At 42.6% G+C, this 244972-nt stretch overlaps 5 protein-coding genes, 1 non-coding gene and 2 pseudogenes across 18 annotated transcripts; 7 read left to right on the forward strand and 1 right to left on the reverse strand.

Annotated features, from left to right (window-relative positions):
• Positions 1 to 7785: 7785 nt before the first annotated feature.
• On the forward strand, positions 7786 to 55684 carry ATAD5 (ATPase family AAA domain containing 5). Of its 3 annotated transcripts, XM_047832377.1 has the most exons (24): positions 7786 to 8337; positions 9898 to 9977; positions 13462 to 15356; positions 16137 to 16245; positions 19793 to 19957; positions 21958 to 22084; positions 22889 to 22970; positions 30323 to 30507; positions 32445 to 32602; positions 33899 to 34058; positions 34522 to 34851; positions 36407 to 36503; positions 37901 to 37980; positions 38161 to 38303; positions 38401 to 38551; positions 43903 to 44076; positions 44814 to 44947; positions 45656 to 45749; positions 46997 to 47061; positions 48874 to 49054; positions 50952 to 51133; positions 52455 to 53320; positions 53999 to 54157; positions 54262 to 55683. In XM_047832377.1, the coding sequence occupies exons 2-24, from the start codon at positions 9975 to 9977 to the stop codon at positions 54338 to 54340; spliced, it is 5619 nt and encodes a 1872-aa protein (XP_047688333.1). In that variant the 5' UTR covers positions 7786 to 8337; positions 9898 to 9974; the 3' UTR covers positions 54341 to 55683. The 3 variants fall into 3 exon arrangements, with proteins under 3 accessions (XP_047688333.1, XP_047688332.1, XP_047688331.1); XM_047832376.1 differs by lacking the exons at positions 7786 to 8337; positions 9898 to 9977 and adding an exon at positions 9532 to 9664 and having other exon boundaries at positions 54002 to 54157; positions 54262 to 55684; XM_047832375.1 differs by lacking the exons at positions 7786 to 8337; positions 9898 to 9977 and adding an exon at positions 9532 to 9664.
• A 1612-nt stretch (positions 55685 to 57296) lies between these two features.
• On the reverse strand, positions 57297 to 64678 carry TEFM (transcription elongation factor, mitochondrial). 2 transcript variants are annotated; one of them, XM_047832382.1, is made up of 4 exons: positions 64587 to 64674; positions 63407 to 63870; positions 59954 to 60103; positions 57297 to 57890 (listed from the first exon to the last, which is right to left on the reverse strand). In XM_047832382.1, the coding sequence occupies exons 1-4, from the start codon at positions 64636 to 64638 to the stop codon at positions 57453 to 57455; spliced, it is 1104 nt and encodes a 367-aa protein (XP_047688338.1). In that variant the 5' UTR covers positions 64639 to 64674; the 3' UTR covers positions 57297 to 57452. The 2 variants fall into 2 exon arrangements, with proteins under 2 accessions (XP_047688338.1, XP_047688339.1); XM_047832383.1 differs by having other exon boundaries at positions 57298 to 57890; positions 64608 to 64678.
• An 87-nt stretch (positions 64679 to 64765) lies between these two features.
• Positions 64766 to 112685, forward strand: ADAP2 (ArfGAP with dual PH domains 2). Of its 4 annotated transcripts, none has more exons than XM_047832380.1 (11): positions 64766 to 64796; positions 81297 to 81427; positions 83051 to 83142; positions 86151 to 86230; positions 87142 to 87254; positions 97726 to 97872; positions 103054 to 103137; positions 106348 to 106410; positions 107724 to 107801; positions 108454 to 108682; positions 109911 to 112685. In XM_047832380.1, exons 3-11 carry the CDS (start codon positions 83054 to 83056, stop codon positions 109943 to 109945), a joined length of 918 nt encoding a protein of 305 aa, XP_047688336.1. In that variant the 5' UTR covers positions 64766 to 64796; positions 81297 to 81427; positions 83051 to 83053; the 3' UTR covers positions 109946 to 112685. The 4 variants fall into 4 exon arrangements, with proteins under 4 accessions (XP_047688336.1, XP_047688335.1, XP_047688334.1 ...); XM_047832378.1 differs by lacking the exon at positions 64766 to 64796 and adding an exon at positions 80189 to 80421; XM_047832381.1 differs by lacking the exon at positions 64766 to 64796 and adding an exon at positions 81058 to 81100.
• On the forward strand, positions 66427 to 68203 carry LOC125151878 (high mobility group protein B1-like; annotated as a pseudogene).
• A 1448-nt stretch (positions 112686 to 114133) lies between the features above and the next one.
• LOC125151392 (60S ribosomal protein L13a-like) lies at positions 114134 to 115167 on the forward strand (annotated as a pseudogene).
• Positions 115168 to 117192: 2025 nt separating this feature from the next.
• Positions 117193 to 132612, forward strand: RNF135 (ring finger protein 135). The gene is made up of 5 exons (XM_047832301.1): positions 117193 to 117757; positions 123101 to 123244; positions 126577 to 126697; positions 130677 to 130766; positions 131540 to 132612. The coding sequence occupies exons 1-5, from the start codon at positions 117395 to 117397 to the stop codon at positions 132067 to 132069; spliced, it is 1248 nt and encodes a 415-aa protein (XP_047688257.1). The 5' UTR covers positions 117193 to 117394; the 3' UTR covers positions 132070 to 132612.
• Positions 131581 to 207895, forward strand: RHOT1 (ras homolog family member T1). 7 transcript variants are annotated; one of them, XM_047832296.1, is made up of 21 exons: positions 131581 to 131657; positions 161606 to 161664; positions 164272 to 164353; positions 166284 to 166327; positions 166631 to 166684; positions 166988 to 167040; positions 170885 to 170993; positions 171303 to 171404; positions 179755 to 179853; positions 180381 to 180489; positions 181247 to 181367; positions 183550 to 183634; positions 184004 to 184149; positions 185567 to 185667; positions 187721 to 187851; positions 188571 to 188654; positions 190222 to 190341; positions 192499 to 192701; positions 193691 to 193786; positions 195448 to 195570; positions 206787 to 207895. In XM_047832296.1, the coding sequence occupies exons 2-21, from the start codon at positions 161632 to 161634 to the stop codon at positions 206902 to 206904; spliced, it is 2013 nt and encodes a 670-aa protein (XP_047688252.1). In that variant the 5' UTR covers positions 131581 to 131657; positions 161606 to 161631; the 3' UTR covers positions 206905 to 207895. The 7 variants fall into 7 exon arrangements, with proteins under 7 accessions (XP_047688252.1, XP_047688249.1, XP_047688251.1 ...); XM_047832293.1 differs by lacking the exon at positions 131581 to 131657 and adding an exon at positions 143889 to 144133; XM_047832295.1 differs by lacking the exons at positions 131581 to 131657; positions 206787 to 207895 and adding exons at positions 143889 to 144133; positions 197006 to 198717.
• LOC125152252 (U11 spliceosomal RNA) lies at positions 166756 to 166880 on the forward strand. Its single transcript, XR_007147108.1, has one exon. It is a non-coding gene; the product is annotated as a U11 spliceosomal RNA (small nuclear RNA).
• Positions 207896 to 244972: the final 37077 nt, after the last annotated feature.

A 244972-nucleotide genomic window follows, 5' to 3' on the forward strand; every position in this document is an offset into this window, starting at 1 on the left:
CTTACTATGAACCAGGCACCACGCTCAGAGGGTCAGACGAGAGCCCCACCGTCCAGAAGCTCGCAGACTAATGAGGGAGCCAAGGCGATGAGCAGCGGCCAAGATGGGTGTAAGCAAGCCTTTTCAGTAAGGGGCAAGTAGTAAAAATTGGGAGCTTGGCGGGCCACCGTGTCTCTTGCAACATCGTGAGTAAATGGGCGTGATCGTGTGCACATTAAACCTTATGGATACAGATTTGAACCTCACATAATTTTCACGTGTCACAAAGTATTCTTTGCATCATTTCTCAGCTATTTAAAAATAAAAATCATTCTTCGCCAAGGGGCCCTACAAAAATAGGCGGTGGGTCAGATTTGGCCGTGGGCCGTAGTTTCCTGACCCCTGGCCATGGATGTTAGAGCTGAAAGTTGCCTCGGCCAGGAAAGAGAACAGACAGAACGGGTTTTGCTGAAGGTTACACAACGAGACTGTAATAAAGGCTAGATCGCAATTTTTCTGACCAGAATAAAGCTCTTTCTACCACCGTGTTTTGTGCTAGGTTAATGACACTTGGAACTAGAGAAATTTAGAAAAGGGGAGCCCTCCTGGAGAAAATGGGAAATTAGCTTTATCTTGAAGGTGAGGAAGTTGGGCACTTAGTAAATACTCAACAAGTATCTGTGGAATGAATCAAGGTATGAACTAAGCAAAAGGGGTGTGGAAAGGCATCCTAGGTAGGACAAAATTAAGTAAGGAAAGGTATATAGGTCTTGGAGACAGGAATGTAAGCGAATTGTTTAAGAAAAAAGAACAGACCACTTTGGAGAGGTAGGGCTGAAAATATATTGCGAGATGAGGTTGAGAGAAGAATAAAGGCCATGGAATTCCTGTTAAAAAGTTTAGACTGTAGGGGCTGTTGGGTGGTCGGTTAAGCGTCTTGATCTCAACGTTGGTGAGTTCCAGACCCACATCCCCTCTCAGCTGTCAGTGAGGAGCCTGCTTTCCATCCTCTGTCCCCTTCTCTCTCCCCCTGCTCACTCTCTCTCTCTCTCTCTCTCTCTCTCAAAAATAAACAATTAAAAAACATTTTGACTTTAATGAGTAGACATTAAAGATTTTTGCATTTACATTTGCAAAAAAAAATGTTTTAGGATGGTAAATGACAGACCTGGCATTTGGGTGTGTCTTAAGATAAAGAAGGGGGTGCCAATTGTAAATTCTCAGTAAATATTTGTTCAGTGAAATGAAAATACAAAAGATAGATGGATGGAGTGGTAAATAAGAAAAGACCATAGGCACTAGTCCAGCTATGATGTGATAGAAGCTTGAATTAGGATGTTGGCCTTTATAGAGGTTTGAAAGTAAAGCAGAGGAAAAGATAGTCAAATGGTTCGAGGGAACAGGAGGGTGTAGGCACAGACTGGGTCAGTAAAAAACAGGATTTACTAAGTGTTCTTGAACACAGTGTGTTCTGTGTGCTCTCTAAAGCTAATTGAACAGAATTGGATCCTACCCCAGAAGGCTTACTGTGTGAAATTTAAAAAAAAAGAAAAAAGAAAAAAGAAAGAAAGAAAATGTCTAAAGGCCAAGACTCTAATCTTGGTCTCGTTCAACTTTTTTCCTTGATCTATACCACCTGATGGGAGGCAGGAAATATGTATTTAATATAGCCACATTATACAAAAAAATAATACGAACTAAGGAAAATCTTGTGAAACCACTCCTCCCAGGCTTAAAATTTTTGGTTGTTTTGTTTTTAGCTTTAGAGCAAAGTAAATACTCTAGTCAATGACAGGAAGATTGATCTAGAGGTGGGAATGATAGAAGCCAGCAGGCCATAGTTTTTATCTCTTTCACATCACACTGGTCTAGAATTGACTTTTCAAGGTTATCCAGAGGTAAGCAGATTCAGGGTCACAGACTCCCCATGCTAATAAGACTTAGAAGAAACAAATAAAGCAACTTGTTAAGTTATTTATTTACATAAGGATATAATTGCTCTGAAGATTACAACAGATGGAAAATCAAGTTATAACCAGAGAGTTATTTGGTAAACATGGATTCAGTCCAGAATACTTCGATTATCTGGTCAGCCAAGATTTCCTCTCTCCTCACTCCAGCCTTTTCTCAGAAAGCTTCTAACTGTATTGGGCATGTACTGACTTTTTTTTTTTTTTTTTTTTAACTCTGACTCCCCTTTCTACACACTTAAAACTATTAATTCATTGTTTAAAATCAACTGGCTACAACTAAGTAAACCTTAGTGTCTAGTTTTTTGTTTTTTAATGAATTTATTTATTTTAAGAAAGAGAGAGCATGCATGTTCGAGTGGAGGAGGGTCAGAGAGAGGAGGAGAGAGAGAATCCAAAGTATGCTCCACGCAGAGCCCGGCTCAGGGCACAAATGCACAAACCCACAAACTCTGAGATAATCACCTGAACTGAGATCAAGAGTTGGACACTTAACTGACAGAGCCACCCAGGTGCCCCAATACCTGTTTTTTTAATAGGGACTCATACAAATAAACACTATTGTCCAATCAAAAATAATTCAGAGACAATTCTAATTTTGACTGTAACTCTTAGCATTTTAATTAATGCCATCTAGTTTTAATTTTGAGGACTCACATTTACAGAATCTCAGAAGTCAACAGAGAAGTTGCAAATACAGTTCAAAAAATTTTTTTTCCTCAGTAAACCATTTGAGAATAAGTCGACAGATTCTTTCAGTACATTCTTCTATGAACCCACCCACAATGCACCCTCAAAAACAGGAATTTAACATTGATACCGTCTATTTTTCAGATCTCATTCAAGTTTAATCCATTGCCACAATGATGCCCCTTATAACAAGTGGCTCCAATCCAGAATCATGGGTTGCATTGAATTGTCATAGGTCATGACAGTCTCCAATTCATATTAAGCCACAGAAATTAAAAAAAAAAATTTTTTTTTTTGGTTTATTTATTTTTGAGAGACAGAGAGGGATAGAGGGCGAGCAGAGAGAGAGGGAGACACAGAATCTGACGCGGGTTCCAGGCTCTGAGCTGTCAGTACGGAGCCCAACCAACGTGGGGCTCAAACTCACGGAGCGCGAGATCATGATCTGAGCCGAAGTCGGACACTTAACCAACCGAGCCACCCAGGCGCCCCAAGTCACAGCCATTCTTAATATTCTCTTCTCCACTCCCATTTTGTTTTAATTCCCCATTAGTGCTCTGGAGTTTCTTCCCCAATCTCTTGCATATCTCCTACTCCCTACTCAATGCAAATCTCCTGATACCCAGCTCCCTCCTTCCCACCTACCTCTTCAGTCATTTCTCTCAATTCTGTGCCACAGAATCTTGGGAGCCAGGCTGAAAACAAGCTGCAGGTGAGAAAGTGAGGGCAAAATTCTCTTTGTTGATAGGCTGGGATGTAAGAGCCAAGGCTGGGAGTGTATACATGTTAATACATTTTGGTTTTGTCAGTCTTTCCTGGGTTACCTCAATGGCCTCTTGATTTATTCAGAATGTTTCTAAATATCTTTAGTATCTATTTACATGTTTTACAAAGATCAGTTAGTTACACATTCAGTCTCCCAAGTTTTCCTTTCTATGCCTTCTTGCATCTTGCATTCTTTATGATACTTTCAGTTACAAGTTACAGCAGACTCAAACTGCCTTTAACAATAAATGGGATCCATTCCCTAACGTGGTGTAACTCAAAAGGCTTTAGCGTTAGTCTGATTCAAAGGTCAAACTTCCCAACTCTTTTTCTGCCATTGGTAAGGTACCATTACCTTATTTTAATCTTACCCACCTTCTGGAAGGAGGGAAAGGACCCCTTTCTGTGCTATATCAGTAGTCCAAATTTGCTTATCTCCCAGAAGCACCCAGAAGATCTCTTGGAATGTAACAATCCTACGTTGGCCTACACTTGGTCACATGCCCACCTTTGAAATTTTTCTTTAATGTTTATTCATTTTTGAGAGACAAAACGTGAGTGGGGGAGGGGCAGAGAGAGAGGGAGACACAGAACCCGATGCAGGGCTCGAGCTCCTGAACCGTGAGATCATGACCTGAGTGGAAGTCAGACAGCCAACTGAGCCACCCAGGCGCCCCAACACATGCCCACCTTTGAAATGGTAACTGGCCAGGAGGTGGAATTACGCAGATTAGTTTCAAAGGATCCAGAACCAAGGATGGAATTGACCAAGTGGGACAAGTGTATACCTCAGAATAACAGTAATGGTTATCAAGGGAAGGAGATATAATATTGGGGAGAAAATGACATCTTTCTCGGTCTTTCCATGTACTGACTACAATGTAACATTGCAAAAAAGCACAGAAGCTAAGAAGTTAAGAGACTTGGCTAAACACTTTGTAAATATCTCTGAACTATTTTTTTTTTAATAACTTTTTTTTTTAAAGTAAACTGTGCCCCTAAAGTGGGGCTCGAACTCACAACTTTGAGATCAAGAGTCACATGCTCTATAGGGGCACCTGGGTGATCCCATCAGTTAAGCATTCAACTCTTGGTTTTGGCTCAGGGCATGATCTCCCGGTTTGTGGGCTTGAGCCCCACATTGGGCTCTGCACACAGGATGCAGAGCCTGCTTGGGATTCTCCCTCTCCCTCCCTGTCTCTCTGACCCTTCTGCACTCTCTTTCTTTCTCCCTCTCTCAAAATAAATAAATAAACTTAAAAAAATAATAATAGAAGGAGAGTCACATGGCTCTGACTGAGCCAGCCAGGCACCCCGTAAACCATAAGGGATTCTTTTTTTTTTCAACGTTTATTTATTTTTGGGACAGAGAGAGACAGAGCATGAACGGGGGAGGGGCAGAGAGAGAGGGAGACACAGAATCGGAAACAGGCTCCAGGCTCTGAGCCATCAGCCCAGAGCCTGACGCGGGCTCAAACTCACGGACCGCGAGATGGTGACCTGGCTGAAGTCGGACGCCTAACTGACTGCGCCACCCAGGTGCCCCAAGGGATTCTTAACAATAGAGAACAAACTGAGGGTTGGTGAGGGGAGGTGGGTGGGGGATGAGCTAGACAGGTGATCGGTATTAAGGAGCACACTTGTGATGAGCACTGGGTGTTGTATGTAAGTGACAAATCACTGAATTCTACTCCTGAAACCAATATTGCACTGTATGTTAACTGACTAGAAGTTAAATAAAAATTTAAAATAAAAACTATATTGGAGGGTAGTGTTACATGAGAATTAAATCTTTAACCAGAAAAAAAGGACATTAATGAATACTGTTTAAAATTGTTAAATCAAGGGGCGCCTGGGTGGCTCAGTCGCTTGGACGTCCGACTTCAGCTCAGGTCACTATCTCACCGTTCGTGAGTTCAAGCCCCATGTCAGGCTCTGTGCTGCCAGCTCAGAGCCTGGAGCCTGCTTGGGATTCTGTGTCTCCCTCTCTCTCTGCCCCTCCCCTGCTTGCACTCTGTCTCTCTGTCTCTCTCTCAAAAATAAATAAACATTAAAAAAATTAACAAAAAAATTAAATGTAATAAAATAAAATAGTTAAATCAAGAAATATCTGTATAAGCATATTAATGTATTTAAAAATAAGGACATATCTAGGGGCACCTGGGTGGCTCAGTTGGTTGAGCGACTGACTTTACCTCAGGTCATGATCTCGCAGTTGGTGAGTTCAAGCCCCACGTCTGATTCACAGTTGTCAGCCTGTTAGCACAAAGCCCACTTCGGATCCTCTGTCCCTCTCTCTCTCTCCCTCTCTCTCTCTCTCTCTCTGTCCCTTCTCTGCTTATATTCTCTCTTCCAAAAAATAAGTAAAATATTAAAAAAAATATTTAAAAAATAAAAATGAGATATTTATAGTGCTAGAAGACTTTTGAAAGTGGCTGCCTTTGGGAAATTACACCAGGTTATGAAATGGAAATCAGCTCTTTCTTAGGCTGCCTCAGTCAGTAGATCATGGGACTCTTAATCTCAGGGCGGTGAGTTCAAGCCCCACATTAGTCATAGAGTCTACTTAAAAAGAAAAGGGGGAGGGGTGCCTGGGTGGCTCAGTTGGTTAAGCCTCCGACTTCAGCTCAGGTCATCATCTCAGGTTCATGGGTTTGATTCCTGTGTCAGGTTCTGTGCTGATAGCTCAGAGCCTGGAGCCTGCTTTGGATTCCATGTCTCCCTCTCCCTCTGCCCCTCCCCAGCTCATGTTCTCAAGAATAAGTAAACGTTAAAAAAAAAAAAAAAAAGAGGGGTAGCTCACTCAGTTAAATGTGCAGCTCTTGGTTTTGGCTAAGGTCATGATCTCATGCTTTATGAGATTGAACCCCACATGGGGCTCTGTGCTGCTGACAGCACAGAGCTTGCTTGGGATTCTCTCTGCCCCTCCCCTGAGCATGCTCAAAGTAAATAAGTAAACTTTCAAAAAAGAAAAGAAAGAAAGAAATTAGCTCTTTTTTGATAGTAAGTTTTATAATGCTCTCTGACATTTCTTAACCAAGCACAGGCATTACTTTTGATAAATATAAGGGTTAATAATAATTCTTTTTTTTTTATTTTTTTTAACGTTTATTTATTCTTGAGACAGAGAGAGACAGAGCATGAATGGGGGAGGGGCAGAGAGAGAGGGAGACACAGAATTGGAAGCAGGCTCCAGGCTCTGAGCCATCAGCCCAGAGCCTGACGCGGGGCTCAAACTCACGGACCGCGAGATCGTGACCCGGGCTGAAGTCGGACACTCAACCGACTGAGCCACCCAGGTGCCCCGGGTTAATAATAATTCTTAAAAGTAGCAGTTAGCTAGATGGGGAAGATGATAAAAAACCACATGAGCACATTGTAAATACTTAATTGCTATGCAAATGTTAGAGCTTATTTAATTTAAAATGTATAAATGCCATGAGCTCCTTAAGAAGAACTACATATCTCAAAATAAACTCAGTGCAAATGCTTAACAAAACAATGCAGTTTAAATACTTAGAAATTTAGAAAAATAAATAGTCATGGAGATATATAGCATATAACCCCGCAATTCCACTTCTAGATGTGTCTTCTAGAGAAACATTACACATGTTCAAGGAGACATAGACAAGAGTGTTCACTGACTCACTGAGACAGAAAACTGGTGACAAATGTTCATCACTAAGGGAATGGATAAATAAAATGTGTATAATTGGACAGAATGCTCAAGAATGAAAGGGAGTGAATCAGATCTACATGTATCATGGATAGCTCTTGAAAACAATGATGAATGAAAAAAGCAGATTGCTGAATGATATTTACAGTATTACTGTTTATGTAAATAAAAACAATAGTAAAGCATTTTCTTTGGATATACATACAAATATAAAAAGTGTGCAGTGCTACCCACCAAACAGGTAATAATGACTACCACTGGGCCAAGAGGTGGAGATTGAATTTGGGGATAGAAGTCAAGGAGACTTTCAGTTTTCTCTGTAATTTTCTCATTTGTTTCTCCTCCCCCCTCCTCTTCCTTCTCCTTCTCCTTGGGCAGTGTTCTTACTCTACAGTGAGGGAAAAAAAAAAAAAAAAAAAAAAAAACAGATCAACAAAACAGTATCTATTTTAGAAAAACCTTATTCTGGGCTAACAGTTTTATTTTTTTATTTAAAAAATTTTTTAGTCTTTTTTTATTTTTGAGAGAGAGAGAGAAAGAAAGAGAAAGAGACACAGTGAGAGAGCAAGGAGGGGCAGAGAGAGAGGGGGACACAGAATCTGAGGCAGGCTCCAGGCTCTGGGTTGTCCTCATAGAGCCCAATGCAGGGCTGGAACTTATGAACCGTGAGATCACGACCTGAGCTGAAGTCGGATGATTAGCTGATTGAGCCACCCAGGCGCCCCTTGGCCAACAGTTTTAAAAGAAAAAAATAATTACCTCCAATTTCATTGGAGAAATTTGCACCCTTTATGTTGTGAAAACAATAGCAATACCATCTTTATGGTATTGAGATGGACACAGTGACATCCGTAGTTAAAATCAGTTTGCATAGCCAGATGCAACAAGGTGGCTTCCCGTTATTATTTGGTATATCCTTTTACCTCACCTACTCAGTTCTTACACACCATGCAGTTAAAAGTATGCACTCAAACAAAATAAACATACTCTATGTCTATATCACTGCAACAATAAACTCATGTGGAAAAAAAAGTCAAAGCTAAACAAATCCGTGAAAAGAATGCAAATGAAGTATGAGATTATCATCACTACAAACCAGCAACCCCCTGGAACAACTGGCATGCACTCCAACCAGCTGAGGCCATGATGTTGGGCTCCTGGCTGCCGGGGAGAAAGAAATCCGCCGGAAACAATGCCCTCTTTTGCTCAGTTTAGGGGAAAAAGTCAAAATCTCGGATCCTGTGTGTATATTTCCAGGTAAGACGCTTGCCAAAATAACATTTTATTCCATGTGGGTGGAATGTAATCAATTATTTCCTTTTCTGTATTTTTTGAATTTCCACTTTATTTTTTTGAATTTCCACTTAATTTTTTTTTAATTTGAGAGAAAGGGGAGGGGAAGAGGCAGAATTTTCTTTAAGATTTTTAAAAATATTTGTTTGTTTATTTATTTATTTATTTATTTATTTATTTAATTCCTGAGAGCGCACCAGCAGGGGAGGGGCAGAGAGAGAGAGAGGAAGACGGAGAATCCCAAGTAGGCTCAGAGCTGACAGCGCAGAGCCAGAAGCGGGGTTGGAACCCATGGACTCCAAGACCATGACCTTAGCCGAAATCCAGTGGGTTGCTTAACTGATTGAGCCTCCCAGGCGCCCCTTGAATTTCCACTTTTATTTATTTTTAACATTTATTCATTTTTGAGAGACAGAGAGAGCAGAGCGTGAGCGGGGGAGGGGCAGAGACATAGGGAGACACAGAATTCCAAGCAGGCTCCAGGGTCTGAGCTGTCAGCACAGAACCCGCTGTGGGGCTCGAACACACCAACAGAGAGATCATGACCAGAGAGGAAATCAGACGTTTAACCCACTGAGCCACCCAGGCGCCCTTGAATTTCCACTTTTTACAAGGGGCTAGCCTAAGGCATCAAAAGTCTACAGTTTTAATTCTGTCACCGACGGACTTTAGTCAAAACACGTCCTCATCCGTGAAACTGGGCGGGAGAAGCCCCGCTAGTCTGAAATCCCTTGGTAAAACCAATCCCGCCTCCTGCAGTTTCGTCCGAGAAGTATTTTGGCCCTCTCTGCTTACCGTCCGCGCAGCCTCTAGAAGCAATCCTAAGCTCCGCCCCATGCGCTCCAGACGGCGCGAAAACCCAATTGACAAGAATTCCCTCCGAAGCCCGCGGGTCGGGTCTGCGTTCGGCCTGCTTTCCCGGCCGGGGTCGCGGTCCCGGGCGCTTAGCCTGGGGGCGCCTGTGTCGAGGGTCCCCTGCGCTCGCCGGCCGCGCCCCGGGGTCCTCGCTGCCCGCGCTTTCTTACCGCCCCTTCCCGCGTTCGACTCGGCTGAGCTGGGCCCAGCCTCCGCGACCGCTCCGGGCGGGTGGGCGCGGGGGGAGTCCGGGACGGACCCCACATCCCGGCTGCTGCCTCTTCGGGGGCCGGCCGCCTCCATGGCCTCTAGGCTGGCGGGGCCCGGCCGCTCAACGCCCTAGGAGCCGGCATTCCGGGAAGCAGGGAGCATGGTGGGGGTCCTGGCCATGGCGGCGGCAGCTGCTCCCCCTCCGGTGAAGGACTACGAGATTGAGGTGAGCTAGAGAATCTCCGTCTGTAGGAGGTGGGTGAAAGGTGATCCCAACTTTGGATCCGGGAGGGGAGAGGAGGGACCTGGTGAGGCCCCACAGCAGTGACATTGTGTGCAACAATTGCTGGAGTGTGTCGCTTCCTAAAGTCGTGATAGGTACTGACAAACATCGAGATTGTGAGATGATTGCGGGGCCAGGAAAGTCAGGATTTAAAAGATACCTCGACCGGTCCCCAGGTCCTGAGATGTTGGTGGAACTTGATGTTTTGGACTTGTGAAATGTCGCAGAGGATCCCAGGATCAAGTCTGGGTTCATGGTAAGGAATCAGAACTTTAGCGTTGGAAAGAATCTTTAGGTTCCAGTAGTGTATCCATTTACCTATTGGAGGATGACTGCTTAGATTGCCATTACGGGAGTCAAAGTAATTTTTTTAAAAAATCGGTTTCTCATGGTTCCAGAGCTTAAGATACTGCAGTTAGGAGTCCCAGCGTGGAATGCTGTTATTCTTACGTATTCACCAAATTTCAGTGAAATGCAGTAAGCAGTCCTTATATAGATACTCTAATGCCATGAAGTATTGGAGTAGCATCTCAAGCTAGCGTTCTGAAATAGGCACACTGGTGTCCTTGAAGTGCGCCAAGATGTATGCTTATTTAACTAGGACTCTCCCTTATTTTTTGGAATTGAATAACTTTTGTCTACTTGCTGGTAGCTGTTACGCTGATATTTGTCTGCTAAATCAAGGGAGTTGCTCAGCTTTCTCCGATGTGAAGAAGGACTTTTGGTACTTGAATGAGACAGTTCTTGATTTTTGTGTGGTCGGTTTATCAACCTTTTCGTTACAGTTTCTGCTTTTGGTGCCCTGCTTAGCCTATTTCATAGCAATGATACTTATTGTTTAATATTGCAAGGGTGAGGGCCTTGTACACATTATTTTGCTTAATATCAACCCTGTGCTGAGCTATCATTGCCTGTATAATTAGAAAGTTAAAAGTAATATGCTTAAGGTCCCATGGTAGTAGATATCAGAGCCAGCACTTGAACTTAGATCTGCCTGACTCCAGAGCCTATGGCATAGTGCCTTTGATACGATCTCATGGTAATATAATAATACTGATAACTCATTAGCATTTTCTCCTAATGCATTTACCATCTCATTTTAACATACACAATTTTCATCTGTAATTTATTTTGCCTCGTAGTCATCCAAATGGTTAGAAATTTGTCCCAATACCATTTATTAAGTACTTCTTTGCTCACTAGCTTGAATACTACTGTTCTCATGTACCAAGTTCTTAAATATATACTTATTTCTTTTTCTGGTTTTCTTTTTTATTTAAAAAAATTAAAAAAAGATTTTTCTAAGTTTATTTTTGAGAGATAGATTTCTAGTGGGGGAGGGGCAGAGACAGAGGGAGTCTGAATCCGAAGCAGATCCAGGCTCTGAGCTGTCAGCACAGAGCCCGACTCTGGGCCCGAACTTACAAAGTGAACGATTATAACCTGAGCCAAAGTCAGACGCTTAATCGACTGAGCCACCCAGGTGCCCCTAAAAAATTTTTATACATTTTTCGAGAGAGAGAGCACGAGTAGGGGAGGGGCAGAGAGAGGGAGACACAGAATCCGAAGCAGGCTCCAGGCTCTGAGCTGTCAGCACAGAGCCTGTCTTGGGGCTTGAACTCACAAACCATGAGATCATGACTTGAGCCGATATCGGATAGTCAACCGACTGAGCCACCCAGGTGCCTCTCTTCTTCTTCTGCCTCTTTTTTTTTTTTTTTTTAATGTTTATTTACTTATTTTGAGACAGAGAAAGAGCAAGCTCAAGGAGGGGAGGGGCAGCGAGGGGGGGGGGAGAGAGAGAGAGAGAGAGAGAGAGAGAGAGAGAGAGAATCCCAAGTAGGCTCCACACTGTCAGTGCAGAGTCTGATGTGGGACACGGTCACACAGACCAGGAGATCCTGACTTGAGCCAAAATCAGGAGTCAGATGCTTAACTGATTGAGCCACCCAGGCTCCCCCCTGCCTTTATTTTCTTTCTTTCTTTCTTTCTTTCTTTCTTTCTTTCTTTCTTTCTTTTGTTTTAGTAATCTCTACACTAAATGTGGGGCTCAAGCTCACAACCCCAAAAGCAAAAGTTGCATGTTTCACTGACTGAACCAGCCAGATGCCCCTAGCTTTTAATGCTTTCAATGATGATAGCTTTGTGATACCTTTTTTTCCCCCCTTAATGTTAATTTATTTTTGAGAGAGAGAGAGAGCACAAGCAGGGGAGGAGCAGAGAGAGAAGGAGACACAGAATTCGAAGCAGGATCTAGGCTCTGAGCTGTTGGCACAGAGCCTGATGTGGGACTGGAACCCATGAAGTGTGAGATCAACTGACTGAGCCATCCAGGCGCCCCTGCTTTATGATACCTTTTAATTTTCTTGAAGTATAATTCCCCATTCATTACTTAATTTTTTAAGATTTTATTTGATAAATTAATTTATTTTTAATGTTTATTTTTGCAAGGGGGGTGGGGAGGGACAAAGAGAGAGAGAGGAAGACACAGAATCTGAAGCAGGCTCCAGGCTCTGAGCTGTCAGCACAGAGCCCAATGCAGGGCTCGAATCCACAAACAGTGAGATCATGACCTGAACCCAAGTTGGATGCTTAACTGACTAAGCCACCCAGGTGCCCCAAGATTTTTTTTTTAAGTTTATTTATTTATTTTTTATTTTTTAATTTTTTTAAAGTTTATTTTTGAGACAGAGAGAGACAGAGCATGAACAGGGGAGGGTCAGAGAGAGAGGGAGACACAGAATCTGAAACAGGCTCCAGGCTCTGAGCTGTCAGCACAGAGCCTGACGCAGGGCTTGAACTCACGGACTGTGAGATCATGACTCGAGCCTAAGTTGGACATTTAACAGACTGAGCCACCCAGGCGCCCCTTGTTTATTTATTTTTTGAGAGTGTGTGTGCATGGGCGGTCCCTCTCTCTCTCTCTCTCTCTCAAAAAAAATAAATAAAAATAAATAAATAAATAAATAAATAAATAAATAAATCACATTAAAACATTAGAAAATTTTATTTGTGGTAAGTGTCCTTCAAAATTTTTACTTGATTAGTAAATTTTGGGATGCTAGGTTTGTTCACTGTGTGTTTCTTAGAGATAGGATAATTTGTTTTTAACTAAAAAAGTGAAAAGGGAATGGAGTTAATATTTGTAGAGGTTCTGCCATGCAGACTTCATATATTTTCATGTATGGTGTTCATTACAAATTTTGTGGGGTAGGTGCTAGTATTCAAAGGTTGTAAACAGAGACCAATAGAAATTAACACATTTGTACGTAAGTATAGTGGCCTTGAAACTTTTTTTTCAAGTATAATATATATAAAGTAAAATACACAAATTATAAGTATGGCTTGTGATGTAACATTGAGATTTGAACGTAGGTTTAATTTTAAAGCTCTTTTTGCTTTAAAACATTTTTTTGTTGTTGTTTATTTTTGAGAGAGAGAGGGAGAGAATGGGAATGGGGGAGGGGCAGAGAGAGAGGGAGACACAGAATCTGAAACAGGCTCCTGGCTCGGAGCTGTCACCTCCCGAACCTCGAGATCATGACCTGAGCTCAAGTCATTTGCTTAATTGACTGAGGCACTCAGACACCCCTCTTTTTTCTAGTATATATCATGTTTGTTACCTAAGAGAGCCTTTCTTTTTTTATCCAATTAGGTAAAATAGTAGATCCATGTTTAAAATTTATGTTTTGTATTATCTTGCTTGACGTAAGTGCTTTCTTTTTCTTTTAAATTGATAGGCGTGCAAAAAGCGAAGGAAAGATGATGACAGATCTTCCTGCAAAACAATTACAAAATATTTATCACCAACAGGGAAGACTGGAGACAGTGTGTTCTCTCCACCCAAATCCAGTAATATTCTGAATTATTTTAGAAAGACGTCCCCCACAAATGAGAAGACACAATCAGCAAAAGAGTGCAAGATAAAATCATTGCCACCATTGCCTGCTGACAGTGGCAAAGACTGTAAAACACCGTTGGGAGTGTTCTCACATATAGAGTTCAAGAAGAGAGGAAAGAGAGTTAATTTATCTCATCGACTAAATAATATTAAAGCTGAAAATGAATCTCCAATTGAAATTAACAGTGACGATAGCAAAGAAGACTCCGGTCTAAATAATGATTTTGCGGAAAGTGGTACTTCTGTTTCACTCTGCAAGAAACGTGTAGAGGTACTTGCAGAAAGTATTCAAGATATCAAAAAACAGTCAAGCACTAGGACCTCCATAAAATGCTCCAAGAGAGTAAATCCTAAGCAAGGAATCACAAAAAATGATTGCAAAAAAATGAGGAAAAGGAAGCACAGAGATATAATAGATCTGTCTGAAAGCTTACCATTGGCAGAAGAAATAAGTCTCCTTCAAAAAGATGGTAAAGACAGGAAGGAGAGAGTGCCTTCCCTAGCTGATGAGATGGACAGTCCTGCAGACTGTGCAGACTCTAGGGGTGATATAGCTAAACCAGCCCGCTTAAAGGATAGGACAATAACTGTCTCCTACGAGGAATTTTTGAAAAGTCACAAGGAAAATAAAGTAGACCTACCAGACTCTACAGTGGCGATTTGTATTCCTTCTGAAACTGTTGAAGATATAGTCAAAAGCGGTAGTATGAGTGACCCAGAAACCTGTGAAATTTCCCAACACATACGCTCCAAGACAGTTACCGTTCTTGCACAGGTTCACCCTATTCCCCCCAAAAAGACCCGGAAAATACCCTCAATTTTCTTGAAACAAAAGCAGTTGGAAACAGAAAATAGCCTGTCAGATCCTGAGAATGAACAGACTGTTCAGAAAAGAAAATCGAACGTTGTCATACAGGAGGAAGAATTAGAGTTGGCAGTGCTGGAAGCTGGAAGTTCCGAAGCCTCAAAGCCGAAATGCACTCTAGAAGAAAGACAACAGTTTATGAAAGCGTTTAGGCAGCCAGCATCGGATGCACTTAAAAATGGAGTGCGAAAGTCTTCCGATAAACAGAAAGAGCTCAATGAAAAATCTTTGAATGATGAAGGAAGAGACGGTAATTCTAAAAAAATCATGGACAATGCTAATATTCAAATGATTTCAAATTATGGCAATTCACAGTCACATACTGACAAAGGAACTTTTCCTAAAGAGAAAAGTAAAAAGCTGAAGAAAAAGGGTAAGAAGATGTTAGATACTGGTGCTACTCCAGGTGAAAGTAGACAGGGAAATACTCAAAAGAAAGGAACAACTTTTTCCTTTAAGGGTAAACAGAGTCAAAATAGGCTTAGAAGGAGTTTAAGACAAAAGAAAACGGAAGTTTTCAAAAACACATTATTTAGCAGTGAAAGTCTGGTTGGGGAAGACCCTCTAAAGATTTCCTCTCCGTATAACAAGAAGTCTTCAAGAAAAACCAGCGTACCCATTAATGATAAGGTCATACATTGTAAAACCGAAACCAAAGACAGTCTGGAAAATGTTTCCACACCCAGGTCAAGCAGAAGATCTGTAAGAACCAGCAGCACCCCTACCGCAATGGTCATTAGAAGTACTGATTCTGAAGACGATAGTCCAATAAAGGCTTCCACTCCAAAAGCAGCCACCTTACCAGAAAAGCATAGCTTATATACGGCAGAATTAATAACAGTCCCTTCTGACTCAGAGAGCCCTATTAGGTAAAGTTTTGTTTCTATTCTGAAGTTCTAAGTGTTCTCCATATGTTAGTTGGGAAGGAAAATGCTTGAAGCATTGGAGAGTATCATTTTTTTCTAGAATACCTGATTTATAAGGCACAAAACAGTTTCAAAAATGCTTATTTTTCACATTTAATTTAAGGTCAGGCATGATTTCAGAAGAATTATAGCTGTATTTAATTTATTTTTTTAATGTTTGTTTTTAAGGGGGAGAGGGACGGAGTGGGGAGGGGGAGGAGACACAGGATCCCAAGCAGGTCTGCCCTGACAGCAGAGAGCCCCATGTGGGGCTCAAACTCACAAACCATGAGATCATGACGTGAGCTGAAGTCAGAAGCTTAACTCACTGAGCCACCCAGGTGCCTCCTAGATATATTTTAGATGAGTTCTAACTTTTATTCATCATAGTTGCTAATCTCTGAATTCTCTGCATCTAATAAACATGAGATTAAAAATAAGTCAGAGCTTTATTTCTTGGGAAACCGAGCCATATCGTATGAGGTATATACTTGCATGCTGGTTTTGGTCAATGAAAGAGTGATCTTAAGAGGTAATTTTACGATTTCTAAAAGGAATCATTTTATATTTTTTAAGAGTTTGAGTTTGGCTTACTTTTGATCAGTAGTTTGAAACTGATGTAGGGGGTATTTTTGTTTTTAAGAACTGTCCAGAAATTGAAGCCCTAGGTGGTTCTTTTCTATACTTAATTAAAACTCTTACACATAATCATAAAACGCTTCTGAATATCTTTTTTATTCCCAGAATGAAATTCACCAGAATTAGTACTCCCAAAAAATCTAAGAAGAAATCTAAAAAAAGATGTGAGAAATATGAAGCAACCGATGGAGATTTTACTTCTCAGACTAGAAAGGTAATTGGAATATTCGGGTATTCCGTTTCCTAAAACAACAGCTACTATTAGAAGTAATGTGCCAAAAGAATATTCACATATTTTATATATTGGTTATATTAACTATAGCATATGTTATTACTCACTATTTTTCTGTTTCTCTAGTTAGTTTATTAAGTGGTCAACATATCTTATTGTGAGATGAGAGCAATTGATAAGGACAGTATAATTTGCTTAGAAAAACTTTTCTTGGTAAGAGTTACATGTTAGTCATTTTCCTTAAGGCTGCTTATAGGTTATGATTCAATTTTTGGTTTATTTCTATAGATCAGAGGCTAAAAAGTAGGGTCTGTAACTCTGGGACAGGTCTGAAAACCCTTGTACTATTGATATTTTGGGCTGGATAATTCATTTGTTATAGGGGACTCGTGCATTGTAGGATGTTTAGCAATAACTTAGGCCTCTACCCATGACATATGAGTCGCTGTCCAGCTCCCCTGGTTATGACAACCAAAAATGTCTCCACACATTGCAAATATCCCTGGGAAGGAAAAAAAAGAATCGCACATCCCCCCCCCCACCCCCACCCCGGTTGAAAACCTTTACCCTAAAGGGAAAGGTAGGATATATAAGAATAATTTAGCTGCTTTTAAAAATAATCTGCGTATCCACACCTTGAGAGAATTGGATTCTCTCCAGGGTGTAGGCACAGGTGTGTGTGGGTTCACAATGCCCGTAAGGTGATTCTGATATAATCCTTGGGTGAATGGCACTGCTACAGAAAGTTTTTATCTCTTTCATTGTTATTTAACAGCTGTCATTTTTTTTGACTGCTTATCACATTCCAGGCACTATGCTTAGTACTCGTCATTAATGTCATAAAGTAAATATTTATCCCTGTTTTGAAGGACAGTGGAGCCAAAGGAGGTGAGAACATTTTTCAGAGTGGATGAAGTGACGTGCAGTGGAAGCCAAGCTGGGTGGCTGGGACTAGAGGCTGACAAACAGGGAGAAAGTAGGGTGCCATCAGCAATGAAGTTCCTGGTGTTGTCAGGGGTAACCAAGTAAGGCTGGGAGGATGGGTGGATATGACTGTTTTTGAGGTGATAGGATTATTGATGGTTTTAACTTTATTTTTCTGTTTTCTGTATAAACATGAACTTTAAAAAATTATTTTAGTTTAATAGCAAGAGAGCACGAGCAGGGGAGAGGGGTGGAGGGAGAGAGAATCTTAAGCAGACATGACACCACATTCAGCTCAGAGCCTGGGCATGAGGCTCGATCCCATGACCACAAGATCATGGCCTGAGCCAAAATCAAGAGTCAGACACTTAACTGACTGATCCCCCCAGGCAGCCCTATAAACACGAACCTTTAAGAACTTTTATCAGGAAAGAAAAAAAAACTATTAAAAAAAAAAACAAACTAATTTCAAGTAACGGCAGAATTACTTGCCAAAATGTGTATGTGTATGCTTTTTTCACATTCACTAAAATATATCTTTTTGTGTAACAGTTTATTTCAATAATTGAGTTATCCATTTAAATTTAGGTGGATTATTTTGAATACGAACTTAATAAGGTTCATCAGCCTGCCAAAAATTTTGCTAGCAGAACAACAGAAATCTATCACTCTACTATACAGAAGATTCTACCATGGAAGAAGATTCTACTATACAGAATCTTTGTTTTCCTAACCTTCTTACATATATTTTGAACATCCATGCCTATGCTTTTCAATAGTTTTTTAAAAACATTTTGAAGGTTTTAAAAAAAAGCAAACATTTGTTTAAAAACAGAAGTATATAAAATTAAAAGTGAAAAGTTATTATCTACTCTCTAGGGATAACACACTTAAAAAAATTTTTTTTAACATTTATTTTTGAGAGAGAGGGAGAGACAGAAACAGCGTGAGCAGGGGAGGGGCAGAGAGAGAGGGAGACACAGAATCCAAAGCAGGCTCCATGCCGCCAGCACAGAGTCTGCTGCAGGGCTCCAACCCACGAACTGTGAGATCATGACCTGAGTGGAAGTCAGACGCTCAGCCGACTGAGCCACCCAGGCTCCTCAAAGGGTAACCCACTTTAATAGTTACATTAAAACTATTAATGCCCTTCTAGACTTTTTCCTATGATTATATAGGTATATGTGACTTTTAAAAGGGATCATATAAACTGTTGTGCACCTTGTTTGTTGGATGTCTTTAAACATAAAAACCTGTAGAACTCAATGTGGAAAGCACATTGTCTGGAAGGTAATATTTAAATGCACAGGATCACTTCGTACATCAATGGCAAAGTCAGGCCTAAAGGCCAGACTTCTTACCTAGTGCTCTTTTCCATACTTAATGCCTTTTCAGCCTCTCTCTAGTGGATTCACCCTAAAGGTGACTAAAGTCAAACAGATGCCATGAAGATGGTGGGGAAATAACCAACAATTCTAATCCATACAGACATCTAATATAGACATCTCTCTGGGTGTTTTTCATGAACGTAATTATATTTATCTGAATAAATTTCTAGTTAAAAATAAAGGTAGACACATTACATTAGACATGTTAATTACACTAGACACACTAATTTAATTTCCTTGGTAAGATTTAAGTAACTATTTCTTTGTCTTTTTTAACACGACTTATGATTATAGTTTTATATATGTTTAATGGATTTTATGATTTATTATTTTTTTTTTTTTAAATTTTTTTTTTTTTTTCAACGTTTATTTATTTTTGGGACAGAGAGAGACAGAGCATGAACGGGGGTGGGTCAGAGAGAGAGGGAGACACAGAATCGGAAACAGGCTCCAGGCTCCGAGCCATCAGCCCAGAGCCCGACGCGGGGCTCGAACTCACGGACCGCGAGATCGTGACCTGGCTGAAGTCGGACGCTTAACCGACTGCGCCACCCAGGCGCCCCTGATTTATTAATTAAATGTTTGAGAGCGAGTGAGTGAGCTGGGGAGGGGCAGAGAGAGGGGGAGAGAGAAAATCCCAAGTAGGCCCCATGCTGTCAGCGTGGGGCCTGACATGGGGCTCCATCTCACAAACCATGAGACATGACCTGAGCTGCAATCAACAGTCGGATGCCTAACCAACTGAGCCACCCAGGCGCCCCTGGATTTTATTTTTTACAACAGTTTTAGGTTCACAGCGTAACTGAGTGGAAGATACAGAGATTTCCCATATACCCCCTGTACCCACACATGTATAGCCTCCCATATTATCAATACCAGAATAGTACATTTTTTAACAGTTGATGAACCTGCATTGACAGATCATTATCACCCAGAGTCCTGAGTTTACATTAAGGTTCACTCTTGGTGTTATACATTCTGTGAGTTTAGATAAATGTATAATGACATGTATCCATCATTCTAGTATCATACATATAGTGTCGTATCACTGGCTTAAAAATCCTCTATGCTCTGCCTGTTCATCCCTCCTTCCCCACCTAACTCCTGGCAACCACTAACCTTTCTACTGTTTCCAAAGTTTTGCCTTTTGTTATTTCTTTCTATTATTAAATATAAAATGTTTGCCACTGATCTAAGTTTTTCAAATTTTTGTTTAGGCAAGCAGTGCTTCAAAAAGTGTATCAAAAGCAAAACAATTGATTGAAAAAGCAAAAGCTTTACACATTAGTAGGTCAAAAACTACTGAAGAAATAGTGACGCCCTTAAGACGTTCATCTAGACATCAGACGCTTGCTGAAAGGAAGGAATTGTCAGAAACAGCAGTAAGTATTAGAAATATTTATTGGTGTGAGTTCTGTCCTATTCTGCTGCTTGGAGAAGGAGGAGGAAGCCATATAAAGTTATAGGTAGAATTGTAAGATACCCCTGAGGTTGTGGAAAGAATATCATTTGCATTTCTGTTTTAAAAGCTCTTCGCTCCTTTTGCAAAAGCATACAGTCTGCATCCTCATCATGTCATTTGAGATCCTTCATAGGCTGAATTAGCTCTTCCCTTTCCTCCTTCCTCATATACACACTTTTTGCTCTAGTCACACTGAATTATTCCTTTCTCCCCAAATGGTGCAACTTTTATTTCCACTTTGTAGTCTCAGCTTGAAATGCATATACCAAATACTCTTTTCTACCTGAGGAATTCCTACTCATACATTAAGTCCTGCTAAATGCTACCCTCTTTTCTTATGTATGTATGTATGTATGTATGTTTATTTTTGAGAGAGTGCAAGTGGGGAAGGGCTAAGGGTGGGGGGCGTGGAGACAGAGGAGTTGAAGCAGGCTCTGCGCTGACAGCAGTGAGCACGATGCACGGCTTGAACTCAAGAACCATGAGTTCGTGACCTGAGCCGAAAGTCCAATGCTCAGCTGACTGAGCCACCCAGGCACCCCTGCCTCCTCTTTTTTAAAACCAGCTTTATTATAGAGATATAAGTCACATACCATACAATTCACTATTTAAAGTGCCCAGTTCACTGGCTTTTAATATATTCACAGAGTTGTGATTCCATCGCCACAATTTTAGAATATTTCATTACCCCAAAAAGAACTCCTGTTTCCCTTAGCTATTACTTCCCAGTCTCCCCTCCCTCAGCTCCAGGCAACCACTAATCTACTTTTCTGTTTGTATAGATTTGCCTATTCTGGATATTTCATATAAATGGTATCATATAACATATGGCCTTTTGTGCCTGGTTTCTTTCACTCATAGTGTTTTTGGTGTTCATCCATATTGTAGCATCAATATTTCATTTATTTTTTATTACCAAATAATACCGCTTTGTATGGCTATACCACATTTTTTTAACCCTTTCATCAGTTGACGGACATTTGGATTGTTTCCACTTTTTGATTATTAGGAATAATGGTACGAACATTCTGATACTTCCTCTTGAAAGCTTTGTTGGTGCCTTCAAGACAAGTAGTTTCTTCCCAAAATGTACTTAACTTCTGTGGTTTTTTTTGTATTTTAGTCAATGTTGCTCTCAACCTACCGTGTTATGATTGAACTAGCTCTCCCTCTGTCCCCTAAACCCTGGTACAACCTTGAAGCCAACTCTTGTTGCATTTGTCTGTGTATGCTGTATTGCCTGACACATGGTAGATGCTTAGTAAATGTGTACTGACCATCTGAAAACATATCAGACTTTATCTTTATCTAATACATTTATAGGATGTATAGCTCTCAAAGAGTAGAGCTAGAACTTGTGTAGCTCAGTGATACTGACTCTTTTGTCTGGAGTAAAGTCTTTTGGTTGCTTCTTTAAAAAAGAAAACCCATGGGGGGCGCCTGGGTGGCGCAGTTGGTTAAGTGTCCGACTTCAGCTCAGGTCACGATCTCGCGATCTCGCGGTCTGTGAGTTCAAGCCCTGCGTCGGGCTCTGGGCTGATGGCTCAGAGCCTGGAGCCTGTTTCCGGTTCTGTGTCTCCCTCTCTCTCTGCCCCTCCCCCGTTCATGCTCTGTCTCTCTCTGTCCCAAAAATAAAATAAACGTTGAAAAAAAAATTTAAAAAAAAAAAAGAAAAGAAAACCCATGGTAATAATAAGTCCACCCTTTGATATGTGAACTTGAATGGTATAGCACAGGCTATTGTCATTTACGACATATAGCTTATGTTTTCTGTATCAATCAGGTAGTGTCTGATGAAGAGATGGATGGAGCTGCTAATGTAATTCTCTTACCTCTGGCTTCTAGCACTGTAATCCTTTTGAAATTTAAAACCTCAATTGTCTGACATATTGTAAAAATGTTTTTCTTATTCTGTCTTAGGACTCTGTAATAATAATAGATTCAGATATTACTTCTTTAAAGCAACCCGAGAAAAATCAGAAGAATCTTCAGTGTCTGAATGATGTGCTAGGAAAAAAACTTAACAAGAATCCTAAAAACGTACCAGGTAATGAGATCTGATAATGTTTGTGATGAACATTAGAATGCTTTGGAGGAATTATATTGCTCTCATTTTAATTTAATTTCTTGTCTTCTAAAATATGAACGTTCACTTATATTACATATATCTATTTTAATAAGTAAAGTTATAATGTAGTGAAGAGTTTTATAAAGGTAATTGTGTGTATTCAAGTTATTGTATTTCTTTCTATTTAGCTGCAGTCAAGGTAGAGATTCCCAAACCTGATAATCAAAATCTTCTGAATAAATTAAAAATTTTCTTTAAAAAAAAATTTTTTTTTAATGTTTATTTATTTTTGAGACAGAGAGAACCAGCATGAGCAGGGGAGGGGCAGAGAGAGAGGGAGACACAGAATCGGAAGCAGGCTCCAGGCTGATCTGTCAGCACAGAGCCCAACGCGGGGCTTGAACTCATGAGCTGTGAGATCATGACCCGAGCAGAAGTCAGCTGCTCAACTGACTGAGCCACCCAGGTGCCCCAAATTAAAAATTTTCTTAAATCTTTAGGTCCTTCCCTAGGCATATTGATTAAGACTCTCTGGAGGGGGATTGTGGGAATCTGTAGTTTAAAAAAACATTCCCAGGAGATTCTGATAATGCTATTGGGAGACTAGATGATTATATAGAAAATTTTTTAATTAAAAAGTTAGTTTAAAAAAAAAGTTTTGTTAAAGTTGAGAAGAGTTCATTTTTTTTTAAGTTTAAGAAGATAGAGCTATAATTGAAAAGTATCTGGAGGTAAGTAGAGATGATAAACTTTGATACTAACCTAACTATTTATTTTTCTAAGGGAAAGTGAAAGTTGCTCCTTTATTTCTTACCAGAAAAGCTCAAAAAACAGCTGATCCTATTCTTGGTTTTGATGAAAACAGGTCAGTCTAATACAAATTCTAAAATGCTGAAATGTCTTATGGAATGTATTTTGTATTTTTTCCTTGACTTTGATGAGAAAGCACGTATATTATCATTTGAACCTTTAATAAGTTTATTTATTTTTAGAGAGAGGGAGCACGAGTTGGGGAGAGGGGCAGAGGGGGGCAGAGAGAGAGAATCTTAAGCAGGTTCCATGCTTGGTGCAGAGCTGGATGCGGGGCTTGATCTCATGACCCTGGGATCATGACCTGAGCTGAAACCAAGAGTTGGATGCTTAACCAACTGAGCCACACAAGCATCCCAATAAATTCATTTCTAAAAATGACAATATTGACAGTGCTACAGTCACAATTTGAAGATCAGACATTTTGTGGCCATCTCTAGATAGAATAGTGGAAAAATAAACCAAAAGCACCAAAGAGCTGATTATGAACTTATTCAGTATATATTTAAATACCTGCTATGAGGGTGCCTGGCTGGCTTTGTCGGTAGAGCACATGACTCTTGATCTCAAGGTCATGAATTTGAGCCCCACATTGGGGGCAGAGATTACTTTAAAACAAAAAAATAAATAAAATGAAATCTTTAAATACCTGCTATGTACCAGGCACTGTTTTTCATACTAGGAATATTTGGGGGAACAAAACAAGATACCTTCCCTGTCCTCGTGAGGCTTACACTCTAGAGGGAAGACAATCTGTGATAAAACATTAATTGGGCCATCAAGTGAAAAATTGCAGTTGTGCTAAGAAGGAGAGGTACAGGGTTTTATTAAGTTTATATTAAGTGGATTTGGTCTGGTCAAAAAAGGCTTTGCTGAGGAAATGACATCTGAACTGAAGGATGAGCAGGAGTTCACCAGGGGAGGAACAGTGTTCTGGCCAGAGGGAGCAATCTGCAGAGTCCCTATAGCTCGAAGGAGCATGGTGAAGAGAGAGGTTGAAAGAATGCTAGTGTGACTTGAGCAGAGAGCTTGGGTGAGAGGAATGTGGGCCTAAGCTGGGGAGGTGGATGCCAGCCCACGTAGCACCTTTAGGCCGTGTGAGAGAATTTGTCATTTTGCCAAGGACAATAAGAAACAGAGGGCTTTAAACACAAAATATGCACATAAATGTTTGGATTTCGGGAAGGTCTTTTCTGACTGCTGGATTGGTTTGCTAGATCAAAATCCATAATGATTAATTAGATCTGGGGGGTAGGGGTAGGAGAGATGAAAGTGAAGGTGACACTCAAGTTCTGGTATCCCTGTGCTAGTGGATGGCATGGTGGAAGACCAGGTTTAGGGACATCATGGGTTCAGGTTATTTTTTCGTGTTTCACTCTTACTGAGGTATAATTACATATTGTTAAGATGCACAAATCTTTTTTTTTTTTTTTCCGAGGGATGGAGGGGCAGAGGGATAGAGAGAGAGAGAGAAAGAGACTCCCAAGCAGGCTCCATGCTCAGTGCAGAGCCAGATGCAGGGCTCAATCCCATGACCCTGGTATCATGACCTGAGCCAAAATCAGGAATCAGATTCTCAACCGACTGAGCCACTCAGGCACCCATTAAGCTTTTTTTGATTGAAGTATAATTGACATACAGTATCCTGTTTCAGATATACATGGTAGTGATTTGATATTTTTATAAATTACAAAAAGATTCCCATGATAAGTCTCATTACCATTTGTCACTATACAGAAAGTTACTACAGCTGATTGACTATACTCCCTATGCTGTAGATTTCATTCCTGTGACTTAATTATTTTGTGAGTAGAAGTTTGTACCTGTTAATCCCCTTCCCCTATTTCTCCTGCCTCCACCCTCTCCCCCTCCCCACTCTGGTAGCCAACAATTTGTTTCCTGTGTCCATGAGTCTGTTTCTGTTTTATTTGTAAAATGCACCATTCTCTTTTTTTAATGTTTATTTATTTATTTTGAGAGAGAGAGGGAGCGGGGAAGGGAAGAGAGAGAAGGAGAGAGAGAATCCCAAGCAGGCTCCATGCTCAGTAAGGAGTGGTGTTCTCAGTTTCACTGTGAGATCATGGCCTGAGCCTAAATCAAGAGTCGGACATTCAACCAACTGAGCCACCCAGGTGCCCCTAAAAATGCATCATTCTTATTATTTTTTTCTTTTTTAATGTTTATTCATCCCTGAGACAATGCGAGAGAGTGCAAGCAGCCGAGGGGCAGACAGAGGGAGACACAGAATCTGAAGCGGGCTCCAGGCTCTGAGCTGTCAGCGCAGAGCCTGACGCAGGGCTCGAACTCACGAACCATGAGATCGTGACCTGAGCCGAAGTCAGACGCTTACCCGACTGAGCCACTCAGGTGCCCTTCTTATTTTTTTTTTTTTAATGTTTATTTTTTTTAGAGAGGAAGGGGGAGACAGAGAATCCCAAGCAGGCTCCAAGCTGTCAATGCAGAGCCCAGTGTGGGGTTTGAACTCCCAAACCACGAGATCATGATGTGAGCCAAAATCAAGAGTTGGATGCTTAACCAACTGAGCTACCCAGGCGCCCTAACTGCACCATTCTTAAGCATACAGTTTTCATAAGTACATTATATCAAGATTTAACAATCTTTCTTTTACTCTGAAAGGTTACTCTTTTTCTGTTATTCCTACCACCACCATAACAAAAGGTTACCGCTATACTGATTCTTAACCATTGATTAGTTTGATTTCTATTGCCGTGGATTAGTTTTGTTAGTTTTAAAACTACGTAAACTTCAGAACTTCATGTAAATGTATATATATATATGTGTGTATTCTTTTGTATCTAATTGCTTTTGGTCAGTACACATACACACACTTTCTTTTTTTAAATCAACTTTATTCAGGGACGTCTGGGTGGTTCAGTTGGTTGAGCATCTGACTTTGGCTCAGGTCATGATCTCATGGTTTGTGAGTTCAAGCTCCACGTCAGGCTCTGTGCTGACAGCTCAAAGCCTGGAGCCTGCTTCGGATTCTGTGTCTTCCTCTCTTTCTGCCCCTCCCCCGCTCACACTCTCTGCTTTTCAAAAATAAATAATTGTAAAAAAAAATTTTTTTTTAAATCAACTTTATTCAGGTATAATGTACTCGCAATCATATGCATACAATTGAAGTAAACAGTTTGAGGTTTAACAAACGTACACATCTGTGTAATCATCACAATAGAGAACATTTTCACCACATTCCAGAAAGTTCCCTTTTGCCTCTTTGCAATTAATCCATGTCCCCAACTCAATCCCACACAATTTCTGATCTGTTTTCTGTTGACATAGATTGGTTTGCCTTTTCTAGAATTTCGTAGAAATGAAATCATACAGGGCGCTCACTTTTGTCTCTGTCTTCTCTTAGCCAAGGTAATATATCAGTAGTCTTTTTTATTACTGAGTAGTATTCCTTATATGAATATACCACAGTTTGTGTATCCATTCTTTTGTTGATGGCCAATTGGGTTGTTTCCAATATTTGGCTATTATTAATAAGGCTGCTGTGAACATTCCATTCCATTCCATGTGTAGACAGTGTTCTCATTTTTCTTGAGTAAATACCTAGAAGTGGAATTGCTCTGTCATTGGGTAGGTGTACGTTTAACATTGTAAGAATCTGCCGAACTTTCCCAAGTGGTTCCGTTTATACTCCCACCAGCAGTATATGAGAGCTCCGGTTGCTAACGCTTGGCATTATCAGACTTTTCTTTTATCGGTTATTTATTTTGAGAGAGAGTATGCACATGCAAGCAGGGAAAGGGCACAGAGAGAGGGAGAGAGAGAGAGCATCCCAAGCAAGCTCTGCACTGTCAGTGCAGAGCCCAATGCAGGGCTCGATCTCATGAACTGTGAGATCATGAACTGAGCTGAAATCAAGAGTTAGATGCTTAGGGGCACCTGGGTGGCTCAGTTGGTTAGGTGTCCGACTTCGGCTCAGGTCATAATCTCACGGTTCGTGAGTTCGAGCTCCTCGACGGGATCTGTGTTGACAGCTTAGAGCCTGGAGCCTGCTTCGGATTCCCTCTCTCTCTGCCCCTCTCCTGCTTGCGCTTTGTGTCTCTCTCAATGAATAAACATCAAAAACAACAAAAGAGACGCTTAACCAACTGAGCCACCAGGTGCCCCCAGACTTTAATTTTAGCCATTCTCATGGGTTTCTAGTGGTATAGTGTTATTTTTTATTATTTATTTTTTTATTATTTTTAATCAATTAAAAATTTGAACCTTATTGAAGTATAAATTACATAGTCACCTGTATTTAAAGTGTATAACTTGGTGAGCTTTGCCAGTTGTATATGTAGTGAAAGCACCACCACTGCAGTAAAGATAATGCTTTATTTCCACTAGCCAGAAAGTCTTTTCCTCCACAAGCGTCCTCATGCCTTTCTGCAGTCCTCCTCCTAGTCCCAGCTCAGGCAAGCACCTGTCTCTTTTCTGTATGTTAATTTGCATTTTCTAGAATTCTGTATTAATGAAATTGTATGATAATACACTCTTTCATCTGGCCTCTTTCAGTCAGCTTGATGATTTTGAGCTTTGTTCATGTTATCAAATACTGTTGACTCTTTGAATTGCGCAAGTCCACTTATGTGGGTTTTTACATTACGGTACTGTGAAAATGTATTTTCTCTTCCATATGATTTTCCAATATTTTTGCCTCTAGCTTACTTTAAGGATATAGTATATAATATATATACTGTATACACAACATAACAAACTATGTGTTAATCGACAGTTAATGTTAATCCTTTAGGCTTCCAGTCAGTAGTAGGCTATTAGTAGGTACATTTTTGGGGAGTCAAAAATTATGCATGTACTTTCGACTGTGCAGAGGGTCAGCAACCCTAACCTCTATGTTGTTCAAGGTCAACCATATATCAGTAGTTCATTATTTTTGCTGAATAGTATTATATGGATAAACCACTTTTTGTCTACCTGGTTACCTGTTGATGGACATTTGGGTTGTTTCCAGTCTTAAGAATAAAGATGCCAGCAACATTCATGCAGAAGTCTCCTACAGTTTTGCTGATGATTCTGTTAAATAGTGAGAGAATTGATATCTTAACAATATTAAGTTTTCTGATCCAAGAACATTATATTTCTATTTTTAATATCTTTCACCAGTGTTCGGTGGTTCTCAGTGTAGAGGTTTTATACATGTGTTAAATTCATCTCTAAGTATTTCATGTGTTTAATATAATTATACACGGCATTATTTTCCAATTGTTGATTTCTGGTATGTGGAAATACAATTGATTTTTTTTTTTTTTTAACCTATACCACAGTCCACCATTTCACCTAATGCTATTATTTAAAAAAAAAATTTTTTTTTTCAACGTTTATTTATTTTTGGGACAGAGAGAGACAGAGCATGAACGGTGGAGGGGCAGAGAGAGAGGGAGACACAGAATCGGAAACAGGCTCCAGGTTCTGAGCCATCAGCCCAGAGCCTGACGTGGGGCTCGAACTCATGGACCGCGAGATCGTGACCTGGCTGAAGTCGGATGCTTAACTGACTGCGCCACCCAGGCGCCCCATAATGCTATTATCTTATATGCCTTTGCTTTACCCAGTAGAATTGTTTGAAGGAAGAAATTTGCTGGTTTTGGACTACTTAACTTAAATTTCTTAGAAATTTCTTAGAATTATTCTTATGTTCCTAAATTGGTATACTATGGAAGAATTTAAAAAATAATTTATGTTGAAATAACTTTTTTTTTTTTTAATTTTTTTTTTTTTCAACGTTTTTTTATTTTTGGGACAGAGAGGGACAGAGCATGAACGGGGGAGGGGCAGAGAGAGAAGGAGACACAGAATCGGAAACAGGCTCCAGGCTCTGAGCCATCAGCCCAGAGCCTGACGCGGGGCTCGAACTCACGGACTGTGAGATCGTGACCTGGCTGAAGTCGGACGCTTAACCGACTGCGCCACCCAGGCGCCCCTATGTTGAAATAACTTTAAGAAAAGTTGCCAGACTACTACAAAGAACTCCTATCCCCTTCACCAAGATTTCCCATGTCCTTGACTGTGTTTATTGAAGTGTGGAGACTCTGAACCTGGGTCTGTCTGATAAAGCAGATAAAGCTAGGATACATATATAAATATGTATATATTTTTTATATATATGCATATACCCAAAGCAATTTATAATTGTATATATTACACAGTTTATCACATATATATAATATGTGTATATTTTGTATTAGCACTTTGTACACTTCTCCTTAAAGTTTACCTTCTGCTATTGGCATAAACTCTTTTTTTTTTTTTAAGGTTTTATTTTCAAGTAATCTCTACACCCAACATGGGGCTCGAACTTACAACCCCAAGATCGAGTCACATGCTAGGGACACCTGGGTGGCTCAGCCCAATTCTTGATTTCGGCTCAGGTCATGAATTCACACGTTCATGAGATTGAGCCCCACGTCGGGCCCTGTGCTGACAATGTGGAGCCTTCTTGGGATTCTGTCTCTCCTTCCCTCTCTGGCCCTCCCCTGCTCATGTGTGCGTTCTCTCTCTCTCTCTCTCTCAAAATAAATAAATAAACGTTAAAAGAAGAAAAAAGTTGTATGCTCTACCTACCGAGCCAGCCAGGTACGCCAATCTCGTACCTCCTTAGCTACAACTTCACGAATCTCTTCCTCCTTCCCTCCAACTAACAGTAAAAAAAGCTACACCTCCTCTTTTCTGAGATAAATGCCTCCACACTGGCTTTAAATCTCTTCTTTCCCTCATTTCTCTCAAAAAGGAAAGGAAAAGAGAAATGGAAGTCTTTGCATCCTCTTTTTACTTACCAACTCAAATTTCTGTTTGTAGAGAATATTACAATTCTCCATATATGGCGGGTTAGGAAGGGCAGATTAGCTGTCGTACGACCCTCTCCCCCTTCCGCTGCTCCCGTATCCCATCCTCCTCGCCTCCCTCCCACCGAAGTCAGGACTCTTAGGATTAGCAATATGAAGATAATCGAGGTAAAACTGAGGCATCAGTAGTAAAGGCCCTAATGGTCTTGTTACTATATTGGAAACATCACATTAGAAATTCTTATATTAACTTTTTGAAATATAGCACTTACTTTGTTTTCTGATTATGATACAAATGCATGTTCTTTTAAAAAGAAGACAAAATACACAAGGGAAAAAACTCACCTACCACTCATAGATAGACTCTGTTAACATTTTGGTGGATGTTCTTCAAGTCATTTTTTTTTCCCTCTATGTATTTACTTTTATTTCTTAATACTGATCGCTTTCATTTTTATGATAAGGAAAAGTGAATGTGCCCAGCTAACATCTCAGATAGCGGATTCATTTTTTGAAATTAAAAAGTATTGTGTATTTTTTTAAGTGTTTATAACCTTAGCTTTCCTTTGTCGCATCATTTTCTTAAAAGCCAAGATACATCTGAAAAGTCTCAGGATTGTGATGTGCAGTTTCAAGCCAAGCGTGACTTCCTAATGAGCGGTTTGCCGGATTTGCTGAAACGACAGATTGCAAAGAAAGCTGCTGTATTAGATGTGTACCTTGCAGCGAGTACTAGTTTCCAGAGAGTTGTCCACGTACAACAAAGAGATGATGGTGAGTTTATTATAATTAAACATTTTTAAATGTAGGGTGCCTGGGTGGCTCAGTTCAGCGTCTGACTTCGGTTCAGGTCACGATCTCCTAGTTCGTGAGTTTGAGCCCTTCTTGGGCTCTCTGCTGCCAGCCTGTCAGCACAGAGCCCACTTCGGATCCTCTGTCCCTCTCTGCCCATCCCCTGCTTGCGCTGTCCCCCAAATAAATAAATATTAAAGTATTTTTAAGTGTTAGAAGTAATATGAAAGTGTAAGTTGACTTGAAATGAGGCTAAAGTTTAAAGATAATTCTTAAGGAGATTTTAGTGACGATTCGCAGTATGTGTTTCATTGTCTCTTCCTCAGTCTTGGACTCCCTGTACTGCATATGGGGTGTCAGGGCAAGAGAGCCAGAGGCATCCTCAGCCCTCACCACCTTATGCAGCGAAGAGCAGGCGTGCGGGTGGGACCTCAGGTGGATGTTGTTCTCCAGGGAGGCACTGTTCCGAAAAGAAGGCAGTGGTCTTCACGCATGCAGCCTGTGTGTGAACAGATCACCTGTAAGACTTTCTCAGAGGAGCTCCAGCCCTGTCCTCGTCCGATGGGCTGTTGAATGTGCAAGGGAGATGTGTGCCTCCTTTCCAGAACAGCTTTTCCTCTCTTGTTGCATCTAAATCCCCCCTGGAGCAGGTAGCAAGTAGCTCCACACTCCAGTTCACCCTTTCCTCACACACACCCTGCACAAGGGTGAGCTGTTTGCACAAGCCTTCTGCACGGTGATCTTGGCTTGATCAGAACCTGATTCTGGTTGGATTCAAATGCTACCGCAACCACAATCTTACTTGACTTACATAGTTTTTAATTACCAAAAGTGTACAAAGCTTTATTTCTTTTCCTTGTTGTTGCTCCTACCTAGAGGGTTTTGTGTGTGTGAGTGTGCACACTCGCGTGCGTGCACAAAAGCATTTATATTCTTCTCAGCTGGCTTTGTGGTTTGGTTTAATGCACTCCTTCTACTCCTAAAATATGCTCTATGTTCTCTTCTGTCTTTTTTCCTTTTGTGTTTCTGACCTTGATAGCTTCTCGGTTTTGTTCAACCTCCCATTTGTACAGGGAATTTCCCAGCCAGCCCTTCTGGTGATATTCTTCTTTCTCTTTCTTCCTCAGCTCTGCCATTGGCCATTCGGTGGACGAAGCCCTTCTTGTTATTTTCACCAGTTCAGTTTTATACAGCATATTCCAATAGTATATTCAACTGTAGAAGTTAGTTATACGTTTCTTCCCTGATTTTGATCAACATTTTCACCAGAGTGCTACTGTAAAATGTATCATATGTGTTTGTGGATCAGGAGATGAAGCAAGCACAGAGACAGCCTCTCTCTTTTAGAGCCTGAAGAGTTGGGGCGCCTAGGTGGCTAAGTCAGTTGACCGTCCGGCTCTTGACTTTGGCCCAGGTCATGATCTCACATCTCGTGAGTTTGAGCCTCGCATTGGGCTCTGCGCTGACTGTGAAGAGCCTGCTTGGGATTCTGTCTCCCTCTCTCTTTGCCCCTCCCATGCTTACTCTCTCTTTCTCGCTCTCAAAATAAATAAAAATAAACTTAAAAAAAACAGAACCGGAGGAGTTAATCACACATTTATTTACTGGTATGCCAGGTCTGCCCTCAGAGTTTAAACCTTAAACCAGGATGCGAACTGCCCCTGAAATTCTTACCCCTAGTAGCAAGGGTTGATTTCAAAAGAAACAAAGTTTGCTATCACTTGGTTATTTTAAACAATTGGGAAGGAAGACTCAATATTTTTGTTAATTGTATCTGTTGGAGGAGAGGAGTTTGGTTTTTTGAGTTTTGGTATTTTTGTGTTAACTATGTAGCTGTCAGGTCTTTTCACGTTTGCGTATTTGGCATTCGATGTAATGAATGAAGATAATTAAGACCTTTGTTTTCTGTTTTGCTTTAGGATGCCATTTGTGGCATTTGAAACCACCCACTTGCCCTCTCTTAACCAAACTTAAAGAACTGGATACTAGAGTAATAGATCTCTCAAGATGTGTTCTTGCTCTTGGTGAATTTTCAACATTGAATTCAAATTCTAAAAGTACTAATTCTGCTGTTGTGGTAAGTACCAGAGATCCCGGCTATTGTACGGTGTTTCCTTCATATCTTCAGAGGGAAAGCAAACAGATATCTGCTACTGTGGCCTAAAGTTCTTTTTTCCCTGGAGTCCAGTTTTAAAATTTTTTTTTTTTTCAACGTTTATTTATTTTTGGGACAGAGAGAGACAGAGCATGAACGGGGGAGGGGCAGAGAGAGAGGGAGACACAGAATCGGAAACTGGCTCCAGGCTCTGAGCCATCAGCCCAGAGCCTGACGAGGGGCTCGAACTCCCGGACCGCGAGATCGTGACCTGGCTGAAGTCGGACGCCCAACCGACTGCGCCACCCAGGCGCCCCCCCTGGAGTCCAGTTTTAAAGAAAAAAATCCCAAATGAGGTAGACATCTCTTTTAAATACTCCTGGAGCTTTAGAAACATTTTAAGAATTAATGGTAGCCAGGGCACCTGGGTGGCTCAGTTGGTTGAGTGTCGGACCTTGGCTCAGGTAATGATCTTGTGGTCTGTGAGTTTGAGCCCCATGTCAGGCTCTGTGCTAACAGCTCGGAGCCTGGAGCCTGCTTCGGATGCTGTGTCTCCGTCTCCCCCCCCCCCCCCCCCGTCAAAAATGAATAAACATCATGGGGCGCCTGGGTGGCTCAGTCGGTTAAGCGGCCAACTTCGGCTCAGGTCATGATTTCGCGGTCCGTGAGTTCGAGTCCCACATCGGGCTCTGTGCTGACAGCTCAGAGCCTGGTACCTGTTTCAGATTCTGTGTCTCCCTCTCTCTGACCCTACCCCGTTCATGCTCTGTCTCTCTCTGTCTCAAAAATAAATAAACATTAAAAAAAAAATTTTTTTTTAAATGAATAAACATTAAAAAAAATTCTATAAAAAAAAGGAATTAAGGGTATCCAGTTTCAAAAGAATATTAGATTATATAGCACATTTAGATATTGTGTAAATCAGCATTCTAATCTAATGTGTAAAGTACAATTAGTTGAAAGAAGGAACAAGAAAAATATGAATTAAGTCCCTAAAAACTATGCAAATGCAGCTTTGCTGTTAAGGTTTTATTTAGTCACTGAAGCTAATCCTACATTAATATTGACTAGTTATCGACAGAAAATGGTTGGTGACTAATATTAATAGACAATGTGGGGGGCACCTGACTGGCTCAGTGAAGCAGGCGACTCTTGTTCTCAGGGTTATGAGTTCAAGTCCCACGATGGGTGTAGAGATTACTTAAAAAAACATCGAAACGTCTTTAAAAAAAACAGACAATGTGGGTCCATTATTGAGCTTTTTTTTCTTTATTGCAGTTTGTGGAGAGAAGGAAAGATTTGACTGAAGAAGTAAGAAATGTTTTGCTGGAGGAAATTAGGTGGTCAAATCCCGAATTTTCTTTGAGGAAATATTTTTCTTTGCTTCTTAAAAAACGAAGTGAGCACCAGGTACTTTCTGAGTGTCATCGTAAACAAGGTTAGTGATAACTGTTATCATTTACATTAACGTTTTGTTTTTGAAAACATTAAGACTTGGTCTTTGACTCTTGGAAGTCCACTGAGAGGATATTGCTTATGGTTGGCAGGGAAAATTGTTCAATTGTATTAAAGCATCTTGTTCAATGCAGTGTTGGCCCCTGCCATTCTCCACAGGTACAAACCCAAAGACAGGTTTAATATTGTTAAAATATTAATAGTTCATTTAAGGAGAGCCTTAGGTGAGATCATTTGAACTGACTTGCCTTTATATAACTTGTACAAAAGGCAATCTAGATAACACAATATCCTGCTTGCTTTCAGTGGCCCACATTTGATTCTTGCCTCTTCATTTTATAGTAATAAGATTGTTGGATATTTTGAAGTAATATTAAGATTTTGGATATTAAAATTTGTTTTTTGTTAATTAGTAAGCACATGCATTTCTCTAACTTCTGAAATAGAAAGTCCACAACTTGAACCTGATGTCAATCAAAAAGAAACCAAAAGGAAACGAGTGGAAATGGAAATTCAGAAGTCAAAAAGAAAGAAGCCAAACGAGTATTCACAAAGCCCAAAAAAGATAAATGGGAAACCAGAAGAACTTGACAAAAGAAACAACTCCACTGGGATAAAGCTAGACTCTTGTAAAGGCCTTCTTTCTAAAACATCCAGGAAGAAACAAACTGCTTCGAGTACAACATGTAAAATAGAAACAGAAGCAGTTGAAGATTCTGATGTTCTGATAATAGATGATGGCAAAGAGCCTACATCAGAAAGATCTCCTGTTCCTGGTAAATTAGATCTTCTTCCTCTCGGCCTAGAACTTTTTTGTTTGTTTTCTCTTCTTGTTCATTTTCTCTTTAATATATGTTCTTTGCAACATTCGAACAATATATGTTTATAAAACAAGAAGTGGAAGCCTTACTAATTATAATCACAGTCTTACAGAAAACCACATTTAACAGATAGGTGTTTGGTCTTTGATTTTTCTGTGTGCTTTTTAAACAACCTGGGATTATATCTCTTTAACATGTCTCTGACTTACTCCCATTTGGGTTCTTTAGCTTTTTCAAAAATATTCTATTGAATTGATTAATTCGTCCATTTATGTGGCTGAATGGATGTTTTAATATTTGTATAGCAAGTCTCCTCTATCGTTTTTTTAAAAACTATTCATGTATCGGGGTACCTGGGTGGCTCAGCTGGGTGATCATACCAACTTCGGCCCAGGTCATGATCTTGCAGTTCGTGGGTTTGAGCCCCACGTCGGGCTCTGTGCTGATAGCTTGGAGCCTGGAACCTGCTTCAGATTCTGTGTCTCCATCTCTCTCTCTCTCTGCCCCTCTCCTGCTCGTGCTCTTTCTCTCTCCAAAAATAAACATTAAAAAAAATTAAAAAATAAAATTATGTTCATGTATCTACTCTGCTGAATAAACTATAGATTCTCTTACTCCACAAATCCCACTGGGGTTTGATTTTGCATTAGTGTATAGATTAATTTGGAGTGAATCGGCATGTTTACCACATTCAGTCTTCTCAAATGGGAGTGTGGCACATCTCCATTTACCTAGGTTGACTTTGTAGGACATTTTAATGTTTCTTTTCAGGGATCAAAGGATGCTTCACAAAAATTACGCTGCCTTTATTCTTTAGATTATTTCTTAGGGTATAAATTCCTTTTCATATATCATGGTTTTTTAGTGATTACTTAAATTTTAAGCATGTACTTTTATTTTTTCATTATTTTTTGTAAGTAATCTCTACCCCCAACATGGGACTTGAGCTTACAACCCTGAGATCGAGTCACATGCTCTGGTCACTGAGCCAGTGAGGCACCCCTAATTGAGTACTAACTTTTAAACTTTACTGCCATGAGACTTTATGGCAGTTAGTTTTTTGGGGGTTTTTTGTTTTGCTAATTATTTTTTTAGCGTTTATTTATTTTTGAGACAGAGAGAGGCAGAGCACAAGCAGGGGAGGAGCAGAGAGAGACACACATAGAATCCGAAGCAGGCTCCAGGCTCTGAGCTGTTAGCACAGAGCCTGACGTGGGGCTCGAACTCATGAGCTGTGAGGTCATGATCTGAGCTGAAGTCAGACACTTAACCAACTGAGCCACCCAGGTGCCCCTATGGTGGTTAGTTTTTAAGGGGGAAGAATTGATATGAAGATATGAAGAATATGATAGGAAGAATTTTAAATGTTGTTTTGAAATTGCCCTTTTGACATTTTGTAAATATAAATACTGTACAAATATTCATTGTTTACATGAAACAATAATGTAAATGTGTAAGAATATATGCTTATGTTAAGGAACAATGCTTCAATGTATATGTTTTGCTTTAGATTCTGGAACTGAAGACATGCTATGGACAGAAAAGTATCAACCCCAGAACTCCAGTGAGCTCATAGGCAATGAGCTAGCTATAAAAAAATTACATAGGTTGGTAAAACATGTAAAAGAATTGAGAAATAGTTTTACATTTAGTTTGTTTTGAATCTAGTTTGTTTAGTTTGTTTGAATCTAGTTTTACTATTTATTTACTTTGTTTTATTTATACTAAAATATAGAAATTATAAAGTATTACTTGTATGATAAAATCTTTTTAAAAAAGGAAATTAAGAAAAACATGAAAAGTAAATATCCTTCTTGTCTATTTCTACTCTCTAGAGGTAACAACTATTAAAGGTTTCTTGTAGAATCTTCCAGAAAAAAATTTATGCATATGTTAGCTCCTTTCTTCCTAACAAATAGGGTCATATTACTACTAATTCAGGTCCATAGTCCTTTGTCTACAATTCCCACATCCAAAAAAGTTCTGAAAATTAACAGTTACTAACTTACGGTTTTTATGGATCCCACTTGGTAGGAGTTCATACCTTTTTAAAAAATTTTTTAATGTTTATTTGTTCTTTGAGAGAGAGAGAGACACAGCGCAAAGAGGGAAGGGGCAGAGAGAGAGGGAGACAGAATCCAAAGCAGATTCCAGGCCCAAGCTGTCAGTACAGAGCCCTATGCGGGGCTCAAACTCACAAACCACAAGATCATGATCCGAGCTGAAGTCAGATGCTTAACTGATTGAGCCACCCAGGCGCCCCTCATATCTTTTTTTTTTTTAATAAAAACGTTAAGTGATTATTTTGTAATACCAGAGACCCCAGAGGGGTATTGTGTTATGTGTGGTATATGTACCAAATTACTTTTCTAGTATCTGAAAAATTTTGAATTCTAAAACTCACCTGGTCCAAAGGATTTCATATAAGAAATAGGGGCCTATAATAATAGTTAACACTTTGAGCTTAGTACTGTGCTAAGTGCTTGCATTATTCTTAGCCCCTGTAATCCTTACAACTATACTATGAGCGTAAATACTGCTGTGCTCATCTTATAGATAAGGAATGGACCTATAGAGGTTGAATTATTTGTCCAGGGTCACCCAGCTTGAAAGTAGTGGGCTGGAACTCAAACTTGAGCAGTCTAGCTCTAAGCTAGAACTTAATCTTTCTGCTTATACTTAGCACTGTGTATTAGACATGTTTCATATCATCACAGAGTCTACCTGAACTCTTTATAGTTGTTCCGTACTGGTTTCATAGGTGAGGGTACTGTAGTGTCTCTTTTCTCCTACTGAAGTACTTTTATGTTTTTCCCTTTGGAACCTAATCTGAACAAGGTTGCAGTGGATATCCTTGTACATTCAGTGTTGTATATTTTGGTAAAAAATTACTTCCTTTAGAAATATTTGTGCCCATGTAAAAATATTTTACTATTTCGTTGATTCAAAGAGATAAGGCTCTATTCTGTGAATTAGTTAATTAACACATATTTTCTTATGGCAGTTGGTTGAAAGACTGGAAGAGACGAGCCGAATTGGAAGAAAGACAAAATTTGAAGGGAAAAAAAGATGAGAAACAGGAAGGTATCTTGAGGCATTTTCTCCATTTCACTGAACGTGTTTAGTTAGATTGGCTCTAAATGTGTATGAAATTTCTTAATTGTATTTTATATTTGATTTCCTAGTTTTTGTAAATAAGTGTCTAGCATCTATTGCTGCCTGAGCAATTATCAAATGATAATTTGCATTTGAATAATTTTTCAGATCTGTCGGATAGCATTGATTTTAAAGGCAGTTCAGATGACGAAGAAGAGAATCGCCTTTGCAATACTGTTCTGATAACAGGGCCGACAGGAGTGGGGAAGACTGCCGCGGTGTATGCGTGTGCTCAGGAGCTTGGATTTAAGGTTAGTAACAGCTACGCCAGGAGGATGTTAATGTAACTGTTGCACTCGAATTAAAGGAAGACCGACCATTCTGCCTTGCTTTCATGTATTCTTCCAGATATTTGAAGTCAATGCCTCTTCTCAGCGCAGTGGTAGACAAATTCTGTCTCAACTGAAGGAAGCTACCCAGTCCCATCAAGTGGACAAACAAGGTGTAAACTCTCAGAAACCTTGTTTTTTTAATAGTTACAACCTAGGCAAGTCACCAAGTAAGTAAATTCTTTTGCTTAGGTCATAACCTTTGAGAGAAAGTGAAATCTACAAAAAGAATTTTAATAATCAGCATTTTTTTTTTTTTTTTTGCCTTTTGTTTTTTAACCTTTTCCTATACACACACGTGCGTGCACCTTTTTTATGTTTTCCTGGATGGTTTTAAAATAAACCTCCAGACCATCATATAATTTTATTTGTATGTACTTCAGTAGGTATCTCTAATTGATAAGGGCCTTTAAAAAGCATAACCAGGGGTGTCTGGGCGGCTCGGTCTGTTAAGCGTCTCACTCTGGATTTCAGCTCAGGTCATGATCTCACACAGTTTGTGGACTCGAGGCCCACATTGGGTTCTGCACTGACAGTGCGGAGCCTGCATGAGATTCCCTGACCCTCCTCACACGTGCTTGCTCCCTCTCTCAAAATAAATAAACGTAAAATAAAATAAAAAGCATAACCACAGTAATCATTATTAGACCTAATGAAATTAGCTATGTATCTTAATTTGATCTAATACATACTCTTATTTTGGTGTTCTGTTGTTTCAAATGGTTCGTGCAAATTTGGATTCAAACAAGGTTTACATCTTACATTTGACTGATGTCTTTTAAATGTCTTTCAGTCTCCCTAATAATTCCTTCATCCTTTTCATATCATTTATTTGTTGAAGAACGTGGGTCATTTTTCATAAAATCTCTCACGTTTTAGATTTCGCTGATTGTATGTTCATGGCGTCAGTTAACATATTCCTCTTCCCTATATTTCTTGTAAACTGGCAGTTAGATCTGTGATATTGATTAGATTAAGGTTCTGTTTCAGGGCTACCATACATGCATAGGCGGGGCTGTGTGCTTCCTATGGCATCAAAGTGGAAGATAACATTTGTGATAGTCACATGGCTCAGTGAGTTCAGTTGTTTTCAGGCTGATCCATCCATTATAAAGTTCCCCATCACTCTTTTATGTAGCCATGAATGATCTTTATCTAGTAGATTATTTCATTAGGAGTTAAAAAATGGGTGATTTTGTAATTCACTGAGCCTTTCTGAATTTATTAGTTGAAATTGTAAGGAGAATTTCTCCTCATCAGTTGTTTGGACACTTTGACATACAATTTGTACAGGAAAGGCACGAGAAATGTTTCATTCTTTCCTTTTTAAAAATTTATTTTGTTTGTTTTTTTAGAGAGAGCATGAGTGGGCGAGAGGGGCCGGGAGAGAGAATCCCAAGCAGACTCTGTGCTCAGCGTAGAGCCTGACGTAGGGCTCAATCCCACAACCATGAGATCATGACTTCTGAGCCAAAATCAAGAGTCAGACGCTTGATGGACTGAGCCACGCAGGCACTCCCATTCTTTTCTTTCATTTATCAGTTCTTAAAGTAGTGGTGCCCTAGTAATCTCTAAAGTTATCCAATGAGTTTTTGGGTAGTCTACTTTTTTTTTTTTTTTTTTTTTTTTAGTATTATGAGGAACTCATGGATTTGTATCTATTTAATGTGTTTCAGTCCTTTGTGTTCATTATTCGTTGTGGCTATTACAATTTTCTTTTTGTCACTAGTTTAAACAGCTGTGATTTTGATGTGGGTTGCTGGAGTTTTCTTCATGTTTCATGTGGTTGGGGTTTGTTGAGCTTCTTGGATGTATGCGTTTATAGTTTTCATCAAATCTGGAAAATTCCAAGCATTGTGTCTTTTTTACTCTTAATTAAAATAGGTTTGACATATAACATTGTATAAATTTAGGGCATACAAGTGTTAATTTGATACATTTCTATATTGTAATATGCTTGCCATTGCATTGATAATTAGCATCTCTATCATGTTACATAATTATCACTTCTTTTTAGTGGTTGGAATAATTAAGTTATAGTCTCAGGAAGTTTGGTGATTATAATACAATGTTGCCTGTATTTACCATACTGTGCATTAGATCTCTAGGATTTATTTACTCATTGCAAGTTTGTACCCTTAAACAGTATCTATCCTGTCCCCAGTCCCTTTCTCCTGGCAACCACCATTTTACTCTCTGTTTTTGTGAGTTTGAGTTTTTAGATTCCATATAGAAGTGATGTCATACAGTGCTTGCTTTTCTCTGTCTGACTTACCTCACTTAGCCTCATGTGCTCCAGGTCCATGCATGCTGTCATAAATGGCAGGATGTTCTTTCTTAACGGCTGAATAATATTCCATTGTGTATATATACCACATCTTTATCCATTCATGCATGGGTACTTAGGTTGTTTCCATAGCACATTCTGTCGTGAATCATGCTGCAGTAAACATGGGAGTGTGTATATCTCTTCGAGATCCCATTTTTGTTTCCCAGAAGCACAACTATAGCAGATCTATTTTTAGTTTTGGGGAGAAACTTCATGTTGTTTTCAATAGTGGTTGAACCAGTTTACATTCCCCTCAACAGCGCACAAATCTTCCCTTTTCTCCACATCTTCGCCAGCACTTGTTATCTCTTCAAATAATTTTTCTCTTCTCCTCTCCTTTGACAATTTTAATTATATATATATTAGACCACCTTGAGTTGTCTTCTAGCTTGATGATTGCATGTGCAATTTTTCAGTCTTCCTTTGCTCTGCATGTTTCATCTTGGATAGTTTCTAACTACTCGAGTTCACAGATCTTATTTTCTGCAGTATCTAGTATACTGTCAGTGCCATCCAATGTATTTTTTTATTTCATACATTGTAGTTTTCATTTCTAGAAGCTTGACTTGGGTCCTTTTTATAGTTTCTGTGTTACCATGCCCAATTTTTCCTGTAAGTTTTTGAACAGAAGAAACACAGTTACGAGTATTTTAGTCATAGTGTTCTTGTTTATTAATTAGTGTTCTTGTCTATTAATTCTGTCATCTGTGTCATTTCTGAGTTGGGTTCAGTTAATTGATTTTTTTTTTCATTATGGATTGTATTTTCATGCCTTTTTAGTGCCTGATAATTTTGATCAGATGTCAGAGTTTGTGCAGTTTACTTTGTTGGGTGTTGGACATTTCTACATTCCCATAACTACTCTTGAATTTTGTTCTGGAATACATTTAAGTCACCTAGAAACCGTTTGATCATTTCGGGTCTTCTGCTATATTAGCAAGACCATAGCAGCATTTAGTGTAAGACAAATTTTGCCATTGCTTAGGTAAAATCCTTCTGAGTACTCTGTCCACTTCCCCATTAATTCTGAAGTTTGCCGTTCTGTCTAATGGGAAGAGGAACTGTTCCCAGCTCTTTGTAAGCCTTAGATTATTTCTTCTAATCTTTCACTGATCACTACTCCATTGAAGGCTTGAGGGAGACACTCTGCAGATTTCTGGAACACTCCGTGGAGCTCTCTGCTCTTCACTATTCTGCCCTGTGATTGCAATCAGCCTTGGCCTCCCTGGAGGCCTGTTCAGTCTCCTGAACTCAAGGAAACCTCTGGACTGGCTTCCCCCTCTTCACTGTGGCCTATACATTGTCTCAAGGCAGGAACTATGCAATTCCTGGGGTTCACCTTGTTTGTTTCTTCTCTTAGGTATCACTGTCATTTTTTCCATTATTTCCAAAGTCTTAAAAAGCATTGTTTCATATATTATGCTTAGTTTTTTGCTGTTATTTCAGATAGATTGGTAACTCCAGTATATGTCTTGGCCAAATGTAGAGCCCTTTTTTCTTTTTGTGCTTTTTGACTAGCAGTAACCTGACTTAATTGGCTTGTGTCCTTTACACATAGCCCCAGTAATCTTTGATATTTGTTTTTGCTTTCTGGCTTGTTAAGATGTTCCAGACCTAGAAGGTAGCTACTTCTCCATGGAGCTGATTGTTTTGGTGAAAGATCCTTTAAGAAGATTATATAAATAAGGGCACCTGGTGGCTCAGTCGGTTAAGCGTATGACTTCGGCCTGGGTCATGATCTTGCAGTTTGTGAGTTCAAGCCCTCTATTGGGCTCTGTGCTGACAGGTCAGAGTCTGGAGCCTACTTTGGATTCTGTGTCTCCCTCTTTCTCTGCCCCTCCCCTGCTTACACCCTGTCTGTCTGTCTCTCTCTCAAAAATATATATTAAAGAAAAAAAAAGAATATATCAATAAAATTTAGCCAAGTATCTACTACCTACTAGGTATATTATTTAAATTTGGCATGTATTTTCTTTTTTTTTTTTTAATTTTTTTAATGATCATTTTTGACAGAGAGTACAAGCAGGGGAGGGACAGAGAGAGAGGGAGACACAGAATCCTCCAGACCCCACCCAACGTGGGGCTCGAATTCACGAACCGTGAGATCATGACTTGAGTCGAAGTTGGACACTTAACCTACTGAGCCACCCAGGTGCCCCTTGGCATTTATTCTCTAAAACCAGTCTTCGGACTGATGCCAATCCATGATCAAACAATCGTTGTACTATGCCAAAATTAGAAAAATAAGGACAAAATAGTGAGTTTTTTTTGTAAATTGCAATCTCTTCAATATAAAGAAATATTTTTTTATTTTAAGATTATGTTCCAGGGCACCTGGGTAGCTCAGTTGGTTGAGCGTCCAACTCTATTTTGGCTCAGGTCCTGGTTTCATGATTTGTGAGTTCGAGTCCCATGCTGGGCTCTGGGCTGCTGGTGTGGAGCCTGCTTGGGTTTATGACATAATAGTGATGTCTAGGATAATATCTCAAATTCAAAATTTTCAGTAAGTTTTCAAACATCTGTAATGTGCAAAGAATATCATAAGATCTGTGGAGATGGGGTGCAAGAAAAAGAATAGGACAGATACAGTCATGGAATTGTGCACATATGATGGTACAGGAAAAGATCGTGCTCCTAATAATAATTTGCACATGTGAGGACTGAATCAGAGCACTTGGAGGGGAGAAAAAACATGCTCTGGTATAAATGCTTGGTGCCATGGAACCTCAGGAGGGTAGAGATCAAACATTTGCTTTTAAACTTTGTATTGATCCTCCATAGTATCCTTAAAAAAACATTCTTTGCTTGTGATATCCACATACTATAGGGAAACTGAAGTTGGATAACAGTGTTCTGTCTGTGCTCAGTATGTACATTATCTCTCTTCCTCCAGCCTCCTCTGAACCCAAGCAGATGTACAGAAAGTGAATGGAGGGATTATGAACATTATTTGCTTCAAGGGTGTATGTTTGTTTGGAAAAGAATGTCTTTTCTAAATGCCCAGTTTTACCTTCTCTGATGATAGAATAACTGTAACAATATGCTAATATTTGTACACAGTGTAAGAATGAAAGAAAACTTCTGTATCAATTTTTAACTGGTAAGAGTAGAAATATAGGCTGTGGATAACTCAGTCTTACCATCTGTTTAACTTTTAGAATATTTACCTTTACGTAAATTTGGTTTTGGCAGAAAAATTAAGCTCTCCTAAGAAAGTTATTACATCACCAAGGAAACTTCCTCCGCAGTCACCACAAAGTAGCGTACCAAAACGAACACTTCCGCCTAAAACTTTGGCAAATTACTTTAAAGTTTCTTCTAAGCCAAAAAAAAATGAAGAAATAGTACTTCTGGAAAATAATAAAGGTAAGACATTAAATTGACAAAATATATGTGATATTTTTTAATAATGACCTTCATACATAAAATATCCTATTTCATGAGTTCCTATTGCTATTGATTTTTTTAATGTTCTAATTCTTTTTTATTTTTCTGTAATCTATTTTTCTAAATGTTTATTTTTGAGAGAGGGAGAATGAGTGTGGGTGGGGGAGGGGCAGAGAGAGAGAGAGAGAGAGAGTGTGGGATAGAGGATACAAGGCAGGCTCTGGGTCAGGTTTCACAAACCAAACGCGAAATCATGACCTGAATCGAAGTCGGACGCTCAACTGACTGAGCCACCTAGGTGCCCCTATTTTTATTATTTTTAGAGAGAGTGAGACCACAAGCAGTGGAAAGGGGAGGGGGGGAGGTGGGGAGAGAGAGAGAGAAAGAGAAAGAATCTTAAGCAGGCTCCAGGCTTAGCGTGGAGCCCCATACGGAGCTCGATCCCACAACCCTGGGATCATGACCTGAGCTGAAATCAAGAGTTGTTCACTCAACTGACTGAGCCACCCAGGTACCTCCTACTGCTATTTATTAAACCTCAGCTACTTTGAAGGTCATACACATAGGAGTTTTGATATTTTGTTTCAGCTTTTTTCTTCCCCCACCCTTGCTTCAGTTTTGATAGGGGGTTTCACTTTGAGCTTAGTTTGCAGAAATATCCAGTGTTCTGTTAAAGGTTGATTTGAATCTAAAATATTAATATTTTGTTTATGCAGGAATCAAAAATTCTTGTGAACAGAAACCAATTATTCAGACTAAATCTACAAACACAACTAAGTCAAATGTCAAAGAATTTGGAGCTGAGGAATCCAACAGGAAAAACGCAACATCTCTCATTCTTTTTGAGGAGGTAGGCTTGTGGACATATGTTCGTGATATCTTATAATACAAATTTTTGTATGAGGTGCCTGGATGGCTCAGTTGAGTGTCCGACTCTTGATTTCAGCTCAGGGCATGATCTTGCAGTTCGTGAGCTCGAGCCCTGCTTCAGGCTCTGCTCTGACGTTGCGGAGCCTTCTTAAGATTCTGTCTCCCTCTCTCTGCTCCTCCCCAACTTGTGCATGCATGCATACTCTCTCACTCTCTCTCTGTCTCTCTCAAAATAAATAAACATTAAAAAAACCCTTATTCTACAGATTACTACATGTGTTACTGTGAAGTGTTGTAAAATAGCCAAGAAAGTCAGGAAGACTTGTATCTATTTGAATTTTAAGTGAATGAAACTGCAACCATAGAAGAATTTTTCAGAAAGATGATTAATGCAATTCAGGGTTATTAATTATTGTTCAGTGATTATAGAAATTATTCTGATTCATACTTGTTCAGGTATAGATGACTGCTTTTTTTGGTTTAATATTTATTTGATAATTTTTTTGACTTATAATGGTGTAAAACATTTTAAGCTTTCAGTGTGGGCTGAATTCACAGTGTTCATAAATTTAATAAATTCATAAACTTTGTCTCTGACAGACTTACAGTGTATCTAGTATGTGTACATGACATATCCAGCACATGTTTTGTTACTCAGTACACTAATATTCTCATAAATGGTTCTTAGGTTGATGTCATTTTTGAGGAAGATGCTGGGTTTTTGAATGCAATCAAAACATTCATGGCAACAACTAAAAGACCTGTAATCCTTACTACAAGTGGTAGGTAACAGTGATTTTACAGCTAATTACTTTTGGTTAAAATATTTGAGAAAGCCTCAAATTTTAGTTAGAAATGTTCCTTTAAAAGTCTGCTAGTAAAGGGGCGCCTGTTGGCTGAGTTGGTTAAGCATCCGACTTTGGCTCAGGTCATGATCTCAGTTTGTGAGTTTGAGCCCTGCATCAGAGCTCACAGCCTGGAGTCTGCTTCAGATTCTGTGTCCTCCTCCTCTCTCTCTGTCCCTACCCTGCTTGCACTCTGTCTCTCAAAAAATAAATAAACTTTAAAAAAAAAAAAGTCTAGTAGGGGCATCTGGGTGGCTCATTTGGTTAAGTGTCTGACTTCAGCTCAGGTCATGAGCTCACGATTGTGAGTTCGAGTCCCACTTTGGATTGTCTGCTGTCAGCAGAGAGCCTGCTTCGGATCCTCTGTCCCGCCCCCCCACCCCCCCACCTCTCTGCACCTCCCCTGCTCATGTTCTCAATCTCTCAAAAAAAATAAACATTAAAGAATAAAAAAGGAAAGTCTACTAGTAAATTAACTTTTTTTTTCTAAAATTTGGAGGCTCCTAGATCATTTCTTAAACGAAGAATTATTCAAATTTATGATTAGTTCTCAGCTTTGAGTAATTATAAAATTAATATGTTACCTTGCAAATGGCACCAAACATCATTCACTGGTCAGAACTTTTTATGGAACCCAGCCTTTCTGCAGTTCCTTAATATTGAACTTAGCCATTCCTTAACCCCTGAGAACACCTCCATATGGATTATTGCCTATTTTAAAGTAAGTTGTAACCAGCCTGATTGCTCTAAACTTCCTAATAATTAGTGTTTGGTGTTCAATTTTAAAACTCATAGTTTTTTTTTTCATTATAAACACTGAATTATAACAGTGTTTTCTAATATTTTTCATTGCACATATTCAGTAGCATATCTCTGCTATAAATTTCTAGAGGAAAATAAATGTTAGTTTATGTCAGACTCCACTTATAAATTAATGGGTCATTTGACTGTTAGTGATTGTCCTCTAAAAATATTGATATAAATTGTATTATTCAAAGGTTACATGACAGTTTAATTAAAAGATCAATTATTTTAGGTCAAGATAGAAATTCACTTCCTTAATGATTTATAATTTGCATATTTTTATTACCGATGAGATACAGAATATTTTCATAGAGAAAGTATAACTGGACAAAGTAATTTAATGGTCTTAATGGTTTTTTAAAATGTTTTCTTTCCTATAGATCCAACATTTAGTTTAATGTTTGATGGCTGCTTTGAAGAAATTAATTTCAGTACTCCTTCGCTTGTAAGTTTTGAATTTTGATCATAAATCATATATCACAATTCTGTAAAAGATGGTTTCTTATGATAGTGCCAGTGTATCTTCAGTACATTGCTGATTAGGAGAGTGAACATCTCTGCCCTGTTCCTGATGGTAGGGTGAAAGGCATTCTTTACCATTAAGTGTGATATTAGCTGTATATTTTCATAGATGGTCTTTATCGGTTAGCTGTATTTTTATTGTGAATGGTGTTAAATTTTGTCTGGTGGGTTTTTTCCTGTCTTTTGAAACAATCATCTGGTTTATCTTTTTAATTCTATCACTATGGTGAATGATGTTGTTTGATTTTTGGATGTCAGACCAGTCTTGCATTCTTAGGATAATATGGTCATCCTGCATTATGTCTTTTATATATTTCTGGATTTGAGACTTTTTCCCTGTACTTTGTGAATATATTGTAGATTCTGTTATGTTTGTGTGAACAAATATTCTCCTGTAATATGTGGCAGCTAAAATTTCTGTTCCGTTCTTTTAGTGTTAGCTGGGCTGCTTTGAGCTAGGCCCACACATGTGAAGTTCAGGTATCAACCAGGGATTTGCATTCTTCTTTTAGCTAGAGTTTCTGTTTCCCTCCTTTCAATGAACTCCCCTGTCACTTTCCAGCTACGGCCATCATCCCAAACTCTATCCTCTGGTTCAGGCCAGTAATATTGTGAGTTTGTGTCTGAGTTTTAGCCACCATTGCTGCCCCCTGCCCTCAGTCAAAAATCAACTTAGAGGAGGTAGGAGAGGATGGGAGTTCATCCAGGGCCATTTTCTTTTGTCCAAGTGTTGATTTCCCTTCAGTTATCTTCTGCTCAGGTTACTCTCTTGTGCCTTCAAGTAGTTTGTTTTTTTATATTTATTTGTTACTGATTGTAGAGTTTATAGTTATTACTGAAGGCAAGGTTTGTCTGATAATAGGGTCTTTATTATTGAAAGAATTCCTAGTTTGTGGGAAGCAAAAGTCCCAGAAGTATGCAGGAGTAATGTATGCACATAAAATAAAGTCAAAAATTTAATAGAGGAAATCTTTTAATTGTCTTGTTAACTTCAAGGTAAAAATGCTAGTGATCTTGTAAAATATGCAAAATGTAAATACAATTTTATTTGTTTCAGCTTTTGAAGGTAAAAAGCTTTCCATAAACAGCGGGAAGAGAAGAGTATATGTTTTGTCATTTTACAAAAAAATATTATAGCAATATTGATGAAAATGCTAAATAAAATGAAAATTTTTACTTGGTCCATTTATTCTTAAGAAATTACATGGGTTTTTTGTTTTTTTGATTTTTGTTTTCATTTTGTCTCATAATGTTTCTTGTTAACTTACATGTATACGTTTGTGCATGCATTGATATAATTTTCTAACTCTGGCTTTTAAAAATTATATGAGTATTTTTCAGTATTGTAGTATTCACATTGTTTTTTTTCTATAGTATTCACATTTATAATTTTAATGGCTGTGAAATATTCCATCAAGTTGTACCATTATTTAAGCTTAAGGGAATTTCTCAAGGTTTAATAACATTGCCTCCAGCGTTCATGTTGGAAAATTTCCCGTAAAAGTTTCCTTACTGTTTTTAGACTGTATACAGTTAATAAAGTAAGTATACGTAAAATCTTTTTAATTTAGAAGTATATTCCTTTATATTTTTCTAGATCAGTTTCACTCTCAAGAGCTAAGATATTGTGAATTTTAGTGAAATTTGTCCTACTTTTAGATGTGTATTACTGATGTATTTCTGTTAACTCTACAATTCACCATGTTTCTTTTTTCTTTCTCTGTTTGTTGCTCAGCTAAATGTTGCCAGCTACCTACAGATGATCTGCTTAGCTGAGAACTTTAGAACTGATGTGAAAGACTTTGTAACATTGTTAACTGCAAATACTTGTGATATTAGAAAAAGTATCCTTTACTTACAGTTCTGGATTAGAAGTGGAGGTGGATTTTTAGAAGAAAGACCGTTATCCCTTTGTCGTAAGTTGATCTGTTATAAAAGAAATTTCTATAAGGGGACCCTCTGTTAAACTATATGCTGTACCAAAATATCTGAAAGATTTAAAAAATTGTGAGCATCCAGAGATCATATTAATCTTGAACATAAACATACATATGTCAATTTAGTTGATTAAAATTTTATAAACATGAAATGTGGTTAGAGTAAACCTGCACATGGAACAAATTGTTACTTCTACATTTATAAGCATAGTTTCTTATAAACAAATAGAATTAAATATTATTTAGCAACTGATTTCCTTTTTCCACTTACTAAAAAACATGTTGGTGATTTTCCCCATATATAGGTTATTTTTGTCTGACTGTAAGTTCTTTAGCTTCAATAGTCTATCATTCTTTTCTCATAAGAACGTTATCATTTCAGAAATGTTTTATTTCTTATCAATCTTTAGCCTCTGTTACCAAATTGAAGTCACAGACATTTATTGAGGACTTTCTCTATGCCAGGTCCTGTGTTTACATGAATAAGACATGCTTCCTTCCCTGAAGAAGTTCATAGTTCTGTGGTTTTCATGCTCCATAGTCACAGTTCTGTAGTTACAGATCCTGCTCTGGGAAATACACAAATATTTAAATAAAACCAAGGTGAAGTTCTGTAATATTAATCCCCTGTCAAGTTTTTTTTTTTTTCTTCGATTAGTTCCAAATTTTAATGTGTTATTCTTTTTTGAGTTAGCAAACGTATATATTTAATTCAGTGTAAGCTTGGAGCCTTAACTGTTTCTTAGAAGTAAATATGATAAATAAGACACAGAAAAATCTTCTTATAAAAAACAAATTAGTAACTATTGCCGTATGACTGGAAATAAAATGCTATACCAAGAACTTTCAAAGAAAAAAAACTATGTCATTATTTCTTTTCTTGAAGATTTTATATGAATTTTATTTCTGTCTAAAAAAATGCAGCTGTGTACTCATTGGGAATTCAAACAGTACAGAAGTATGTAAAAGAAAAGTAAAAGATCTCCCCCCTTCTTAAGGTTAGCCACTGTTAGAGCTTTATCTATGCATGTGCAAATATTGCTACCTACTTATTTAGCAGAGTTAACCAATACTGTATGTACTGTTAAGCAATTTGCTGTTTTTACTGGAGAATGTGTTGTTAGTACGTACAGTTTTAGCCCTCTCTTTTTCACAGCTGCATGCTATTCCATAACAGGGAATGGATGTAACGTAATTTAATTAACCATCACTTATTAGTGGAAATGGAAGTTACCTTTTGTTGTCATTAAAATGTGCAGTGAATATCCAGACACATATCCTTGAGCATATCTGTGAGTACTTCTGTTGGAGAGAATTCTAGAAGTTTGGTTGCTAGGCCAAAGGCTAGAGTACATTTGCATCCTGGTAGGTATTGTCCGGTTGCCTTCCAGAAGATAACTGTACAAATTTATGTTCCCAGGAATAGTTTATGATGGCTTTTTTATGTATACCTCTGAGAAAATTAGGGAGCCAGTTGTTTTAGTTTTGCCAATTTAAAAGGCGAAAAGCGAATGGTATCTTATTCTATTTTGCATTTCCAAGATCACTAGTAAAATTGCACATCTTTTAAAAAAAATTGCACATCTTTTTATGAGTTTATTAGATATTTGTATTTCTTCTGTTACTTGTCTGTTCATAGTCCTTGTGCTTTATTCTTTTGGATTGTTTTGTAAGCCAACCACCACCACCATCTTAACCTCTGTATGCTAGAAATAATGTTTTGTATCATACTTTTTGTGAATTAAAAACACATGTGGAGAAGAAGAAAATAGGAATATAGGTCCAAAAGATGACAGGATCTTAGATTTTAAATAATTTTTTGCTGTAATTTATTAAAAATATAGATAGCTAAGATTTTCTTTTATTGATTTTGTAGGAGGAAATAGCAGAAGTGTTCAACTGGTTTGCTCTGAAGATGGCCCTGTTTCCAAAAATAAACCTAAAAATACTAAAAGGAGCCCTACAGACCTTCCCAAATGTGACACTGGCTGTGTTGAGACCTTGTTTGGCCTTAAGAACATTTTTTCCCCATCGAAAGACTTATTTTCATTTCTAAAGGTATTTTCAATGTCTAGTGTAAGATACTAAATTTATATTCCTTTTCATCTTCCTAACACTCACTCCTGTGTTTTAAATCTTAAAGTTAGGGAGACCTGGATGGCTCAGTTGGTTGAGCGTCTGACTCTTGATTTCGGCTCAGGTCACGATCCCAGGGTCGTGGGCATGAGCATGGAGCCTGCTTGAGAATCTCTCTCAGGGCGCCTGGGTGGTATCAGTTGGTCAAGCATCTGACTTTGGCTCAGATCGTGATCTCACGGTTCATGGGATCAAGCTCTCTGTCATCAGCATGGAGCCTGCTTTGGATCCTCTGTCCTTTTCTCTCTGCGCCTCCCGTGCTTGTGTGCGTGCGCTCTCTCTCTCTAAAAATAAATAGACATTAAAACAAACAAACAAAAGACTAAAAAAAAAAAAAAAAAGGGGGACACCAGGGTGACTCAGTCTGTTGAGTGTCTGAGTTTGGCTCAGGTCATGATCTTCAGGCCCCACATTGGGCTCACTGCTGTCAGCCCGCCAATGCAGAGCCTGCTTCAGATCTTCTGTCCCCCTCTCTCTGTCCCTCCCCAACTTGCGTTCTCCCAAAAATAAATATTAAAAAGAATAAATTAAAAAAATTAAGATTCTCTCTCCCTCTGTTCCTCTCCCCCACTCTCTCTCTAAAAATACATACATATTTTTAAGAAATAAATAAATCTTCAGGTTAACGTAAATTTGCCTGTAATTTTCATAGATTTCTGATTTTAACACACTATACCACTTTGACAAACAGTTGATGGGTAATGCTCTAAATGCATATTATCGGATTTAGACTAGAATTTAGAAAGATTTCAGATTAAAAAAAGACAATTTCAGAAAAGTAGTTTTTAAACAAATGAGCTAACTATTGAATTGGGGTATAAACTATTAAAAATTTAATTCTTCAAATTTTAATAGTTTAAATGTACTTTTTAGGCTCAAAACTATTTTATTATTATTTATTTATTTATTTTTAATGTTTATTTATTTTTGAGAGAGAGAGAGAGCACGAGCTAGGGAGGGGCAGAGAGAGAGGGAGACAGAGGATCCAAAGTGGGCTCTATGCTGAGAGCAGAGAGCCCGATGTAGGGCTCAAACTCACGAACCAATGAGATGATGACCTGAGCCAAAGTCAGACACTTAACCGACCAAGGCACCCAGGTGCCCCCAGAACTATTTGACAAATTAAGGGAGTGTAGGTTAATAAAATTATGAGAGGGTAGCAACTCATTACTTTTAAGATGGTCATATGGGTAGAAGAATGTTCAGACTATGTTCTAACACTTCATTCAAAATTTTTTTTCAGCACAAGATCAGAACAAAGGAAGAATGGTATCAATTCATCCAGCTTCTTACAGAATTCCGAACACAGAATGTAGATTTCTTATATAGTAATCTTGAGTTCATTCTGCCATTACCTGTTAACATCATTCCAGAAACGGAAAACTTTTGTGGTTCATCAGGAAGTGTGGAGGACACCAGTGCAGCAACAAAAAATATGAAATGTCTTGCTAGGAAACATTCTGAAGGAGAGAAGCCATTGAAAAAGCCACAAAAAAAGAAACAAAAGAAAAAGATGACAATTCTAGATGATAGTGACTTATTTGACTCTGAAGTGGACTTTTCTAATGAATTCTTTAGCCTTTCCCCTGTATCTTCTTCCTCAAATTCAGAAGAAAGCAAAGCCAGAGATAAAGAAAGCAATCCAGAGACAAAGAAACTAAACAAATGTTTAGAGTCTAACATTGAGTCTGTTCCTTGTCCTCCTAAAACACCAGCAGAAAAAAAATGTTCTGCCCTCGTTTCTCAGTGTCTAAATTCTCTCACTGAGTTCATGGATAACATGTCCTTCTTAGATGCTCTTTTAAATGATGTAAGAGAACAAAAGGAAATTGGTAAAAATGACTTCAGTTGGACAAATGTTAAAAGCGGACTTTGTGATGAGTTTAGTCTCGAGACTACCGATGGATGGACTTCTCCGAGCTCCGGAGAATTAAAGGCAGCTGTAGAAGCTCTCAGCTTTACTAAATGTTCATCTACTATTTCAAAAGCATTGGAAACCTCCTTGAATTCTTGCAAGAAATCAGGAAGAGATCCAACAAAAGAGCTTGCTTTTTATGTTTCACAAAAACGCAGCAATGTATATTTCAGTCAGTCGGCGGCTAATTTAGAGTAAGTCTTGCCTCCTTTTACTTTTTATTTTTCAATAATAAATGCTAAAGGGAAAATTATTAGTTTCTTTTTACTAATTTTGAAATGCTTGGCTTTATTGATCATGGTAAGCCCTTAATATTAATAATGTAGCTCCTTTTTTTTTTTAATTTTTTTTTTAATGTTTCTATTTATTTTTGAGACAGAGACAGAGCATGAGCAGGGGAGGGGCAGAGAGAGTGGGGGAGACACAGAATCTGAAGCGGGCTCCAGGCTCCGAGCCATCAGCACAGAGCCCGACGCGGGGCTCGAACCCACAAACTATGAGATCATGACCCGAGCCGAAGTCAGATGCTCAACCGACTGAGCCACCCAGGTGCCCCAATAATGTAGCTTCTAATAAGACAGGGAGACCATCCTGATTGCTGGGAAGAAAAATGAGAGATTAGGAGACTCTTGAATGACAGAGAGTGGGGTTTTGATTTGCTGTGACAGATAGCAGGTAGCCATTAAAGGTTTTTTTCACTTGTGAGTGATTGATGTGTTGAAAATGATACAGTAAGTTAACCCGGAATCTAGTTAATCTAGTCTAGACCAGAAGCAAGGAGAAGTGGAGACCAGAAGCTGGTTGTGTTTGGGATTGTTGCATTTTTATTAGACCTTAAAAGTAAAAAGTAATGCATTCCTTTTCATTTACAGCAGTGCCTGGAAGAGGATAGCAGTCATTAAAAGTGTATTTTCTAGCCGATCCCTTCTAAACCTGGGTAATAGACAAGCTAGTATAATTGAGTACTTGCCAACTCTTCGAAACATTTGTAAGACGGAGAAGCTAAAAGAACAAGGAAAAAGTAAAAGAAGGTAAAGAAAGGCTCTATACAAGTAACATTGTAGACAGCTATTTCAAGATTAATAAATATCCTCAGCTGATGGTTAAATTGAATTGTTCCTTGTAATTTTGACAGGTTCCTGCACTATCTGGAAGGGATTCATCTTAACATTTCGAAAGAGACTGTGAACACTTTGGCAGCTGGCTTCCCTTAATGTTCACATTAACAATGCCTTGTACAGATTATTATGTGGTCCTCAAGATACATTTTTATATTGATTCATGGAAGAATTTATTTCTGAATGTACATTTAAAACAGGCTATTTGTATATTTTTTATTAGTGTGCAGATATTTAAAATGAAAAAATTTGAGTTACAAATTGTATTTATGATTGTGGTGGTATTTTTTTCTGAAATTTTTTATATTATCTGATTTAGCTTTGTTATAGTATTTTTGTGTGTGAGTGAGCTGTTTCTAGAAGGGACAGTTCACTAAGATATTTCTAAAAATGTTTCAGTGTTAAATTAATCCATAATTTTTCTCTTTCCTGTTACCTTTAATCCACCTCTCCCCAACCCAACCTTCAGTACTCTGTCAAGTTGTATATATGAATCATCTAGGTGGTGATCTTTAAAAAATAAATTTATGCAATACAAAATTATGTAACATGCAAAAAACTTCCTAGGGAAGAAATTATGCGTCAGTTTTCAAAAAGTAACATCTTCCCGATAAATTTATTTTTAGTGTATTCCTCTGGCATATTTTACCATTGGATCAGCATGTTGACAAAGTGAAAACAAGATTATGAATTGTCGTTTTCATAAATCTTTTTTAGCAACCATACATATGTGATATCTTGTATATTTTGCCAACTCAAATCATTTGCCTTGTACATTTTTCTTGTATTTTTATATCAGTGATGTTTTATTTCATAAAGATATTAATGACATTAATATATCTATTTTGGACAAAGTGCTACTCATCAAAATTGTAACAAGGGAGGATTCTACTATACAGGCTTTCTACATCATAGCCATCTCCATTTAAAGTTATGCTTTTGGAGAAAGTATATATTTTTAATTACAAGATTGTAAAATCCCACATTTCACTTAAAATTATTTTTGCGATCATATAATCAGGTATATCTGAAAATACTGTCCTATTTCCAATTTTTATATTATGTACTAGCCTAGAATTCAGTTACATTATCTGAATTATGTTTTTACCCCAAAAGGTAAGGATCCTGATTTTGTACAGATGGAAAATATTGTTGTATACCTGTTTACAAATGTGTATGAAGACATGTTTTTACCTCATTTGTTCAATTTACTTTTTCTTGTTATTGATAGTATATGGATTTAATTAAAGGCTGAAGCTAAGAGGCTTTATGCAATGTTTAAATAGGTGTTCAGGTGTAATCCTCTGGGTAAATATGGGTATTTTATAGGTTTGTATATAGGCTATGTCTTACAGGTTTCGTGCTTGTACAAGAGAGAGAATAGATCTGAAGTTTTGTGGGTTTTTAAGTATATGGATCTTTCTACTGCGTACTAGTGTTCATTGACTATTTGTAGACCACTTACCTGTTAATTTGGTCTTTTATTATTAGAAAATTCTGGTAATTCTCAGTAATTGAGAACCAAAGTAAAATAACTATAGAATTGTATTTAATAAGATCAAAAATCAGGGAACAGGATATTTTCCTAATAGGGACACATTTAAGATTTTTTATTTAGGTTTAGCATGATTTGGGGAAAAAATTATGAATTCTTAAAGGTAGTAAATTCCTATAAGATTTAGGTCCACTTTTGAGATAAAGTAACCAAATTCTGATGGCTTTTCGATACTTAGCATCTTATCCTATAAAGTCCTAAAATGAACACATTTTCACTTAAAGCTATTTCCAGGAATATGTGGAAGACAGAATGCCACGTATCTGGCATGAACAACTGGATGGCTGGTGAAGCTGTTTACTGAAGTGTAGAACAGTGGCAAAGCGGGGGGTAGGGAGATTTGAAGGAAAGAGAATTATTTCAGACATGTGTAGTTTGAGAGATCCACAACATATCCAAGGTGGAGATGTTTTTGTACAACCATATAGGTAAATGTAGAGCTTTGTAAGTGAATGGCAATAGGTCTAGAGTGCAACCCAGATTCCACATATTTTATATATTTCTGATTATTTTTTTTCCAACAAGTATATTTCACTTTTTAAAGGAAAAATGTATTGCTTTGACATCAAAGAGACTTGGGTTCAGGATTGGTGAGATAGAATGAGGGCCTGAACTAAGGCACATGTAATGTGAGATGCGGGTGGAAAATTAGGTGCTATGCTACTTTTTTAAAAATGTTTATTTTGAGAGCACACAGACACAAGATGGGGAGGGGCAGAGAGGGAATCCTAAGCAGGCTCCACACTGAGTGTGGGGCTCGATCTCACCACGACATCATGACCTTGGCTGAAATCAAATCGGGATGCTTAACTGACTGAGCCACCCAGGCACCCCAGTCCTACTTTTCTCAAAAGAGGGTCTGTCCAAGTAAAATATTTCAAAAGTGAAAAAAAATGAACCCATTAGACAAAGCTTGTTTGTTCTGGGTTTGATAGACCGAGTTGATGAAAATCACCTTTGGAAGCAGTACATCGAACCACATGCTACTTACAGAATCAGAAGATGTAAGTTGTGTTCTCGGTTATAATTAGTGTTATTCCCAAGATGAGCACCACCCAGAAAAATCATTACTCCCTATTTTAGCAATATAACAATTCAATCCTTTAGGATGGGATTTGCTTTTCAGGGGAGATAACTCTGTTTCTTGTTTTGGCTGTTTAGGGAGCATCTTACCATTTAACACTAAAACCCAAAAGGCACACAGTCTCCTCTAAGATATTTATTGATTTGGCCTAGGCCTATTATTGTGTGAACAATTCAACAGCCGAAAGTCTGACCCTAAACATCCGAATATAAACATGTTTTCTTCTCCATAAACATGGTTGTTAAAAACAGTTGGTTTTACAGCTTTAGAACTAATAAATACAATTTATTTATTTATTTAAAAAAATTTTTTTAACATTTATTTATTTTTGAGACAGAGACAGAGCATGAACGGGGGAGGGTCAGAGAGAGAGGGAGACACAGAATCCGAAACAGGCCCCAGGCTCTGAGCGGCCAGCACAGAGCCCGATGCGGGGCTCGAACTCATGGACCGCGAGATCATGACCTGAGCTGAAGTCAAGACGCTCAACCCCCTGAGCCACCCAGGCGCCCCAATAAATACAATTTAATAGCTATAACAGTAGAGCCCATTACAGTAACCTCAGAATTTTAAGGTTCAGTATCAAAAACTGCTAATTCATAGAAGGCAATGGCTTGTAACAATGAATCATATAACTCTTCTGCTCTCTGTTGTTCAGTAGATGAAAACATCTGTCTGTAGCGGACGATCTTCTCTGATGGGAAGACTACCCGAGGCTCCTCCTTCAGTACGGACTCTGAAAGGAACTGCTTCACTAGTTCTTTTCCACTAGTCCGCGTGTCACCAATCATGAGCTCAAAGTGCTTCCCCACTCCATTTCGATTCATGCTCAGTACCTGGTGCTGGCCGTCCTGGACAAAAGTTTTATTTAATAAGGCATACAGCATGGCTTCCATGATATGAAAATGTAACAGTACAGGAAACCGAGAGGAGTTCTGAATTGAAAGCCCTATTTTTTCCAGAACATAGAGGTCAGCGTTAGGCATCTTTGAAATGACTGAAGAAATCTTAAAAAAAAAAAAAAAAAAAAAAAAAAAAAAGACAAAATTAGTGACGAGAAATACTTTGTTGTTTGGGTCCCCTCTCCCATTTATTTTTTTTTTTAATGTTTATTTATTGTTAAAAGGCAGAGCATGAGCGGGGGAGGGACAGAGGGAGGAGGGAGACAAAGAACCAAAGCAGGCTCCAGGCTGTGAGCTGTCAGCACAGAACCCGACATGGGCTCGAGCCCACAAACCATGAGATCATGACCTGAGCTGAAGTCAGACACTCAACTGACTGAGCCACCCAGGCTCATAACCTGTATTTTTTTTAATATATAACTTAGGTTAAACTCCTGCTAACAGTTCTGAAGTAACTGAAAAAGCATTTAATGGAGGCCTCAGGACAGCCAAGTTCTGATCATTGTTCTATCAGGAATAAGCTGAGCTAAGACAGGCCATTTAGTCCTCCCAAGCACTGGTTTCTTCATCTGTAAAATGGGCTTCATAATTTTTCTTCCTTTTTTTTGGAAATGTTTATTTTTGAGAGAGAGCACTTGAGTGAGCAAGTGAGCTCAGGGGAGGGGCAGAGAGAGAGGGAGAAAGAGGATCTGAAGCAGGCTTTCTGCTGTGCAGTGCAGAGCCTGATGTGGGGCTTGGAACTCACAAACCATGAGATCATGACCTGGGCCAAAGTCGGATGCCCAATCAACTGGCCACCAGGTGGTCTCCCGGGCTTCATAATTTCTAAAATCTGTACTAGACAACTTAACAGGCACCTGGGTGGCTCAGCTGGTTGAGCGTCCAACTCTTGATTTTGGATCAGGTCATGATCCTATAGTCATGGGACTGAGCCATGTTGGGGTCTGTGCTGTGTGTGGAGCCTGCTTGGGATTCTCTCTGCCCTTCTCTCCCATTTGCTCTCAAAAGAAAAAAAAAAATTTTTTTTAATTTTACAAAAGATTAGACAACTTAAAACTTCTATTAACCTTTTAAAAATGTCTAGTTGGGGCGCCCGGGTGGCTCAGTCGGTTAGGCGTCCAACTTCGGCTCAGGTCACGATCTCGCGGTATGTGAGTTCGAGCCCCGCGTCGGGCTCTGTGCTGACTGCTCAGAGCCTGGAGCCTGTTTCGGATTCTGTGTCTCCCTCTCTCTCTGACCCTCCCCTATTCATGCTCTGTCTCTCTCTGTCTCAAAAATAAATAAACGTTAAAAAAAATTTAAAAAAAAAAATGTCTAGGGGTGGGGCGTCTGGGTGGCTCAGTGGGTTACGTGTCTGACTTCAGATCAGGTCATGATCTCACAGTTTGTAAGTTCGAGTCCTGCACTAGGCTCTCTGCTCTCAGCACAGAGCCTGCTTCACATCCTCTGTCTCCCTCTCAAAAATAAATAAGCATTTAAAAAAGTAAATAAAATAAGGGGCGCTCAGTCCGTTAAGTGTCCAACTTTGGCTCAGGTCATGATCTCATGGTTTGTGAGTTCAAGCCCTGCGTTGGGCTCTGTGCTGACAGCTCAGAGCCCAGAGCCTGCTTTGGATTTTGTCTCTGTCTCTCTCTGCCCCTCCCCCACTCTGTCTCTGAAAAATAAACATTAAAAAAAAGTTTTTAAATAAATTAATTAAATAAAAATGTCTAGGGTAGAGCACAGAGTTAGAATAACTAGCCTATAATCAATCATCTGCAAATGATTAATCCCATCAGATGCTTGATTATACCAGTTTCCCTATGTGTAATCAGGATGGTAATTACTCCCCATCTCACAAGGTTTTGAAGACTCAATGAGACAATTAGTGACAGCATTTTTGAAAAACAAGCTTTATATAGGGATAAAATTCTATAACATTTAGAATAATATATTTTAACACTGATTTTTCTCAGTATATACCTTTGACACATGAAGGTATTTCATGAACTAAATGAAGATTCAACCTTTAAAAATCATAGGTGATGAAAACATGATAGGAATGGGTGAATAATAAGCACGCAAAGAGAGTCCATCATTAGTACTGTATTTCATTCCTCTTAGGACTAGAAGATTAAACTACACGAGGAGTTCCGGCAGGTGGGAATTTGGAGGTGCAACTGCTTTACCTCTTGTAAATAGACAGATGATAAGTATGTTCCTTTCATCAACTGGCAACACTCACTTTGCTGCCAGTCTAGCACGGCCAATTTACGATCCAGGTGAGCCCAGGCAATTCTTCTAGTTCCAAAAACAATGGATACGATACTATTAACTGCCTAAAACAAAAAGGCTGGTTTAATGACAAGTATAGACATTTTAATAGATACAAAATTGAAGCTATAAACTCAGAATGCCAACTTAGTTTCTATAACAGAAATATATTTACAGTTTATGAACTGAGAATTGTTAAAGAAATGCAGCAATAATATTTAAAAAACAAACAGTAGGGGCGCCTGGGTGGCGCAGTTGGTTAAGCGTCCGACTTCAGCCAGGTCACGATCTCATGGTCCGTGAGTTCGAGCCCCGCATCAGGCTCTGGGCTGATGGCTCGGAGCCTGGAGCCTGTTTCCGATTCTGTGTCTCCCTCTCTCTCTGCCCCTCCCCCGTTCATGCTGTCTCTCTCTGTCCCAAAAATAAATAAAAAAACGTTGAAAAAAAAAAAAAAAAAAAAAAAAAAAAAAAAACAAACAGTAGCAGTTTATGAACAAAGAACCTTTACTTATTCTCAGCGCCTTGCCCAAAATCGGCATTCAAATATTCAAATGTTGCTGGGGACTGTGCTAGGTACTGGGAAACAAGAAACATACCCATACATTGTAAGAAATGCCAGCACAGTTACACTGTAGAGAGGAGACCCGGTCCGAGAAGACTGACTGGACTAGGAGAGTGAGTAAATGCTAAATGGGACGTTATTTCACCAGATGTCCACACAGATAGGTTGTGTGACACCTCACACTCAGGCTGCGGTATGAGGGCAAGTGGGAAAAGTGCCGAGGGGTACGCAAATTTCTGCAAAAGCATCTTGCTTTATCCTGAGAGCTCCAGGAAGCCCCCAAAGCAGGTAACATTCAGGTACAACATGAGACATTTCAGAACCATCACTGACTGCTGTGTGGAAGACGGACCATAGCAGGCTAGGCTAGAGGTGGTACTGGTTAGGTGCCTGTTATATGACCAAGCATTAAGAATCAGGGGCACCTGGGTGGCTCAGTCGGTTAAGTGACCATCTCCTGATTTCGGCTCAGGCCATGATCTTGCGGTTTGTGAGATGGAGCCCGTTGCCGGGCTCTGTGCTGACAGTGCAGGGCCCATCTGGGATTCTCTCTCTCCCTCCCTCCCTCCCTTCCCCTCTTCTGCTTGGGCACCTGCTCTCTCGAGCGCTCTCTCTCTCAAAAATAAACTTATAGGGGCGCCTGGGTGGCACAGTCGGTTAAGCGTCCGACTTCAGCCAGGTCACGATCTCGCGGTCCGTGAGTTCGAGCCCCGCGTCGGGCTCTGGGCTGATGGCTCAGAGCCTGGAGCCTGTTTCCGATTCTGTGTCTCCCTCTCTCTCTGCCCCTCCCCCGTTCATGCTCTGTCTCTCTCTGTCCCAAAAATAAATAAACGTTGAAAAAAAAAATAATAAACTTATAACAAAATTGAAGACAGTGACAGTGAGGACAAGAAATAGAGCAGAGATAATGGGGGTAGAATTGATATGTGGGATGGAGGAGCTTAGGATAAATCCAGTTTTATTTCAGTGATTGAATGGCACCTGTTAAAAATGATAGGAAGCAGATCAACTTGGGAAGGTTAAGGGGAGGTGAGTTGTTTTTTTATGTATTCCATTCAGGTTGCCTACAGGGCTTCTAAGGGGAAATGTGTAGTAGATAATTGGATATGTATGTTCAACTGTGCATGAAGTCTGGGCATCACTTCACTCCCACACAGTTCATTTAGTAATATGGATATGCAACGTGCTCCACAGATACAAAGGCAGATAAGCAGGAACATTTTCTAATTCTATGCCCATCTCCCTTTCACTGCTAAGGAATGGATAAATATCCACTATGGGCAGAATAGTTTGGATGCCCAATCTACAAAATACAGGCCTTCTTTTGGTTCTTTTATTTAGCTCAATGATTGCCGAGATTTACTGTACATAACAATTACTGCACCAGGTCACACACAGTACTTCATGGGCAAGATTTTTTTTAAGGACTACCGCATGACTTTTTCCATACAAAATAACTTTAGAACCTAACCTAAATAAGATTGCAACTCCACTGTAGTGAGTATAAATAGTATTTGTAGCAAACACTTTGAAGGAAAATCCAACCCCTGAAAAATGTCGTTTGAAGTATGTTCCAGATCAACTGCAAGAGTTCTATCAGGAGTCCATGGATGGCTTCATGAAACTTACAAACCCTCTGAAAGTACATGCAACATTCTATGTATACATGTTTTTGTTTTCCTGAAAAGAGGTCCATAGCTTTCATCAGGTTTTCAGAAAGTATCCATAATCCCCCCAAACTGAGAACTACTGGTCTAGAAAAAAGTGTGCTTACTACTGGTATAGGATGAGAGAATATTTTATCATGTATTGTTACACAGGACCTAAGTCCCTCCTCCAAGGTTTAATGTCTGATGTGCCAAGTAATTCTAATATTTGTCTTAAAGTGCCTGGATGGCTCAGTCGGTTAAGCTTCCAACTTCAGCTCAGGTCATGAGCTTGCAGTTTGTGAGTTTGAGCCCCATGTTGGGCTCTGTGCTGAGAGCCCAGAGTCTGGACCCTGCTTCAGATTCTGTGTCTCCCTCTCTCTCTGCCCCTCCCCTGCTCTCGCTCTCTCAAAAATGAATAAACATTAAACAAAAAAGAGAGCACCTGGGTGGCTCAGTCAGTTAAGTGTCTGACTTTGGCTCAGATCATGATCTCACAGTTCGTGGGTTCAGGCCCCACATCGGGCTCTGTGCTGACAGCTCGGAGCCTGGAGCCTGCTTCGGATTCTGTGTCTCCCTCTCTCTCTCTGCCCTCCCCTGTTCGTGCTCTCGCTTTAAAAAATAAATAAAATAAATACATACATACATACAGACAGACAACACTGAAAAGGATTTGCTTTTAGAATGCTTTTTAAAAGAAGGTAGGGAGGGAAAGGTTACGTTAAATCCTGCTGGAAAGACCAGTATAATGTTGTACAGTCACTCCCTGGCCATAACCATCTCTGCATCTTAATTTCTCATTACTCTCGATAGAACCCTCAGACACAGCCAGATAGCTTCTCAACATTCCTCTTAAATAAACCTTGCACAGACCTATTTCTCTACAACTGTTCTTTCTTCCTAGAATGCCCGCCTCCTCCAGGTAGCCTAATTCTCTCTCTCCAAGATCCAGGTTGAGTTCTACCAGTAATCTGCCCAACAGTCACAGCCCACAGTTCCCTGCCCCATCCATTGCCAATTTACTATCTGTATATCTCATTCTTCAGTACTGATCACAAACCAACTAAACTCTAAGCTGTCTTGATGCCCAGAATAGTGCTTTGCAAAGTATGTTCTCAAATATGTAGGCCATATAGCGGACATTAAGAAAAATGATATACCTTAAGTCTCTCTCTTTTTATCTCTGGTTTGATGAGCTTTCTCAAGAGCCGGTTGTCTTGGAACTTTCTTTTTTCCCCTTCAGTCTCTGGACAAAGAATGGAGTTACAAACTTGAATGGTAGTTTTGTACTGAAACAAGGGCACATTCATTAAACTCTCCAAATTCTGAAATGGCCCAAACTTCTCTCTATGCTCTATAATATTGATGGATTTTCTTCCACGAAGCAATTTGAAAGCTTCAAGTTCTTTATTAGATGCTGTATTCAACACCTGCAGGATGGAAGCCTGCTGCTCTGAAGAGAAGAGCTTGTCAAGTGCATTTCCAGATTTCTTTGTATTTTCATCACAAAGAGCAACACGGGGAATAATCTTCTTAGGTGCGGTGGATTTTTTCCGACAGCAGGAATTATGGAGACCTTGGACCAAGGATGACCCTAACAAAACTGGAAAACATCGCCACCTTCCTGAAAGGAAAATTTAGCAAAACGTAAGTTGGAATGTCCTACTTCTCTTTAGTATTAGTTGTGGCTTCACCAGAGCCTTTGCAAAGTGACAGAGACTTTCCCATAATTTTAGAAGTAGTAGACCAAATTCACAAGAGGTGTCTTCTGATTTTTGTGGACAAGTCCTAAGTTTTACAACCTGGAAATTTTATGCCCTTCAATGTCTTCAACTGCTTAACGTTTTGGCATTTTTAACTTTAGAAAGATCCTTTTGTAATTACTATCTCTTGTTAAGAACATTTTCACTAGTTTCTTTATCATCCGGGGGAGCCAGATAAAATTAAATTTTATACGTGTGTAAGAAATGTTTCAGCTGAGTGTTAGATTGAAGGACGATTTTTGTTTCTCCGGCACACTTTTCGAGATTTCTACTGTGACTATGCTTCTGCAAGTGCAAGGGCAAAAACTATGCAAGAAACAATTCTGTAAAACCAATGGGAAGTCACTCTGACATTGCAGGCGCAGGAAGAAAATACAGCCAGAAGTCAGCAAACGGCCGTTAGAATCTGAACCGTCCGCCCGCCCGCCACCCAGTCCGGGAAGGAGCCCCTCGCGGACCCCTCCCCCGGGAAGCACAATCGCTCCGAGGCGCCTCTCAGCTCAGCGAGGACTCCAAGACGGAGAGCTGGACAGGGGACCCGAGAGAGGAAATATCCCAGGACAGACGGGAAATTAACCTAATATTCCAGGAACGCTACCTCCCGCCACGAGGAGACAATGGACGCTCATCCTCCAGGTAAAGCACCAGGTTCCCTCAGTCCAATCTTCCTCCGTCGACTTCCGGTCCCTACGTGCTCCGCCCCAAAGTGCCCGGCCTCTCGGCGGAAAGGTTCCGGCCGGCGTGGCGTTCCGGCACCGGCGGGAGGTACGTCCGGCCTGAGGAGCGGGTGAGTTGCCTGTGGGCTGCGGACTGCGGGCGCGCTGCGGCCGAGGCGGTGTCTCCAGATCCCCAGACCCTCGGCGGCCCGCACTTTCCTTCCACTGAGTCCGGGAGACGTTCTCGGCCCGGCCGGCCCCTGACAGCCGCTGAGCCCAATCTCTGGGATGAAAACGCCTAGGCCACTTCTAGTTGGTAGTTGGCAAGGTCCCTCCTTCAGGGAGACTCTCTGGGTTTATTCCAGGCACAGGAACTGATACGGCCTTGTGGGGGCCTTGCCTGGGGCTCAAGGAGCGGAGCCTGGTGGGGAGCAGAGACAAGGACACAAATAGCCCTATCTCTAGGCAGAAAGGGGCAACTGGGAGAAGCAGGGGGTCAAGGAAGGGCGAGGTAGGAGCAGCGTTCCATTTGGCAGGGATGGGGGGGGGGGCACATGAAGCTGGCACAAAATTTGGTTGGACCTTGAATGCGGAATGGAGCAGTTAAATCGCTTCATTAGGTAGCCCGAAGCTACTGAGGCTTTTGTAGGGGCAGACGGGAGATGGTGTTTCTAGAAAATTGGCCATATATAAAAGTGCCAGACTGGGTTGGAGGTGGAAGAGGGAGGGAGTGTCTCTTCCCAAGGGGCAGGCAGCCATAAGGAACTGAACCTGGAAGGGGTAAGGAGAATGGAAAGGAAAGGATTCTGTCTGGAACATGGGGAGATTTTAGCGAGTTTTGTGAACAACACAGAAGTCAGGAGGGAGGTGGGTTTTGAAGGGAAAGGGGGTGGGTTTGTGTTTTCATGAGGTGGTAATGTCTTTGTAGATATTGTCCAGGAAGTAGTGGAAATGTAGGGACTTCTAAGTATTCATAAGTATTCATAATACTCAGGAGAATTCTAGGAATCTTACCAATTCCTGGAGAGTTTAGGACTGTAAAAAAGAAATAATCTCAACTTTTTGTGCAAAATCCTCCAAAGCAAATAATTTCCTTTTTGCTCCTGGCTTATTCTGCTTAATGAGGTGTTATGGGTTGAATTGCATCCTTCAATAAAGATATGTTGGGGCGCCTGGGTGGCTCGGTTGAGTGACTTTCTTTTTAAGTTTATTTACTTATTTTGAAAGAGGTTGGGGGTGGGGGATGGGGAACAGGATCAGAAGCAGGCTCCGCACTGACAGCAGGGAACCTGATGGGGAGCTGGACTTCATGAACCGTGAGATCATGTCCTGAACCAAAGTCAGACATGTAACAGACTAAGTCCCTCAGGTGCCCCAAGTGTTAGATTCGATTTTGGCTTAGGTCATGATCCCAGGGTAGTGGGATTGAGCCCCACACTGGGCTTCACACTGAGCATGGAGCCTGCTTGGGATGCTCTCTCCCTCCCTCTGCCTCTCTCCCCTGCTCATGCTCTCTCTCTGTATATAAAATGAAATGAAATAGTGAAGTGAAATGAAATGAGACATGTGGAAGTTGTAGCCCTCAGTACCTCAGAATGTGACCTTATTTGGAAATCGGGTCACTGCAAATGTAATTAGCTAAAACGAGGTCATCCTGGAGTGGGGGCAGGTGACTAATTCAGTATGACAGTATGACTGTGCCCTTAAAAGAATGACCAAATGAATGCCGTGTGAAAATGGAGGCAGAGGTGGGAGTGGTACATGTATAAGCCAAGGATCACCAGTGGGTCATCACCAAGTAGGAGAGAAGGAACAGATTCACCTTCAGAAGGAACCAGCCCAGGGGCACCTGGGTGGCTCCTTGGTTAAGCATCTGACTCTTGATTTCGGCTCAGGTCATGATCTCACATTTTCATGGGTTCGAGCCCTGCATCGGGCTCTGTGCACTGACCGTGTGGAACCTGCTTGGGATTCATTCTCCCTCCCTCTACCCCTCCCTCTGCCCTTCCCCCACTCACACTGTCTCTCTCAAAATAAATAAAAATAAAATAAAACGTAAAAAAAAAAAAAAAAAAAAGAAAGAAAGGAACCAGCCCTGCTTACACTGTGATTTCAGTCTTCTAGCCTCCAGAACCAGGACAGAATACATTTCTGTTGCTCTAAGCCACGCGGTTTGTGGTAGTCTGTTACAGTAGCCCTAGGAAATTAACACCTGAAACCATCAGGAACCCTGGTGATTGATGCTTTCAGAGATGATGATGTTCACCGGCAATCGGGTCCCCTGTCTCCCTCTCTCTCTGCCCTTGCCCCGCTCACGCTCTCGCTCTCTCTCAAAAAATAAATAAACGTTAAAAAAAAGACAAACCAATAGCTGGACAGCCATTGCAGTACATCGGGCTCCACAGACACAGCACCAGGGCAAGTGAGAGGCACACAGGCACTGGGCGACTCTGTGCCTCGCTGAGGAAAATAATTAAACACGGGCCAAAGAGATCTAAGAAGCCGAGAGGCAAAATGTCATCATATGCACTCTTTGTGCAAACTTGCTGAGAGGAGCACAAGAAGAAGCACCCAGATGCTTCAGTCGACTTCTCAGGGTTTTCTAAGAGGTGCTCGGAGAGGTGGAGGACCATGTCTGCTAAAGAGAGAGGAAAGTTTGAAGACAGGGCAAAGACGGACAAGGCCTTTATGAAAGAGAAATGAAAACTTATACCCCCCCTAAAGGGGCGGATATCAAAGGAGAACATCCTGGCCTATCCATTGGTGATGTTGCAAAGACACTGGGCGAGATGTGGAACAACACCACCGCTGCAGATGACCAGCAGCCTTATGAAAAGAGGACTCCGAGGCTGAAGGAAGAATGTGAAAAGCATATTGCTGCAGACCGAGCTAAAGGAAAGCCTGACGTGGCAAAAAAGGGAGTCGTCAAGGCTGAGAAACGCAAGAAAAAGAAGGAAGAGGAGGAAGACAAGGACGAGGAGGAAGATGAAGAAGAAGATGATGATGAATAAGTTGGTTCTAGCGCAGTTTTTTTGCTTGTCTATCAAGCATTTAACCCCCCTGTACACAACTCACTCCTGTTAAAAAAAAATTGAAATGGAAAAAAACAAACAAAAAAACTGGATGCAGAGAGCCCAGCACATAGTAAGGGTTCAGTAAACGTTAGTTCCCCTTTTAAAGGATTACCTCTTCCTGGGAGCTAATTATTAATGACCTTGAAGGGAAACTCCCTCATTCCTCAGAGCATTCGTCCAATATTACTTGGACCAGAACCTGGAAGTGGAAGGTAAAGGGGCAACTATGGTGTATGATTTACTGTAAACCAGACTCCGGGTGTTCAAAACAAAAGTTGTTACTTCCCCGCCCCCCCCCCCCCCCCCAACCAGCTCCTCCTAACTTCCCCGTTTGTATTGCAGATGTCCCTGGCTCCTCCCACTCCTTCCATCTAGCCTGTTACCTGGTTTCAATGTTTTTAAAACCTTTTGACCTTTTAAAACCTTTCTGACCAGGACGCAGGACACATAGGCGTCTGGTGTGACACAAAAGCTTCGTTAAAAAAAAAAATACTTGTGTAGGAGCACCTGAATGACTCAGTCGGCTGAGCGTCTGACTCTTGATTGCAGCTCAGGTTATAATCTCACGGTTCATGAGATCAAGCCCCGCATCAGGCTCTGCAACAAGTTCCATGATGACAGCGCGGAGCCTGCTTGGGATTCTGTCTCTCCCTCTCTTTCTGCCCCTCCCCCACTCGTGCTATTGCTGCCTCTCTCAAAATAAATGATAAAAACAAAAAGTCTACAGGACACCAGGTGGAGATGCCTAGTAGATAGATGCTAAGTCTGATGCTAAGGGAGAGGACTGTGCTGGGGTATAGATTTGGAGGTTGTCAGTGTAGAGAGATGGTACTTTATCCCATGAAAGTGCAAGGGATGAGCTGGGGAGAGGGTAGTGTGAGAAAATCACACTAAGTCAAAGAGAAAACTCTGGGAGCACCAGTATTGGGGGTCAGCAGATAATTCAGATTCCCCAAAAGACTAAGAGACAATGTTTAGAGAGATTTAAAAGGAAACAGGACAAAGTCAAGCTAAAGAGACTAAGGACACCTAGGATCCTGAGGAGGTAAGAGGTTTTTTGTTTTTGCTTTTGCTTTTGTTTTTTAAGCTAGGTTGGGGCGCATGGTGGCTCAGTCGGTTAGGCATCCGACCTAGGCTCAGGTCGTGATCTCGCAGTTCGTGAGTTCGAGCCCCGCGTTGGGTTCTGTGTTGACAGCTCAGAGCCTGGAGCCTTCCTCAGATTCTGTGTCTCCCTCTCTGCCTCTCCCCTGCTCTCTCTCTCTCTCTCTCTCTCTCTCAAAAACAAACATTAAAAAATAAAATAAAAATAAAAAATCTAGGTTAGTTGGAACCACTAAATCAATATTCATTTCATGACTCACTACTGTGTGGTAACTTGCAAAATTTTAAAAACACACAAAATTCTACAACCTTACCTGCACTATCTCTCACCTGGGCTCTTGCAGTACCCCCCACCAATTTTCCAGCTGCCTATCAACCTAACCCTGCCCTGTCCTTTATACACACCCTACCTGTCCTTGCCAGCAGCTGACTAAATCTCCAAATCCCTGCCCTGTGGTGGGGCCTCACCTTAATGTTCTAGCTCTTTCTCTCTCTGCACACTACCAGGCACCCTCTCTGGCACCCAACACCTACAGTGCTGCCTCTCCCAATAGATCCCTGGTTGTAGGCAGGTAGCAATGTCTCCAGGGAAGGCGAACCGGTTAAGGTAATCCATTTCCCTTTGCTGCGGATTAAGAAGGGTGTGATTCTGTTTGGGGGTGTATCAGGAAAGAGAAGCAGCCGCCTCCCCTTTCTTCCTGAGGCTCTGGTAGCCGGGAGGAGGAACTAAGAGCAACAGCCACATCTGCGGGACAAGTAATGCTGACAACAGAGCATGAAGAACAGAGGCGCCTGGGTGGCTCAGTCAGTTAAGCGTCTGGCTCGATTTCAGCTCAAGGCATGATCTCATGTCATGGTTTGTGGGATCCAGCCCCTTGTCGGGTTCTGCACGGGGCCTGCTTGGGATTCTCTCTCTCCCTCTCTCTGTGCCCCTTCCCCCCTCTCTCAAAATAAATAAACGTTTTGGAAGAAAAACTGTCAAGGCAAAACCAACGCTTAAAAAAAAAAAAAGCATGAAGAATGCCTTGATGACGTTGTTCCCTGAAACCATCCACCTGCAGACTTTTGGTTCAGTACTAGATAAACTGACCTAATTGTTTCAGCCACTTGTAGATCAGTATCGTGTTACTTGAAGCTGATAACTTCCACCTTAATACACCCACTCAGGAGACAGACTGGGTGACTTAAAGTTCCCCATACACGTTCCATGCTGTCTCACCTCTGCACCTCTGTGTCTGCCGGTCCCTTTCCCTAGGATCCCCCCCAAATGAATTCTCACCTCTCAAGGGCCAACAAGGGTGTCTCCTGCCCCAAGAAGCCCCCCTCTCTGCCAAGCCAGAGCATCCTGGCCCTTTTGCCAAATACTTGATTCGTATCTCTCTCAAAATACAATCTGTCTTCAACTATGGGGCTTTTTGTTTTGTTGTTTTGACCACATGGCTTTGTCCCCTTATTTGACTCTGGGGATCTGGAAGCTACCAACTAAAATATATCAAAAATCCATTCCCGGGGGCACCTGGGTGGCTCAGTCGGTTGAGCGTCTGACTCTTGACTTCGGCTCACGTCATGATCTTGTGGTTCGTGGGATCAAGCCCCGCATCGGGCTCTGCGCTGACAGCGTGGAGACTGCTTGAAATTCTTTCTCTCCCTCTCTCTCTTCCCTCTCCCTGCTTGTGCTCTGAATAAATAAATAACTCCATTTAAAAAAAAAAAGACAACAGGGAAAAAGCAAGTCGCAGAGTAAAAGCAAATATTTTCAAAACATATAACTAACAAAGAACTGGTATCAAAAAAAATATATATATTATATATATGTTATATAATATATATATATATTATATATATAAGTTTCTAGAAAGTAAGAAAAAGGCAGGCAAACCAGCTGAAAAAAAAAATGGGCAGAGGATTGGAATAAGCACTTCACCTAAAGAGGGCATTTAAATGACCAATTAGCAGATGAAAATGCGTTCTTTTATTAGTCATCAGACAAATGCAAATCAAAATCTATGATGTGATAGCACCACACAGACATGAGAACCGCTGAAGTGAAAATACCGATCAATAAACCTGGAGTGTCGGCAAGGATGTGGAACTCTCACACTTGCTTGTGGAAGTGGGGATTGGTGGAATTACTTTGGAAAACCACCTGGCAGTATCGACTAAAGCTGAGCATATGTATCCTCAGTGAGCCAGCCATCCCACCCCTGGGTGTAAATTCAATAGAATGCAAACATACGTGCACTAAAAAACATGGAATATATGTATAAAGTTGGGAGTATGTGATAGTTTTTGATTTACAAAAACTGCAGCTTCCCAGAGTCAAACCTCCTACCAGAATGTTCATAGCAGTGTCCTTCGTATAAGCCAAAACATGGGATATCTCAAATGTCAAAAGATTGTATATGGAATCAGCTTCAAATACATCCAGAATCATGGAGGAATTTCACAAACATAATGTTGAGGGAAAGAAGCCACATGATTTATATAAAGTGTAAAAATCGACAAAAGAGTATAGGGGGATAAAAATCAGATTACCTTTAGGGACTAGAAACTGAAGGGGAACGAGAGCCTTTTGGAATGCCAGTTTATGGGGTGCCTGGGTGGCACAGTCGGTTAAGCGTCCGACTTCAGCCAGGTCACGATCTCGCGGTCTGTGAGTTCGAGCCCCGCGACAGGTTCTGGCTGATGGCTCAGAGCCTGGAGCCTGTTTCTGATTCTGTGTCTTCCTCTCTCTCTGCCCCCTCCCCCATTCATGCTCTGTCTCTCTCTGTCCCAAAAATAAATAAACGTTGGAATGCCGGTCTCTGTGTTTTTGTGGCTTGTTTTGTTTTTGGTTTCATTTTGTTTTGTTTTTAGCTCTGGGTACTAGTTAAACATGTGTGTGCACTTAGTAAAAATTCATCAAATTGCACATTTATTATTTGTGCTTTTCTGTTTGTTATATTTCAATAAAAGTTTACATCCAAGTGTAATTCTCCGAGTCACCTGAATTAGATATGCATCATATAAGGTTTGAATGTTTATTTAGTGATATAATCTATTCTATTTAGTCTTCAAAGTTGTTCACTTCCCAAACGTAGCCCGGATCTCCATGAAAGGGCTGCTGATTCTTGCATAGACCATTCTGGGCAAGGAGCACAAGATGTCTCTTTGCTCCCCCTCCCCAGGAAGAGATCAGAGGGGACAAGAATGGGTAGAGGGAAGGTAATTGGTCCTCCTAATGTCACTTGGGCAAAAGTTTTGGATTTTTTTCCCCCTGCTTTTATGTTACATTGTCTTACTGTCTTTTTAAAAGATATTACACAGGGGCACCGGGGTAGGTCAGTCACTTGAGTGCCTGACTTCGGCTCAGGTCATGATCTCGTGGTTCATGAGTTCGAGCCCCCACATAGAGTTCACTGCTGTCAGCACAGAGCCTGCTTTGGATCTTCTGTCCCCCCTCCCCCCCCCCCCCCCCCCGCCTCTGCCCCTTCCCCGCTTGTACTCTCACTCTCAAAAATAAATAGATCTTTAAAAATTTTTTTTTTCAACGTTTATTTATTTTTGGGACAGAGAGAGACAGAGCATGAATGGGGGAGGGGCAGAGAGAGAGAGAGAGACACAGAATCGGAAACAGGCTCCAGGCTCCGAGCCATCAGCCCAGAGCCTGTCTCGGGGCTGGAACTCACGGACCGCGAGATCGTGACCTGGCTGAAGTCGGACGCTTAACCGACTGCGCCACCCAGGGGCCCCAAAATAGATCTTTAAAAATAAATAAATTATAAATAAATAAATGGTATTACACAATTAAAATTATAAGGCAAATGATCAAAATAAGAAACTATTCAATCTGAAATTCAGAATACTTGGGTTCACGTTCCGACACTGCTACATATTACATATGTGTATCTCAGTTTACTTCTGTAAGAACAGTTTTGTGCAAAATAAAGTTCAAAGTACCGCTCTCACAAGGTTGTTGTGAAGATGAAATTATATAAATCATAGGGAAAAGAGAAAGTGTTACACAACGGAAATGACTTTTTTTTCACAGTGGAAGATATGATAAAGTGGACAATTGATTCTATAGGTTAAGATGAAATGTGATTGCCTAAGAAACCACCTCAAGAAGAAAATCCCTAGATGTTTTCTAAAACCATCCTCAGAGCACCTGGCTGGCTCAGTCAGAAGAGCCCATGACTCTTGATCCTAGGGTTGTGGGTTCGAGCCCCACGTTTGGGGTAGAACTTTCTTGAAAAAAAAAAAAAAACTTAAAAAAGTAAAATAATCCTCTATCTGATTAATTTAGGTATAACAATAGGAAATAGAAGTTTTAGATTTTCGAGCCCAATTTTAAAACTCCACTTCAACAGGGTAGCACCAACGTTCAAATCACATTTCCAACAGGTGTCACCCTAACCCCTTTGATTGTGGGTTTGAGCAAACCTCTGTGACTAACTTCTCACTCAGTGCTCCAGGTAATGACATCAAATGTAAACACTCAATTGCCGTGTGTTAATCCGGGAGTTCTTTTCTGGCTCTTCAGGTTTCACAACGGGATGTTTCAACTCCTTGTTGTATTGTACTCAGAATGCAAACCCGAACGAACCACGGGTTGCCTGTGTAATGGAGGTCTCAACTCCACCCCCAGTTCAACCAACATTTTTTGGGGGTGTGTGTGGCAAAGCTCACATAACATAAAATTCACCATTTTAACCGTTGTTTGTTTGTTTGTTTGTTTTCAACGTTTATTTATTTTTGGGACAGAGAGAGACAGAGCATGAACAGGGGAGGGGCAGAGAGAGAGGGAGACACAGAATCGGAAACAGGCTCCAGGCTCTGAGCCATCAGCCCAGAGCCCGACGCGGGGCTCGAACTCACGGACCGCGAGATCGTGACCTGGTTGAAGTCGGACGCTTAACCGACTGCGCCACCCAGGTGCCCCTCATTTTAACCGTTTTAAAGTGTACAATTCAGTGGTGTTTGGTACATTCGCAGTATTGTGCAACTATCACCACTATGTAGTTCTAGAACCTTTTCAACACCCTAAAAGGAAACCTTGTACCCATTTAGCAGTCACTCTCCTGCTTGCCCCTCCCAGCCCCTGGCAACCAGGAATCCACTTCCTGTCTCTATGGATTTGCCTATCCTGCACATTTCACATAAATAGATCAACCAACTGGGCGTGCCTGGGTGGCTCAGTCTGTGAAGCATCTAACTTTGGTTCAGGTCATGATCTTGCGGTTTCGTGAGCTCGAGCCCCGCTTTGGGTAAAACATGAGCCCTGTTTCTCTCTCCCTCCCTGTCTCTCTCTCTGCCCCTCATTCACTTGCACCCTCTCTCTCTCTCTCTCTCTCTCTGAAAAAAAAAAATCGGGGTGCCTAGGTGGCTCAGTGGGTTAAGCATCCGACTTCAGCTCAGGTCATGATCTCGTGGTTCATGGGTTCAAGCCCCTCTTCTGGCTCTGTGCTGACAGCTCAGAGCCTGGAGCCCACTTCAAATTCTGTGTCTCCCTCTCTCTCTGCCCCTTCCCCACTTGCGCGCTCTCTCTCTCAAAAATAAATAAACATTAAAATTTTTTAAAAAAAAGCGATTGATCAGCATTTTTGGGGCCCAGCACTTGCTAAGCACCAAGAATACAAAGATGAGTATGACAGTCTTCTGTTAACAAGATCACTGACAACTGGGACAAATAGATTTTAAAAAATGATAGTACAATGTGATGATTATTGTAACAGAAATATGAGCATTGTGAGGAAATAGATGCGGGAGATAGGGCAAACTGTAAGAAGTAAGATTTGAGGGTGCCTGAGTGGCATAGTTAAGTAGCCAACTCTTGGTTTCAGCTCAGGTCATGATCTCACAGTTTCGTGGGTTGGAGCCCCCCCCCACATCAGGCTCTGTGCTGCCAGTGCAGAGCCTGCTTGGGATTCTCTGTCTCCTCTCTTTGTTCCTCCCCTGCTTGCTCTGTCTCTGTCCCTCTCAAATTAAAGAAATAAACTTAAAAAAAAAAAGTAAGATTTGAATATAGGCATAGAGGCAAGAGTTTGCTAGAACAGTGGGGCTGGGCAAGAGGGCAGGGTAGAGGAGGTGGGAGCTGCAGTAGTAGAGAAGTAGCTGGAGCAAGGCACAAGAGCAGAGAGTTGGACAGCTCTGTGCTCACAGGAGGTTGACAAAGCACACCCCAAGCATGTTTCCACCCTAGGGCCTTTGCATTTGCTGGCCCCTTTTCCTGGGACACTCTTCTTTCAGATCGGTGCCTGGTAGGCTCAACCCCTTCCTTCAGATCTTTGCTTCAATGTCACCTCCTCAGAGAGGGCCTCCTTCACCTCCCTATCAAAACAGCATCTTTATAATAAACTTTTTAAATAAAGTTTTAATAAACTTTATTAAAGAAAAACAACAGCATCTTCTGTCCCTCTCTATCTTCTTACTCTGTACTCCCTTTCAGCCTTTATCGCTCTGGTACCATATTGTATATAGGTATATGATTCTCTGTTCATTTTCTGTCTCCCCCACTTGAAGGTAAGCTGTACAAAGGCAGGACTCTTTGCTTTGTTTATAGTTATATTCCCAGCACCCATAACAATGCCTGGCACATAGTGTAAGCCCCATAAATTTTAATGAGTGGAGAAGCAATCACTTTGGCAGCATTGCGGTGGGGAGTCCCTCTGGGTTCTGAGCTGCTTCCTGCTGAAGTCAGAGCAATATTGAAAGCACCAAGCAATAGGTAAACTCGATCAGATTCTTCTCATTGGCTGTCACAGACTATGAGTCTGGAGTGCTCTCTTGTCCAGCGAGAGCAGACGCAGAATTGAATACAAGAGAGGCTAACGTCCAGAAGGAGACAAGAACCACTAACAGGGGTTTCATCTTCGTGTTTCTTGAGCTCACAAGGTATTACCCACTGTGTGAATGTGAAGAAAACAATCAGATAGCAATTAACCGGTGTGTGTAAGAATAAAGGGTCTGGGAGGCAAGTGGAGTTTGTGATAATATATTGGCATCAGGTGGAAAGTAATTTCCTGCAGCTGACATAACAAGTTACTTGTGATTCCATTACAATATCTCACTAGCTAACCTCAGGCACTTTTGCCCTGTGATGGTGACTTTCTGCCCTAAGCTTTCCTCTAACCCATTTATATAAACAGCACCTATTTCCCCACAATTGGCTGCTTGATTTTCCGATGTTTCCCGTCCCTGCCTATTATTTCCCTTCAAAAGGAAAACATTTTTGTGATCCCAAGTCCTCTCACCTTATTGTTTATTATTTTTTACCTGTATTCATTTTTTCGTTTATTTTACAAGTATGTTTTGAGTCCCTGCTACGCAGCAGGCAGGTGCCTGGATGCAGCAGAGGACAGAGCGACCTGTGTCTGCCCTCAGGAAGCTGAGATGAGTAAGGGAGACAGGAAGCCAGTGAGCAATTACAGGCGATTCAGGTACTTGAAAATCCTAGCATTAAAGAGGGGAAACTCTCTGGACACAAAGATACTCATAGTTGCATCATGTGTAACAGCGAAATATCGGTCACAATCGATGTCCGACAACAGGGAAATATACATATCTCATGGAATATTGCAGAGCTATTAAAATGATGTCATGGGGCGCCTGGGTGGCTCAGTCGGTTGAACGTCCAACTTTGGCTCAGATCATGATCTCGTGGTCTGTGAGTTCAAGCCCCACGTCAGGCTCTGTGCTGACAGCTGGGACCCAGGAGCCTGCTTTGGATTCTGTGTCTCCCTCTCTCTCTCTGCCCCTCCCCCACTCATGCTCTGTCCCTCTCTGTCTCAGAAATAAACATTAAAAAATAATAAAATAAAATGATGTCATGACACATCTATAACAATATGATAAGGGACATTATGTGAAGAAAGTAAAAGAAAAAAATTATATGAAAAAATATGATCCCAATGATATATAAAAAAATGTATGGAAGTCCAGAAGAAAATCTAGGAAAATGTTAATAAAGACTGATAGTAGGACAATTGAAAGGATAATATTAGGTTGAACTGCATGCCGTTACTTTTTTTTTAAGTTTACTTTTTTATTTTTGAGAGAGAGAGAGCGCACATGTGCCCTGGTTGTGGGATGTGGCGGGGGGGGGGGGGGGGGGGGGGCAGGGTCAGAACTGGAAGAGGGAGGGGCAGAGAGGAAGGGGAGAGAGGGAGAGAGAGAATACAAAGCAGGCTCCATGCCAATGAGGGACTCCATCTCACCAACGATGAGATCGTGACCGGAGCCGAAATCAAGAGTGGGATGCTCACACAACTGAGCCAAACAGGCACCCCAACTTTTGTAAGTCTACTTCATACCATCAACCAAATATATTGATGAAAGGGGTCCAAGGCAGACTTGGATTCAAATCCCAGCTCCAATACTATGTACCATCCAGTATGCATCATCTCAGTTGTGTAACCTGAGTAGTAAATTTACTTTGTCTGGGGCCTCCGTTGCCTCGACTATAAAATGGACATAAAAATAGTTCAGACTTCAGGGTTGTATTTAAGATTAAATGCAATAATGTCTGACATACATTCATCTCTGAATAAATGGTGGTCATAATTGTAGGTGGCGTTTTCTTCCTTCTTTATTGTATTTTCCAAATTTCCTGTAATTAGAGTTCAAAAAAACTATCTAGTAAACATAATTATTTAAATTTTCAAAGGGGTTGCAATCTATTCCCCAGGGATCTGGAGCCAAGTCCAGGGCTGGGAATGTGGTTGAAAGCTTTCTTCCAACCCCTGCGGTGGCTGGACTCAGCTCCACAGACAGTGACCCTGAGAGCAGGGCTTGATGTTTGTGCTTGGCGGACCCTGGGAGCTTTGTTTACAGAGGACACTCGGTCCCAGGGCCTGAACTGCCCCCTCACCTCTGCAGCTGCTACAGACTGAGCCCACGAAGAAGGCTGCCTCAGCCCACCCTGCCCCTCACAGCCTGGCCCCTGATCCCAGTCACGACAGCCTTTGGCACAGTTATCTTCTTCCCTTAAGAGCAGCCTCTGGTTCCCGAACACAGGCCCGAGCTGAACCCTGATCATGTCCCATGCCCACGGAGTGGGCTGTAGCATTTCTGTTTGTGGTGATGAAATAGTTGTGGAAACAGTTGTGATAGTTGCGTGGCATCGTGAATGTATTCAATGCCACTAAATCATACACTTAAAAATGGCTAAAGGGGCTGATTTTATGTTATAGAGATTTTACTTCAATTTTTTGAAAAGTGAAAAACAAAAACAAAAACAAAAACCCAGACGAAAGAGGGCAGGCTTGACCTGTGGGATTTGGTGACAGAACCTGGGCTGACACCAGGAGGCCTCTATTTTGACCTCCATTCGGTCCCTTTGGCTCTTTGACCCTGGGTAACTTAACTCCTCTGAGGATAGATAACCCGCTGCCCTCAGGGTAGTCATGGAACTCAAATGTGACCAAATGGTGTGAAACTCTCTTTAAACAATCAATAATTCTTAATTAGTATTATCGCCTTAACCTTGCCCCATAAAAGAAACCCATTACAAACAAAATACAATAGTACCTTTTTTTTTTTTTAATATTTATTTAGTGTCTGAAGACCTTAAGGCTTGGAATTCTGTGAATGGAAACCTCCAGAAATAAGGACAGGTGGAGGGCAAACACAAGGAATCTCTCAATCTCTGGCTCCTCACCAGGAAGGAGATGCTGTGTTTTTCCTGGTGTTGTGGGGAAGGAATATTCAAAGATGCATAATCTAGGAGGGCTTGGGGTGTTGCCTTGGCACCGGGCAGCAGAGAAATGATGTCCTTGCCCTGTCCTGTCTTTGCCCCCTTACCTCCCCCCTCCTCTTGCCTTCCTGTCTTAGGTTGCCTTTCCCATCTGTCTCTTGGGAGATTTATTTCTGTCTCTTTTTTCATCTTAAGCAGCGGAAATGAATCATCTTTCAGCCTGTTTGGTAAACAGCCCCATGCCCTTTGACCCCCTCTGGGCTCTCTCTGGCTCCTCTGGAGCTGCCCCTGGGCTAGGTCTCACTCCCCCCCCCCCGCTCCCCCCCCCCCCCAGAGTCAAGACCCTCCTGGCTGGTTATTTTTGGTAATGTCCCTCTCCTCCCAGGCATGGAGGCTTGACCTCCTCTGCCCTGTGGAAAATGGGAAATGACACACAGCATTCCATATGATGATCCCACGAGCTGACCAGAGAGGGACAGGGAAAGCACGGGAGCCACCATGTTCTGAGGGTTCTATGTGCCACACACCCACTGGCACATCTCAGTGACCCTATTAAGTGGGTCTTCCCAAATCCTCATTTTCCAGAGGAGGAGTACAAGGCTCAGAGAAGTGAAGGAATATGCCCAAGGCCACCGAGCTGGTAAGGGGTGGAGCCAAGATTCAAAACCTGTATTCTTGGATTCATTCCATGATACCATGCTGCCCTATGTATCCACATGTGTATATGCACGTATGTTGAACTGGGGATACAGGAGGGTCAGCTAGAACTTCGGCTGCAACGATCAGGATGAAAATGGAACATCCTTGCGCATTAAGCTATATGCATATGACAGATGGGTGTTTACCTACGGAGGGGAGGACAAGCGTGAGCAGCATGTGCCTTCCCAGGCACCTGGGGACCACAGAGAAAGGGATCAACGAGGGCCAGGGATGGGGGAGGGAGACCCCAGATTCCAGACCACCTGAACCCTGCCCACACCTCACAGCGATGGAACCTCACAGATAAAAGTGCCTAGTTGAGTCCGCGTTGGTGAAACCACGCTTCCTGGTGAACACGGTCATGCAACTATTGGACTTCTAAAAATGTGCAGGTGCTGTTTCTAGGAATTATGTGGGATACAGAAATAAATCTGCTGACGTCAAACTATCCAGCGAGGCCACGTGTGTATTGGAGGTGTGGGAGGGATTAATATAAATAAATACATAAATAACCGATGCAGCGTAGATAGAAAATGCTCAGGGCCAAAGGGATGGACGGGTCCTGTAACAGGGTTCTAGCAGGACCAGAAGCTGGAGAGATTGCTCTAGGCTGGGTATTGAGGAGGGCTTCCCGGGGAGGTCTCTAAGTAGATGTAAGCGCTACATCAGTGGAAAGCTTTAACGGAAGTTAGATCCTGTCTAATTTTCCACGGAGCCCAGAGACACAGACATGCCCTTATTCCCCTTTTACAGAGGTGGAAACTGAGGCCAGAGAGGTCGACTGGGATGTCCACAGTCCCGCAGCTAGCAAGCGGCCGACGGGTTTTTGCTCTTGGGCCAGCCAGCGTGAGGGTCTCCCAGGCCCGCACTCGGGTCCCTCCCCGCGGGACCGGCTCCAGCAGGGCACCGAGTGGCTGGAGCGGGGGCTGCCGGCACGCGCCGGGGGCGGGGCCGAAGGGCCGGAGGGGCGGGGCTGGCTGGCTGGCTGCGGCGCTGGCGCGCGGGAGGCGCAGGGGCTGAGTCCCTTTCCACCTGCCGGCGCGAGCACAGCGCCATGGGCGGCCGCCAGCCGGGGGACCGCCGGGCTGAGCCCCGCTGAGCCCACCGGGCCGGCCATGGGCGACCGCGAGCGCAACAAGAAGCGGCTGCTGGAGCTGCTGCAGGCGGCGGGCACCGGCAACTCTCACTGCGCCGACTGCGGGGCGGCGGGTAAGGGCGCGGCGGCCCGGAGCAGGACCCCTGCCCTCCTCCCCTCCTTCCAGACCCGGTCCCGTCCCGGGCGCCCGCCGGACTCGGGCGTGACCCTTCTGACACCTTCGCACCCAGCCCGCGAATCTCCGACCCGCGCCCCTGGCCGAGCTCTCCACATCCGATGCGGCGCCCACCTGAACCCAGATCCCCTGACCTCCCCACTCTGGACCCCTACACTAGACCCGGACCCGGATGCCCTGACCGTCTCGATCGCCTCCCAGCCAGACACCACCCCCCCCTTCCCCCCCAGACTTCAGTCCCTGACGTCTTCATCCGGACCTGGTCACCTCCCACGCTCTCGGACCCAAACATCCCCCACACCGAGGGGTCCAGGCCCACGGCTCCTGACCTTCCAGTGACCCCTTCCCTGCCCCCGGACGCCCCGGGTCCTCCCACGTTCCTGTCGCGCAGCGCGCGGACCCTGCGGACGTCCAGGGGCCCTGCGGCGCACTTCCCCACCTGCAGCTCCCCAGCTTGGCGTCCCGGGGTCGGCCCCTCCCTCCGCGCTCTCCTCTCGGTTCCCCGGAGTCTTGTCACTTCCACTTCGTGCTCGCCGTAACTTCTCGCCCCGCATCCCTACACTCCTTCCAGGATCATCCTGGTCGCCGCCTGCCTTGGCGGGTGGGCTGACCAGAAGGTTGCCTGCGGGTATCTTAGTTAACAACGTGGGGCGGGGGGGGACCGAGAGAGAAAGGTTTCCCAGCCTGGGCAGCGCTGGGCACCGCCGCATGAATTCTAACCGCCAACCCGCCTCTCCCAGCACCCCCAGCCCAGCCCTGGTCTCCGTGCCTAGCTCACCATACAACTCCCCTTCTACCCTCTTTGCCCCGCAGATCCTGACTGGGCCTCCTACAAGCTGGGCATCTTCATCTGTCTGAATTGCTCCGGCGTCCACCGCAACTTCCCAGACATCAGCAGAGTTAAATCCGTGAGACTTGACTTCTGGGATGACAGTACCGTGGAGGTAGCGAGGGGCGCTCGTGGACAGCCTTGGAACCGCAGAACCGGGGTGGAGGCGGTGGGTAGGGCGTCCAGAGCAGGAAACTGAGTTCCAGAGAGGAGCAAGAACTAGCAAGAGAAAACACAGCCTGTTAGAGTGCCTGCCTAGACAGAGGCCCTGAGTTCAAGGCCCTGAGCTTGTTATTTCCCTCAGTTTCCACATCTGTATTGTAAGGATACCACTACCCCTTCCCCCGGTTGCCATAAGGATTAAATGTAGGCTCAATGCCTACAAAATAAATAGTCAAGTAACAGCTGCTGTTATCATTAGCTGAAGTCTTGGACTGGAACAGTATACTGATCATGGTCTGCAGTCCCCCTTCCGGCCCCCATAACCAGGAAGGGCACCATTTTGCTCTCCTGACCTATGCAAATGGATGCAATCTGGACGATAATACCGTTTTTGGCCAGAAGACCTTCAGAGAACAAGCAGTTCTAAACTGTACTGGTTGGCTGAGGATTTCAAGGACTATTGGAGGAGCAGGCCCATGTTTACAGAGAGCCCACTCTGTGCCGGGCCCTGTGCTAGATGCCTTATTCGTCGGACACATAGTTACTGTAAGCTTACTAGGTGCTGGGTGTTAAGGAAAGAACAATGAATGAGATAAAGTCTCGTCCCATGAGGAGCTTACACCCTTCTAGTGCAGGGGAAAGACAGGAAACCAGTAACCAGCACATAGACCTGCAGGTTGTTTCTTTGTCCTTACAACCCCCCTGTTAAACTTTCTTCATTTTTGCAGTTGAAACCCCTGAAGTTCACAGGGTTAAGTATCGCCCAGGGGTCACTCAGTGAATAAACGGAACAGCTGGAATGTGAAATCTGCTCTGTTAGGGTCCAAAGCCCATGCAAATCCTGGGTCACAGCCCAGCAGCCCCAGGGGAGGGGAGAAGGGTTCACTCTGCTCACAGGATGTGAATTAGCAACCTGATGTCTCTTCCCACATGGGCCCTAACCCCAGATATGCCACCTCTGTTACTGAGTGCTAACTCTTGGCCAGGGCCATTCTTGGCATGTCTGCCTCTGGGTACCTCGGGCGTCATAGGACCCCAGTGATCACCCTGACTTAAGTACTCAGTGGCGCCACCTCTGACTTCTTCCATCCTCCAGCTACGTCTATCTGCTGCAGGCTTGCCGGGACTGGTGCTGGTGGTCCTGGCCATCTGTGGAGGGGGTGGGACAAAGTACATGTGCTTTGGAGTTGGACAGGTTTGGGTTCAAATCCTAGCTCTCCACTTTCTAGCTGTGCCACCTTGAGTAAGTCACCTAACCTCTCTGAGCCCCAGTTGCCTCACCTTTAAAATGAGGATGGCGGTATTAAAATTGTTGCGGGGATGGAATGAAGTAATGGGTAAGAACTGTGAAGTTCTCTGCCAGCGTGAGGCGTGGTTGTTACTGCACCTCAGTGTTCTGGCCTGGGGCTTCCCAGCAGCATGAATGACCAAGCCTGGGGTGCGTCAAACCCCAAGTAGGAGTGTCTCCTGACTGGGTCTAGGAGCCAGTGGGAAGAGTGGCCTTCTGGGTAGACCATGGTTTCATTTCACATTTTTTCATGTTCTAATATTACCCCAACTTGCTGCTGTTTTGCAGTTTATGACCCACAACGGGAACCTCCGTGTGAAGGCCAAGTATGAAGCCAGAGTCCCTGCTTTCTACTATATCCCCCAGGCCAACGACTGTCTGTGAGTGGGTGATTTCTCGGTCTCACCTCCCCCACCCCTATTCCATTTGTCTGTGGTGGTCTTTTCTTTTCTTAAAAAAATTTTTAATGCCTATATCTGAGAGAGAGAGAAAGCAGAGGGAGGGGCAGAGAGAAAGGGGGACAGAGGGTCCAAAGCAGGCTCCGCTCTGACAGCAGAGAACCTAACACGGGCCTTGAACTCACAAACCGTGAGATCATGACCTGAGCCGAAGTCGGACGCTTAACTGACTGAGCCACCCAGGCGCCCTTGTGGTGGTCTTTTCTATGGACCTGGTGGATCCAGAAAGACATTTGGTACTGTCATGGAGAACACGTAGACGTGGCCTAGTTCCCTCTCTATCTTTGTTGCGTGGATTGTCACTTCACTGTCTGGGACTCAGTTTCCAAGCTGTGAAATAGGGCATTTTCTCTGTGATTCCTTTGCCTCTGATGTTCTCCTAGCCTACTGGTGGTGGCTAACCTGATAGAGAAGAAAAACGCTGGTATTTTAGTAGAGCAAATGTGTTCCAGCTACTTCCTATGGAGTGTTGTGCCCAAGGCTGTCCCACAAGCCTCAGCATAGCTGCAACGCAGCTGTCTGGCCCCAGGTCCCTAAGTAGTAACCATATAAATAAGAGTAGCCACTAATATTCATTGAGCTTTACCTAGGTACCTGTGCTAAATGCTTATGAGCATGAATTTGTTTAATTCAACAACTCTGAGACAACACTGCCTTGATCTCCATGATACAGATGAAGTACCTGAGGCTCATAGAGACAGAACTGGGACTGACTAGCCCATCTGACACCAGGGCCTGCTGTTGGGTACCATGGCACTGGGGAAATTCAATATAAGGGCGGGAAGCTGTGAAGCATCACGAGGTTTCAGGTCCCTACACGTGAGGGGTCAGTGTGACTTCAGCCTCTGCAGGACTGACTGCCTGAGGCTTAGCCTCCCTCCCAGGGACTCAGCCTCACTGCCAGGGTTGCTAGGCAGCGCCCCACCCCCACCCCCAGTATAAATGTGAAGAAGGTACCCTTTGGGCAGACACAGCTCATGGGGGGTATGGCTTGCGGAGAGCAGGCTGTATTTCAGCCACCATTGTCTTCTAGTGTCAGCAGGAAGCTCTTGGCCAGTGCACCAACTGTACAACTGTACTTAGTACCCTGCCATTTCCCAATATTTAAGCAACCCAGGGGCTACTGATGCAGCGTGGAGTGGCAGGGGAGGCACAGTTTTGCACTCAGAAGATCCCAGTATTGTTTCCTGACTCTACCACTCTGTGGCTGTGAAAAGGTGGACAAGTTACCCAACTTCTCTGAATCATGGCACCATCATCTGTGAAATGTAGATAGTGATGCCCATATCATGGCATGGTGGTAGAGATTAAATGAGATAATTTGTGTAAAATGTCTCACAGGCCACATGACAGGCTAGTTTTAACCCGTTTCTTCGGAATGCTGTCTGGTCCCTGGGCCAGCTGAGGGATGTGCCAGGCTTAACTCAAGAGGGTCTGGCTCACCTTGCCTCACTGCTGCCACTCAGCCCTTTGCTGCAAAGAGAAAGGAACAGGCATTTGATGAACACCTACTATGTGCTCAGCTTTCTGCCAGCACTACAGATACTACTTGCTGTGACTTTAACCACAGCCCTGTACCTTACCCGCTTTTAGCAGAACACTCACGGCCTCCTCCCTGTAATTCTAAAGGTCCTCGTAGTTTCCCACCTCCAGGACCAGGCCTGGGGCCTCAGTCTCCATTCCCTCTCCCGGCTCTGATCCTGTCACTCAGGATTCCATGGTGGGCTTGGTGACTCTCCTCAACGTGCTGGGTGTGAGGGCTGTGCATTAGGTAGGACTCTTAGTGGTAAGTGACAGAAACCCAGTTTAAACCAGCTTAGGCGTGAGGGGATTTTATGGGTTCTGGGAATCAGACTGTAGGAGGGACACAGGTGGAGCCACCCTCAGGAAGGACAAGCCAGGGGCTCAAACGCTGTCAGGCCTCTCCTACTCTGTCTGGCTCTCATTCCTGCACCTTTTCCTCAGCCAGGCTTTTTTCATAGAGCTGGGAACAAGGCCACTTCCCGGTCCCCGGCCCCAGCTCTCAGCCTGACCCAGAGAGGGCTTCCAATCTATCCCTCTCTTGGTTTTGCTCCACACAGCCCAGGGCAGAGCTCTGATTGGCCAGTTCAGGCCAAGGGCCCAGCTCTAGGTCATTCCCAGTGTCTTGGAAGTAAACCTTGGAACATTTCCCTGGAAGAGGCAAAAGAGAACCAAACAGTTGAAATAAGTTTCCTGCAGGGTTCATGGAGGACAATATCTGATTAAGCTAACATTAAGCTCCTACTATGTGCTGATTGTGGTACTAGGCCCTTTTATATACATTTAAACCCCTCCTAGACCCTGAGGGGTAGGTAGGTATAATATTATTGACATATCCCCAAGTTCAGAGAAGTTAAGTAACTTGCTGTTGGTCACACAATGGATAAATCGTAGAGGAGGATGAGGTCCCAGGTGGTTGGACCCCTATGTCACTGCTCTGTCCAGTGTGGCATGCCCAGACTTTGTGGGAAAGCCACAGGAAGAGGTTCATGGACTCCCCTGGCATCAGCTTATGAGCATGCAGTGGGGGGTGGCAGTGTAGATGGTCCCGGGGAGCCGGTTGACCTAGAGGGCTGGGCTGGGGTTGGAATAGCCCAGTGGTTTTCATAGAGCCCCTTGGGGGAAATCTTTTTCCTCAGGAGACACTGGAAGTATCTAAAGACATTTTGGGGTGTCCTAACTAGGGGTGGGGGACTATTGGCCTCTAGGGGATAGAGGCCAGAAATGCTGCTAAACCGGCTACAGAACACAGGATGCCCCCCCCTCTCCCACAACAAAGAATTAGCCCCAAGTGTAACGGTAACAAGGCTGAGAAGCCCTGGGTAGTCTGAGCAGACAGACTGTGGTGCTCCCACCCTGTGGTAAGAGGATGCACCAGACACAGTTGACCAAGGGCTCTCTCTTTTTAGGGTCTTAAAGGAACAGTGGATTCGAGCTAAGTATGAAAGACAGGAATTCATGGCCGATGGGAAAACCATCTCACCCCCAGGTAAGTTCTTTTGTGGTCTGCGTTCTAGTGAGTTCTGGAGAATAGAGTGTCTGAGTATCAGGGCCTAATCAGGAGATATCTGCCGGCCTCACTCTGGCCACAGAGGCCAAGGTGTGGGTTCCTCTGCCTCTGAAACAGCAACATGTCAGCTGGTGGGGTTTTATGGTCTGAGTGGTTGAGAAGCATTTTTATCTCAGGTCCCCGCAGGGCCACAAGTGTGTATAGAGTCTTAGTATAAAATTGCAGGAAGACTCACCCGCTGGGCAGAGTAATTAGAAAAAGGCACCCCTGCTCCTGGTGAGGGTAGCCCCTGGTGCGGCACGAGGCTCGGATAGGCACACGAGAGGGATTTCAGCCTCCCTTTCCACCTTTGTGTGGGGCACGACCTCATCGCTGGCCCTCGACCGCTGGCGGTTGCTGCCCAGCTGCTCTGAGTCCAAGCTGACACCGACCCAGAGTACAAAGTGCACAAAACCACTGTGAGGACCCAGCAGCAGCCTGTGTCAGCGCTCCTAGCCACCAGGAGCACGCGGTATTCTTCGGCCAGCGGGTGCCTGGAGGTTGCTCATTATTTCCGCCCTCTGGAGAGTTTCATTAGGCCGATGGCAACGTGAAGTCGGGCAGGACCATATGGGCGTCTTTCAGAATCATCCCGTTTCTCAGGACTTAGGCTCCTTAAGGGCTTACTCTGTCTTGTGAAACAGCCAAAGAAGGAAGTTAGTGGGGGGAGCCCAACCAAAATCATAAGACATTGCGAATTTGGCTCCAGAGGGAACCCTGCGTGCTGCAGCTGATAGAGCTAAGTTAGATTTCAGAGGTTTTTAGCACGGGGTGGAGTGTTCGTTCTCCCCTCAAGGAGGTAGAATCTTGAGGATGTAGGTGTTCACTCTTTCTCATCTTTGGCGGCCAAGGTAACCGAGAAGGGTTCTTGTGGAAGCGGGGAAGAGACAATGCACAGTTCCTGAGAAGGAAGTTTGTTCTCCTGGCAAGAGAAGGCCTCCTGAAATACTATACTAAAGAAGAGGTAAGAGGCCAGACCGGCGAGGGCTCCCCTCCCTGAGCCCTGGCTCCCACCCCCCCGGAGGCTGCATTTAAATCAATGGTGCTGAGCCTTATGGCTAGTCTCAGACACTGAGCGTTCAGCACCACATTCTGCCGCTCTTCCTTGGTGATGCCACTCATAGAGTCCACAAAAAAACACACCTTCTCTTCGCTTCAAATCGGATTAAGCCTCGGATGATCACTTGAATTTACTTCACCTATTCATGCACTCGAGAATTTATTTGGTGAGCACCTACTATATACTAGGCATAATTGCAAGCACTGGGGAAACAGCAGCGAACTAAACGAAGCTGCTGTTCTCACGGGGCTTTCGTTCTAGTGGAAGGAGACAGGTGGTAAACCAAAACGTACATCGATATATGACATATGAGGTGGTAGGAGGCGCTATGAAGTGTAATAAAAGAGGGCGAAGAGTTAGAGAGGACGGCGAGAGCCTGGCTGGCAACACACAGTGGTCGGGGAAGGCCCCTCTGATGACATTTAAGCAGAGAAGTGAACACAAGTGAGCAGGTCATGTGCTTATGCGGGGAAAGAGTAGAAGTAGAGGGAACACGATGTGCAGAAGCCCTGAATACGGCCGTGGCCATGGCTGGCACGCACACCGCGTGCCAGTTAGAAAATGGCTCCTCTGAGACGGCGCAGCCCTGGGGCCCCAGTCTAGACAACCAGGAGCCTAGACTGCAGTTCTCCCTTGCACCTTAAGCCGGGGACTTTTTGTTTAGTGTACAGACTACTCGACCATAAGCCACAGCCCTGGCCTGAGTTGGGTGTGTGGTTGGTGGATTCGTAGGGCGTGAAGGAAACCAAAGTGGAATGTGCAGAGGGAGCAAAGAAAAGGAGGGAAAGAGGTGAACCCATGCAGGTGAGGACCTTGTAGGGCCTAGTAAGACTCAAGATTGTTTTCTGTTTCTGTTTTTTATTGAAACAGCTTTATCAAGACATAAATTCACTGGGCGCCTGCGTGGCTCAGTTGGTTAAGCGCCCAAACTTCAGCTCAGGTCATGGTCTCACGGCTCCTGAATTCGAGCCCCACGTCGGGCTCTGCGCTGTGTGTCAGCATGGAGCCTGCTTGGGATCTTCTGTCCTCCTCTCTCTCTCTGCCCCTCTCCTGCTTCTACACTCCCTCTCTCTTTCTCTCTCTTTCAAAAGTAAATAAAGAATTTACAAAATATATGTAGATTCACATACTATGCAATTTGCCCATTTAAAGCATACAATTAATGGCTTTTAGTATATTCAGAGAGTTGTGCAACTGTCACCACAATCAATTCTAGAACATTTTCATAACCCCCAAAAGAAATCCCAAACCCGTTGGCTGTAATCCTCTATCCACTCGACCCCCAGCCCCAGGTGACCACTGCTCTACTTCCTGTCTCTCTAGATTTGCCTGTTTCGGATCCTTCATACACGTGGAATATGTGGTCTTTTGTAACAGACCTCTTTCATTTAGCGTATGTTTTTCTTTAAGTTTATTTATTTTGAGAGAGAAAGAGAGAGAGAGAGAGCGGGGGAGGGGGCAGAGAGATGCAGAAGGAATCCCAAGCAGGCTCCTCACCTTCATTGCAGAGCCCTACGCGGGGCTCAAACCCACCAACTGTAAGATCATGACCTGAGCCAAAGTCAAGAGTCGGAGCCTTCACCGACTGAGCCACCTAGGCGCCATTTAGCATATAGTTTTAAGGTTCATTCATGTTGTAGCATGAATCAGTACTTTGTTTCTTTTCATTGCCAAGTGCTGGCCCACTGCATGGATATTTATTTCATCTGTTCACTTAGTTGATGGACATTTGCGTTTTCACTTTTTGGGCAAGTGTGAATAGTGCTGCTAATAAACATAGGTATACAAGTTTTCATATAGACATCTGTTTCCATCTTTCCTGGGTCTATACCTAGAAATGGAACATACCTGGGTCATATGGTAACTCTGTACTTAATATTTGAAGGAACTGCCACACTGCTTTCCAAAGTCGCTGCACCATCATATGTTGTGAAGTTTCCAGCAATGTGTGAAGGTTCCAGTTGCTCCGCTGTTATCTCATTTTCTGCTGTAGCCACCTTGGTGGGTCTGAGGCAGTGTCTGATTGTGATTTTGATTTACGTTTCCTTGGTGGCTAATGATGTTGGGTGTCTTTTCATGGGCTTATTGGCCATGTGTACATCATCTTTGTAGAAATGTCCGTTCACTGCCTTTTCCTATAGTTTAATTATCTTATGTGGCTTTTTGTTATTGAGTTTTTATAGTTCCTTATTCTAGATAGAGGTCTATATTGGATAGATGATTTACAAAAAAAGTTAGGCTTTTTGGATTCTACTCTGAGATGAGAAGCCACAGGAAGGTTTTGAGCAGAGAAGTGATATAATTTGATTTAGACTTTTTACCTTTTGGGAATGAAAGTCTTGTGATAGATGAACATTTTGTGGGGACAGTTTCTTCTTTTTCATTTCATTTATTCATTTTATTTTTTAAATATTTATTTATGTATTATTTTATTTTCTTAAATTTACATCCAAGTTAGCATATAGTGCAACAATGATTTCAGGAGTAGACTCCTTAATGCCTCTTACCCATGTAGCCCATCCCCCCCCCCCAAAATGTTTATTTTTGAGACAGAGAGAGAGAGAAAAAACACTAGTGGGGGAGGGACAGAGAGAGAGGGAGACACAGACTCTGAAACAGGCTTCAGGTTCTGAGCTGTCAGCACAGAGCCTGATGCGGGGCTCAGATCTGAGACAGTGAGATCATGACCTAGGCCGAAGAAGGACGCTTAACTGACTGAACCACCCAGGCCCCTCCATACCCCCCACCCCTGCCAAAATTTTATTTTTAAGTAATCTCTACACTCAATGAGGGGCTCAAACCCACAACTCCAAGATCAAGAGTCACATGCTCTTACCGAGTGAGCCAGCCAGGCGCCCAGACTTAAACTTTTTTTTTTTTTTTGGTTCTTTTTTTTTTTTTTTCCCAACATATGAAATTTATTGTCAAATTGGTTTTCATACAACACCCAGTGCTCATCCCCAAAGGTGCCCTCCTCAATACCCATCACCCACCCCCCATCAACCCTCAGTTAGTTCTCAGTTTTTTAAGAGTCTCATGCTTTGGCTTTCTCCCACTCTAACCTCTTTTTTTTTTTTTTCTTCCCCTCCCCCATGGGTTCCTGTTAAGTTTCTCAGGATCCACATAAGAGTGAAAACATACGGTATCTGTCCTTCTCTGTATAGCTTATTTCACTTAGCATCACACTCTCCAGTTCCATCCACGTTGCTACAAAGGGCCATATTTCGTTCTTTCTCCTTGCCACGTAGTACTCCATTGTGTATATAAACCACAATTTCTTTATCCATTCATCAGTTGATGGACATTTAGGCTCTTTCCATAATTTGGCTATTGTTGAGAGTGCTGCTATAAACATTGGGGTACAAGTGCCCCTATGCATCAATACTCCTGTATCCCTTGGGTAAATTCCTAGCAGTGCTACTGCTGGGTCATAGGGTAGGCCTATTTTTCAGACTTAAACTTTTTAAAGGAGCACTCTGGCTACTGTTGGGTTTCAGGGTGGGGCAGGGAGGGGGCAAGAGTAGAAGGAGAGAAAGCAGTTAGGAAGCTATTGCAATAATCAAGCGAGGAATCAGGGCACCTGGCTCAGTTGGTAGGGTCAACTCAGGGTCGTGAGTTCGAGCCCCACATTAGGCACAGAGTTTACTTAAAGAAAATAAAAGTAAATAAATTTTAAAAAATCAGATGAGGACTAATGGTGGATTAGACCAGGCCGATGGTGAAGGAGGTGGTCAGAGGTGGTCTGATCTTGGAAGTAGAACCAACAGCATTTACGGATTGATTGGCTGTGAGGTGTGAAAGTAAGGAGAATCCAGGGTAGTTCCCAGCTTTTTGCCCTACAGAACTAGAAGGACAGAGTTTCCATTTGCTAAGATGGCAAAGACTTGGCTCCCTGCAGGGATGATCAGGAGGCTTTTTTGGTTTGAGATGCTTATTAGTCATCTAGGGGGAAACATTGAGAAGGAAGTTGGATATGTGAGTCTGGAAGTTTGGGGAGAGTCTGGAGCTGGAGTCCTCAGCACTGAGACTGTGTTGTTGTTGTTGTTTTTAATGTTTATTTATTTATTTTTGAGTGAGAAAGGGAAAGAGAAGCAGAGAGAGAGAGGGAGAGAGAATCCTAAACAGGCTCCACACTGTCAGCACAGAGCTGGGTGCAGGGCTTGAACTCACGAACTGGGAGATCATGACGGGAGCTGAAACCAAGACTCAGACACTTAACCAACTGAGCCACCCTGGCGCCCCAGCACTGAGACTGGTTTAACAATGGGACTGGCTGGGATCACCTGGGTAGGGAGTGCAGGTAGATGAGAAAAGAAGCCCAAGGACTGAAGTTTTTTGGTTTTGTTTTGGTTCCCTATCCAAAAAAAAAAAAAATGTGTTTGCTGGGATAGTTTCCCACTCATCTTAATTCAGGGGGCTTTAGTGCTGCTTCTGTTGGGGGAGCATCCTCCTGTAAGTCTTGCTTGTCATCCTGTAGGTGGGCAGTGGGGCAGCCAACCCACACCACCGTTTGTCCACGGCTAAAGACGGTGGTGATTTTGTAGCATCCTGGGCACGGCACGTCCATGAAGTGGGAGCTGGGGCTCTGCACCAGGGGGCTTCTTCTTGCACTCCCTCTTCTCTTCCGGGGATGGGTGGAGGAGGTTCTTTGCAAGAAGCATGTTCTTGGGGGGTGGGGGGGTTGTCACCACTGGGAAGGAGCGAGAGCAGAAATCCTACAACCGAGTAGTTTAGTACTTGTTGCTGAATGACAAACCACCAAAAACTCAGTGTCTTAAAACATCAGGTTATTATTTCTCTCAGTCCTGTGGGTCGGGAATTGGGGAGGCCTTGGCTGCTGCGGTGTGCTCCATGTGTGCATCCGCCGGCTCACTCACCCTGCTGCACCGCTGGCTGAGAAGGCCCAGGAAGCCTTCACTCATGTGTCTGGTGCGTGGCTGCAGGTAGCCTCTGTCTCTCCATGTGCTGGTTCTGCGTTCAGGAGGCTGGCTTGAGCTTCCTTGCAACATGGCAGCTGGTCTCCCCTAAGCACAGGTGAGTGCTGCTTGGCCTCTTAAACGCTAGGTCAGGAACTACCTTGTGTCAATCAAAGCACCTTGAGCAGCCAGCACTGATGCAAGGGAAGGGGATATAGATTCCCCCTCTTTATGGGTATAATGGCGCGTGCGTACTGGGAGGGAAAGAATTGGTAAGGACCATCTTTGGAGATTGTTTACCACACCGAGCCCTGAGACACTCCAATATTTAGAGAGCAGAAGGAAGAGACATTTCCAGCAGAGAATGTGAAGGAGTGGCCAACAAGGGCAGAAAAGGACAAGCTCTGAGCACTTTAGCCATGACCTGACTCCATTTCCTGTATGTAGGCCTTTTTATTTAAAAAAAAAAAAAAAATTGTCCCTGTTGCTCTTCTAGATGGACCAGAGCAATGCCAGCAGGTCTCCAGTGTGACTGCAGCCTGGGGCCAAGTGAAACATGGTGGGGCCGGTGAAGAGTATTAACCCTCCAAGTGAGAGTCCGGGATTTCTTCTCAGTCTTCAACGTAAAGCACTGAAACAAGTTGTAGGTGCAAAAGGCAGGAGGAGGAGAGGCAGCTGCAGAGTTAGGAGCAGCTGCTGTGATTTGGCCTCGAGGAGGGACTCATCCTTGGCTAGCAAAAGACGGTCTGTTTCCCAGTCCTCAGCCAGTTCAGTCTAAAACCGTCTAAAAACAGAATGAGTTGCTTTTGTTCTTTATTTCTTTTCCCCAAAGGGAAATTGTTTAAGGTTTGTTTGTTTGTTTGTTTGTTTATTTATTTATTTATTTATTTATTTATTATGCGAGCAAGGGAGGGGCAGAGAGAGAGGGAGAGAGAGAATCCCAAGCAGGCTCCACGCTCAGAGCAGAGCCCGATGTGGGACTTGATCTCATGACCGTGAGATCACGACCTGAGCCAATATCAAGAGTGGGAAGTTTAATCGAGTGAACTACCTAGGCACTCCCAGAGAGAAAGTTTTTAAATTGTAGAGGTAATTCATTTTTATGTAAAAATTTTGGGTAATACAAAAGAATAAATATAAAGAAAGTGAAACTCAACATAATAAAATAGTAATACCCAGGACACATTAAAAAAAAAACTGTACAAACTTGGGTTGGGGTGCCCGGGTGGCTCAGTTGGATGAGTGTCCAACTTTGGCTCAGGTCATGATCTCGCGGTTTGTGGGTTTGAGCCCCGTGTTTGTGGGGTTGAGCTGTGCTGACAGCTCAGAGCCTGGAGCCTGCTTCAGATTCTGTGGCTCCCTCTCTCTCTGCCCCTCCCCCACTCATTCTCTTTCTCTCTCAAAAATAAACGTTAAAAAAAAATAATAAAAAACCTACAAAGCAAAAAGAAAAGGAGAACCCACTGGAAAAATAGGTAAAGAAAATAGACTGGCAGTTCACAGTAAAGGAAGCCAAAATGATCAATATAAGAGATGCTCAATCTCTCTGGCAGTCAGGGAAATGCAAATTAAAGCCATAATAAGATATACTACACACTCACCAGAATGGCTGGCGTTAAAAGGGCTGACCACCCCATGCCCTGGAGAGGATGTGGAGAAACCAGAACTCCCATACACTCCTGGTGGGACTGTGAAATGATACAACCACTTGGGAAAACCATTTGGCAGTTTTTTTGTGGGTTTTTTTTTTTGGTAAGATTTATTTATTTTTGAGAGAGACAGACAGAGCACAAATGGGGGAGGGACAGAGAGAGAAGGAGACACAGAATCCGAAGCAGGCTCCAGGCTCTGAGCTGTCAGCACAGAGCCCAATGCGGGGCTCGAACCCACAAACCACAAGATCATGACCTGAGCCGAAGTCGGATGTTTAACCGACTGAGCCACCCAGGTGCCCCCTTTTGGCAATTTTTAATGAAGGTAGATACACACATAAGCATATAACCCACCCATTCCACTCCTAGGTATTCAATGAAGAGGAACAAAAACACACGTCCATAAAAAATATTTGTACGCAAATATTCATAGATGCTTTATGCATTAAAAAAATCACCAAAATGTCCATCCACAGCTGAATGAACAAATTATAATATATCCATAGACTGAATATCACTGGGCAATAAGAAGAGACAAACTGTGGACAAATGCAACAATGCAGATGAATCTAAGATAAATTATTCTGAGCAAAAGAAACCTTATGCAAGGGTGTGCACTATATAATGTCATTATAAGAAGTTGTGGAACAGGTGAAACCACTTTGTGTCGGTAGAAAGGGGTATGTGATTGCCTGGGGTTGAGGTAGGGTGGGAATTGACTACCAAGGGAGATGCGGGAAGTCTTAGGGTGATAATGATGTTCTATATTTGACTGTGGTGGTGCTAATGTAGGTATATCCGTTTGTCAAAAATCAAGCTGTATTCTTAAAATGAGTGCCATTTATTATTTATAAATTCTACCCCAGTGTAGTTGATTAAATGAAAATTAGCAATGATCCCCAATTTCATATCCATCATATTGGCAAAAAATTTAAATCTGCCAGTCAAGTGTTGGTGGGGATATAGGGAAAGGAGCACTCCTCTGTTATTGAGTGTGTTATTCATTTCTATTATTCCGGATTCTATATTGAAGTAAATATTGGTACAACCACTGTGGAGAGCCGGTGAGCATGATAATTTGACAGTTTCCAGTAGGTCAAAGATGTATGCACTTGTGATCTACAGTTCCATTCCTAAATATATACTGCGACCTAGAGAAACTCTCACATATGGGTGCCAGGGACACAAGCTGACTGCAACATCACTAATGATTGCAAAAAATCAGAAATAATATCTGTGAACAGGAAAATAGACTGGTAACTTTTGGTGTGGTCATTCACAAGAGCAAACTAGGTGGGTATATCTCAACATGAATAGAACTCAAAAATATAATGTTGAGCGACTAAAGCAAGACCTAGAATGATACATATAGTATGATACCATTTATGTACCTTAAAACCACAGAAAACAATACTATGTAATGTTCACAGATATGTAGATATGTGTAAAAGTATAAAAAACATAGCTAGTGGCACGTGGGTGACTCAGTCAGTTGAGTCTGACTTCAGCCCAGGTCATCATGATCTCACAGCATAAGTTCAAGCCCTGCATCCGGCTTTGTGCTGACAGCTCAGAGCCTGGAGCCTGCTTTGGATTCTGTGTCTCCGTCTCTCTCTGCCCCTCCCCCACTTGCTCTCTCTCTCTCTCTCTCTCTCTCTCCCTCAAAAATAAATAAACATTAAAAAATTACAAAATAAATAAAAATAAAAAGTGGGCTAGAAGAATAAACATCAGACTCATGACAGTGATTGCCTGGGGGAATACAGGAGAATGGGATAGAGTGAATAGTGGTGAAAGGGATTTTTGCCTTTATTCATAATATCATACTTCTTTTAGAAAAAGGAAGAATATTCACAAAATTAGATACTATTTTTTGTGTTTTTAGTATTTCTAATAGTAAATATTCAAAAAAAAGAAAAAATCTTCCAGGGGTGCCTGGGTGGCTCAGTTGGTTAAGCGTCTGACTCTTGGTTTTGGCTGTCATGGTCTCATGACTTTGTTAGTTTGAGCCCCACATTAGGCTCTGTGCTAGCCAGTGCAGAGCCTGCTTGGGATTCTCTCTCTCACCCTCTCTCTCTGCCCCTTCCCGACGTGCTACTGTCTCTGTCTCTCTCAAAATAAATAAATAAGCTTAAAAAAAAAAAAAAAAGGAAAGTCTTCCAATAGTCTTTCAAGAAAACCATTGTTGAGAGTGTTGGTGTAAACATGTCTGTATTTTTATGCATGTTCAAATTGATATATATATACATATATATATGGAATGTATATATACTTTTGTGTGTATGTATGTATGTATAATTTCTTATATTAGTAGGTTCCTACTATACATCCTGTTTTCTGGGACTTGGTGTTTCTCACCCATGGATATCATGGATGTTTCTTCATATAAGTAATATTGATCTAAATTATCCTATAAAAATTCGGTGGTATTTCACTGTATGAATGTACCATGATTTATTTATTTAACCCATTATCCCTCATGTATATTTAAATTCTTTTGACATTTATTTATTTTTGAGAGGCAGAGAGAGACAGAGCATGAGCAGGGGAGGGGGAGAGAGTGGGGGAGACACAGAATCAGAAGCAGCCTCCAGGCTCTGAGCCATCAGCACAGAGCCCGATGCAGGGCTCGAACCCACAGACTGGGAGATCATGACCTGAGGCAAAGTCGGACGCTTAACCGACCGAGCCACCCAGGCGCCCCATCCCTCATATATATTTAAATAATAGGTTTTCTTCTTTCTTCTTCTTCTACTGCCACCAGTAATAGTTATTACTATTCTAAAAAACACAGCAACAAACATCTTTTGAGACACATGTTTGCATTGTGATGCAATTACTACCTTGGGATAGATTCTCAGATGTGAAGCTGTGACTCAAGGCAAAATACTGAACATTTTAATAAATATGACCAAATTTCCCTCTAGAGAAGATTATCCAACAGAACATTGTTCAGTGATGGAAATGTCCTATGTCTGCCCCATCCAATACCCTAGCCGCTAGCCACACGTGGCTACTTGAGCACTTGAAATGGCTAGGCATAAGGAACTGAAGTTTTATTTTTATTTAATCTTAATTTACATAGTCACATGTGGTTAATGGCTGGCACAGGTCTAGAGGGTTTGTATCATTTTCTTTTTTCTTTTGTTAAATGTTTGTTTGTTTTCATGCACGAGAGAGACAGATTGCAAGCAGGGGAGGGGCAGAGAGAAAGGGAGACATAGAATCTGAAGCAGGCTCCAGGCTCCACACTGTCAGCACAGAGTCTGACGCGGGACTTGAAGTCATGAACTGCCAGATCATGAGCTGAGCCGAAGTCGGGTGCTTAACCGACTGAGCCACCCTAGGCGCCCCTGTGTCGTTTTCCTCTCTCATCAGTTACGAACGGAAGTACTCTTTTCCTTTCCTTGCTTAGTATCAGTTAGTGCTTAACCTGTGTTCCAGACCCCTGCCAACAGAGTGGAGCGTGGGAGGGAGTGCCCCAAGGCCCCCACACCTGCCTTCATCTGTATATCTGTTTTATTGGTTTGGCTTCCATAGAGGAACTGCTTCAGAAAAAAATCTGTGGCTAAAAAGTTTGACAAGTCCTAAGTTCAGGTCTGTCTAAGCCCCTTTCCAGCTTGGCAAAGCCAATCTGATTGAGTAGGAATGGTGGGATGACCTAAATGCAGGGAGCAGTAGAACCTCTGTGCATCTTGATATTAGAGCAAGAACATTTAAAAGCCCTGAAAAGTTACAGATTGGTTATCTGTTGGCATTAAGGCCTTGGTGAAGGTGGTGAGATGTCACCTGCTTCCTCTCTTTCAGGGTAAAGGCCCCAAAGCTGTCATCAGCATCAGAGACTTGAATGCCACCTTTGAAACAGAGAAGATAGGGAACCCCCACGGGCTGCAGATCACCTACAGGAGAGAGGGCCACATCAGGAACCTGTTCGTGTACCACGAAAGTGGGAAGGTGAGCCGAGCCGTGTGGCTACCCCAGCCTCCCGCCTGCACCCCAGGACTCTGCAGGCCCGCCCCGCAGCTCCCTTGTTCAGCTGCTCTTGAGATTTGCTGCCCCAGTTTGCCTTCGTCTGTTGTCACCTTCCGGTCTGAGATGGCTGTGTGAGGAAGGCAGAGCGAGATTAGGGAGAGACACCTGGCAGGTACCGTGGGTGTGTCTGGACAGTACACAGCCACTCAGGGGAGTCCAGTTGGTAGGAGGGACTATGCCCAGGGACGGCCAATCCAGATAAGGCAGGGAGTCTGAACACAGCAGGAGTGGATGGAAGACCGGGTGGCAGTGAATGCAGAGGCCTTGCTTCTCAGCAGGTGGTCCTGTGGTCCTGTACTAACAGCATTAGCATCACCTGGGAGCTTGTTAGACCGGAGTCTCAGGCCCACCTGAACCTACTAAATTAGAAATTGCATTTTAACAGGCTCTCTAGGTGATCCTAAAGCACATTAAAGTTTAAGAAAGCAGGGGCGCCCGGGCGGCTCAGTCAGTTAAGCGGCTGAGCCTTGACTTCAGCTCAGGTCATGATCTCACAGTTCGTGGGATCCACCCCTGCCCTGGGATTCTCTCTCCCTCTCTCTCTCAAGATAAATCAACATTTTTAAAAAATTGGCTTCTGTCAGAGAAGAGCAAGCCAATAGTACAGGTCCAAGAGGATAAGCCGGGTCACAATGAGCAGAGTCATGTGACTTGGGAGTCATGTGCTAAGTGGAGGTGGGGGTAAAGGTGAGGTCTGACATTTTGTGAGTACCTGTTAATTCTGTGCCAGGCACTGTTCTCGGCTATCACTATACATCATTTATGTCTTCATTTTTTTTTTCTTAAGTAGCCTCCACACCCAACGTGAAGCTTGAATTCACAACCCCGAGATCAAGAGTCACATGCTGTACTGCCTGAGCCAGGCAGGCACCCCACAATACAGCATTTTTTTCTTTCTTTTTAAAAATTTTTTTAATGTTTATTTGTTTTTGAGAGAGGGAGAGAGAGAGAGAGAGAGAGAGAGAGAGAGAGAGAGAGAGAGAGAGCATGAGTGGGGGAGGGGCAGAGAGCCAGGGAGACATAGAATCTGAAGCAGACTCCAGGCTCTCTGAGCTGTCAGCACAGAGCTCGACGCAGGGCTCGAACTCACAAACCCTGAGATCATGACCTGAGCTGAAGTCGGATGCTCAACCGACTGAGCCACCCAGGCACCCCGTGCAATACATCATTTCTTAATCCTCAAAACAATCCTGGAAATGTTCTAACCCTATGTCCCTGAGGCATGGGCACATTAACCCAGACTATGGTTCTTGGGTCCCGCAGTCCATTTTACCACTCTACGTGACCCTGCTGGAAGGAGAATCCTTGGCAGCAGGAGCCAGAAACCTGACCCAGGGGCTAGATCTTCCCAAGCGGCACTAGCACTGGGACGCTGTCTTCACGCTTTGGGCAGAGTTCCCAGTGGCGCAGTCTGAGGAACAGGGGTTCGGAATCAGAAACTGGAGCCCTGGGTCCTCCGCTCTGGGCTGTGTTACTGGGGCACATCCCTTCCCCTCCTCCATCTGTGTTTATAGATTAGAACACCCGCCTCCCAGAGGGGTTTTGAGGGTTGAGTGACCATGAACCATGAATGTGAAAGCATTTCAGTACGGTGAAATGCATTTCAAACATTAACCGCTGCTAATGATTTATTGGCACATGATGGTAACAGTTGTAAAAGGTTAAGAACTTACGGGCAATTTCACATCTCTGTCAGTTATTCATTCATGAATTCACTCTTTCCTTGAATGCTTATTGGGTCTTTGCACTATACAAAGCACTGCTGTAGGTTTAGAGAGTGTGGTGGTGAACAGGGCAGAGCCGTGGTCAGGCCTCAAGGATCTCGGTCTGGGGAGGGAGTCAGATGAGGAAAGAGGCACCTGCTGATACCGTGTTGATGGGCTGTCAGTCATGCTTGGTCACACAGGAAGCACGTAAGTGGCCTAGTCTTGGGGGCGGGGCAGTCAAAAAGGCATTCCAGAGGAAAGAGTTTCTATTTAAAAATTATGTGAATATGTTGAAAAAGAGGACACTCAAATCAGCTTAAAGGGAGCATGAATGGGAAATATACAAGGGTGTTTATTTTAAGGGCAACAAATCTGGCTGGGCCTCCTGAGAGATTAGAGTCAAGAACTGTGGTGTGTGTGTGTGAGAGAGAGAGAGAGAGCCAGAGAGAGCAGTGAGCCCTCTTAACAGGAGCACATTGTTCTATGACACCTGAGGTGCAAGTATAGTACTTATTTATTTCTCTAAATTCAAGGACCCCCAGGGGCACCTGGCTGGTTCAGTTGGTTGAGCGTCCTACTTTATTTTTTTATTTTTATTTTATTTTTTAACGTTTATTTCTTTTTGAGACAGAGAGAGACAGAGCATGAACAGGGGAGGGGCAGAGAGAGAGGGAGACACAGAATCGGAAACAGGCTCCAGGCTCCGAGCCATCAGCCCAGAGCCCGACGCGGGGCTCAAACTCATGGATCGTGAGATCGTGACCTGAGCCGAAGTTGGACGCTTAACCGACTGAGCCACCCAGGCGCCCCAAACATAGTACTTATTTATTTCTCTAAATTCAAGGACCCCCAGGGGCACCTGGCTGGTTCAGTTGGTTGAGTGTCCTACTTTATTTTTTTAATTTTATTTTTTTAACGTTTATTTATTTTTGAGACAGAGAGAGACAGAGCATGAACAGGGGAGGGGCAGAGAGAGAGGGAGACACAGAATCTGAAACAGGCTGCAGGCTCTGAGCGGTCAGCACAGAGCCTGACGCGGGGCTCGAACTCACGGGCCGTGAGATCATGACCTGAGCCGAAGTTGGGCGCTTAACCGACCGAGCCACCCTGAGTGTCCTACTTTAGCTCAGGTCATGATCTCCCAGTTCATGAGTTCCAGCGCCTCACTGGGCTCTGTGCTGACAGCATGGGGCTGGCTTCTGATCCTCTGTCTCCCCCTTGCCCTCTACCCCTTCCCTGCTTGCACTCTCTCTCGCTCAAAAAATAAAAATAAAAATAAAAATAAACATTTAAATTCAAGGACCCCCATTCCCCAAAGTGGCAAGAAATCTAATATCAACCCTCTTTCTTGACTTCCTCCCTTGGTTTTACCAGAATCTTGGGACTGGGAGACATGGAGGAGAGCCCTGGTTCTTGGTCCATGGTGGGCTCTCTGCTGTTGCCCTGTGTCCACAATGGATGCCCGGGGCCACCCTTCTGTGCCAATCACTATACGAGGGCTTTTGCTGAGGTGCCCAAGGTCTCTGATACTTACAGTTTCTGGCCCCTCCCATTTGCCCAGTTGTAGAGCATCTGAAAGCTTGGGTCTGGCCATTCTCTTCCCTTCAGTGCCCCAGCCTCTCTGTTAGAGAGGCATAAATAGAAGCTGCAAACTCATGCCTGCGGGAGCCAGGTAGGTAATTGAAAAGTGAAGTGGATGGGGCACCTGGGTGGCTCAGTCCATTAAGCATCCAAATCTTGATTTCAGCTCAGGTCATGATCTCATGGTTTGTGAGATGGAGCCCCTCGTCAGGCTCTGTGCTGACAGCATGGAGCCTGCTTGGGATTCTCTCTCTCTCCCTCTCTTGCTGCCCCTCCCCTGCTTGCACACTCACTCTTTGTCTCAAAATAAATAAATAAACTTAAAAAAAAAAAGTGAAGATGGCTAGAAGGCAGGAAAACCTGTATAGAGGATTGAAACAAACATAACTTCAGGAACCAAACAAACATGTATGCAGGTTGGATTTGGCCCCATGGTCTCCAGTTAGTGACCAAAGTGAAGGTCTGGGTGAGTCTTTTCTGGAATGGCCCCATTCCTTTGGTGTCTGGGAGCTGAGAAGTTTATTAATTCCCAGGCCAAGAGAGCTCTGAACTCTGGAATACTAGACCAGTGTGCTTGGCTGGCAAGAGAGAAATGGTAATTGTGTTGCATTCCTGGGAAACCATAGTCAAATGAATTTCTCAATCACCGCATTAATTACATCAAGGTGTAGCACTGCAGCTATTTGAACAATCTTTCGGCTCCCCCATTCCAAATTCTTGGGAGAAGGAACCTGGTAAGCCCAATTTAGCCTCTACCTTGGCCCAGCCCTGGCCCAGTTGCTGTGGCCAAGAAGGGGAGGATCTTAGCTGCAAGTGTGGCTGCAATTGTGGGTGAGCGGTGAGTGGGTGAGAATGGGTGGGGTGGTTCTCACAGAAGCAGGGCTTAGGACTGGGCAGAAACCCATTACAACAACTAAACTAAATTTGGGGATGAGTAGAAGCTCTGTGTGGGGGGGAGGGAGGAGGGGTGGGCCGGGCAGAATGTGAGAGGACGAACAACATGATTGGGAGGGTTGCAAATGGTTTTGTATGGAGAGAGCTCAGAGGGCAAAGTAGTCATACTTAGATTTTTCTCCTGAGGGTGGCAGAGAGGGCTCTAAGCTAGACACGGTTGCATTGTCAATGAGAAAATTGCTCTGAAAAAAAAAAAAAATCACTCTGGCTGTTGTCGGTGGGGGGGGGGGGGGGGGGCGGGGACCCATTGCAAAGCAGCAAAGCCAAGGCAGAGCCTGCTAGACAGGTGGTTCACCAGGTAAGCGACGATGGTGGCCCACACTCGAGGATGCATTCCCCCAGTGTGATACAAGTCCAAGCCGGCTTGGGCCCAAGTTACATGAGCATTGCTACCGGAGGAGAATCCCCAGGTGCACCTGCCCCCACTTGGGAGCCGATCTTCAACATCTGAGGACACTTGCTCCTCCAATTGTGTCCCACTGGCCAGCATCACATCACCAGAAAGCTTGTTAGGAATGCAGGATCTCAGGCCCCACCCACCCCCAAACCCACTGGATCCAAATCTGCACTTTAAAGAGATCCTCAGGTGATTCTTATGCATATTAAGCCATTGCGGAACTCCAGTGCAGTTCACTTTCCTCCTCCCCTGGGCTCTGGATGTCTCCAAGTCAGAGGGTTCCCACCTGCTGGGGGGGGGGTGGGGGGGAGCGTCTGGGCTCTGTGATCAGCGCACTGGCCGCTGAGCAGAACTGAGGGTGTGTGCATGTGCTGAACCTGAAGACCCAGCCCGCTTCCTGCCAGCGGACTCAGCCCCCCTCCCCCACTCCATCTCACGGGCTGATGTCCTCATTTTTCTCCGCAGGAGATAGTGGACTGGTTCAATGCCCTCCGTGCAGCCCGTCTGCAGTACCTAAAAACGGCCTTTCCTGAGCTCCCAGAGTCTGAGGTGAGCTAAATGTGGACCCCAGCCTCTGAGTCTCTTCCCTGCCACCTCTTTTCCTTGTCTGCTGACCCCCAAAATACTCAGAGGCTAGACTAGCTTTGTTTGTGGACAGGACCTCGAGATTTGGGGGTGGATACCTCAGAGGGAAACCAAAGACTCTTTCTTCAGGGGGTTTGGCCTCACACATGGCAAGGCAGCCTCCAAAATGCAGGTGAGACTCTCTCTTAGGGATGCATAGCCACTGTCCCTAGTGTCAAGGGGCTTGGGATTGGGGCATCTCTTTCTGACCCCTCCTCCCACTGAAATGTGCAAATGATCCTTCATGTGCTGCTTTCAAAGTGCTTTTCAGCCCCTTTTATCTTGTATTCCCTCATATCCAGTAATCCCTTGTAGCAGCCAGTGAGATGGGGTAATCATTCCCATTTTAGTGATGAGAAACTGAGTTCCAAGAAGGTCAAGTGAATACCCAAAGGTGCTCTTCCCATTCGAGTGTCCTCCCTTTGCCCTTTTGTGTTCTGGTCTCGGGAAGGTGATGGGATCTTCTCCATTACAGTTCTGACAGGAACAGTCTTCCTTCTGTGGCCAAGGTAACGGTGACCCTGAGAACTTCATTTTGGTTGTCCTCAGACATGTAGGGCATCTGTCTGCATCTCTCAGGTGTGTGGGGCAGAGGATGCTGCCTCGAGCCAGGAGGCTTGGGTTCTCAAGGATGCCCTGTCACTAACTCGCTCTTTGACAGCTGCTGGTTATGGCACTTCTCCAAGTATCGGTTCCCACATCTGTAAGACGGTGGTTGGTCTGGGTCATGTTCAGGGTTCCTTCCAGCTCTGAGGTGCTATGGGCTGGTGTCTGCTTTAGGCCCTGCTCTTAGAGGATTTTGTAAATGATGGGGGTGGAGATGCCATATTAATCCTGGAACTTTTTTTTTTTTTTGAGAGAGAGAGAGACGGAGAGAGACAAAGAGAGAGAGGGAGAGAAAATCCCAAGCAGGCTCTGCGCTGTCAGCACAGAGCCTGATGTGGGACTCGAACTCACAAATAATGAGATCGTGACCTGAGCCGAAATCAAGAGTCGGAGGCACGACCAACTTAGCCACCCAGGTGCCCCCCCCAACCCAGTATTTTCTTATTCCAAACTGTTAGACCCTCCTTGAAAGCTTAAATTCTCCTTAATTCCACAGTTTTCAGGGAGCTAAGTTTTGGAAATGGGTGTCCACTCCAGGCTTGGTGATGCACCGAGATCACAACTCCCTGGGAGCGATTCCAGCCAAGGGTCAAGACCTTCCGGGTCTGCAGAGTCAGCACCCAGCATGGGTGAATGCACGCTCTGCGAGGAAGGCGTTGTGGGTGCTGCCTGCTGACTGGAGATCTTGGAGGACAAAGTGTAGACTCTCAGCCTGAGTCATTGGGCTGACTCTCCAACTTTGCTGACCCCTGCAGAGGAAATTGGTCTTTGGCCAACTCCTCAATGTCCTCTTGCCTCCCCTCACCCACTGTTGATCTCCACCGCCTCCCCCCGCCCCAACCAACATCTCTCTGCTGCCTTAACTCCTGCTGTGCCCACGTATGTGTGAGGTTCTGGACAACTGCCTGGACCTGCCTCAAGCTTAGGGATGCAGAGGTCAGACAGCTGAGAGTTCCAGTGTGGAACGTGGTCCTAGACTAAGAAACGTGTGGCCTCTGAAGTCAGAGAAGCTGATGTGTTACCTGGGACACATCACCTCACCTCTCTGAGCCTCGGTTGCTCCTCTGTCACCATGGGACAGCGCCTACTTTCCAGGGCTGTTGTGAGAATCGAGTGAGCCAAGGCTTCTGACGTACAGCAAGCAGCACTCCATCCATGTGATCTGCCTTCTTCTGGTTGTTTCCCTAGGCCTAGCCCAGCCTTGCCCTGGCTCAGGTTCAGACTATTAAGCAGCTTGGGACTCTCTTTTCCAAATGAAGGAACTAAGGCCTGCAGAATGTATTTTAGGGAAAGGGGAGTTTATTTTCTTCACAGTTTTCTTCCTTTCAGACTTCCCAGACTTTACTTCCCCTTTGTCCCGTCCTGGGCTCTGGAGCTCTGGAGAACCCCCTCTGCCCTCGGAAGCCTGGGCTGTCATTGGAAGCTCTAGGCTGCCAGTTTGACCCCCTAGGGTATAGGGGGCCAGCGTTAATTCCTGGAAACCTCTCTGAGCATAGGTTGGCAAGCCGGAAGGGCTCCTGAAGATCACACAATCCAGTCTCCTTATTACTCAGGGGACATGGGCCCAGAGAGGGATAAGGTCTTCCCAAGGTCATACACCTTGTCAAGGTCAGAACTGCAGCTAGATCCCAGGTCCCCCTGCTCCTAGTCCAGAACTTTCTCTGCTTGCCTACTCTGCTACCATCTCCTGTGCGCCTGCGTTAGAATCCCCAGTAAGGACCAGGTCTTGGCCGGGGGCCTGGCCAGAGGGCTCTGGCATGTTTATGCTCAGTGTCATGGTGAAGTGGCGGGAGAACCGCGAGTGTCTGTCTAGCGTCTGGCAGCCCTAGGTGCAAATCCCAGCTTTCTGTCCTACCAGCAGCCTGAGTCAGGGAAAATCCCCAACCACGTCTCTGGGGCCTGGTGTGTTCAGATGTACAGCGAAGATAAAAATATCCACCTCGCGGGGCGCCTGGGTGGCTCAGTTGGTTAAGCCTCCGACTTCGGCTCAGGCCATGATCTCGTGGTTCATGAGTTCGAGCCCCGCGTTGGGCTCTGGGCTGACAGCTTAGAGCCTGGAACCTGCTTCTGTGTGTGTGTCTCTCTCTGTCCCTCCCCTGCTCGTACTCTGTCTCTCAAAAATAAATAAAACATTTACAAAATTAAAAAAAAAAACCCACCTCACTCGGTGGTTGAGAAGGGTACCCAGAGCCTGACACAGAGTAGACCCTCAGAATATGCCCCCTGATGACACCGGGAGGGTCTCCTCAGAGCCTCGCCGATGTCTACCTCTTGGGGATACTGAAGGAATCCTTAGACTAACTAAGTCCTTAAACCAAGATTCGGCTCTGCCGGTAAGCTCTGCAAACATCTGAGATGCTGTCGTCTGCCTCTGGTGAAATGTTAATATTGCACCCATCCCACGTTCCAAATATAGCCCCGTGAACCACGAGCACACATCCTTCCCCATTCCAAACTTCCCCTTTGTTGGGGAGCCTTGAGCCCCTGGCATGTGAGTCAGGGGTTCAGTGTATGTCTCTCTTCCCCCAGCTCGTGCCCCTCATCACCAGGAACTACCTCAAACAAGGCTTCATGGAAAAGACGGGCCCAAAGGTACATTTCACCGCTGTCTGTGGGATTCACAGGGCCCTGGTTCCAGTAGGCAGTAGGGCAGGATTTGGGAAGTAGGAAAGTGGGGACCTAGGGGGGTGGGAAGAGGAAGGGAAGTAACCCAGTGTTTGTGAGTTCTTGGGGCCAAAGACCAAGTGGAGACTGGTGAGCTGGTATGTGTTCCAGCATCGTGCTGGCGCATCTCCCGACCCGTGGGCATCCCCTCCTTTATCAGCATCACCGGCAGCTTCTTTCTCCTTGGCTCCGTCTAATTGAGCCGACTCCTGGGAGAGCAGAGCTGAAAAGGGACTCTTTGGGGGACAGCTTTTGCACTTGCCAGAACCCCTGTGTGCTTGGTTCTGGGGACCTACCGGGACCGTCCGTCCAAGTGAGACAGGGGCTCGTGATTGGTCTGAGAAAACACACCTCTGCACACACAGGGACACACCCCTCCCCAGCACACACCCCCTCCCTCCAACTCAGCCCCTGCTCTTTCACTGAACCTGCCCCAACCCCCAGTGTTGCTCATCTGCACTCATCTGTGAAGGCAGGGAAGCCTGGCGGCTCCTGGACCTCCCTTGGAGGCCTGTGGTGAGGGTATCTAAGCCCCCTCCTGGGTGCTGAGAAGGGTGAGGCTCCAAGCCAGGAGTCTGGCTGGTGAGGGTCCTGGTGGTTGGAAGGGGAGGAAGAGTGGAAGGGAGGAGGAGAAGGGAAAGCAGAGGGAGCCCCCTAAAACAAAACAAAACAAAACAAGACAAAACAAACTCCCAAAGCAGCAGCAACTCAATGCTTTTTGATTTTTTAAAGGTGTACTATGTTGACCAGATGGTTGTCAAGACTGCGGTGGAAGGGATTAGGCAATCGGGTGTGAAAGAAAGCCCCTGGGCAGCTTAACAAGGACTGGAAGGGTTGCACATTGTGTTTTCTGCCTTCACCAGCCAGTGGCACAGCCAGTCTGCGGTGATTCTTGCGGGGGGCTTTCTTTCCCCTGACCTCGGTTGCAATTCCGCCAAGGCCAGCGCTTTCAGCATTGCTGAGCAGTGACTACTTCTGATTTCCCCAGCTTCCTTTTTCTGAGACTTCTTGTCCACAACCTGAGAAGGAGGAGGGCGCCTCTTCCTACCCACAGCAGCACCCAGAGGCACGGGGCGCAGCTGGCAGGGGGTGAGAGGGTGGGCAGAGCCTTCAGGGAGGAGCCCTGGGGTGTCTGAGGGGGAGGGGACTGGCCAGCTCCCGAGGTGTAGCCCAGGCCGGCTCTCTGACCTCTTTGCTACCCCCACTCGGCTGACCCTGGTATGAGGTTCCCTCTTTTGCAGCAGAGAGAACCTTTCAAGAAAAGGTGGTTCGCCCTGGATCCCCAGGAGCGGAGGCTGCTCTATTACAAGAACCCACTGGTAAGAGCCACTGCCGGCCCCTCTCCAATGCACCCCCAAGCAGAGGAGGGGTCAGTACTAGCCGGGGACCGTGGGGGAAGCTACAGGGCTGGAGAAGCCTAGCGAGGGACACACCTCCACCTTTGCTTGCCTCCAAGTCATCTCCCGGGCGTGGAGCTATTCTCTCGCACCTTGCCGGAAGTCGTGTATCCTAAATGCTGCCAATGCAGCTAAACAGGTCATTTCTCATCCTCCAGTTTCCAGTGCTCACTTGTCACCAGGAGGCTAGTGGTTAGGACTGTGGGCTTTAGAACTTTCAGCCCTGCCACTTCGTGGTATGCCTTGGGCAGAGCACTTAAATCTCTGTGCCTCAGTTTCTTCCTCAGAGGTTGCCATGAGGATTGTATGAGTTACTTAAGGTAAACCGCTTGAAATCTTGGGGCATATAAGCTGTCCATAAATGTCAAGTATTATTTTAACAGATCACATGTGTGATTTATGTTTTTTTTACCCTTTCACATTCTGGGTCCCACCAAACAGAAATCCCCACCAGAGACCCCTGCCATGCACATAAAACACCTCTTTCTAAAATAGAGCTGGGGAGATGGCAGGGCTGCAGGTGTCTCTCTGCCCCAGGTGTGGCCTCTGATGACCACACGTCTTCTATTTCCAGGATGCCTTTGAACAGGGCCAGGTTTTTCTTGGGAGCAACGAGCAGGGGTATGATGTATATGAAGACCTGCCCAAGGGCATCCGAGGGAACCGCTGGAAAGCTGGCCTCACCATCATCACCCCTGAGCGGAGGTTCGTCTTCACCTGCCCCAGCGAGAAGGAGCAGCGGGAATGGCTGGAGAGCTTTCAGGATGTCCTCTCCCGCCCCCTGACGCCCCTCAACCTCCTCGGTAAGACACACGCACGGCCTGGGGTTGGTCCTTTTGGCCAAAGGCAGAGAGGGGCCTCGTGGGGTTCAGCCGTGAGCCCTGAAGCCGCGGTCATGGCTTTTCCCATTTTCTTCTCTTCCTGCCAAAGAAAAGTACAGACAGTGCACATTATTATCAGAAAGCCCTCTCCGTCTATGCAAAGTTCCTCTGTGGGGAGCCCTATCCCAGAACCGCTGTGTCCAGGAACCAGCAGCTTCTCTCTCTGTCCACCCTCCCCCACCCCTCCCAGTCCCTCTCCTCCTGAGAAAACCCTGGCCTATTATTATTAGCTAAGGTCACACCCACTGGGCAGCCCCTGCCCCCCAGTCTTGGGTTCCTCCCTACCCGCAGAGGGAAGGCTATTTTTAGCACCCTTCTTTTCTCTGGATCCTCCCTTCTGTCTGCTTCTCTCCTCCTCCCCTTCACCCCAGATGTGTTAGAAGTAGGTTTCTTTGTGGCTGACAGCTCTGTGAAAAACGGGAAGACATTCTGAGTTAGGGCAGGAAACTTCTGGCCCAGGGCCTGGTTGGGGGCACCAGGGAGAACTTCTGTGTTTTTGAAAAGTACAGGGTGAGTGAGTGGGTGACCCCACACGGGCACTTAGGAGAAACCCTTGTGCCCTTTGAATCTGACCAGTATAAAACACACACTCTTTTCACTGTCCAAAATCTTTTTTTTTTAATGTTTATTTTTTATTTTTGAGAGGGAGACAGAGACAGAGGCAGAGAGCACACACAAGCAGGGGAGGGGCAGAGAGTGAGAAAGGGAGACACGGAACCTGAAGCAGGCTCCAGGCTCTGAGCTGTCAGCACAGAGCCTGATGCGGGGCTCGAACCCATGGACTGTGAGTTCATGACCCGAGCCAAATTCTGGCGCTTAACCGGCTAAGCCACCCAGGCGCCCCTTCACGTTCCAAAATCTTAAAACCAAGAGCCTAAGAAGCGGACTTGGAAGTTGTTGGCGAAGGGCGTCAGCTGGTGCTTCCTTTTCCCCATGGGCCTGTGTGTCTGAGTCTCGAAGTTTCTGTGTCTCTCACTCTCTGCTTTTCTCTCCTTCTCTGGTGTGTGTGTCCCCTCTGTCTCGCACCCTTTTGGTCGGTTTTTCATTCTTGTTCACTGTCATTGTGCTCTGTCCCCTCGCTGTCCCTTCTCTTCAGTAGGACTGCATTGCCGTGGTTATTGGCTCAGCTCTCTTCTCGTTCCTCTGGCAGCTGCATCAACAGAGGGCAGCCACGGCCGCAGGTGACCCATCAGCTGAGGAGCTGGCCACTGGTCACCCGGAGCTTGTGGTGGGAAGGACAAGTTCTCACCTTGGCCTTGGTTGCCCAGCTGGAGGGCCCCATAGGCAACAGCCATCGCCGGCCATGAACTCTGCCAAGACTGAAGCTTTGGCCTTTACCTGTTGGCTCCCCAGGCCTTCCCACTGCCCAGCCCTGGGGGTCTTGGGGCTCTGGCACATGTCCTCAAGGCCCAGGACATCTGAAATGAAGGCACTGCAATGGAAAGCCACCCACCGTGTCATGCAAGTGGCATTTTTGCTCAAAGAGAAAAAAAGTTTAATCTGGATCTAACCATGAGGAACTAATCAGACAAATTCACATTAGAGACATTCTCTGAAACAGCTGGCCTGGACTCTTCAAAAGTGTCAGTATCATGAAAGATAAAGTAGTGAGGAAAGGGTTCTAGATTTAAAAAGACTAAGGAGGCAAGAAAATGCAATTCATGATTCTTGACTGGATCCTGCATTTTTATGATTTATTTTTTTAAAGATTTTTATTTGTAAGTAATCTCTACACCCAACGTGGGGTTCAAACTTACAACCCCAAGATCAGGAGTCGCACACTCTCCTGACTGAGCCAGCCAGGCTCCCCTGGATCCTGGATTTTTACAAAGCAGCTATAAAAGACATAATGGAGGGGGGCGCCTGGGTGGCGCAGTCGGTTGGGCATCCGACTTCAGCCAGGTCACGATCTCGCGGTCCGTGAGTTCGAGCCCCGCGTCAGGCTCTGGGCTGATGGCTCAGAGCCTGGAGCCTGTTTCCGATTCTGTGTCTCCCTCTCTCTCTGTCCCTCCCCCGTTCATGCTCTGTCTCTCTCTGTCCCAAAAATAAATAAACGTTGAAAAAAAAATTTATAAAAAAAAGACATAATGGAGATAACTGGGGAAGTTTGAACATGGATGTATACTAGCCAAGAGTGTTGTAAAACTGATAATTATGTTGTATTTGTGTAGATTGTTCTTGTTCTTCAGGGATATGTGCTGAAGTGTTCAGGGGTAAAGTGTAATAATTTTTAGTCTACAACTGTCTCTGAAATGGTTTGGCAAAGAATAAGTGTATGTGTACATGTATATATAGAGTATATACATATATATGTATATATATAGTGTATATATATATATGTATAGTGTGTGTGTATATATATATATAAGATAGGAAATATATATACAGGGAAAGAGCTAGAGAAAGCGAGCCACTGTGCAACATGTTAGCAGCTGATGAATCCAGGTGAAGTATAGATGAGTCTCTATTGTCCTTTTTGTGCAAACTTTCTAGAGATTCAAAAGTGTTCAAACTTAAAAGTTGGAAGTGGGGGAAACTTTTAAAGAGACCATCCACTTCTCACTCTTCAAAAGCACTGTTTTTTCTACATGAATCAGAAATGTCCGTGGGAAAGTCCCATCTTTGTGCACATCTGAGAAGAAATTAAAACCCAGATTAATAAACAGAACAAAACAAAACTTTCTGTGAAGAAAGAAGCAAGTCAAGGAGAACCCCACTGGACCCCAGGGCAGAGAGAGAGCCATCCAGTTGGCGTGCCAGCTCTGGCTTTGCCACTAACTTGAGATTGTTGGACACCTCACCTTCCTACCTATGTGCCTTGGTTTTTCGCTTTCAAGTGAGGAAGTTGTACTAACTATTGAAATGCGATGCAAGCAACACATACTTTTGAGCAGCCCCCCGGTGCCAGGTTCTGTGCCAAGCCCTGGGAACAGGGCAGGAACCAGATGGTACCTGCTGTCCCAGATTACAGGCTTCTGGAAGGCAACTCTTATACAGGGTGGGACAATGGCACGCGTGTCCAGAAAGGAAAATACAGGCTGCTGTGGGAGCATGCAACACAGGGTTGCCCCTAAGGAGGGGGAGGGGAGGGCCTCCGTCCTCTCCAGAAAGTGATGTTAAGTGAAACCTTAAAAGTATTTAGAGGTTAGTCAAAGGGAAGAGGGTGAGGAAAACGCTCGTCTGAGGGAAAAAAATGTTCAAAGCCCCTTAGATGGCAAAGAGGAACCGAAAGAAACTTGGAAAGGCTGAAATGTTAGAGAAATAGATCACCGAGGTCCCAGCTCTATGATTCTTTGTCCTTCAGGTCACGTGCAGAAAGACACTTAGTGTTCTCTCTTCATTTTGGTGGAGACCCAGAGGGCTGGGAGTGTCTTATTCTCTGCTTTTTGTGGGGGTTTCCTATGGATCCCCCAGAGGGCTAGCAAAGTTATTGGAGTGTCTTTGTTGAGGCTTCCTGACAGCCCAGACATGATGTGGGTGCTCCCTCTTCTGGCTCCTAAAGCACCTTGAAAATGTCTGTTTCAACACCTGCTGGGTTGTATATTAAGGGTCTGCTTTTTTTTTTTTTTTTAAATTACCGGTGAGCTCTGTCTAGAGAGGAAGAAAGAAATACACAGGCAGTAACACAGCTAGCTACCTGGCGTTAAGAAGGAAAGTCACATGATCAGACTTTAAGTTGAGGAAAACAACACAGCAGCATAGCATAGGAGTAGGAAGCGGAGAGACCAATTGGGAAGCCACTGCAGTAATCACAAGCATCATTGTAATGTGTAATTGTGGGCCTGCACCCCAGCTCTCCTTCCCATCTCTTCTTTCCTAAACCTCCTTCTCTTGTCCAGAAAAGAAAGCCATACCTCTTACCCACCTTAAACCTTACTGGAGTACATTGCTTGAAGGCATAAAAATCACTGGGATGCCAAATAAAGAAACCATTTGGGGGCGCCTGGGTGGCTCAGTCGGTTGAACATCCGACTTTGGCTCAGGTCATGATCTCACGGCTCCATGAGTTCGAGCCCTGCGTCAGGCTCTGTGCTGACAGCTCAGAGCCTGAAGCCTGCTTCAGATTCTGTGTCTCCTTCTCTCTCTGCCCCTCCCCTGCTCACGCTTTGTCTCACTCTGTTTCTCAAAAATAAATAAATGTAAAAAAAAAAAATTTAAGAAACCATTTGAAAGAGTGACAAGCCTTTTTTTTTTTACATTTTATTTTTTTACATTGACATTTCTTTTGTATTGTTCTATAAATGTTGAGATATATATATATATATATATATATATATATATATGGCCTCATACCACCCCATTCAGAATAAAGAATGGTTACGTCACCTTAAAAACTCCCTAGTGTACCTCTTTCTAGACACACCCTTCCCCTGCCCCCTGGCAACCACTGCTCTGTTCTTCATCAGTCCAGTTTTATGTTTTTGGAGATGTCATATAAATGGCATCATTCATATGTAATTTTTTTTACATCATATGTGATATTTGAGACTGGCTTCTTTCATATAACATCCCTGAGATTCATCCAAGTCATTGCATGTATCAACAATTCTTCCCCGTTGTTGCTGAGTAGTATTGCATTGGATGGACATACCACAGTTTGTTTACTCAATGGAATAGTACTCAGCAATAAAAAGGAGAGAATTGTGGATACACACAACAATATTGGAGTGAAACTGCCAGGCCATGTGGTGGATGTATGTTTACCTTTATAACAAACTGTCAAACTGTTTTCCAGAGCGGGCCATTTCACATTTCCGGTAGCAACGTATGAGAGTTCTAGTTACTCTGCCCAGAAGTCCAATGGTCTGTTGTGCCACAGAACCAGGCAGAGAGTTCCAGTCATTCTGTATCTTCACCAGCACTTGGTATTGTCAGTATTCTTAATTTTAGTAGTTTTCAGTAGATATGTAGTGTTATCTCCGTGGTTTTCATTTGCATTTCTCTAGCGGTTGATGATGCTGAACATCTTTTCATGTGCTTATCTGCCAACTTTATATCTTTGGAGAAGTGACTGTGCCTATGTCTCATTCTTCAAAAAAAAATTTTTTTTTTATTTTTGAGAGAGAGAGACAGAAAGAGAGAGGGAGAGGGAGGGGCAGAGAGAAGGGAGACAGAGGATCCCAAGCAGGTCTGCGCTGTCAGCAGAGAGCCTGGTGTGAGGCTTGAACTCATGAACTGGGAGATCATCATCTGAGCCAAAGTCTGACACTCAACTGACTGAGCCACCTGGGCACCCCCATATCTCATTTTTTAATTGCATCATTTTAATTGCATCATTTAATTGCAAAAAAAATTCTTTTTTGTTTTAATTTTTAAATTTAGAGAGCGTGCCTGTGAGTGGGGGAGAGGCAGAGAGAGAAAGATTGCTCAGCAGGCTCCATGCCCAGCATGAAGCCCATGGTGGAGCTTGATCCCACTACTCTGGGATCATGACCTGAGCTGAAATCAAGAGTTGAATGCTCAACTGAATGAGCCACCCAGGCACCCCAGAGGTTCTTTATACTTTCTTGATGCTAGTCCTTTGACAAACATGGGATGTGCAAATATTTTCCCCCAATCTGTTAACAGTTCTTCCCCATTCTCTTAACAGTGCCAGTGAAGGTTTCTTAAGGCATTGAGGTCAGGGTTTATGACTTCCTTTGTTTTTTTGCAGATTTTTGTTGGTGACAAAGTTTGGCATTAAAAATGGGGTGTTTTCCCCAGGCGGCTGCTTAAGATGGAGGAGGGGCAGGTCCTGGGGCTCAATGGCGGGGGCCATCTCCTGGGCCACCTGGAAGCCACTGTGTCTAAACAGGTGCTGCTGGGCTGGAAGGTTGTAGTGGTGCGCTATGAGGGCATCAGCACTTCTGGCAATTTCTACAAAAACATTAAGTACCTGGCTTTCCTCCACAAGCCGCTGAGCCTCAACCCATCCCATGGCCCATCCCCAGAGCTCAGCCGCATCTTCTGGAGGACAGTGTAAGGCACGCTGCCCCACAGGACCATGGGAGGCCAGGCTTCCCTGGACCGCCTCAATGTGTTTGATGGGATCTTGCCACCCTATGACAAGAAAAAGGGGATGGTGGTGGTTCCCGGTGCCCTCAAGGTTGTGCGTCTGAAGCCTACACGAACATTTCCTTACCTGAGCACCTGGCTCATGAGGTGGGCTGGAAGTACCAGGCTGTAACAGCCACCCTGGAGGAGAAGAGGAAGGAGAAGTCCAAGATCCATTACGGGAAGAAAAAGCATCTCATGAGGCTACAGAAACAGGCCAAAAACAATGTGAAGAAGAAGACCGACAAATACACAGAAGTCCTTGAGGCCCACGGACTCCTGGTCTGAGCCCAATGAAATTGTTTATTCCTCAATAAATAAGTGAGGGAAGGAATGAATGAATACACAAACAAATAAATATTAAAATAGGGTGCTTGGGCTTATATTTGGATATTTTGAATTCACATAAAGTGGAGTGGAAATAAGGATGATGTACATTTAATGACTTCTTCCCCTGACAAAATATACTTTGTCCCTGAAGGAATCCAGTAAGGGCAAAGCACTGATAGATGTTAATGGCAGTCATACGGCCATTTCGTCCAGTGCACAAATTCAGGAACTTGTCCTCTCCCATCTTTCTTAACATTGGAACCCAGTGTCACAGTGATGTGGATCAGCACATCTGTTTGAATTTAACAATGATGTCAGACTCTCCGACAGAAAATGAGCCTTGTTCATGGGTCTTTACATCTAGGGCTGACTACCCACCTCTACCCCTTTTCTGGTAACCATTGCATGTTTTTTGCATGTAACTTTTAGGAAGTGTCCAAGAAGACATTTGAAGAGCATTGGTTAATCTGCTCTTTCAAGAAACTTAGGTGTCTCGTAGAGAAGAGAAGGAGAGGTGGCTAGAGGATGCTTCTCGCAAAGATTTTATTTAATGAAAAAAAATTTTTTGAACGTTTATTTATTTTTGAGAGAGAGAAGAGAAAGAGTGCGAGCGAGGGAAGGACAGAGAATGGGAGACACGGAATCCAAAGCAGGCTGCAGGCTCTGAGCTGTCAGCACAGAGCCTGACCTGGGGCTCGAATCCACGAACTGTGAGATCATGACCTGAGCCGAAGGCGGGCGTTTAACCTACTGAGCTACCCAGGTGCCCCTTCAAAAATTTTATTTTTTAAGATGGAAAATTTGAGCATGTGTCTTGGTATTGTGTCTATATGTCAGAAAAGACAGGCGTGGAGAAGCTGAGTTTACTACAAATGAGGAAACCATGGAACACAATCCAGGCCAGGATAGGCAAAGTAATGCTGCCCCCACTAAATCTCCGTAAGCTTAACCTATGCCAAGTTTATTTTCCTCCTTTACTGCATGTTCTAGTATGGGTCTGCAGGGGGTCTGCTCATCTTGGACACTCAGAGACCCAGGTGACCAATTGATGGCCTCATTTTCACAGTCAGGGCATTTGGCAGAAAGGGATACAATGACTTACTAGCTCTTTAAGCTGATGGAAAAGTAACAAGTACTCTGCATGTTTCAAGTGGGCCAGAGAAGTGTTAATCCCACCAGGTGCTGGAAAGAGCTGGAAACTCCCATGAGTGGCCTAGTACGTAGTTCTATTGACTACTACTTGTCATTTCCGGTACTGGAAATAGCCACAAATTTGTATTATCTTGTACCTACTTTGGGACCTGGCGAGATGGGGTGAGGTAAAATATGAGACACTGTTAGCTCATTTCAACAAACCAGAGAGATGGGGGTTCTGGTCTCTGGCACTCAATTATTGCCGTGTAAACCTGAAAGTTCCTTTGTGTTTGGGGGGAGGATTTGATGCTCTTCCAGCTCCAACGTCTTCCTGTTGCAATGAGCCTGGAACTGGAATAAGAGGAGCCAAGGAAGCGAGTAAGCCCAACCAAGGCCCAAGCGCGCTACCTCAAGAAAACAGGCTTTCTAGAATTTTGGTCCGGATGCTTGTTGGGTAATGTGCTTTCAGCCAGCAGGGAGCGGTACGGAGCCAGCGGCACAGTTCTGTATTGCAATAGCGATTTGAAAATCGTTAGGGGTCACTCAACTTTGAGCGTTAGAATCATCTCGGGGAGGTTTTTAAGAATACCGGCGCCGAGCTTCCCCCTAGACGATGAAATCAGACTCTTTGGGAGTGGAGCCCCAACATCGGTATTTTTAAAGAGCTCCCCGGCTATGTGCACCGGGTAGTCTTTAATTCTTTACTACTTGGAGGCTGGATGACATCCAGTGGGTGCATTCTCACAAACAAGTTCTTGAATCGAACCCTCTCTTTCTTCTCGCAAGAGTTGTCGGGGTTACGTTTTGACGGGCCGGGGTGGGGGTGGGGGTGGGGGTGGCGGGGCAGGCATCAAGCTAAAGGGTCTCTAGGACATCAGCGTTTCCTAGCGCTCGGGAGGACCTGATCTCCACGCGCAGGTGGCTGTGACTCAGGCCAGCTCGGCCCTAGGGCGCCGCTCGCCGGGCGGGGGAGGGCCGAGGTCCGCTCTCAGCGGGACCGAAGTCAGGAAAAATGGGTGGACCCAGGCGGGCAGTGGAAGGTCGAGGGAGGAGCGGAAGGAGACGACGACGCGGGCGGGCGGTCCCCGACGCGGCCCCGACTTCCGCGGCCCGGCGTCTGGGGGCGGCCTGGTCACCATGGCGGGCCTGGACCCCGGCCTGGCCATCCCCGTGTGGCTGGCCGAGGACGACCTGGGCTGCATCATCTGTCAAGGGCTGCTCGCCTGGCCCGCCACGCTGCCCTGCGGCCACAGCTTCTGCCGCGACTGCCTGAAGGACCTGTGGGCCGCCGGCAGCCCCGGCCGCCGGCGCTCCTGCCCCACCTGCCGCGAGGGCGCCGCGCAGCCGCCGCAGCTGCGGAAGAACACGCTGCTGCAGGAGCTGGCCGACAAGTACAGCCGGGCGCTGCGCGAGCTGAGGGAGGCCCCCGGCGCCGCTTCCGCCGGGGGAGTCGCGCCCGAGCCCGCGCGCCCGCCCCCGCGCCGCGCCGCCCAGCTGCCGGTAGGGAGGCGGACCCGCGCCGCCGTCGCGCCCCTCGGCCCCGCGCGCCTGCCCGCGGCCCCCGCTCTCCCCCCTGGCCCGGCCCGCCTGCTCTCACCCTGGGCCCTCCCGCTCTCGGGGCAGTGCGGACAAGTATACGCACGCTGGGAAAAAGCCGCCTCCTGACAGCCCGGCCGCTCTAGCTACTCCTCAGCACGTTGCCACTTCTTTCCAGTCTTTCCGCAGTCTGTCTCTTTGAACATTTTTATACGGGGTAAGATATAGCCCAAGACCGGTCCGCTTAACCATTTTAAAAAAAATGTACAGTTCAGTGGCGTTAGTTATATCCTCAGTGATGGGCAACTATCACTTTCTGTTTCCAGAATGTCAGCACCACAAACACTCTTGCACCCCTTTAAGCAGTAACTTCTCATTCCATCTCCCTGCAGTTCCTGGTAACGTCTGGTCTGTTTTTTGTCTCTATCATTTGCCTACTCTAGGTATTTCATATACGTGGGATCATATAATATTTGTCCCCTTGTGTCTGGCTCCTTCCACTTCCCGTAGTGTTTTCAGGGTCCCTTCATGTTGTAGCGTGCACCTGAATCTTACTCCTTTTTGTGGCTGAATAATATTCCATTGCGTGTATGTACCACATTTTGTTTATCCATTTGTACACGGATGGCCGTTTGGATTGTTTCTACCTTCTGATTATTGTGAGTCGTGACGCACTGAACATTGGTGTCCAAGTAACCCAGCCCTTCTTCTCCGTTCTTTTGGGTAAATACCTAGGAGTGGACTTGCGGGTTTGTACGGGAATTCTGTTGAACTTACTGAGGAACACAGCCAAACCATTTTCTACAGCAGCAACAACATTTTACATTCTATTGGCAGCATCCTGATGTTTCCACATCCTTGCCAACGTTTGTTGGCAAAATAACAACATTTGTTATTTTTCATTTTATTTTTATTCCCCTCTCCCTCCTGCCACTTTGTTTTTAGTATACCTTTCCCGTTAGGCATGAAGTCCTAGTGGGATCTGCATTTCCGGAATGATTAATGATGTTGACTGATCATCTTTTCATGGGCTTATTGCTAATTTATGTATCTTTGTTGGAGAAATGTTTATTCAGGTCCTTTGACTTTTTTTTTTTTTTAATTGGGTTGTCTTTGGGCGCCTGGGTGGCTCAGTCAGTTAAGCGCTGGACTCGGTTAAAGCTCACATCAAGATCTCACAGTTTGTGAGTTCAAGCCTGGGGTTGGGCTCTGTGCTTACAGCTTGGGATTCTTTTTCTCTCCCTCTTTCTCTGCCCCTCCCCTGCTCACACACACACTCTGTCTCAAAATAAATAAATAACTTTAAAAAAATTGGGTTGTCTTTTTCTTGTGGAGTGTTAGCAATTCTTTATAAATTCTGGATATTAAGCCCTTATCAGGTATATGACTTGCAAATATATCCCCCCATCTCGTGGATTGCCTTTTTACTTTCTTGCTAATGTCCCTTGATGCACAAACGTTTTAAGTTTTGCTGATGTCCAGTGTGTCTATTTCTTCTTTTGTTGTTCTTGTTTCTGGTGTCGTATCTAAATCCACCACCAAATTCTGAGTTAACGAAGATTTATCCCCCTATATTCTCCTGAGAGTTTTATGGTAATAAGGCTTGTTTTGAGGTTGCTGACCCATTTTGAGTTCGTCTTTCTATATGGCATGAGGTAGGGGTCCAACTTTATTCTGTTGCATGTGAAAATCTAGCTGTCCCAATACCATTTGTTGAAGAAAGTGTTTTTCTGCATTGAGTGAACTTGGAACCCTCATAAAAAATCAGTTGGCCATAGATGAATGGGTTTATTACTAGACTCCTAATTCTAGTCCATTGGGGTTTTTTGGGGGGCAGGGGAATCTATCCCTATGTCAGTACCACATTGTTTTGATTAATATAGTTTTGTAATAAATTTTGAAATCAGGAAGTGTAAGTCTGTCTGACCCTGTTCTTTTTCAAGATTGTTCTGGCTCTCCCTGCAATTCCATATGAATTTGAAAATTGATGTTATCATTCTGCAAACAAGGCTGTTGGAATTTTGAGAGGGATTGTGTTGAGTATGACATCTTTAACAATATTAAGTCTTCTTCCAAAAACATGGAATGTGTTTCCATTTATTTAGGTCTTCTTAACTTTCTTTCAGTGATGCTCTGTAGTTTTCAAAAATAGAAGTTATTTCATCTCCTTGGTTAAATATATTCCTAGGTATTTTCGTCCTTTTAGGTACTGTTATACATGCAGTTGGGTTCTTAATTTCTTTTTTTGATTGCTCACTGCAGGCGTATAAATACACTATTTTTTGTGTGCTGATCTTGCGCCTTTCAACGTTGCTGAATTTGTTTACTAGCTCTAGTAGCTTTCTTGTGTATTTTATTTATAAGATCTTTAGGATTTTATTTATAAGATCATGCCATGTGAGTAGAGAGGATCTTTTCTTCTTTTCCAGTTGGGATGCCTTTTGTTTCTTTTTTTTTTTTTAATGTTTGTTTATTTATTTTTGAGAGAGAGTGAGCGAGCACACAGGTGCATGCACAGGGGAGTGGCAGAGGGAGAGGGAGACAGAGAATCCCAAGCAGGCTCTGTACTGTCAGCTCACAGCTAGACAAGGGCTCAACCTCAAGAACTGTGAGATCATGACCTGAGCCGAAATCAAGAGCCAGATGCTTAACCCACTGAGCCACCCAGGCACCTGATAGATGCCTTTTATTTCTTGTCTAATTGCTCCGATTAAATTTCCAGTACAATGTCAGATAGCAGAGGTGCAATCAAGCATGCTTGTTTTGTTCCTGCTCTTAGAGCCTTAGTCCCGCTCTTAGTCTTTCACCATTGAGTGTGATGTTAGTTGTGGATTTCTCATAAATTCCCTTTATTATGTTGAGGAATTTCCTTTCTATTCCTGGTTTTATGAGTGTTTTAATCATGAAAGGGTGTTGGATTTTGTCAAATGCCTTGTCTGCATCAAATGAAAAGATTATGTGGTTTTTATCCCTTCATTCTATTAATGTATAACACACTGGTTGTTTTTCTTAAGTTGTACCACTTTGCACTCCTGGGGTAAATTCCACTTGATCGTGGTGTCTTATCCTTTTAATACGCCACTGGACTTAGTTTGCTAGTATTTTGTTAAGGGCTATCGGTCTGTGATTTTCTTGTGATGTGTTTGTCTAGCTTTGGCAACAGGGTCATGCTGGCCTCACTGAGGAGTTAGGAAGCGTTCCTTCCTCTTCTATGTTTTGGAAGACTTTGAGGACTCTTGTTAATTCTTCTTTAAGCATTTGGTAGAATTCACCAGTGAAGCCATCTGGTCCTAGAGTTTTCTTTGTTGGGATTTTGATTACTGATTCAATCTCTTTATTTGTTATACCTCTGTTGACATTTTTCTGTTTATTTTTAAGTCAGTTTAGGTAATTTGTGTTTCTAGGAGTTTATCCATTTCATGTAAGTTATCTAATTTGTTGGCATAATAAGTTCATAATATTCTCTTAAATTTTATTCTGTAAGGTCAGTAGTAATGTCTCCACTTTGCTTTCTTTCTGATTTTGGTCATTTATGTTTCCTCTTTCTTTTTCTTTATCAGTCTAGCTAAAGATTAGTCAGTTTGTTGATTTTTTTCAAAGAACCAACTTTTGTTTCATTCATATCTCTATTGTTTTTACATTCTCCATTTTATTTATCTCCCATAATCTTTATTATTTCCTTCCTTCTGTTAGCTTTGGGTTTGGTTTGCCCTTTTTTCCCCCTGGTTCCTCAAGGTATAAATAAATGTAAGTGATTGATTTGAGATCCTTCTTCTTTTTTAATGCAGGAATTTACAGTTATAAATTTCCCTCTGAGCCTTTTCCAGAGTTCTGACATAATTGGTTTTGACAGTGTCTGTTCTGTGATGTTTCTATGTGGAGGGAACACAAGGTATATTTATATTTATATTTATGTTTATATTTATATTTATATTTATATGTTTATTTATATGTTTATTTATATGTTTGTTTGTTTATATGTTTATTTATTTTGAGAGAAAGCACGTGAGTGGAGAGGGACAGAGAGAGAGGGAGAGAGAATACCAAGCAGGCTCTGTGCTGTCAGTGCAGAGTCTGACGTGGGGCTCAATCTCATGACCATGAGATCATGACCTGAGCTGAAGTAAAGAATTGGACATTTAACTGACTGAGCCACCCAGGTGCCCCAGAGGGATGTCAGGCTTCTTGGAGATGCAGAAGGTCCTGGGTTAATTTCAGATTTTGAGGTTCCAACATGATTTAAAAAAGAAAAGTATCAGAACAAAGTTATAAAAACTGGTTTATTGACAGTTGGATGATGAACACTGTGTATTTCTGTGACTTGACATAGGACCCCTTGTGGAGGGAATGCAATTCCAGACTTCATCCTTTGAAGTCTGAGCCCATCCTGCCTCTGATGAGGGCCCCCAGGTCTTGAGGTTGTTCCAGAATGTTGGCTGCAGAACTTACTTCCACTCCCAGCCAGGCCGCTGAGCAAATCAAGGTCTTTAAGTGGGGTTGTTTAGCGCTCTAGTTTGAATGTTGCCTTAAATGTATAGGGCGTCAGGGGTGCCTGGGTGGCTCCGTGAGTTAAGCGTCTGACTTCGGCTCAAATCATGATATCACGGTTCATGGGTTCAATCCCCACGTTGGGCTCTGCACTGACAGCTTGGAGCCTGGAGCCTGCTTCAGATTCTATGTCTCCCTCTCTCTCTGCCCCTCCCTTGCTTGTGCTCTGTCTCTCTCTCTCTCTCAAAAGTAAATAAACATTAAAAATTTTTAAAAATGTACAGGACATCAATAACCAAACAAAAGGAGCTTACATCTGTGCATCACTTGAAAGTTTCCTCAATCCCTGCACAATGATCAGTTAGGTTGAGTCTCTGCACTGTTTAAGAGGAGAAGGAGGAAGGGTCACTTTTACTTTGAAAGGAGTGGTAAGGACACAGGATGATTCTGGTGACACTGGACCTTAAACCTCTCTAGTTTGATTCCTGCCACTGCCCCTCTCACCTTGCTGGCTGCACCCACCCTGCCAAATCTCCAGGCTCTCCATTTCCTCTCTGACCTCCTCTGCAGAATGACCCCTCTCGTCCCTTCACGCTTCACTCTCACCACCCCCCACCCCACTCCTGTGGATGGTCTCTGTTTCCCTGTTATGGCCACCAAATGATCAGTAGGCACGCAAAAGGTCTAGGAAGTGTACCTCCTTGTCCTCTGGACATCTACATCACTTACTTGCCTGCTTCCTTTATCCGGTGTTTACAACTTCCCTGTCTGGAGCTGCTTCCCAGGTCCAGCTTTGTGTTCTTCTTTGTTCTTTTAAAGGCGGCGGCACAGAAGAGCATCACAGAAGCTGGGCATGAGCTGGAAGAGTTGGTGGAACAGCTTATAGACCTTGTCAGGAGTCTTCAGAGTCAGACACACCTCCCGGAGCCCGGACCAGACAATGAAGGGAGCAACCAGAGCTTGGTAGGCACGCAGCCAGGAGGGGGAAAGGGTGTGCCGGGGGCGGGTCTAGGGACAGCTTCCAATTGGAGCAACATGAACGTGTTTGGAAGTTGAAGGATGCAGTAAGTCTTCATCTGTTACCATTTTCCTGCTGTCGAACATGTTTGAGGAGAAGCGTGGAATGCTGGAGGCAAGGCGGGGGAGCTTCTGGTGGGTCAGGTTCCATCCTTAGCCCTGTACCTAACCAGCTCTGAGATCCCCAGTGACCTCTGTGCAAATCCTGCAGATAGTCTCGTCCTCATCTTCACTGACCTTTCAGCAGCCTTTGGCCACACCTTCATTCCTGAAGCTTCCTCAGCTTCTAGGACAGGATTGTTCTGACCTTCTCCTGTTTTTCTCTGGCTGGCGTCTTCTCCGTCTGTCTTGCAGGCTCACTCTCTTTTCCTCTCCTCAGCAATGAAGTGCCCAGATTCCTCAAGGCTGACTTGTACATCGCTTTTTCTTCCCCCTGCGTGGTCTTTCCCACACCATGGCTTTAATTACCACCCTGTGAACACCGTAGCTCCAGCCTGGACCTTTCTCTGAGCTATGGTCTGATATCTTCCTTCTCACCTTTTCCTCTTGGTATCTCAAAGGTACACCGTACTTAAAGTGCCCCAAACTGGGGTGCCTGGGTTGCTCAGTTGGTTAAGCACAACACAGAGCCTGCTTCAGATCCTCTGTCTGCTTCTCTCTCTCTGCCCCTCCCCGCTTCAAAAATAAATAAATAAACTTATAAAAAAATGTCCCAAACTGTTTCCATCTCAATGACTGGGCCTGGTATATCCTTCTAAGTGCACAAGCCAGAAACCTGGGAATCATGTCACCCCTTCCCTCACCAGCCTAAACATCCCTAGAATCTGTTGACTACTCTTGAGCTTTCTGGAGACATCTCTGATCGAAGCCTCTGATCATTTCTTGCCTGGATTGCCGCAATAATTAATTACTCCACTCTGTTCGCACTGGTCTGCTCTCCTCATGGTCCTCTCAAACACAAATCTGATTTACAACATCTCCAGCGCCATCTGTTTGTGGGGGATTAAGACTCAAATCCCAGCAGTCCTCACAGAACCAACAGGGCCCTGTGGGACTCCTGCCCTTGTCTGCCTCTCCTGTCTCCTTCCATCTGGGTCCCCTCACCCTCCTCACCCTGGGGCTCTTCAAGCTGCAGCCACCGTGGCCCACATCAGTACCTCCAGGGTGTCGTGCTTCTTCCCACCAGCAGGGTGCGCTCCATGGAATAGTCTTCTTTCATCCTGCCACCTAGGTAATGCCTGTTCATCCTTCAGACCTAGCTAGATCATCACTTTCCGGGAGAAACCTTCACTGATTTCCTCGAACAAGTCTCCCTATTAGAGAGGCCCTTATGACTTCATTTGTAACAGTTATCACAAGTTGGAACTTGATAATGATTGGTGCCATAATTTATTGCTGTTTGTTCTCCCTCTTCCCCTACCCTGGACTCTAAGCTTCATTAGGGTAGAGACCTTGATGGCTTTTGTTCTTTTGTTCACTCTTGTATCCCCAGGCCTACCACAGTGCGGGACACATAGTTAGGTGTTCAACAAATGCTCATTGAAGGAGTGCATATACAGGTCTTCAGGGATGCAAGGTGTTGGGGGGAGAAAACCCTGAGGGTCTGACTTTCCCCCTTGGCATTGCTGCTGGCTTGTATTCTGACCTTGGGCAAAAAGAGCTCTGGTATAAAAAAGCGCTCAAGTAGGGGTGCCTGGGTGGCTCAGTTGGTTAAGCATCTGACTTCGGCTCAGGTCATGATCTCGTGGTTCATGGGCTCAAGCCCTTCATTGGACTCTATGTTGACAGCCCGGAGCCTGGAACCTGCTTCGGATTCTGTGTCTCCCTCTTTCTCTGCCACTCCCCTGCTAATGCTCTGTCTCTGTCTCTGTCTCTGTCTCTCTCTCTCTCAAAAAAATAAACATTAAAAAAAAGTGCTCAAGTGATGGGAAAATGCAGGTCGATAAAATTCACTGTGGCAATTTAGTTCACCTCCATGAGGTGTAACTGTAACTTCTTTTTGTATTTATTATTATTATTATTTTTAATTTTATTTTTTACATTTACATCCAAATTAGTTAGCATATAGTGCAACAATGATTTCAGGAGTAGATTCCTTAATGCCCCCTACCCATTTAGCCCATCCCCCCTCCCACAACCCCTCCTGTAACCCTCAGTTTGTTCTCCATATTTATGAGTCTCTTCTGTTTTGTCCCCCTCCCTGTTTTTATATTATTTTCGATTTCTTTCCCTTATGTTCATCTGTTCTATGTCTTAAAGGCCTCATATGAGTGATGTAACTTCTTTTTTTAAATGGGAATAGCAAACCCACCTTGGAAGGTTGTTTTAAAAATTAGAAGTAAGCCGTGGAAAGTACTCAGTCCATTGGGCCTGCTACTTTATGAGTGGTAAGAAGAGTGGGATATGCAAATAGGATATGCAAAGTTGGGAAGGAAAGTCAGGGACCAAAGGTGGGAAGGTGGGAGCAAATGGGAGGCTGTGTTGGGGAATGACAGGTTAAAGACAATCAGGGAGCATAGGTTAGAGGCCCGAGAGAGCTGGGAGGACCTGGATGGCGGCAACATGTCTATGCTGGCTCTTGAGAAGAGAGATGATATAATGGTAGCCTCTTGGAGAAGATTATTCTGGCCTCTGAAGCTTATCTTGGTGACTATCTGTATTATTTATTTTGTAAAGCCCCTATAGGATGGGCTTACAAATTTTAATACTTTTTTTGGTATTACTTAAGAAATCCATGTTTATTGTAGAAAATACTAGAAAATATGCAAGCAGTTTAAAGAAAGCAAATGAGGGGCGCCTGGGTGGCTCAGTCGATTAAGCGTCCGACTTCTGCTCAGGTCATGATCTCGTGGTTCGTGAGTTTGAGTCCCGTGTCAGGGTCTGTGCTGATGGCTCAGAGCCTAGAGCCTGTTTCAGATTCTATTTCTCCCTCTCTGTTTGCTTCTCCCCTATTCTTGCTCTCTCTCTCTCTCTCTCTCAAAAATAAATAAACATTAAAAAAATTTTTTTAAAACAAAGAAAATGAACATCACCCATAACCCCACCACCCAGAAATAACCACTCTTTAATATTTTTGCTGCCCTTTGTATTCTTCCAGATTCCTTTCAAGGCATGTGGTTTGAGGGCCTAATTATGTTTTTAAAAATTTGTGAGGGGGCACATAGAGAATTAGAGATGGCAGAATCAGAATATGCTATTTGATGCATACCTTAAGAGACTTGAATTAATTAATTTATTTTGGATGATTCATCAATAGTCTTTCCTTGGTTTCTTCAAAGCTCGTGACTCCCCACACACCCGAGAGAAAACTGCGAGACATTCTGCATGACTTAGAAGAAATCCGGGAAAAATTACGGGAAAACTTGACATGGAAAGAGGCCCTTGAAGAACAACCACAGGGTAAGGTGATTTTATTTTGTGGAGTATTAAATATGGAAGTTGGGGGAAATGACAGAGTGTTCCAGGGCTTTGTTTTTGGGGGATAGGATCCCAGAGCCCAGCTGTGTTATTCCTGTGGTGCTGTAAATGAGGAAAGAGTGGGCTGAGGTGTTTTTGTGGCTGGATATGTTTTTTGGATATGACTGGCGGTATGATGTAACACAGGCCTTTAAAAAATAGAAACTCATTTTCTGAGACCTATACATCCAGAACCTAGACCTGATTTTGCTAGCTTACTGCTCATCTGTGTTATCTACCTGAGGAGATTCAGAAATAGGCTGTTTTTTTGGGGGTCTGGGTGGGTCAGTCGTTTGAGTGACCAACTCTTGGTTTCAGCTCAGGTCATGCTGTCGTGCTCTGTCTCCCTCTGTCTCTGCCCCTCCTCTACTTGTGCTGTTTCTGTCTCTCTCAAAATAAATAAATAAACTTTTTTAAAAAATTAAAAAAAGGAAATAAGCTGCTTTTTATGTTTAACTATTAAATATCTTTGATAACAAAGCATACGATTTTGTAAATCGTCCTTGATAAGTTCTATTAACATATCATCTCTGGTGAGCGTGCTAATAATAAACAGTAAAAGCATAGAAAGGAACCTTTCTGTTTGACTTTGTACATTCTCTGTTGTAACCCTAGTCATGACTGAAGAACTGTTAGTTCACGCCTGTCCCTTAGACATTAGCTCTGGGCTCCCTCTCTTCTGCCTCCTGGTCTGGCCACTGCCAGCTTTATATGCTTTAGGGACATGTCTCTTATAACGACTTTTATATTCAAATGATCTTGCTCTGCTTAAAAAGTTATTTGAGGGGCGCCTGGGTGGCGCAGTCGGTTAAGCGTCCGACTTCAGCCAGGTCACGATCTCGCGGTCCGTGAGTTCGAGCCCCGCGTCGGGCTCTGGGCTGATGGCTCGGAGCCTGGAGCCTGTTTCCGATTCTGTGTCTCCCTCTCTCTCTGCCCCTCCCCCGTTCATGCTCTGTCTCTCTCTGTCCCAAAAATAAATAAACGTTGAAAAAAAAAAAGTTATTTAAAAAAATTAAAAAAAATTTTTTTAATGTTTATTTATTTTTGAGAGACAGAGAGAGAGCATGAGTGGGGGAGGGGCAGAGAGAGAGAGAAAGACCCAGAATCTGAAGAGGCTCCAGGCTCTGAGCTGTGAGCACAGAGCTGGATGCGGGGCTTGAACTCACAAGCCTTGAGATCATGACGTGAGCTGAAGTCAGATGCTTAACCGACTGAGCCACCCAGGTGTCCCTAAAAAAAATTTTTTTTAATGTTTATTTATTTATTTATTTATTTATTTATTTTTATTTAAATTTTTTTCTCAACGTTTATTTATTTTTGGGACAGAGAGAGACAGAGCATGAACGGGGGAGGGGCAGAGAGAGAGGGAGACACAGAATCGGAAACAGGCTCCAGGCTCTGAGCCATCAGCCCAGAGCCCGACGCGGGGCTCGAACTCACGGACCGCGAGATCGTGACCTGGCTGAAGTCGGACGCTTAACTGACTGCGCCACCCAGGCACCCCAAATGTTTATTTATTTTTGAGAGAGAGAGAGCATAAGTGGGTGAGGGGCAGAGAGAGAGGGAGACACATAATCCGAAGCAGGCTCCAGGCTCTGAGCTGTCAGCACAGGGCCCAATGTGGGGCTTGAACCCACAAACCATGAGATCATGACCTGAGCTAAAGTCGGAAGCTTAACCTACTGAGCTACCCAGACGCTCCAGAAAGTTATTTTGTATTTAGGTGGAGAAACATGATCCCTTGGGAGAAGTTTCTCAAGGGAACCAGTTAGAGCACACTTTATTAGTTGCTCCAAAAATTATCTGAGAAATAAGTGTCCTCTTGGCTCCTGTGCACCCCTAAGTTTAGATTAGGTTCCTTAATGATCTTATTTACTTACATAAATTTAAAATCAGAATTTTAGTAGTACCTGGCTGGCTCAGTCGGTGGAGCATGTGACTCGCTCTTGGGGTTGTGAGTTCAAAGCCCATGTTGGGTGTAGAGATTACTTAAAAATAAAATCTTAAAGTAATTAATTAAAATGTTTAAATTTTGGTGTTAAATTTAAAATTTTTAATTCAGCAATCAAAACAATATAAAAGCACACAGTGAAGGTCTATTTCCCACCCTTGCCCAATTTGCCCATTGCAGTTTCAGTTAACTGCTTGTAGTAGTTTCTTGAGTGCCCATTCAGAATTTACTTACACAAAGTAACATTTTAAAGCACTTATGGCATTCGGTGGGGAGGTCATGGATATTCTGGGTGTCAGAGTGATGCCCTGAAACCGTATTAGCTAATTTATTTGATACATATGCATCTAACCCTTCCCATGTGCCTGGTACTATGCTTGGTGCTTAGAACATGAAGATGAACAAGGTCTCTACCAGTGTTAGAAATAAGTCCAACATCCCAATCAATGGAGGGACATGGAGACTCGGAGCATGGTGAAGCCAGGCTTTAATCAATGTTCTTGCAAGAGCAGATGTCTGATGGACAGGCACACTCAGGGCAGTTACAGCAGACAATGTATCTCCTGACGTGCAGGTCCCTCCCCTGATTCCTCAGCACTCATTGGCTGAGTACTACAGAGGTTACAGCCTTACCCAGATGGCGCCTATGCCAGTAGTCTGATTGGAACAAATGTACATTCCCTGAGGTGACGCAGAGAATTTCAGTCCCTCCTCCCTTTGTTCTTTGGTGCATGCTCATTGCAAAGCCTGCGAAAATAAGCCCATGAAATGGAGAGGGGAAGAAGAACCAGGATGTGAAGTGTCTAAGGGTTTGGGACTCCATGGTGTGTGTGTGGGGGGGGGGGGGGGTGTGGGGAGGGAGGTCATACATATTTCCAATAGGTTGTAAACCTATTTTAATGAGACAGCACAGCTTTTATTTGGTGTTTCTGAAAATGAATCATCTCCCTTACTTCTCACACCAGCAAAGAGCTTAAATCTTACCAGGGAAACAGGCAGTAAAAAAACCTCACCGTGAGAACATGGGGCTGAACATAAGGATGTGGGAAACATGGGGTGCCTGGGTGGCTCAGTCGGTTAAGCATCCAACTTCAGCTCATGATCTCACAGTCTATGAGTTTGAGCATGGCGTCGGACTCTGTGCTGACAGCTCAGAGACTAGAGCCTGCTTCTGATTCTGTGTCTCTCTTTCTCTCTGCCCCTCCCCTGCTTGTGCTCTCTCTCTCTCTCTCAAAAATAAATAAACATTGAAAAAAGATTTTTTTTAATGATTTGGGAAACAAAGGTAACTTACAGCCCACTGACAAGTCCTTGAAACAAGCATAGTGACCTTCCTCTGGGAGTTCAGCTGCCTCCATGCTGACACTTTGCTAGGGGCAAAAGGCAGTCTTAGCTTAACATTATCCCAACCCTCCAGGAGCCTATAAGTCTACTTTAACATATGGGACATTTAACATTCCTTTGGAAACCTCCTTTATCTCTGTCCCCCCAATTATATGTTAGCAGTCATCCTCCAAGCATAAGGAGCATAATATACATCTGAAGGGTTTCATGACTGAGGTTTTGCTAGACAGTAATAAATGACTTTTTCCTAACAACAGCTAGCCCCCTCAAGGTCCTGCAAACCTTGCTTCCAAAATTCCTTAGAGACTTACTCTATCCCTAACCCCCTCCCAACTTGAAGGTATATAGTCAGCCACCCCTCACAACCCACGTACAGCTCTTTCTGCCCACGGGTCCTGTCCCCGAGCTTTAATGAAACCACCTTTTTGCACTGAAAATGTCTCAAGAATTCTTTCTTGACCGTTCGCTCTGAACTCCACCATTTCCACATCAATACCTGAGCTGGATGTCCTGTCTGACACTACAAAAAATCTCTGTGCCCTGATCACGATGTTTGAATAATTCTATTTGCCTTTTTTTTTTTTTTTGATAAGACTTTTTCCCCTTCCCAATGTTTTGATTCCTTAGTGGAACTCCAAGAAGGTCCATCTTCCTCTGCATGCCCGCTGTCTGACCACAGTCACCCTGCCCCCACGAGGACCTCCCGGTTTGCTCAGTGTAAGTATGTAGTCTGCTTAAAACTTGGCTTTGGCCTGGGGCGCCTGGGTGGCTTGGTCGGTGGAGTGTCCGACTCTGACCTGATTTTGGCTCAGGTCACAATCCCAGGGTTGTGGGATCGAGCCCCGTGTTCTGTGTTGGGCTCTGTGCCCAGAGTGGAGCCTGCTTAGGATTCTCTCTCTCTCCACCCCTCTCCCCTACTTGGGCTCCCTCCCTCTCTTTCAAAAAAGAATTAAACAACACAAAACAAAACAAAACAAAACTTGGGGGTCTGCCAGTCCACCTCCCAGCTGCTGGGCCTGTTTTTGGCTCAAAGGGGAGCTGATTACAAAGACAAAAGGGATGAAGACTCCCAAATTCCAGGCTAAAGTGGGGAAATAAAAGTTAAGATGGGAAGGGGGGATTGTTACTAGAACCATGATAGAAGACTGCAAATTGACGTACCAGTTTTAATGCCAGTGTAAGTAAACTTTATCACACTCAAAGATACAAAGCCTCTGGGTGGCTCAGTTGGTTGGGCGTCCGACTTCGGCTCAGGTCATGATCTCGCCATTCTGGAGTTCGAGCCCCACGTTGGGCTTTGTGCTGACAGCTCAGACTCTGGAGCCTGCTTCTGATTCTGTGTCTCCTCCTCTCTCTCTGCCCCTTCCCAAATCACACTTTGTCTCTTTCTCTCTCTTTCTCAAAAATAAACTTAAAGAAAAAAAAAAAGCTACAAAGCTATATTTTGCTCTTCGGGTGAGAGCTAATCATATCCTTGTTCTTTTCCTCAGGGGCCATCAGTCCGACCTTTGACCTTCGGAGCCACTGCTGTAGTCTGGAGGTGTCCGAGGACTGCCGGGTGGTGACTGTATCTTGCTGCCCGCAGACCCATCTCTGGAGCCACGAGAGGTTTGTGACCTGCCAGGTCTTATGTTCCCAGGCCTTTTCTTCAGGGAAGCAGTACTGGGAAGTAGACACTCAGCACTGCAACAACTGGGCAGTTGGGGTGGCCTCCTGGGGGATGAGGCGCAACCAGACCCTGGGAAGGACCGAAGACTCCTGGTGTGTAGAGTGGAAGGGGACTGGCCAGCTCTCTGCATGGCACATGGTCAAGGAAACCATCCTGGGCTCTGACAGACCTAAGGTGGTGGGCATCTGGCTGGACCTGGAAGAGGGCAAACTTGCCTTCTATTCGGTGGCCAATCAGGAGACACTTCTGTACGAGTGCCCCGTCTCTGCCTCCTCCCCTCTGCACCCTGCCTTCTGGCTGTATGGCTTAAATCCTGGAAACGCTCTGACTATAAGGCCAGTAAAGGTGTAAAGGTTCCCTGGGTCTTAAAACATGGTGATCTTCCGGTTTCTCCCTCTGATTTCAAGCAGCTGGCCACTTCCCAAAGATCCCACTTCCAGAGCTAATGGGTGAGCAGAAGAGGGCTAACTGTAGGCTTGGGACATTGAAACTGCACATTCCCCAGAAAGCATTGACCCTTGACTGGCTCCTGGGAGGTAACTCCTAAGCCCTTGGGATATCCTGCCTGATAAGAGTGTCTGTTTACCTGAGGGCCTCGGGCCAGGAGCTATCACCTTGACCTCTGGAGGGGCTGGAGACTCTGCCTGGGTGCCTGACCCCAGTAAAAGCCCTGGGCTCCAAGGCTGGGGTGAGCTTCCCTGGTTGGCAATACCCTTTGTACATTGCCACACACTGTCGCTAACTGTCACTAGGAGAATTAACCTTGTCCTTGTGACTCCGCAGGGAGAGGATAGTTGATCTCTTGGCTCCTGCCCTGTGTACTGTGCCTTTTACTACTGCTGATTTTAATCTGTATCCTTTCACTGTAATAAATTGTAACCAAGACTACAGTCACTTTGCTGAGTTCTCTGGGTGCTTCTCGTGAATCACTGAACCTGAGAGTGGTTTGAGGGACCCCCAAACTCAGGGCAGATTATCAGTTGCTGTGTAATACCATGGCCACGAATGCAGTGGTTTTAAACAACACACAGCACCTCACAGTTTCTGTGAGGAGTGAGGCACAGTTTCTGTGCCAGGAGTCAGGGCACTGTTGAGACAAGGCCTCTGCTTGGGGGTCTCACAAGCTGCAGTCAAGGTGTGACCCAGCACTGTGGTGTCATCTGAGGCTCAACTGGGGAAGGATCTCCTTCCAGACTCACATGGTGGTTGGCAATATTCAGTTCCTCTTGGGTTGTCAGACTGAGGTCCTCAGTTTCTTGCTGGCTGTTGGCTGGGGACCACCCTCAGTTCCTCACCCCTCACGTCCTCAAAGCCAACAAGGAACAGAAGATCTCCTAGCCAGATGGACTTTAAATCTTGTATAATATAATCACATACACATAATCACATACATCCTATTGCCTTTGCCTTATTCTGTTGGTTAAAAACAAGTTGCAAGTCCTGCCCACACTCGAGGGGAAGGGATTAAACAGGGCAGGAATACCAGGAGGTGGGGGGTCATAGGGGACACCTGACAGTCTGGCCAGCATAGGGTGTCATTTCATTCTTGATTTCCCCTATTTTTAAAAGTCATTTTATTATATAACACAACAGATACAGAAAACCATAAAAGGGGTGCCTGGGTGGCTCAGTTGGTTAAGTGTCCTACTCTTGATTTCGGCTCAGGTCTTGATCTCACAGGTTCCTGAGTTCAAGCCCCACATTAGGCTCTGCACTGACAGTGTGCCTACTTGGGATTCTTTCTCTCTCTCTCTCTCTCTCTGCCCCTCACTCTCAAGGTAAATAAAACTCCATAATACATGTGGAATATAACAAATTATTATAAACACCGTTATTAAGTACACTTTAGGTCAAGAAATAAAACCTTCCTACCCACCCCAGAAGCTCCTTCACGTGCCTTGTCCTGATCACACAGTCCTTCCTCTGCCTGAAAGGAATCTGATGTTTACAGTAATCACTTCCTTAAATTTCTTTATAGTGTTAGCACCCAAATAAACATCCCTGGCCACAAGAGTCTTGCCCATTAAAAAACAACAACAACAACAACAACAACAACCAGATGTGTCTTTTTCTTAACAGCTTTGTTGAGATATAATTTACATACTATAAAACTCACCTATTGAAAGTATACAAAGCAGGGTGTCTGGCTGGCTCAGTTGGAAGAGTGTGCAACTCTTGATCTTGGGGTTGTGAGTTCAAACCCCATGTTGGGTGTAGAGATTACTTAAATAAATAAATAAATAAATAAATAAATAAATAAATAAATAAATCTTAAGAAAAATAAAAAATAAAGTGTACAAATCAACTTTTACTGTGGAGTTGTGAAACTCTGATTGTATTCTAGCTTTAGAACATTTTCATCAGCCCCAGAAAGAACCCTCTTACCCATTAGCTGCTGATGCATCTGTCTTGTAGGTCTCTGAATCTACATATCTCCCTCTCCCTTTACTTGCCTTGCAATTCATCTGTAGGACCCCAAGCTGGACTAGCACCCATTTTGAAGATGTGGAAATTCAACTCTGCTGGACTGGGTTTAGCAGAAAGCCTCATTGCACAAACCAGCCAGGCAACCCTTGGCAGTGCATTTAAGCCCTTCTTTCTCCTGTACGATGGAAATAATAGTTATCTGCCCTTCCTCATCTTCTTCAAAGGGTTGCTGAAAAAAATTAAAGTAGTAGGTGAGGAAATTAGAAAAATGCCAGGACAATGATAACCACAGCAACAATGACAGAATCATGGCAGCCTCTAATTCACCTTGGCCTCTCACATCTTGAGACTCACATTTAATTTACATACATATCCTTGAAAACAGGGCCAAGCAAAATTCTTCTGTATGTTCTATTAATTTGCTTTCTCACAAACCAGGGAGCAGAGGCCCAGACAGGGTTAGTGGTTTGTCCAGGGCCAGTCAGTTGGCAGAGCAGGGACCAGGCCGTTTCTCCCCTGTCAAGTCTCTAACCTCAACACCCTCTGATGAGGTCCTGTGCTGAGACCTGGCCTTCCAGTCTGATGGGACACAGCTAGCCCTAGAGCCACGAGGTGCTCTTTTTTGTGGTTGGTGGTGGTGGTAATCCTCAGTATAGTGGCCTTGGGTTGTCTGAGCAAGGGACAGGGCCTCTCTCTTGGTGCCAGTTGACCATTAAAGGTCTCTCTGTTTTCACTTTCTGCATCACTCACCTTTTATCTTCTCACCCAGAGTCACTTTGATGTTTGCCCTTTAAAAGTACCAAGATTGTGGGGTGTAGCTCAGGTCATGATCTCATAGTTCATGAGTTTGAGCCCCCACATCTGGCTCTGTGCTCACAGCGGGGAGCCTGCTTTGTTTCCTCTGTCCCCCTCTCTCTGCCCCAGCTCCCCCATCAAAAGTAAACATTAAAAAATTTTGGGGGAGGGCGGCACCTGGGTAGCTCAGTTGGATGAGCCTCCGACTCTTGACTTTGGCTCAGGTCATGAGCTTACGGTTCGTGAGTTTGAACCCCATGTTGGGCTCTGCACTGACAGTGTGGAGCCTGCTTGGGATTCTCTCTCTCTCCCTCTCTCTCTGTTCCTCCCCCCACTCACACTCTATCTCTCTGTCCTAAAATAAATAAACACTTAAAAAAAAAAAAAAGTAGAGAGGCACCTGGGTGACTTAGTCGGTTGAGCATCCAACTTCGGCTCAGGTCACAATCTCACATTCCGTGAGTTCGAGCCCCACATCAGGCTCTCTGCTGACAGCTCAGAGCCTGTAGGCTGCTTTGGATTCTGTATCTTCCTCTCTCTCTGCCCCTCCCCTGCTCATACTCTGTACCCCCCTCTCTCTGTCTCTGTCTCTGTCTTTCCCAAAAGTAAATAAACATTAAAAAATTAAAAAAAAAATTTTAAGTAGAGAATAAAGGTTCGCACTCTGCTTCTTTGCTTTTGTCTCAAGTTTTCTGTCAGCATAAACTTTCCAGGACACTGTGAAAAGTGGTGCCCTTCCTCAAACGAAACAAAACAAGAATCCTCCAGAATAGAAATAATGAAGCTGAAATGCCAGTGGCTGAAGGGCCTCTCACTTGGATCTATGCCACATGGGGGAAGGAATCATCCACACAGGGATCCACCTGGAAAGACTTCCTGTGGGGACAGAAAGGCTAATGGGCAGAGCACTGGGGACTCCTGTGGCAGCGTCTCACCTTCTCTGCAGGTGTTTCTCTCAAAAACTTACGTTTTCTTGTAGACTTCTCTCTTCTTTTCTAGGGGTTAGGGAGAAGGCAGTAATGTCAGTGACAAGGGCCACCTCTATCTCTCTTCTCTCTTCCCCTCCATTTCTCTCTCTCTCTTTCTCTCTTCTCTCTCTCTCTCTCTCTCTCTCTCTCTCTCTCTCTCTCTCTCACACACACACACACACACACACTTCACCTGCTGGTGAGACACCTACTGGTGTGTCCGTTGTTGGGGTCCAGGGCTTTGGGTTCCTGGAAGAACCACCTACCAAGCAGGAAGCCACCACCTTCTTAGGGTCACAGCAACCTCTAATACAATTATATCTATCTGTCTCTTTTCCTCCCTCAAATACTTTTTTTTCTGGAAAAGTTTAATTTGAAGACTTTATTTCCTAGCTGATTGCAGAAACAAACCACAAAATGCAACATGCTGCTCTTTGGAGGTACTTCAGGCTCTCTTGCTTTGGTCAAGGGAAAAATCCCTTCCCCAGGGGCACTTGAGGCTTTTGACAGGAAGGGAGAATCTTCCTTGGTATGTGCTCAGCTCCATCATCCCCACTTCTGCCTGAGCCCTCAGCCCCAAACCCAAATTTATCTTCATTCGTAATTGCTCAAACCTTAATCACCGCAATGTGTATCTGGCTGGTTCGGTCAGTAAACCAGAGTGTGCGACTGACTCTTGATCTCAGGTTTGTGGGTTCGTGCCCCATGTTGGGTGTAGAGATTACTTAAAAATAAAATCTTACACACACACACACACACACACACACACACACACACACACACACACAAACCCTAATCACTGGGACGCCCGGGTGGCTCAGTTGATTAAGCATCTAACTTTTGATTTTGGCTCAGGTCATGATCTCACCATTTGTGGGTTTGAGCCCTGCATCGGGCTCCATGCTGACAGTGTGGAGCCTGCTAGGGATTCTCCCTCTCTCTCTCTCTCTCTGCCCCTCCTCCAGGCATGCCTGCGCACTCCCTCTCTCCTTCTCAAAACAAACATTAAAAAAACCCACCCTAATCATTACATGAGTGTTTGTCCTTCCAGAGGAGTGCAATCTTCTTGAATTATATTTAGGATTAGGCCAAAGATTTGTTTCAATTTGGGATTTACCTTCCTAGCCAGCCATAGGCTTTCTTAGGACAGGGTTTCCCAAGCTTCAGCCTTTTATGTGCCACGATTCTTGTTACCCTTGCATTGTCTCCTGCACCATTTTTTACTTAATATTTTTTCCTAAACCAACTCACTGACCCCTCTCAGGTACATTCATTTCCAAAGGAAACCTTATAGTTGATCTTAGCCAAAAGGCCGAGAAGCGATTCAAAAGGAAACTTTTAAAAAGTTACGTAAATGGAAATCAGGGTCATGTGTCTTAAATAAAGGGGTAACCCCAAATATATCTTTCAAGGAAAACAAAACAAGGTGACTAGCCTGGTTCTGTCCTCTAGGGCTCTGATCCTGGGATTCGTCACTTGCTTGCGTGCTCTCTCTCTCTTGCAAGAGGAGATTCTCACGGGTTACAGACTTCTTGAGGCTTTCATTTTGGCTTAATTAGGGTAGAAACCATAATAGAAAAGGGGAAAAACTTTCTGGCCACAGGGGTCATTGTTTCTAATGTCCCTGCACCGTCTACAATGACCTCTTGTTCCACTACTTTGGGAAACCCGGTTCTAAGAGATTGGGCTAATGCGGTCTGGAAGACTATGTCTTCCTTCCCTGCCCAGTGAAATCTCTTTCACCTTTATATTTCAAAACAAATATGCCCTGGGGGAGAAAACCTTATGTCTTTGGTCAGGACACAATGTCTTGGAGTTACCATAGGATCTTTTCTTCACCACCTTCTGCACAATTAGTCACTAAGTAGTGACACTGGATTCTGCCTTCTCAAATCATTCCAGCTCTGGCCCCTCCTCTTCCCTCGGCGTCTTCTCTGGCGCAGATTCTAATCGATTCTCTCCCAGATTATTTTAATCCGAGCCCCTCTGTCTCTAGTCAGAACCCTCTTCCCATCTGTTCTCATTCTGCTAATGTGAGCTTCCCCGAAAACACAAATCAGAGGTTACTCCTCCATTGAAAACACCCCCAGCGCAGGGTGCCTGGGTGGTTCAGTCAGTTTAAGCGTTCGACTTCAGCTCAGGTCCTGATCTCATGGTTCGTGAGCTCCAGCCCCACTTCAGGCTGTGTGCTGACAGCTCAGAGCCTGGAGTCTGCTTCGGAGTCTGAGTCTCCCTCTCCCTTGCTCACACTCTCTCTTTCTGTCTCTCAAAAATGAATAAACATAAAAATTTTTAAAAATAAATAAATAAATAAACTTAAGAAAAAGCAGACCCACTAGTACTAAGAGTGACCAGGAAGGCCACTCGGGCTAAAATCATGGTCATTTTCCTAGGAGCTCTCTGGGGATATTTGCATTTTTGCTGGGTTAAGGCATGGCGTTGCTTGTTAACAGTGCCCTGTAGGAAGAGCTGACGACGGGAGGAATGGGACACCATCACACGAGTCTTGTTGGTTTTGGCCAAGGAAGGAAAAGATTATGAGATGCCACCTATTTTGTGGAAGGGTTTGAAAGGTTTGGGTACCTGGAGGATGATTTGGAGGATTCTGGTGAGAAGAAAGAAGGGTGCCCAAAGATGAACTACCCGGTCCACCACTTGTCTCCCATAATAAATCAGTGATGTTCAGTACTTTGCCCCTAGCACCTAGCTCAGAGCCTCACACCTCCTGGAGACAATAACTACTTGTTAAATGACTGAATAAACATAATATCCTACATCAGCGCCTCCATGAAAGCATATTGCTATTCTTCTAAATATTTCTATTAATTTTATTTAAAAGATCTAATTATTGGGGCGCCTGGGTGGCTCAGTCGGTAAAGCATCTGACTTCGGCTCAGGTCATGATATCACAGTTTGTGAGTTTGAGTCCTGCGTCGGGCTCTGTGCTGACAGCTCAGAGCCTGGAGCCTGCTTCGGATTTTGTGTCTCCCTCTCTCTCTGCCCCTCCCCCACTCAGGCTCTGTCTCTCTCTGTCTGAAAATAAATAAATGTTAAAAAAAAATTTTTTTAAAGATCTAATTATTAAATTAACTTTGACATCGTACAAAAGATGATGGTACTAAAAATTAATTCATAATCGTTACACGTTTTCCCTTCTTTGTATTCTCAGCCAATATCTATGTTCATCCATTAGTTTTAATTACCCGGTGGACACAGGTGCATGCTTGTAAAAGTTCAAAACTACACAAATATAGAGGATAAAAGTTGCGTAAATGGATAGATCATAGTTCGTTTTTATATAGCTGTAATTCTATATGTGGTTTTAGATTTCTATTTTTTCACTTACTTTGTAAGTCCTTTTCCATGTCTGTAATAGTCATTAGTTTTAATGACCCGAAAGTTCTCCAGTTTATTTATTTGTAATCTCTACACCAGTGTGGAGCTTGAACTCATGACTGTGAGATCAAGAGTCATGTGCTCTGCCAACTAAGCCAGCCAGGCACCCCATAATGACAGCAAAAGTGCTAATAATTTTATGTCATACTTAATTTATTCCCCTATAATTACATGTTTTCCATTTTTAAGTACTGTGTAATGTTGCTATGAATAGAATATGTGTATATATATATATGTGTTTCTTCTTTTGAATTATTTTCTTGAAATATATTTAATTGTGATTTCTTGGCAGAAATAAACAGATATTATACATTTACTATTCTATGGAATTTTTGGTTTTGCAGAAACAGCCTGTGGCCTAAAATTTTTTGAGAATGGTTGATATCTATAATAAGTCAGCAAAAATTTTAATGTCTTTACAGTGATCAAAAGTTATATTAAATGCACTTTTGCCTTTCAGACTTTACAATTTGAGTGGGCAGGCTAACCAATTTGCCCTTGGAAAGGTAATGCATGTCAGCAAATGAATTCCAAATTAAAAAATGCAGTGAAGGGTGATATGTGAGCATGTGATCTGTTAGGCAATGTGATAAATGCTTTATCTAGGTTTTATTTAATTACCAAAAGAGCCCTATGAGATAGCTCCATTTTGCAGACGAGGTTTAGGTTTTTCAGAGAGGTTCTGTAACTTGTCCAATGTTGCACAGCTAATAAGGTGTTGGAGATGAAGTGTAGAGTCCAGAGCCCATGCTCCTACCCATTCCATAAGGGAAATTAGACCACTTGTGGGAAGGATGGATCTGAGAGGCTTCTCAATACCAACTATCTCTTAATTGGGGCTATTTGTTTTACAATCTGTATTTGAAAGGAGCTTAAGAAAATTATGAAGTAAACTGGATGCAACTTCATCAATACATGAGGGCTTTTTTTTTTTTAGGTACAGTTGACATACAATGTTACATTAGTTTCAGGTGTACAATATAGTGATTCCACAACTCCAAATTATGCTGTGTTAAAGATGAGGATCCTAGGTGGAAAAATTTCCTTTCCACATGGCTAACTATCAAATGCCTTTTAATAAGTAGTTGTGTGGAGTGACAGACCTTCCAGCCAAATCAAGCAAGCAGAACCCGTGTCCTCTAGAGACCTATCCATGTGATTATGCAGAGGACATGGATGTTTGAACAATGAACCAAGAGCAAATGCATTACAAGGCAAGATAAAATATTTACTCTGTATCCATCAGGCATTGGACTTTTCCACCAGAACAGGCTTGAGAGGAAAAGGAAGAAGTCTTCCTGGAAGCAGTGGGAGACAAAAGTGAAGAATGGATGATGGATGCTACTTTGGGTTTAACTTTAGAGACCAAAGATAGAAGGTCTGAGGAGTGGGGCCAATTCCAGTCCAACTTTTACTGGCCTCTTGCCTGGGACTATGTCTAACTCACCAATCAGAGGCCAGCCTCTTATTTCACCCGATGTTGGTCATCTTCTGCCCACTGGCCCAGGGTGGCCCACTGTCCTGGGATGCAGAGACAGGCTGTGTGGCAAGTTCCTCCTTTGATGGGCATAAAAGCCGGATCCTGTTATCTCCTGGCCAAGGTACTGTGTTCAGACCTCCCTATGTCCCCTGCACAGTTGAGGAGGCATCAGGTTTGTCTTGTGATGGTAGAACTCCTTCCTAGCAGCATTCTGGAGGAAAATTCCATCAATGCCTTCTAGATTTCAATGTGTCCTCTTGGCTTTATCCAATATACTTAATACATAGTAATCAGTCTGCAATATCCCAACAGTAAATTCCACTGCCAGTAACTCCATCCCCTGGCTTGTGTTTCGCTGCAGTGCATCATCACGTGGCTCTTACTTAGGCTCAGAGATGTGTGCACAAGTCTCTTTCTTCAAAATTCACTTTGTTTATTCAACACTTATAAATCACTGACCATGTACCATGCACTATTCTGTTTTTCTATAGTAACTCATTTAATCTTCACTACAATTCCATGAGGTGTTACTACTATTTAGCAGATGAGGCACAGAGAGGTTAAGCAATTTGTTTGATGATGCACAGCTAGGAACTGGCAAAACTGAGGTTCAAACCTAGGCAGGTGGACTCCAGGGTCCCTGATCTTAACCCCTGAACTATGCTGTCTCCAGGAGACCTTCAGAGTGATCCCTGACGGATGTCTGTTAATATCATGAGAAGGACATAAAGCTCAAGGGAGGGCAAGGGAGGCATAGCCTCAGAAGTATAGCTGATCAAGAGATGTAGAGGTGTTTTAAGAAGAAACTTACATTGCCCAGGAGGCCCAGACACCCTCTTCCCAATTTAATGAGTGTTGGTCTCCGTTTGTGCCAAATCATTAATTTTTGCCTGCTGACAGTGGTTGCGGATTGCCTTCTCTCTGCGGCCCTTGAGTCTGGATTTTTAAGTAGGCTTTATTTACAAAGGAGTTTGCAGTATTAACTGTGTGATGTTCTCCTGCCAAATAAACTCTTCTTAGTCCTCTGCCTTCCAGACATTTCAACTAATAGAAATGCCAAAGCCGTTGCCCAGCACACATGTACAACACCATGAAGGCCTTGTCTCTCATGCTTCTGGAGAAGGTGCACAGAATTCACATTGTAATCAGCTGGCAATGCTGTTGCAGAGCTCCTGGGGTCAAGATTGTCCACAAAGGGTTGCTTGGAGCAGGCAGTGCCCTAAAGAATTTGCCCACCTATAAAGGACCTTTGTCCTTTGTCATCCGATATTTGTGTAATTTATTTTTTTAAGGAAACATTTTTTTCACATGTATTATTTTATGGGATCTTCCAAACAATCCCATAAGGTAGAAGTTTGGGAAGAGATTATAGTCTTCATTTGGGAGAGAGGAAACTAAGGCACAGACAGGTGACTTGCCCAGGGTCACTCACTAAGGATGGCAGAGCCAAGGTTTAGTCTCAGCTCGACTGCCTTTGGCAAGTCGCAGTATCTCTCTGGGTCTTGCTTTTCTTACCTATAGAGTAATGGTATTGGAATAGGGGCTCTGTAAGTGTCTTTTCAACTCAACCATTGTGTAATACTGAAATTCAGAAGAAATCCTTTTCTCTGAAAGATCTGGTTATCAAGACTCCTGAATTTCACATTTCCATCTGTCTTATTTGTGTCCATCCTGGGATAGGACTTCATTATCTCCCGGTGAGCAGGGAGTGTATCTCTCCTATCTCCCTCCTTATACTATAGAGCGTTTTTTTGGAAGGGCTCTCTCTCCTATGCTCCGTAGGGACATCATTATATTAAGGAGGCAGAATACTGTTATAAGTGTAACAATGTATTTGCCTCAAAACCTGTGGCTTGTAACTTTTCAGTGCCCTTGATGATGATAATGATAGCTGAAATCAATACAGCAGGTACCAGGAGTCGGGAACCCTACCAGATGGTTGACGTGTATTATCTTATTCTTCAAAACCACCCGAAGACATACGTATTGTTATCATTATTGCCACATTATGGAATGGACAGATTGGAGAAGTAGAAGAATTTACTCAGGATCACATACCTGATGAGGCAATGGACTCTGGATTCAATCCCATGCAATCTGTCAGCAGCGCTTAACTGCTACACCACACCCCATGGCTTCTCCTAGGAGAAAGGGGGATTGCACTTTGCACACATTTTATTTCCTTTAAAAACTTACTATGTAATATTTAAGATAGAAAAAAAGGCACATTATGCAGATAGTGTTTCCTCATTAATTATATATATCTCTGTATCTATTTATCTCTTTCTTCTGCTGCATGCCAAACACTGTCCTAGCATTTGGGATGTAGCAACAAATTCCTCCAGACAGACAGGGTCAGGAGGGAATTAAGGCAATATTAGAAAAGTCAGTAAGAGTTCATTATCCAGTGTCACCTATGTGTCCAGCATTATGCTCAGCAAGTGTAACTAAAATATCAGAAGACCCTTCTCAGAGGAAACCACAGAAAGCGACTTAGTTTGGCTTAGAAACTAAGTTTGACTTAGAGCAGAAGGAAGTCATTAAGTTTGGTACAAAGAAATGAATCTGTTTACAAGGACAAGGTCAAAAAAAAAGAATGCCATTATTTAGAACTGTATTTTGTAAGCATCACAGGCAAAAAGCAGCTAGGGTGGTAGTTTTGTGTAGTGGAAAAGGCTCTATCCCAGGAGTCAGTCACCCTTTAATCAATCAAGCACTTTCTGATAAGGTGTGGATGCTACTGAAAACCAGGTAGACAGGTCGCTGCCCTCCTGGAGATTATAGTCTGGTGAGAATAATCCCGTCTTGAGTCACTGCCAGGCTCTAATGTGACCTTGGACAAATAACTTCTCCTGCCCCAATTCTGCAAAATAAATGGGGTCAGACTAGCGGATCTACTCCTCAAATTCTGAGCCCCAGGCGTATCTGCTGTCGCGGCGCCCTGGGGAAGGTGGGCTAGGCTCCCTGGCCCTGCGCCGCGGCCTGCCGGACGCCGGGGGCGCCGCGCGGGCCCTGAGAGCGTTCGCGTTCCGAAAGCGCTTGTCCCTCGCGGCGCCCCGTCGGCCCCGCCGCCGCTGCCGCCGCCGCCCGCGGAGCCGGAGGAGGCGGAGCTGGCGCTGTCCTGGCTCCCGAGCAGGGAAGCAGCAGAGGAGGCGGTGCGGCGGGCCCCGGCCGAGGCTCGGGCGGGGCGGCGGGGGAGGCTGGCAGCGGCACCGGTAGCGCGGGGAGAGGGGCGCCGTGGGCTGAGCGCTCCCGGCGAGAGGAGTCCGCTCCATGCGTGCGGGCCGAGCCCGGCCCCTGCGAGCCGCCGACATGAAGAAAGACGTGCGGATCCTGCTGGTGGGAGAACGTGAGTCCGCGCACCGGGGCCGGCCGCGGCCACCGCAGCCCCTGCCGCCCCGGGCCTGCTCGCCCCTCTCCGCGCTCTCGGGCCTCCCAGCCCCTTAGCTCTTCCTTTTCGGCAGCCCGCTGGCGGCCCTCAAGCTCTCACCTCATCCTGGGCCCTCTTAACACATCCCGACCCTGACCCCCAGTCGTCCTCTCGAGCCTTGTCTCTGTGAGTCTCTGACCGCCAGCCTCATCTCTCCGAAGGTCCTCTCCTCCTTTTCCGCTTCGAATCCTTTCCTCCTGGGCCTCAACGCGTTTCCGAGGCCGCTTGCCTTTCAGACCCTTTTCTCTTCGTGGAGAGTCCCTTGTCACTGCCGGGCAGGTGCTGAAACAGGCCGACTGACCAATTGGGATGGTGTGAACTGGCTCCCGGGGAAGCTAGGGGGAGGGGGACGCAGGACTGTTCGACTTGCGGGCAAGGTCAGGTTTCTGCCTTTTTTTTTTTTTTTTTCTTTTTTTTCTTTTTTCTTTCTCTTTTTCTTTTTCTTTCTCTCTTTGTCTTTTTCTTTCCTTCTTTCCTTCTTTCTTTCACGTTCGCAGTCTTCCCACCCTCTGGCATTGACTTCAAGGTAGGGAGCGTTTTTAGAGATACTTGCACTTTACATTGGAATAACTTCTGTTATGCTCGCTGTTAACTCAAAAATTTACTCTCAAGTTCAAGTTATACAAGTTACACAAGGGCTTAATGAATGAATAATTATCTGGGGAGGGTTCTTTAGTTGAGAGAATTATTCTTACCCTAAAGCCTAATTTACTCCCCTCTTTTTAAGCATTATTTATTCCGTAGCTTGGTAATTATTTTATAAATAACAGGCACACAGGAAAACAGACACATGCACATACACATAAGACCCCCTAGAAATTCTTAGATTTCACCCTTTTAAGATATAATAAAGGAGAAATGCCTCTGTTTACTGACTTGGGGACAGGACAACAGGGACTTCTTGATATCACTTGGCTGGTTACATGACTCATTTGGTAGGACTAAAATAAGAAAGTGGGCTGGGAGAACTGAATTGTTTGTTTGTACATTAGTTAATGCTCTGCCATTGCTGTTTTGAAGCATTCTTTTCCAGACTCCATTTCAGCCTAGAGTAGCCCTTCCAGGTCACTGTGATGCACTCCCAAGGAAGAAAGCTAACACATTTTTACCCTTCTCTGTAGTGTTCTTTGATATTCATTGAAGTCTCTGTTCACCTGCTCTGTGGAGAAGTCTTTAGAATCAGAATTTGGAAGTAAGCTTGGCCTGACACTGTTGTCTTTTGGGTTTGCAGTTGTGAATTTTAGTCTTTATTTATTATTGTATCTTAATCTGTATTTTGCATCAGTTTCCTTGACAAAGTTCAGGAAGGTGTTACTTAACATGTGATTCATAGCTGATGCATTTGGAATATGGTAGGGAAAGTGAGTAGACGAGCCACTTAAAAAGCTGATCCTTAACTGTCATAAAATCGTTTTATAGTATGGTGATTGTAATACTAATGTTCTAAAAGCAGAAATCCTATGTTTTGGTTTTAGTTTTAGGAAGCATATAATTCATCTGTGAAACATCTAAATGGAAATGCTATATATACGTAAGATATGTTGACAGCCTTAGGGCATTTAAGTTAAAACGTTAACAGTATTACTTATTTAGAAATACACATAAGAACTAAAAATTTGTTGAGAAAATTAAAAGCCATGTTCTGCAGATATGAAAGCAAACAGGAGAGTTGAGAAAAGTGTGCATGCAAGAGTGTTTTGATTATAGGGAGTTACCTGACCTAAGAGAAAGTCTTAGTTTTTGAGGAAGACATTTTTCTTGAAAAGGTTTGTACCAAAAGCTTTAGGCCAGCTACCATATATATAATTTTTTTCACATTTAAAAATATTAGGATTATATTTATGTGAAATATGTAATTTTAGTGAGTTGTATTAAAGGTTGGTATTTTGGGAGGAAGAAGTTGGAAAGATTAGTTTTCTTTTTTTTAAATTCATTTTGAGAGGGAGAGAGTGCACACGTGTGTGTACTTGTGCAACTGTGTGCACATGATTGGGGGGGGGGGGGCAGAGAGAGAATCCCAAGCAGGCTCCAAGCTGAGCAGCACACAGAGCTCAAAACCATGAACTGTGAGATCATGACCTGAGTTGTGATCAAAAGTTGATGTTCAACCGACTGAGCTGCCCAGGTGCCCCAGAAGCATTATTTTTTGAGATTTAATGTAAATATTTGTTAGCTTTAGCCTAGCTGCCCCACTTTAAATGCTAGGTAAACATAACTGTGACGAAGGCTATTTTAATACTGGTCTAACACATGAATTTATCTGGAAAACCACTTTTTTAGGTAGAAGTGGTAGTAACTTATTTGTCATTTTAAGATGGTTAATTAAGAGAAATGGGGAAAGCAAACAAACAAACAAAATCCCCACATCATTTCTGGTATTATTGTAGAGCCTGTTCCTTTGCTTTCACTTCAGTACATCTTATTGCTGTTAGCATCTGTCCCAGAACCACACGGCAGCTGCTTCATTCACTGAAGCTCCCAAATAGTTGTGAATGGTTTCAACATTCTCTTGGCTAAACCTATAATGTCCTCCGAAGGTGAAACAGATCTTTTTTTGGCCCATCCAGAATCTGGATTCTGATCCATCCAGGCTTAAGTGCTAACTGATGCTTACTGTCTGTTTAGTGCCTAGATCAAAGAAGTTAGATTGTCTATGAATTTTAAGGTAATTATTTGCAGAGAAAGCCAAAGTGTTTTAAAGATCATTTGCACCTTATCTTAATTATTGAACACAGTGAATACCATTCAGGCCATGTTAAAAGTCAGTTGCCATTCTTGAAACAAAACAAAATTTTTAAAATCATTAAAAATGCAAGCATGCAAAACAGTTCTCAGGTTATGATTTTTCATGGTCAGATTCTTTGGCCAGAATTTGTGTTTAACGATATTTGCGTTAGTATGCTTAACAAATGTCCTTGTTGCAATAAAATTAGCATGAGCCTTAATACCCTTTTATCTAAATCATGTAGGTACGTTAAAATTACACAAGATTTAGTTTTAGTGAAGTCTTGTTTTTAAGTTGAGATATGTTTGTCTTCTGGTCAAACTCATTAAGAAAGTGGAACTGTTACCCTCTTTTTGAATGAATCTGGTCAGAGGCACCTGGTTGGGCATGCGACTTCAGCTCAGGTCATGATCTCACAGCTCGTGGTTTTTTTTTTTGTTTTCTTTTAATTTTATTTTTTATTTTTTAAGATTTACATCCAAATTAGCATATAGTGCAACAATGATTTCAGGAGTAGATTCCTTAGTGCCCCTTACCCATTTAGCCCATCCCCCCTCCCACAACCCCTCCCGTAACCCTCAGTTTATTCTCCATGTTTATGAGTCTCTTCTGTTTTGTCCCCCTCCCTGTTTTTATATTATTTTTGTGTCCCTTCCCTTATGTTCATCTGTTTTGTCTCTTTAAGTCCTCATATGAGTGAAGCGATAGGATTTTTGTCTTTCTCTAATTTCACTTAGCATAATACCCTCCAGTTCCATCCACGTAGTTGCAAATGGCAAGATTTCATTCTTTTTGATTGTCAAGTAATAACTCCATTGTATATATATACCACTTTTTCTTCATCCATCCATTGATGGACATTTGGGCTCTTTCCATACTTTGGCTATTGTTGATAGTGCTGCTATAAACATGGGGGTGCATGTGTCCCTTTGAAACAGCACACCTGTATCCGTTGGATAAATGCCTAGTAGTGCAATTGCTGGGTGGTAGGGTAGTTCTATTTTTAGTTTTTTGAGGAACCTCCATGCTGTTTTCCAGAGTGGCTGCACCAGCTTGCATTCCCAACAGCTCATGGTTTTGAGCCCCATCATCAGGCTCTGTGCTGACAGCTCCAAGCCTGGAGCCTGCTTCGGATTCTGTGTCTCCCTCTCCCTCTGCCCCTCCCCTGCTCACTTGCTGTCTCTCTCTCTCTCTCTCTCAAAAATAAACAAACACTAAAAAAAAAAGTTTAAATGAATCTGTCACTCTTACCCAATGTCTAACTGATTAGCTTATCATCGAAACTAGTTGAAGCCACTACAAGCTTCGATTGGCTCTGGCCTAGGCTTTTGTAATATCTCCTTAACCGGTCTCCCTCCTTCTAATTTTGTCCATTCTCTATGTAGCAGGTAATCATCTTTAAAAAAAATATCTCAGATCCTGTTACCCGTTTTTAAAATTCTTTGATGATTTCTCCTTTCACTTAGAAGAAAGTCCAGACTTCTTTATGCAGGCCTGCAGACGCCATCACAGTCTGGCCCTTGCTTCACTCTTGTAGTGCTGTCTACTGCTTTCTCTACAAGAAGGCCCTGACTCAGGCAGTTCTTGTGTGCATATTTGTTCACTTGTCTTTTGGGCTGGAAAGTAAGCTTCATGAGGGTGGTGGATTTGCCTCATTTTATTGCTGTATACCCCGTGCCTGGAATAGGCCTGTCACAAAGTGAGCACTCAAATACAGTTGACCTTAGGTGGCTTAGTTGATAAGCGTCTGACTCTTGATTTTTGACTCAGGTCATGATCTCATAGTTGTGAGGTTGAGCCCTGCATCGGGCTCATGTTGGGCGTGGAACCTGCTTAAGATTCTGTCTCCCTCTTCCTCTACTCCCCTACCGCATGAGTGCTCTCACTCTCAAAAAAAAAAAAAAAAAAGTCAAATACAGTTGACCCTTGAACAACATGCAGTTCAAACTGTGTGGGTCCCTTTATACAGGGATTTTTTTTTACACTATTGTAAATGTTTTTCCTTATGATTTTCTTTTTTTTTTTTTTAACGTTTATTTTTGAGAGAGAGAGAGCACGCCTGCGCACGAGCAGGGGAGGGGCAGAGGATCTGAAGCTGGTGCTGATGGCAGAAAGCCTGTTGCAGTTTTCACTCTCGAACCATGAGCTCATGACCTGAGCCAAAGTCGGACACTTAACCATCCAGGCACCCCCCCCCCCTTATGATTTTCTTAATAACATTGTCTTCTCCAGCTTACTTTATTGTAAGAATACAGTATATAATACATAAAATATGCAAAATATATGTTAATAGACTGCTTATGTCATTTGTAAGGCTTCCAGTCAACAGTAGTTATCAGTAGTTGAGTTTTGGGGGAGTCAAAAGCTATCTGAGGATTTTGGACTGCCAGGGGGGTGGAGAGTTGGTTGGCGCCCCTAACCCCAACATTGTTCAGAGGTCTTCTATAGCTTTTGGAAGAATGAATGAGTTTAGGTTAGTTCCATTTATTTAGACTTTGCTTGTTTTCCAAATCACTCTTAGTCATAAAAATTTGATTCTTGTTCGTTCGTTCTTTCTTTCTTTTAAATTTTTTTTTAATGTTTATTTATTTTTGAGACAGAGACAGAGCATGAATGGGGGAGGGGCAGAGAGAGAGGGAGACACAGAATCGGAAGCAGGCTCCAGGCTCTGAGCCATCAGCCCAGAGCCCGACGCGGGGCTCGAACCCACGAACGTGAGATCGTGACCTGAGCTGAAGTCGGACGCTCAACTGACTGAGCCACCCAGGCGCCCCTCTTTCTTTTAATTTTAAAAAGAGACAGCACAAGCTGGGGAGAGGGGCAGAGAGAAAGGGAGAGGGAATCCCAAGCTGGCTCCATGCTTAGCATGGAGTCCAATGTGGGGCTTGATCCCACGACCCTGGGATCGTGACCTGAGCCAAAATCAAGAGTTGGACGCTTAACTGAGCGAGCCACCAAAGTGCCCCTGCTCATTCTCCTTTCTCAAATCCGGTCTGATATGTGGTTGCTGTTAGCATTTGAAGGGGCAGTGTTCATCCAGTCTCTTGTTCCAGGTTCTTAGCTTTGTTTGACCTGGGAGATTCCTGTGTTCTGGCCATAAAGTATACCAGTGACTTCTAATGATGGGGTCACGTCTATTCTATGTCTTGGCTGCCCCAGTTCTATTCCTTGCCAAAAGAAATAGAAACACCAGAGGTCGGGGCACCTGGGTGGCTCAGTTGGTAGAGTGTCCGAGTTGGCTCAGGTAATGATCTTACAGTTCGTGAGTTCTAACTCCTGCATTAGGCTCTGTGCTGACAGCTCGGAGCCTAGAGCCTGCTTTGCATTCTGTGTGTGTGTCTCTCTCTCTGTTCCTCCCCTGCTCACACATTGTCTCTCTCTCAAAAATAAAGATTAAAAAAAAAAAAAAAGAAAGAAAGAAACACCAGAGGTCATCTTAATGGGACTGGGAAACAATTCTTCAGGCATAAGATAAGAGTCAAAGAAACTTCAGTAATAAGCTAGCATTTATGGTAGAAAAAACTTTCTACAATCCTTTTAAAGCCGTATTGCTTTCCATTCTGGTCTTTGTTAAATGATATTTGAAGATTAAATTCCATTTTCAGTTATACTGTGTTTAGTACCTGGATGATAGTCTGTGACCGAGCACGTTCAAGCATAGTCTACATAGTCTTTTCTGTTCAGATAGAGTCTCTTCTGTATCATTCTCACATCTGTATTAAAACTCATCTTTTTGTTCCTCTGGCACCATTTGGGCCCTAGTGTTGATGTAGTTCAAAGGAGAGGGATAGACCGTAACATTGTTCTTCTGCAGCCCAGATAGTCTGATTTGATCAACGAAATTTTCCTTTGGAACAACACTCAGCTATTGCCACAAATGCCAAAGTTTCCCAGTTAAAATTCTAACTCCATAGTCACCCTCCTGCTCCCTGTATATTCTAATTTCCTAATTTAGGAAGAGTCAACAAGGCTTCTTAAGAAGCCAATAAAAATGAGGAGTAGGACCCTTTGCCACTTAAAGCATGGGGTGTTTGTTATCAAGAAAAATAGCCAATATGGCTGGTAGGATGGTATTTGGAACTAGAAAATGTTATTTCTGCTTCATGAATATTAGGAATTTGCTGTCATTTAGAAGTAGATGTTCAAAAGATGTGATGAAAAGACAAAGAAATTTTTAGCCTGGATAAATCTAGATAATTTGTTCTATAGTGATGAATTATGTTTCCCATGGATGACCTACTTAGAAGCGTGGAGTGTCAGACAGAACTGTAGCATGTTGTGTTGAACTGAATCAGAAGGCCTTCTCTCTTTGGGGATAATTGTGACCGTGCCTTTTGTTCTTACAGATCACTTCAGTGTTTCTCAGGCAAAACAGAGGAAATAGAGACCATTAAATGGCTAGTTAACAAAGAATAATTTTTTGTCCTCCATATAATATAATATAATATACTTATATCAAATACATATATTATATTTTTACATGTGTTTGTTTATACTTAGGTATTATAAATTATGTAACAATATCATAGATTATATTTATCTTGCATATAAAATTTAATTGGTAGAGTAATTAGAGAGGTTTCTTCCTTTATGGAAATTATTTTTTGGAGCAGTTAAAAATATGCAGTGTTAATACTCCTGCCATTGTCAAAGAGCCTTTTTGATTGTAGGCTTATTTAAATAATTTTTAAGGGGCGCCTGGGTGGCTCAGTCGGTTAAGCGGCCGACTTCGGCTCAGGTCATGATCTCGCAGTCAGTGAGTTCAAGCCCCGCGTCGGGCTCTGTGCTGACAGCTCAGAGCCTGGAGCCTGTTTCAGATTCTGTGTCTCCCTCTCTCTGACCCTCCCCCGTTCATGCTCTGTCTCTCTCTGTCCCAAAAATAAATAAACGTTAAAAAAATTTTTTTTTAATAATTTTTAAAATTTAGTATTCTAAAATGTCTTCCTTGTTTTTAAGGTCCTCATTTATTTTTGCAGTTAAGATTAGCCTAAAGTTAGTGGCCTGTTGTAATTTTAAACCTGCTGATTCCCTATTTCTTTGATAGTCTTACTCAGGGTTTGGTTGTTAAGCCTTAAGGGAAGCAAAAAGCTCTAGTTTAGATTCACTGAAGCATTTCTTAACTTAATCACATCTGATCTTTTATTAAAGTAGCTATCATCTTACTGCTCTTCCAAAAGGAAACCCAAAATGATACTAATGAAAATGTGCTCATTTTCTGCTAAATTCACTATAATGTGTCTCGCTCTAATTTTAAACTTTTTTTTTTTAAAGAGGAAATCACTCTTGGATTTTTATGTGAAGGAAATTCGTGTTTGATTTTTAAAAGGCCTATTATACAATTACTTCAGAAACTAGATTCGGTTGTTTTATTGTAGTGAGTACTAAACTGCATCAGATTCTTTAATGGGTGAGGCACAGTACGAATGAATAAATAAATGAAAATGCCATACTCTAAATGATAGTACCCATATAAATAACTTAAATGGAATGCTTCTTACTTTTTGGTACCACTGTCTGTATCATCAAGCATCATAAAGCTCTTTAATTGTTGCAGTGTTTACAGTGCCCTTCTCCTGCTGGGGGTGGGGGTTCCTTTTCTGTCTCTGAGGCCTGCCATGTTGGAGTAGACCTGGTGGCAGGTTTGTGTTTTGGCAGGAGCCTGCTGCTGCACAGGCAGCCAGAACTGCCTTGTTGAGCTGAGCTGTGAAGAAATCTGAATTGCCTCAGAATGTTGGGCTTTCTTTTCTGGAAATATTGCTGGGAAAAGAAGAAAGGGACGATGGCTCGGAAAAGGGGTGTTCTCCTGAGTTTCAAGCAGAAAGATGAGGAAGAATGGATGACACGTAAGGGTCATGGTGAGGGAGGGGACTTCAAAAGTAACACGGAACACCTGTTGAAAGCCTGAACTTTGCTAAGAGAGCCTAAGTGGTTGTGATTAAGGAGCAATAGTCTTTAGCTTTCTTGGAAACTAATAAGCCACTTAATGTTGGTGTTTGACTTAATTTTGATCGTTTTTGTTTAACATTTTGATCTATGGATTAAAAGTTAGGTAGATTTCTTCTGAGACTTGTCAGGGGTTTGGAGTGGGGGGATACAAGCAGATTTTTAAAAAGGTAATTCTGAAAAGGGAATCTGAGGGGAATCAAGGTCTTAAGGGTATTAAGGCAGGCAAATTTCTCAAGGACCAAGCAGGAGGGAGACTTGTTTTTCTTTTGGGTAACAATGAGCATCTGAGTTTTTGAACATCTGATTCATTTTTCCCATTCCTTTTTTTTTTTTTTCAGGTTTATTTCTTTTGGGGGGGGGGTTTGGGGGGGAGAGAATTCCAAGCAGGCCCGCCGATGTGGGGCTTGATCTCTTGAATTGTGAGATCATGACCTGAGCCGAGATCAAGAGTTGGACGCTTAACCAGCTGAGCCACCCAGGTGCCCCTCATTTTTCCCATTCTTAATAAATAGTTGATCATGGATAAGAATGTAGAAATACGTAAGATGTCCCGGAGAGCCCTGCAGAAATGGAACAGTTTCTGGGAACATCTGTGCTGGCAGTAGTTGTGGGATTTTGGAGACACTAGGGAAAAAGACCCAGAAGTTCAAAGGTCACAGGAATTGTACAAGCATTGGATCTTCTAAAAGGTCTGTTGTTTTAAGTACCTGGGAGTTTTACCACTTACTAAAATAAATAACATACAGGGCCTGGTGGATGCAATTGGACTTCACAGCAGAGGCATTCTGCTATCAGGTGACAGAACTCTGCTGTATGTTGTCTTAGCTCAGACATCACCGCCCTTTGCAAGGAACTTGATTAGGGCTCTTTCCCAAATGCACTCTTGCTCTGCAGCCTCAGTTGCCAACAGTAAAAAATAGGCAGGAGGACCAGGTTCTAGGTTTTCTGATGCTGGAATAAAGGGCATTGGCGTGGTTCACGTTAAGCTATTTTGCCTCCATTGTGCATCATCATGTGGAGTTAGAATGGACCACTGTGGATGTTGAGATGAATACTGCCTTGAGCTAGCAAACGGTTTGGCGTTTCTGGGACCCTAAACAAGGCCATAACGGAAGCAGTTATTTAAGGAGAAAAGTTACAAAATGCTCATTATAAGTCAGCAAGTTCTACAGATTTCTGGACCCCGTATTGGCTTGGTCCCACTTGAGTCCCACTTTGTTCTTACAGATAGATGAATGTTCCTCACCGATCACTTACCCATACACAACTAAAATAGATAACAGATACAACTTGGGGATCTGTCTGCCATTGCTAGGGTACTGTAAGGTACATGTCATATGTGCTTTTTCATCTGTTGCAGGCCAGTCTTCCAGGTGTGCTACATGATAGTTTAGATTACTCACAGAGTGTACACATTGATAGCATCTGGTCCTTTTGTCTTTCTGTTTTCTTTCTTTCGTTCTTTCTAACTGTTGAGAAAATTGAGGCCCAGAGAGAGTCAGTGACAGCACAAGGTTATACTGCTAATTAGCTGATTCCCAAATCCAAAATTTCTGGCCCATTCTCATACTCCCTTAACTCCTTTAATTTAAACTGTGCTCATCATCATCGCAACAACTATCATTTGTGTATTTTATGTTTGTCAGGTATTGTCCTAAGCGTTATATATCTGTCGTCTTAATTCTCTTACCGATTCTGCTGAAGCTGTTCAGCACTATATAGAGGGACAAACTGAGGCTTGATTACTTGCCTGAGGAAACACAGCTAGTCAGTACTGGAACTAAGGTTTCAGTCCAGTCTTGTCTGATTCTGAAGCCTGTATTGTTTTCCTTTTGTTTTGGTGAAAAATTTATATCAAAGGTATAAAGAATAATATAACAAATACCCATCACTTAGCTTAATAAATAAAACATTACCCATTAGTTGAAGCCCCTTGCATTTCCTTCTCTTTCTCAGAAGTAACCAGCCACTCTTCCTAAATTGTAAATCTGTGCTCTTAACCGCTAAGCCATAAGCTCCATTTACTAAGAGCATTTGCTAGGAGCTAAGATTCAACAGTGAACGAGAAAGACACACTCTCTGCCCTTGTGGAATTTCCTGTGGGTGATAATGAAATATTTGTTCCTTAGTCTTTCTAGAGATACTCAGTAGCTGGTAGGAAAAGTAATGTTTTCCCCAAAGTCTAGGAAGTCCTTCAGGAGACCACTAGTGATGTGCTAGAAGGTTGCCTGTTACACAGGCACAACACTGTCTTAAGAAGCATACATGTCTTAACTGATTATTCAATTTTTCCTCCTTGTGACCAAACTATAAGCTTCTTTTATGAGATTTTCAATTTTTCTTCTGTATTTAGAGAGTTCTGAGAAAAGTATTCTCTTCCCATCCTTCCCTGCCCACCTTCCCGTTTTTCAAGAGTGATTGAACATAGTACTTGATCCATACTTCTTTCATAGCAATTTTATCTTGTTTAATACATTTTCCATATTATCCCCATAGAGTATCTAAAATTAAGTTTTGTGCTTGGAAGGCAATCAGGTGAATACTTCTCAAATGAATTAATAGAAGGAGTCTGCACAAGTAAGATGGGTCATGTAGAAGCATAAGTTAATACTCTCTACATGATCTTTTAGGTTTTTGTTTTGTTTTGTTTTTTTGTTTGTTTATTTTCTAGTTTGGTCCAGGCCCGGGAAAATATGCCAGAGTGGAACTTGTACTCTTGGATAGTTCTGTTACAGTGTTTCTCAGTTTTATGAGCCATCCCTACTTTTTATAAATACAAAACTGTCGTGCCCTCTTCTTTCTGACGATTGTCTGACACTGGGCGTTCTACAATTCATTTCAGTTTTGACATTAACCACCTGGGTTAGCATCAGATCCTACAAGTTAAAGGGCAAGGTCCCCAACAAGATTACCCTTACTTTAGACACCAGCTACAAGTGGGGTCCCCAGACTATCCACTCTTCTTCCTGGCTGACTACAAATTTGGGGCTTTCTACAATGCCCTTAGATTTGATAATTCACTAGAACAACTCACAGAACTTGGGAAAGTGCTATACTCAGGGTTACACAAATGAACAGCCAGATTAAGAGGTACATAGGGCAAGGTGTTGAAGGATCCTGAGCCAAGACCATTTGTCCCTGTGGGGTCAGAGTGCACCACCTTCCTGGTTCATCAATCTGTTCACCAACTAGGAAGCTCCCCTGAGCTTTGATGTCCAGGGTTTTTATATGGGGCTTCATTATGTAGGCACAATTGATTATATCATTGACTGTGTATTGAACTCCATCTGTGGGCTCCCTCTACCCACCCCCCCCCCCACCACACTGATAGGTTTTGGGGTGGAGCTGGAAGTTCCAACCCGCTAAATCACATGGGTAGTTTTTCTGGCAACCAATCCCCATCCTCCCATCTAGGGCCTATCTAGGCCCTCCCTTCTCCCTAATGAGTCACCTCATTAGGATAACTCAAGTATGGTTGAAAGAGACTATAACAAAACACACTCCTATCACATGGGAACTTCCAAGGCGTTTTGAAGCTTTCTGCCAGGAACCGTGTGGGGATGAAGACCAGATGGATTCTTTGTTATATCATACCCTCCTTTGATATTATTTGAAATTTCAACATTAATTATTTTCTATTAAAGACAAATCGAAAAAAGTAATTTTAGAAATATTTTTTTCCCCTAGCGTTCACAGCTTTGCAGTTGTTGTTGAGCTTTGAATGGGATAGATGCTCCGTGAGGTGGAACTTAATTTCCTAAATGGCAGTGCTGAAGCAGTAGCAGTGCTGTTGTGCTTGGGCGAGGTGAAAGCAAGTCAAATGAAGTCAGTCTGGTCAATGTGCTAGAAGTCTTTCTCCCATTCATATAAAATTAGAAAATTCAGTTCATTATCCAAGGGTTTTCAAATATTAGATTATTGTGTTAATGTAGACACATACATGTGAAGTATGCACCTTCCATTCATAACTGTTTGATGTAGGTTAGGTGGCACGGAAGTAGTTCAGAGGGGGAAAGGGAGGTCTACAGTAGTCCTGGGATGTCTTTAAGGATGAGGCAGAATTTGAGCTGTCCTCCAGAGTTGGTTAACATTTGGAAAAGTCGAGGGGAGAGAGGGACTGATGTTTTAGATGAAGAAAACCTTGTGAGGAGGCAAGATTCATCATAGCTTGTTTGTGCTTGCACAGAGCAGAATGGCCTTATGTGAGCAAGTGGTGTGTGTGGGAATAGTGAGCAATGAGGTTGGGTAGATGAAGTGAGGTTAAATTATGAATTGCATGATTTTCAAAGGCCAGCAGAAGAGTTTCGCCTTGATTTTGTAGGTAATTGAGAGTCAAGGCTTTTGATGAGCTGAGAAAATGAAAAGATGGAGTGGTATTTGTATTGTTGATAGATTTTAGTAAGAGGAGAGATTGGAGGAGGCGGGGAGAAAGTTGGGAATAGAGACGTGTTTCAGTAAGAGTCCCATAATTAGGGAAAAGTGGGAACAGAGAGGAAGGAGTGAATACTTAAAATTTCAAAGGAGGGGCGCTTGGATGGCTCAGTTGGTTAAGCTTCCAACTTCGGCTCAGGTCATGATCTCGTGGTTTGTGGGTTTGAGCCCCATGTGGGGCTCTGTGCTGACAGTTCAGAGCCTGGAGCCTGCTTTCGATTCTGTGTCTCGCTCTCTCTGCCTCTCCTCTGTCTCTCTCACTCTCTCAAAAATTGAATAAACATCAACAAATTTTTTGATAAAAAAAATTTTCAAAGGAAGTTTTGACAGAGTTTAAGTGTTCAGTATAGAGGAAGGGTGAATCAAAGGATGGCTAGTTTTAAAATTTTTGCTTTTTATCCTGATGTGAAAATCTCTTATTGGTGAAAATCTCTTAAATCTGTTGAAATATAATCTCCGTGAGGGGGTGCCTGCGTGGCTCAGTCGGTGGAGTGTCAAACTGTTAATTTCGGCTCAGGTCATGATCCCCGGGTTGTGGGATTGAGCCCTGTGTCGGGCTTTGTGCTGAGCATGGAGCCTGCTTAAGATAGATTAATTCATTCATTCATTCATTCATTCATTCATTCTCTCTGTCTCTCTGTCTCTCTCTTCCTCTGCCCCTCTCCTTCTGCCCCTCTTCCCCGCTTGTATTCTTTCTCTAAAAATAATAATAAATAATAAAAATTTAAAAATATATATAAAAAATAGGGATACCTAGTGCTGTGATCAGTGGTATCCCTGGCACCCTGGAATAGTGCCTGGTATATAGAAGTGCTCAAGAAATATTTGTTGAAGGGATGAAAGAATGCATTTTACTTGTCAGTAGGTAAATTTCAGTGGCCATCTATAAATTTAGAACATGCCAATTTTTACTGCTAAAAATTATGACTGTAAAATAGTACTTGTTAACATTTTCTAGTAGCAAAAATTGTATATTTTTGTTGTAGAAAATTGGGAAAATATGTGAAAGCACAAAACACAAAAAAAGTTACATTTACTTCAGAGATAACTGCTGTTGGTGTATATATCCTTTCTGGGGTTTTTTGTTTGTTTTTGGTTTTTTTGGTGTGAGTACATATTCATTTATAAAATGGATCATATAGTAATGCTGATTTATACCTGCATAAATGCCCTTTTTGAAAGTAAAATGGAACAATTTGAGGCTCCAGATAATGACAGTAGTGGATTATAACACGTGGAATAATGTAGGAGTCCACAAGACCGTGCTGTTACAAATCAGAAGGGAGTGCTTCCTTAAAGTAGAATGCAAAGTAATGTAGAAGGATTGGTAGAAATAGAAATATCACCATCTAGCAACCCCTGTAGCAACACAAGACAAGAATCATGAATGGCTGCTAAAACTAGGAGGCAAAAGTTTGATGAGAAACAGAATATTTTCGTGGTCTCAACGTATCTTCTCACGGGTTACTTTTTAATTACAAAGAGAAAAATAATAACCTGGCAGACACCACCTCCTCCAAGGGAGGAAAGTTAACATCACCAGCAATGGGACAAATTGACATCATCTCCCTTCTGCTGTGATGCACTGTGAAGGATACAGTATCATTTCTGGGGCAGTCCTGCCCAAAATGCAAAATCTGAAATTAATCATGAGATAACATTATAGAAACCCAATTGAGAGCTATTCTACAAATTAAATGGTTTGGGTTTTTCAAAAATGTCTAGATCATGAAAGATACTCTTCCAAGCTAGAGACTAAAGACACATGACAACCAAATGTTGCATTTGATCCTGGGGGTAGAAAAAGATTTTTCTTTTTTGTAAAAGATGGTAATGGAACAAATGGTGAGATGTGAATGAGGTCAACAGACTAGACAACAGCATTGTATTAGTATTAAATTAATTTCCTGATCTTGACAGTACACTGTGGTTATGATGAATAAGACAATGCACTTGTATTTAGGAAATACATCCTAAGGTGCTTACGGGTAAAGAGACATCATCACAACCTACTCTTAAATGGTTTAAAAAATATAGAGAGTTGGGGGTGGGAGAGGGAGGAAACGATAATGCAAATGTGGTAAAATGTTAACATTTGGGGATTTGGGTTACAGAATAGACGTGACTCCTTTGTACTATTTTTGCAATTTTTCTGTAAGTGATACTTTCTTAAAATAAATTACAAAAAAAAAAAAAAAAAGGGAACCAGAGCTGTTGGATTAGTCACCAGTGAATCAGTGGATATTTTAATTAATTTACATAGTATTTGTATATGTAGTGCTTGCTGACTTTAGAGGCCATTATTCCTTTTCTGTATTGTGTGTTAACAATATTTTTTAAAACTATGTCATAATAAAGAGAAAGAACACTGGCTTAGTCATCAGAGGATGGGCTATTCTCTTAAGTCTGCAACTAATTGTTTAGTGAGACCTTGAGAAAATCACTGTTTCTGGGTCCCGGGTTCTGCACCTGCAAATGTTTGCAGGGAGCTGGATGAACTCACATGGATAACTGGATTCTAGCAGTTGTGTGATGATGGGTTCTGGACTCACTACCATGGTCGGAACTCAGGGAAATGTTATCTCACGGTTAGCCACTTGAAAAAGGCCCAAGCCTTCTCACACAAGTAAACTGAAAAGATCCTCGGACCCTCCACTCTGGCCCTCCACTAGCGCACGCAACTTGTTAGCGGCACATCCTCTGAGTTGTATGACCAGTACTCTTGTTCCAGCCGTTCATCATTTTCCAGAGACTTGATTTGTGTTGTTAGTCACCCTTTCTTTTAGTCATTTAAAAAAGGAATGTGACTTTTCTTCGCTTTAAAATTTTCCAGTTCTTTCATATCTAGACTTTACCTTTGGAAAGTAATTTGCCATTATGGCAGAGATGAATAGGTAGGTGGACTGTTTTCCTCTAGGATCATGAAAGAGTTCAGTTGATAAGCAGTTGAATGTAGATGATCAGAAAGTGAATGGAAAGGGAATGGAAGTAAAATTTCAGAATGAAAATTAAGATTTTTAAGTTTGTGCATTGAAAATCTTGTGAGGTTAGAAATGTAACCAGGAAGTTACTCTTGCTCTTCTAAGCCTTTCAATATGATTCCCCAAGAAAGACAAAAACGTAAGGATACCCAAAGCAGACACTCTGGTCTTCTACTGGTGAGGATGTAAATTAGTTTTGGTTTTTTTTTAGAGGTAATTTAACAATATTTATTAAAAATAAAAGAGATTATGGATGCTAACTTGAGTTCCACTTCTAGGAATTTATCCTGTAGAAATGTTCATTGCAGCATTGTTTATAAAGGTGAAAACTTGAGCAGTGTTCATTGTTAGGACACTGCATTAATAAATTATGACATATCTTACAATAGATTCTTATACAGCTGTCAAGAAATAATATAAGATTTTTTATGTTAATATAAAATGGATTTCCTGTTGCTGTTTTTAAAAATTGTGACAAAATATATAAGACGTATTATTTGACATTTTAACCATTTTTGAGAGTACACTTAAGGGGCATTAAATACATTCAGTGTTGTATAACCATCAGCACTTTCTACATCTAAAATTTTTTCATCATCCCCAGCAAAACCTCTGTATCCATTAAATAACTTTACCTTGGGGCGCCTGGGTGGCTTGGTCGGTTGAGCGTCCGACTTCGGCTCAGGTCATGATCTCACGGTCCGTGAGTTCGAGCCCCGGGTTGGGCTCTGTGCTGACAGCTCAGAGCCTGGAGCCTGTTTCAGATTCTGTGTCTCCCTCTCTCTCTGCCCCTCCCCTGTTCATGCTCTGTCTCTCTCTGTCTCAAAAATAAATAAACGTTAAAAAAAGAAAATTAAAAAAAAATAACTTTACCTTCACCTTTCCCCCCACCCCCAGGAGATTTTACATATTGACATGGAATATGGCCCAAGTGCATAATTAAATGATAAGGGAAGACTGTAAAATAGTATAAATACTGTGATTCTACTAGTAAATTGTGTAGGGAATTATAGTATGTTACTGTAAGTGTGGAAAAAATCTGGGAGTCTACATGTATTAAACTGGTAAAGGGGGATATTTGGGGAGATTTTAACTTTTCTGTTGTATTTTGGTAATTTTTTTGTTTTAAAGGGATGTGTAACTTTTCTAAGCAAAAAACAAGAGTTGTACTTTAAGTATTGTAAAACTTGGTGATTTGGATAACTCTGATTTTGTCTAATGAATAACAGACTTTGCTGTGTGGTTGCTGAATTTGAGTTTATATAGAACCTAAACACTTTATTAAAATAATGATGTTTGTTTTCACAGCTAGAGTTGGGAAGACATCACTGATTATGTCCCTGGTCAGTGAAGAATTCCCAGAAGAGGTAAACATTTTTATCTTTTCTATATTTAAAATCTTTTAAATTTATCAAAATTGAGTTAAAATGAAATAAATTCTGCTCTTTTTTTGGATGTGTTTCCTTTCTGACAGTTATGACTTTAAAAAGGCTCATATTAGTTATACAAGACATCCCTGAAATATAGTGCAGGAGAAAGAATCAAACTAGATCTGAGCCCACCTAAGTCCTTTGTTCTTCCTACGTTTTCTATTTCTTTTTTTTTTTATTTTTATTTTTGAAGTTTATTCATTTTTGAGACAGAGTGCCAGCAGGGGAGGGGCAGAGAGAGAGGGAGACACAGACTCTGAAGCAGGCTCCAGGCTCTGAGCTGTCAGCACAGAGCCCAACACGAGGCTCAAACTCACAAACTGTGAGATAAAGACCTGAGCCCAAGTCGGATGCTTAATTGACTGAGCCACCCATGAGCCCCATTTTTTTTTTCTTCCTTCCTTCCTTCCTTCCTTCCTTTTTTTAGTTTATTTTGAGAGAGAGAGGGACAGAGAGAGAGTAAGCATGTTCGTGCACACACAAACGGGAGGGGCAGAAAGAGAGGGAGAGAGAATCCCAAGCAGGCTCCGTACGATCAGCACAGAGCCCAGCATGGGGCTTGAACTCACGAACCGTGAGATCATGACCTGAGCCAAAAACCAAGAGTTGGATGCTTAACTGACTGAGCCATCAGGTGCTCCTGCTTTTCCTACTCTGATCTTGGCTAGGACGTTTCTCATCTCTGTGCCTTAGTTGTCTCATCTGTAAAATGGGAGCTGGAAGGGATTATTAGAGATCATCTAAGCTGTTAATCCTTTCTTAAATATAAAACAGGTGAGTATTCCTTTAGTTTGAAGTAAGGGTAAAAGGTCTGCTGGTTTCCTGCCTGCCTTCCATCTGACACTCTCCAGTTTTTGAGGCATTAAAACCACTAGGATTCTGACACATGTATTTGAGAATCTTTAATATTATCCATTGCATCATTTTACAGGTGAAGAAACTAATTCATTCCACCTTTACCTAAACTCAAAGGATTGTTGTGTCTCAAATGAGAATTGCTTAATAATAGTAGAGTGCCACCAAAAGTAAGGTGGTTTTATTATTACTTGCAATATTTTTATTTATATTCTGGAAGTTCCAGGATGAGGGACTGCTGGCTAAGGCCTTATGTAAAGTTAGAATTTTGTTTTGGGAAATGCTATTGATGCAAATGGGGTGAACGTTATTTCTCCTTTATTCTGTGTCTTCACATAGTTGGCACTATTAGCTCCACAATTTGCATTTTTCCCTTTTTTTTTTTACTCTTGTTTAGTTGGAAATGCATAAATTCACTGTTCAGACAGGAGTTTGATACATTATGTGGTAGTGTTCTCAGCAGCTACAAATACCACATGACCATTCATTGTTTCTTTTGCTTTTTTCCGTTCTTAAGATAGCTAAATAAGTAAGTACTTAATTTGTGAAATGAACCATATTGTCATATGATTACTCAGAGTATAATACCTAAATGTTTTCTCTGATTGCTTAACTTAGTTTAGACTTGTCATTTTAGCACTGTCCTCTTGGGTGTGGATAAAGCATTTTTAATGTATTAAAAAATCATAATCTTTCTAAAAAATGGATTCATTAAGCAAGGCCTATGTAGCCAGTTATCTTCTAGAAGAAATGAATTTTGATCATTATTTTATTTGAGAATTGCTTTGGATTAACATAGTTCCTCATTTGTATAGCATCTTAAACTTTCAACAAAATAGAATGAAAACAGCATTTTAAAAATCAAATGTTTGAAACACCAAATTAATTTAAGTATTGTTTTAGGCTGCATCAGATCTGAAGTATCCTTAATATGCATTATGCCCACACAGGTAGCAATGTACATGCTTTTTTAAAAAAAATTTTTTATGGGGCGCATGGGTGGCGCAGTCGGTTAAGTGTCCGACTTCAGCCAGGTCATGATCTCGCGGTCCGTGAGTTCGAGCCCCGCGTCAGGCTCTGGGCTGACGGCTCACAGAATCGGAAACAGGCTCCAGGCTCTGAGCCGTCAGCCCAGAGCCTGACGCGGGGCTCGAACTCACGGACCGCGAGATCATGACCTGAGCCAAAGTCGGACGCTGAACCGACTGAGCCACCCAGGCGCCCCTGTACATGCTTTTTTAAAAGAAATATTTTATCACGTAGCTTTTAATATATACTTGAATGCCGGGGCATATGGGTGGCTCAGTTGGTTAAGCATCCAACTTCTGCTCAGGTCATGATCTCATGGCTCGTAAGTTCAAGTCCCACGTTGGGTTTGTGCTGACAGCTTGGAGCCTGGAGCCTACTTCTGATTCTGTGTCTCCAGTCTTTCTCTCTGCCCCTCCCCTACTTGAACTCTGTGTGTGTGTGTGTGTGTGTGTCTGTCTCTCAAAAGAATTAAAAAAAAAAAAATACGTGTATATACTTGACTCTGGTAAAGCACAAAAAATAAGCATTTAAAAGTGTAATAAATCTTGAAAGGGCAGGTATGGGTGAAAGGGGCTAATACAGATGAATTTACATGCTCTGTTAACAAGTTTGGTTGATAATATCCAAAGGGTTTTTTCCTTTATTTGTTTGCTAATGAAGGTTCCTCCACGGGCAGAAGAAATTACCATTCCAGCTGATGTTACCCCTGAGAGAGTTCCAACACACATCGTAGATTACTCAGGTAATGAATATCCTCTTGTGGGTGGCGCTGTAGGGTTAATTTAATAGCCCTCCAAAAAAGTGTTCAAAGATAGGTGTTCCTTTTTCTCTAGCAGCAAATAATCATTTATGACTCTTGTCTCATTTGTATCTCCCCCCACCTCACACTCCACATAAAGCCTCCATCTTGCAGTTGTCTGTCCCAAATTTACTAAGTTGGGTTCCATAATAATGAAAAGGAAGGAGAGAGATGGCAAATGACAAGTAGTAGTTAAATCATTACCCTCCTTGAATTGGCCTGTTTGCAGAGGTAAGTTCTAGATTAGTTTTGTTATCAGGCATGTAGAAAGAGTTCTGCATTTGAGAATTTGTTGAGTTCTAAATTCGTTCTTTAACTTATCAGCCTTTATTCCCTTCCCCAAATAATAGATAAAACAGTTGTCAGCTTGTTTACATTATATGATAATAGAAGCACATTTGTATCACTTAATAATTTAAAAATTTTCTGCCCACTGGTACTTACTTTTTTTTTCTTTTTTTTTTTTTTCTTAATGTTTGTTTATTTATTTTGAGAGTGAGAGAGAACACAAGCTGGGGAGGGGCAGAGAGAGGGGGAGGGGCAGAGAGAGACGGGGACAGAGGATCTCCAAAGCAGGCTCCAAGCTGTCAGCCCAGAGCCTGATATGGGGCTCAAACTCATGAACCCTGAGATCATGACCTGAGCTGAAGTTAAACGCTTCACTAAGTGAGCCACCCAGGCATCCCTAGTACTTACCTTTTTTTTTTTTTTTTAATGTTTATTTTTGAGAGAGAGAGAGAGAGAGCAGAGCATGAATTGGGGAGGGGCAGAGAGAGGGAAACATAGAATCTGAAGCAGCTCCAGGCTCTGAGTGATCAGCACAGAGCCCAACATGAGGCTTGAACTCATGAACTGTGAGATCATGACCTGAGCTGAAGTCAGACGCTTAACCGACTGAGCTACCCAGGTGCCTACTTACTATTTACTCTAGTACTTACTCTATTTACTCTACTACTTACTCTAGTACTTACTATTTAATCACTAAATTATTTTGCTTGCTTTAGGACTTCTTTAAAAAAAAAAAAAAGGAGCAGTGCCCAGCTGACTCAGTCATTGGAGCGTGTGACTCTCTTGATCTCGAGGTTGTGAGTTCAAGCCCTATGTTGGGTGTAGAGATTACTTAAAAATAAAAACTTAAAAAAACCCCATAAATAAAAAAGGGAGTCCATTGTAATAGATGTCCCACTCTGATGGGGAATATTCATAATGTGGGAAGTTATGTGGGGTCAGGAGGTATATAGGTAATCTCTGTACCTTCCACTCAATTTTGCTATGCATTTAAAACTGCTCTAAAAATTAAAATCTGTTTGTAAGGATGGTATAACTGCACTGTGGGGTTATATGCACATCTACCATTAGACCTGTTCCAGCCAGAGATAATATGCTAGAAAGGGAATTCTGGACTCTTTTATTTATTATCATGCTCCAGTTTTGCTTCTGGGGCCTGCTCCCTAGCTTGTATTGCCCAGATTCTCACCTGGCCTTCTGACCCTGTGTGTATGGACTCTTTGTCTGGGCTTCTGACTTCTCCACCTAGTCTTCTAGCTTGGGTTTCTGATCTCTTTGGCCTGACCCTTCTCAACTCTGGATCAGATGCTGGCCTAGATTTATCACACAATGCCTTCTGCTCCTGAGTGCCTGAGTTATCCTCTGCTAGACTTGTCTTTCAGTGCCAGCCAGCTTCCTTATCATAGCCCAGCTCTTTCCTTTCCCTGGCTTGCCCTTGTCTTTGCCACCTCATCTGGCACTACACTGCGTAGATGACACGAGGGATGAAGGATATTGGGCGGGTGCCGTGTAGATGTTAGCTTCGTCATTCGTTTTTATGAAAATGTTTAAAATAATGGACATTTTTTGACTTTGTCATTTGTAGAAGCAGAACAGAGTGATGAACAGCTTCATCAAGAGATATCACAGGTGAGTTAAAAAAAAATAGTTGCAGGTTTTTATGTGGGAAAACATCGATGATTCTGTGTCTTGTCTTTTTCATTCTCTCACTTAGGCTCTTTCAATTCTTTGTTGTTACTGCTTTGAGTATGTTTTTTTGCTATAAATCCTTAGGAATTTTTCCTCTTAGAAGCATGCTAACTTTGGGGTTTTTTTAGGTTTCAAAATTTATTCTTCCTTTAGCCCAAATATATTAGCTAGTTGGTAATTAAATGTTACCATTTACATTTGTATGATTTTAAAATGCCGTTAATTTCTTAATTTCTCTTATAGGCTAATGTCATCTGCATAGTTTATGCTGTTAACAACAAGCATTCTATTGATAAGGTATGAATGTGTGAGTTTTTTCACTATATTTAGTTAAATTTCAGTGAGGGCACTTTTAAAATTGATCCTCAAAAAAGGGCTTCTGTTGTGAGTAGGGCAGCTCCATTGCTCTTCGTACAGAATAGACATCAAGAGATTTCAGAAGCAAAATTTTTTGGTACCCAGGCAGCGGGTGATCATTGGTCCTGGCGCCCCAATAAAAAATAAAACTGATCCTCAGCTTAGAGTTTTAGGGGTCCAAGGACAGAGTATTTTTCAGAGAAGAGCCACATCATGGTTTAGCTCTTGTTAATTTTTTTTTAGGTAACAAGTCGATGGATTCCTCTCATAAATGAAAGAACGGACAAAGACAGCAGGTATTTTTTTTTCCTCTGCAACTTGCTATATTGAAAAATTTCAAACTTGAGAGAAACGTTGCAAGAAATAGTACAGAGAACAGCTGTAAACCTTCCACTTTTTTAAAAAAAAATTTTTTTAATGTTTTTATTTATTTTGAGACAGAGACAGACAGCATGAGTAGGGGAGGGGCAGAAAGAGAGGGAGGCACAGAATCCAAAGCAGGCTCCAGGCTCTGAGCTGTCAGCACAGAGCTGGATGCAGGGCTCGAACTCACAGACCGTGAGATCATGGCCTGAGCCAAAGTCGGACACTTAACCGACTGAGCCACCCAGGCGCCCTAGAGATCTTTATTTAGGAATTCATACAGGGAGATTTCTTTGAAATTCTTTGGAAGATACAGGCATGATGGGAAAAAGTAAGAGAGCACACCTTCTGTATTTTTCTGAGCAGAATGATAGTTTTGGGTATAGATGTTTTCAGTTTTAAGTGAAAATGGAAATCAAAAATTTTTCTTTCAGTATTAATCAATTGAACATGTTATTTATGAAGCATTTGAGTATTTTTAAACATTAGGAAAATAAGATTTCGCTTTTGGTTGGACATTTTTGTGCCTTGAAACTATAAAGATGTGGTTCTAAACAGATGAACATGGTCATTGACCTTGCCTCATATATTTACAGAGGCAGACTTTGTGACTGCGATGGCATTGTGTATATGCTATGTCTTGCAGCTCTGATGGCTCCTCTTTGTTATAGCTGTAAACTCTGTTGTTGTTTTTTTAATGCTTATTTATTTTGAGAGAGAAAAAACACACGCGAGTGTGAGCAGGGGAGAGGCAGAGAGAGAGGAGAGAGAAAAAACACACTCGAGTGTGAGCAGGGGAGAGGCAGAGAGAGAGGGGAGAGATAACGCCAAGCAGGCTCCGAGCTTTCAGCACAGAGCCAACTTGATACTCGATCCCATGACCGTGAGATCGTGACCTGAGCCGAAATCAAGAGTCGGACACTCAACTGACTGAGCCACCCAGGTGCCCCCGTAGCGGTAAACTTTGTAGTGACTTCTTAACGAGGTGAAAAGGGGAGAATGGCCCTGTGGAGCTAGTGTCCAGTGTGGTAGACTCTTGTCATTTGTGGCTGGTGGTTACAGTAATAGACAGTACAGGTAAATATCATTGCCGTCAACACAGAAGGGTGTGTCAGAGAGGGCTGCCTTGGAGGAGCCCACAGCCTTATGCTCCTGACACTTGCTTTTCTTGCTGAACACTTGAGCTGTTTCCAGAGGCGACTCTTCAGAGGAGGCGTTTTTTCTGGGATCTGTCAAGCACTGTATTAGACCACTGAATTAAAAAAAATTAGTTTTACTAGGACAGCTTCCTGAAATTCTATGACTAGTTTTGTAGCCCTGCTGGGAAAGGAGCTTTTTTAACATTTGAAGATTGAATTGGGCTTTCTCAGGTGTGGCTGTTTTTTCCCCCTCCCTGAATCATATGAGCATACTTATTTTTCTTGTGGTTGACTTGTCCCAAGGTGATCTGTGTCTTCATTTTTGGACCTTACACTTTCCCGGTAACTTCTTTCCTGAGCCTCATACCTTAAGTTTTTGTTTGTTGCACATATATTTTTCCTTAGGATTTCCTTGGACTGTTGTCACAGTGGTTCTTAATCACTTAATCACTGTCACCTGAGGTACTTTCAAAGCCTACATGTGCCTTTGCCCCACCCCTAGAGTTTTAGAATCTGTAGGTTTGGAGTAGGTCTTGGACATTGTTTTTTAAGCTCCATAAACTATTCTGAGCTCCCCTTCAGTTGCAAACCACTACCTTTGGAAACCTCCTGGCTGTTAGGAATCTATATTTGGGTTATATAATGGGCCAGTCCCCTTATGCATAACCATACTAGGGGGGTAAATAAATGCTTGCAAGAATTTCTCTTGCTATTTGGAGTTCCAGCAAGATGATTTGCTTTCTTTCCAAGCTCTCTTGCAGGACGTACAAATAACAGTTCCCTGCTAGACTCTCTTTGATAGTCCCCATTTAGATTTCTGATAGGCCTGTCAAATTTAACTTGTCTAAAACAAAATCCTTAATTCCCTGCCTACTCCCTACCTCACCCCCAAATGAATCTTTTCTGTCTCAGGAGATCTACTCATTTTGTCCAGCCAAAAACCTATGTATTTTTCCTGATTTCCTGCCTTGCCTTCCACCTCCGTATCTAATCTACCAGTTGCTCCTATCAGTTCTGCTTCTAAAACATATCTCAAATCTGAATACTTTCTCTCCATCTTCACTGCTCTAATCCAAGCTCTTTAAAATCCAACCACATTTTAAAGACTTTTTATTAGTGGAAAAAGCCAAACACACAAAAGTAGAACCGTCTAAAGAATCCTTCTGTATCTGTCATCCCACTTCAACAGTTATCAATTCATGACCCATCTTGTTTCATTTATTACCCCTCCCATTGGGATCATTTTGAACAAATCATACTGTAAATATTTCAGTATGTATCTCTAAAAGACAATATATGACTCATTTTATTTTATTTTTTTTTTAATTTTTTTTTCAACGCTTATTTATTTTTGGGACAGAGACAGAGCATGAACGGGGGAGGGGCAGAGAGAGAGGGAGACACAGAATCGGGAACAGGCTCCAGGCTCTGAGCCATCAGCCCAGAGCCCGACGCGGGGCTCGAACTCACGGACCGCGAGATCGTGACCTGGCTAAAGTTGGATGCTTAACCGACTGCGCCACCCAGGCACCCCAATATGTGACTCATTTAAAAAAATTTTTTTTTTAACGTTTATTTATTTTTGAGACACAGAGAGACAGAGCATGAACGGGGGAGGGGCAGAGAGAGAGGGAGACACAGAATCGGAAACAGGCTCTAGGCTCTGAGCCATCAGCCCAGAGCCCGACGCGGGGCTCGAACTCATGGACCGCGAGATCATGACCTGAGCTGAAGTCGGAGGCTTAACTGACTGCGCCACCCAGGTGCCCCTATATGACTCATTTTAAAATGTTGATCAGATCATATTGTTCCCCTACTCATAATTCTTCAGTGGCTTCTCATTTTTAAACTCATAAAAAAATGCACACTCCTCACCACAGCTTATGTGTATGTCCTTTGTTCCTCTTTCCAACCCCATGTCACACCTCTTTCCCTTCGCTTAGTACTCTCCAGCCACTCTGCCATTTTTCTTTCTGTTTTTCTGTTCTTTGGACTCACAAGGATGTTTTTTCAATTTGAGCTCTATGCATGTGCTGTGCTTTCTTCCTGAACAGTTCTTTTCTGGCTCTTCACAGGGCACATTCCATTTCATCCTTCACTCCTTGGCTCAAATACCACCTTGTCAGAGAGATTTCTCCCTGATTTCTATATAATTAGCCCCCTTCAATTACTCTGTCCCATATTCCCCTGTTTATTTTCTTCATAGCACTTACGGAATTGGAAGTATATTGTTTATTTGCTTATTGTCCATTTTCTGATTTTCGCTATTAGAATGGGCAGGGACTTTGTCTATCTTATATCCTGAATGCTTAGAATGGTACCTGGCTTTTAATAAGTACTCAGCACCTGGATGGTTCAGTTGGAAGAGCTCGTGACTCTTAATCTCAGGGTTGTGAGTTGGGTGTAGAATTTACTAAAGAAGATAAATGAACCTAAAGATTTTTGAAAAAAAAGTACTGAGTAAATACTTGTTGAATATGAACATGCTCTCTAGGGGACTAGAGCAGACTACAGTAGAAGGTTCGTGTTGGGGGGGATTAAGTAAAGCTTATTAGTTAGAATGAGTTTATGTACTTTAAAATGGATATTTAAGGTCTTTTGCCTTCCTTATTGTTACAACATATCCTCTTTGTTTCAGGCTGCCTTTGATACTGGTTGGGAACAAATCTGATCTGGTGGAATACAGTAGTATGGAGACCATCCTTCCCATTATGAACCAGTACACAGAAATAGAAACCTGTGTGGAGGTATGCGTTACCGTTTGATTTTGAAATTTACTAGTGAATTCTCACTAAACTGAGGTTTAAAATCAGATGTGGGAAGGTAAGGGATGGAGTAAATTACCTGCTGTTTGTGAAGTCATGTAAACCAGATAAAACAGATGACTTGGAGATGGCCGCTGTGTTCTTGTAGACATTACTGTTGTGATTATCAGCAAAGAAAGATGTATTTTTCAGTTTCTTCAGGCAATCTTATTATTACTTTATATTGATTACAAATTGTCTTTAACTCCCATAACTGCTTTCAGAGTATAAAATTTTTAACTTTCTTTTCAGTGTTCAGCAAAAAACCTGAAGAATATATCAGAGCTCTTTTATTATGCACAGAAAGCTGTTCTGCATCCTACAGGGCCTCTGTACTGCCCAGAGGAGAAGGAGGTAACCCCATCACCCCCAGGCTATGTTAGTAGGGGCTGGAATGTGTAGGTGGTAACTCTAGTAGTGATGATTTTTTAGTAACTCTTAAGTCTTCTTCTGAACTGCTGAAATCTAAATTTATTGTCTCTCAAACAGTTACATTTTCTAGGTACTTCAAAGGCATTCATGTTAAATACTGTGAATAACATTCCAGATCAAATAGTATTTCAGGAGATGCCCTTAAAACAAACCAAAGAATTGGCAACAATAACAGCAGAAAGTCCAAAGACTTAAGTAATGGTCTACTTGCTTTGCTTGGATAAAGTTCACAAACTTAAAAACACATACAAACGAAAGCCTTGTGTGGTAATTTGACATAGGTACAGCATGTAATACAACTCAAATACTCCTTTTTGTTTCATAGCTAAGAAACACAGTAATATCTAAAATTTAACAATATTTTCCATAGACTTTTTTCTTTGTCTTTTTAAAAAATTGTTTTTTAATTCCAGTATAATTAACATACAATGTTGTATTAGTTTTAGGTGTACAATATAGTGATTCTACAGTTCTGTATATTACTCAGGGCTCATCATAAGTGTGCTCTTAATCCTCTGTAGCTATTTGCCATAGACTTTTTTTTTCTTTTTTCTTTTTTTTTCTTTTTAATTTTATTTTTAATTATTTTAAATTTACATCCAAATTAGTTAGCATATAGTGCAACAGTGATTTCATGAGTAGATTCCTTAGTGGCCCTTCCCCATTTAGCCCACCCCCCCTCCCACAACCCCTCTCGTAACCCTCAGTTTGTTCTCTGTATTTATGAGTCTTTTCTGTTTTGTTCCCCTCCCTGTTTTTATATTGTTTTTGTTTCCCTTCCCTATGTTCATCTGTTTTTGTCTCTTAAAGTCCTCATATGAGTGAAGTCATAGGATTTTTGTCTCTCCCTGACTAATTTCACTTAGCATAATACCCTCCAGTTCCATCCACATAGTTGCAAATGGCAAGATTTCATTCTTTTTGATTGCCGAGTAGTACTCCATTGTATATATATACCACATCTTTATCCATTCATCCATCAATGGACGTTTGGGCTCTTTCCATACTTTGGCTGTTGTTGATAGTGCTGCTATAAACATAGGGTGCATGTGTCCCTTCGAAATAGCATACCTGTCTGGGGTGCCTGGGTGGTTCAGTTGGTTGAGCAACTGACTTCGGCTCAGGTCATGATCTCACAGTTGGTGAGTTCAGACCCCACGTCTGGCTCTGTGCAGACAGCTCAGAGCCTGGAGCCTGCTTCAGATTCTGTGTCTCCCTCCCTCTCTGCCTCTCCCCCACTCATGCTCTGTCTCTCTCTGTCTCAGAAATAAATAAGCCTTAAAAAAAAAAAAAACAAAACAGCACACCTGTATCCCTTGGATAAATGCCTAGTAGTGCAATTGCTGGCTGGTAGGGTAGTTCTATTTTTAGTGTTTTGAGGAACCTCCATACTGTTTTCCAGAGTGGCTGCACCAGCTTACATTCCCATACCATAGACTTTTAAAATTAACTTTTATTTTTTTTAATGTTTATTTATTTTTGAGACAGAGAGAGACAGAGTGCAAGTGGGGGAGGGGCAGAGGAGAGGGAGACACAGAATCTGAAACAGGCTCCAGGCTCTGAGCTGTCAGCACAGAGCCTGATGTGTGGCTTGAACCCACGGACCGCGAGATCATGACCTGAGCCAAAGTTGGATGCTCAACCGACTGAGCCACCCAGGCGACCCTAAAATTAACTTTTATTGAGCTATAACTCACATACCTTAAAATTCACCCTTTAAGTGTACAGTTTGGGGTGCCTGGGTGGCTCAGTCAGTTAAACACCTGACTCTTGATTTCGGCTCAGTCATGATCTCATGGTTGATTTCTGGGATTATTCCCTGTATTGGGCTCTGCACTGACAGTACAGAGCCTGCTCGGGATTCTCTCTCTACCCCTTACCCCTCTTGCATGTACTCTCTCTCTTAAAAATAAATAAATAAGCATTAAAAATAAAGCATACAGATTAGTGATTGCTAGTATATTCATTCACATTTATACATCTGTCACCATTATCTAATTCCAGAACATTTCACCATCCCAAGAAGGGATGTACCCATTAGCAGTTACTACCATTCCCCCTTTCCCCAACCTTTGGCAACCACTAATCTACTTTTTATCTCTATGGATTTGCCAATTCTGGACATTTTAAATGGAATCACGCAATAGGTAGTGTTTTGCGTCTGTGTTTTCAACATACATCCATGTTGTAGCGTGGATCAGTATTTCATTTCTTTTTATGGACAAATAATATTTCCTTGTATGGATATTCCACATTTTGTTTATTCATTCATCTGTTGATTAGCGTTTGGGTTTTTTCCACTTTTTGATTATAGTGGATAGAGCGGTTGTTAACATTCATACAAAAGTTTGAATACTTGTTTTCATTTCTTTTGAGTGCATATTAGCAGTGGAATTGTTAGGTTACATGGTAGTTCTGTTTAGTTTATTGAGGAATCACCAAACTGAATGGCAGGTTCCAATCTCTCCACATCTTTGCCATACCAATCCTTTTTATTTTTTTTTAGTGGTTTGTTATAGCCACCCTAGTGGTTGTTGGCATTTTGATTTGCATTTCCCTGATGGCTAATGATGTTGAACATGTGCTTATTGGCTACTTGTATATGGAGAAATGACAAAGTCTTTTGCTCATATCTTAATTGAGTTGCTTTTTTTTTTTTTTTTGGTGCTGCCTTTTTATTGTTGACTTTCAAGAAATCAAAAGTTGTAGATTTTTTTCCAGTAAAAGTTTATAGTATAGGTGAGTGGTTGCTGACTTTGACCTAATTTGGCCTGCCACCAATTTTTATATAGCCTGTGAGCCAAGAATATAGATATTACACATTTTTCAATGACTGAAAAAAAAAAAATCCAAAAAAAAAATCCCAGCCGCGCTCATTCCTTTATGTTTGTCCGTGACTGCTTTTGTGCTGCAAAGGCAGAGTTGACCAGTTGCAGCGGGGCCCGGGTGTGGGTACTTGTCACTCCTCATCTGCTTGGCGGACTGCTGAGCGCACTGAACAGGTGGAACTCGATGGCCTGAGTCCCATGTGTGCCACAGTACCATAGCACTTCATTTTTTTATTGCCGGTGCATCCTTATCACGCCAAAACAGGAGAAGAAACAGTTGGAGTTTTAGATGTCAAAGCAGATATGTTTTCTGAGCTCAGACCACAGTTCCAGCATCGGTTTTCGGGGGACTGTGATGAAAACGTGAAGGAAGTTTCCTGTTTTGTAACCCATCTGACTGTACACTGGAGCCCCTTCCCCTAACCTTCAATTGGGACTGGCTAATCTACAGTGTAATGACATGCTAACAGGCAGATGTCAAGAAAAGAATCTGATTTAAAAATTTTTTTTTTTTTCAACGTTTATTTATTTTTGGGACAGAGAGAGACAGAGCATGAACGGGGGAGGGGCAGAGAGAGAGGGAGACACAGAATCGGAAACTGGCTCCAGGCTCTGAGGCATCAGCCCAGAGCCTGACGCGGGGCTCGAACTCCCAGACCGCGAGATCGTGACCTGGCTGAAGTCGGACGCTTAACCGACTGCGCCACCCAGGCGCCCCAAGAATCTGATTTTATAAACGCCTTCCAAGCAGTGAATGTGGTTGATTAAAATTACATGTTTACGGATGTGTGTCAGTATTGTCTGCATGTATCCACAAAATGATTTTTCAAAGAGGAAATATGTAAAATCTCATTACAGATCAGCATTAACAGACGAACATGTTCAGTTTTCACGATAGAGAACACTAATTTTGAACCCTAATTAAGCGAAATGTTACTCCTCCAAAAAGAATTCCATTTTTTTATTAGTAGATCTATATAGCAAATTTATACTCCATTATTATTACATTTTGAATTCTGTCAATTAAACCTTTGTGGAAATTTGATTCTCCCTTATACCTGCATGATCTTCTTGATTTTGCCTGTTGGCCCCCAAAGCCTAAAACATTTGTTATGTGCCTCTTCACAGAAAAATGCTGACCCCTGGTATTAGTAATTAATCTGAGTTATCCCTTAATCCGACCCTGATTTACTCTTCCTTAATCCTGATTTCTTGTTCCATAATTGGAATGCTTCTTTCTAATTTATTCTTAGTCCAGTATTTACTTGATTTGCTTCATAATAGTCACTAGGCACACTTGTTACAAACACCAGTTCCATTGTGATTCTGCCAGGTACCACATCCTGTGATCAAGGAAATTTGGGAAACAGTCTCATCCTGTGGAGATTTACCTGAGGCCCAGGCCCAGTGGTACATTAAATCCCCTCTCCTAGTTTGTTCTCAGTGCTTTAACTGCTACTTTTTCCCTAGGCCTATTTTTAGTTCTCCTAATCTGCTAATCGCCCCTGTCCTTCCCCTGGTCCCATAAAAGTAAAACACCTACCACCATCTGTTCTTTGTTTCTCAGGTGGACCTACCTGACCTAAACTCTGTAACTTTTAGAGACTAAACCTTGTTTTAGACAAGTATAAGTTTAGTGTCTAAGCTTGTACCAGAACCTTTTATTTACACAATAATAACTTTTTTTTTTTTTTTAAGTAAGGTCTATACCCAATGCGAGGCTCAAACTCACGATCCTGAGATTAAGGGTTGCGTGCTCTATCGACTGAGCCAGCCAGGGGCCCCCAAAATAATAAACTTTTAACGCAGATTTGAGGTGGAATCATCAAAAAAAAAATTCAAAATTAAAGCCTGATTATTAATTCAAAAATAATTCCAGTGATGATGGACTCTGTATGGCCCACGGAATCCTCTACTTAGCTAATAATGAAGAAGATGTGACTTGTATAATAATAATGTTTACTGTGTGAGGGTTTCAATTACTTATATGCAAACTGAATATTTTTATTGTAAAAAATTTTTACAGCTTTATTGAATACAATTTTTAATACCTTGTAAGCATAGTCATATTTTGGCTTATATTTTAAGGTCGTTATTATTTAAATATTGTATTGAGCAAATACCTTAGACCGCTTTAGTTTCTGATGGATTTCAAATTTTAATGAAAAATGCATCATTTTATTTTTCTCCAAATTACCTTTTTTTAATGTAGCTTTTTATGATGTGAGGAAAAACAAAATAAAAAGTTACTTTTCTGTTTTTTACATCTTTCTAGGTATTGCTACTTTTTTTAAACATTTAGGTTATTATGTACTTTATTAATTTTGAGTATCTAATATTAGGATCACATTTATAGAAGTTATATCTTACCATTTTAAGTAAAAACTCACCCATGATTGTAGATGTTCTAGGTATGGCTCATTTAGTATGCTTACAGAGGAAGCCCTATGAATGCTTTCTAAATTTTTTACTTAACTTTTCTCAGTTCTTTATAATCTCTTTATATCTTAGGTTTTATCTTTTTCTCATATTAAATTGCTCTCCTAAAGACCCTATTTTTTTTAATGTTTATTTATACATTTGAGAGAGAGAGAGAGAGAGAGAGACAGCATGAGTGGGGGAGGTGCAGAGAGAGAGGGAGACACAGAATCCAAAGCAGGCTCCAGGCTCTGAGCTGTCAGCACAGAGCCCAACGCAGGGCTCGAACTCACCAACTGTGAGATTCATGAAAGCCACCCAGCTGCCCCGTAGAGACCCTGTTTAAAACAAAAAAAAGAAGCATTGTCTATATATGCTTGGGAAGAAAACTGTTTCCTTTTTTTTTTTTTTTTTTTTTCTTTTTTAAGAGAGTGAGCATGCGGGAGCTAGGGAGAGAGAGAATCTTAAGCAGGCTCTGTGCTCAGCTCGGAGCCTAATGTGGGGCTCAATCCCTCAACCTTGGGATCATGACCTGAGCCAAAATCAAAGTCAGATGCTCAACCAACTGAGCCACCCAGGCACTCCATCTGTTTTCTATTTTTATTTTTATTTATTTTTAAAAAATTTTTGGTTAATGTGTTTATTCGCTTTTGAGAGAGAGAGAGAAAGAGAGAGAATGAATATGAGTGGAGGAGGGGCAGAGAAAGAGAGAGACACAGAATCCAAAGCAGGCTCCAGGGTCTGAGCTGTCAGCACAGAACTCAACACGGGGCTCGAACCCACGAACTGTGAGATCGTGACCTGAGCTGAAGTCGAATGCTCAACCAACTGAGCCACCCAAGTGCCCCGTTTCCTATTTTTAAAAGAATTTCTTTTCTGCATTTGAGTTTGATAGCATGATCAAAACTCATCATTACTGTTTGTTCTGGATAGCATGATTGCAGTTAATAAGTACACATTTCCTCACCTTGCCATCTTCATTTCTCAGATTCAGACTGTCCATAAGAGATCTCCTTCCGGGTTAACACAACGTTTAGAGATCTTCCTGAAAGTTCCATTTTCTCAAAATTGTTGACAGCGCTTTTCTTACAGCAATTATACAAATTAGAAGCCTGTGGGCCTTATTTTTAAATAGTAAAGTATTTGTTCTATCCATTATAAATCCTAAAACAAAATTAAGGAAGTTGTCAAAATATGTCTCTAGCAACATTACTTATAAAAGTTTTACAGAGTCACAAAAGGCAAGATTCTATTTTAACTGTAATTCTGGTAAGAGGAAGTTAATAAAAGCCTTTATGCTTCTAACCAGTGCTGTTTTGCCACCTGTTTGTGAATAAGTACACTTAATTCCCAACTTTGATACACACACACACACACACACACACACACACACACACACACAAGTGTGACCAAAACTTTAGTCCCATTCTTCTACCAGAAGATTGGTCAAAAATCAGAAATTGGTTATACCTCAGTAAAGTTGTGGGGAAAAATCAGAAGTTGGGAAGGAAAGCCCTGATAAGTGACTTCATATTTTTTCTTTTTATTTTTTATTAAAAAAAATTTTTTAATGTTTATTTTACTTTTGAGTGAGAGAGAGAGACAGAGTGCGAGCAGGAGAAGGGCAGAGGAAGAGGGAGACACAGAATCTGAAGCAGGCTCCATGCTCTGAGCTGTCAGCAAAGAACCCAATGTGGGGCTCGAACCCATGAACCAGGAGATCATGACCTGACCCGAAGTCAGACGCTTAACCGACTGAGCCACCCAGGCGCCCCGAAATTCTTTTGTTTAATTAGTATTTATTTATTTATTTATTTATTTATTTATTTATTTATTTATTCATTCTGAGAAAGAGAGAGAGACAGCAGGGGAGAAGCAGAGAGAGAGATGGAGAGAGAATCCCAAGTGGGCTCCATGCTGTCAGTGCAGAGTCAGATGTGGGGCTCCATCCCACAAACTGTGACATGACCCAAGCCGAAACCAAGAGTCAGATGCTTATCTGACTGAGCCACCCAGGCACCCCAGTCAATTCAAAGTCTTTATGAAACAAAAGAGGGCATAAATAAATATTTCTTTTCTATATGACTGGAAAAATAAATCTTCTCTAAAGATGAACTTCTTTTTTGCTTATCCTTGGAGAATTTGTGGTCATGAGGGGCAGAATTTGACCACTGTGTATATTGGTCTAAGTAAATAGTGCCTCATTTACTTAAAAAGGTTTTGAGTATAAAAGTTAATGGTTTAGGGGCGCCTGGGTGACTCAGTCGGTTGAATGTCCGACCGGCTCAGGTCATGATCTTGCAGTCCGTGAGTTCAAGCCCCGCGTCGGGCTCTGTGCTGACAGCTCAGAGCCTGGAGCCTGCTTCAGATTCTGTGTCTTCCTCTCTCTCTGCCCCTCCCCCACTCACACTCTGTCTCCCTCTGTCTCAAAAGTAAATAAACATTAAAGAAAAAAAATTTTTTTAAATAAAATAAAAAATAAAAGTTAATGGTTTTGCTTCAGTTCATTTTTCATGTTGTATTTGATGTTATATGTTTGATAGTGAAAACAATCAGAACTATTCTTAACATTGCTTATGAAATTCGTATTTTGTAATCCCAACTATTTTTTATTTCATTTAATTTTTTAAATTTTATTTATTTATTTTGAGAGAGAAAGAGAACTAGAGGGGCAGGGAGAGGGGGACAGAGGATCCAAAGCTGGTTCTGTGCTGATAGCAGAGAGCCGGATATGGGGCTCAAACTCACAAACTGAGATTTTCACCTGAGCTAAAGTGAGATGCTTAACTGACTGAACCACCCAGGTGCCCCCCAGCTATTTTTTTTTTTTGTCTGTTTATTTTGAGAGAGAGGGAGAGAGAGAATCTCAAGCAGGCTCAGTGCTGTCAGCGTGGAGCCTGATGCAGGCCTTGAACCCGTGAAATGCGAGATCATGACATAAGCCAAAATCAGGAGTCGAACACTGTACCTCTGAAATCCCAACTATTTTAGTTAACATAATTGTTTCTTTTCTTAATGACGTTTAGATGAAACCAGCCTGTATAAAAGCCCTCACCCGTATATTTAAAATATCTGATCAAGATAATGATGGCACTCTCAATGATGCTGAACTCAACTTCTTTCAGGTAGCCCTATTCTTCAGGCATTTCTCTATCTTGGGGTGGGGGTGGGGGTTGATGAGAAAAGCTATAAAAAAACTTACTGGCTTCAGTAATGTTATGTTGATAAACGTGTCTCTTTCACGTAAAACTCTTTCACATCAAGCTATTTCAGTCTTTACCTGAGGTATAAAGCTCTCCTATGCATAGGAATTGAGGGGACTCCTTGACATTGTCATTTCATGGTATACAGTGGGTGTATTAAAGATGATGTGAAATCTGAACTCTGAATTATTTTTTTCTTTCTTGGTTTGTATAACATGGGTACACAGAAAACTCTGTATAAGAAACACAATGGAAAGAGTATGGAAGGTTTCTTTCCTTCTGTGTATGATAGGTTTTAAATAAATAAGGCAAGGTGGAGATTATCCTAATTTAGAATTTGATTCTTTTGGTTACAACTGATTTAATATTGTTTGGTAGATTAACGTTCTATATGGTTTGTGGTTTTAATGCTATTTTGTTTTTAAATTCATTTTTACATTTTTTGCTAGAGAATTTGTTTCAACACTCCATTAGCTCCCCAAGCTCTGGAAGATGTCAAGAATGTAGTCCGAAAACACATAAGTGATGGTGTGGCTGATAGTGGATTGACATTGAAAGGTGGGTGAATGGTATTTTTCCCCCTTTTAACCTTTTCAAACTTTGGCAGAAGGTGAAGGTCTTTATAGCATTGTGTATACTTTAAGGAAATGTTAGTATTTATTGATATGCCTGAAATCTAACTGGGATACTCAGAAGAGACAGGCCATTGGTGGGGATAATCATCCTTACTGTCAGCATAAATTAGAGGTGGGGGAATTGCTTGGTTCTTAGGAATGCGGAGGTCCATCTGATGGACAGAGATTTCTGGGACAAACAAATTTATCTTAAAATTCTTACTACTTAAAGGCATCTTTTGGATAGAAATTATTTTTAGGGAAGACATTTTGTCTACCAGTCATATTTACTGAGTAGAAAATGTTCCTTGTGGAATGTATTCTGGAGCCTCAGTGAAATAAGAAACAAAATTGAAAACCATAGTTTTCCATTACAGAAATAAGTTCAAAGAGCAATAAAATGACTTCCGTTTATTTTTATCATATAACTGTGAATGTCGATGTATTCCTTAGGATTCATTTTTGGCTCTTTTATCCATTGGCATCTCTTGTTGACATGGATGTATGTGAAATGGTTCTGAAATCTGTTGTGTTTCATTCAGAGACTTGCAAACTGCATTTTGATTTGACCTTCCATATGCAAAGCTTTATGCATGTTTTCATGGATCTAACTCTTGCCATTATGAGTTACGTGCTTTTCTCCCATGTGACTTTGTACCCTTGTTCACATCAGCCGTACTTACTAATTCATTTTATTTCAGGTTTTCTTTTTTTACACACACTTTTTATCCAGAGAGGGAGACATGAAACTACTTGGACTGTGCTTCGACGATTTGGTTATGATGATGATCTGGATTTGACACCTGAATATTTATTCCCCTTGTATGTACCTTTGGCCTTCTAATTAATTTTGCTTGCCAAGTATTTTAAGTTTTATTTAGTGCACAGTTTAGATAGGCTTTGAGCTACTCAGGACTAATTTAGATTTATAGAGAGGTTTACAGCAGGGTTTGTCAACCTTGGCACTATTGACATGTTGGACTAGACAGTTCTTTGTTATAGAGTCTGCCCTGTGCATTATAGAATATTTAGCACATCCATAGTTGCCAGTAACACCTCCTCCCCCAGTTGTGACTACTGAAAATGTCTGTTGTCTCTAGAAATTACCAAATGTTCCTTCAGGAGTGAAATCACCCCCACTTGAGAGCCCCTGATTTATAGCATGGCATAAACTTTTCCTCTTCTTCTCATGGAGAATATAAGTATCTTTTTTTTTATTCATCTTACTATGGAAGGAGATCATAGGTGCTGGACAAACTTTCATTTGGAGTCCAGAGGTCAGAGTCTATTATTTCACTTATTTTCATTGGTCCTTCTTCTAAGTTTTATGGCCTTTTCTTAGCTCAGGGTAAAAAAAGTATTTTTCCTAAATAGCCAGCCTGTTTGTAGTTATATTCCGGTAGATAATGCTATGTGTAAGTTGCGTTTGTTAAAAAACAGACCAGTGTCACCTAAAACAGGAGACTGCCTTACCATTGGTTGCCTTTCCTGTGCCCTAGGGAGGTGGGCTTTTCAGGGAAGTGATGTCCCAAGATCTAGCCTTTTGGGTCTTTAGCCTTTCTCTCTCTCTCTTTTTTTTTTTCCCCCTGTGGCACATTGTCTTCATATTGTCCCTTTTTATTTTAGCATAGCACCCCTCGCTCTCTATGTAAGGATTCAGAAAGATTCTTGTTTTTTTCATTTCTCATCAAGAAAGCAAAGTTCTTTCAAACTGGATTCCTGGTCCATTAGGTCTAAGTTGGAACTTCTCTTGTCAAAGTTAGTAAATCTTGGCTCAAGTAATTTCCCAGATTTTTCAATAAAAATCTATTGAATGAATGAATTTGTCCCGGGATCTTTTGTCTAGTTTTCTGTGCCATTAACATGGGTAGATAAATTTTACAGGAGATTGCTTACTGCTTTCTTAAGCATGACAGTAAGAAAATGCCATTGCTAATGGCTTTGTGGTTCACACTAATATCTTCTCAATTTCTTTAGGCTCTTTGCCTTTCGTTTTCTGTAGAATAGCCCTGTAAAGCCACCACTTGAATCTTTCTAGCCTTCTTACTAAACTATCTCCTTCTGTCCTTCATACTGCTGCTAGATTAATAGATTTATAAATACAGATTTGCCCATGTCACTTCTCTTTGAGCCAGGATAAAGCTCAAGCTTCTTAACATGTTATACAAGGTCATTCATGGTCTGCTGTGCTCATGCTCACTCCCTGCCTTCATTCTAGAAGTAAACACTAAGCTATTTTTAGTTCCCCAATCATCTGTTGTTTCGTACTCCAGGCTTTTGCCCAGGTAGTCTCACTTGCTGCCTCTCTCTCCCTTACTCTACTTACTAGCTTTTATCCTTCAAATCACCATTCAGGTGATGATGTCTCCCAACACATCACCTTCCCATCCCCGGGCCGGAGATGTCCCCTCTAGTGTGGGTTCCCCTAGCATCCTTGGCTTACCCATATCCACCACTCGCCTCGTTCTGTTGCAACAGTGAGGTTGTCTGTGATCTGTCTCCCACTTGAATGTGGGTTCCGTAGAGGTAGGGAGCCTGTCGTGTTTTTGTGTCCCTAGTACCTAGCTCAGTGCATTTGATTGAACTGAACTTCAGATGTTTAAAGGTCAAATCAGGCAGAAATAATTACCTCCTCACATCATTTTTAACTCATTACAATGTTGACATAAGCAACAGTTATGACTTAAAATTTGTTTATGGGAAGAACAAACCCGTTACAGTGTAATCAGTGTTACTTGTAAAATTTTTATTTCAACCTGCCCTTCAGAAATTTGAGAAACTTTGTGTTAGCTCAGAGTGAACATGATCATGGCTCTTCTGAGGATTGCCATCCCACTCCGTTGACTTACCCTGGGAAAGTCTAAATAAATGGCTTCAACAAAGATACTTTATAAATGCGATCATCCCACAAAAAGACTTGTTGCAGTTTTATATTCATTTCTTAAGTTAAATTGTAATGTTTGGTTAATGATCTATTTTACTCTTAAAATTTTTTTATTTACAGGCTAAAAATACCTCCTGATTGTACTACTGAATTAAATCATCACGCATATTTGTTTCTCCAAAGCACCTTTGACAAGCATGATTTGGTAAGCTTTTTAGCTGCAGTTTTCCATGATTTGTAATAAAATACTTTTCTGTAAATGATTTAACTCTGTTTCCTTAGCTATGGGATGCTCATGTCACATAGCCAAGAATTGCTCAAACTTGTTAAGTTAGACTAACAAAAATACCTTCTTTTATTTATTTACTTTTATTATTTTCTCAAGATGAAAAAGTCTAGATTCTAATAGACTCTTGTATAGGTTTTCTTATGTACATGAGAGGAATTTTCTTGATAAAATGTAAAATTCCATTTGTTTTTAGAAGCACAGCTTTATTAGACTGGGGGTTCTTATGTTTGGGAGTTATTCTCTTACATACCTAAACATTTTGTATACTTCCTTATGTATCTTCAGGATAGAGACTGTGCTCTGTCACCTGATGAGCTTAAAGATTTGTTTAAAGTTTTCCCTTACATACCGTGGGGGCCAGATGTGAATAACACAGTTTGTACAAATGAAAGAGGCTGGATAACCTACCAGGGATTTCTTTCCCAGTGGACGTGAGTACAGAGCTCACCTATCTCCTCTAGAGTTACAGCTCGCTTAAAATTATGATGCGTCACATTCATCATTTTGTAAATTTGTCAGGTCTTACGAAATGCTTCAGTCATAACTGTAAGCAGGATTTATAGTGCTGATGCAGTGTCTAAGATGAACTTTAGACGTTCTGTCAATTTATCAGGAAGGGATGTGTTTGCTTTTGGTTGATGTACAGGGAAGCAGTAATAAGTCTTACATCAAAATTGAACTAGATTGTCATACTTTTTGATTAAGGGAACTGGAAATCTCACTGCTATTACACAATTCTTACACTTCCAGAATATGGGGAGAGCATGTTTTACTTGACAGTGAAGACTTAATTTTGAGGGTTTTTTGGTTGGTTGTTTTTATTTTTCTTTATTTTTTTAAGTGTTTATTTATTGTGAGAGAGTGCCCATGTGCATGCAAGTTGGGAAGGGGCAGAGAGGAGGGAGAGAGAGAATCCCAAGCAGGCTCTGTACTCTCAGTGCAGAGCCCAAGTCAAAGCTCAATCCCACGAATCATGAGACCATGACCTAATCTGAACTCGAAAGCTGCATGCTCAACCAATTGAGCCACCCAGGCGCCCCTTTGTTGTTTGTTTTAACCCACTTTTTTTTTTTTTAAACATTTATTCATTTTTGAGAGAGAGCATGAGCTGGAAAGGGCAGAGAGAGAGGGAGACACAGAATCCAAAGCAGGCTCCAGGCTCTGAGCTGTCAGCACAAGGCCCGATGCGGGCTCGAACTCACGGACTATGAGATCATGACCTGAGCTGAAGTCGGACGCTTAACCGACTGAGCCACCCAGGTGCCCCTTGACGCACTTTTTAATGAGGGTTTATCTACAGTCTGTTTACAGTGTAGTTGACATTGTATGTAGGGTACTAAGGACATCCTCTGGTCATGCATGATGACATTATTACTTTAACCTTGGTGAGACTAAATTTCTCAACACCAGGACCTATTCTTTTCCCACATCACAAAAAGGGCTAATTTCAAGTGCCTTTCAGTTATTTTTGCACCCTTTGCAAACCTCTTCGGATTTAATTATCAAATCCTCAACCAGCCAGTATTTGCAATATGCTGTGTAACTTGGGAAGCAGATAATGTAAAATATCCTTGCCCTAGATTTTACCAGCATCTCACTGCTCATCTGTGTGTAGATACAGGAATCCCATTCTACCCCTGCCAATCTTGCGTTCCCTCCCTCTCTTCTCTGCCTTGAGAATGTCAGTGCGGGGAAACCTGTGGTTGGGCACGTGGGAAATTAAAGGAGTCTGACAAAAATTATCTGGGTCTGGTGATAAGATATTTAAGCTGTTGGGTTTTGTTTTTTTTTTTTTCTGTAAATGTTCATTTAGGAATTTTTCTGATCTTCACCTCTTCCCTTTCCTAGGCTCACGACCTATTTAGACGTCCAGCGCTGTCTGGAGTATTTGGGCTATCTAGGCTATTCAATATTGACCGAGCAAGAGTCCCAAGCTTCAGCCATTACAGGTGCGTATTTGGATACTACTCACTCCGTGCTTAGAAACGTTATTTACTCTTCCGGTTTCATGTGTGAAAAGAGTGAAAATAAACTCATCTTCGTTAGTCTTCCCTGTCTGCACTCTGTTTGTTCTCCCTGCCATTTGGTCATTTGAGTTGAGAGTCTAGATTTTATTGTTTATCAAAAAAGAAAGGGTAGAGGTTTTCCTTCTAGTTTCCCCCTGAGGATACTCCACTGAGGAAAATCAGGGAGGGCTGTGGGCATTAAGTGTATTGTAATGTGCCAGTTTATCTTGTGTTTTAATTTTCTGTAGACATTAAAGACTGTACCTATTAACATGTAATCCTGATATTGAACTAATTGTGTAACTTGTGGTTTTGTAACCATTTTCTACATTAGTAAATCTTTCACAGACTTTGTAATTCTTGCTAAGCAGTGTGCTCCACTTAAAGAATACCATAGGAACAGATATAACAAGTTAGGGAACTGATTGTTTCGAGATTTTCTTCTTTCTTTTTCTTTTTTTAAGTTTATGTATTTTGAGAGAGAGAGAGAGAGAGCATGAGCAGGGAGGGGCAGAGAGAAAGGGAGACAGGGAGAATCCCAGGCAGGCTCCACGTGGCTAGTTCACCCCTCAAGATTTTCTTATTTCCTAATTGGTGGGGGGACATGCCATATCTTACAGGAGGAAGTTCCAGCACAAGAAGACAACCAATCTTAAATCGACAAAGCAGGTACCCTTTAAAGTAGTTAACCGGGGGGCGTCTGGGTGGCTCAGTCGGTTAAGCGTCTGACTTCAGCTCAGGTCATGATCTCACAGTCTGTGAGTTCGAGCCCCATGTCAGGCTCTGTGCTGACAGCTCAGAGCCTGGAGCCTGCTTCGGATTCTGTGTCTCCCTCTCTCTCTGCCCCTCCCCTGCTCGCACTCTCTCTCTCTCTGTCTCAAAAATAAATAAAAACATTAAAAAAAAATAGTTAACCAGGGCCCCTGGGTGGCTTAGTCAGTTAAGTGTCAGACTCTTGATTTAGGCTCAAGTCATAATCCCAATGGTTTGTGAGTTCGAGCCCCACATCTGGTTCTGTGCTGACAGTACGGAGCCTCCTTGGGCTTCTCTCTCTCCCCCTTACTGTCTGCCCCTCCCCCACCTGTATTCCCTCTCTCTCTCTCTCTCTCTCTCAAAATAAATAAACTTAAAAAAAAAAAAAAAAGTAGTTAACCAGTTAAATGTTATTTAATTCAGCACCAAAGAGCAAGGAGCTACTTGCTAGCTAGCATGAGGTTCTTTCACTTAACAAAATATTGGGGACATGTTTCTGTATTAATATGTATACCTCTATAAATCTTTAATGTTAAATAATGCACCATAATATGGATGTTGTAATACTTATTTAACTAGCCCCTAATTGGAGTGTGTGTGTGTGGGAGTGAGTGTTGTATCATTTTCAGTTTGGGGCTACTCTAAATAATGCCTCTGGTGAGCTTTGTTAGAGTTGAACTTTTGAGTACAGCTTAAGGAAGTCTCTTTGCCTCTGGAAGAGATTCACAGTTGCTCTGCCGTTGGAGCATTGCTATCTGGCCTTCCTCTTTTACACATTTATACTGGGAAGGCCACTTAAGCCCAGAGTGCATATTCCTTTCTTGTTTATAGATTCAAAAGAGAAAGCAGAGATGGAGAAAGCATCTCTTAATTTGTCATTTGTTATAACAGTCATTTATCATAGAAAAAAAATAGATGGGATATAATGTTGGCTGTATTCACTGTAATTTTCATTTGTTTTTTTGGATATCATTTTCCTTATGAACATGTACTACTTATTTTATGATGAAATAAATATCACTTTAGAGCCAACTTTCAGAAATGCATCTTTTCCACTAAGTGAAGCCCTTCTGTATTATATTTAGTGCTTTATTTCCCATACAGCTTGACTGTTACACAGTATGTTTATTAATCATACACTTCATAAAAATGATAGATAGCAGTACCATATTTTGCAGAATGTGAAATGGGGGCTTAGTGAGTCTAAGTGGTACATAATTAGGTTTTTTTTTTTTCTTTTCAGTAACAAGAGATAAAAAGATAGACCTTCAGAAAAAACAAACTCAAAGAAATGTGTTCAGATGTAATGTAATTGGGATGAAAAACTGTGGGAAGAGTGGAGTTCTTCAGGCTCTTCTTGGAAGAAACTTAATGGTGAGAGTTCTCAGAAAATAGAGCTTTATCCAACAAATTTTTATCATCACAAGTTTACGTAATTTTTTCATAGCCATTAACTTTTTTAGATGATTGCTACAGATCAGTCCGTAACTTGTATGTATTAGTAAAGTGCAATCTAAGGGTAACAGTAATCCTGTTGAACTGGCTTTATCTTGGTTTCATTGCTGTTAGTTATCCTTTGTTTTTGTTTTTGTTTTCCTAAGCAGTGTTTAGGTGGGGGGTTAAATAAATAGAATACATCTGTGAAAGCACCTAACACAGTGCTTGGCCTGAAGTGAATGGACCGTAAATACATCAAATTGAATACTGTATCTAATTCTGGCTACTGCCCTGAGTACGGAGATGGATGTATTTCCACACGAGTTTCATGGTGGACCAAATTACAGTGTAAGGAGAATTGCTAGCAGGTGGCTCTGCAGTGCACTTGGCAGTGGTATAGTTTACTTCCTTTTCAGCTCCTGCTTTTACTTTGTGCAGAACAAATGCATCTTTTGAACCAAGAGCTAACACCTTAAGACCTAAGAACTAAGAAACATAAAATCAACGTCCCCTCTGTATGGATAAATAATACATAGCTTAGGGAGGAACGCCCTTTTATTTGTAACACACTCACAGGTACATGCAGAGTGTGTGTTGGTGAAAACTAGATACTGTAATTGCTTACTGTAAATATTGAGATTTCTGGTTGTTTTCAGAGACAGAAGAAAATTCGTGATGATCATAAATCCTACTATGCAATTAACACTGTTTATGTCTACGGACAAGAGAAATACTTGTTGGTAAGAAATTCTCTGGCACATAAAGATTACTAATTATTAGGTGTATTTTTATATGACTTTGAAAACATAATTGGATTTAATTTAGTGGCTGTTTTTAGAACTTTTGTGATTTTTTTTTTCTTTCACTTGGTTTATTCATTGGAATTAATTTTAATTCCCTTGTGTGTGGTGATTACATGGGTGTAGATATAAGTAAAAATCTATTTGTGTGCTAAATTGTGTATAATACACAATAGAAAGTAAAACCAACAACAAAAAATTTCTCTTTCCTCTTCTGCTTTTATTTTAAAAAATGTTTCTTCCTTTACTGTTGACTAGAAATCAATATGAAAACTTACTGTGGGTGCTTTTGGTAGTTTATCTATACTCTGAATCGAGTTTTATCTATTTAGCAGGGAGGAGTATAGTTACCAAATGTGTTAGTCAAAAAAAACGGATGAAAGAAGTATATGACTGAAAAGATACTATGAAATACAGTAGTAAAAGATTATATGTTCTTCTTGGATCCAGTCATATTTTGGTTGGAGCCCTGGTCCACCATTGATTAGCTGGGTGACCTCAGGCAAGTGGCTTTTTCTCTCTGAGCCTGAGTTTCTTACTAAGTTAGCTAATATGAGGAGCTCCTAACAAATAATAGATACCAGAAAGAGTTCATTTCCTTTCTTTTTCTTTTTGGAAATTATTTATTCTGCCAGACAGATGATCACATTGAATTTTATACAGTTTTTCCTCTTTATGATAAAAGTTCTTTGTCAGTTTCTTATTAAACCTGGTTTATCTCTCATTCTTCTCCTATAAGTTTAGTTCTACTCATTGGGTACTCTGTGAATGTAGCTGGCTGTTAATTTTCCTGTTTTTATTCTTCTGTTGTTCTTTGCAAATTGATATCTTTCACGTCTCTGAATACCCATGCTATAGTAGTGTTTTATTTGGAGTATATTGAATTGCTTCTGACCCTGTATCTCCCCTTTCCTCTCATCAAAGATACACTCTCTTATATAACTCAATAGTACTGAATTTTACTCTAGTTAGATCATTGTCATATTATAGGTGGGATATTTCTTTAGAGGTTTTATAATAAACATTGAGAGTAGGCAGTGAAGTCAAACAAAATGACCTTAAAGAGTCTTTTGCTCTGCTTTTGTTTTTGCTTTTTTTTTTTTTAATTGGTGAGGAGAAAAGGTGGTCTGTAGTCTGTTCAAAAGAGAAGAGACTTGGAATCACATCTGAGCTCAAAGTTTGGTCTGATAACTTGGTAGATGTGTTATATTGGGCAGTTGACTTAATCTCTATAGCTTGTCTAATCTGTATAGAGAATGTGTGTAAAGGGCCTTCCTGGCACACATTGGTCACTAGCTAAATGTTCACTTCTGTAAAACCTTAATTACCATTTTCAGTCCACAAAATCAGAAGCCACTTATTTATCTACACTTCCCACCTCTAAAAATAGCCTGAAAAGTTATGCTTAACTAGTACTTTCTTATTTGGAAGTCAAGCAGTAATAACACATGACTTGAAGTAAACATTGTTATGATATTAATGTTTATTATCTTTCTCTTTTTACAAGTTGCATGATATCTCAGAATCGGAATTTCTAACTGAGGCTGAGATCATTTGTGATGTTGTGTGCCTGGTGTATGACGTCAGTAACCCCAAATCCTTTGAATACTGTGCTAGGATTTTTAAGGTTTGTTGTTCTTTTGGTCGATAATGTAGTTTAACTTTATATGGAGTTAAATGGAATTGTAATGTGATGTTTTTCTAACCAGGGAGATGCAAGAAAATCACTTGCGGGGCTTTTAAAAATACGTATATTTGTGTCCTATCCCTACAGGTTCTGGTTTCATTTTGAGGTGGTACAGTCTGAGACACATGTATTATAAAATTTTTTTTCCACATGTGCCTCTGATGGGCATTCCTACTTAAGAACCTCTGCATTAGGGGCGCCTGGTTGGCTCAGTCGGTTGGGCGTCTGACTTCGGCGCAGGTCACGATTTCACGGCTTGTGAGTTCGGGCCCCGCGTCAGACTCTGTGCCGACAGCTCAGAGCCTGGAGTCTGCTTCAGATTCTGTGTTTCCCTCTCTGTCTGCCCCTCACCCACTCATGCTCTGTCTCTCTGTCTCTTTCAAGGATAAATAAAACATTTGAGAAAAAAAAAAAAAAGAACCTTTGCATTAATGGAAGGTCTTCTTGGCTGTTTGGAATATGCAAGGAGGGATGCCTGGCTGGCTAAGTCGATAGAGCATGCAACTCTTGATCTCAGTGTTGTGAGTTTGAGCCCCATGTTGAGTGTAGAGATTACTTAAAAATGAAATCTTAAAAAAAAAAAAAATGCACATGGGTTTTATATATATATATATATATATATATATATATATATATATATATGTAGTGAGTTATACCAATAGTAATAATAGAGCAAGGGGAATAACCAGAGGCTTGAAAAGTCCTCAGTCACTTTGAGATTATCACAAAGATGCAATAGGAGTAAAAAATATATGTATAAAGGAATTTATTCTAGCATTGTTTTTAATAAAAAAAAGAAAACTAGAGGGGCGCCTGGGTGGCTCAGTGGGTTAAGCTTCTGATTTCGGCTCAGGTCATGATCTCACGTTTCGTGAGTTTGAGCCCTGTGTAGGGCTCTGTGCTGACAGCTCAGAGCCTGGAGCCTGGAGCCTGCTTTGGATTCTGTGTCTCCCTCTCTTTCTCTGTTCCTCCCCTACTCGCAATCTGTCTCTCTGTCTCTCTCTCAAAAATAAGTAAACATTACAAAAACAAACCAGTGGGGCACCTGGGTGGTTCAGTTGGTTGAGTGTCTGACTTCAGCTCAGGTCATTATCTCACGGTTCATGAGTTCGAGCCCTGTGTTGGGACTCTGTGCTGACAGCTCAGAGCCTGGAGCCTGCTTCGGATTCTGTGTCTCCCCTTCTCTCTGCCCCTCCCATGCTCATGCTCTGTCTCTCCCTGTCTCTCAGTAATAAATAAACGTTAAAAAATTTTTTTTAAAAAAACCTAGAAATAATCCAGATGTCTAACAATAAGGGGTGGTTTACCAAATTAAGATAAAATAACAGAGCAGAATATTAAGCAGCTATTGAAAGTAATGATTTTGAATTCTGAAAACATGGAAGAGTCAGTGTTATATATATTTTTAATTGCTTTTTTTTTTTTTAATGTTTTTACTTATTTTTGAGAGAGAGAGACAGAATGTGAACTCGGGAGGGGCAGAGAGAGAGAGGCAGACATAGTATCCAAAGCAGGCTCCAGACTCTAAGCTGTCAACACAGAGCCCAACCTGGGGCTCTAACTCACGAACCACGAGATCATGACCTGAGCGGAAGTCAGATGCTTAACCTTAAGACTGAGCCACCAGACGCCCCTCAGTGTTGTGTTTTTAAATGGCTATGTCCAACATAACTTGAAGCTACAGAAAAGTTTATAAATGCATGTGCTTAAGGACTAGCAGTACATAAAAAATGAAAATAGTGAAAAAAAATAAACTGTGAAGCATAAATGTATGAAATGAAAATAGTGTGCTTTAGGATAGAGGAATTTAGATGGATTTCTCATTTCAAAATATGGTATCTTTTTCATAAAATGTATATTTTTTCAAATTGTAATGAATCTGAAGAATCGTTATAGGTTTGTATTATTACCAGTGTTAAGAGAATTGGCCCTGGTCTTATTACGAGACTGCTCTAGACCACTGCCAATCATTGCCTCTTAGTTTACTTTCTCTTTGAAGCTGTGCTTTGCCTAGGCAGAGATAATTTTTAGTACACATTTAATTAAATTTAGTGATTTTTTAAATTTGTCATCAGCCTTTGATTTTTTATTCCATAGCAACACTTCATGGACAGCAGAATACCTTGCTTAATCGTAGCTGCAAAGTCAGACCTGCATGAAGTTAAACAAGACTATAGTATTTCACCTGCTGATTTCTGCAGGAAACACAAAATGCCTCCACCACAAGCCTTCACTTGCAATACTGCTGATGCACCCAGTAAAGATATCTTCGTTAAATTGACAACAATGGCCATGTACCCGTAAGTACTTGCTCTGCCATCATTTTCACGTTGCATGGTTCATAATAACATCGCATGCCATTATTAGCCATGAAGGCAAACTTTTGTCGCATAAAAGTTGTTCAGCAACAGAAAGAGACTTTGTTCTGAGAAGGTACAAATTTGAATAAATGCGAGTTTGGTTTGGGTGCCATAATAAAATTACATAAACAGTGCTTCTGACAGTATTTGTATATTTTTAAACAGGCTGTTACTATCTTAATAGGATAGTACAATAAAACTCAGCCCCAATCCCAGTGTTAAAAAAATAAAGTCTTACTGCAATAAAATGGGGTTGGCATCATGTTGCTTTATGCTTTTAGGACATTTCCATATGAACATTTCCATATGAATTTATATTAAATTATAGATATGTTTGAGTTCAGACTATAATGTCTTTTTTAAGTGCTGTAAAAAGTAGTTGTGATTGGAATTCCTGCTATATAAATGTTTTACATTAAGTGTTAATGAGCCATGAATTTTATGTACATTTATTGTATATCTATACATGCATATGCATAAGCACATAACTGTGGACATCTTCATAGCTTACTAACTGCCTTAGAAGTGCATGGTTCTTAATGGCATTCTCCTCAAGTACTGTGTGTGTATAATTCTGTTGTGTAACAAGATAGTTTTTCAGGCAGTGCGTTTCTCAGGACGTTAGCTTAATCTATTTATTATTAATTTAGTCTCTAAATAATTTTCTTAAGAAAACTAGGATATAAAATAGAGTAATAATCAAACATGGCTATAAACTGAAGTCTTGCAGAAGGTGTTAATTTGTGCAGATTTTTCAAGTCAGAGTCAACTTAACTGCTATTCTGTTAACTAATACGTTTTTAAAAAGGCAGCAAACCCTTGAAATTCTATTTGTATTGGAAGACAAGTCATTCCTATTGCTATAAGATAAACAAAGCCTTATTTATGTTTTACCTTTGCTTTAAAACTCTCGTGTATGTTATCTACAGAGAGGATCATTACAGAGACAGACTCTCCCGAGACACGGGCAACCCTGATAGGATAGAGAATTTGAGAAAAATCTGGGTCTTTCTAAAAACTGCTTTGTAAGTTACTTTTTCTTTACGGCTTCTGTGGGATTTTGTTGACATTTTCTTATAGATGACCAGATCTCCTTTCTTGCCAGAATTAACATTAATAATTATCCAGAAACGCACTGCTTGGTCCGGCTTATTGCCTAACTGTATATTACAGTGGTGTTTTTTATATTTGGTTTTGTTTTACTATGTAAATGCGCTATATTAATCTTGTAGATAGCTGTGACAGTGTTTTCAGAGCTGCATCTTTAAAACATTTTCCTGCAATTTGTGTGCGTGTGTATGTGTGTGTATATGATAAATGTACATACAGGGACACTTGCTTAGATGGTGACTCCCAAACTACTTCTCATGAAGCATCTCCCTGTTGCTAAGCATACTTTGCATCTCTCCTTTTTGGTGGGTGGAGCCTGTGTATGTTGAAGAGTCAAATTATAAAATAACAGACGGATTCCAGTATGACAGCTGGCAGCAACTTAGTAGCTTTGAGATGTTCATCATCGCAAGTCAGGTTTTTGAAAGGAATGTCTTGAGTCTGTAAGAGTTTTTTTAAAAAAAATTAATTCTTGTTTTTCTTCATGTTGGGAATTAGGCATTGTTGGGATGCTGCTAATCTCCACAACCATGCCACCGTGCCATGTGGTCTCATCAGATCTCACAAGCTCAGCCAAGTCAGATTGGGCCAGTCCTTTGACTGAGAAGCCTTTAAAAAAAAATGTTCAGGTGTTACAGGAAGTGATGGCATTGATTCATCAGGTGGCACTCTTCTGAGCAGGTTCTGCGCCAGTGCCTCTTCAGGGTGGTGTGATGGCTTTGTGTGTCTGAGTGGCTCTGACCACCGAGCGGTCATTGAAGACCCCCTACTTTGGTGGTTAGGACGGAGGTGAAATAGGTTGCCCCATGTGCCTGTACCAACTAGTATCACTCCACTCAACCAGAAAGGAGCCAGAAAGTCTCCCTAAATTTCATCTCTAAAATCAATCGAACCCATTGTTGATTTTTACATCCTGAACCCGGAGTTTCATACTGTCATACTCAGCTGCTGTGTTTTAGTAGCAGATGAAATCAACCCTATATTTTGTTCAAGTGGAAATTTATGAAGCACTTTGGTTTCCTTTGGGAGCCAAGGTGCTTGATGAATTAAAGACGATGTTGTTCATATCTCCTCAGGGTTGAATATACTCGTCTTTTGACTCTTTTGTGTATTTGTCGCTCTTCTCCTTCCTGGTTTTCAGGCATGTGTGTATGCTGAGGGAGGAGGAGGAGAAGGGAATGGTTATTTAAATGCTAGCAAACTGTGTCTTTTCGGTGGGTGCTATGGCTTACTCGGTTTTTCTTTTTATTAATTTACATGAGGGTGCCATCTATTGCTGTGCATATTTATTCCACTAAAACTCTTGTAATAATAATTCCATCCCCCCTCCAAAAAAAGCCAAAAGTGTTAGCTGATTTTCCTTAGATTTTCTCTAGGGAGGGAGGAGGGAGCTATTGCTGTTTATTATATTTTTGGTAAACGTGGAATTCTGCACAACTTTAGCATGCCCCACACTGTCCTTTTCCTTAGTGTTGCTTATGCCTAAATCTTTTTTTTTTTTTAAGTTGGCACACCCTGACTTGTGCCATATTTGTAAGTAAGAACTCAACTCCTGTCCTTCTGTGTGTTTTCGCAGCCATGCCCGGTTACGCTGTATGTGCACCTGCAACAGGTGTACATTTTGCATCTGTCAGAACTTCCTCAACTCAGACTTGCTGCAATCTGTAAAGAACAAAATCTTCACTGCAGTTCTTAACAGGTTCTTAACTTTATTTACTGGGTACCAGGCATTCTGTTAAAATACAAAAGAAAAAAAGTTGATAACTATTTATTATACATCTACTCACTACAAAGACAACAAGCCAACTGATGCCCAACTAACTTCCACTAAAATACTTACTGTGGTGACAGTGTTTTTAGGGGACTTACAAGATTTTGAATTTCTTTTTCATGAAGGAAGTTAAAGTATTTTTCATATTAGAGGATAATATGTATAGGGAGATTACAATCTTTTGGTTGAGAGTTGTAGAATTATTTTAGGATTTTTGTGGTAAGGAGCAGACCCGTTGTTCCCAAATGTTATGCATGTTATGCTCAACTAATATAACTTAATTAAAACCATAGTAATGAAAACAGTATCTTGGGTTTAAAAAAAAATTCTCTATTATAAGTACTGGAATGTTTATTTGAAAGAGCATGGCTTCTGGAAATGAGGATAATAGCCAACTTTAAGGATTCAAAGGAATATCATGGGAAAGAAAAAAGGATTGGTAGAACTAGTTTTTGAGGTCTTTATAATTGAGCCCAAAGCATGAAGTATGCCTAGAAAGTAATGTGCTTTTTCAAAAGGAAAGAAAAACAAAAATATAAGATACGGACATTCCTTTAGAGTGATGAACTTGGAAGGTATATTCATATTCTGGTTATGCCTCCATTGTTCAGATTGACATTTTGTGAACACTTAAGAGCCTGTGTACTTTGTATCTACTGTAAAGTTTTGTGTCTGAAGATGAATGAGTGTTCTGAAATTGACATTCAGCTGTTATCAGGAGCTGGGCTTGATTAAGACAGATGATGAAGCTAAACAGATTTTGGTTAGAAATGGGTCCATTCTTTGGTTTAGCACTGGACTCTCAACAAAGGCTAGGCTCTGATGGTACCGAATGAGTAGGATAGGTTGTGTCCACTAGCAAAAATAGTAGATGTGCCTATGAAACAATGAGACTGTATTTTATGTGAGTCAGAAACTGATCTTGAAGGCATTCTAAAAAGAGTTTTGATGATATTTTGAGCACTAGCAGCTCTGGAATAAGAATGCAGCCATCTCAGGTGACTGCTTTTGAAGGGACCGCCACACTATTTCGGTGGTAAAGTTCTGCCTCTGTCCTTCGAATGGCTTCTTGTAAAGTAATGACACAGATTCTCTCATGGAGACTGAGAAAATACAAGGCTAGTTCAAACCAAACAACATTCAGGAGCTCCGGTGTTAGAAATGGTAGAGTTGGAAGAGATTCCAGAATTCATCTGGCCTAACCTCCCATTAGAATGCCTTCCTGAAAGCCTTCCCATGGAGAGTACTGCTTATCTGCTGGTGGCTTTCCTCATTGGAGAGGGTTTTTGCTTTTGCTTTTGCCTTTGCTTTTTAATTTTATTTTTTAACTAAAATGATTTCCCTATAACTTTCTCTCCTTTAGTTTTAGTTCTGCCCTTTAGAACAACATACGACTATTCTCCCTCTTCAACATAACAATCCTTCAGACATTTGAAGACGGCCATCATGTCTCCCCTAATTTTCTCTTCTCCAGGTAGAACATCCCCATTTCTTTCAGCCTTTTCTTAAATTAGATGGTTTAGTGACCTCGTCAGTCCTGGTTGTTCTCATCTGAAAGCCCTTTAGGTTTCCAGAGTTCCTCTTAAAAGAGGTGCCACTGAGGATGGAGAGCAGTGCCTCAGGTGTGACGGGGCAAGTCCAGAACAGTGGGCAGGCCTGTTCCACAGTTAAGACAGCACCTGCCCGCTGCATGAGTTAACTTTTTTAGCAGCCCCATCCCATTGTTGATGCATATTAATCTTGGGGTTAATGGAAATCAGATTTTTTAAATATGAAGTACTGTTAAGGCAGTGTCCCCTCCTCTCTAATTGTGTATTTGACATTTTTAGTTGACTTTCTGAATCTAAACACAGATACGTATGTATCTCTATTAAATGTCATATTCTTCTTTTTGATCCATTTGTTCTAGCTCAGTCATTTCAAACATTATTTTTGTCATTTGTCCCATTATATATCTCTCTCGGCATTGTGTTATTTGCAAATTCAGTAGATATGTCTTATCTTTCAAGTTACTGATGAAAAATAATGTTGAATACCCGGAGCTTGGAGAGAGAGAGAGAGGGCGCCAAAGCCAGCAAGCCCAAAAGTATTCCACTGGAAAACTCTTTTGCCAGTGACACGGATTTAAAATTCTTGGGGAAAGACTGTTCTGTAAATTAAAAATATTTTATTATCCAGTATACATTTTCTGTTATTACCTTACAAGAGATTTCACGGAGGGCTTTTTTGGAGTCAATATGTAACTTCCACCACATGCCCCTGACCTACCAGTGTAGTCATTTTACCTGAATAGGAAGTGACATCTATTTGGTGTCTTACTCTTGTTGAACCCGCCTTAGCTCCTAATAATTGCTAATCACAAACCATCTATTTTATTTATTCTGGAAGATCTTGAGTGTCCATAATTGCAGATTGATACATTGTCCGCACCTTTAGTGACAATTTTATTGTTGGGTTGATTTAGTCAGTTTCCAGATGAAATAGGTTGGGTGTATATTAATGGATGAGCTTGTTTATAGTAAATTACTCTGTACAATGATCTTTGAAGAGAAATCAGTACATTTTGTCCTATCTACTTACAAACTAGAAGTAACTTAATGGTAATGTCAGCATACATCACTGACAACTAGTAACCAAGAATGGAATAAATGAAAAAGATAAAGAGGAAAACCAGAGTACCTTTCAGAGAACTCCTTCCTGGTTCCTGGAATTTTATGGAAGTGCAGTGGACATTTAGGGCTTCTGAACTGAAGTTTCTCCTAGTTTACAAAAGGGTGTAGGTAAGGTAGGTGGGGGTAGAGGCCCAAAACTTAAGTGCCTAAGGGTCTGGACAGGCAATGTGAACGAACGAAGGTGACCAAGTAAAAGAAGTAAGAGCCGCAGGGACTGTGACAGGGACTGTGACAGGCCCTGGCGAAAAGAGGCAGCCACAACCCAGCTCGGGCCGTTTGTTGTTGTCCGGGCTGGGTGTGCCAGGTCTTCTGATTCTGTGAGACCCTAGAAATCAGGGTTTTTATGTGAAATTTCCTGCTGGTCAAATAATGGCAATTAAATTTGAATCTTGGAAAGTGCTAATCAGAACAAAGCGTGCTTACAGGCCACCAGCTTGCAACGTCAGTCTTAAGCTGTGGCCAGGCAAGAAAAAAAAAAAGGTACACCTGAGGAATGAAAATGTCTCTTTCCCTCCCCCCTCACCACATCCTATTCCTTTTTCACCAAGAATCTGAACACGTTATGGGGTCACCTCCTTTCTCTCCCATCTCTCAGGTCGTGGCAACCTTTGGTGGTTGGTCACAATTGGTTCATCGTGCTAGATCTATCTTAAAGTTATAAAAGCAGAAGGAGGATTGACTAATTGGGTAAAAGTCATCTAAGAGTTTTTCACTGTAGTTCAGGAGGAGTGTCACTCAACACTGAGCCTTAAGTCTTTGGTTTCAGAGATCTGCCACATCTCGTGTTTGGTTTAGAACTGTGAGAGAGTAGTTTTGAAATTTTTATTCAAGCAACAAGTTTCATTAAATGTTCATTAAACTCGGGTACATACGTGTTGGTCTCAAATTAATGCCTTGTTTTAGTGTGCTTGTAAACATGTTGCTTGCTGAAACAAGTCACTTCTAGAAATAGTCCATGTTTGAGGCCACATTCTGCCTTCACCTGCCCGTGTCCCTGTGATTTATTCAAATACTTAAATACCTGCTTTAGACAGAATCCTCTGTGAGCTGGGGCAAAATATAAAGATGAAGATAGGGACCTGCCTTTAAGTAAATATTATGTTATTAAATTTTTTTCCTTAAAGTTTGGTTATGTTTTCAGTAACCTTAGCCCCTCATACCATAAAAGGAAGTGCTATGAAACCTCATCATGAGAGGCTTTATTAAGCCTAACCATTTATATTCAGGCTCTTCCCACAGATTCATTTCTGAAATTATCCATTTTTTCCCTAGCTGTCTTTGGCCAGTAAATATTGTCTCCCCTTTTTTTGAGCTTATTTACTGACACTGCATTATTTTAAGTAGAAAGTAGTAAGAATTTTTTTTCTTTTTTTTTTCTTTTTTTTTTTTTAATTTTTTTTTAACGTTTATTTATTTTTGAGACAGAGAGAGACAGAGCATGAACGGGGGAGGGTCAGAGAGAGGGAGACACAGAATCTGAAACGGCTCCAGGCTCTGAGCTGTCAGCACAGAGCCCAACGCGGGGCTCGAACTCACGGACCATGAGATCATGACCTGAGCCGAAGTTGGCCGCTTAACCGACTGAGCCACCCAGGCGCCCCAAGAATTTTTTTTCTTTTTAACGTAATCGAATATATATATATTTTTCAAGATGTGAGAAAAGTGTTAAACAAACTATGTGTCTGATATATAACTTTGTTCTTTGATAACTATGGTCTCACTCTTCTGACCTGGATAGGTTTGTTTTTCTTTAGAAGAATTTCTGAATAATGGGATTATTTGCATTTAAATACATTTGGAAGATGACTAACATGTGGTCAGATGACTTTAATCTTTGGCAATGCTTTCATTTCAAATATTGGTACTGGGATAAACATACCTTCTGATTATATTTTAATTTTTAAAGACCTTTTTAACCTGAAAGTGTTAAAATGAGTATGTAGGAGTGAGCTGGATTGTTGGTTTGAACTACCCAGGATTTTAGTTATTACGTATTTATTATTCTGACTTCAGAAGACTCCTACTTTGCATGAGGATGTTACTGTACTGTAGTGTGCTGTGAACTTTAATTTGTCCTTTCCTTTAGGTGTTCAATTTGTCTGTCTGTGTCACTTAGTCATTTTTTGAACTTCTCTCAATCCCTGTCCCAGCTAGAATTCTGAATGTAATCCTCCCACTTCTCCCAGCTTATAATGTAATCAAAATTGTTTATTTTATAATTTATTATTTTGGTGCAATTTTCTTTGATACAATTTTGGTTTTAGGATTCTTTCATCCCATTTTATTATTTGAATTAGCCACATAAATTATTTGTTCATGTTACTTCTTTTTTTTTTTTTCTTTCAACGTTTATTTATTTTTTTTGGGACAGAGAGAGACAGAGCATGAACGGGGGAGGGGCAGAGAGAGAGGGAGACACAGAATCGGAAACAGGCTCCAGGCTCTGAGCCATCAGCCCAGAGCCTGACGCGGGGCTCGAACTCACGGACCGCGAGATCGTGACCTGGCTGAAGTCGGACGCTTAACCGACTGCGCCACCCAGGCGCCCCTGTTCATGTTACTTCTTAAGTTTAGTAGCAGCATTATACTTTAGCGACCAATTACATAGTTCACAGTGAGTATTTGAGTAATGATGCATTTTTAAAATTGGGTATATGTGGCATTTATTTTAAGCCATTTGTTAATGACATTTGCCCATATTGCTTTAATAATCACCTAAGTTGCTCCTTAATGTTAGAGAGGTTCTGTTGGGAATGTAAGAGTGCTTAGGATATTATGTTACAGTAAGATGTTGTATACAAGAAAGTCTGTCCTATTTGAGCTTCATATGAAACCTCTGTGTCCCCCTGTATCAAGGTCCTAAAAGGCTTTTCTTTTAATTAGGATACATAGTCTTATGTTTAAAATTATACAGGAGCTTATGTTATAGATTCTCATTAAGGAAGCCACTGCTTGTACATTTAAAAATTTTTTGCCATATTGTTAGAATATTAAAGGACGCCACAAGGTGGAGTTTGCCTATTCTGATCTTTAAGTGTCAGTAGTTAACATGTAGATATTATGTGTTTCCCATGTATCTACGATCATCTATAAATTTTGGTTCTTCTAATGCTTGGTGAAGCATTTCTTGACATTGATGCACACTTATGTCCTTTTCTAAAGTATGTTAGGCATGCTCAGTTAACAGCTTTCTTATGATTTGTGTTGCAGTTCTTCTTTGTTGGATACTATATTTTGACTTCTTAACCTATTTTGAGAAATATATTAAAAGATTTCATGCCTACTAGTTAGAAGAATTGTCATTGTTAAAACTGTTATTAAGAGTAATGGCATTATTATTAGGAATGAATGTAAAAAATACTTCACTAGGCAAAACAAACAAACAAAACAGTAAGAGGAGTAAAAGCAGAGAGGCCCAGAAGACTTTAAGAAGAAAGTGAAATATTTTATTTATTTATTTATTTATTTATTTATTTATTTATTTATTTATTTTTAATGTTTATGTTTGAGAGAGAGAACGAGTGAGCATGGGGGAGGGGCAGAGAGAGAGGGAGACACCGAATCTGAAGTAGGCTCCAGGCTCTGAGCCCTCAGCACAGAGCCCGACGCAGGGCTCGAACTCATGGACCGCAAGATCTTGACCTGAGCTGAAGTTGGATGCTTAGCTGACTGAACCAGCCGGGCGCCCCAAGAGTGAAATATTTAAAAACACAACACTTAACTATAGTTTTGGTGACCTCGGTACAGTTTTCAATTTGAGATATGTTTTTGCAACTAGGAAAAAGCTATATGTGATATCTCTGAGCCCTAGTAACTAGGTTACACACAGTATAGTTAAATAGGCTGTTTCAAAGTATTAACTTAAAAATTCATACTTGAGATATGTAAGTGGATAGAATTATGAAATTAAAAGTACATTAATATTGCTGCATTTGTACACCTCTGAGTTGGGTTTGGAAAGGATCAGATGGTAAGATGAGAAAAACAGAAGCTAGGAAATCCACACTTATTTCTGAAAAGCTGTATGGCAGTGCTGAGAAGTACTTGGCTGGAACTGCTCTTCCTGCAGATCTCCTAGTGCTACTGCTCTTGACTGTGTTCTACTGAACTTTTCCTTCCACCTCATAATAGCCTGCAATCCCAGGCAAGGTTAATTGATACCTTGACCGTTCTGAATTCTCCCCTTTCCTTAAATTCTAATTTTTGCAGACTTTAAGTCTTTGCAATAGAGTTTTTATGCCCCAGATGTAAAGTTCCATGACACGTTATAAAAAATATTAAAAGTACCCTATTTGGGAATAGCTAGAATGGGTTTAATTCCATTGAGCCCTTTAGAGTTTGATTGTTTTGTTCCTAAATATTGCAGCTGATAACATTCCCTTTATGATTGGTTAAATACATTAAACCAATAAAGATTTCACCTCATGTTCTTATATACGCAGTAAATTGCAGAGTGAATCAAAAGTATCTTGTATGCCTTCTTTAAGGCATTCTGTGCAAAGATACATAGGAATTTTGGTCATTCTGTTATATGCCTTATGTGATTGTTCACACAAACACCTCTTCATTTAAGTCTTTATTGCCTGACGTTTGAAACCTTTCCTCCTCTTTGCCTTATTAAGTAGCAGGGCCTGGCTGGCTTAGCCAGTGGAGTGTGTGACTCTTGATCTCAGGGCTGTGAGTTCAAGCCCACAATGGGTGTGGAGCCTACGTAAAAAAAAAAAAAGAAAAAAAGAAAAAAGAAAAAGTAGCACTTGTCATCTGATTGACATATGGGCCCTCAGCACTTCTAAGCAGAAAGCCAGCATCCAATATGCAGGAATTTTCCACCTAAGAGCTTAGAAGCTCTGACAAGCTTCAAATGATTAACTAAGTTATATTCTAGTATTTAGTAATGATTTCTTATATTCTAAAAAGAGATACTGCTGAACTAAATTATTCCACACAGAGAAGGAAAATGTGATTCTGGTACATCAGTAGGTATTTTTAAAAAGAATCTTTATACACACAAATGCACACTCATTTTTGACCCTGTAATACTCATTTTTGGGAAGTCTGTCCTAAGGAAACCACTAAATATGGAGAAAAATCTTACATGGAAGGATATCGATCACTTTGTAGTGGAGGTGGCCACCCATAGGAATGGAGTATAATAAAGCTGTCTAAAATGATGTTTCTGGAATTATGAAAAAGTCCTTATATAAAGGATGTAAAAGTATATAAATTATACATATTGTATTTGCAGCAATGTAAGAAGCACACAGAAAAAAATCTAAAAGGAAGTACCCTAAATTTTAATCAGTTGCTTCAAGTGATGGGACTCTAGGTGATTTTTTTCTTCCTTCTTTTATTTTCCTCATATCTTATCATGAACGTATATTGTATTTTGACAGTAAAAAAAATAATAAACTTTAAAAAGAAAGAAAAAGTATGCCATAAGATATTATAATTTATTCTAAGATGATATTTTAGGTGAGTCATTTTGAAAGGATTACACTTTTGAATTGTGGAAGGATTATTTTTGCTTGAGTTTAGAAATGAAGTAGGAAGCAACTCTCTGAAACCATTACTCCGTTTCTGCTTGAGACCTGAAATGACAAATGTGGCCCAGTGCTGATACTCTGGAATACAGTTCAGATCTTCATACTGTTCTCTAGTCAGGTGTTGTCAGTCAGCTAATCAATGACAAATGTGCCATCCGGTATAAATGCTTTCTCCTAGATGGAGAGCCTGCTTAGGGCAGCTATTAAAAGCACATGCTAAAGGCATAAAATGGGTGTCTAAGTAGCTTTTCATGTCTAAAAGTGTCTTAAATAACCACTATAACGTTATGGAGTCATTGAAGCATATTTTATGAGTTAATAGTTGCCTTAAGTTTTAAACTAGCTGTATCTAGAGTATGTATCTATATTATTTGTCATACAGGAGTATGAACTGCTGTTCTGCCTGTTGGAGGCTATACTATAGTCGGGGGAAAATAATAATCACTATAATTACTATCTGACATGCAAAAGTAAACCAAGCAGTAAAGTCAGAATATATTATGTCATGAATGGTAGGGAATACTTTCTTAAAATACAAAAAAAGGAGCTGTGTGAAAACAGATTCCATACTTGAAAAAATGTTTATGAGAAATCATTGTGACTGATTTTAATGTGATGGCAGCTAGCTTTAATACTAACCCCTCTCTTGCCCAAGTTAAAAGATGAATGTAAACATTTTTTTTTAATCCTCCATCAGTAAAGATGAATAAAAAATCACAGAGAGCCCAAAGCTGAAGCAGAAGCTCTAATGCACTTGTAGCCAGTGTTCTCACTTTAAATTCTGTGCATCTCTAATTGATTTGGAATTATGCACTTTGAAACTCTCATCGTAGGTCTGTTACAGTCTATGAGTTTGGGATGTTGGACCTGATTTTTTACAGATGCATGTTTGCAGTTGTTGGTAGTCTGCAATTAGAAGCCTCAGTAAATTTCATGACTAATAGCTGTTAGCCTCATTTTGAATGAATACTTACGGTCACCACATAACTGTCAGATACTGCTTTTGGTATTGGTTTCAAGGGCTTCCCTTAGTGTTTCGGGTCAACCAAGACCAGCCTCTAAGGGATATATAGATACTGTATATAACCGCCTTAGGTTTCCTTGCCTGGTACGTGAGTGTTTTTAAAAAGTACATATAGATAGGTGTTTTTTTTAAGTTGGGCAATTTGTTACAGGATATATTTATTTAAATATAGAAAGCATGAGATGCATCCTATTATGGTGGCGACTCAATTTGTGTGTGCGATGTTTAATTGAGAGATGTTATTTTCAGTCCCCCACTTTTGTGAGCTCTGCTGTGAACTGCAAATTGTGTGCATGTGTATATAAAAGGTTAAGAGCCCGGGTAGCTGAGTGGGGTGCCATGCTGTTAGCAGACGACGAAGGCAGTATTACTCACCAGGTGCACGCCGTCAGCTCTGTAGAAGATTCCATCTTCATGGAGTCATCTCATGGTCCACTTTTTCTTGAAGCCAGGTAACATTTCCCCCAACCAGTGGGTTGGCCTTGGTGGAGTTTTTCCAACTGGAAAAACTGAAACCGAAGAATTTTCTTCCCCTAACTTAAAATAAATAATTAAGCATTGCCTGTTGGAAGAACTAACTCACAAGGTGGAATGAACCTGTGTTACCACTTTGCTTTGTAAAATAATACTTATGTCAGGAGTGATTTTTATTTTTATTTTTTAGGAACTGGGGAGGATAAGAAATGGGAGTGCTGTGTGTTGTGTTGCCATGGTGATAAGCATGGAGCACTCTGGCTTGTATTACAGACTGTTTCTAGAGATGCGCAGGTTGCATTTTGTGATAACTAATCTGATTGTCACCCTTCGACTATTGCTGAGGCAAAGTAGTTTTGTACAATTGATATTCTTGGCTCTTAACTCTTTTGCATATGTCAGTGTCTTGGTCTTTTAATGATGTCTGACTTTTGCTTCAAATCTGTTTGTTTCACTTAGTTGTAAAATAACCTAAACTAGACAGCCTCTCTAAACTCCTAATTCTCTGAATTTTCTGTATCTCCTCAATTGTGTTCAGTTAACTCAAACTTCAGTGATACTTGAATAAAATATTCCAGCCTTTGCTTTAAAGCTTTATCCTCTCTATGGTAAGCTGTCATACTTGAGACTCTTGACGGTGCTTAGCAGTGTTATTAACTGAGCATGCTCACAAACTCAGTTTGTGGTACAGGCTGTCCCTGTTCTTGTCATGCACAATATGGCTTCTTTTACGTCATTTACCTTTCAGTCCATCTTGTTTCATTATGTCCTTTGGTTGGTACCATTGTCACTGCCTGTCTAATAATCAGGGTTGTTTTTCTTTGTTGTTTTTTTAAATTTTCTTTCTTTAATCAGCAGTAACCAGATTAATGTGAGCTGGTAAACCTTCCCCATCCCCTTTGGGATTTTTTGGGTAAATTTTTATGGGGCTCAGTGTCCCCAAAGTTGATTTTAAGCAATGCTCTTAGAAAAGTATTGTCACTTGTCGCTTAACTGCTTACAAGATAGCTTTCAATTCCCGGGGACAGGAGATTGTATATTAAGTCCCATAAAATTGACTCTCAAAATTGTGAGATCTCAGTTTTACCTCTCATTTTGAAGGACTGTGGTGGTATTAAAAACTGGTAGGTTGATTTGTCTATGTTCTCCATTTCCCATGTGAAGAAAACACACAATTTTAGATGTTTATTACTCCCAGATAGTAGCTAGTTGTAAAGACATTTGTCTTTATTAATGTCTACATTATATCGTAAGATAATGATGATATAAACAATGTACATGTGGCTACATGGATAAATGATTTTGGTAAGCATTACTGTATGCAATTAGCCTGACAAGTGTGCTAATACTTCCCTAAAAGTAGACTGTTCATATAATTGGTGTTTTCATACTAATCATGTTTTGAACATTAATTATATTTTCTAACTACAGGCACGTGACACAAGCTGACCTCAAGAGCTCCACGTTTTGGCTTCGAGCAAGTTTTGGTGCTACTGTTTTTGCAGTTTTGGGTTTTGCAATGTACAGAGCATTGTTGAAACAGCGATGATTAAAAAAAAAAAAATACTGGCCCCACCAAAAACAAATACTTTTATGTATTTATGTATGCTTTAAATTCTGCTAGAAATATTGAGATATTTATACATGCAGAGTTACTTTATTAATATTTGTAATTCATGCATAAGAGTATTTTAATGATAGTTATAACTGCAGTATTGACTGGCATTGGAAAGAAACAGCTTAACAGCCAAACTAAAATGGCTAAATTTCAGAGGCCAAAAGGGAATATTTTGTAAATAATGTACATATTCAGGCAAGATATGGTCTCCCACACTGAATTCTAGAAATGATGTTTCTAGACGTTTCTACATGGTATTGTTAGTGTTCAGTTGGCTCATTCTCCTAGGTCTAAGCTCAGAGATTGTATCTACTCATGGATTACTTATTTATTTCACATTTTACTTAGAATGATCCCTCTGGGTTCTTCAAAGAATACGAGGCACAATTGGCCATTTTCTCTCCATTTTTAAAAACAGATGAGTCATGTCAGCTTACACTTCTCCTTCAGCCACTCATGGTAGGTCAGCCTTGAAGCCATCGTGCAGTCTAGAAAATTGCATAGCTGAGTGTTGAAGTGCTTCTTTAAGGAAGGAGTGAGTTCCTGGCAATTAGCAGAGGCGTTGCCTATATGATTATGTTGCTTCCTTTGTCTGTATGTTGAATTTTATAGCCCTTTCAATCAAATGAGAAAAAAAGATTTGTATATTATCAATGTTTTTAGTTTAAATAAACAGTCACCATTCCTACTATGGAATTTCTTCCCAAAGTGTGTACATCATTCTCTAGTGGCTGTGTCTGTTCTAGTGTCTTACAATAGCTGCATGTGTCATACCGTTCTCCATCCGGCTAGGATAACCTAGAAGCAGCACTTTTGTAAATGGTAAAGTAAATCTAATGAATATAAACTCTCATGATAAACCTATTTTTTTCCATCATCGAACTTTTCAAGTATTTAAATAAATAACTGCTGTGTACCGTGATCTTGAGTTTTTTTTGTCTTCTGGAGTAAATATTTTGCACAGATGTGAATGCAGTCCTCTGGTTTCTTTCTCACCTTGAAAATTATTTTTTTGTTCAAGAAGATAATGGTCGTGAGGAAAGAAGACAAGTATGATTTGTATTATATGAGAGGAAGTCTATCTTAAAGTTGTGGGCAAATCTATTCTCTGAGAAGGCCAGTTTTCTCCTGCACGTACCTAACTAACGTGGTTTCTGCTGTGACTTACATGTTTATCTGCTTCTCTAACATGGATTTTTTTCCTCTTTGCTGTTGTGATGAACATTTTCTCTAAACATCACACTCCCGGGGGTGCCTGGGTGGCTCAGTCGGTTGAGCCTCTGACTTCAGCTCAGGTCATGATGTCACAGTTCGTGAGTTCAAGCCCCACGTCGGGCTCTGTGCTGACAGCTCGGAGCCTGGAGCCTGCTTCAGTTTCTGTGTCTCCCTCTCTCTCTGCCCCTCCCCTGCCCCTGCTTGTGCCCTATCTCTCTCTCTGTCTCTCAATAAACATCACACTCCCTGAGCAGCTGGTAACAGCAGAAATTACTAGCTATACACTTGTAAGATAATATGTGCCATACTTAGCTACATACTTCCCTTCCCCCTCCCCGCCCTCCCACTCCCCATTTCCACTCAAAATGTGAGGAAAGAAGGGGCGCTTGGGTGGCTCAGTCATCTGAGCTCCAACTCTTGATTTCAGCTCAAGTCATGATCTCATGGTTCATGAGTTTAGGCCCTGAGTCAGGCTCCGTGCTGACTGCGTGGAGCCTGCTTGGAATTTCTCTCTCCCTCTCTCTGTCCCTCCCTGGCTTGCTCTTGCACACACGTGCGCGCTCTCTCTCTCTCTCTCTCTCTCTCTCTCTCTCTCCCTCCCTCACCCCCCTCTCAAAAAATGAACATTAAAAATTTAAAAAAATTTTTTGAGGAAAGGAAAAATTAAGCAAAAATCTGGTGACTCCTCATTTTCAGAAGTCTCCTATTTACCAAATACATTTTCATCAGTTACACGGCTTCCAGAGACCATTCTTTGCTTCCAAGTTCTTCCCTGTTCAGACTGAAATATTATTTTAAAGGGATACGCCTTATGGATTGATGTGTTTGTGAGAAACAGAGGAAAGAACGTGGTTTGCCAAGACGTGAGAAGTGACGTTGATATATTTAGGCTTTTCTCTCTTAATCTTTCTCGTTTGAAGCTTAAGTGTCTGATTGACAAGGAGGCTGGCGGCCACCCCGTCTCCCCTGTTGTTGCCGCGTCTCCCGCTCGGAGCCTCCAGCCTCCCGGTACTGTCAGCCAGTCCAGGTGGGGCAGATGTGCACGGCAGTGCCCCCTGGTTTCTCCTCCGCAACAACAGGCTCACGCACGCATTTCCTCCATTTCACGTTCACTCTAGAGACTAGTGAATGTGGGGAAGTTTGTGAATAGATCTAGTAATAGGCTTCTTCTGGCTTTCGTGATTTACTCTCAGAGGACGGGAGCTATAAGAGCACTAAGGGAAAATGAGGAAAATAGGAACTTGAGGATTCAAAGACTACCTTTCTTTCACTTTGCACCAACTGCATTGTCTCCTAAACAGACAGCTCAGGCTGCTTGCTGCAATAGTTTAATGAGTAGTGAGGCAGTCGTGTGAAGAAACATCACTGTGAAGGTTTGTAGCCTTACTTAGCACATCAAGGGTCTGTTGCTTCGTTTTTTATTTTTATTTTTGATGTTTATTCATTTTTGAGAGAGACGCAGCGTGAGCGGGGGAGGGGCAGAGAGAGAGGGAGACACAGAAGCCGAAGCAGGCTCCAGGCTCTGAGTTGCCAGCACAGAACCTGACATGGGGCTCGAACTCATGAGCCACAAGATTGTGACCTGAGCTGAAGTCGGACGCTCAACTGACTGAGCCACCCCGGCGCCTCTTGGGTCTGTTGCTTTTGCCATTCATGTCTTTCTCTTGCACATTTGACCAAAAAACGATTCATGTCCCACATTGTTGGAGCTCATAAGTGCTACAGTAGGAGTGAGTTCTGATGTTAGCAGTTTGGGGGACACATATTGGCCTGTGAAAGAAGTAGGAAGGCTGCGGAGATCTGTGCATATCAATACATCACCTGTCAGGGGAAGGCACCAAAGAGGAGACCCGCTGATGAGCCAGTCCTGAATGAAATGAGAATTTTTCTGACCTGAGGGAAGGCAACTGAATAAAGAAGAGCAGGGGGAAAAGAGGTGAGTGCTCAAACCCAGGGTAGAGCATCAATCTTTCCTGAATAGGCCCTGTGAACGCAACTGGTCTTTGCTTTGGTGCCCCTTTTGTCTGAGTTGTACTAGCAGAAAGCAATATAAAAGTGTCTTTACAACATATGTGCAAGTCTTAAAACTGAGTATGTGACCTAGTTGTCATTAACACATTTATTTGCCATTATCCTTCAATTTTTTTTTTTTTAACGTTTTTTATTTATTTTTGAGACAGAGACAGAGCATGAACAGGGGAGGGGCAGAGAAAGAGGGAGACACAGAACTGGAAGCAGGCTCCAGGCTCTGAGCCATCAGCCCAGAGCCTGATGCCGGGCTCGAACTCACGGACCCTGAGATCGTGACCTGAGCTGAAGTCGGATGCTCAACCGACTGAGCCACCCAGGCGCCCCTATCCTTCAAGTTTTAATAGTCCATGTGTTTTTAAGAAGCTGACGGGGGACTAGATACTTCTTGCGAAATAGGACATCAAGATACTAAATTTATTTAATGTTTATGGCATGACAGTGCTCCAGGCAGGTAGCCTCACCGTTCCAGAAACCCTGATCCCCAGATTTCGCAGCCCCAGTAACCCACTTGTTAAAACCTCTAAGCTTTTAAGTAATTCTTGTTTTTTTTTTTTTTCAACGTTTATTTATTTTTGGGACAGAGAGAGACAGAGCATGAATGGGGGATGGGCAGAGAGAGAGGGAGACACAGAATCGGAAACAGGCTCCAGGCTCTGAGCCATCAGCCCAGAGCCCGACGCGGGGCTCGAACTCACGGACCGCGAGATCATGACCTGGCTGAAGTCGGACGCTTAACCGACTGCGCCACCCAGGCGCCCCAATTCTTGTCTTTTTAACTCCGTTTATCAAAAGTCCGTCAGAAGGAACATCTGTTAACCTGTTTGAGCCTTGGCTCTATGGAAGTCTCGACCTGTGAGCATCACAGTTAACAAATCTCACGTTTCTTTAGTGCATCCCAAGTTCAGAAACTCCCAGGGCACACACAGACTATTCAGACCATTTTCCCCCAGTTATTTTTGGCTCAGAAAGTATGGACATGTTTATCAGAAAGCAAGATTTTGACATCAGGAAACACTTCCTAACTTCATAGCCCCTTTCTGGTTCCTGGATGTATTTTCCAATGATAGTATTTTGCTCTGTAGATTTTCTCATCTTCTTTTAGACAGTGGCAGAAGTCAGGGAGATCGAGGGGCTGTCATTCATTCTGGGTTTGAAAGCCGTATGTTGGATGCACACTCCCAAGAGGGCACTGCCAGCATTCTCTCTGTCCATTGAAAACTCCAAATTCGGGGCACCTGGGTGGCGCAGTCGGTTAAGCGTCTGACTTCAGCCAGGTCACGATCTCGCGGTCCAGGAGTTCGAGCCCCGCGTCAGGCTCTGGGCTGATGGCTCAGAGCCTGGAGCCTGTTTCCGATTCTGTGTCTCCCTCTCTCTCTGCCCCTCCCCCATTCATGCTCTGTCTCTCTCTGTCCCCAAAAAAATAAACGTTGAAAAAAAAAAAATTTAAGAAAACTCCAAATTCCACATGATCATTTTTTGCTTTTTCAGGATTTTCCTATTCATGGTTTACATTTAAGTCCTTTATAATCGAATAACCCTTGGAAGTTTGATTAGAATGATGTGGGTATACATGTTGTAGTATAACTTATGGGTCACAAACTTTTTCCATCAGGGGCCGGATGGAACATGTTTGAGACTTCTGCTGCTCCTGTGTTCTGTCATAGCAAGAAAGCAGCCATAGACAAAACAAATGAGCATGACTGCGTTCTAATAAAACTTGATAGGCACTGAAATTGGAATTTCATATCATTTTCACTTGTCAACAAATATTTTTAATTTTTTTAATTACATAAACATGTGGACCTTCTCTTAGTTCAAGGGCTGTACAAAAACAGGCTGCGGGCCAGATTTGACCGACACTTTGTAACTGATGCAAGTGTAGTAGTAAGTGCATGGCAGCTTTTACCAGTAGTTAAAAAAAATTTACCTGATTGTTTGGGAATTCGAAAAGGTATGGTAGTAGGAAGAACTTCAGAGTATTGTAGGCGGTGTTTGATTTGTTTCACTTTTGCTCATGATGATGTTCAGAACGCGGTGCTCTGGCTGAGCTGGGGCTCATCTTGGAGGGCAGTGTGGCCTGGGAAGGTAAAGACAACATCAGTTTCCCTTCCTCTGAGCGCTCCCCCGGAGCCGTTCCTTTGGTACTTTATCCGTGTTGGTTTTCCTTTGTGAAGTTGTGTAATCAGCACGCCTGCAAGGTAAAAGAATCCCACAAGCGTGTGTGGTTTGAACTCTAGTTTTCTGGGGGATCTTGTGCACATGACAGCATGATAATGCTTTTCATTTCTTTAGATGTTGAAGTGAAAATTTCAGAGGTAAAATAGACCAAGATATCATCTGTTCAACTCTATACTTTTATAGAATAAACTGAGCACAGAAAGTAGAAGCGACTCATTCAGAGCCACACCGTTAGTCTGTGCTTGAGCTACGACTGGAATGCAGGTGTCCAGACTCCCAGTTCAGTGCTCTTTCCACAGCAGGAGCCAGCCCTAGACAACTTGACTTGATTTTTTAGCTTCGGTAAGTTTGCAGTATGTTCGGTTTTAAAAAACAGACCTAAAAAGAAAGAAAGAAAAAAAACAGTTTTGACATTTCTATTACTAAGAAGGGTTAAAGATGGCAAAGCGAATTTTTTGGAAGACTTTCAGTTCCTCTGAGGCATTTTGCCTTCACGTCTGGTAGCTGTCACCAGGTAATTGATGGTGTCTATTTACAGGAGCGCAGGCTTGGTGGTTAGGTTTATTTCAGGGATAGATAACTGAGGGAAGTAGGGCTGTAGCTTTTTTTTTTTTAATTAAAAAAATTTTTTTTAGTTTATATTGAGAGCATTTGAGGCGGAGAGAGGCAGAGAACGAATCCCAAGCAGGCTCCGTGCTGCCAGCACAGAGAGCCCGACACGGGGTTTGATCTCACAAACTGTGAGATCATGACCTGAAGCAAAATCGAGAATTGGATGCTCAGCCAACTGAACCACTCAGGTGCCCCTTTATTTTTTTATTTTAAGGATGCTCCACACCCACTGTGGAGCTTGGACTCAACCACCCTGAGATTAAGAGTTACATGCTCTACCCACTGAGCCGGCCAGGTGCCCCTGTAGCCACTCTTTTAAAAGCACTGTGCATGATTTTTGCTTAATATTCTTAAACTGCTGATTTTGAAAAAAATATTCTTTTTTTATTTATGAGTAGAAAAGTACCTTGGAACAGAGGCTCTACTAGAGGGGAAAACTCCTTGAATCGTGTTTTGTCACTGACTTAACTCTTTTTATCTCCACTTCTCTAACCCCCCTCTCCAGCCTCCTGCACCCTGGCCACTTCTGGGTACCACCTAGACCCTAAGCGGCTCGGTGGGTCTTCACACATCTGCCCTCACAGATCTCTTACTTTCCCCCCAGATTCTCCAAGTGTGGTCACGGTGCTCGGGGACTTGGAAGGAATAGAGTTCAGGCCCCACCCCAGACCTACTGACTCAGACACTTGGGGGTTAGGGTTCAGCAAAGTGCGTGCTCACAGCCCCCCACCCTGGGACTCTGGTGCATGCTGCAGTTTGGGAACCCCTGCACTGGAGACCGGGGGACAGAGTAGTTCGGTACTCAGTCTTGGCCTTCAAAAGGGGATAATGTTCATCTCGGATAACTGAGTTGACAGTGGTTACAATTATTTTCCAACAGAGTGATTAAATTGTGCATGCGTGTTTAAAAAGTTAGCAAACTCTAACGTCTTTCCTTTCCTCTCGTGATAAAACTCAAACCTTAAGGTGGTTGACGGGGTCCTGCAGACCTGGCCCAGACCTTATTTGTCCCCAGACTTGCACTGTCACCTCTTACTACACTCTAGTCAAAGAGATCTTTCAGTTCTAACAACACTCACTGTCTGTTGGGCTCTTTGCAGATGCTTCCTCCAAAACCCTTGTCCTCCCAGCTCCATATCCTGTAGGTCTCAGGAGGGTCAAGGCCAGGCCGCCAGTATCCAGGAGCTCAGTCTTCATCACCCATTTCATTGCCCTGCTTGCAGCATGGCTCCCCTGCCCTCACCTGTGTTTTGTCCAGAGAGTCTCTTCTAACCTCTCTAGAGGCCCCATTAAAGGGTTTAAACAGGTATTAGGCAGGTCTTGGCAAATTGCCCCTTCCCCTGTCACTGAGGAACTGAACTCAGAGTAGCTGACCCATCTGTGTCTTACTGGTCGTGCACGGAGTCCCAGATCTTTGCCCTGCTTGCTGTGTCCCTTGCCTACTCTCAGAGTACCCAGGGAGATATATGTCTGTCTCTTGTGTCTGACTTCATTTTCTTGATTTAAACCCTTTCGTGAGAAGCAGCTTTACTCAGTGACTGCCACCCTTGTGGAGACACTGACTAGCAGCTCTAGAAACTAAATGATCTCTTAGTGGTATTGGGAATTCACTGCGTGCGGGAGTATAAAAGCATGACCTTAAGAGGTAAGGCCTTGAGTTTGAATCTCAACTTTGCCACGTCCGTTGCACAAAGTACTTGAATTTTCTCATTCTGTTTCCCTCTCCATAAAATGTTAGGATTGTTGTGCACATTCACTGAGATCTGTCCCTGGTTGTTTCACCTCCCTCTTTCCCCAGGTGAATAAAAGAGCTGCCGTCCCCACAGCAGACACCATTGGGCGGCAAGGCTCTGGTCCTCCCACACATGAGCAGAGCTGAACCATTGCATCTGGGAGAGCAGGAGAGGCCTGGGCGACAGCCAGTTTGTGTGTGTGCATATCTGAGAAATGTCTTGATTAGGTTGTCTGAAGGACTGGACCCAATAAAATGTCCCTTAACCCCCTGTTGCCTTGGCAGGTGGCACAAATAGCTGAATTTCCTATCTTTCTGGCTACCTTCTGTTTTTCAGTCTCGCTTGGCTGTTCGACCTCTGCTGAACTTCCAGAGCCGTTGGTGCGCTCCAAGGTTCTGTCCTGAGTTTTCTTACCCTATCTATGCCCTGCCTCTAGGTGATCTCACTGAGTTCCTTGAACTGTATTTTTCTTAACTTTTTATTTCAAAATAATTGGAGACATCTTTATAAGTTACAAAAATAATAACAGAGTTTGCCTGTTCTGGACGTTTCCTATAAGCAGAGCCATCTAATATGCAGTCTTTTGTGACTGGCTTTTTTCATGTAGCATAATGTTTTCAAGGTTCGTCCACACTGCGTTGTGACACCAGTTACTTCATTCCCCTTTTTTTGACTGAGTGATAACTCATTGTATGGATGTACCACAGTTTGTTTATATTATCTGTTGAAACATTCAGATTGTTTTTACTTTTTTTTAACAGTTTTAATTTTTTACTTTATTTTTTTTTAAGTAAACTCTACGCCCAGTATGGTGCTTGAACGCAACAACCCCGAGATCAAGAAGTGTACGCTCTGACCGAGTCAGCCATGCACCCCTTTATTTTTTGACTAGTATGAATAAAATGCTCCCATGAACATTTGTGTACGGGTTTTTGGGAGGAGGTATGTTTTCACACTTCACTCGGGCATGTACCTGGGAGTGGAATTGCTGGGCCATCTGTAACTCCGTTTGAGTATTTTCCAAAGTGGCTGCACCATTTTACATTCACCCCCGCGATATATGAGGGTTCCAGTTTCTATGTATCCTCGCCAACGCTTGTTATGTGTTTTTAATTGTAAACGTTCTAGTGAGTGTAAAGTGGCATCTCACTGTAATATTGACTAATACTAATCTTGCCCAGAATAGTTATTACTGTGATCCTTGCTACATTTTCTACTTCTATCATTTATTCCATGCTTTTTTAATTGGAATTGTGCTATAAGGAAAAACCATGCCATTTCCTCCCTTTATTTACTCAGTTATTTATGTGCATCAGTATGGACTTGTGGATGTTTATTTTATGGGTCATAACCCATTACTTTATTTATTTATTTATTTATTTATTTATTTATTTATTTATTATAAGTTTGTTTATTTTGAGAGAAAGGAGATGAGCTGGGGAGGGACGGAAAGGGGGACAGAGCATCCAAAGCAGGCTCCGTGCTGACAGCAGAGAGTCTGATCCGGGGCTCAAACTCACGAACCATGAGATCATGAACCATGAGTTCAGGCCCCACCTCAGACCTGAAGTCGGACACTCAACCGACTGAGCCACCCATGCGGCCCCTATCAGTGTTTATTTTGTTGCTCGTCTGTTATCCCAGATTTGGGCATCGGGAGTGCCTTCATCTTGGTTCACGGATCCTTTCAACATGTACCCATGGTCTTCTTTGTGCTCCTTACTTTCTGGCTTCATAAAATGTTCCAGGCAGCTTTTGCACTTCTTTGCTCCCTTGGCATCCTTCTGTACTTAGCCCCGGTCCTAGCCCTGACACCAAAAATTTCTCCAAGGAACCTTGGTTCCTTTTACTGGAGATGTGGTTAGAAACCAAGATCTGGCACTAGGTGTAGCTCATTGCTGCTAGCAACTCCTTGACTTTAAGTTGAATCCTCCAAAGACCCCCACATTGGTATTATCATCCCTAACCTCATTCCAGAAATCCACACTCCTATTCCCAGTTTCCTGCCTTTTGTTTCCTCTTGGATATCTAAGGCACTTTCAGCAGGGCCCTTGATATCCAGCACTAACTGCCCCTTTCCCAGTTTCCCCATTTTAGCAGACTACACCATCATCTGTGTCGTTGCTCAATGTAGAAATCTTGAAGTTCTCCTCTGCTCTCCACCACCCATGCGGTCCATCAACAAGTCCTGTTGACTCTACTTTCAAAACCTGTATCTGTCCACTTCCTTGATCCACTACTGTCCCCTAAGTCTGGGCCACACGACTTTCCACCTGGACGAAATGCAAGTGACCTTCTAACAGTTGGTTTCCTACTTTGATTCTTTCCTTCTCAAATCCATTCTCTTTACAGCAGCCAGATTGCCATGACCATGCTTAAATTCTCTCAGTGTCTTCTTGGCACATTTTAATAAAATCATATTCCTTGCCTGCCTTCTAACCTACCTGACCTGCTCCTTGCCTGCTTCCCTGACCTTACTCTGTTTCTAGACTTTGCCCCTGCTTGAGCCTCTGCCCTGGCTGTTCCCTACTCAGAATGCTTTTCTCTGATTTTTGCAAAGCTGCCTCATTCTTGTCATTCACATCTCAGTTTAAATATCACCTCCCCAGAGAGGAACCCTTCCAGACCATCTACTCCAAAAACGCTCACAGAAACATCACCCTGAATTCTTAGCATCTCACCGCCTGTGGGTTTTTTTCCTCATGTGTATCCCTTCATATGTTGAATGTCCCCACCCCCTCCTTGCTTGTAAGCTTTGTGAGAGTGTGGCCTTGTCTGTCTTTCTTTCTTTCTTTCTTTCTTTCTTTCTTTCTTTCTTTTGAGGTATAATTGGTAATATTAATTTCAGGTGTACAACATAATGATTCACTATTTGTTTATATTGTGAAAAGGTCATCATAATATGTTGTTCCTATCTGTCACCGTACAGGTACACAATTTTTTTTCTTGTAATGAAGACTTTTAAGATCTACTCTTAGCAGCTTTCAAATACGCAATAAGGTATTATTAAGTAGAGTCACCATGCTGTACATTACATCCCCATGACTTATTTTATAACTGAAAGTTTGTACCTTTTGACTTCCTTCATCCAATTTGCCCATCACACCCCAACCCCTCCCTGGCAACCAATCTTTTCTCTATATTTATGAGCTTAGTTTTTGTTTGCTTGTTTTTTAGATTCCACGTATAAGTGAGATCATACAATATTTGTCTTTCTCTAACTTTATTCACCTAACATAATGCCCTCAAGATTCATCCATGTTATCTCCAGTGGCACAATTTCGTTCTTTTTGGTGGCTGAATAATATTCTGGGGTGTGTGTGTGTGTGTGTGTGTACATCTTCTTTATCAACTCATCCATTGGACATTTAGGTTGTTTCCATATCTTGGCTATGGTAAATAATACTGCAGTGAACATGGGGGTTTTCATTTTCTTCAGATAAATACCCAGAAGTAGAATTGCTGGATCATATGGTAGTTCCATTTTTAATTCTTTGAGGAACCTCCATACTGTTTTCCATAGTGGCTATACCAATTTTTAAAAGATTTTATTTTGGGGGCACCTGGGTGGCTCAGTCGGTTGGGCAGCCGACTTCAGCTCAGGTCATGATCTCGCAGGCTGTGGGTTTGAGCCCTGTGTCAGGCTCTGTGCTGGCAGCTCAGATCCTGGAGCCTGCTTCGATTCTGTGTGTGTCTCTCTCTCTGCCCCTCCCCTGCTCGCTGTCTCTTTCTCAAATAATAAACATTAAAAAAATTTTTTTTGAAAGATTTTATTTTTAAGTAATCTCTACACCCAACGTGGGGCTTAAACTCACAATCCTGAGATCAAAAGTCGCAAACACCACCAACTGAGCCAGCCAGGTACCCTTGTGGCTGCACCAATTTAAATTTCCACCAACAGTGCATAATGATTTTCTTTTTTCCACATCCTTACCAACACTTGTTACTTATTGTCTTTTTGATAATAGCTACTTTAACAGGTATGATGTGATATCTCATTGTGGGCTTTGGGTCTTTTGAGAGAAAGAGCACGCACGCATGCAAACGGGAGGGGCAGAGGGAGAGAGAATCATAAGCAGGCTCCACACCTAGCACAGAGCCCAACGCGGGGCTCAACCCAGGGCTCGATCTCACAACCAAGAGCTCATGACCTGAGCCGAAATCAAGAGTCAGATGCTTAACTGACTGAGCCACCCAGGAGCCCCTCATTGTGGTTTTCATTTGCATTTCTCTGATGATGAGTGGTATTGAACAACTTGCCTGTTGGCCATCTGTCTGTCTTTGTTGGAAAAATGTCTATTCAGATCTTCTGCCCATTTTTTAACTGGATAGTTTGGTTTTTTGCCGTTGTGTTATACGAGTTCTTTATATGCTTTGGATATTAACCCCTTATCAGATATATGATTTGCAAATATTTCCTCCTATTCTGTAGGTTGTCTTTTCATTTTGTTGATGTCTTCTTTTGCTGTGCAGAAGCTTTTTATTTAGTTTGATGTAGTCCCATTTTTTTTATTTTTTAATGTTTATTTATTTATTTGCTCTTGTTGACTTTACTTTTGGAGTCAGATTTTAAAAATCGTTGCCATGACCAATGTGAGGATGTCTTCAATCATCACTGTATACTCAGGGCCTAGAACAATAGTTGGCAAGAGTCAGTACTCAATAAATATGTTTCGAATGAACAAATGAACAGGCAGAAAACAAAGCAGGCTGTTGGCCTTAAAACTCTCTGGGAAGTCAGTGCAACATACTGGACTGAGTAAGGAAGTCAGAACTAAAGGGAAACCGAAATATTTCCTGCTGAGATGGCCCTGACAACTGAGCTGTGGGGAGGGGCCTCAGCAGAATTAACTACACAATAGCAGGGACTCAAATACTTTGGAGCCAGTGGGAGCAGCCCTCAGAATTGGGGTCTGGGCTTTTCTAAGCAAGTCATTTGATCAACTAGGCTCCTTAGCCTGAGCTCAGCGATCTCTCAACTACTGCCACGCTTGGTTTTATCAGGAGGGGTTCCATCCTGCTTGGTCATTCATTCACTCAGAGACACGTATATGGAGGCTTCTGTGTATAAAGTGCCAGGCCAGGCGTGAGAAATAAAAATGAAAGCGTTACAGGGGGAGAAGGTGCTGGATCAGAATATTTTTATCTTTATTTTATTTTTATTTTTTTTAATGTTTATTTTCGAGAGAGACCAAGTGCGATCAGGGGAGGGGCAGAGAGAGACACACACACACACACAAATCTGAAGCAGGCTTCAGGCTCCGAGCTGTCAGCACAGGGCCCTGCATGGGGCTCGAACTCGTGAACCTCGAGATCATGACCTGGGCTGAAGTTGGACGCTTAATCGCTTAACCAACCGAGCCACGCAGGCGCCCCAGATTCTTATCTTTAAAAAGGAAATATGTAAATAAGTGTCTACTGCAGGCAGAAAAATAACTGTAGGAGATGAAATCAAGTGCAATGGAAATTCAAGCAAAGGGGGAGTTTTCTCAAGTTGAGGAGTCCCCCAAAAGTTTTATGGAGGAAGTCATGTTCAACTTGACCTTAAACAACTTAAAAAGTATTCAGTTTTACTTGGGTTGAAGGAATCAAGTGCCTTCATGCTTCCAGGGCTAGAGATTAGCGATCACCCCTTTGAAGGACTTTCTCTGGCATGGTATATAAAAATGGAGACACTTCTATAAAAAATGTCAAAGTAGCAGCTGAATTTGAAAAATATGTTGCGTAGGGGCCGTGCCTGGGAGACTTAGTTTAATCCTCACATCAACTGTAGAATTTACTCAGAAAAAATTAAAAAAAAAATTTTTTTAAAGAAAGAATTGGGGTACCTGGGTGGCTCAGTCGATTAAGTGTCCAACTTTGGCTCAGGTCATGATCTCACAGCTCGTGGTTTCGAGCCCTGCCTTGGGCTCTGTGCTGACAACCCAGAGCCTGGAGCCTGCTTTGGATTCTATATCTCCCTCTCTCTCTTTCCCTCTCCCACTCATGCTCTGTCTCTCAAAAATAAATAAACATTAAAAGTAATAATAAAAAAAAAAAAAAAAGAGAGGCATGTCACCCGCCAGAGAGAGCCTATCTTAAGTAGCCAGGTGTATGGAGATCCCAAAACTGAGGGACCTTGGAAGCTGGCCAAGGAAGTTTGTCTTTGGATGTCTCCTGGCTGGTTTCTCTGTCCCTGGAGCCACCTATCTTTAGAGCTCCCTGCTGTACTCTGCTGAGTTTATATTTATGCTAGATCAAATTTTTGAACTGATTTTCTTTTTGTGAATCATAAATTTTAGAACAGAAAATATGTGGTTCTGGAATTTGTGAGAGACAGGACTACTGTATGTGTTGCTTTACTGGGTGCTTGCTTTAGAGAAGGAAGACACCGGCCTCTAATTGTTCACCCAACCCAATATGGTTCTTTCTGGTCGTAAGGCTGCATTCCTATAAGAATTAACCTCTACCTCCTACCTCCAAGGAACAGCTCAAGTGCTGCTTACATTGTTTTTTAACTAAAGATCTCAAAAAAGCAAAAGGAAATCCCTAGAGTCTGACACTCCAAGCAAACCTAGGTCTGGGAGAATTGACAGACAAAGATTTAGGTGAATAGGCAACCCATTGTCCTCCTGTCTCACCTGAGGTCAGCTCACGTGTGGCAGGGGTGCTTGATGTGTCGGTATCCGCTTACTTCCTCTTTGTGTGATATTTAAGAGGTGTGGCCCAGTGGGCTAAGTGTTCAACTTGATCTCAGCTCAGGTCTTGATCTTGGGGTCATGAGTTCAAGTTCTGCGCTGGGTGTGAAGCCTACTTAAAAAAATGAGGTGCTTACATTAAGGGAGTACTCAATCTGCATATCTTTCTTTACCCACTAATCGAAAAGAGTTCTTAAATTTGCAGCTAGCAGGTTGGATTCCCATTTATTCTGTAGGCAGGATGGCTCTATTTAGGGTTCCCCTTCTCAAAAAATAGAAACAGGGAAAGGCAACAAATTCTTCTGAAAAAGTGTATGGGGTTATAGCAGACAAGGGTAAAATGCCTATCACAAAAGATAACCTATTTTACTCATCAATGAGCTGTGTGTCCTTTGACTTCTCAAGGTCCTGGAGAAATAGGAGTCCAGCTGGCAGTAATCTGTGGGGACCCCTACCTGTGCTTTAAGCAGTGGGTAGTTTAAAGTAGCACGCTGCCCCTCCTTGGTTAGGAAATGATTTCTGAGCCCTTGTAGGGGGCAATACAGAATAGGAAATGCTGGGCTGAAGAATGAAAGTGTCTGTGCTGGCATGCTTCTGCCTTCAGGTTACAGTCTGGGGCCCTGCAGATGGAGGGACCCCCAAGCACTTTAACCTCTTGCCAGGACGGAAGTGGAGGCGTGCCCGGAAGCCTCAAAATTTGTCAGGTGTCTGGTTTTTTTCTACACCGCCTCTCTGCCCCACACACAGAAGGAAAGAGCACCTTGGCTCCCTTACCAGCAATATGGAAGAATGGCCCCCCACTCCCCATCTCAGGATCACCCCCACCTCCAGCCCATAGGAATTCGGATGCTTGGAGAACTGCTGGCCTATGAAATCAGCGAGCCCATCCTGCCCCATCCTCTTAGAATGCAGGCAGGGCAGTCTTGACTGAACTAATGAATCCTTTCTTCGGGATGTGTTCTTCCAGTTTCATTTTCCTTCCCATGTTGCCTTTATTTCTAGAATTCTGGGAGCCGTACTGATCATTGTTTCTACCCATCATTATTAAGGGAGAGATAGGGAAACATTCCCATGGTAACAGTTTCATCTCAAAATATCTGAATGCTATTAGCTGCTTTCCCCTCTAGGGAAAAGACTAGATTTTTTTTTTTTTTTCATCTTCATCCTCAGAGTAGAGTTGACAAGTCCTGTCTATCCTGCTGGGAGGCCTACCCATGTCAGGAGCAGAGAGGAAAGCCCAGAGAACAGAATTTGTTTCCTAGCTGACCTCACTTTCTGAACAAAGTGAAAACATTTTTTAAAAAACTTAAAATTTATATGGTTCTCACATTGACCTAGGGAATTGCTGGTGGGAACACAGACGAAAATACCAACTTCTTTACTCCAGGAGAAATCATCACCTGAGAGCACCCGAGATGGGCCAGCACAGATGTGGCTCAAAGCCCCACATGCCACGCTATCTTACTGCAGAGGAACATGGTCTGAGCAAATTCAGACATCTGTGCTGATCATCGGAGAGGCAGGGGAGAGGAAGGGACAAAAGGCACCATATTTTATATTCATGACATACTTTATAGCCGGCAAGGGGCTTTTCGTATTGAAATAGGATGCTGAATGAGATGGGATGCATTTGTTTTAAGCATGTATATTTGTTGTCTCACAGTTTTGGTGGGTCAGACATTTGGGAGCAGTTGAGTTGGGTGGTTCCGGTTCAGGGTCTCTGATTAGGTTACAAACTGCCAGCTGGGGTCACAGTCATCTGAAGGTTTGACTAAGGCCTCAGAATCCCTTTCCAAAATGGTTCACTCACATGGCTGTTGGCGGGAGGCCTCAGTTCCTCACCACATGGTCCTTTCCCCATGGGGCTGCTTGAGGTCATGGCGGCTCCCTTCACCCGAGAGCAAGTGATCCAAGAGATAGAGAACAAGGAAGAAGCTGAGTTGTCTTTTGTGACCTAGTCTTAGAGGACACACATTGCTTCTGCCATATTCAGTTCATTAGAAGTGAGTCACGAAGTCCAGCCCACACTTAGGAATCGAGGTCCACCTCTTGAAGGAAGGAATATCAAAGACTTTGTGAACATATTTTTAAATTGCTATATCATAGTAGTTATGAAAAAGAATGAGTCAGTGCTATATGTACTGATAATGAAACAATCTCCAAGATACATATTCAGTGAAAACAGCAAGATGCAGAACATTGAGTAAGTTTGGATACCATTTGGGGTTTTTAAAAGCGATGAAGGATATATATGCAAATATACCTATATATGCTTTCATATACATAGATTATCTCTTGGGGGATGGGATATTCAGTAAACTGGCCTCAAGGAGGAGGACTGGGGACAGAGGTAGGAGAGTGATTTGCTTTCTGTACCTTTTGAATTTTATTTGTGCAAGCATTTCTCTTCAATGACAAAATAAAATTTAATTTTAAAAATTGATAGGGGCGCCTGGGTGGCGCAGTTGGTTAAGCGTCCGACTTCAGCCAGGTCACGATCTCGCGGTCCGTGAGTTCGAGCCCCGCGTCAGGCTCTGGGCTGATGGCTCGGAGCCTGGAGCCTGTTTCCGATTCTGTGTCTCCCTCTCTCTCTGCCCCTCCCCCGTTCATGCTCTGTCTCTCTCTGTCCCAAAAATAAATAAAAACGTTGAAAAAAAAATTGATTAAAATAATAGAAATAAAGGGGCACCTGGGTGGCTCACTTGGTTGGGCCTCTGACTCTTGGTTTCGGCTCAGGTGACAATCTCACGGTTTTATGGGTTTGAGACCCGCGTCGGGCTCTGCGCTCATAGTGCAGAGCCTGCTTGGAATTCTCTCTCTCTCCCCCTCTCTCTCTGCCCCTCCCCCACTTGTGCTATCTTTCTCTCTCTCTCTCAAAATAAATAAAATAAACTTAAAAAAAATGACAGAAATAGGGGCACCTGAGTGGCTCAGTCGGTTGAGTGTCCGGCTTTGGCTCAGGTCATGATCTCACGGTTGGTGAGTTCAAGCCCCACGTCGGGCTCTGTGCTGACAGCTCAGAACCTGGAACCCGCTTCGGATTCTGTCTCCCTCTCTCTCAGCCCCTCCCCCCACCTCAAAAATAAATAAACATTAAAAAAAGATAACAGAAATAGATAACATTGTTGAAAGAACTCAGAGCAAAAGAATGACCAGCTTGAGATAGAGTTCATTTTTAAAAGCTACCAAGGTAGATGATCTGGGGGGTGTTAATGTGCTTGCTTTGCTTGTTTATTTTCTTTGAAGCCAGTTTGCTTTCTTTGAAGGCATGTGTTGAGACAGGAGGCTGGAATCCTGATGTTCAAGGAAAATAGACCGAGCTCTCTGAAGGAGGGCTCTTGGAACAGAACTTCCTCGAGCTCCCACACCATCTATAAACTCACCTACCTGTATTTGTATGTGGCTAATGTACTTTCTTTCCTGTTATTACACATAAACTGTCCACAAGGCAGCCCATTACTTCAGCACTGGATTCCAGCCCCTCTGATTTACTCCAGCAATTCTCTCTACCTCTTTCTCTCTCTCCCCTCCCACACCCACCCTCCTTCATCAACCATTTTTCCTCCTGGATCTCTCTATACAAATATATTGTTATCGCGGCCATCTGAAAACATTATCTTCTTGTCCTCATTCCTCTGTGCCCCTTTGTTGCTTGAAAGTTTCTCCCACATCTCCTCCTATTCTCTTTTGAAAACTTGGGATATAATTCACATACCACAAAGTTCACCTGCTTAAAGTGTGTGATTCAGTATATATATTCACAAAGTTGTAAAATATATTCACAAAATTGTAAAACTGTCACTGTGATCTGATTTCAGAACATTTCATCACCCCAAAAAGAAACCCCATACACGTTAGCAGTCACTACCCCCCCACCCCCCTGGCAAACACTAACATACATTCTGTCGCCATGAATTTGCCTATTCTGGATCCTTCATACAGATGGAATCGTACAATGTGTGGCCTGTGTCTCTGGCTTGTTAGCATGTTTTCAAGGTATATCCATGTTATAGCATGTATAAGGATTTCATTCCTTTTTATGGCCAAATAATATTTCATTGCATGGATATCCCACATTTTGCTTATCCATTCATCAGTCGATGGATTTAGGGGTTGTTTCCACCTTTTGGTTATTACGAACAATGCTGCTACGAATATTTGTATCCAGGTTTTTGGGTGGACATATGTTTTCAGTTTTCTGGAGTATATATTTAAGAGTGGAATTGCTGGGTCATGCTTTAACTTGTGTTTAAAATTCTGAGTAACTGCCGGACTGTTTTCCAAAGCAGCTGCAACATTTTACATTCCCACCATTCTTTCCCACTGTTAACACTTGTGATTGTCCATCTCGCTTTTGTAGACATCCCAGTAAGTATGAAGTGGCATGTCATTGTGGTTTTTGATTTGTATTTCCCTAATGACTGATGACGTTAAGCATCTTTTCATGTGCTTATTGGTCATTTGTATGTTGTCATTAGAGACATGTCTATTCAAATCTTATGCCCATTTAAAATTTTTTCTTGCCATTTGCAACTACGTGGACGGAACTGGAGGGTATTATGCTAAGTGAAATGAGTCAGAGAGAGACAAATATCCTATGACTTCACTCATATGAGGACTTTAAGAGACAAAACATGAACATAAGGGAAGGGACACAAAAATAATATAAAAACAGGGAGGGGGACAAAGCATAAGAGACTCTTAAGTATGGAGAGCAAACAGAGGGTTGCTGGAAGGTTGTGGGTGGGGGATGGGCTAAATGGGTCAGGGGTATTAAGGAATCTACTCTTAAAATCGTTGTTGCACTATATGCTAACTAATTTGGATGTACATTAAAAAACAAAATTAATAATTTTTTTTTCTTTTTACTAAGTGTTTAACTAAGTGTTACATATTCTGAATGCTACTCCTTCATCACATACTTGATTTTCAAGTGTTTTCTCCCATTTTATGAGTTGTCTTTTCATTTTCTTGATTTTCTTTGAAGCATTTAAGTTTTTTTTTAATTTTTTTAAAGGTTTTTATTTATTTTTGAGACAGAGAGAGACAGAGCATGAGCGGGGAAGGGGCAGAGAGAGAGGGAGACCCAGAATCTGAAGCAGGCTCCAGGCTCTGAGCTGTCAGCACAGAGCCCGACGCGGGGCTCGAACTCACAGACTGTGAGATCATGACCTGAGCTGAAGTCAGACGCTTAACCAACTGAGCCACCCAGGCGCCCCCCGCATTTAAGTTTTTTTTTTTTTAAGTTTTTATTTGTTTATTTGGAGGGGGAGAGAGAGAGCATGAGCAGGAGAGGGACAGAATCCCAAGCAGGCTCCTCATTATCAGTGCAGAGCCCAGCGCAGGGTTCGATCCCATGAACCATGAGATCATGACCTGAGCTGAAATCAGGAGTTAGATGCTCAACTGACTGAGTCACCCAGGTGCCCCATAAGTTTCCTTTTTTATTTATTTTAAAAAAAATTTTTTTTTCCACGTTTTAATTTATTTTTGGGACAGAGAGAGACAGAGCATGAACGGGGGAGGGGCAGAGAGAGAGGGAGACACAGAATCGGAAACAGGCTCCAGGCTCCGAGCCATCAGCCCAGAGCCTGACGCGGGGCTCGAACTCACGGACCGCGAGATCGTGACCTGGCTGAAGTCGGACGCTTAACCGACTGCGCCACCCAGGCGCCCCAGTTTCCTTTTTTAAGTAGTCTCAACACCCAACATGGGGCTCAAACTCATGACTCTGAGATCAAGAGTCACATGTTGTACTGATTGAGCCAGCCAGGTGCCCCTAAAATTGTTCTCTTAATTTCATTTTCAGATTATTCACTGCTAGTATATAGACATGCAATTGATTTTTATATATTTATCATATATCCTACAACTGAGCTCTAATAGTTGTGTGTATGTGTGTCTGTCTGTCTGTATTCCTTAAGCTCTTCTATACATAAGATCATGTCATCTGTGTATAGAGATAGTTCTACTTCTTCCTTTTCAACCTAGGTTCCTTCTATTTATTTTTCTTTCTTAACTGCCCTGGCTAGAACCACTGTACAATATTAAATAAAAGTGATGAGCAGACATCTTGGTCTTATTCCTGGCCTTGGGGGGGGGAAATATTCCATCTTTTCAGCATTAAGTAAGTTATTAGCTGCAGGTTCTTTATAGATGCCCTTTATCGGATTGAATAAATACACTTCTATTCTTTGTTGAGTGTTTTCATTATGAAAGATTGTTGGGTTTTGTCAAATCCCTTTTCTTACCTATTGAATAATATTTTGGGTTTTATCCTTTATTCTGTTAATATGATGTTGACATCATTTTTTTTTTTAAGTTTGAGAGAGAGGCGTGGGGAGGGGCAGAGAGAGAGGGAGACGGAATCCCAAGCAGGCTCCATGCCGTCAGCACAAAGCCTCCTGCTGTCAGCAGGCCTCCATCCCACAAACCATGAGATCCATGACCTAAGCTGACATCAGGAGTTGGACACTCAACCAACTGAGCCACCCAAGCACCCCTTACCTTGATTTTTGTAGGTTGAACCAATATTGCAATTCTGGGATAAATCCTACTTACTTAACATGGTGGGATTTGTATATAAAAAGGACTTCAGGTTGGCTTCAGCTTGCTAGTATTTTGTTGAGGGTGTTTGTATCTATAAGATAAGGCCGATTGATCTGTAGTTTTCTTGTGATATTTTTGTCTGGCTTGGGTACCAGAGTATTACTGGCCTCACAGAATAATTTGGGAAGTGTTCCATCCTCTACTATTTTTTGGAACAGTTTGTGAAAGAGTGGTTTTCCTATTTTGTCTTGAATCCACTCTAATCAGGCTTTTTGCCTGCCCTATTGTGCCGAAACTGCTCTTGTCAAGATTTCCAATGACCTCCACATCGCCAATTCAATGGTCCGTTCTCAGCCATCATCTTAAACTCATCAGCATCATTTGATACATTTTCTTCTTGAAATACTCTCTTTTCTTGACTTCTGTACTTCCGTGGTTTTCTTTCTGTATCATTGACCACTCTTTGTGAATCTCCTTTGCTAGATTCTCCTCCTTTATCAGATCTTTTAATAAAGGGACCACAGGCCTTGACATTTTTCTCTGTCTTTTCTCAGACTTTTGGTGATTTCATCTGCTCTCCTGAATTTAAACACCAATTATGTGCTGAAGATTCCCAAATTTGGAGCCTATATCTGTCTCTGGATTTATATGTCTCCTGCCTAGTAGACATCTTAATGGGAATTTTGAATGTACATCTCAAACTTATCACGTCCAAAACAAAACTTTTGATTTGTCCCACGAAAACCTGCTGTCCCACCATCTTCCCCATCATATTCAGAGCAACTTCATCCTTCCAACTGCTCAGACCAAAAATCTTGAGTCATCCTTTTTGGCTCCTTTCTTTCTCTTACTCTCTACCCATTCCATTAGCAAATCCTGTGTGGACCACCTTCAGAATAACCAGAGTCTGAGTACTTCTCACCACCTCTGTGAATAGATTATCACCCTGGTCTTTCTCCAGCTGGGATTGTTGGAATAGGCTTCTCACTGGTCTCCCTGCTTCTCTCTTTGTTGGCATTCAGTCTATTCTCAACGTGGAAACCACACAGGAGTTTTTGTCATGCGTAGATGTTGAGTTTTATCAGATGATTTTCTACATCTGTTGAGCCCATCATTGTGCTGTTGCCTGGGTCGTTTTGTTTTGGTCTGTCAATGTGGTTAATTACATTGATTTGCAAATGTTAAACCAACTTTGCATTCCTCGGATTAACCCCATTTGGTCATGTGTATCCCCCTTTACATATATATTACATTTGATTTGCCGAAATTGCAAGAATGTTTGAATCTATGATCATAAAGGATATTGGTATGTCATTTTCTTTTCTTATAATTTTTTTCTGGTTTTGGTGTCCAGGTAATGCTGGCCTCATAGAATTAGTTAAAAAGTGTTCCCTCCTCTTCAGTTATCTGGAAAAAATTGTGCAGAATTGGTATTTACTTTTAACCCATCTTTTTCTTTTCTTTTTTTTTTTTTTTTTTTTTAAGATTTTACTTTTAAGTAACCTCTACATCCAACGTGGGGCTTGAACTCACAACCCCAAGATCAAGCGTTGCCTGCTCCACTGACTGAGCCACCCAGGTGCCCCTTAGCCTATTTTTTATTTAAAGTAAGTTTCTTGTTGGGGCGCCTGGGTGGCTAAGTCGGTTAAGTGTCCGACTTCAGCTCAGGTCATGATGTCGCAGTTCGTGGGTACGGGCCCCGTGTCGGGCTCTGTGCTGACAGCTCGGAGCCTGGAGCCTGTTTCCGATTCTGTGTCTCCCTCTCTCTCTGACCCTCCCCTGTTCATGCTCTGTCTCTCTCTGTCTCAAAAATAAATAAACGTTAAAAAATTTTTTTTTAATAAATAAATAAAGTTTCTTGTAGATGGCATATAGTTAAATTGTGGTGGTTGTTGTTTTATATCCAGTCTTTTTTATATCTAGTCTTTTAGTGCTTGCTTTAGGATTTATAGTGTATAGCGTTAGCTTATCTCCATCTAACCTTCAAGTGATATTATACCATTTTACGTACTATATTAAAATCTGTGGACAATACAGATAAAAGAGATTAAGAGGTACAAACTTCCAGATATAAAGTAAATAAATCACAGAGAGGACAAGTACAGCACAGAGAATATAGCCAGTAAGATTGTAAAAACATCCTATGGTGACAGATGTTGACTACGCATATCATGGTGAGCCTGAGTATTATAGAGAATTGTTCAGTCACTATTTTGTATAATCACATTCTATGTTAATTATACTTCAGTACTAAGAAAAAGAAACAACAACAAACAATAAAAACTTGTAACTGTGTATTTCTGTTTCTCCTGTCCTGGCCTTAGGGCTACTATTGTCGTATATCTTATTCTCAAATATGTTATATGCCCCATGATTCAGTGTTACTATTTTTGTTTTAAGAAATTCATTATCTCTGGGGCACCTGGGTGGCTCAGTCGGTTGAGCGTCCGACTTCGGCTCAGGTCACGATCTCGCGGTTTGTGAGTTCGAGCCCTGCGTTGGGCTCTGTGCCGACAGCTCAGAGCCTGGAGCCTGCTTCAGATTCTGTGTCTCCTCTCTCTGCCCATCCCCCGCTTGTGCTGTGTCTCTCTCTGTCTCTCAAAAATAAATAAATAAATATAAAAAAATTTAAAAAAAGAAATTCATTATCTCTTAAAGATATATATATATATATATATATTTTAAGATTTTATTTAAAAAAAATTTTTTTTTAATTTTTTTTTAACATTTATTTATTTTTGAGACAGAGAGAGACAGAGCATGAACAGGGGAGGGGCAGAGAGAGAGGGAGACACAGAATCCGAAACAGGCTCCAGGCTCTGAGCGGTCAGCACAGAGCCCGACGTGGGGCTCGAACTCACGGACCGTGAGATCATGACCTGAGCCGAAGTCGGACGCTTAACCGACTGAGCCACCCAGGCGCCCCAATTTTATTAAAAAAAAATTTTAACATTCATTTATTTTGAGAGAGAGTGCATGAGTGAGTGGGGGAGGGGTAGAGAGAGAGGGAGACAGAGGATCTGAAGCAGGTTCCACGCTCTCAGCGCAGAGCTTGATGCGGGGCTCAAACCCATGAACTGTGAGATCAAGACCTGAGCCGAAATCAAGAGTTGGAAGCTCAACTGATTGAGCCACCCAGGCACCCCTATTTATTTAAGTAATCTCTATGCCCAACGTGGGCCCCGAACTCACGATCCCGAGATCAAGAGTCGCAGGCTCTACTGACTGAGCCAGCCAGGCATCCCTCCTAAAGACATTTAAATTAAAAAAAAACAAAAAAACAAAAAAAGACACAGGGGCGCCTGGGTGGCTCAGTCGGTTATGTGTCCAACTTCGGCTCAGGTCATGACCATGAGGTGCATGAGTTCCAGCCCCGCATTAGGCTCTGTGCTGACAGCTAAGGGCCTGGAGCCAGCTTTGGAATCTGTGACTCCCTCTCTCTCTGTCTCTTTCCCACTCACACTCTGTCTCTCAAAAAATAAATACATGTTAAAAAAAAAAAAAAAAGAGACACATACTTAAGTACCCATCTATTTTTTCTGGTGTTCTTTGTTCCTCTGTACAGAGCCAGATTTCTCTCTGATATCATTTTCCTTCTGCCTGAAGTTCTTCTTTCACCATTTCCTATAGTGCAGGCCTGCTGGTGGTGACTTCTTCCGGCTAGGATACGTCTGGAAAGTATTTCACTTTCATTGTTTAAAGCCATGTCACTAGGTACAGAATTCCAGGGTCACAGCACCTTAAAGATCTTGCTCCACTGCCTTCTAGCTCGCGTCGTGGGTGTCGATAAACATGCTGTCATCTTATCTTGGTTTCCGTGTGTCTAATGTGTCTTCCCCTCAGGCTGCTTTTATGATTTTTCTCTTTATCACGGGTTTTAATCAATTTGATTAAGAAGTGCTTTTGTGTATTTGTCTTCATGTTTCTTGCACTTGGGGTTCATTGAAGTTCTTGCATCTGTGTATTTATAGATTTCATCAGATCTAGAAAATTGTTGACCATTATTCCTTCCTATATATTTTTGTCCTCTCCCTCTTCTTCCTGGGACTTCAAACATACATAAACATAAGCCTATCAGGCTGCTTGATGTAGTCCCACTGCTCACTGATATTCCATTAATTTTTTTTAGTCTTTTTCTCTCTCTGTATTTCATTTTAAATAGCTCCTATTACTGTGTCTTCAAGTTCACTAATCTTTTCTTTTCCTTCTGTTAATCTTTTTCTTTAATTTTTATTTATCTATTTATTTTAAGAGAGAGAGAGGCAGAGAGAGAGAATCCCGAGCAGGCTCCACTCTGTCAGCACGAAGCCCGACGCGGGGGCTCAATCCCACGAACGTGAGATCATGACCTGAGCTGAAATTAAGAGCTGGACGTCACCCAGGCACCCCGTCTTCTGTTAATCTTATCCAGCGTATTGTTCATCTAGATATGCATGGGACTTTTCATTTCTGCACCTTCCATTTTGGTCTCTTTTATATCTTCAAAGCTCCCCATCTTCTACTTTGGCCTATCTTCAGGCTTCTGTCAACATAACAGCCAGAGTGAGCCTATTAAAATGTAACATCCTACTCCTTGGCTCAGAACTTTTCAGGGGCTTCTCATCTTATTCAGATAAAAAGTCATATTTTTAAAATGACTTAAAAAAAAAAAAACAAGTTAGAGAGGGAGGGAGCCAAACCATAAGAGACTCTTAAAAACTGAGAATAAACGGAGGGTTGACGGGGGGAGGGGGGGGGAGGGAGGGGAAAGTGGGTGATGGGCATCGAGGAGGGCACCTGTTGGGATGAACACTGGGTGCCCTGGGTATGGAAACCGATTTGACAATAAATTTCATATTACAAATTAATTAATTAATTAATTAAAATAAAATGACCGACAAAGCCCTATGTGACTTACTCTGACTTCATCCATTATCTCTCTGATTTTATCTCCTCCCCTCACTCCTCTCCATCTACTCTGACATCCTTCTATTCCTGGAATATATGAGACATGCTCCCACCCCAGGGCTTTTGCACTTGCTTTGAGCTCTGCCAGAAATGCTCATCTCCCATATATCCACATGCTTTCTCCTTCACTTCCTTCAGGATCTTACTCAAATGTCACCACCCTTCCCCCATTTTAAAAACTGCAGTCTCTTTTCATATAGACGTTTCCTGAATCCTTGCTTTATTTTTCTCATCATCTTACACACTGCACTCTTTTATTTAATTAATTGTGCTAGTTAGTCTCAACACTGTTAGCTCTGAAAGGGCAGAATTTTCATGTGTTTCGTTCACTGCTTTACCCTCTGCTCCTAACACCGTAGTACTTGGCACATAGCAAACACCCAGATATTTATTCAGCGAATAAATGAGAGTCTGTCTGTACAGAGGGTGGAGGAAGAGTTTAATAAAAAGGGGGAAAGGGGCCCTTGGGTGGCTCAGCCAGTTAAGCGACCCGCTTTTAAGTTCAGCTCAGGTCATGATCTCACGGTTTGTTAGTTCAAGCCCCACATCGACAGCAGGGAGCCTGCTTGGGATTCTCTGTCTCTCCCTCCCTCTCTGTCCCTCCCCTGCTCATTCTCTCTCTCTCTCTCTCTCTTTCAAAATAAATACATAAACATAAAAAAATAAATAATAAAAGAGGGGAAATTAACACATACTACAGGGCCGTTTCTAACATCCTTTCTCCATATCATTCAATTCTCATAACTAAGAGGCACAGGCCCTATTATAAATATAACAGAACTTCAGCTAACGGAGTTAAAATCACACCTCTCGGGACAGTTAAGTAGCAGGACTGAGACTCAAACCGGCGCCCTCTGTCAGTTGCCATGACTGAGGTTAGCGCCCAGTCAACAAAGGCCTTAAGGGCTAGGCCTTAAGCTCCTTTCAACTTTGATTTCACTTGTGACCATTTCCCCCAAAGAAGGAGCAGGGTTTCTGCTGCAGGCTTGGTACAAGCAATTCCCTGATTCTGAGTTACAGCAACCTAAGAAAACTCCAGCACGGCAGAGTGAAGACACCACCTGCGGATACCCATGAGAGCCTGGGACTTATTTTTAGCCAGAATAGGAAAAGTGCCGGATATCTTCTAGGAGAACTGGCAGCTGGCGGGCTGCTGATACAGCTGTGTTTATGTAAGCTGGTGGCAGAGGAGAGTACGAGGGTTAGCAAGGAGGCAGGAGGTGCTGAATCCACCTGACGCTTGCTGATGCTCTGATGTCCAGTGCCTTTCGTTGGAAAGTTGCGAGTCAAACGTTACCGCTGAGGAGAGAGGGTCCCGCAGATCCTTCGGAGACTGCAGAGAACATGGGAGCCCCTGGCTCCCCCGAGTCAGCATTTGTTGAAGCGGTCCCTTACAAGATCTCTCCCCTAGTTCCTGGCCTCTTCCTGCTCTATTATCCAGGAATAAACAAGAACAGAAGTGCATTCAAATAATGCATCTATAAAGCATAGCAGTTCATCTGATTCTGGCTGTACTGCTCAGACGTGCCAGGTGAAAGCAATCTCCAATTGCTTATCCTACAGAAGTTGTCAAATAGCGGGCTCCCGTTTTCTCATGGGGGCAGCAGAACAAAGTTCTTTTTTTAAAGACATTTTTAAATATTTATTTAGTTTTGAGAGAGAGGGTGAGCAGGGGAGGGGCAGAGAGAGAAGGGGGTACGTAACATCTGAAGCAGCATCCGTGTTGACAGCAGAGAGCCTGATGCGGGGCTCGAACTCACGAACCACGAGATCGTGACCTGAGCTGAAGTCAGACGCTTAACCAAGTGAACCACCCAGACGCTCCAGAACAAAGCTCTTAAAGGAGTCATCTGTGGGCTCTTCTTAAGAATCAAGGTCGAAACTTTTTCTAGTAGGGATTTTGTTTTTACGTTGAGTTGAAAATTTTCAAATATAAACAAAAGCAAAGCAAATAGTGTAATGAACCCTCATGTATCCCTCATCCAGCTTTAACAGTTAACATAGCCAGCCTTGTTTCATCTGTGCCCCCACCCACTCTGAAATTATTTTTCAGTAAATCCCAGACAGCACATCATTTCATCTGAAACTATTTCAGTGTATACCTCTGAAGTATGGGTAATCTATAGAAAATAAACAACCACAATACTATCTTCACACTTCAAAAATGATGAACAATTTCTTAAAATCAAATATACAGGGTTAGAGTTCCCAAATCATCTAAACAAGCTTCCCCCCACCCCCTCGCTTTGTTTAAATCAGTATCTCAAAAAAGGTTCATCTCTTTCCTCTCTTCTTGGCAATTTATTGCTGAAGAAAGCAGGTCATTTTTCCTATAGAGCTTTCCACAGTCTGGATTTTTCTGATCGCATTCCCCATGGTGCTGTTCAACATATTCCTCTATAAATTTATTAATTTGTTAGCTGTCAATTTGGTTCCTGTAAATTGGTGGTTAGGTCCAGAGATTTGACGAGGCTCAGGTTCAGTTCCGTGGCAAAAAATGTATCATAGGTTGCGGTGCCTGGCTGACTCAGTCGACAGAGCGTGTGACTCTTGATCTCAGGTTCATGGGTTTAAGCTCCGCATTGGGTGTAGAGATTCCTTTAAAGAATACCTCAAGGTCATGCTGTGTACTTGTGTCGGAAGCAGCAAACGTCTGGGGTTTGCGTGTGTGTGTGAGATTGTTAGCAGCCTGGAATCATTTCCTCGACCCCATTAATTGATGCCTCATGAATTTTCAGGAACAAATGTGGCTGCAGTGGCTGTCTCTGAGTAATGCATTCAGAAGAGCCTTTCCTGGAGAAGGTGTTGTTTGTCATTTCCGAGTCATGAAGACAGGCTTGGGAAACTGCGCTGGAGGCTGCGCTATGGCGCTGATCCGGGGCGCTTTAGGGAAACGGGCTTGTTGTGTTTGGTCAGCTCCGTGTGGTGTTATGACGGTCTTCCCCACTAGAGGACACTGTGGCTCCAGGACTTCACGTGATTCCTGGTCAGAGTTGTAACCTGGAGGCCCAGAGAAGAAGGCCAAACCTTTGGTGTGCATTTATTAGGCACCAACTGTGTGCCTCCTGCGTCAAAGGGAGAGATGAAAGAGGTCAAACGCAAAGTTCTGCGCCATTGTTTCCCCAGGTAGTCTCCTCGTATTTTCCTTTAAAAATAAACAGAAGTGTTTCTCCGTCTGTTGAAACCACGTAAGCCCCCACAGGGCGGCTGCCTCCTGCTGTAAACCGAAAATTTGGTTACGTGGCCTTGGATTTTTTTTTTTTTTTAAACAACTGCAGTATATGGGCTTTTTGGAATGTGAATGTATCCAAGAAAGATGCCAAAGTGTATTCATCTCTGAAATAATTTATTCATCTATTCAACACCATGTATTGAGTATCCAGGGGGAAAAGGGAAGGAAAAAGGATGCTTACTTACTGAGAGCTACTCTGTGCCAGGCACTGTCCCATCCTTTTTATCTACATCCTACCAAGATGTGTCATATTAGCCTCATTTAAATACAAGGAAACTGAGTCTTAGGGAGTCTAAGTGAACTAACTTGGTGAAGGTTATCCTGCCAGATGCAAATGGAAGGCTGTGAATAAGTATGTCTGTTTTCCACTTAAACCCCTAGATACCACGCTGACAGCATGATACTAGAAAAGAGAGAAAGCGAGGCGGTCACAAAGGCATGCTGTTCTTACGGAGGTCACCATGTAATACAGAAGTTACAGGTCCCCTATTAAGTGGGCATTCTCACCACCTGCAGCCTGCTGCTGCTGTGATGCTGTCCATCTGCAGGGAGGGGACCCACTGACCACCAGAGCAACAGGGCATCACTGGGGCTCCGCAGGAGCTGTGTTGACTGCCCACCCGCCTCACCGCATCTGCCCCACGACCCAGGCTTGTGGGGGCATCTGCGTGACTCAGACCGTGACCACCAACCCACCCGGGATATGTAGGAAAACCACGACAGAGGTAGCCTGCAGTTTTCATGGAGGAAGACGCAGGCAGACACATGCATTATCAGGCAAAGGCAACGAGTTCGCGAAAATTCTGTGCTAATGTAGCCAATAATTTAAGATGCCCTTCCAGTTATTCATATTTTCAAACCCACTTAACCACCCCCGCCCCCAGCCTCGTCCCTATTGCCTTGTAGTTCTGTGCTGGGAGCACAGCTGAACTCACATCGTAAGAGCCCAAGCTGTGTAATTGACTAAATGCAGTCAAATACATTAAGGAAAGAGAAGGACAGCTGGCAGCTGGGAAAATGAACTAACTGGCTTAAGCTGGGGAAGAAGATACAGGTGGCAGGTGTCTAAAGAAACACAGGAGTGCTTGGAGAGGCCCAATCCCGAAGGCCACTTCAACCTCAGGCAATCACAGCTGCAAGGTTCTGGGAAGAGGACGAGAGCGTGGGTGTGCTTTAAGCCACCACCCTCCTCCAAATGAGCCCTAGGATAATGAATGAGCCATCAGCCAGCGCCTTTGCTCTCCGAGGAAAGGACCTCCCTCTGCAGACCGTCCCTCTGCAAATACAATTGTGCCCCAGGAACCATCTGGCAAATGTGCCCGTTCCTTCAGCATTTCTGGTATTTCCCTGACTTGCAGCCCCCTTGTCTTGGATATAAATTGTTGCGGCAAGCCAAACCAGCAGAATGCTTACGGTGCTTCGGTGGTTTTCCCCGAGCCCGGTTAACGCCATGGTTCGCAGCCTGTGAGGCTGCTCACAGCTAACGGAGGTCTTGGATGCATGCATTTTCCTCTGCACTGTTCTTGTGTGCTTGGGAGGATGCAGAGTGGGCATGTGAGCTGCAGACCACAGCTGCAGCAACCAGATTGAGCGCATTTCCGTTGCAGGACGTCCTTCACAGAGAAGGGACAGGTTAACTCCATCTCTCTGCAGAGGACTTGGACTGCTCCCCAAGGAGCCACGACAGGCTGCCACAGCTGTAGGACAGATCATGTGCTCTGGCCACACACGGGAGGATGCCCAGCCACCCTGACTGCCAGCCTCCGGGCCCCATTTTGCACAGGGCCGCGTTCCTCTTCTGACCCAGCCTGATGGTGGGTCACCGGAAAAATTGTGGGTCACCTTAGGACCACTTGAGCCAGCCCCCAATTTCCAGCCTGCTTCACCAATTCTAGTTCGGAGAACAGATAAAGGCAGGAGATGGAAGGAGATACTCTTGTCAGTCTCTCACATCCTTGCTGTTGTGCCTCATGGACAGGGAGGCCAGGCTGAGCCATTAATCGCAAGCCCCCTCACCCCCATCCAGGGAGTGCTAGATCGTTCCAAAGGGGTGGGAGATTTGCAGTCAATGCAAAGACTCTCAGAATGTCCCCATCACCTAACAACGAGGAGGCAGTTTCCATGCAGATTTACACCTTCCTGCCTTAGTACGTGCAGTACCCTCCAACCTGAACACATCAAGCCTCACCCAGCTGGCAAGCTCCTACTTGGTCTTTTAAGATCCAGCTCCAGCATCACCCCTTTGGACCCCCTTTCTGCCAACCACATACTTGGCAGACAGCTCTACTCAGTACCTATCACACTGTACCTGTAGGTGTTTTTAGCGTGTCTTCTCCACCTATCTTACTGCTCACTGTGGGCAGAGACTACGTCTCATTCATCTCCGTGTCTACAAGTTTCCATCTGCAAAGATGTTTATAGGCGCCGTTTTGGAATAGAAAGTTGGACATCATGGGATTCCAAGATGGATTCTCCTACTGCAGTCTCTTAGTCCCCAGGGTCACATGGCTAAACAGTGACAGAGTTTGGACAAGAACCCAGGTCTGTTGACTCCTGGGCCTACTCGCAAGTACTTAGGAATCACATCTTGATCTGTATTTCCCCCTTCCAGCCTGGGTGGGGAGCAAACACAGTTCTGGGTGAGTGGCAGGAAGGAGAAGGGTCCAAATGACCCAAGTGTATTTCAGGGCTGGGGGAGAGGTCACAGCTCATCTAGTCTGACCTCTGCATTTACAGGCCTACGGGGTTGAGGTGCTTTGGTCAAGGTCATGCAGCAAGCTGATGGCAGAGTGAGAATGAGGATGCAGACCTCCTAATCCCCAGAAGAGGGGAGACTTACCCTCCCACCCCAGAGAGGCGATGGCCAAGCCCTCCAGTCCAGCGGCTATCCGAGGGGCAGGTTCCTGGAGTCCTCGACTCTTCTGGGCCTTTCTCTCCTTCTCCTGGTGGCACAGCACTTAAGTAGGGTGCGTTCTGCATAAATAATAAAGAACGCTTCCCTTCCAGGGAGGAAGGCCGCGTCTGGGCAGGCAGTGTGACAGATGGTATTTACAATGTGTGCGGAGAAGTTCTCACACAGCCTCACTTGGGCTGTGCGGCTGAGAAATGGAGGAGGCAGATCTGAGTGCCCACCGTCTCACTCCCCTGCCCGGCGTCCCAGGCGGCTGCTGCCACTGCTGTGTCCCCATCATCAGAAAGCCTGCCTCGTGGGCCCCAAGACATTCTTCACTGCAGCCCCTCACCGGAGTAGGTGCCGGGTTAATGACATTCTTTCCCTGAGGAGGCCGAGAAGGCCCCGTGAGGCCAGAGGCCAGGCAGACTTCCCAGGAATTCTGACCCCTGGCTTGCCTTCTTTGGCCTGGAGAAGTATAAATAGGACAGGTTTATTCACTGAGCAAATACTTTTTGAGAGCTTTCCATATGCCAGGAACCGTTCTAGGAGTCACAGACACTGCTGTAAGCCAACAAAACCAAGTCCTTGCCCTCATGGATCGTACACTCGAGTGGAAAGGCTCACCATGGGCCTCGTGGCAGTTTCTTAATGTCTCTTCCTCTCCACACAGCTCGATGGACACCTCATAGGAGCCCGGCACTGTGCAGTGGTGAATGAAAGCGAACCATTCCCCTCCTTCTGGGAGGAGTTTGCACATGTAATTTTACGAAAAACTAAGCAGACAGACCAGTGGCTTTTTCTCTAAAGCCAAAGACACCCCCCGATGCATACCAGCCCACAACTAGACAAGCCGCCCCACTTGGGCACCCTGATTCAGCCCTGCCCCGTTGCCCTGGGAGAAAGTCACTGCAAGCAGTAGTTGGGGCCAAGGGCACTCACCACATTAGGGTTTGTTTTTTTTTTCCCTTTGACCCTTTGTTTGTGTTGTTTGTTTTTCTTTCTTTTTTTAAGAAAACTTCCTGCCCAGCTCGGAGCCCAACCCAGGACTTGAACTCATGACCCTGAGATCAAGACGCGGATGTTTAACCAACTGAGCCACCCAGGTGTCCCACCTAGACTCTTAAAATAAGAAATTTGGTGAGAGGAATGGAGAATCGTATCTCCTCCGAGCCCAGGGGTTTTAGTGTCCCCATTTGTAAACTGGAGGCAATTGTACCTATTCTGCTTTCCCTAAAAAAAGGCCAGCTTTTTGAGGATGAAATGGAATGACAAATGTAGAAATGCTTTGACATGAAGGCAGCAGGCAGACAATTGTATTTTTATTATGCAGAGGAATCTTTTCTCCACAACATAAAATAAGGAACGAGTTTCTCGTTGGGGGCTGAGAGTAATAACTATGTAATTAGACTTCGTGTCATATCAACAGACATGCTCTGTTTTTCATTAAACAGACATTTGTTCAGCTCCTACGGTGTGCAATGTTGCATATTGTGATGGATGTAAAATCGAACGGGCCAGATCCTCTCCTTCAAGGGACACGCATTCTTGGATAAAGAAGATAAAACTTAGAGGAAGGAGTGGTCCGTTTGGGCTGGAGGGTTAAGGAAGGGCAGGGGGAGGAGGGGCGTGCGTCACAGAAAGGTGCACAGAGAGGTACACGTGACTGAACGGACAGGACTTACCTCTTGCATAACCAAAGGTCGCAGAGAGTGTGGGAAGCCCAAAGAGAGCCAGAAGTGGCACCCTGGGGACCAGCCAAGCCCCAAGGAGACAGAAGGAAACTGAGAGCCAGCAAAGCAGCTTATCGTTTTTCCCGAACATGGGGTTGGCTACATTTCGGAACTGGGAGAGTTTCCTCTGTGCCTTTCTGAGCTTCACTTTTGGGAGCCCACGCCTCTCTTTGAAAGGGCTTGGTGTCTGTGAACCTAGACATCTTTCAGTAATGATTTAAGTGACTCGGCAAATTGGGGGCCCTGGAGGGAGTGAGAAAGGAAGAGACGAAAGGAGAGCAGCAGCGTTGTGCTGTTTGATCTCCAAGACAGCGGGCAATAAGGCAAGAATGTGGGAGCTGGGGTAGAGGGTGGTTGGATTCCAAGTGGCAGTCTCCTCCCTGAGCGGCGTCTGCTGTTCGGACTTGCAGGCTTCAAACATGACTGGGGGATTCCTGGAAGACAAAAGAATTCAGGGCTGGGGCTTGGATCTCGGTCAAAAATAACTCATGTCTTCATCTCGGGCAGGCAAATGGCAGGAGCGGTTTGCAGGTTTCTCAGATGGGGGCTCCACGTGGTGGGAGGGGACCGTGAGGGTCAGTTTGGATTTGCTTTAGGGAGAGAAAAGGGCCTTGAGGGGTGCATGCCTGGCTGAGGGAGACGTCAGAATGGGAAACTGTTGCTGGAGAAGAGGCCCAAGCCCCCGAGAAGTTCTGGAGAAAATCACCCCTGTTCACCCCCTGCTCTGCACGGCCATTTGATTTGGGCAGTAATTACAGCCCTGAATGTTCCTTCCCCGGTTTCTCATCAGCTCATGTTGTCCACAAACTCCTTGGCTCCCCACACCCCGCTTCCCCCTCCCAGTGGCTCCCTCTGGCTCCCCCCCCCCCCCCAACCCTGGCAACACCTTGTTCTGGCCCCCAGGTTCAGATCCTTAAAACTACACTCTTCCCTCTCTTGGTGGGTGCTCCTTAAAGACTCAGCCCCCAAACAGCTCTCCTCTTCCCTCCTTCCTTTTCTCACCAGGCTGTAATCAGAGGATTATCCGATTTTTCTCCCAAGAGGCCAGGGCCTGGGTCTTACTCCCTTTGTATTCTCAGCACCTCGGCCAGGGTCTGGCAAATAATGGCCACTCGCAATGTTAGATGAATTGCACTCTTGAGCGGCTGCCAACTTAATCTCCCTAAAATGCGGCTCTAGTTAGAAGCTATCACTGCTTCTCCATCGCCCACTGAGCAAGGTCCTCGCTCCTCGGCCTGGCACTCAAGGACTTTTGCTACATGGTTCTCACCCCCCGGCCACCCCCAGTTTGTGCTCAACCACTGAGTCGTTCTTAACACAGTCTGTGGTTTTTCTGTTCCTCTGGTGCAGTTTGTACCCTTCCACCCCAAAGCTGCCCCATCTTTCAAGGCTCATCTCTGAACCGTGTTTGACTCTTCAGAGCTCAGACTGCTCTCCCCCAGGCTCTTACGCTGCATCGATTAAAAGTGTCTTGTTAGGGACTTGAAGAGAGATCATGGGTGTGGAGTGCTTACAAAATGAAGAGCTGGGTATCAATCAATGCCAATCGGCCCTTGTTTGCTGTCATTTCCCACCAGACCTGGGGTTCTCTGAGGGCAGGGCCCCTGTACAGTTACCACAGGGCATCTACAAGTGCCTGGCCCATGGCAGCCATTCAGTGAAGGTGAGTAGGCACTGATACCCGTTCCTTCCTCTGTCCCCAGCGTGGCACAGAGTGTGCTGGTCCCCAGGCTATCTTAGTCTGGAGTGGCACAGAAGCTATCAGACAGCCTGGCCGCTCCCATCCCTCAGAGGGGCCCCAGGCCCCATGTCCCGCTGCTTGCTGGGGAGTGGGGTGTACCTAGCTGCCGATTTCCCTGGGGCTGTGCGGTGAAATGGGCTGGCTGGCGGGCGAGGCCGAGGCAACAAGGAAGGCAAAAGGTGAGAGTGTGGCCTCAGGTTCACAGAGTTTGGGAGTTACACCTCGTCTCCGAGTCCAGATGGCCATTCTCCTTCCAGCCAGGGCCAGGGTAAGGGAAGCAGTCTCCTGAAGGGAAGCTTCTGGTTAGTGGTTGGCAGTTCTTTCCTAGGATACTTTTGGTGTGGGTGAAATGTTCCTAGGGCAGACAGAGGAACAAGCCGCCCTTCTGGATACTTCTCGGATCCTCCCTCTCCCCTAATTGCTGCTGCACTCGTGACCTCTTCCTTGGATGGCGTTGCCCCTCCCCCTATGCTCAAGCCAACCTCCTCCTGTCTATCTTCCACATTACAGCCGGAAGGATCTTTTAAAATAGGATTCTTGGGCTCACAACCCTTCAAGGGCTCCCCTTTGGCCTTAGGTAGAGTCCAAGCTCCTTTCTCATGAAACTCACAGCCCTTCAAACCATCCCTTTGAGGCCGCCCTCTTCACATGAAATGCCCAGATCTCATGTGCAGCCACACCAGGTGGCTTGCCTGTGTGTGGTTCCCCTGTGTGTAGTTCCCCTGCCAAACCAGACTGCTTCACGTTCCCAGCCTTTGCCCGCGGTGTTTCCTCTGCCTGGAATGCCTTCCCTTCAGGTGTCTCACTTTGCCTGGTTCTGGGGACGCATCCTTTGGGAAGTCTTCTTGGGCCCTCAAGGGCCCCGTCCTTTGGGTTTCTATACCCCCTGGACTTCCCTGTGTCTCCCCCAATCAAGCAGTTTCTGGAGGGCAGGGTCCAGATCCTACTTATCTCTGTATTCCCAAAGCCCCGTCACTGGCACTTAGGGAGAGCTCCGTACATGTTCAGAGAACTGAACTGAGCCTGCCAAGGTCCCTTCTAGAGGGAATGACAGAGTCCAATGTGTGGATAAGAGGTGCGAAAAAACCAAAGGTCAGCTGGGGTCAGAACGCTGTCCAGGGGCTGCTGGGCATCTCAGCAGAGTGGCTATGACGCCTCTCTGAGCCCTTCTTCTCCTCACCCCATCCCAGGCTTGTTGGCCCATTGGTCGAGTCCCAGAGATCTAAGTGCAACACAGCCAGCACCCATATGGGTCATGCAGATGATATCAGGAAGGTGGGGAGGAGGCAGTGACATTGACCTCAGGGCCGCATGCTTCCGTTTGTCCTTCTGGGGCTTCTTTCCACAAAGGAGTTAGGCCTCTCTTCTGTCCCCCTGAAGGCTGTTTTCAAAATCACACCCTAGGCAGACAGTTTTATTTACAAGGAAATCTTGGCAGGATCTTGACTTGTTAGTAGAGTAGGGATGGGGGAGGGTGGTAAGAAACAAAAATAGTTGAAATGATCACACTTTCTGAAACCGAGATGAAAATTGGTGTCTGTAGCAAACTCACCTAATTAGAACAGAGTTAATTTCCTCCTCTGTGTTTAAGGGGAGCAGTCCTTGTCGGGTGAGATGGTCACAGGTTAGATCCCGGGGCTGGGGTTATGTGTCTGCTTTATGATGATGAGAGCATTAATTGCAACTTTCGGTGTTGGAAAAGAGCCTCCCTCACTGAGAGGGAGCAGAGAGGAGCAGACACCAGTGAGTGGGTGGGTGTTGGGTGTTAGGAAGAGGACTGGGAGGGGACCACTGACCAGAGGTGAGCCCCTGTGCCTCTTGGGAGAGTGGCACCTGTCCCAGCAGACCACCAGACCAGTTTGCAGGCAGAGCCTCTGTTTCTGGGAGACGGTCTCCTGGGAGGTCCTGCAGGGAAACAACACCTCCCCCCCTTTTTTTCTTCTTTAAAAGATCTCCTATTCCTCCGATCTAACTTCATCACTATTTGCTTTAGCTTCTTTACCTCCCATCTCCCAGTTGGGGCACTTCTCTGGGCTTGCCTCTGTCAACCTGGTCAAATGAAGCCAGGGCGCTGTCAACATAGCTCTCCTGCAGGAAGAGAAAGATTTAGGATTGGGGATCCTGGCAGCCCCTGTCTGACTTCTCCCATCCCTAAATTACTGGACCTATCTGGATCTCTCAGAATCTGAGACCGAAAGGAGGGGAAGAGAGAGATGGAAGGGTGTTGAGGATCCCGTCCTCCCAGCATCCCGCCCCCAGTTCACTCCCAGTTAACCCCGACGTTGCCAACTTAGTGAAAACCTCGCCCCTGCCTCCTTCACGCATCTGCAGCCTCCAAGTGATCGTTAACCCGGTGGGTCTCGGGAAGTGGGCACTGCACCCCACCCCGGCCCCGAGACAAACCCGGGCCCCGGCTGGAGGCTGGTGGTAATGGGGCCACGGACGGCGCGGCGCTGCCCGC

The sequence above is a fragment of the Prionailurus viverrinus genome, chromosome E1 (genome assembly GCF_022837055.1).
Source record: "Prionailurus viverrinus isolate Anna chromosome E1, UM_Priviv_1.0, whole genome shotgun sequence".
Classification (NCBI taxonomy): Eukaryota; Metazoa; Chordata; class Mammalia; order Carnivora; family Felidae; genus Prionailurus; species Prionailurus viverrinus.

Excerpts from the sequence above, each read along its gene's own strand:
- ATAD5 (XM_047832375.1), top strand. The coding sequence starts at position 9,599 with ATGGTGGGGGTCCTGGCCATGGCGGCGGCAGCTGCTCCCCCTCCGGTG. Across the intron at positions 32,603-33,898 it reads GTACTAATTCTGCTGTTGTG|TTTGTGGAGAGAAGGAAAGA; the intron begins GTAAGTACCAGA and ends TCTTTATTGCAG. Across the intron at positions 44,948-45,655 it reads CTCTCATTCTTTTTGAGGAG|GTTGATGTCATTTTTGAGGA; the intron begins GTAGGCTTGTGG and ends AATGGTTCTTAG.
- TEFM (XM_047832382.1), bottom strand. The coding sequence starts at position 64,638 with ATGAGCGTCCATTGTCTCCTCGTGGCGGGAGGTAGCGTTCCTGGAATA. Across the intron at positions 63,871-64,586 it reads TAGCGTTCCTGGAATATTAG|GAAGGTGGCGATGTTTTCCA; the intron begins GTTAATTTCCCG and ends TTTTCCTTTCAG. Across the intron at positions 60,104-63,406 it reads TAAAAAGAGAGAGACTTAAG|GCAGTTAATAGTATCGTATC; the intron begins GTATATCATTTT and ends TTTTTGTTTTAG.
- ADAP2 (XM_047832378.1), top strand. The coding sequence starts at position 80,328 with ATGGGCGACCGCGAGCGCAACAAGAAGCGGCTGCTGGAGCTGCTGCAG. Across the intron at positions 83,143-86,150 it reads CCCCAGGCCAACGACTGTCT|GGTCTTAAAGGAACAGTGGA; the intron begins GTGAGTGGGTGA and ends CTCTCTTTTTAG. Across the intron at positions 86,231-87,141 it reads GAAAACCATCTCACCCCCAG|GTAACCGAGAAGGGTTCTTG; the intron begins GTAAGTTCTTTT and ends TTGGCGGCCAAG.
- RNF135 (XM_047832301.1), top strand. The coding sequence starts at position 117,395 with ATGGCGGGCCTGGACCCCGGCCTGGCCATCCCCGTGTGGCTGGCCGAG. Across the intron at positions 117,758-123,100 it reads GCCGCGCCGCCCAGCTGCCG|GCGGCGGCACAGAAGAGCAT; the intron begins GTAGGGAGGCGG and ends GTTCTTTTAAAG. Across the intron at positions 126,698-130,676 it reads CCTTGAAGAACAACCACAGG|TGGAACTCCAAGAAGGTCCA; the intron begins GTAAGGTGATTT and ends TTGATTCCTTAG.
- RHOT1 (XM_047832293.1), top strand. The coding sequence starts at position 144,058 with ATGCGTGCGGGCCGAGCCCGGCCCCTGCGAGCCGCCGACATGAAGAAA. Across the intron at positions 184,150-185,566 it reads GGATTTCTTTCCCAGTGGAC|GCTCACGACCTATTTAGACG; the intron begins GTGAGTACAGAG and ends TCCCTTTCCTAG. Across the intron at positions 188,655-190,221 it reads GACAAGAGAAATACTTGTTG|TTGCATGATATCTCAGAATC; the intron begins GTAAGAAATTCT and ends TCTTTTTACAAG.